Source organism: Calliphora vicina, chromosome 2 (assembly GCF_958450345.1).
Source record: "Calliphora vicina chromosome 2, idCalVici1.1, whole genome shotgun sequence".
NCBI classification, from domain to species: Eukaryota; Metazoa; Arthropoda; class Insecta; order Diptera; family Calliphoridae; genus Calliphora; species Calliphora vicina.
In genome coordinates this window covers 71,012,600-71,283,475 of record NC_088781.1, presented here as the reverse complement: position 1 = coordinate 71,283,475, position 270,876 = coordinate 71,012,600, and the positions used below count along the sequence as shown (strand labels likewise).

Below are 270,876 nucleotides of genomic sequence, written 5' to 3'. Positions count from 1 at the left end.
AGACAGACAGACAGACAGACAGACAGACAGACAGACAGACAGACAGACAGACAGACAGACAGACAGACAGACAGACAGACAGACAGACAGACAGACAGACAGACGGACATGGCTTAATCGACTCCGCTATCGATAAGGATCCAGAATATATATACTTTATAGGGTCGGAAATGAAAAATGTAGAAATTACAAACGGAATGACAAACTTATATATACCCTTCTCACGAAGCTGAAGGGTATAAAAAGGCTAAAAAATGGCCAAAGGCTAAATTAATTTTTTTGTGGCTAAACAAGATTGAAAAGAGCTAAATTTAGCCCAAAAAGGGCTAAATTGGCAACACTGGCTACATCCCTTTCCAGCCATCCTACAATCTAGACATTTGGAACAAAATATGGAAGAGACCATATCATTGGAAATGGCAAAAGAAATTCGAGCAAACAACACTGAAGCCATTGACCTGTTGGCCGACAGACACAAAAATGGCTTAGCATCTAATATTGGCCTTTCTGTGGCAATATCATCCATAGTTGTACTTTTGATCAAATCAAAGCCATTGGCCCATAATCATAGTCAGAAATAAAGAATACTTTAACAGAATTAAACTCGACTTTACTCTACAGTGGACTTTAGGTCTATCATAGACAAGTTAAAGTATACTTCTGACGTTGAAGTCGGCTTTAAATATAAAACTAGCTGAAGCTGTTATTAACTCGTTTAACAACAGCATCAGCTGTTATTCACCAATTAAAAAAGTTCGTCAGAAAGTAAAAAATGTTTAAGTTACAAGATATTGGTAGAGATTTTGCAATTAGTGAACAGTTATCAATAAAATTAGTACCAAAATATTCTAATTATGATATTCATCTTATATATTTTATTTTTCCACAACAAACAACTTTTTTTCTTTAGTTGTCCCGGATACTTTTGTTGTTTACCTTTTTTGTTTTTATACCCTTCACCTTCGTGAGAAAGGTTTATATAAGTTTGTCATTCCGTTTGTAATTTCTACATTTTTCATTACCGACCCTATAAAGTATATATATTCTGGATTCTTATAGATAGCGGAGTCGATTAAGCCATGTCCGTCTGTCTGTCTGTTGAAATCAATTTTCTGAAGACCCCAGATATCTTCGGAATCCAAATCTTCAATAATTCTGTCAGACATGCTTTCGAGAATTTTGCTATTTAAAATCAGCAAAATCGGTCCACAAATGGCAAAACAACCTCGATTTTTGACCTATATCTGGATTACTAAGACATTAATATAGACAATATGGATATCTAATGATAGATATTTCAAAGACATTTGCAACGACGTATATAAGACCATAGTAAGTTGGACCTACAATGGGTCAAAATCGGTAAAAAAAAATTTTAACACGAATTTTTTGCCACTTGTCTGTATTTTGTTGTATATTGTATGAAAACATTTTCTACATTTGCGGTGGCACACAGTTAAAGTCGGTTCAATTTAAAACATACTTTAATTTTGAGTAGTATAATTAAAAGCAGGTTTTTATTTTAAAGTTGTTTCTAAAAAGAACCGACTTTAGTGTTTGACTATGATTATGGGCCATTATAAAACAAGTACGAGAGCTACAGTATTGGCCATAACTAAAGCACCCCCTCAATGGATTTTTTGAAATCATAATTTTTTTGATAAAAACGGTTTTTTTGGGATGTATTTTGTATATATTTTATTAACTAATATTGTTAATGTTCATTTAATATTCATTTAGTAAAAGATAATTTTATTAAAAATTAATTTTAATAAATTAATTTAATTAACAAAAGCACCCTCTTATAAGATGTTTAAAAATTTGACTCGGTACTGCATATTTGCAATGTGTGTTATCGGGAATCACAATGAATGGACTTAAAAATTCCAAAAGATAAAAATATAGGAAGACGTAGTGTGCAAAATTTAAGTTTTATAGAGTTTATTGCAAAAAAAACAATGACAGGGAACAAGTACTCCAGTAAATTTAAATTTAAAGTTATTGAAGACTGGAAGACGGGCTTATCACTACATGAATTTAGTAAAAAATATTCAATTAACAGACCAGTTATTTCCAGGCTCGTTTCAAAATTTTTTAAGACTGGTCGATAATCTCCGGTAAAGTAAATGTGAAATTAACCATTGCCAATGTTAGCGTCAATCATGTATTTATTGTTGCCGATATTGTGGACAAAGTAATCATTGGTGCTGATTTCATGATTACTCACGGCATTACTTTGGATATGGGACAAAAAGTTATGATTTGGCGAAATGTGGAAATACCCCTTGACGTGGGATATGAAAATAGGACTCAAGTAAGAAAACTAGTTACCGTCGAGTATCAGAGACTACCACCACAGTCAGAAACTTTAGTATGGGCCTGTATGGAGGGAGATTGTGAGGACAACAGTTTGTGGGTGGTAGAACCAGCAGAAATAAAAAGTGATCTTATAACAGCAAAGCCCTCGTTAAACCCTGCAACAACAAAATAGTTCCTGTAAGAGTGCTTAACCTGTGCAGCTCTGTAAAAGTCGTTAAGCCAAATTCCGAAATAGGTCGATGCACTTCAGCAGAGGCAGTAATCAATTGCGAGAAAAATCCGGAACATGCCAATAAATCCACCAAGGAACACGAGCTACTAGCGGAATATGTGGGGAAATGGGTAGGAGGATTAGCGCCGCCCGATAGAAATACATCAGTCTTCGCCTTAAAAAGTCAAAGCAAAGGTAGAACGGCAATTGTAAAGTATCAAATAAATACTGGCGAAGCGAGGCCCATAAAAGAGGCGCCCATAAGTATTCCTCTAGCAAAACGAAGTGAGGTGAAGGAGTTGGTTAACGAAATGGAGCGGGATGGAGTAATCGAACCATCTTCAAGTCCTTGGAGCTCGCCTGTTGTGTTAGTTAAAAAGAAAGACTAGGTTTTGCGTCGATTATAGAAAGCTGAACGACGTTACCAAAAAAGACAGCTACCCGCTACCAAGAATTGACGACACCCTGGACACATTAGCTGGAACAAAATGGTTCTCCACATTGGACTTGCAAAGTGGTTATTGGCAGGTAGAGATTGCAGAAAAAGACAAAGAGAAAACTGCGTTTAGTGCTAGTGATGGATTATGGCAGTTTAATGTGATGCCCTTTGGACTCTGCAATGCTCCAGCCACATTCGAGCGTTTAATGGAACATGTGTTGAAAGGACTTCACTGGAAGACATGTTTGGTGTACCTCGATGACATAATTGTCATGGGGAAGTCTTTCGATGAACACTTGAAAAACCTTGAAGAAGTCCTTAAACGAATAGCAGCGGCTGGACTAAAACTTAGCGTAAAGAAATGTGCATTGTTCCAGAAAGAAGTTAAGTATTTAGGGCATCGCGTAACAGCAGACGGCATATCAACAGATGTGGATAAAATACGAGCCGTAAAGGACTGGCCTCGTCCGAGAAATCTTCACGAATTGCGCAGTTTTCTAGGCCTTTGCACGTACTACCGACGATTTGTACCGAATTTTGCCAGTGTTGCCGCAAGCCTACATGAGCTAACGCAGAAGTCGCGAGCGTTCCTGTGGAGTGAATCTCAAGAACAGGCATTCCTTCAGTTAAAGGAATTGTTGTGTACAGCACCAATTTTGGCATATCCCATCCCAGGGGCGAAGTTTGTGCTAGACAGCGATGCGAGTGGATACGGAATAGGCGGTGTGCTTTCGCAGGTGATCAACGGGACGGAAAAGGTCATAGGCTACTACAGCCGAATACTTTCCAAGCCTGAGAGAAATTACTGCGTAACGCGACGTGAACTCCTAGCAGTATTAGAGTGTGTGAAGCATTTCCACAAGTATTTGTATGGTCAGCACTTCCAACTGAGAACCGATCATTCTGCAATTTAAACAACCTGAAGGGCAACTAGCTCATTGGATTGAGCGGCTTCAGAGCTATGACTTTAGCATCGAGCACCGGATGGGTTTGAAACACGGCAATGCGGACGCGCTCTCAAGACGGCCTTGCATTGCGTAAAAGCCGAGAGAAAGGAATGTGTCATTGACGTTCGACTAATGTCTATATGCATTAGTCGAACGTCCAGTGCAGATTGGTCTGTATCGCAGAGAAATGACCCCATACTGTCAAAAATAATATCGGCAAAAGAAGAAGGCAGAAGGCCAGCCCGCAATGAAATATCGGCCGAAAGTCCTCTGATGAAATCATATTGGGCCCTATGGAATAGTCTACAATTGTTAAATGGCTGCTTATACCGCATATGGGAAAGTGCTGACGGTAAAACAGTGACAAATCTAATTGTTGTACCATCCTCTAAAATAAACGAAGTAATGAAAGAGTTTCATGAAGGGACCAGTGGTGGTCATCTTGGTGTGACAAAAACCTTAGAGAAGCTAAAACAACGTTTTTATTGGGTGGGTTGTCAGCAGTAGCCGATTGGGTAGCCAATTGTGCACAATGCATAGCAGCGAAGGGTCCAGTAAGAAGAAGTCGTGGACAACTTCAGTATAACTCAGGTGCGCCATTCGAGCGGATTGCGATGGATGTAGCAGGCCCTTTCCCTGTGAGTGATGCTGGAAACCGTTACGTTCTAGTGGTTATGGATTATTTCAGCAAATGGCCAGAGGTATATGCAATACCCAATCAGGAAGCTAAAACGGTTATAAGCGTATTTGTGAACAACTGGGTATGTCGCTATGGTGTTCCACTGGAGTTGCACTCGGATCAGGGTAGAAATTTTGAATCCGCCGTATTCAAGGAAATGTGCGACTTATACGGAATAAGAAAAACCAGAACAACGCCACTGCATCCTCAATCTGATGGCATGGTCGAAAGATTCAATCGCACCCTGGAGGAATATTTAAGAAAAGTGGTCAGTGCACACCAGAAGGACTGGGATGAACACATACCAAAATTTCTATTGGCATACAGGTCAGCTGTTCATGACTCAACCTCTCGAACACCTGCAAAAATTATCTTCGGAACAGAACTCAAGTTGCCTGGTGATTTAGAATTCGGTATTAAGCCCTCATCAAATAATGAAAACACTTCCCAAGAGCAAGATGACCTTAACGAACTTTACGAATTCGTACGCAGACGAATAAAAATGACCAGCGACAAAATGAAAGCCAGATACGATTGAGCAGCGAATTCTGATGGATTTAATGAAGGCCAACTTGTACTGCTGTATAACCCACAACGCAAGAAAGGACTGTCTCCCAAACTACAAACCCATTGGGATGGACCATACAAGGTGATTAAGAAATTAAACGACGTGGTGTACAGAATACAGAAAGAAAAGAGCCCGAGATCTAAAATGAAGGTCGTACATCTAGAATGACTAGCTGCCTATGGGAGAAGTGAATCTATGCCTATTCGGGACGAACAGGCTTAAGCGGGGGGCAGTGTTACGAAATTGTACTTGAATTCAAATATAACGATTTTAACGGCTGATTTAAAAGTAGCATAATGCTTTCAAATAACAGTGCTGTAAAACAGTAACATATCTGTGGGAATTATTAAATAAAAGCTTTCAGTTGATTTGATCGTAAGTTGGCAACGCTGTATTCGATTTCGAATATTCAGTTAAAGAACATTGTAGAAAGTACACCACAGATGGCGTATGTATTAGAAACCTCTAGACAGTTAAAGAGAAATCTAGAGTGCAGATGGCAGTGTTATAAATAGTAGCAGAGGTTACAGTCGTTAGTGAGTTTATCAGAGACGCTTTTCGAATAAACATCAACTTAGTGCCTTAATGTGTGTTGTGTTTTTCAAGTAAATGCGTGTGCATTATAAATTGTGTCTGTATTTCTGAGAATTTATAAACGTGTATAAAAAACATTGAGTGGCTATTTAATTCTGTGGTTGTTGTACATTTTGAAATAATAAAGAGTTGTTACAATTTTTAAACTACTAAACGGCTTTTATTTGCAATCAAAAGTATCCGGTTTATTTAAAGCGTTTTGAAAAGGTTAAAACGTAACAGTATTTTTTACAATTTTGTCTATAGTGTCCACATTTCCTTCGGGGCACTGTGGGAGAAATCAACAATTTAGTGGCGCAAAATAACTGTTTTCAAAGTTGTTATTAAGCAGCTATAAAAAAGTGGAACCGTTATCGAAAGATGTTAAGCAACTTTTGTTGGATCCATTACTTCCTAGTGATTCATAATACTCCAGTTTTTTGATGACAGCGGGTCCAAATATTTCCCGATTTTCTCCATTCCGATTTTGGTTGTTGCACAGTATAATTGTTATTCGTTTTTAAAAATAAACTTATTAATAAAACTAAAAAAAGTTGAATTTTATATGAATATTTCGACCTATGCCGGCAATAGGGTAAATGTCCAAAATCTATAGATTTAAATAGTTACATGCTATAAATAAAATTACTTATAAAATTTAACTTTTTTGAAAGATATATTAAAATAATTTCTTAGAATTGAAAATAGTATAGAATTTCTTCCGAAGTAGTGTAGTTTAGCAGCCTCTCCCGCTCATTCTACAGAAGTAGCAGTACCCATTTTGCATTACTTTATTAGCTTACCCCCTTGCCTGCAATATTTCCATATAAATGAAATTAATTTGGCCAAGCGTTTAGAAGATACGAATTTAATTCCACTAAATAGGGTTTTTCCCACTGTGCGCTGGTTTATTTCCTTTAAATAAACCGGATACTTTTGTTTGCAAATAAAAGCCGTTTAGTAGTTTGAAAATGGTAACAACTCTTTATTTATGTACAACAACAACAGAATTAAATAGTCACTCAATGTTTTTTATACACGTTTGCAAATTCGCAGAAATACAGACACAATTTATAATGTACACAAATTTACTTGAAAAACACAACACACTTTAAGGCACTAGTTGATGTTTATTCGAAAAGCGTCTCTGATAAACTGACTAACGACTGCAACCTCTGCCACTATTTATAACACTGCCATAACACTCTTTAACTGTCAAAGTTCGAATATTCTAGATCATACGCCATCTGTGGTGTACTTTCCACAATGTTCTTTAACTGAATATTCGAATTCAAACAGCGTTGCCAACTTACGATCAATGGTCAACTGAAAGCTTTTATTTAATAATGCCCACAGATATGTTACAGTTTGCTATTACAGCAATGTTATTTGAAAGCATTATGCTAAATCAGCCCTTAAAATCGTTATATTTGAATTCAAGTACAATTTCGTAACACTGCCCCCCGCTTAAGCCTGTTCGTCCCGAATAGGCATAGATTCACTTCACTATAGGCGGCTAGTCGTTCTAGATGTACGACCTTCATTCCCGATATCAGTCTTCCACATTTCCGTATTCTATAAACCATGTCGTCCAATTTCTTAACTGCCCTATGTGGTCCTATGCAGTGATTCCTTAATTTGGATGACAAACCCTTATTACGTTGTGAGCTATATCTGGTTTTCATTTGGTCATTTGTCATTTTAATTCGTCTCCGAACGAGTTCATTCATTTCTTTTTCTGCTGAAGCACCTTCACCCATCTTGGAACCCGGCCTGATGATCTTTTCTCTGCGGGACAGACCAAGCAATCCAACAGGAACCATTCCGCCGTTGCACTGTTCAACGGGGGCCTCCATTGTTACATGGCCACTTTTCACTTCTGCTGGTTCCAACACCAACAAACCATTGTCTATACAATCCTCCACTTCCACGGGCCCATACCAAATCCTCTGACTGCGGTGGCAACCTTTTGTGCTCAACGAAAACTAACTTTCTTACTTGAGACTTGCTCTCATATCCGACGTCAAGGGGTATTTTAACATTTCGCCAATTCATGACTTTTTGTCCCATATCCAAAGTAATGCTGTGATTAATCATGAAGTCTGCACCAATGATTACTTCGTCCACAATATCGGCAACAACAAAGACATGATTTACGCTAATACCACCAATAGTTAGTTTCACATTAACTTTACCATGGACAGTGACACGCTCTCCAGTAGCGGTGCATAGACTTACATTGCAAATTGGTTCCATCGATTTCTTTACTAAATCTGTTCTGATGATAGACTGCGACGCTCCCGTGTCCATAGTAAGGATGTGCTTCCGACCGTTGATGTACCCACTAGCAGTAAGATTGTTATTTTCCTGCTGCAGTACTGATATGGAGATGGTAGGGCCATCAGGTGTGGGTGTCCGATCCTGTACCTCAGTGCAAGCTCGCTTTAAAGGTGGCTCCTGTAATGCTTGATGATTCGCCAGGTGGTTATTTCTTGATGCTGAAACATTTCTGATTCGCTTTATTGGTGCTCTGCAGTTTCGCTGAATGTGACACATTTTTCCACAGTTATAACATTTAACTTTGGCTTTAGTTTGTCTCTTACTTAAAGCCTTTAAAACTGCCTCTATTAATTCCTTTAATTCGTTGACCATACTTCTATCATTTTCAGCGACAACCTCGATCTTCCGCACATTACACTCCTGGGGCTTTGAAATTATCTTTGCTGTTTCTTGCGCCAGCGCAAATGAGACTGTTTCAGCAAATGATGGTTTAGGTGTAGCACAAACCGCATGTTTTATTTCAGGATCGCGAATGCCATTGACGAATGCATATATCTTGATATGGTCCAAAAATGGGTTGTTTTCCCCTGGATAAGTAAGCTGTAGCAAACGCTCGATTTCCATCGCAAAATCTTGTAGCGTCTCATTGGGTTTCTGCACTCTACCACGCAATTACGTTCGGTATAATTCTTTATTATGTTCGCCACCGTACTTACGTTGTAGCGCCTCCATTATGTCATCATAACAATTTCTTTTACTCACTGGCACACTTTCATTTCCTTTTAAGGCCAAAATCAACTCGATAGCTTTTTCTTCGTCTTTCCACATGTTTCTAATGGCAACCGTATCAAACTGGAACTTGAACACATTAAATGGTGTGGTACCATCAAAACTAGAAGCCTTTATTCTACTCGATGTTTCTGAAATAACTCTCACCAGTCCGTCTTGGCATTGAAGATTATTAATTCTCCTTTCCAGATCGAGAAATTTATTATCAACTTTTTGGGATTGTTTTTCTAAGCCGTTCTCTAATTCGGACACCTTTTTGTCAACGACATCCACTCTGCTGTTAATAACCTTAGACATTTCCTGAATTTTCTCATCTGTAACTCGAGAGGATTCTTGAAGTTTCGCTTCCATTTCAGCTAAGTGTTTGAAAGTTTCTTTGACTTCAGCTTTAACCTCAGCACGAAGTTTCTCATTGTCGGCAAGAAGTTTCTGGTTGTTTACTTTAGAAGTTTCTAAGATGTTCTAGAATTTTCGTTCATTTGCTCAATCATGGCGGCAAACATTGTGTTTAAGTCCATGTTGCTCGTTGTTGAACGGGTACATATCTCAATTTCTTCTTTGTACTCAAATTCGTAAGTACCGATGTCAATATCACGCTGCTTGAATTCATCTATTAGCCTGTTTTGCAATTCTGCCTTGTTACCTGCTGTTGATAGCTCCAACTTACTCAATTCTTTCTTGAGTTGTTCAACTTTCAGTTCTTCAAACTTCATGCTTATTAATTTGCAATCCCATTTCTGACACCAATTGTTACGTTTTAACCTTTTCAAAATGCTGGTTTATTTCCTTTAAATAAACCTGATACTTTTGATTGCAAATAAAAGCCGTTTAGTAGTTTGAAAATAGTAACAACTCTTTATTTATTCAAATGTACAACAACAGAATTAAATAGTCACTCAATGTTTTTTATACACGTTTGCAAATTCGCAGAAATACAGACACAATTTATAATGTACACGAATTTACTTGAAAAACACAACACACTTTAAGGCACTAGTTGATGTTTATTCGAAAAGCGTCTCTTATAACACTGCCACCTGCACTCTAGATTGCTTTTTAACTGTCAAAGTTCGAATATTCTAGATCATACGCCAACTGTGGTGTACTTTCCACAATGTTATTTAACTGAATGTTCGAATTCAAACAGCGTTCCCAACTTACGACCAATGGTCAACTGAAAGCTTTTATTTAATAATGCCCACAGATATGTTACAGTTTGCTATTACAGCAATGTTATTTGAAAGCATTATGCTACTTTTAAATCAGCCCTTAAAATCGTTATATTTGAATTCAAGTACAATTTCGTAACAGTATGAAAAATGAATGTAAAAGCTATTTGCAACAGAAATAATTTAGATAATTTAGAAAATAATATGTGTCTAGCAGATTTAATTAAAAGCAAGGTAGCAAACTGCAGCTTAATAGACAATCGTAGTACCCCACATTTTAAGAGATTGAACCCGGAACAATTCTCTTAAACCAATTCAATGAAACAATTCTTATTAATGCAGAACCACAGAATCTAAGTGGAACCTACGTAATACAGTTCTGCAACACATCTGTAACCGTAGCTAACAAAACTAACAACTTTTTTGAGACAACACAACTACAGTGTTGCCAATTCTTGATGAACAAAAAGGGCTAAATACTTAGAAAAAAAGGCTAAAAAAGGGGCTAAAAGAAGGCTAAAATTTGTTCATTAAAAAAATACATACATTTGACACAAAAAACAACTTTGAATGTTACATTTGGCTATGCCGAATAGACAAACAAAAATGTATGAATATAACACACGTTCAAATGGAAGAAAATAAGAATATTTATTCCTGTATGTTGATCCTTAACTTTAAAATAACGTAATGGCCACACGTATATCATATGACGATGTTTTAAAAATCTCGTATTTATCACCTGTCCTGCAAAATGCTACAGGGCAAATTCGAAATCGATGGAGAATATTTTGATAAGTGAATATATGGCAAATATGCCTCTCATGTAATGCAGAAAAAAATATTCTAACAGTCGGACAGAATTGAGTTTCATTGGCAAAAACATAAATTTTGCCATTAGTTAGTAAACGTATCAAAACTACGGTAGCAAAAATATTTAATCAAAATATTAGAAATCACGGGTGTGGCATGCCGTAATCATAAATATTTAATTTTGGAAAAAAGTTAGTTTTTTATATTTGATCAGATATAATGATCATAGCTAGCTAAACTATTACCGATAATGAACTGAATTTTTCTTTCTAAATTGGTTGGATTGTAGTCTTTGAAAACGGTATACATGGCATGTATAAGGCGTTATAAAATATTTTTTAAAGTACTATATTTACACACCATTAGAAATCAACTTATTGGGCTTTTTTTAAACATATATATATTTAAATACTAGGCCTGACTCATTCATTCATTCATTCACTCACTCACTCACTCACTAATGAGTCAGTGAATGTGTGAGTGAATGAAAGAGTCAGGCCTTGTATTTTAATTATTTATTTATTTACATGATATTAAAATATATAAATACAAGATTAATATATAAAATAATAGCACTGGCTGCCTAGGCCATCAGCTAAAATTGTATTTTAATATAATAGATGTTTACAAAAAAGCCCAATAAGTCGATCGTATGTATACTTTTGTAATGGTGTGTATGTCAAATTTAAATTTTAGAGGAACCTAACTTTTAAGAATCAAAAAATACATTGCCCAAATAAAGTTAATTTTATAAACGCCCGGACTCGCGCGTAAAACCTTAACATTAATATTAACAATTTTTATTCAAATAACGCCAATTTTCTCTATAATAATTATGGCATTTTTATTTAAATCTTTATGAGTCTAATATATGATTTTATGACCATTTAACTATGGGTGTTCAAAAACTTATCTGTACATTAAAAAAAATACAAAAATATCGCAATCGTTTCAAAAGTAACAGAGTTTTGGCCGTTGAACACACAATTCTGAGCAACCATGCAATAATACAACATGTATTTTTGGACAAAATTTAAATATATAATTTGGGAACTAGAGCAATTTTGAAGAATTTATGGAAGGTTCCAACAATTTATATGTGCTTAATTTGTTTACTGGTTCAAAATTTTTAGTTAATAAGTAAATATGTATATAAGTTTTGATTTAGTCACAAAAATGGCTAAATGAAAATAAAACAAGTAAGAGTGCTATATTCGGCTATGCCGAATCTTATATACCCTTCGCCTTTGTTGTGGATGCATTATTATTTTTTATAATAAGTATATAGGTATGTATGTACATTGCCCACTTTCAGCGTACAGCATCCTAAATTTATCAAGAACACAAAAAACAACAACAACGCCAAACGAAACAGAACACCAAAAGAAAAAACAAAAACAAAATACGCAAGGCAATGAAACCAACACACATCCAAACATACGTTTAATTGTATAAAAAACAACAACAACGCCAAAAGAAACAAAACACAAAAGAAAAACAAAATACGCAAAGCATGCACATTCAAACATACGATTTGTTGATTTTTTGTCAAAAAAACCAACACACAACCAAACAAAAGTTTAGTTGTATAAAAAACAACAACAACGCCAAAAGAAACAAAACACAAAAAAAAACAAAATACGCAAAGCTTGCACATCCAAACATACGTTTTGTTGTTTTTTTGTCAAAAAAACAAACACACAACCAAACAAACGTTTAGTTGTATAAAAAACAACAACAACGCCAAAAGAAACAAAACACAAAAAAAAAAATACGCATAGCTTGCACATCCAACCATACGATTTGTTGTTTTTTTGTCAAAGCATGCAATACATTGTGTTTTTTGATGAAATTTTCAGAGGTTGTCTCGGATTTTTGCTCATATCTCCGTTATTTATGGACGTTATTTATCCGTTATTTATGGATGTCTGACAGAATTGTTGAAGATTTGGATCCCGGAGATATCTGGGGCCTTCAGAAAATTGATTTCAACAGACAGACAGACGGACAGACAGACAGACAGACAGACAGACAGACAGACAGACAGACAGACAAACAGACAGACAGACAGACAGACAGACAGACAGACAGACAGACAGACAGACAGACAGACAGACAGACAGACAGACAGACAGACAGACAGACAGACAGACAGACAGACAGACAGACAGACAGACAGACAGACAGACAGACAGACAGACAGACAGACAGACAGACAGACAGACAGACAGACAGACAGACAGACAGACAGACAGACAGACAGACAGACAGACAGACAGACAGACAGACAGACAGACAGACAGACAGACAGACAGACAGACAGACAGACAGACAGACAGACAGACAGACGGACATGGCTTAATCGACTCCGCTATCGATAAGGATCCAGAATATATATACTTTATAGGGTCGGAAATGAAAAATGTAGAAATTACAAACGGAATGACAAACTTATATATACCCTTCTCACGAAGCTGAAGGGTATAAAAAGGCTAAAAAATGGCCAAAGGCTAAATTAATTTTTTTGTGGCTAAACAAGATTGAAAAGAGCTAAATTTAGCCCAAAAAGGGCTAAATTGGCAACACTGGCTACATCCCTTTCCAGCCATCCTACAATCTAGACATTTGGAACAAAATATGGAAGAGACCATATCATTGGAAATGGCAAAAGAAATTCGAGCAAACAACACTGAAGCCATTGACCTGTTGGCCGACAGACACAAAAATGGCTTAGCATCTAATATTGGCCTTTCTGTGGCAATATCATCCATAGTTGTACTTTTGATCAAATCAAAGCCATTGGCCCATAATCATAGTCAGAAATAAAGAATACTTTAACAGAATTAAACTCGACTTTACTCTACAGTGGACTTTAGGTCTATCATAGACAAGTTAAAGTATACTTCTGACGTTGAAGTCGGCTTTAAATATAAAACTAGCTGAAGCTGTTATTAACTCGTTTAACAACAGCATCAGCTGTTCTTCACCAAGTAAAAAAGTTCGTCAGAAAGTAAAAAATGTTTAAGTTACAAGATATTGGTAGAGATTTTGCGATTAGTGAACAGTTATCAATAAAATTAGTACCAAAATATTCTAATTATGATATTCATCTTATATATTTTATTTTTCCACAACAAACAACTTTTTTTCTTTAGTTGTCCCGGATACTTTTGTTGTTTACCTTTTTTGTTTTTATACCCTTCACCTTCGTGAGAAAGGTTTATATAAGTTTGTCATTCCGTTTGTAATTTCTACATTTTTCATTACCGACCCTATAAAGTATATATATTCTGGATTCTTATAGATAGCGGAGTCGATTAAGCCATGTCCGTCTGTCTGTCTGTTGAAATCAATTTTCTGAAGACCCCAGATATCTTCGGAATCCAAATCTTCAATAATTCTGTCAGACATGCTTTCGAGAATTTTGCTATTTAAAATCAGCAAAATCGGTCCACAAATGGCAAAACAACCTCGATTTTTGACCTATATCTGGATTACTAAGACATTAATATAGACAATATGGATATCTAATGATAGATATTTCAAAGACATTTGCAACGACGTATATAAGACCATAGTAAGTTGGACCTACAATGGGTCAAAATCGGTAAAAAAAAATTTTAACACGAATTTTTTGCCACTTGTCTGTATTTTGTTGTATATTGTATGAAAACATTTTCTACATTTGCGGTGGCACACAGTTAAAGTCGGTTCAATTTAAAACATACTTTAATTTTGAGTAGTATAATTAAAAGCAGGTTTTTATTTTAAAGTTGTTTCTAAAAAGAACCGACTTTAGTGTTTGACTATGATTATGGGCCATTATAAAACAAGTACGAGAGCTACAGTATTGGCCATAACTAAAGCACCCCCTCAATGGATTTTTTGAAATCATAATTTTTTTGATAAAAACGGTTTTTTTGGGATGTATTTTGTATATATTTTATTAACTAATATTGTTAATGTTCATTTAATATTCATTTAGTAAAAGATAATTTTATTAAAAATTAATTTTAATAAATTAATTTAATTAACAAAAGCACCCTCTTATAAGATGTTTAAAAATTTGACTCGGTACTGCATATTTGCAATGTGTGTTATCGGGAATCACAATGAATGGACTTAAAAATTCCAAAAGATAAAAATATAGGAAGACGTAGTGTGCAAAATTTAAGTTTTATAGAGTTTATTGCAAAAAAAACAATGACAGGGAACAAGTACTCCAGTAAATTTAAATTTAAAGTTATTGAAGACTGGAAGACGGGCTTATCACTACATGAATTTAGTAAAAAATATTCAATTAACAGACCAGTTATTTCCAGGCTCGTTTCAAAATTTTTTAAGACTGGTCGATAATCTCCGGTGCATTCTGGAGGTCGTTCGCAAAAAAAAAACACGATATTATGATTTCTTGATCAAAAGAGCAATACAAAAAGATCCTACAGCATCAGCTATTCAAGTACGAACAAGTTTAAGCCCGATTTTTCAGCTGACGACCAGCAAAAAAAAACATTTCTATCAGCTAAGAACAAGAAAGCTAGACTGAAATTTGCCAAAGCCCACATCGACTGGAGTGTCCAAAAATTAAAGACAGTACTGTTCCCTGCCGAATCCAAATACAACTTAAAAAGTTCCGCTGGAATAAGGCGTGTACGCTGACCAAAAGGAGGAAGACTGAATCCTAGGTATTGCAAAGGAACAATTAAACATGGAGGAGGCAATGTAATGGTCTGGGGTTGCTTTTCTGGTCAAGAATTTGGGCCAAATCATAAAATTTATGGAATTATGGATCGGTTCATGTACCGTGATGTATTGAAAGCTGTAATGTTGCCTTATGCCAGTGAAGAGATGCCAATTATAGGGAGCTTCCAACAGGATATTGATCCTAAGCATCCCTCCAAAGTTTGTAAGACTTGGCTTCACAGCAAAAAGATTCTAGTTCTTCATTGGCCTGGTCAATCTCCCGATCTCAATCCTATTGAGAACTTGTGGCACATTGTTAATATGAAAATAAATCGTGAAAATTGTTGAAATAAGGATTGGAAATGTTCACGATTTATTTCATGCCGTTAAAATAGCCTGGGAAGGAATATCGAAAAACGCCATAAAAACATATTATCTTCTATGCCATGAGATGTTCTTGTGCCATCCAAAACAAAGGATTTGCAACAAAAAATTAACTAAAATTTTTTTTTATAGTATATCCTTGAAGGGGTGCTTTAGGTTAGGTTAGGTTATGAAGGCAGCTAGTTATCAGCCAGCTCACTTGGGTCCATGAAATTGGTCCCTTTGTGTTACCCTAAAGATCATGCTCAGAACCTCAAGAGATTCTTCACGTGTCAGAACTGGGTTCAATGCCGAACCAACCTGACGCACGAATGAACGAATCCATCCTCCTGATATCAAGAGTAGATAGATCCGCTAGGCCGTGCAAAATGGACTACCTATTGTCGCAGTCCGCACCCCTGCTAAGGCAGGGCAAAGACAGAGGAGATGTTCAATCGTCTCATTCTCGTCTTCATCATGGCAACTTCTACAGAAGTCATTATATGGAGTATTCATTCTCCTAGCATGCTCACCTATCAAGCAATGCCCCGTGAGCACTGACATCAGAGCTCGAAGCCTAGCCCGAGGTAGCCCCGTGAGGGACATTGACCTACGATGGTCATAAACGGGCCAGGTGAGTCTCGATATCGTGCAGTTTGTCGAGTTAGACCATCTGAGTTGAGCAGACTCAAATAATTTACGCTGTATGATTGACTTACAGCAAGACAGCGGTGAACCGACCAAGTTATCGATCTCGTCAATTTGTAGGCGAGAGCCTCTTTTGGCCAGTTCATCCGCAATAGCATTACCAGGTACACCAGAGTGACCAGGCACCCAGAATAACTCCAGGTTAGAATGTCTCGCCATCTCATTAAGAGATACCCGGCATTCATGTACCAATCTGGATGTCGAGTAGACGCCAGATAGGGATTTGATAGCAGGCTTACTGTCGGTACAGATTCGGATATTCACACCAAATAGCCTATAGTACTTCATCCAGTGTACCGCCCTTTTGATCGCTGAAATCTCAGCTTGAATTACACTACATTGATCATGTAGCCTGAAACACACCCTCTTCTGAAGATGGGGAATATAGAAGCCTCCACCCACCCCATCCGCAGACTTAGAGCCATCTGTGTATATGACAAACGTGTCCATGGAAGAATGAGACCCGCCCGTCAATGACACAGAGAAGCGTCTGTCAATAAAGGGTAAGGGAGTGCAGTAGTCAATATTAGCAGGTATATAAGATATACCGCCCAAAATAGACGCATGGCCAGTACAACTAGACCTCCATGCTCCAACAGTACTTAACCTAACCGCCGAATTTATGGCCAATTGTTTTGCCATCAGATCAGCCGGTAGCCAGTGCATCATTACAAACAGAGCACGAGACGGAGTACTGCGCAGCGCACCCGTGATCATTAGTGCGGATATTCGCAGGATTCTCTCAATTATCCCACAGTAGGTGGATTTACTTAGAGCCTTCCACCAAACTAGTGCTCCATACATTAGTATGGGCTTGACCACCATATCGAAAAGCCATTTCGCATTCCTAGGGCTTATTCCCCAGGTACTCCCAATGGCCCTTCTGCAGGCATAGATAGCGACAGCCGCCTTGGACGCTCTCGCATGAATATTAAGGCTCCAGGATAGCTTAGAGTCTAGTATAATTCCCAGATACTTAGCACTATCCGAGAGTTTAAGTTCCACACCGTTAAGGCGCGGTAATGGGAACGGAGGGATTTTGTACCTTCTGGAGAACAGCACAAGGTCCGTTTTCCCAGGGTTCACACCTAGTCCACTTGCAGTGCTCCACTGGCTGAGTGTACTGAGTGAAGTTTGCAGGCATTGTGATAATGTGTCCAAGTGTTTTCCAGAAACAGCTACGGCAACATCATCAGCATATGCAACAGTTTTGCACATCATGGAATCTAATTTCATGAGTAACATATTGATGGCAAGATTCCACAAGAGTGGAGATAAAACCCCTCCCTGTGGAGTGCCCCGGTTCGCTAATCTAAAAATAGTAGCAGTTCCCATAGAAGAGATAATGACTCTATTAGTCAGAAGTCTACCTATGAAGCAGATAATAGATTGATCTATATCCAGACCACCTAGAGCCGAAAGGATCGTCTCTGGCGTCACATTGTTAAAGGCCCCCTCAATATCCAAGAAGGCCACCAATGCATATTCCTTATGCTCGAGTGATTTTTCTACGAATCCCACAAGCGAATGTAAAGCAGTCTCAACAGATCTACCTTTCATATAGGCATGTTGAGACAAGGATAGTCGGTTCGGGTTAATCGATGAACGAAGGTGTAGATCAATCAACCTTTCCATAGTTTTCAAGAGGAAGGACGATAGGCTAATAGGCCTAAAGTCCTTGGGTCTAGTATGAGATGCCTTCCCTCCCTTGGGAATGAAGGCCACCGTACATCTGGTCCACGACTCCGGAATATATGACCAAGCCAAGCAGGCCGAGTATATACGAGTCAACCAGGGAATAATTAAATCCTCATTCCGTTGCAGATCCGCCGGAATGATGCCATCAGGACCCGGAGATTTATATGGGTCAAAGCTACGCAGGGCCCATTTTAGTCTCTCCTCATTTATGAGAATTGTGACTTCAAAAGGCCCAGTATAAGATATCGCAGTGTTACCCTCAGATAGGGGAACACTGCCAGGGAAATGAGCGTCCATCAAAACCTCTAGGGTTTCCTTTCCGCTAGTAGTCCAGCTGTCGCTCGATTTCTGAATATAACTCGGGACAGCGGTCGAAGATGACAAGATCCTGCGCAAGCGACTCGTCTCAGAGGAACCTTCCACGCCGCTACAGAAGGACCTCCAGGATTTGCGCTTCGCGTTCCTAACCAGGTTCTTGAATTTATTCACAGAGGACTTGTAAACAGACCAGTTGCCCAGTCTCTTGGCCTCATTGAAAAGTTTGCGACACTCTCTACGAGTGTTCGCTATCTCGGAAGTCCACCAAGGTGGTTTTTTCCTACCTCTGCAGATACTAGGTCTGCATGAATCTGATATCGCTCTATCAAACGCATTAGTCAAATTGTTGACCGCAATTTCAATATCATTCCGATCACTAATGATCGGAGGGTCAGGGAGAAGGCGAGAGAGAGTAGCATGTTGCCCAACCCAATCAGTCCTTCTCCTGTTTCGGATGGGCATAGCCCCCTTTTCACGAACTTCAATAACAAAGTCTATGTACATATGATCAGAGAATGAACAGTCATTCGAAACTCTCCATCCACTGATAAGATCTGAGTGCCTAGAACTAACTAGCGTTAAATCAAGAACCTCCCTTCTGTTAGTAACTACAAAGGTTGGTTCTGAACCAGTGTTGACTATGTCTATGTTATTACAAAGAATGAATTCGAAAATTGACTCACCCCTTGCGTTGGTATCCGAGCTGCCCCATACAATATGATGTGCATTGGCATCAGCTCCAATAATAACCGGCAGATTCTCAACTCTTGCCCTTTCAATTATGTCGCGAACCTTGCTGTTTGGTGGTGGTTCGCTGTGGTCATGTGCCATGTAGCTTGAGATAACTAGTATAGTTCCTACACCAGTTTCCCAGGCCGCTACCACAGTATCTTCATCGCTGTAATCAGAAAGAATGAAGATATTGAGTTTGTTGCTAGCTACTATACATGATCTAATGTTACCTGAGCCTTTCATGTATAGTAGCTTATGGCCTTTGGCACCTAGTCCGCGAACCCCTTCTCGATGGATCCAGGGTTCTTGGATGAGTGCTAGCTCCTCCCCTCTCTCGGACATCCGGAGGAGCAGGGCAGCCGAAGCTGCTTTGGAGTGGTGAAGATTAATTTGAGTTACCTTCACCATATCCGTGTTTTTGTACGATTGTGACGTTGACGTCTTCTTGGTCCGAGGGACTCGAGTCCAAGAGGGCGTCCTCGTCAACTACATCGTCCAATGGCCCAAAAAATTCACCCACCATTTCAGAGTTGGAATGGGTGTCCTCTTGAGCAACAGAACTAGTAGTCTCATCGCAAGACATGTCCTCGGGGGTAGGTTCAATGTCATCCTGAACCAGTTTACCCTTATCGTCTCCTCGGTAAACTCTAAGAAAGATCGACTCGAAACCGTAGTAGACCTTTCCTAGATTTTTCCGAAGAGGCGCTAGGGACTCCTGGTTCATGATGACCGTGATCCTCCTGAATCCCCCTTCAGATTCGGAGACCCTGGCAACCATCCAATCATGTGTAGGGATGTCAGGATTTCCGATCCGAAGGAGCTCCAGTATTTCCTCCGGTTTCGCCGGTTCGTCGGGAACTCGGGCTGTGGATCTAGGCCGGCGTGGTATCTCGTCAACAGAGACCACATCCAGCCTAGCTCCTTCCCAAAGGCCGTCCAACAGAGCGACAGCCTGCTTAAAAAGCATGGCAGATCGCTCGTTTGAACAAGCCATTAGTTTAACCCGACCGCGATACCAGCCGGCATCATCACACTGAGGGGGGGGTCCCGGGTTCTCTTTGAGAACTCGCCAGAACACTCCCATCAGTTTTCTGCGCACCATATCCCAATTTGCATGGGATATAGAGCAGTCAGAGTCTCTCCGATCGATGACAGCCCGAACAAGATGACCTTTAGCCACCTCGCTGAAGGATTTGTCAAACGATCGGTGAGACTTGGGACGTTTCGTCACGGGCTGCTGGCTCTGCGATTGCGCCTCCTCCTCGGAACGTTGCCGTTTAGGCGCGTCCTTAGACGCATGAGGAGGATTCTGCAGGTCAGCTATGATGTTCCTTGCCCAGTTGAGTGATGATAAATCATCAGACGAGAGTGACTCGGCAGGTTTGTTGCCTAACCGGTCGATAATTTTCTCGGCGGCTCGCCGTCTCAAAAAAGCCCTTCTGGCTGGTGTTACGTGCCTTGTGGGGTTGTTGTCGCCCTGTTGGGCAGGAGGCACAGCTTGGGAACCCGAAAACTTGTTCGCAGTTCCTTTACTGGCAGGGAGAGGTGTAGCTTGCGTACCCGAAATCTTGTTCGCAGCACCCTTGCTCACAATCGGCACTGGGTTAGCTACAGCCTGAGTTTTCAAGCTAGCAGCTCCCAAAACAGGGGTTTTTACCGATCCTCTGTCGGTAAGGGCCAAGGCAGCTTTCGAGGTGCTTGGGTTGAAATTCAGAGGCACCTCGCTGCTTTTACTCTTGCATCCTTTTTTAGAGGATGCAGTCTTTGCGCATTCAGATGTTTTAGGTTTCCCTAAAACTCCTCCTGCTTGTTGTTGAGCGCCAGTAGCTAGCAGATTAGCTCGGCCCGGTGTCGCCACCGAACTAACCTGGATCTCAGTAGCTCTCGATTCACCGCGACCTGAAATCGCCGCCGCGGGAATAGGGTCTCCGGAGATTATGAGGCCCCCGACCGGATACATAGGGCACTGTTTGTTTTCTTCCATTTATCGGACGGACCGACGTAAAAAGTGCATTTTATACCTAGCTGCCAGGTGAAAAACTGCCGCCCCACTGGTGTCAAACAGACCACCAAGCCGCCCAATATGGGAACAGACGCTGGTGGATTTCGGACTCTGTAAGGGAAAGGGACAGAGGACCCAAGGGGTCCAGAAAAGCGGACATATACTGTCAGGAAGGCCCCAATCTCATTGAAAGGGAAAACCTTCTGACAGTACCGTCAAGTAGCCGCCCCATAGGGATATACAGACGCTACTTGACAAGGGAAGGGTAGTTCTTAGTTCGTGCTCACCATGAGCCTCTCTGGTATGGTTGTACCTGCCAGCACGGCCCCATGGCTCCTTGCACTTAAGCCTCTGCATCGCGTCAAGATGACTACCCATCGCAGAGGAAGGGGTGCTTTAGTTTTGTCCGTTTCATTTTCTACCTTAAAATATTTTTTGATTTTAAGTTACCTCTTATAGAAAGGTTAACTTTGAAAGTATTTGTTTATCAATATTAAACATATTAACAAATGAAAATAATACATAATAGATATTTAAAACTATGATTTTATACAAAAAAATACCATATGAAAAAAAATCATTGATGGGGTGCTTTAGTTATGGCCAATACTGTATATTCGGCTGCGCCGAATCTTATATACCCTTCACCAAATTATACTTTAAAATAAATTTTTTTAAATATTTTTAGGTAAACAAAATTTATTTTTTTTTTAAATTGTTTTTCAAATTTTTTTTATTTTTTTTAATTTTTTTTAAAAAAAGTATTTTCCATTTTTTGGAAAAAAAAATGTATGACAAAAAAAAAATTTGATGAAAAAAAAATTCGGGTTAAAAAATATTTTTCCCGATTTTGACCCATTGTAGGTCCAACTTACTATATATAGCCTTATCTACATCGTTGCAATGGACTTTGAAATATATATCATTAGATATCCATATTGTCTATATTAATGACTTAGTAATCCAGATATAGGTCAAAAATCGAGGTTGTCCCGGTTTTTTGCTCATATCTCCGTTATTTATGGACCGATTTTGCTGATTTTAAATAGCAAACTTCTCGAAAGCATTATTGAAGATTTGGATCCCGAAGATATCTGGGGTCTTCAGAAAATTGATTTCAACAGACAGACGGATATGGCTTAATCGACTCCGCTATCAATAAGGATCCAGAATATATATACTTCATAGGGTCGGAAATGAAAAATGAAGATATTACAAACCGAATGACACTTCTCACGAAGGTGAAGGGCATAAAAACAACAAAACGATTTTTATTCCAATAGAATGCCAGAACTATCAGACACCAGGAAACCAGAAAAAACCGTCATAACAAGAATTTCCAATATACCACATTTTTGAGGGGAGGTATTAAGAGGGAAGGTGTTAACGTAAAAAACATTAAACTATTGCAAAACCTTTTTTATTTAAATTGCTGACACATTTGCAATCAATAAATGAGATAAATGACCAAAATAACTAATATTGAAAAATAACATTGATATGTATAATGTACCAAGTACTTACATATGATTACTATTAATTTGAATACTTACTTTATTGTACATCTCTATCATCATTTTCTTGTAAAATACACATTGTTCATTTGTCGTTGTAATTAAAAGCTTGAATTTTAAATAAATGAATTAATCAAAATTAATTAAAGAATACAACATTGGTGTCAGAAGTGGGATAAGATGAGTATCTCACCAGAACAGATGAATACTATTGCGGTCATGTTAGCGGATGCAATGCGGAGTGCGATGGCTAGATCTGCGTCGTCTGCGACCTCGCCAGCACCGGAGGCTTTTACGAAAACACCACAGTTTTCTATTCCCGAATACAGAGAGGCAGATGGCATAACTGTAGCGGACTATGTTACTAGGTTTGACTGGGCATTGGAGTTGGCAAAGGTGGCTGAGGTTGATTATGCAAATTATGCGCGAGTTCATATGGGAAGCCAGTTGAATGCCGCAGTGACAATTTTAGTAAGCCCGAGACAGCCGGGTGAACTAACCTACATGGAGATTAAAAATACGCTCATAAATCATTTTGATGGTAAGCGAAATAAATATGCTGAAAGTGTGAAATTCAGATCTCTAAAACAACAGCAGGGTGAGTCAATTTCAAATTTTACATTGCGGTTAAAACAAGGTACAGTTTTTTGTGAGTATGGAACTTTCTTGGACCGTATGTTCATTGAACAGCTGTTATTGGGGCTAGAGTCGGCATCAATCTGTGACGAGTTAATTGCAAAAAAGCCGTCAACATTTTCTGAAGCGTATGAACTGGCGTATACCAGGGAGCTGACACAAAACGCAACGAAAGAGGTAAACTCAAGTGACGTGTCTGTCACTGAACAAACGTGCAAGCTAGGATTTGCGCCAGTTAGAACAAAGAGTAATAAACCATATGCACCCTCGAGAAAGAATATGCAGTGTTTTGGTTGTGGTGGCAATCACATTAGAGCAGAATGCAAGTTTAAGAACTCCAAATGTTTTGCACGTGGTAAAATAGGTCACATAGCAAAAGTGTGTCGGAATAAGACCAACCAGGTATCAGTTGAGGAAGACGACAACTAAACCAAATTAACAAGGCTGACAAATCGAAAACGGTGGACCGTAAACTCTTAGACGTTTTAATTAACGATAAGTCGGTACAAATGGAGCTAGATACTGGCGCACCTTGCAGCATCATTAGTAGAAAAAAATTATGTGCCATCAAGAACAAATGGAATCTGGTCAAGTCGGACAGAAAATTCGTTAGTTATACTGGTCATACAATAAACTGTATTGGAAGGGTTGCGGTGAATGTGACAATTGGTAAGACCACACGGTTATTAAACATTTATGTTGTTGATGATGATCTTGACACGCTCTGTGGCCGTGTCTAATGTCTGCACTCTTAATGCTAACGAGAGAGACTATTGAGCGTTTTAAGGATGTTTTTGGTGAGTCAGCCGGTAAGCTTACGGGGCCATGTGTGAAGGTACACATGAAGCCCAGTGCAACACCTATCTTTGCTCGTGCAAGAGAAATACCATTGGCACTAAGAGATGCATATTCTAAAGAGATCGATGCAAAAATTGCAGCGGGAGTGTATGAAAGAGTTGAGTTTTCAGAATGGGCATCTACAACACATGTGGTCACTAAGAAAAATGGCATGATACGCATTACTGGAAATTATAAACCCACTGTAAACCATCAGATAATTATCGATGAGCACCCAATACCAAAGGCAGAAGATTTGTTTAATAAGATGCAGGGTTCAACTATTTTCGCTCACTTAGACATTACGGATGCATACACCCACCTACCCATTGATGAAGAGTTCGCCCACATTCTTACTCTTAACACACCTACGCACGGACTCATAAGACCACGACGTGCAGTATACGGAGCGGCAAATATTCCTGCAATATGGCAGAGGAAAATGGAGTCGGTAATACAGGGAATACCGAACTCCTTAATTTTTTTGATGATTTCTTAATTTTCGCTAGGGATTTTAAAGAACTAATTACCATTTTAGAAACTACGCTGCAGAGAATGATGCCATGCGGCTTAAAGCTCAACAGGAAGAAGTGCATTTTCGCTGCGTCATCAGTTGAATTTTTGGGGCATTTGGTGTACACAAGTCCACCAAACACATCGAAGCTATTTCAAAGGCGCCTAAGCCGTCCACTCTGGAACAGTTGCAACTCTTTCTGGGCAAGGCATCGTACTACGGTGCATTTATTCCTGATTTATCAACGAGAGAGAGGCCCCTTCGTGAAATGCTGAGGACAAAGGATATGGTGTGGTCCGCAGAAGCGGATAAGGCGTATGACGACATCAAGGGAATTTTAGTGTCACCACAAGTTTTAATGCCGTATAACCCTAAACTACCATTGTTATTAGCAACGGATGCAAGCAGTACAGGGCTGGGTGCCGTGCTGTCTCTCCAATTGGATAATGGCCAGGAGCGTCCTATCGCCTATGCCAGCCGGACAATTAGCCATACTGAACGCCGTTATTCACAGATCGACAAGGAGGCATTGGCCATAGTGTGGGCCGTTCAGAAATTTTTTAAATATCTCTACGCCAGGCGGTGGACCTTAATTACAGATCATAAACCCCTGACACAGATTTTGCAACCCAAGTCACTTCCAGTTTTGTGCATTTCGCGCATGGCGAATTATGCCGATTTTTTAAGCAATTTCAATTTTAATGTAGTTTATAAAACCTCGAAGCAAAATGCTAATGCCGACTATTTATCTAGGATGATGCCACATTGCTCAAAAATTCGGCAACTGAAGTTCGATAGTCCCACAGGCACTGAGTACGATGAATTCGATAACTTCATAATACGGCAAATAGATCAGTTGCCTATCACCGCGGACAAAATAGAGAGAGAAACTAAAAAAGATGTGCAGCTAGGAAAAATAGTACAACTACTAGAGAAGGGATCCGACCTCCTCAAATATGGATACAAGTCACCAGAGGCAAATTACAAGTTGTAAGGAGGCTGTTTAACATTTGAACATAGGGTTGTAATACCTACAAGATTTCGAGAGGACGTTCTAAAAAGTTTACACGCAGCACACCTAGGAATAGTTAAGATGAAGGGAATAGCACGCTTATTTGTATACTGGCCCAGAATGGATGCTGATATCGAACGCATGGCCAAAGAATGTGATAGGTGCTTAAGGATAGCCAACAAACCAAAAGTATATGCCGACCATCACTGGGAATATCCAAGGGCGCCATGGGAGAGGGTTCATATGGACTACGCCGGTCCGGTCGAAGGAATGATGTTGCTCATTATCACCGACGCATATAGCAAATGGTTAGACATCAAAGTAACGAGATCAATAACGGCGACGGCTACGATCGGATTGGTGGATGATGTATTCGCAGCGTACGGTGTACCCACAATGGTGGTATCGGATAACGGTACAAATTTTTCGTCGAAGGAGTTTAATGATTACCTAACTAAAGTTGGTGTTAAATACCATAAATACACCGCCCCATACCATCCAGCAACGAATGGTCAGGCTGAACGCAGCGTGCAATCGGTTAAAAATGCCTTAAAAGCCATGGGGGCCACTGCACAAACGTTACAGCAGAATGCGAATGAATTTATACGACAGTACAAAAATGCACCGCACACCACAACAAATTTACACCAGCACAGCTGTTTTTAGGACGACAGCTGCGCACGAGACTCGATTTAATACGCCCTGAACACTTACCTACTAAGATAACAGCGAAGCAATTTCTAAAAAGCTCGGCCAGTTACAGAGTATTCGACACCGGAGATAATGTATATTTTCTACCTAACAATAAGAGAAACGCACCATGGGTAAGAGGTACAATATTAAACCGAATTGGTGATTTACATTATGAAATTCGCTTCGAGGGAAGAATCATAAAAAGACACGTTAATCAAATCCGGCGTGGTAATAAGAACATTGATGAAGTTCCAACTGCTAAGAACCGTTCGGAATACAGTAGTACCGATCTAAGTGAAGATTATAATACGAGCGGAGGAGAAACTAATGCTGAAGCGAAGTTACCTGTTCGAAGTTCCTCATCCTCCCATGAACATTCATTGCCATCAATTGAAAGAGACGAAATCAGCAACAACAATACATTGTCAAGCAATATGGGTAGCGTAGAAAATACAATTTCATCAAATAGTTCTCCCACATCATTACTAATAGGTTTCCAAACACCACCATCTACCGCAACTCAAGCAGACGTTTCCACCACACAAAAAGCAGCACAACAAGATGCTATACAACCACCACCAGCTCCCCGCCGGTCGACAAGACCTCGAAAGAGAAGAATCCTGGTTTCTCCATAAACAGTTCGTCAAGGAGGGGAAAAATGATATGTATAATGTACCAAGTACTTACATATGATTACTATTAATTTGAATACTTACTTTATTGTACATCTCTATCTTCATTTTCTTGTAAAATACACATTGTTCATTTGTCGTTGTAATTAAAAGCTTGAAATTTAAATAAATGAATTAATCAAAATTAATTAAAGAATACAACAAACATAATTTTGATTACCATGCAATTGATTACCAAGCAATTGCGTACCATGCAATTTAACATTTATTTTTAAGTTAATGTAAGAATAAAAATTGTAATAAAAATTAGTTCTAATTAAAAAGTGAACCAATAAAGTTATATTTTTTTAATGAATTAAAATACAAAATTCATAAATTATAGTGTTTACAAAAATATGTACTTTTTATAATTTATGATTTTTAACCCCAAATAACTGCGTCATTTAAAGGGTTAGGATTAAAACTTATATTAAATGAAAGCCTGAAAGGTTCACTACGAAAATGTTTAAAACATAAATTGTGGTTATATTGGTTAGTTTTCGAGATAACAACACTTTAGTAAAAAAAAACTATTAATGAAAAAACATAAAAACAATTATTGGCTCACAATGGATTAATATATTCGGACATATTATATATCACTCGAAAGACCTTTCCGAGCGCTTTAAAATGATACCTATATTAACTAAATTCCCTTTCATATAACAAAGTCATGCAACATGTTTGGTTAATTGTTTACAAAAATATGTATTTTTATAATTTATTAATTTTTAACCCCATATAACTGCGTGATTTAAAGGGTTAGGATTCTCTACAAAAAGTTGTATAACATAAATAATCATTATATAGATTAATTTTCAAGATAACACCACTTTAGTAAAAAAAAAACTCAAAATTGAAAAACTTAAATACAGTCCTAGATTCACAATGGGTTAATGGATTTGGTCATATTATATATCAATCGAAAGCCCTTGCGGAGCACTTTCAATTGATATCCATATTGTTATTTACAAATATATATCAAAACTTTAAAGGTGTATAATTCGTAAACCTTAAGAGATCAGACAAATTTTTTTACAGTTTTACATTTAGGCTTTCATAGGCCTTCAACACTAATTAAAGCTGTTTCGCAGATCTTGATTTATACCAGAATTTTCATTAAAATAGAAGAAAATGTAAGTATTTATACATTTTAAAAGGAATAAAATAAGAAAATTGTGAGTATAAAACAATTGTTACTGGAAAAGCGTTCATTTACTTTTTACTATTTTTGAGAATTTAAGAGAGTAATATAGTAAATTTTGATTTTATCTTCTCGTTGCAAGTATTTACTGGGAAAGTAAATGAACAGACCTATTGTTACAGAAACGCTTTTTCTTACATCCGTCCAATAATTGGTGGAAAATTATTTAAATTTGTGTAGATAATTCTCACAAAGTAAAGATACAGAACCATTTGTGACAAACACCATTTTTTTTATTCATTTGACACATTTTTATACAAAAACGGGCTACTGGTAGTGTGATGTTTTCATTTATGCTGTACGTGTGAACGCTATATTAAACGTATTGTATTGCCAACCTTTAGGATGGAATTTGTTGACTTAATTTTGACATTTAAACCGAATTGAGAAACATAAAGAGACAATTAAGAACAATGATTACTAGCAAAAAATTCACGCACAATATTCAATTTGGAATAACTTATTTTAATAATGAAATTCTCCGAACTTTTTAAATGTTTTTTCATATTTACGTTAATTTCCATGGTAATACCATTTAAGCCTGTTGTAATTTTGCATGGAATACTTTCTGGGTCTGAATCAATGACGTCTTTACAGCGATTCATTGAATCGGTTTGTTAACATGATGGCAAATTTGTTTAGAGGTTTTAGTTTTTTGTTGGAATTTTGTAGCAACATCCTGGAACAAAGGTGTACAATTGTGACTTATTTAGTAATTGGTACAGTCTTGAGAATGCTTGGAAGCAAGTGTCTCAATTCAGAGATTACTTGGACTCAATTCAGAAACTACATCCTGAAGGAATTATAGTCTTGGGTAAGATTTTGCTATAAATTATATTTTTATATCATAAGATATGTACACATATAATTATAGGTTATTCACAAGGTGGTCTGTTAGCTCGTGCCACCATACAGTCAATGCCGAATCACAACGTTAAAATATTTATATCCTTATCAGCTCCACAGGCAGGGCAGTACGGAAGTAATATTGCATTCAATAATTAATAGAATTAAATATAACCTGTTTATGTTTTAAATTTCAGCTAGTTTTTTACATTTAATATTCCCAGACTTAGCAGCAAAAACCGCTTTTGAATTGTTTTACTCCAAAGTTGGACAACATACGTCAGTGGGAAACTATTGGAATGATCCTGACAAACAGGATTTATATTTTAAGTTCAGTGTTTTCTTGCCCTATATTAATAATGAATTAAAATCAACCAACTCATCAGAGTTTAAAGATGCCCTAACCCGCTTGGATAAAATGGTACTTATTGGCGGTCCAAATGATGGTGTGATAACTCCATGGGAATCAAGGTTTAAAATAAAATTTTATATGCAATTTCTAAACAGCCTTATGTATTTAATTGATAATTTCAGTCATTTTGGATACTATAACGGCTCTTTTGATGTAGTACCTTTCAATAAACGTGATATTTATACATCTGATACCATCGGTCTAAAAACATTGGCCGATCATGGAAAATTAACAATTGTGGTGAGACCGTTTGTTCATCATCTGACTTGGCATACCAATAAGCGTATTATAAAAGAGGTAATTTTGCCACATTTGATTTGATGAATGAAGATTTTAAAAACAATGTACGCACAATAATTAAAAATTTGTTCAAAAAATTAATTTTCAATAAAATTGTGTTAACTGGCAATACAAGTAAGTATATTTTAACCAAACCTGGTTTCGGTTGCATCTAAGCTACCAGACTTTCGTTTGCGGGAAGCGTCGGGAAACAAGGTGATATTTCACTTCCCAATTCACGAGAATCTCGGATATTTCAAAATGTTAAAAATACAATCATATGTATATACAATTGAATAAAGAAAATATGTATGTACATGCTTTTAGTCAGAAAAACAAATTTTATTAAATATTTTGAGAATAAACACCCATCAGTGTAATGAATTTGGTAATTTGCATTATACAGTAAAACCTTGATAATCCGGATAATTGATTGCAGACCCTAATCCGGACAACCGAATAAAAAATGTAAACATTCTTGTATTAAAAATTCTTTTAAAACATTTCTAACGATATATTTTATGAAACATTTAAATAAATGATTACATTTAAGGTATGTATGTATAATTTATAAAAAAGTATTTACATATTTCAATTCTACAAGTCAAGAAAATCACCCTTATTCTACTTGGCGTCGTCGACATCGTCGTCAATATTGAGTCAAAAAATGGTATGTGTTTCTCCGAAATCGATAACAATTGGTAACTTTTGACAGAATTTTATACTTTTATAAGTCGGGTTAAAGTACAAAACGCTGTCAAAAGTTACCAATTGTTATCGATATCGGCGTAACATCTACCATTTTGTCGACGACGCCAAGTAGAATAAGAGTGAATATTTATTTTGCTTAGTAAAATAGTCATTCAATATTGTTTGTCGAGAATTGTTCAAACTTTTTTTACAAAGTTTTTATAAAAACAGATGTCCGGGTTAACGCCCTTCGGATTATGCTTTTGGTGTGTGAACTTTTTTAACCGCGAAAAAATAATACCTTGGTTTTTCATATTTGTTAATGCTCTATTCGACTATGCTATGCCTATTTGCATATTTTAATAATTGTTTGTTGTTGATAGGTCTCATAATTATAAGCACAAAAACGTTAAAAATGTTTGCCCGCTCTGTATTAGTTTAAGAGTTATAGAAATTTAAAGTCGATATCTATAATAGTAAATTTCGCATATATTTGGAAAATAATCAGATCATTATGGGTATCATTGTATAGAGCTTCAAAATACCTTTAATATGATATATAATATGGTACTGTTTATTAACATTGTGAACCAAAAATTAATTTTTGAATTTATATGACAGTAGTTCAGAAAATTTTGATGTACAGGAAAAGTGATTTTAGCGAAACCGGTGTTTGATACACCTCAGAGTTGAAAGACCCTCCGCCCCTCCATTATTGGACCTTCAGGCTTGCCAGTATTGGGGATTTGTCCCCAAAGATGGGGAATTTGTAATGGTTTTGGGGACAGAAAATTTCGTTTGGGGACTGGGGATATATTAAAATATTTCGGGGATTTTATGGGGATAAATTATTTAGGAGCAATAAGATACCAATAATTGAACTTTATTTCATGCTCTTTGAATTGAAAATGAAGATGTTTAATGGTATTAAATATACATACGTATCATAACACATAATATGACACAATCACCCTTATCGTGGTTGACGTAAACGTCTTACGCCTACGCCTCCCATTTCCAGCCAAACTCCGTATAGTGATAAGAATTTGATTTAAATACATTAAGTACATTACAAGTATAGTACTCCAGATATTCGAAATTAACTATTTACATTGTATGAGAGGTACCACGCCCACTAACACAATAACATTTTCACCCAAACTATATAGAATAGGGTGATATTAGGGAAAAATTTTAAGACTCCCACAATTATAGTTCTCCAGATATTCGAAAATAACTATTTACTCTCTATGGAAGGTGCCCTATTCCGATCAGTCCCATTTTTGGTTAGACTTCATACACAGATAAGAAATTGGCTCGTATAAATTTCAAAGACATTCACAGTGATAGTGATAATTATAAACGAATTTGTTTGAATTTTTCTCTGATCATTTAGTGGTGTCCCTTTTTGGAAATTTCAAAAGGTGGCAAGTCTATACTTGCAAACTGTTTCTTTAATCTAGTATGAAACAGTCGTAGGCGTAAGACGTTCTACATTTTTTCATTTGCGATCCCACAAAGTATATATAATCTGGATTGTTATAGATAGCGGAATCGATATAGCCATGTCCGTCTGTGTTGAAATCAACTTTTCGAAGCCCCCAAATAACTTACATACACGATTCATACATCAATATCTCCAGAATTCGTCCGGCTCAGTTGTAATTTAAAATCGAGAAATTGGTCCACAAATGGCTGAGATATATGGAAAAAACCAGGACAACCTCGATTTTTGACCTATATCTGGATTACTAAGTCATTAATATACACAATATGGATATCTAATGATTCATGTTTCAAAGACCTTTGCAAGTTGGACCTTTTTTTTTGAATTGTATAGTCTTCCTTTATTTACATCTTTACTTACTAAATATTTACAAATGAGATCTTATCTTTATATAGATATTACAACAAATAATGAATTGACTAATAGTATTTACTATATTTTTTTTAACATTATGATCTTTTCTATGGTAAAATGGGAAAAACCTTTATATGATTTTAAATGAATTCAAATATGAAGAAAATTCTATAGGTTTAAAGTGGTGCTATTAGTTTTAATAGCACCGTATAAACATATCATTTTCGATTTGGTGATTTGCATTTAACTTTATATATTTTCTACACATTCTCTTATCATGGGATAAGAAGAACTTTAAATTTTTTCATAAAAGTTGTTTTTAATTCTTTTTATAAAATCAATAATTCGTTCGTAACCGGTTTCTTCATGGATAAGGTATGTTGGGTATCTCCAGTGTTTGTTATATATCATTTTGAGACATTTGTTTTGAATAACTTGTAATCGATTCAAGTGACATTTAGCTGCAGTACTCCATACAGGACACGCATATGTTAATATGGGTCTTATAACACTTTTAAATAGAAGATTCTTATTTTTCATGTTCAGACATGAACGTTTATTTAGCAATGGCCATTGGGCTCTAAAAGCTTTAATTGCTTTTTTGCAGATTTCGTCGATATGCCGTTTGAATATAAGTTTTTTGTCCAACGTAACCCCCAAATATTTTACATCGTTTTGTATATTTAAAACATTATTTTCTATTAACAAGGGACGCCGGGCCAATCTTTTAGGGAATTTGTTGAATGGGAAAATTATAGCTTGAGTCTTAATAGGATTTATTTTGATTTTCCATTTGTGAAAATATTTGTTGCAACTTACAAGTCCTTTTTCCATTTTCTTTAAGAGAGCACCGGTACTCTTGCTTGAAGTAATTAAAGCGGTATCATCCGCGTAATATGCAGTTTCCATATACTTCGGAACTTTAAAGTCGGATGTATATATTGAATACAGGAGTGGTGACAAAACAGATCCTTGTGGAAGCCCAGTGGAAATATGTTTGTCAGATGAGGTCGCATTTTTAATTGCAACTTTGTAAATTCTATCGTCCATAAAATCAGCAATAAGTTTACTAAGATATTTCGGGATATTAGCAAGTAAAAGTTTATATAAAAGACCGCTATGCCAAACAGTATCAAACGCCTTTTCTATATCTAGCAGGATAAGGCCCGTTGATTTTTTGCTGTTCTTATTAGCAATTATTTTATTTTTTATCCTTTTTATATGGTGAGTAGTGCTATGATCTTTTTTAAACCCGAATTGTTCTTTAGCAACAATGCAATTTGAATTTACAAATTCACTTAGGCGATGATGTAGAATTTTTTCCAATATTTTACCTAGATTGCTTAGCAAGCTAATAGGTCTGTAGCTGTTAGGGTTGTATTTTGGCTTATTTGGAATTGCTGTAGCTTGATAGACATCTGGATAGTTCAATAAAAGCTTGTTGTACACACTATCATCATGAACTAATAATTTGATTCCCAGAGACGAAGATTCTAAAAGCTTTCCGGAGAGATGTAATAATGTTGTACCATCTATCAAAGCTTTTCTCTTAAGATCTGGAAGAAGGTGGTAATATTTTAGAAAATCAGATCCTATTATGGGTTTAGACACGTCTGCTATTATAAAATTCCACGAAAAATGTCTACGAAGTCCTAAGTCCAGGTGTAGAATTTTAGTACCAAAAGTACGAATTTGTGAACCATTAGCAGCAAAAATTTTGATGCCCAGATTTGACGATTTGATAGGAATGTGAAAACTCGGAAGGATGACTGATACATCTGCACCAGTATCAATAAGGAAACATGTACTCGATGCGTTGTCTTTTACAAATAAGCAACATAACTTAACTCGATCATCCGAAAATGTCGCAATATCTGATGAGTTTTTAATTTTTTGAAAAAGAACAGGGTTTGATGCATTCTGTTGTGGTACCAGCACCAATCTTTATTTAAGATTTGCTTCGATTTCTTGACTTACCAGATGCTGAAGAGTTTCGATTTTGTCGTTCAGTCCTACGACTACGAGTAAAGCTGTTAACTTTCATCTCTAATGCATCGATCTTTTGACATAACATGGAAATATTAGCATTTTCATCTCAAAAAGTTGTGGTGAACGTAGACTCATAATTTTATCGGCTTGATGTGCCAATGCACTAACATCACTTACTTGACTAATAACGACAATCGATCTGACATCTTCAGTAAAAAGTTCCAAAAAAAGAGTTTTGAGTAATGAATCATTAAGTTGACCAGAAGCAAGATTTCTCATAATTTGAAGTAAATGCGAGGGTTTCTGATTGCCTAGTTGATGACTTTTCAAAAGTCGGCGAAGACTCTTGAGATTCGGAAAAGCTGTTAATCACCGCAATCAGATGGAGGTGATTCTGTAATGAACACAAACAAATGAAATGTTGGAGGACTGAGTCAAAAGAAACCAGTACTTTCAGAAATTGTCAAGAGAGGACTGCGGGAGCCATTGAAGAGCTAGCTAACAGTCGGGCGTGGAGGTTCGGTCCTCTCTTAAAACAAAACTTATTTGGTTAACTTTAGCATTTTTAAAATTTTTTGGAAAATAATTAAGTTTAATGCAACTGTTGAAGAGAATGACTAACAATTTCAAGGCTTTGATTGGCAGGTTCTTTAAAAGTATATTTGTGATATTGTCAAACCCAGGTGATTTGGAGGCTTTTAAAGATGACACAATACTTGTTATTTCTCCAAGGTTTGTAAAAATGGCGGAGTCAGTAGATGGGTTATCCTTCCTAAAGTCATTGACTTTTGCGTTAATGAATTTATCCATTGAATGTTTGTAGCTTGAGGTAAGATTATTTGATTGGACAAATGTATTTGCTAAAATTTCAGCTATCTTCTTATCATCTGTTATTTTGGTATTTCCATAGTTGATATATGGAATTTGGTGTTTACCTTTTTCTCGCAGACTTCTACTAATTCTCCAAAAGGTTGTATCTCCTGGTTTTAAATTAGATAGTAATTGACACCATTTATTATTGCGTTCTGCTTTGATGTTTTTGTCTATCATTTTAGTAAGAAGGTTTGCATATTGATTGTAAAATTGTTTCTCAACTGCATTTGAAGTTCTTTGACTTTTTCTTTTGTAGCTTCTTAGTTTTATATATTTACAGATATTCTCAGGCAATTCAAAGTAGTTTCGTTGAGTAACTTTGGGAGTTGATGCACTTCTTGCTTCTAAAATAATGTTGGTTAATTTGTTAATTTCTTTATCAATTGTTTGTTTTGAAGTGTATTCATCTATATTGAATACTATATGATTGTCAACAAAATTCTTAAAAATGTTCCAGTTCGTTAATCTATGATCATAGTAACTGATATCAGCAATTGATGCCTTCGATCGTTTTATGGTGCAAATAATGGGACGATGATCTGAAGGAATTTCGTAACCCAATGTTCTTACTTCCATATTTAGTGCGGAATTACTAATTACCACATCGACCGTAGACGGTTGTCTATTACGTTGATGTGGGTATAATGTAGGACTATTTGGGTAGTATACGAAAAAGTTACAAGTATTTTGTATGTTGTTGAGTGTGACACCTGCTGTGTTACTTGTAGCACAATTCCAGGCAGAATGTTTAGCATTTAGGTCTCCTAAAACTATATATTCATTGGCGGAAGGTGTAAGTTTATGAATATCATTAGAGAAATTGTTGCTATAACGGGGCGAGTATGCAGAAGTTATTACAATCGGTCTATTATTTATTGTTATTTCTATAGATATATTTTCAATAGATCTAGTGTTAAATGTGAAGCAGTTTTTGTGTTTTATAGATTTATGAACAAGTAAAGCGACGCCTCCTCCTCTTTCATCTGACCTGTCGTTTCTGTAGAAAAAGTAATTTTTTAAGAAGGGTTTGATGCCTTCCTTTAAAAATGTTTCGTTTAATGAAGCAATTTTTATATTTTCTCTTTCGAGCAATATTTCCAATTGTTTTAATTTTGAAAAGTATGAAATTCCATTAACATTCAAATGAAGCATTTTAAATTCGTTTGAATTAGTGCAAGCCATGAGCATATTTTACCATAGACATAACAACTTTAATTTGTTGCACTTTTGATGTACATCTTTGTAAATCTTCCATAGCAGTTGTAAAGATATCAAAAAGTTCATCGACGCTAAACAGATCTACATTATTTTTCAGCTGGTTTGCGTATGAAACTCTAGCATTCATTGAATTATTATTGTTGCGGCTTGTTGTATTGCCTAAGTTGGGAAATTCTACATCGTTGAATTGGACTGTATTTAGATTTGGCTGTACTCTGTTATTATTATTAGATTTTGTTGTTACTCTTGCCCTCGTCTCTAGATAAAGAGAACGTAGTGGACAATTAATGTCGTTTGCTGCATGATCTGTTCTCTCTTTTCCATGTTTTTTACAATTAAAACAAGTAAAAACAGCTGGTCGCTTTTCATTTGTATTAAATGGACAAACATTTGTATGATGGTTTTCTGCGCATATCATGCAAGCCGCACCTCTACGGCAATGCTCTCCACCATGTCCATACATTAGACAGTTCCAACATTGTGTTGGTCTATCATTTTTCTTCGATCTGTATTTTTTCCATGTAATAATTACGTTAACTATAGTTCTCACATTTTTTAAAGAACTTGGATTAAAATTTTTTCGAATAAATTGTACTTTATACACTGCATTATTATCCGAGCTAAATTTGGTAATAACTTCACTTACAGCAGATGGTGACAAGTTGTAGCTCTCCAATTCGGTTTTGATATCGACTGTTTTGATACGAGGTAAGCCATGCAAGAAGGTGGTGTATAACCTATTATCTTTCGAATTATACGAATGGAACTCAATTTGATTTTCCTTTAGTGTTTGCATACAGCTATTATATACAGCCTGGTTTGGAGTGAATACTTTGGTACCAATGGAAGTACGCTTAAAAAAGCATTCCTTACCTAATAACTTTTGGATTTCTGAAAAAGATGCATTGACTTCCACTACAATAGGTGGTGGCTTACTTTCCTTTACTTCATTTATATTTGTTGCTGGAGCTACATCCATATCATTTTGACCCCCTAGGATATTAAACCTATTTCCCGACGAAGAAGGTATGATTGGATAAATAAGCCTTGGTTGATTAGTTGACTTTATCTTAGCATTGCGCTTTTTATTCCTAGATTTTGTGGCCCCTGGGGCCATTTTAGGTCTGTAATTTGTTTTTGTTTAAAAAAAGTTGTCTATCACGTGTGAGTTCAATAAGAACGTGTAGGCAATTACAAAACAATAGTGTAATCTTTATTTTTAATATGTATAAAAAAAAATTGCTATGCGTTTATGTTGTTGAGACTACCGTTCGTTATGAATATCAGATGTGAACTGCAATTTGGACCTAGAATGGGTCAAAATCGGAAAAAAATCACTGCTTCTTTAATCTAGTACGAAACTGTCGTAGGCGTATGACGTTTACGCCAACCACGATAAGAGTGAATATTTTTTTTCACTAAATATATAAAAAAAATTTTAATTAAAAAAAAAAATTAAAACAAAAATTCATTTTTGTGTACCTAAAAATATTTTAAAATTTTATTTTAATGGGAACAAATCAAGATCCGCGTAACAGTTTATATTTTCATAATTTTTTTTCTGTTAATATTCACATTTTCTGTATTGCCGGCCTTCGGCCGGGTGAAGGGACTTTTAACTCTGGGGTGTATCGAACACCGGCTTCGCTAAAATCACTTTTTCTGTATATCAAAATTTTCTGAAGTACTGTCATATAAAATCAAAAAGGAATTTTTGGTTCACAATATTAATAAACTGTACCATATATATCATATTAAAGGTATTGTGAAGCACTATTCAATGATACCCATAACGATCGGTTTGTTTTCCAAATATATGAGAAATGTACTATTATATGTATTGACTTTAAATTCATATAACTCTTAAACTAATATTAACGTTTTTGTGCTTATAATTATGAGAGCTATCAACACCAAAGAAATTATAAAAATGCAAGCTGTTTCGCTGATCTTGATTTATACCAAAAATATACCACTACAAATTTTCTACAAGATATGAAACGATGTTACGAGATGCATAGAAAAAAAAATGTTCAACCAATTGGAATGAATATTTTCAAAAGAAACTTTGACTAATTTATAAGAATTTTGGTTGAAGGAACCTTCATAATATTTTAACAACTAATTTGATCGGGTATTGGCCAATTAATTTAATATGAAGTTTAGTTTTTGTGAAAATTTCAAGAAAAACAATATTTGGGGATTTTTGGGGATATTTTTAATTTTGGTTGGGGACAGGCATCAGAAGTACCAGGCATCTCTGCCGGCAATACAGAATATAAAAATATTAACAAGGCGAATCAAGGCGTATTATTAGAGTTTGACATATGGGCGTACGGGCATATATTTTTTATATATGTAGTTTGACATTTGTGCGTGCTATTTCTATAATCAGCTGTGCTGCCGATGGCACCTTATTAACACCCCGTCTACAACAGACACGAAATGCTGTTAAAACATGATGTTATAAGAGAGTTGTTAAAACACATGGCTTAACAACCGTGTTAAAACATTGATAAATGCCTAAAATGATGAGTATATACCCAACACTAACATCATGTTAGTGTTAATGTTAAACATTTCATATCAGTTGTAGACTTAGTGTAAATGCATCTTGAGGCGAATCTAATCTAATTAGATTCCCCTTGGAGGTCACCTTCTAAAGATTCGCCTTGTCCAAGGCGCCACGGCAACAAATACAACAAGGGAAAAACAATATGCTTTTTGTTTTTGTGAAAATACGAGCGAATTCATTAATTTTTTATATATGGAGTTTGACATTCAAAACCACTATCTCATTGTTTGGAATGTCAAACTCCATATATAAAAAATGCACGAATTCGCCACCGACACCACCTTGTATATAAATTCGCCTTGGCCTTGTCTATGGTTAAGAAAAAAAATATTTTAATCTTCACACTTCATTAAATGTGAACGCAGTATCACTTTCAAATTATATTAATTTATGTGTTACCCGTTTGATTTTTTTTTCTTACCAACCCTGTTTTACAAATTAATTTTCTGTCAACTTCACCGAATTGGGTTATTAAAATTTTAATAAATTAGCAATTTGCCGCCTTATTGAATTTTCTTGTAAATTGCTACATTTTTATTTTAATAATGATACACGATATTGTGTTATCTTGCCTTAATTTGCACTCTAAACAATTGCCGATTGAAGAGTTTTTGGTAATAGCTATTATAATTGTCTGGAAATAATTTAAAAAGACTTTTACTTTATGTAGGTCTCCGATGCAGTCAGTACATTTTTTCATCCTTGCGAAAAGAAGTTATTGGAAGATATTGTTGGAATCATAAATTTGTTGCGTGAAATCGCAAAATTTTCGAAAATTTATGGAACAAATCAAAACATTCATTTGAATGCTGCCGTTGTCGACACAGATGGTAAGAACAGAGATCACAAAGTATACTTTGTGACATTGTGAATTCGATAGTTAGATTTACTTTTAACATTCGACGTAGAGAACATGTTTCTGAGTCTGTGAAATGCGTTCTTGGTTGTTTTAGTGAATTTGTAGTTTCGTAATTTGCTAAAGTTTTATAAAATCATGAAAGCTGGTAGACCTTCTGTTATATGCGATGCATTTATTTTTTCTCCTCGCAGCAGGAATCCCCACTTTGTTCCCCCTAGGATATTTAGATCTTTTTTCAGTAGGCCTTTCGTTGTCAGGATCACAGGTTATTGGAATAGTCTGCCATTGTTTTCTCTAACAATGTTTTCAAAGTAAAACTTTTACAATATTTTTCAGACCCTTTGTGATATCTTTAATTAATGTTGTTCTTGTTTTCGGTATCCCTAACTGGACCGTTTTTCATTTGTCTCTTTTTTTATTAAATCTTGACATACTTATCTTTACTTTTTTCTTTATCACGGCTGGGGAGCCCATTTGATAGTATTGTAACATGAAATTTATTGAATATTTAAACCTGTATTTGTACTTAGGTTTATAGTATTACTATGTAATATTATTTTGGCTAAATTGGCTTTTTTTACTTAATAAATAAAATCAGTCTTCGTTGCAGACATTGCATATGTTGCAAATCTAGCATAAGTTCTATATTTTGTAGTAACACAACAAAATAGCAGGGTAGTTTGCAACGAAGAGTAATTTCCGCAATTGAGTCTTGGGTCAGTGATCCTAGGATTCAGTACCATGTTTCTATTAGGGATCGAAATTGATGGCAATTGGAGGGTGTTGCAAAATTCGAATGTTATGAGAATTAAGAGAAAGGCACATTGTTCACTTTTTAAGGATAAGGATAGTAGGAGGATATCCTCAAGAGAAATGGTGTCGTGGATAATAATATTGATCCTGATAGTATGTATGAGTTTTTCTTCTCCAAAGGAAAGAAAATAAACTGGTAAGAAAGTTCGGTTCAGAACTTTTTTTCAGTGCAAATGTATGGAATTTCGTTTTCGGTGCCGATTACAGTGTATGCGGAAACGTAGCTTAATGCGTCGATATTTTGAATGATAAGGTGATAATATACATGGATGATATCATGATTGATACGGTGGGTCTTTATTCGGTCGTTCGATAATAATCTGGAATTGAGGACCACCATGTATTTGATGGGAAGGAAATTTTAAATTGTTAAGGACTGCAATTCTCTGACGATGACTGAATACATGAATTGTACGATGGGCCTTAGAAATTCAGAATTTTGATTATAAATTGGAACGTAGGTCGGGCAGCAGAATGTAGTATGGACAATAACGGCAATTTATTGTTTTATGTTTCTGAGGAGATGGGGTCATATTTTATATAAATATGATGAAATGGGTCATGTTGGGACTGATAAAATTATCGAACTCATTTTGAAGAGTTATTGGTTTCCGAAGATAAGAGCAAAGGCTATTGGGCATGTGGAAAATTGTGAACTGTATCGCTTATTCTTTAAAGCATGGCAGGAGTGAGGGACTTTTACATAGTATACCGAAGTCTGAGGACCCAGTGGAAAATGGTAGGGGAATAAAGCACGATTCTTGCACAAAATTTGTTAGAATTTACCCTGCAAGTACAACGAATGCAACGACTTAGATGAATAGTAAGTGCTCGGGGGGCATGTTTCACTTCGAAGGAGCATCTTTTGATTGCTACGGGTTCGCCTCAGGCGAATGGGCAAGTGGTTGAATAGGTCGATTGGGCTTATATTGGCGAAACGAGACGGGGATATTTTGGGATACGGTATCGAAAGTGTTGAATATGCACTTAATAACATCGTGCATAGGTCGATCGGGCAGCATCCAAGTGTCATGCTGTTTGGAGTCCGGCAACGTCGAAAGGTACTGAACTTGTTGAGCGAATTTAGTTTGAAGTTAATGGTAAATATAAAAAATACCTCAGTACACATTGCTCGGAAAACATACCGCTAAGAACACCAGAAAACATCGATCACTCTCTTATCAATTTCGATAAAAATCTCAGAATGGCTGCCCAACATGCTACCCAAACACCCCAACAACTCAGATATAATAGAATTAATTCTGCAGATGTCGAACGGCTCTTAAATGAAAAAAGAAGATTTCGAAGAGAGTGGCAATTGCACAGATCCCCCCAACTAAAATCGAAGCTTAAAGATTGTATAAAAAGACTTAAAAAGCTCTTGGAATTTCGAAAAATGGAATCATTGAATAAAAATTTAGAAAGCCTGGACGCAACCCCGCAATCGGATTACTCATTATGGCGAGCAACAAAAAATCTTAAAAGACCCGTTATATGTAAGTCCCCCTTGCGAAATTCAAGTGGTGGTTGGGCAAGAAATGATACTGAAAAAGGGAATCTGTTTGTTAATCATTTAAAAAAAGTATTTACACCGAACACATCAAACGAAGCAATTGAGTTGCCACCTGTTGCACCCTATTTTGGAGCAGCCGTACCCCTACGTTTTGAGATTCGAGAGATCGAAAATGCTATTGCTGATTTAAATCCCAAGAAAGCGCCAGGTATGGATAAGATCAGCAACAAGATGCTTATGGAGCTACCCCGGATAGCAATAAAAATAATTCTTTTTATTTTTAATGCTATATTACGACTTAAATATTATCCTCCAGAATGGAAGGTTTCACTGGTTACCATGATACCCAAGCCGGGAAAAGATCACACAAAAGTAGAATCATACAGAACCATCAGCCTATTGCCTAATATATCAAAGCTATTTGAGAAGATACTTATGAACAAGTTGTACCCGATGTTAACTGAAAACAATTGTATTCCGAATCATCAATTTGGATTTAGAAGAAAACACAGTACTATCGAACAAACCCATAGACTTGTAAATATGGTGAGAAAAGCGTTTGAAGAAAAGAAATACTGTTCTGCACTCTTCATCGACATCTCTCAAGCGTTTGATAAGGTATGGCATGCTGGATTAATATACAAATTGAGTCAAAATTTACCGGCAAACACACATAAGCTGTTGGAAAGCTATTTAACTGGTCGAACATTTAAGGTTAAAGAGGGAAACTTTTTAAGTACTGCACAACCCATTGAAGCTGGAGTCCCCCAAGGCAGTATCCTGGGACCTTTTTTATATTTGATGTATTCGTCTGATATGCCAACTAACAATCGCACTCATACATCAACATTTACTGATGATACTGCTATTCTAAGCATTCATGAAAACCCTCAAGAAGCGTCTCGTTACTTACAAAACCACATATTTGAATTAGAAAAATGGTTGAAACAATGGAAAATTAAAGTCAACGAGCAAAAATGTACACACATTACATTTACATTGCGTAGAGAACCATGCCCCCCTATTCATATCAATAACCAAACAATAATTCAACAATCGGAAGTGAAATACCTCGGAATACATCTCGATCGTCGCCTTACATGGAAAAGTCATATAGATGCAAAGTTAACTCAAATGAAATTGAAATCAATTCAAATTAATTGGCTTATTGGCAGAAACTCCACGCTTAGTTTAGATTGTAAACATCTACTTTATAACATGATCATAAAACCGATATGGTGTTATGGCATACAGTTATGGGGCACGGCCTCAGCGTCAAATGTAGAAAAGATCCAAAGACGCCAAAACAAGTTTCTAAGAATGATCACAGTTGCCCCCTGGTATATCAAAAACGCGAATATACACAAAGATCTAAACGTGCCCATTGTAAAAACTGAAATCTCGAAAAAAGTACAAAAATATTTAAAAAAAACTTGAAGTTCACCCAAACCCGCTGGCCCGCAACATATTAGATAACCGTGGCCACACTCGATTAAGAAGGAGGGACACAGCAGACCTAATCTAGAAGGAAGAATGCCAATTTAACCAAAACAAAAACAACCATGAACACAAAATTTTTTCGTCCGGCACTGGCTGGACTAATTAAATAATAATATTAGATATAAGATTTGAACCACTTATTGTTAGTTCATTAAATAATGAAGATACAATAAATAAATGACGAAAAAAAAAAGTTAATGGTATTAGGAGCCAGGAGGATATTGGTACGATAAGATACATTCACCATCGGGTGTATCACGTAAATTAATTTTGAAATATCAGGGCCCGTATAGGCTATCAAAGGTCTTCAAAATGATCGCTATCTACTCAAGGACGTGGAAGGATTACAACAATCACGCATACCTTATTGAGGCGTTTGGGCGATTTTAAAATGCACCCGTGGTTTTGAGGTCGTGAAGGGTTATGAAAATAACATGAGATCGGGTGATTTCTCAGGATGGTCGAGTTGTAGTAATATATTTGAAATAGTGCTAGGATATTCAATTAATCGGGTCTCTGATTTAATCGGTTAATTGAGCAAATAATTAATCGGGATTTAGATTTAATTGGTTAATTTTAAATTATTCGATTAACCGAATAATTTCTATTTAAATATTAAACTGAAACTAAATCAATAATTTTGTGTACTTATTGAAGTAGTTTATTAATAAAAAGAACAAAAACATAAAAAATAAACAAAACATAACAATTCAACCAAAAAGAAAATAATTTTCTTTAGTTTTAATAAAACTCGACTTGAAAAAAACTCTCTCGCTGATTGTAGATGTTGGAGAAATCGAAAGTAAGACGTGATAAATAATATCCAATTTGTCAGTTTTTTTTTTTATACAAAAATTATCTGGGACATGAAAGAAAAAATGTTTAAAGGATTTTCCTTGAAATTTGTTGTCATGAAAAATTAAAAAAATATTGTTTCCATTTCTGGTGACCGTCTTCTTTTATTTGACAAACATTTATTTTTTTTAGAAAAATATATTAGAAATTCTCAAGGATACATTTTTCAAAGGACATTTTTTACAACTTTACGTCCTGAAAAGTAAAAATAAAAAAAATTATCTACTTCTAGAAATTGCCCCCTTTCATTTGATATCCATATAAAGAAAAACTAATGAGCAGAACTATTTAAATAAATTTTAAGAAATTTGTATATCCTTAAAACTTTGAAGTCCTTTAAAAGGGAGAAAAGATCACAAAATGAAAAACTGAAAACGCAGTTCTACTATATATGATCTCAGGTTTCATATGTGTATAGTGTCGTTCAAGTCCAACAAAAAAATGTAAAATTGTATCACGGTGTTATTATATATCTCATAAAAAAAACTGCTTTAAATTAAAGTAATATAATAATTTTTCCTGTATGTAGACTAGTGTTTATAAAAAACCGACTTTTTAAAAAACCGGTTTGTCGGTTAACCGAAAATTGGCCTTTTTTAGAAAACCGGTTTTTCGGTTAACCGACATCGAAAAAACCCGTTAAACCGGTTAACCGTCATATATATGTAGAAAACATAAAATGTCCAATAAATTATACACAACTTTGAAATTTTTAGTTTTTAGTAGCCAGGAATAGGAATAATGGTTAATATTAAATAACTATAAATATACAAAAATGCAAAGTCCATTTTATTTAGTAAAAATTTCAAAATTATTATGTCAGTCAAATGGAATTGAGTATAAATATGTTATTTGTTTTAATTATTGTTTTTTTCATTAAATTCCAACCAAAAAATGTAAAATTAATTAAATATTTGATAATTTTGAAATTTATTATCACCTCGAATTTTTGATATGAAACAGAAAATGTTACAAGTCCCAAAAAAGGACCTATAAGATGCAAACGCGCTTCTTCTTAGCTGCGATTATTTGTTATTATAAATCATACCAAATAACTAATAAAACTCCATTATCAGATTTCAAATCATGGATTTCAATATTTCTGAAAAGGACTTAGTACACTAAGCCAACGAAATGATTAATAAATTAAAATTTTAAGAACAAAACACACGACTGAAGTCAAATTTATTGAAAGAAGGTATTTACATCAAATTCAATTTAACGTTTCGTAAAATCATCAAAAAATTTATAATGAATCATTATTAAAATTTAGTTTAACTTCTAGAATTATGCGGAATTTAATTTTTAATAGTTTCAATATGTGCAATTTATTCTGAAAAAGTTTTTCAGTAAACTCATCATCCTCTACTATTTAGAATAATTGTAATTCTTAAAAATATTAATCTAAAGAGGTTTGTATTGTAAATCACCAGTTTAGGTTTCAAATCAGACCGAATGTTTGATATAATGTGTACACAATGAATATAAAAAATGCACAAAAACATTAGATTTATTAATTTAAGTCCCAAATTTTAAAAACCGGTTAACCGAGTGATAAAAACCGGACAAACCGGTTAACCGAAAATCATCATTAACCGGTTCTCAAAAAACCGAGATTTCAAAGAAAAACCGGTTTTTCGGTTAACCGGTTATCCGGTTTATAAACACTAATGTAGACTTTCTTGGGCTACTTATGTTTTTTGTTTAATGTATATTATTTATGTAGAGTAAAATAAAATTTTCTCAATTTCATTTGGAATTTTCTCAATTTCAATTGGAATTTTCCCAATTTCATTTGTAATTTTCTAAATTTCAATTTGAATTTCTCAATTTCATTTGGAATTTTCTCAATTTCAAATGGAAATTCTCAATTTCATTTGGAATTTTCTCAATTTAAAATGAAAATTCTCAATATCATTTGGAATTTTCCCAATTTAAAATGGAAATTCTCAATTGCATTTGGAATTTTCTCAATTTTAATTTGAAATTCTCAATTGCATTTGGAATTTTCTCAATTTCAATGAAAAATGGTGTAGTTGTTAAGTGACAATTTTGTAAGAAATGTTTAATTTTGAATATACTATCGAAGTAAGAAGATGCACTGGATTATTAATTAATAAACGCATGCAATATTAAAAAAACTTTTTTTTTTTTTTTTTTTTTTTTTTTTTTGTATTTTATTAGTAGTATTTTTAATACTTTTGTATAACAAATTTTTACATTTATTTTTACATAGTAAGATTAAGCTCTAATTTATATTAACATTTCTTATAAATTCAACTGCTTTCCTTCTAAAGATGGTGTTGTTTGTCTCGTTTTTTACACTATTTGGCATCGTATTGTATAGTTTTAAACCTTTATAGAACAGTGATTTTTGTGTGTTGTTATTATCCGCACGTTGTAGTCGAAAGTCTTGAGCATTCCTTAAGTTATAAGGTTGAATTTCACCAACATATATTAATTGTTCTTTCAGATATTCTGGTGCTTTTCCTATTTTCATTTTTTGTATTAAATTTATAGTATTTAGTTCTAAACGTTGTTTTATATTAAGCCATTTAAGAGTGCTTAACATGTTATTTATCGGTGTGTTTCTATTACATCTTAGTATTGCACGCATCGCCTTATTTTGTAGTTTTTGTAGTCTATCAATATGTACATCTGAGCAGCATGTGTATAAAACCGTTGATCCGTATTCAAAATGTGGTTTAACAACAGTATTATATATGTTAATAGCTGTATTAATTGAAATTTTATTTCGTAGTCTTTTGAAAAAACCAATTTTCTTTCCAATTTTTTTACAAATATATTCAATGTGTTGTTTTAGTTTTAAATCCTTATCTATTAGAAAACCTAGATATTTTATATTATTTACTTTTTCTATTATCACATTATTAATTTTAAAAGTTATGTTACTGTCCATATTTATTTCCATAAGCTTAGTTTTATTTTCATTTAAATTCAATTTATTCATTTTTAACCATTTGTCAATATTATTTATATCGATTGTTAGATTGTAGTTGCATATTTCCTCTGATTCAGCTTCTGTAAATATTAGGGTATCGTCCGCATACATTACAATTTCACATTTTTCTAATGATTTTGGCATATCGTTGATATATATAATAAATAATAGAGCTCCCAGAATTGATCCCTGAGGTACTCCAAAGTCATTTGCTATTTCATTTGATTTTACATTATTCACTTTAGTCTTTTGTCTACGATTATTCAGATATGACTGGAACCACTTCAATTCATTATCTTGTATACCATATTTATGTAATTTTTGTAACAGAATGTTTCTATCAATTGTTTCAAAAGCTCTTTTGAAATCTAAGAATATTGCCATAATTTTATGATTTCTCTTTATAAATTTCCATCTGTTTATAACATAATTTACCGCTGTTTCACATGAATATTTTTTCCTAAAACCTGATTGATGTTTCGATAGTAGTTCATATTTTTCCATATACTCCTCTAATTGATCTTTGACAACTTTTTCAAGAATCTTTTCACACGTTTTTAAGGAATTTATTGGTCTGAATTCTTCGCACATTATTGTGTTATTGACCTTTTCAATAGGTGTAACCATCGTTTCCTTCCAATCATTTGGGAAAATTCCTGATTTTAATGATGCATTTATTATTTTTAGTAAAATATTTCCTGTTAGTTCCCAGTTATCTGTTATCGTTTTAATAGATATTTTATTATAATCAGGTTTTTTCTTCATATTCTTACATATATTTTTTAATTCTAGTAGATTTATTGCACGAAATTTAAATTTATTAGTTATAACATCTATTTTATTTTCATATTGCACGTAATCAATGGTATTGTTTATTTCTTTAATACTATTTACAAAGTAATTATTAAAGTTCTCGGCTATTTGCAGACTATCCTTATATTCTATTTGTTTAAATATGACAGATTTTATCACAGGTCTGGGTTTTCTTAACACTAATTCTTTTATTTTATTCCACATTTCTTTTTGGTTAGTTGTATTGCATATTTTATTATTTATATATTTATTTTTTTCATTTTCAATTTTGACTTTATATTTATTTCTGATTTCTTTGTATAAGTTCCATGCTTCATTTGTATTTTCATTTATTGCTCTATGGTAGCTATTAACTTTTTCATTTTTCATATTTCTAATTTCGATATTAAACCATTTGTTTTTGTTTGTCGGTTTTAATTCTTTTATAAAAGTAAATTTTTTAATAGTATCTTCTAAACATTTGTCGAATTTTTTAACATATATATCTAAGTAATTTATTTCGTCATCTTTAATTATTGCACTTAAGTCTTCCAATTGGATTATTGCACTTAGTTCTGTCTTAAAATTATCAGTATTATATTTAAAAATTTCTATTTCATTTTTTGGCTCTTTTAGTTTTCTGTCATCATAGTAAATAATTATGTCAATAGATTCATGATCTGCTATTTTATTATTTATATTATTTTTTGCCACTATAGTTTCATTGTTAGTTATAATGTAGTCTATTAATGTTTTTGAGTTTTGTGTTATTCGTGTGTAGTCATCCATTATTTGTTTCAATCCATTGTCATTTAGTATATTTTCAATTCTTTCCTTATAGTAGTCTTTGTACCAATCTATATTAAAATCTCCCGCTATTATTATATCACAGTTTTCTTCACATATTTCTTCAAGTAATTCTTGAAAATCGTCACAGAATTCTGCTTTTGGACTACTTGGAGATCTATATACTACTACTAGTATAAATGAGGTTTTTCCATTTTTCGATTTATATGCACTAATCCAATATTTAAAGTCTTTCACTTTATCCGTTATTCTTTGAATATTCCAATGTTTTTTAAAATATATTGATACACCACCAGTTTTTTTCGAATTAGACAAAGTAATAAAGTGATCATACGTTTTTAATTCTATTTCCATTCCATTTATTTCATTTGTTAGGTGCGTTTCTGATAGAATTATAAAATCTGGGTTTGCATTTTCAGTTATAATCTCTAATTGATTGAAATTGTTAGTTAGTCCTTGAATATTTGTATATATTCCATATATTGTCTTTGGTTGTTACGCTATTAAGCCAAGTCTTCTCTTTTTTAAATCCAATTTATTCTGATATACTGGACATTCCCTGTCTATGGTAAAATGATTTTCATTTAGTCCTAAATTTAGTCTTTTATTTTCTTTTTTGCAGTTTATACATTCCATTTTTATTTCCTTATTACATTCTTTACTTTGATGATTTCCATGACATTTGTAACATATTTCATCATTTTTACATTCAGAGGCTTTGTGATTATATCCTTGGCATTTGTAGCATTGTATGTATTAGTGCCATCAAATATTCTACACCTTTCCCATCCAATATTTATTTTCTGAATTTCCATTACTTTTGGATATGTCTCATTATCTATTTTAATTTTTGCATTATAAATTGTCTTATTGTATCTTTTTGTTTCAAATATTTTTATTATTTCCATTTTACTATCTTTTAATATATCATTTTGTTTTTTTAGTTTATCAATTATTTCATTTTCATTAATTTTAAAATGCATGTCAGTTATTATGATTTGCATCTCAATTTGCTTTGGAACTGAAACATCATAGTTTTCACTTATTTCATTTTGAATTGCTTCTTTTATTTTTTCTCTTTCTTCAATGTTTTCACTTTGAATAAGTAAAGTACCATTTTTTATATTTTGAATATTTGTTATTTTAAAGTTTACAGGGTCTACTTTTTCATTTAGTTCTATTTTGGTTTTTTCTACACTTTGTTTTTCTTTTGGTTTAACAATTAGTGGAACATTTTTTGAAACATCTGGCATCATTATTTTATTTGATAAAGTCTGGGCATACGACATTTTTGTTTTGACGTTTGTTTCTTTTATTGCCATTTTTAGTTCATTACACATTTTCGTATTATTTCTTTCGATTGTATCATACATATTTTTGTTTTTATTTTCAACTTCATTTACATTTCCATAAAGTTTTTTAACTTCTTGGACATTTTTTTCACACATTTTTTGGATGTTATCTATTTTTTTAAATCTTTCATCATATCTGCGTTCTATCGCTTCCAGTAATGTTTTTATTTCACTTTCATTTTGCTTTAGTGAGTTTTCAAATTCATTTTTGTAATCTTGTAACGTTTGTTTGTTTTTATTAACTCCTTCTTGTATATCTCTTAAGACAAGGTCTACATTATGTATATATTGAATGCAATCATCACATATAAAATGTACAAAATTATCTTCTTCTAATATTTTTGCCGAATATTGATCAATACCGGCACATTTTTTTGTAAAATGATACACCTTATCACATACTCCACTGCATCTTACACCACTTTCTCCTCTAATTGCTGATCTGCATTTACTGCAATCAGCCATCTTAGTATTTTTAAAGATATTTTATTCTTTCAATGATAAATACTTTGATTTTATAACTATCGTTATGTTCAACAAGTATTATTTTTATTATTTTATGTTTTTAATAGTCTCTATCTATTTTTAAAACACTTTTAATATATATTTTTTGAATTTTTACGAGAGCTTTTTTATTTTGCTTGTTTATTCAAATTATTATTATTAATTATTATTTATTAATTTATTTATTAATTATTTATTATTCTTATATATAAAAAGAAGTGTACATTTTAATGTCACCATTAACTGCGAAAACGGGTCGACCGATTTCAACCAAAATTTCAGGGTACGTTGGGGATGGTCTGTAGATGGTTTATGTGAAGTTTACATGAAATCGGCAGTGGTTTCGGAGATATGGCTGGACCGATTTTTATCAAATTTTCAGTGAATCTTCAGATTTTTGATTTTCGGTCTGTGGGCGGAGGGGCGTGGTAAAATCAAATTTTTACACTATACCGCTAATGATTTCAAGGTCAGTAATCTTGCAAATAAAAAAAAAGTTAAAAAAAATTGTCAAAAAATAATATTTATATTTTTTCATTCGAGAAATAAATGCTTTTTTTCATTCCCAACGATCAAAGCTAATTTTAATTTCGTTGCTTAACATCATTCTAAAAAATTTAATTCACAGTGGTGTACTGTGAAGCGAATGATTTGGTAACATGTCCGGTACATACCAAATTTTCATATCGTTCGATAAAACAAGTATGCCGCTGTTAACATTGTATTATGAAAGTGCTTTTATATTATCAACCGATGATAAACAAAATTTCCGAAAGTACAACTAATATAAAAAACAACGTCGACAAATCAGATTTCGTTCCCGCCGAACTTCTGCCAAATGCAAATGAATATTCAATCCGTTGTCGACAAGGTATTCACAAGTCTTACAACCAACTACAAAAATTCGGATTGGCTGTGGGAACGTGCAATTTTGGTACCAAAAAATGATGATGTCAACAAGCTCAATGAGCGATTCAAAAGTTACAGAGCTGTCAAACTCGGGAAAGTGAAGAAAATTAAACGCGATATTTTTTCATTGTAAGAATAACGAATAAATGTTTTACATTGATTTTTTATTTATTTGAAAGTCATGATCAACTGTTATTTTCAATATTTAAATAAAAATATCTTAAATTTTTATGTTGGAACAATTCATTCAAAAATAAAAGCAAACAATATCTCACACTTTTTTATAAGCGTTTATGTTTCATCTTCTGGAAGTTATTTTGTGTAAATAATGTAAGTTAATATATTTTAATCAAGTAAAAACTTATACTTGTATTAGTCGCGACTGATCTGGTTGATACAAGCAAAAATGTTTGTATTGTAAATTTTTATTAGTCCCCTAAAATTTAAGTTAATTTTTGATAAAAAATATATTTTTACTGCAATTTTATTTTTATTACTCTTTTAAATACTTTGAATTTAATATTGTTTTTATATTTTTGCGGAATAAAAAGTGAAGAGATTATTTTCAAACCAATTATTTGATACCAATTTTGTACATTGCGACTAGTCTCAATTGAAAAAGATTGCGACTAACGGAGGGTTAAATAAAACTTAAAGCCTGAAGGCACTCTGTGCTGTTGTATAAGGTAAAAGCTTTTTTTGTAGACAGTCCGTAATATAAATTTCTGTGTTTATCGTGCCTGATGTCACAAATGATTGACTTCTTCTGCTACAACTGCAAATGGCTTGCCACACAAGAAACTTGGGGAATTTTGTTTATTTTTTGCCCGGTATTATTCTTGAACATTGACGCTTCCATCAGCCTGATAAAAATCAATCACAATCAATAGGTGTATTTTTGTTATAAAATGTTACCTTCATTTTTTCGCTCGTTCTGTGGCTTCTATGTTCTTTACCGCATTGTGATCTGGAACTGTCTGAACTTTATACGACTTCAAGCATAAGCTTTGTCTCTGCGCACAAAAGAATTAGAGCATTTAACTTTACCAGCTGCTTTTCTCATAAAAGTAGTCTGTGCTCTTCGATAGAGTTGTTCTTCTTTTGCCTTACAACTATCTGTTAGACCATTTTTTCTTCCTGATCCAGGTTTTCTTGCAATGCTCATGTTGTCCTTATACTGTTTAATAGCTTTAAAACAGTGAGACGATGAACCATCAAATCTTTTGCTATTTAATTATTTTTTCACCTAATTTTTTTCGGTGACCATTTTGATCGAAATAACAGTTGTAAATGAATGATTAGAAAATATAATATCTGACATACAGTGAGTGTCACTCAAAATCGTACAACATATTTTTTTAAAATATTATGAAATTATACAGGCAATAATAGGTGATTATATAAAAAATTAAAAGTCATTTTATTAATTGGAACAAAAAATATGTATTTCAACAAAAAAGTTAACAAAACCTCAATTCCTTAAAAAAATATTGATGAAAATTAAAGAACATCACAAAATTCATATTCCACTTAAATTCGTACACTTATATTAAATTACAATTAAAACTTTAAAAATTAAAAATAAATTTAATATTAAATAATCCTAATACTTTGTAGGGTATCCTTTGCTATTTTTTAGTGCCTGTATGATTTTAAATGAAGCGTTTATATTCTGGGCACTGACAGTGTTACCCAATTTTGTTATTTGTAGATAAGCGCAATTAAAATTATACCATATTTTCTGATAGGTAATAGCACACACAATATAAAAATAGCATCTTAAATTATTTCCAAAACATCAACTTTCTAAAACTAATGAATAAAATTATACTACGATGGTGTACGATTTTATATGTATGTATGTATTTTAAAAGCTAACATGGTCAAAAAAAAAAAAATAATTTGTTGGACCAAGGATAAGTAAGTTTTGGCTGGAATAGTGTGTATTATTTATAATAAATTTTCTTAAAGCCACATAAAATTATTTGTGCTTCTGGATATTAAATTTAAACAAAAAAAAAAATATCTAGATGTAAACTGATTTTTATGGACCGATCATAATAAAATTCGCTAAAGTGATTAAGATTTATATAAAACATTAATTAATTAATCCTAAAACTATCAAAAAATCCATCCACTTGTAATAATTTTGGCCAAGTTTTCCTGTTAAATGCTGCTCTGTGTGGCTTAAGAAAAGTATCAAGATTTTTTAAAATCGCAGGATATTTTTTATACTTTCAATTGAAAATCATGATATAAAACTAAAAACTAAAAAAATGTGGGTATTAATTATATTTTTTTTATTTTACTACGTAGTGGTAGTGAAGCGCATAGTGTTAACTTATAATAAATTGTCTCAAAAATACTAAAAGTAAAGCAAACACAAATCTTACTTACAATAATGTTTTATACTCTTGTTATACGCAGAACCCTTACAAAGTGGCCTTTATTTAAAGGCTTTCGCAAATGGAATTGAAAGTGTACTAGATGATTACTTAAATAACATTACTGAACTTGAAAGCAGATACTTACAAAATCCTTGTCAATCTTTAATGTTTATATATCAGAAGTTACAGGAATATGAACCGTTAGCATTATATTTAAGCAAGTTAATACGTGGGATTCGAATACAAAAACTCCATGGCTGCGCAATTATACAATATTTGCAACAGAATTCTCTGCATGGTGATGACCGCATCAATAAAGCTGTCAAAAGGTAAGTTGTACACATACTATTAAGTACAATATAAAAAGCGTAGAAGTAAATCTGTATACGGAATTCTTAATGATCTATTGAACAATTTTAAATTAAGACGCCTTATCTAGTCGCAAAGGTCCGATATAAACGTGTGTTCGAATTATTTATAATTATATTGTACAGACTGTAGGTGGAGAATTTAAAAAATAATATCCAAAATTTTGTTTTGTAAGGACTGAGATCGAAAAATTCTTAACATACATACAGTCAAGGAAAAAAGTCTAAATACACCCTACGATTTTGAAGTTTTAGAGAATTAGTGGCGAAAATTAAATTACCTTAAGCATACTGAGCACGTTGTTCTAGACTTGCTTCTTTATTATGCCCCATGACAGCTATATTCACCACCTCAGCCACCAGACTTAAACCCAATAGAGCACAAATGGGACGTCTTATTGATGACCAAGGTGTACCAACCATTTATTTTTATACCCTTCACCTTCGTGAGAAGGGTATATATAAGTTTGTCATTCCGTTTGTAATTTCTACATTTTTCATTTCCGACCCTATAAAGTATATACACATCTGCTCAAAATAATAGATACACCAAAATTTATTTTTTAAAAACGAAAAAAAATAATGGTATATTGTAAAATTATAAAAAAAATTCAGTCGATTTCTATTTATAGTTAAAAGGAGAGTAAAAAACAAAAACAAAATATTTCATAATTAATAATAAATATTATAAAGTAAATTAAATTTCTTAAATTTCGAAAAATTTGGTGCTCATAATAATAGATACATTTTTAAAAATTCTTATTAAACAAAAGCTAATAAATTTTATCTTAAAAAAATTAGTTTATTATTAAAGTAAAGCTAGTATCCAGTATATCCACCTTTGTTTTGTAAAACTTTCTCCACTCTTCTGGGCATACTGGATATCAAGTTCTGACACTTCTCCAATGGAATCTCGTACCATATTTTTTGCGTTTTCTCCCATAAATCGTCTTTATTTTTGAAAACTTCCTTCGAAAGCCTTATCTTTAATTCACTCCACAAGTTTTCTATTGGGTTTAAATCAGGGGATTGGCTGGGCCAGCTTAAAACAGGTACGTTATTCTCCAAGAACCAGTTTTTAACTAATCTTGAACTATGTTTTGGGTCGTTGTCCTGCTGGAATGTCCATATTAATGGCATATTTTATATATGGAAGCATTACGTTTTCCAATATGTCTCTATACCCACTAGCATTCATGGTATCTTCTATTCGGAATATCGGACCAACACCATTCCATGAAAAGCAACCCCAAACCATTATGTTTCCCCCGCCATGTTTTACCGTCTTTTTTGTAAATTTAACGTGGAATTCTTTTTCTTTTGGTCGGCGTACATTTCTTTGGCAGTCGTTTCCAAACCATTTTTTTTCGCCTTCACACCCGGACCATTGTAAGTGCTCTTTAGCAAATTCTAATCTTGTCTTGATATTTTTTTGGCGCATTAGTGGCACTTTTCTGGCAATTCTTCCCGGCAATTTAGCTTGTAAAAGACGACGACGAACTGTTTGTGGACTGATTTCGTTACATAGCTCCGCAGAAATAGCTTTCGATGATATGAAAGGGTCTTTTATAACCATAAGGACGATCCGCCTATCTGTTTCTGGACTGGTTTTCTTTGGTCTACCGCGAGTTTCTCTTTTTTGCTTTTTAGATAAAGCATTTTGGACAAAATGTAAAGATCTTCCTATGCTCTTTGCTATTTCCCGTAATGATTTTCCTTGATTTCTCATCGTTTGAACAATTTTTTTCTCATCTTCGGTACAATGATGATTTCGTCCCATTTTCTTCAAAAGAGTCCTATTTTTTATAAAATTGTTGCTAAAATTTAAATTATACTTACTGTTTCACGTAAATAGGAACAAAAAATTGCACAAAAAAAAAATTGTATATAAATAAATTACAAATTACTGATGTGTATCTATTTTTATGAGCAAATAATTTTTTGTAATTCAAATAAATTCGTTTTTAAAAATCAACATGAAAGCAAATAGTTGCCAGATTTTTGACTGACATGACATTGCCAGATAGAAATTTTAATAATATGATGTATTCTTAACGCTTGCGAGGAAATTTTCAATGTTACCGCCATTTAAATTTTTTCCAATTAGGTGTATCTATTATTTTGAGCAGATGTGTATATTCTGGATCCTTATAGATAGCGGAGTCGATTAAGCCATGTCCGTCTGTCTGTCTGTCTGTCTGTCTGTCTGTCTGTCTGTCTGTCTGTCTGTCTGTCTGTCTGTCTGTTGAAATCAGTTTTCTGAAGACCCCAGATATCTTCGGGATCCAAATCTTCAATAATTCTGTCAGACATGCTTTCGAGAATTTTGCTATTTAAAATCAGCAAAATCGGTCCACAAATGGCTGAGATATGAGGAAAAAACCAAGACAACCTCTATTTTTTACCTATTTTTTACCTATATCTGGATTACTAAGACATTAATATAGACAATATGGATATCTAATGATAGATATTTCAAAGACATTTGCAACGACGTATATAAGACCATAATAAGTTGGACCTACAATGGGTCAAAATCGGGAAAAAAATTTTAACCCGAATTTTTTTTTCAAAAAAAAAAAATTTAAAAAACAAAAAAAAAATTTTTTAAATTTAAAAAAAAAAATTTTTAAATTTAAAAAAAAAAAATTTAAAATTTAAAAAAAAAAAATTTAAAATAACAATCGAAAAATTTTTTTTCCAAAAAATTAAAAAAAAATAAATTTTGTTTACCTAAAAATATTTAAAATTTTGAAGTATAATTTGGTGAAGGGTATATAAGATTCGGCACAGCCGAATATAGCACTCTTGTTTTTTTAATTTTATATAAAATTTTGAAATAATTGCGGTTTTCACTCTTGGTACCCAGCAAAAACTTTACTTACAAATAAGCCGAAAAATAAGGGGAATTTGACGATTCGACTACTTATTTTTCTACTGAAAGAATTCATTATTTTTGTTCGCGATGTCCCAAAAGTAATCCTTTATATTTTGGCCGGAAATAAGTTTTGTTAGTAGAGTTATTTATAGAATTTTGTATTTGCAAACAAGAAATAAAAAAAAAAAATTAAGTCGCAGCCACGAGTCGAACCACCAACCATCCGTTTGCTAGTCTGTTGTTGTACTCACTACACCACTGCTTAGTTATTTCATTGTGCGTCAAATGATGGTTTTCACACAGTAATGCAATAAAAAAACGGGCAAATTGAAAAAAGTAACAGTTTTTTTGTTTTGTTTGTTTATTTTGTTTTTTTAAACTTTACTACTTAAAAAGTAAGTTATTAAAAAAGACATTATTAAAAAGACATTGTAGCATTGTAAGCGAAGTTTTTGCTGGGTAGTAAAGTACCCTTGTAGATTTGTTAAGTATGGTAGGTGTATTATAAATAATACTATTTACATCATCGCAACAACAAAATGTATTTATGTTAAATTTACATATCTGTACTATAACTACCATGAAAATAGGTCTATATAAGCTTGGTAGATTTACCACAAAAAAATCTCGATTAAATCGATTAACCGTTAATCGGTTAACCGATTAATTTTGGACGGTTAACTGTTCGAATAATTTAAAATTGCCGATTTTCAAATAATAAATAAACCGATTAATTTGTGTCGATTAACCGATTAACCGAAATTCCTTTTTTTGCACTTTAAACAATTTTTTGTATTTATTTTTCCCTTTCAATTCAAATACAAATTTCAAATTAAAATTAGATATTTTTGGAACATCCAATAAACATGATTAGTGAGTATGTATGACATATTTAATTTGCATGTCTTTGAAACTTTGTTTGTATTTACATGTATAGACGAAACTTTTTTTTGGAAATGAGTCTTTTATCATAACTAAACGAAGCTATTAAATTAATCAAAATCTAAAGCAATCCAAAAAGGAATATGTATTCTTTATCATGCTTTGGATTTCTCCAACATATACAATCATCGAGAGAGTGTTTTTCCAAGAAAAGTTTTATTAAATCTAAAGAAAAAAATCGTTTAAATTATATTCTTTTTTAAAAGATTATTTCAGAAGATCTCACTAAAACCCTAAAAACTCACACATCGCTCATTTGCTGCAACAACGTTATAATTAAAAAAAAAGTTGTTTCGATAAAAACGCCTTTGAATGTTTTATGACATTTTACTATTTCTTAAATAAATTTTAAACAAATTTTTACTTATCAAATATACGAGAAAACATGTTTACAACAAAAAAATACTCTCATACAAAAAATAATTGACTTTTTTGAAAACTGATAATTTTGTATTACTCAGTTCAAAAAACACGGATTTTGAGTTATGACGTTGTTGCAGCAAATAGGCGATATGTTCACAAAAATGATCTCAAATACCTTATTTGCCGTTTTTTATGTTTTTGTACACAAAATTCGTTGTTGTATTTTCAATTTAAAATTAAAATAGAAATTATTCGGTTAATCGAATAATTTTAAATTAACCGATTATTTACCGAATAAATCTAAACCTCGATTAATTATTTGTTCGATTAACCGATTAAACCAGAATCCCGATGAATTGAATACCCTACTTACCGCCAAAATAATTTATATTTAATACAGTAATTTTGACTTACCTGCACAACCAACTTTGCACGATATTTTGTGCAGGTAAGTTAAAAGTGCAGTTAACATCAGTTAACTTACCTGCTCATTGATGCTGGTAAGTGCATTTAAGTTTACTGCCCAAAAAAGCAGCTAACGGCAAATAATTTACATGAAGTTTTGTGACGTTTCCCTTTAAGAATAACGACAAATTTGGTATTTTAGCTACTTTTAAAATTATTAAGAAGTTTACAACACATTTTTTATTCAAAATCGTATTTTTCTTATTTTGTTTTGATTTAATTTTATATTAAGCAGCTAAATGGATTTTTTTTCATGAAAACCAGTTATAGCTTCCAAAAGTATTATGCACTTATCATAAATGTGCAGGTATGAACAATGCACATAAATTAACGAATTTGTATGGAGTTTGATAAATAAATATACAAAACACAAGTTTTGTGCACTTATATGCAAAATGCTCTTAAGTGAAAGGCAGGTAAGTCAAAACTATGTATTTCATAAATTATGTGCTAAATATTAAAAAATAAAAATGAGTGAAAATCAATGGAACAACAAGATTTTGAAGTAAGTTGTGAATAATTTGTATTTTAATTGGAATTTTAATTATCTGGAAATATTTTAGAAACCTACAGCTTAAATCTTTTACAGAAAGTTTTTGGAAACAACAGCATTAGATGTATCTTGGGATATTGTCCGTTGGAAAGTAAAAAATCTTAAAGCAAATAAATTATAACAAAGCTGAGAATTGGAGAAAGTCTTCAGGTGCTGACTTGCTTGAAGCCGACGAAGGCGTCACATCAATACAAGAAGGGTAATAGTTTTTAATGTTTATATTTATCGTTAATTAGAATATTATTCCATTTCAGATAAATTAAGAAAGATGTGTCGGTTCTACGACGAGTTACCCAATATTTCGTGCAAAAAACATCCGAATTCCCATTTGAAATTTTTAAAAGTGCGGTTTCAACCAATATTGGCCTTAATAGCACTCCAGTTGGTGAAAGTACACTGGATGAGCAAATAATTTTTTGTGGTTTTGGAGACATTGAAGATTACTGCTCAACTCCAGTTATTCAATATGCAAGTTCTGTAACCTTAGAAGTTGAATCCGCCGACATACAGTGGCTCACAGCTTATTTCGTGCATACGATTTTTTATAAAAGATTTCGTTATATTTTTATAATTATCTTACATACTAAAAAAAGAAAACCGACAAATATTACATACTAAAAAAAGAAAACCGACAAATATTTGAAAATATGGTATTATTTATTGTATTTACAAAAAAAATTAATTCATTTATTAAAAATATTTAACATAAAAACGAAATTTCAAGAAAAATAACCTCACAGCTTATTTCGTGCACATATTAAATTACTAAATTAATTATTATTGAAAGCAAGAATAAATTATCAACAAATTAAATCTTTTTGGGTCTGATGGAAAGTCATATGTTCGGGGAAAACCAAATACGGAACTGCAACTCAAAAATCTACGTGGCATAGTAAACACGATGGAGGCCATATCATGGTGTGGAGATGCATGTCGTCTACTGAGGTCGGAAATTTAATATTTATCGATGTTTAGTTGTTATCGAACTTCTTTTTTTACAAATAAAACCGTTACTTAAACTGACCAATGATCACACGACATCTGTCAATTCTATGTCAGATGATGATCCCGTTACAAAAAGTAACCAATGACTTGACGACGCGTGCAAAAAGCAGAAGGAAAAGAATATCAAAAATCACGATTTTTTTATGGAAGTGTTTTTCAAAATGAAGAAAGTTAGTTGAGTTTTGGGTTTTAACAAGACAGTCCTAAACATTCCTTCAAGCAACGAGGTCATAAAAGTGGAATTTTAAACTATTCGAAACGAATTTAAACAAAAGAGGAAAAAAGTTTAAATTATAAAACTTAAAAAACGTGATTGTGAAAAAAATAGAAAAACCAATAATTACATAATAAACCAGGTGATTTTAAAATTAAAACTATAAAACTTAAATCAAAATGTGATTGTGATTAAATTAAAACACAGTTAAATAAGTACTCAGACATATAAACATGCTTATTTTTTTTTATAAAAATTTATCTCAAAAACTAATATTAAAAAAATTACAAAAAGTTTAAAATACAAACAAGCTAATTGAATTAAACATCTATATATAGTTTAAACTTTGTAATAAAACATTTAACAGAAACAACAGAACTGAACAAAAAACTATAAAATAGAACAGAACAATAAAAAAATTCTAAATCAAAATATATTTTGCTAAATTTCCCAATTATTGATTAATTCACTGGCAACTCTCTTTATTTAATAAACCAAGTTGTTTTTATTTTGTTTTGTTTTTTCTTTACAAACTTACAACTACAGTTTGAGTCGGAAAAAATCCAACCAATTGTAGAGGGAATGTAGGAAAAGATAAACTCACTGTTTATTGTTGGAGTTTTGTTTAAGCTTTGATATTTTTACAAATAAAGCTTGAGTGTCTGTAATTTTCATTCACTCTATAGCTTGATTTGTATAATATCTTTAGTTTTCCTAAAGCCTTTTGGGAAAAGGTTTCCTGATGATCTGGCCTAAGCAACCAGTGAAATGCGCATATGAACTAGCTTATGCCCCAACAATAAATTTCAGTGAATTTATCAATAATTGGGAAATTTAGCACAATTCTTACTATAATATTAATTTTGTATTCCCGTATAACTCAAAATACATATATTTTATTTTAATTTTTTTCCAAAATTCTTACACTACAAATTAGTCTAAATTTCAAAACGCCATCCATTTAAAATTAATAAATACAAACTTAAAATTAAAAATCCTGTCTCAGTATATTTAAAAGAAAATTGTCCATGCAAAAACTAAATTTGATTTGTTATTTAAATGAATGAACAGAAAACAATATTGTAAAAACGATAAGTGAAATTGTAACAATTGTAAATTATATTGATCAGTAAATTGTGCTACATTTCATAGAAAAAAAAGAGCCAAATAACTCAATATATATTCACACAACATAATTTTCTAAATGGACAATAAAATGTGAATTAAAAACCTGAACTAATGAAATTAATGAAAAAGAAAACTATTGTATAAAAGTGAACACAAAACAGAACAACTAAAAGAATAGAACAAAACAACACCCAACATTTACGACAACAACAAACAACAACTAGCTGACAGACAGCATCACCATCATCAGCAGTGCGGCAGCGGCGAACAACAACTTTTGCTATTGAAGTTATTTGATAATAAATGTATTATTTTAAGGTATGCACTAGTGTCCAAAAGCAAAAATTGCGGCAAAAATTATTTCCAAGGGATCTAGCTTCATAAAACTTTGTGTAGAGACCCCTGCTGCTAAAATAAGTATTTTCAAAAAATTGGCAATACCCCCTCCCCTCTGTTCTGATAAACACCCCCCCACCAACTCACCAAACCTTTTCAAAAAATATCTCAATTTATATTCTCATAGCACTTTCAAAAATACCATTTTAAAAAAGTTGCCATTGAACCCCCTCTTTTTTTATAACCCCCCTTTCTAATACACCAACATTTCTCAAAAAAAATTTAAACTTATATTCTCATAACCTTATCTACAAATAGCATTTCTTCGTTTGTTTGGCGTTTTCTTGGGGCTCCGCTATAAGTAAATTTTGGGTAAGCAATTGTATATGTCTTTGATATTCGCTATCGTTATAAAACTTGCTACATTAAGCTCTCATGCTTCGTTAAAAGTAGTTACAAAAAATTTTAGTATGTTTCTAGAAAAAAGAAAATTATTTGCTTCGGTGCAAGTAGTTGCCAAAAATTTGAGTATGGAATGAACCCTGACCTTCCCACCACATACATACAGTGTTGGAAAAAATAATAGGAACGAATGCTTTTTTTTTTCAAACTTTGAAAGTATGTTAGTCAAATTTAGTTTTGTTTAAAAAAATTTATATGCAGTTTTGTTTATCAGACATACAGCATAAGAAAAAACATAATCATTCCTATTTTCATCTATATATTAATACATTATATGACTAACAATGTATAGAGTCAATATTTTTACTGGAAAAAATAATAGGAACGCGTAAAAGGATTCAACTTTTCGAGGCACATATTTATATTTTTTGTTAAAAAACTATCTTATCTTAATATTTTGTTGCTCTTCCTTTGTTTTTCACAATTTCATTGCATCTGCGGCTCATGGAATCAACCAATTTCTATGCAAACGTCCTTGTCAATGTCTTATTTTTCGAACTGAAACCCTCTAGCTTCCTCTTGAGCACTTCCCAAAGGTGTTCCATTGGGTTAATGTCCGGTGACTGCGTAGGCCATTCCATAAGAGGTACTTTGTTGACAGCAAACCAGTATTTTGCCAATTTTGAGGAGTGCTTCTGACTATTGTCCTGCGGAAACTCCCAACTGAAGGGCATCCCTTCCTCAGAAAATGGAAGCATTAAGCTCTGCAATATATTTACGTAGTCCTGGATGCATATTTCGTTCTTTATCCAATATACTTGACCGACACCAGAAGAGGAGAAACACCCCCATATCATGATGGATCCACCGCCATCATGATATGGGGTGTTTACGTTCTTTTTGGGCTGTGGTCATACGAAACAAAGATAAATTTGTTTGGATCCGATGTGAAATATTATGTTAGGCGCCCAGACAATAAGGCATATGATCCAAAATACACCAAGAAGACCGTAAAGCAAGACGGTGGATTCATCTATGGGGGTGTTTCTCCTCTTCTGGTGTCGGTCCAGTATATTGGATAAATGTAAATTTTCATAGCTGTTTATGTATAAACTGAGTGGCAAATTGGCATACATTTTTGGCATTTATGTTGTCAAAGTGTTAGGAATTGAACCATACAATTTTTTTTCAAAAAGCAAAAGTTGAACATTTGAATTTTTGCCGCAAATATTGGAAATGGGCACATATTGATATGGTAAAATATTTTAAGGTATATTTTATTAGTATTAGACATATGCATAAGTATATAAATATACATATATTTAATTTGAAAAAAATTATTAATAAATTTAAATTAATAAAAAGAAAATGGATTTATTTGAAATGAAATAATTTTTTTTGTATTGGGATAAAGAATGTTGGGGAAGATGGAAAAGGGTAGACATGAGGTAGTCGAATAGAAACAAATGGTTATATTTAGGGACAGTGTAAAAGTAATGGGTATCGTCTGCCAAAGGCATATGGGTGGGATAAGTGTACCCCAAGTGACAAAACATCTCGTCAGCATTAAACATATATATTTTTTTTTTAGCTAAGGCTTTGTTTAATTTTTTTACATACACTGTGATATTTTAATGGCGTGAAGTGTATGTATATTAGATTGACAATCAGTTGTATGGAAAAAAATTTTTGTTAAAATTTTGAAGAGTGCCGGGGGAATATTGTGACACTAGGCCTAAAAGTTAGATGCTGAAAATTTGAGCCAAATCGGACAACGATTTCTGGACGCGCATCGAGGTCAAAGTTCAGATATATGCAAAATTTTACTATTTATAAAGAGGTGAAACTCGTTAACTTTCTGCATTCAGTCGACATCAAGTGCTCATTGAATAAAGTTCGATTTATTGTCTATCGCGTTCGTTGTTACACATCTACTCAGTATAAAACTTCGTATATCATATTTTACTTAATCATTCAAATTTTCTATATATTAATATTTCTCGCGGAATTGTGAAATAATTTTTTTTTGCATTAAATATATACAAAAATTGCGTCCTCCTCCGGAGGAAATTTTTCTCTGTTCTGGATCCAGACAAACACAAATCTACTCCATCACCAAAACGAAAAAAAAACAATAATAATTTAAACCTTAACAACTCGTTTGATTTTCCCAAAATCGGCGAAAAAACAACAAACAACTCTAAACATCAATGCCCCAAATTTATAGTGTTAAAAAGCAAAATTAGTGACAAACCTATACAAAGCTTCAATATATTCCTTGTCTCGAAAGCTCTAGAAGGTATTTCCAGTGAACCAACACAAAAAATTTCATTCACTAGGGACGGCAATCTGCTAATTCTTACGAAGAATGAAGCCCAAACCAACAAATTTTTAAAGGCAACCAATTTGCTAGGAGTATGTCCAATAGAAAGTTTTCTACATCCAACTCTGAATGTGATTAAAGGTGTAATTTTTGCTCCAACACTTAAAAATCTCAAAGAAGAAGAAATCGTCGACGGCTTAAAAGACCAAGGAGTCATTGAATGTAAAAAAATTACAAAGTTCACCGACAACAAAATAACCAATACCTCTCTTCATATTTTAAGCTTTAATCTATACAAACTCCCTAATGAAATTAAGATTGGATTTTTAAACTGTAAGGTTGAGCCATATATACCTAATCCCATCCAATGTAAACAGTGCTTTAAGTTAGGACACACTAGGAAATACTGCAGTGGTATTCAAAATTGTGATATTTGCTCCTCAGCATTACACGACCCAATACCCTGCACTAAAATACAGTGCATTAACTGCAATCACGCACACCGTTCCACTAACAAAAACTGCCCAGTTTTTAAACAGCGCCAAGAAATTTTAAAAATAAAGACACTAACAAACTGTTCTTACAAAGAAGCAGCAATACAAATACCAAAAACACAAAGCTATGAAATACCAACAGAAGATTTAAAAACTGTCATAGAAGAAAGAAAAAATAAATTGAAGCCATCAACTACAATCAATAATACCGCTAATCTTACACCAAGACTGAAACAATTTATACAACAACAAATACTACAAAACAAGTTTCAAAAATTACACCAACAGTAACATCTAAAACAGCACAAGAACAACCAAATACAATCTCTCTTACAATTACCGATAACACTTTAATATCTACCAAAACAAATCAAACTCAAACTTCGAACTCAAACTTATTAAATCAAACAAACAACAAAAAACAACATCCTCACAAAACAACAATACACATACATTATCCAAACAGCTTAACAAAGACAAATCAACTAAAGTCAAATCTTCAGATAAACCAACTACCTCATCTAAATATAGAACATCACTTTCATCTATTGATAGTTCATACAATCCTTGTAAAATCACCGACAGGAGACCTGAAATAGACTCCTCACTTTCTGACATGGAGTTTTAAGTAAATTATTTTACCTTCAAAATGGATATCAAAATTATTCAGTGGAATATAAATGGTTTTTATAATAACCTTCATGAACTACAACTACTAATACATGACAATTCACCAGACATTATTGCTCTACAGGAAACACACCATAGTACTAATTCTATAAAAATTAATGGCTTTAATGCATCACTTTCTCATTGCACTACGGGAAAACGTGGTGGATCAGCTTTATTTTTCAAAAATAATCTTAAATATAATATTAAAAAAGTAACAGATTACTATGTTGAGGTTGATATATACATTGGTTTTAAACTAAAAGTTATATCAATCTACTTACATCCCTCAGAACAACTTAATACTACGGAACTATCATCAATTTTATCAAAAAACAGTGATAATACAATAATTTTAGGAGACTTGGGGATCACCCTACATAAACCAAAGAGGCTCTTTAATTGAACATCTTCTTACAAACTCAAATCTCATATTATTAAACGATGGCAGGCCAACACACTTCTCCACTAGATCAACTTTTACCCATATTGATCTATCTTTAATATCGGGAGGCTTAGCGCTCCATACGATGTGGAACATCAACTCTCAATTACACGGCAGTGATCATTTCCCAATCCATGTAGCAATAAAGAAAAATACACACACTCATCAGAATAATAACACAAACATAACCCGTTATAATATCGGAAAAGCAAATTGGACAAAATTTCAACAGTTTCTAATGAATTCATCAACCAAAATCGTATCAAATAACGTCAACAGAGAAGCTGCACGGTTTTTAAAAATTATAAAATCAGCAGCAAATGTTTCCATTCCTCATTTCAACAAAATTAAAAGGCATAAATATACATACTGGTGGTCAAATGAAATGCAAAATCTGCGGAATTCCAAACAATGGCTTTTTAACCAATTTAAAAAACATCCTACTCCTGAAAATTTACTAACATACAAAAAAGCAAATGCAATCTTCAAATTTAAAAGCAAACTTGCCAAAAGGGAATCTTACCTTTCCAATTTACCCAACAAATAAATCCCCACACACCAATTAAGAAAATTTGGCTTAATGTACGTAAACTTAATGGGATCAATACCTCTAATAAAATACGTTTTATAGTACAAAACAACTCAACAATTTCGGATTCTACAGAAATTGCTAATCTTTTCGCTGAAAACTGGTCACATCAATCTTGTGACGTTAATTTCAGTAATGAATTTAAAAATTGTAAAGAAGCTGTTAATATTACCACAAACTATGAACTAAACCAATCGTCAAAAATTTTGGAAGAAAACATCACTTTATTTGAGATAAAATCAACGCTTTCCACCCTAAAAGGCAAAACTCCCGGTTTTGATAAAATTTCTTACCCAATATTAAAACATATTCCAAATAATTCACTATCACATTTACAACAAATATTAAATTTAATTTTTACAAATGGTATTATTCCGCAAAGCTGGAAGATCTCAACAATAATACTAATTCCCAAACCAAACAAAGATATCACCTCCATCGATGGTTATAGACCAATTTCTTTAATTTCCTGTCTATCTAAAACCTTAGAAAAAATTATAGCTACAAGAATCACTTGGTTTCTACATAGAAATAAACTTTTAAGCATACATCAAGTTGCATATAAACCCAATAGAAGTACTATAGACACTTTAACTTATTTAGACCATATCTCGGCATCAGCCTTATCTCATCACAACCATGTATCTATTTTATCTATCGATTTTGAAAAGGCTTTTGACCGAATTGGCATACACAAAATCATCTCTCAACTAAAAGAATGGAAATTTGGAAAAATATCATTACCTATATATGCGCATTTCTAAAAAATAGAAAATTAAGAGTAAAAGTAAATAACTGCCTTTCATATATCAAACCTTTACACAATGGAATCCCTCAAGGTTCGCCGCTATCTGTGGTATTGTTCCAAATTGCAACAAATAAAGTAAATACTATAATATCTAACAACAAATTTTTCAAACACGTCATCATTAAATACATGGTGTACTAAGACTGGTGCTAAAATATCTTTTAACAAAACCAAGCTTCTTCATATATGCAAAAAACTATCCTGCAATAGCACAAATATTATCATACAAGGAAACATAATAGAGGAAGTTGAATCATTAAAAATACTGGGAATAATATTTAACAGAACTTACACTTGGTCCACCCACATCGAACATTTAAAAAATACTATATTCAAAAGATTAAACCTTATAAAATGCATAACATCAAGACGTGGTAACTCTCATCCAACTACTTCCTTAAATATTGTTCGCTGTATAATCTTAGCTAAACTTGAATATGGCCTAAACATATACGGCAAAGCATCTAACTCACAATTAAAAAAAATATACCCCCTTTATAATCAAGCCATCAGACTAGCAATAGGAGCACTCAAAACAACACCAATACCAAATTTAATGGCTGAATCTGGTTTACCCACATTAAAACAACGCTTTAAAACACTCACCACTAATCTGATTACTAAAATTATATTCCCGCAACGAACACCACGTTACCCCTCTTCTATATTCTTGACACTTAAATTTGCTTCTGAAATGGACATTCAACTAAGACCTCAAAAAATATATACAGCGTCGGAACCCCCGTGGAAATTAAAAAATACCAGCTTCATTCCAGATCTAATCCACTTATCCAAAGATAAAACCTCAAATACAGAGTATATATCACTATTCAATGAAATATCTTCAGCTTATAGAAGTCGGAACTGGAAAATCCTATACACTGATGGCTCCAAATCAACCTTTTCAACATCATTTGCAATTATAAATAATTCCCTAGAAACAGAATATCTTGCTATATTGGATACAAGTTGTTCAATTTTTACTGCCGAAGCCTTAGCAATTCTTCACACTTTAAGCAAATACAAGAATATAAAGGGAAAATTCATAATTTGCTCAGATTCCAAATCAACAATTACAGCTACCCAAAATTTGAATAACAAAAACAATATTATATCAAAAATAAGAGATTTCCTTACAAAATATCACACAAAATTTAAACTTATGTAGATCCCAGGTCATATAGGTATCATGGGAAATACTGTAGCAGACGAAGCAGCTAAATATGCTACTTTTGCCCCTATTATAACATATGGCTCTTCTAACAAAACGGATGTTCAACGAACTATTTTTAATAAGATTAAAGAAGAAGAAATGATACATTGGACAAACTATCAACACCATTACAAAATTTTTAATCTGCTTAAAATCCCACCTTTATATCCAAAAGAAGCTTCAAGACGTGATATTCAAATTTATAGCCGTCTAAGATTAGGACACACATTAATCACACATCAACACATTTTTAACCGAGCACTTCAACAGCAATGCCATCTATACAACAACAATGTCCCTATAAATATAAAACATCTAATTTTCAACTGCAGCTTTATTAAACAAGCTCAAATTCATTTATTCGGAAAAATTTGTCTGCCTGAACTTTTAACAACAATCAAAATTGAAAACATAAAAGCTGTACATTTACTCCTAAAACATTGTAATATATATAATTATATTTAAGCCATTATTATAAAATATTAGGTCGAAAACCTTTGTTGTTAGTACCTTTCTTTATTTTTTATATGGGGCATTTCATGTCAAGTGAACCAACTTTTGAAATCGATGTCTTCCGATCGGGATGAAATTTGCACCAAGGTTAGCTCTATTGGATAGTAACTCAGACACAATTTTTCAACAACATCGGTCGAGAACTCTCTGAGTTATAGGGGGTAAAATTTTGACAATTTGGTCAAACAGGGGTTTGTTCTTATCCATGTAACTTATTACCTATTGTTCTTAGCAAAATGTGTCCCAAATAGTATAGATAGCTATTTCTTCGATCTTTCGAAAAAAAATATTTAAAAAAAAAAATAAAAAATTTTTAATATTTTTTTTCCGAAATCAAAAACTTTTTTGACTTTTTTTTAAAATACGCCCTATTTTTTTTTTTTTTTCTTAAAATAAAGTTTAGATATTTTCCTTGAACACCTACTTGGTCGCTTAGTGGGATGCGAGTGGGATATCTATCAAAATAAATATTTTGTAACTCAAAACATAAAATTTTTGACTTTTTTTGCAAAATCAAAAACTTTGTTGACTTTTTTTTTTCAAAATGGACCCTTTTTTAATCTTTTTTTTTAGGTCAAACAAAAGCTTAGATATTATCCTTGAAGACCCTTTTGGTCGCTTAGTGGGATGCGAGTGGGATATCTATCAAAATAAATATTTTTTAACTCAAGACTTACAATTTTTGACTTTTTTTTTGGCAAATACGATTTTTTTCCCAAATGGGCCCTTTTTTTAAAATTTTTTTTGTAGTCAAAAGAAAGCTTAGGTCCATTCCTTTAAGATATTTTTAGTCCCTTAGTGGGATGCGAGTAGGATATCTATCAAAATAAATATTTTGTAACGCAAGACATACAATTTTTTAATTTTTTTTTGCAAAATCAAAATTTTTTTCCAATATGGGCCCTTTTTTAATTTTTTTTTTTTGCTCAAAAGAAAGCCTAGGTCCATTCCTTTAAGATATTTTTAGTCCCTTAGTGGGATGCGAGTGGGATATCTAAAAAAAAAGATTAAAAAAGGGTCCATTTTGAAAAAAAAAAAGTCAACAAAGTTTTTGATTTTGCAAAAAAAATCAAAAATTTTATGTTTTGAGTTACAAAATATTTATTTTGATAGATATCCCACTCGCATCCCACTAAGCGACCAAGTAGGTGTTCAAGGAAAATATCTAAACTTTATTTTAAGAAAAAAAAAAAAAAAAAAAAAATAGGGCGTATTTTAAAAAAAAGTCAAAAAAGTTTTTGATTTCGGAAAAAAAATATTAAAAATTTTTTATTTTTTTTTTTAAATATTTTTTTTCGAAAGATCGAAGAAATAGCTATCTATACTATTTGGGACACATTTTGCTAAGAACAATAGGTAATAAGTTACATGGATAAGAAAAAACCCCTGTTTGACCAAATTGTCAAAATTTTACCCCCTATAACTCAGAGAGTTCTCGACCGATGTTGTTGAAAAATTGTGTCTGAGTTACTATCCAATAGAGCTAACCTTGGTGCAAATTTCATCCCGATCGGAAGACATCGATTTCAAAAGTTGGTTCACTTGACATGAAATCCCCCATATACATAATTAATTATGTATTTAATTAAAACTTGTAAATAAATAAATAAAATAACTTTCTGCATTGTTTTCTAGAAATATGTAGATTTATTTATATTAATGAATATTACATAAAAATTTTATAACTTTAAAATTTTTTAACCAAATTTTGTCATTTATATCTCATTACAACGATAATTACGTACACATTTCGATTCTTTTGCATTCGATTGCAAAAGTGTTTATTTAGTAGCAAAATTTTAACAAAAACTGAAAAATTTGCATTTTTTCCGAATTTTGGCGATAATACAGTTTTTGGGACATTTTGACCCAAAGGAGATACAAAGTTAATTTCCAAAAAAAATTTGTTAATGTAATCTATATATATAAAAGAGTAACGTTACTAACTCACTGACTGACTGACTGATTCATCATCGCACAGCCCAAACGACTGAAGCTAGAATCATGAAATTTTAACTGTGGGTTCCTCCCTCCCCAAAACGATCCGATAAGAAGGGATTTTTGGAAATTCGAATGTTTAGGGGGTAAAAACGGGTACATTCGGTAACCTTATATTTTAAAAACTAATAAAGATACAAAAAAACATAAAATTCCATGTTACTCCATTCAAAAAATAAGCTGTCAGGTGTTTCGTACTTTTTCGAAATTCGAAACTTTTGGCACCCTATGTATCTTTTAAACCAATAAACATAGAATCAAATTTTAAATCGTATTCTTTAAAAAATTGTGTTTATTTTTGGTACTTTTTCATAAAATATGTTTTTATACATACGAATATTTTATTATGAGCTCCCACCACGTTACAGAAATTTATTTGAATAAAATTGTACCACAACAGGGTGTTATTTGGAACTCGAGTCAAATCCGGTTAACAGTTTGGTACTTTTTTTAAAACATATTTATTCTTGGGCACATTAACACAGATTTTAATATTTTGAGACATGCCTGTAGCATAAACAATTTTGGCAAAATGGAATATTTTTAAATTTCAAACTTGCGGGGTGTTCAAAGAAGAAAAGGGAAATTGGTACTTTTTTAACATTTTAAATTATTTCAGTTATCGACATTAAAGTTAGCTGATATGTATCTGAGTGAAATTAGTGTTAGGAATAGGGGATAATATTTAGGTACCAAAATGTGTAAACTGAACTATAGGTACTTTTTTGTTCTTCTAATGGTACTTTTTTGAAATTTCTATAACAATGGACTTAGAAACATGAAATTAAACATATATGGCCCTAAGTGAGTGAGAATTCTAGGGTGAGACTTTTTGGTACTTTTTCTTTATTGGAATGGTACTTTTTGTAATTTCTTCACCAATGAGCCTAGAAACATGAAATAAAGCTTATATATAAACCGAGTGAGTGGGAAACCACAAGTGTGAGTTTTTTGGTACTTTTTCTATATTCTAATGGTACTTTTTTGAATTTTCTATAACAATGGACTTAGAAACACGAAATTAAACATATATGGTCCTAAGTGAGTGAGAAGTCTAGGGGGAGACTTTTTGGTACTTTTTCTTTATTCAAATGGTACTTTTTGTAATTTCTTCACCAATGAACATAGAAACATGAAATAAAGGTTATGTGGACCCGAGTGGGTGGGCAATAGGGATGCCAAACGGGACTGGGTTTTACAAATCCCGGGATTCGGGATTTTAGAAATGTAAATCCCGGGATTTTTCGGGACCCCGGAATTTTTCGGTATTTCGGGATTTTTCGGGATTTAGGGATTTTAATTAAATGCCAAAAACATCAAGTTTAACAATAAAAACTATTTATTTCGTTAATACACTAAGTAGAAATATAACAAAGCAAAAACTAATGGATTGAATTAAAATATGGGGCATTTCACGTCAAGTGAACCAACTTTTGAAATCGATGTCTTCCGATCGCGATGAAATTTGCACCAATGTTAGTTCTATTGGATAGTAATTCGGACACCATTTTTCAACAAGATCGGAGTTATAGGAGGTCAAAATTTGACATTTTGGCCAAACAGGTGTTTTTTTATCCATATAACTTATTACCTATTGTTCTTAGCAAAATGTGTCCCAAATAGTTTAGATAGCTATTTATGCAATCTTTCGAAAAAAAAATTAAAAAAATTTAATAAAATATTTTTGATTTTTTTTTTAAATCAAAAATATTTTTGACTTTTTTTTCAAAATGGGCCCTTTTTATTTTTTAGTGGGATGCGAGTGGGATATCTATCAAAAAAAATATTTTGTAACTCAAGATTTAAAATTTTTGAATTTTTTTGCAAAATCAAAAACTTTGTTGACTTTTTTAAAAAAAATGGACCCATTTTTTAATTTTTTTTTTTTGCTCAGAAGAAAGCTTATGTGTTTTCCTTTAACACCCTTTTTGTCGCTTAGTGGGATGCGAGTGGGATATCTATAAAAAAATGTTTTGTAACTCAAGACATAAAATTTTTTACTTTTTTTTTAAAAATCAAAAACCTTTTTGACTTTTTTTTTCCAAAATGGACTCTTTTTTTATTAATTTTTTTTTCTCAAAAGAAAGCTTAGGTCTTTTCCTTTAAAACCTTTTTGGTCGCTTAGTGGGATGCGAGTGGGATATCTATCAAAATAAATGTTTTGTAATTCAAGACAAATGTTTTTAAATTGATTTTTTTCATATTTGTGTGTAAGTGTTTCTAAAACCTTAAAAATAAAAACCACAACAACTGACCGATAATAGCCACTGGAGGGGTGCAATATGAGGCCGACCGCTATTAATTTTCCACCCCCAAAATTTGTCTGAGTTTTGTATCTTGCGGCTTTTTTAGTCAATCCTAGAGGTAGTTTTCAGCGCACGTGATTTTCATTGTTAAAATATCAGGTGCCCCAGAAACAAATTTTTGGAATCAAGTGGAAATATTTTATGGCCCTTCTCCGAAGTACCAGTTTATTTATTATTTTATGACATTTGACTTTAAGAAGTGGGTGGAGAGGTAGAAGTTGACAGGTAGGTTATTTATATGGTGGTTTATTTTTATTATTATTTGTAACATTTGGTTAAACTAGGTACTTTAGTATGTAAGCCCTTCTTGACCCTAATAAAAGATTTTAGACTCATTCATTAAAACGTACTACCTATATGATCTTAAAAAACTATTTATTGTCATTCTGAAGACATACGGAAATCAGTTTTTTAGAAACAGCGTTAAAGTTAAGACGTGTGTTATTTACATAAATACTTACAAAATTCAAAATGTCTACGACTTCTAAAAAGGCTAAGGTTGAAAATGAAATTTATTCGTCTTTTTGTTTTAATCCCTTTAACAAAATGAAGCACAGATCATCAGATATGCGAAATATTTCCGACGGCTTATTAAAAAAATTCCCTACGCTGTCAAAACGATTGAAAATTTGTGGATCATGCAGGAAAGAGCTCGGAAAGTTGAACGAATTACCGAATTTGAATAGTAATGAGCCTTGCGTTGAAGTTATTCCAGATGAAGACAAAAGTAATTCCGAGAATGAAGACAGAACTGTTGATGATGATGGTTATTCTAACTTTTCAAATTCAACGAATGAGTGTCGAAACCAATACCATAAGGATGCAGTAGAAGTTCTTGAACAAATAAAAGAGAAATACAAAACGTCACAGAGTGAAGCTGAAAGAATTCAACTTCTCACGCTTGCTCCAAGAACATGGAGTTCTGCAAAAACAATGACTGAGTTTTGAACGTCTCAACGAAAAGCAAGAATTGCTAAACAATTGGTTGCTGAGCATGGGATTCTCACACTCCCAAACAAAAAGAAGGGAAAAACTTTGGAGTGCGATACTAAATCTCTAATAACTCAGTTTTATCAGCGAGATGATATGAGTCGCCTGATGCCAGGGATGAAAGACTGGATGTCTGTACGAATCGATGGCAAGAAAGTTCAAATGCAGAAGAGAATGGTTCTCTGTAACCTGAATGAATTATTCGCAACATTTCAATCTGAATACGAGGATGTCAAAATTGGATTCACAAAATTTACACAACTGAGGCCAAAACATTGCGTTTTGGCAGGAAGCAGCGGAACTCACACAGTATGTGTTTGTATTTACCATGAAAATGTTAAATTGATGTTGAAGGAAATCAACTTAAATTACTTAAAAGATGATTCATCAGAAGATTTACACCATTACCGCGATTGCCTTAAATTGACTATGTGCCCTAATGCTACAACTTCTTGCCACTTAGGTGAATGTTCGAATTGCCCGGAAACCACATCCATCAAAGAAAATTTAATCAACTCTTTTGATCGAGAATGTATTGAGGAGTTAAAATTTGAATCTTGGCTTCAGACTGAAAGATGCACACTGAAAACCATAATTTTAAATGTGGATGATTTTGTGGAAGAACTGTGTAGAGGATTGCTAAATTTGAGAACCCATGACTTTTTAGTCAAAGAGCAGTGGTCATTCTTCAAGGACTTGAAAACACATTTGAAGTCTGGTGAATTCATTATTTCATTTGATTTCGCAGAGAACTATAAATATGTTCTTCAGGATTCCATACAAGCATTCCACTTCAATAACGACCAAGCAACTATATTCACAGTAGTTATTTACTACATGAAAGAAGAAAACCTGGAACACAAAAGTATGGCAATCATATCCGACGATTTAAAACATGACACCGTTGCAGTTTATGAGTACCAGAAGATAATACTAAATTATCTAAAATCAAAATTTACAGTAGAAAAGGTATACTACGTTTCGGACGGAGCTCGTCAACATTTTAAAAACAAAAGTAGCTTCGCAAATCTTACAGCTCATGAAAAAGATTTTGGAATGCCAGCTGAGTGGCATTTTCATCCTACTGCTCATGGTAAAGGAGCATGTGATGGTATTGGAGCAAACCTCAAAAGAAATGCAGCGAAGTATAGCCTCCAGTGCTCTCATCAAGATCGCATCTTAGATGCGACTGCTTTATTCCATTGGGCAAAGAATTATTGTAAAGAAACTAAAATAGTTTTTAGTAGCAAAGAGGATCATGAGGAAACATTGAAAACACTAAAGAGCAGATTCGATGCTGCGGTAACAATCGATGGCACTGCTCAATACCATGCTTTCATACCGCTTGTCGATGGAAGACTCAAATTAAAAAAGTTTTCTGCATCTACTCAATGCGATTTCTTTCCAAAGCCAAAAAAGAAGCCAGCAGCGAAATCAGTAGCTGAATCTAATAACGCCAAGAAAGGATTGACAAAAAAAAAGCAGCAATAAAGGTGACAAATAAGGAGGATAAAAGTATGGATATTTGAAAATTTAAAAACTTCATAAATTAAGTGTAAAAATAGTTATTATATAAATTGATCTATTGTGATTAAGATTAAATTTTACTAAATTATTCATCTTTTTATTATTATTATTATTATGATTATTATTATTATTATTATTATTATTATTATTATTATTATTATTATTATTATTATTATTATTATTATTATTATTATTATTATTATTATTATTATTATTATTATTATTATTATTATTATTATTATTATTATTATTATTATTATTATTATTATTATTATTATTATTATTATTATTATTATTATTATTATTATTATTATTATTATTATTATTATTATTATTATTATTATTATTATTATTATTATTATTATTATTATTATTATTATTATTATTATTATTATTATTATTATTATTATTATTATTATTATTATTATTATTATTATTATTATTATTATTATTATTATTATTATTATTATTATTATTATTATTATTATTATTATTATTATTATTATTATTATTATTATTATTATTATTATTATTATTATTATTATTATTATTATTATTATTATTATTATTATTATTATTATTATTATTATTATTATTATTATTATTATTATTATTATTATTATTATTATTATTATTATTATTATTATTATTATTATTATTATTATTATTATTATTATTATTATTATTATTATTATTATTATTATTATTATTATTATTATATATTAAATTAATTATTATTACAAATAAATAACAAAATTAAATTATTCAACATTTCCATAGAAAAAAAGTGATTTTTATTCCTGAGGTTAACATATTATGGGTATTACAGTATCGAGGCTATGAAATTTTAGTTGGGTATGTTACATACCATCGGAAAGGCTAATGTGTCTAGTTTCTCTGCGTAAGTTTAATTTTTAAGGTTTACACACAAATATGAAAAAAATTAAAATAGTGCAAATTTAAAAACCTTTGTCTTGAGTTACAAAACATTTATTTTGATAGATATCCCACTCGCATCCCACTAAGCGACCAAAAAGGTTTTAAAGGAAAAGACCTAAGCTTTCTTTTGAGAAAAAAAAATTAATAAAAAAAAGTCCATTTTGGAAAAAAAAGTCAAAAAGGTTTTTGATTTTTCAAAAAAAAGTAAAAAATTGTATGTCTTGAGTTACAAAACATTTTTTTTATAGATTTCCCACTCGCATCCCACTAAGCGACAAAAAGGGTGTTAAAGGAAAACACATAAGCTTTCTTCTGAGCAAAAAAAAAAAATTAAAAAATGGGTCCATTTTTTTAAAAAAAAAGTCAAAAAAGTTTTTGATTTTGCAAAAAAATTCAAAAATTTTAAATCTTGAGTTACAAAATATTTTTTTTGATAGATATCCCACTAAGCGACCATATAGGTCGCTTAGGAAAAGACCTAAGCTTTCTTAAAAAAAATAAAAAAAAAAAAAAAAAAGTCAAAAATATTTTTGATTTAAAAAAAAAATCAAAAATATTTTATTAAATTTTTTTTTTCGAAAGATTGCATAAATAGCTATCTAAACTATTTGGGACACATTTTGCTAAAAACAATAGGTAATAAGTTATATGGATAAAAAAAAAACACCTGTTTGGCCAAAATGTCAGAGTTCTTGACCGATCTTGTTGAAAAATGGTGTCCGAATTACTATCCAATAGAACTAACATTGGTGCAAATTTCATCGCGATCGGAAGACATCGATTTCAAAAGTTGGTTCACATGACGTGAAATGCCCCATATATATGAAGTATTGCGGAAACCGGGCTACATTTGTCCCTAGTCCCCATACATGGTCCCCTTCTGAAAATGACTTTAACATTCATAATTGTCTTATAATAATTAATATAGTGATAAAATTGAATAAACAAGTTGTATATGAAAATTAATCTTTCTACCAACTCTTGTGAGGACCAGTCCATAATAATATAACCTCTATATCAGAAAATATTTTATTGTCAATAAATAATTTATATATAATGATATTAACATAAATTTCATTCATAAATACTTATGTAAGTCCCCATAGAAGACCAAAACTACATATTGATGGTGGGTATAAAAGATGAATATAACACTCTTACTTGTTTTATATTAGTATTATAAGTATGCTGAAATTTAGCTTTCTAGGTTTCATCCTAAAATATTAAAAAATCTCGTAATTTGCGGGATTTGTTAATCCCGAAAAATCCCGGGATTCGGGAAATCACGATCCCGAAAAATCCCGAGATTTTCGGGATTAGCATCCCTAGTTGGCAACTACAAGTGGGTGCTTTTTGATACTTTTTCTATATTCTAATGGTACTTTTTGAATTTTCTATAATATAATGGACCTAGAAATATGAAATTAAGCGTATATGGTCCTAAGTGATTGAAAATTCAAGCGGATACCTCATGGTACTTTTTGTTTATTCTAATGGTACTTTTTTTAATTTTCTATAGCAATGGACTTAAAAACATGAAATTAAGCATACATGGTCCTAAGTGAGTTAGAATTCTAGGGGAAGACTTTTTGGTACATTTTCTTTATTCGAATGGTACTTTTTGTAATTTCTTCACCAATGAACCTAAAGCCATGAAATTAAGCTTATATGGATCCGAGTGAGTGGGAAACCACAAGTGGGGTATTTTTGGTACTTTTTATATATTCTAATGGTACTTTTTTGAATTTCCTATAATAATGGACCTAGAGTTTCCAAAAAATCGAAGAATTTCAAAACCGCGGTTTCGGTTTTAAAAAATTAAAAACCGATCGGTTTCGGTTTTCTGATAATTTATTAAATATTACGTATTATAGAATCAAAATTAGTTGATAATATAGGAAATGATATACAAATCTAAAATTCAAACTTGACGGGTTATGGTTTTGTGAATGCGAATTTAAAAGTGATAATCAATGGTACTATTTCCTTATTGCAATAGTACTTTTTGAATATTTTATAATAATAACCCTAAAAATTTAAAATTAGGAACACATTTTGCATTTTCTATAATAATGGACCCAGAAATATGAAATTAGACATTTACAATTAGATTCAGAATGTGGGACTTGATACTACTATTTCTTTCTTCTAATTGGGGTGGCGAAGCGCACCGGGTCAGCTAGTATTCATTAATATAAATAAATCTACATATTTCTAGAAAACAATGCAGAAAGTTAACGAGTTTTACCTATTTATTCCATATAAATAGTAAAATTTTGCATATATCTGAACTTTGACCTCGATGCGCGTCCAAAAATTTTCAGCATTTAGCTTTTAGGCCTAGTGTCACAAAAAAAAATCGGCTGTCACTCTAATGTATATGTGTTCATTCACGGAATAATCAGGGTTGAGTACCACATTCACTTTTGAGCCTTTTTCATGCCTTAGCCAGTTATTTCAGATTTTCGGTAAACTAGTTGTGAAATTTCAGGAATTTTCAAAAATATCCACGCAATAACGAGTTAGCCGGCACACGTAACAAAAATAATAACTGATATGCTTTACAAAGTTAACTTGATCAAAAGAATCAAATAATAAAAGTTTCAATAAAAAACGTGTGTTAAGAATTTTTCGATATCAGTCCTTAGTTTGAAATTTATGGAAATAAGTCAGACTCAGTAATTTTTCAATCGATTTTAAATTATTTTTTTTTTTAAATTTAATTAATTTATTTCATCATAACCTAACCTCTTAGGCCATAATCGGTCACAAATTTCTACTTAAAAATATATGAACAACAATTTTATATTATATTATTTTTTTCTTATGATAAAATTAAAACAATAAAATATAAAATAGTCTTACAAATAATAGCCCTCCAATGTATATGAACAAATTATAAATATAACTAGCTGTCCCGGCAAACGTTGTTCTGCCATAGCTCCCACAAAGTTTGAAAACTCCCGCTATAATAGTACTCCAGATATAAATTTTTATTTTGTATGGGAGGTGCCATGCCCATTGTGCCTATATAGGTCAATTGTGAATCTAAACCATCCAGGGACCCACTCAAACACACACAAGAAATTTCATCGAAATCGGCCCAACCGTTAAGGAGGAGTTCAGTTACTAACACACGTACAGAAGAATTATATATATAAAGATAAGAAAACAATTAATATAATAAAAAAAATAAAAAAAAAAATTTTAATTACTATATACAGTGATGTGAAAAATAATAAGGATACTAATGTGTGATGATAAATTAAGTAAAATGAGAGAATTGCCGATTAATAACTGTACTTATTTTTATGTAATTTAGTACAAAAAAAAATTCTATTGCGATTTTATTATATTGTTGTTTTTATTTTATTTAGATAAATTAACCTTAAAATTACAGATTCACCCTGTGAAAAAATTAAGGACACTTCATGTTATCTTCAAAATAGTAATAAAAAAAATTAAATGCATAATAGATTTGCACTAATTTCAGTTCTAATATGGTGCTAGAGTATCTAATATTGTGTTGATGCGCCATTGTTGCTTAAAACTGCTTTGCATCATCTGGGCATAGAATCGACAAGTTTTTGACAGACTGATATTGGTATATCCTTCCATTCAGCCTGAATTAATTCCCAGAGCTCATCGCAATTTGTAGGATACTGTTCTCTTATTGATGTTTTGACTGTATTCCACAAATTCTCAATCGGATTTAGATCTGGAGACTGTGCAGGCCAGTCTAATAGATTGATTTTGTTGTTCTCAAACCACTTCTTAGTTAGTACACTTTGCGTTGTGTTTGGGGTCATTATCTTGTTGGAATACCCATCGAAGTGGCTTATTTTCTTCGGATATGGTAGCATACAATTCTGGAGGATTTCGACATAATCAGTTGCTTTCATATTGCCCTGTGTATACGATATAATGGCCCAACACCATAGTAGGAAAATGATCCCAAACAACTATATTCCCACCGCCGTGCTTCACCGTCTTAAGTGTGTACTTGGAGTTGTATGCTCTATTAATTGGTCTTCTTAGTATATGAAGACCTCGATCTGAATTAAAAAAATTAATGTTCGTTTCATCTGACCAAATAATATTTCGCTATTTCTCTTCAGACTAGCCAGAGTGGAATTCAGGAAATGTTAACCTTTGTTGCACGTTCTTTTTAGAAAACATTGGTACTTTTCTAGCACTGCGAGCTTTTAGGTTCTCTTTAATAAGTGTTTTCCGAATTGTTGATGAGTCGATGTTAATGTTTAAATCATTTTTTATTTGTTTAGACGAAATAAATGGATGCTTTTTAACACATCAAATGATCTTTCCTTTTACTGCTGGTGTAATTTTCGGTTTTCTACTACGCGTTTATTTAGCAGGAATCCATTTGACAGCATCTTCTACCATTTTTTTTTTTTTGAAATTCCAAGCAACATTGATATTTTTCTATAAGAATTTCCCGCTTCACGCAACTTTTTGATATTTTGCCGTACTTCTGGGTCACAAATGCTTAGATTTTCCCATTTTCTCTAATTGGCTTAAACAAAAGGAATTATTTTTATGTTGGAATGTAAATTAGAACATTCTTCTTACCTTTTATACACAAAATAATAACTTTCAATAACATTTATAATATGTTTATTTTCAAATTAATGCGCTGTCCTTATTATTTCGCACAGCTTAAAACAACCGCTCATCAATTAAAAATTTGTTATTATCAAATGCATGTAATTTTTAAAAAAAATTTAACATAATTTGTTTTTCTAATATCTTATCTAAAAATAAGAACCGTTATTTTTCTGCAATTCTCTAATTTTTCTTTCATTCTCACCAAATAATAATGTACCACATTAGTGTCCTTATTATTTTTCACATCACTTTATGTGTATTAGAGTGACCCTTAGAATTAAATGTTTGAAATGTTGAAACGGTACCCGCTGAATACTTTCGCAATGACCTAAAATACTACCAACATTTTTTTAGCTTGTTCTAAGAAGGGCGACCCGTGGCTCTCTTCGCTCAAAGTTTTGAGGTGCATTTACAAGGGGAAAAAATGCAATTTTTCGTAAAAATTTTGCTATTAAGTAATTACTTTTGCAATTTAATTTAAAAGAATCGAAATGTGTACGTAATTGTCTTTCTAATGAGATATAAAAGACAAAAATTGGTTAAAAAAATGTTAAAGTTATTAAAAATTCGCCAGTCCATTAATGTTTTTCAGGCCACTAGAACAAGAAATATTGGAACAAAATTAATATATTTTGAGTAATATGTATTAAAATAAAAGCAAATTTTTACTTAAAATATATCCATATTTACTTGTATATGAGTTTTTGTCTTAGTAGGAAACCGTCAATTTATTCGCAGTAAGGAAAATGTTTCCCAAATTGCGTAGATAGCACTTTATTCAATCTTTCGAAAAAAAATATTTAAAAAAAAAATAAAAAATTTTTAATATTTTTTTTCGAAATCAAAGACTTCATTGACTTTTTTTAAATTGGGCCCTTTTTTTCTTAAAATAAAGCTTAAATATTTCCCTTGAAGACCTATTTGGTCGCTTAGTGAGATGCGAGTGGGATATCTATCAAAATAAATATTTTGTAACTCAAGAAATACAATTTTTGAAATTTTTATGCAAAATCGATTTTTTTCCCAATATGGGCTCTTTTTTTAAAAATTTTTTTGCTCAAAATAAAGCTTAGGTCCATTCCGTTAAGATATTTTTGGTCGCTTAGTGGGATGCCAGTGGGATGAAATTTGCAGTTCTCGGTTGTCCCCAGCTTTAATAGCACGCTGTACGAACTATCAGATCTGGGATCTTCAAATAATTTGACAGCTCTATACACAAAATTATGTGCAAGTTCAAAAAATGCAGCTAAGTTCAAAAAATGTTGCCTGGTTTTTTGCATAAAATAATATTTTTCAACATTGTCTCCTTTGAAGTCTATACACTTAAGGTATGGTCACTAGGGTGGCCCTTAATAAACGAAAGTTGGATTTTGGCCATTCTCACCCCCCAGTTTGGTGAACATTAGTAAAAAAATCATCCTGAAAAAATTTTAGGTAAATCGGTTGGGGTTAAGACGAGCCGCAAGCCCTCTGAAGTTTTGAGATGCATTTACAAGGGGAAAAAATTCATTTTTTTCAGTTTTTGTAAAAATTTTGCCATTAAAAAATTACTTTTGTAATTCAATTTAAAAGAATCGAAATGTGTACGTAATTGTCGTTCTAATGAGACATAAAAAACAGAAATCGGTTAAAAAATTTTAAAGTTATTAAAAATTCGCCAGGCCATTAACGTGTCTCAGGCCACTAGAACAAGAAATGTTGGAACAAAATTAACATATTTTGAGAAATATTAAAATAAAAGCTCATTTTTACTTAAAATATGTCCATATTTACTTGTATATGAGTTTTTGTCTCCGTAGGATACCGTTAACCTATTCTTAGGTATGAACAAAAAAATTTTATTTTTTTAACGGCAGCTTCAAAACTCCATTTTCAAATTTTTAAAAATTTTGTTAAACAAATTTCAGAATTTTTTGATCATCTCATTGGGATTTATTAAGAGTATAATAGGGAATTAAATCGTGAAAAAATTATGAAAATATCTCTTATAGTTTTTCCGTACCTGCGATTTAAATTTTGAAATTTTCGAGAAAAACCAATTATTTGGCAATTTTTAGGCCAATGAGCTCTATTTTCTTACTCTTATGAATTTTAAGCAAAACTTAATTAGAATATTATAGTCCAGATAATTCTAAATATACTCTGAAACTTTTACTAAAATCAAAAAACGTTAACCCTTAAATCGTGAAGGTCAAAGGTCAAATTTTTCAATATTTGGAATTTCTCTTGGAAAGATTTTGAAATGTTCGAAATGTTGTATATTTTTGGGCCGATTTTGATGAAATTTAACAAAAATATAACACAAAGCCTAGTATTTACAAAAGCAGCAGAAAAATTAAAATTAACCCTATATAGCACTTGGTGTTAAAATTACCCCAAACTTCTAAAACCATAAAAAATTATGATTTTAAAAGTTTGGTGTCATTTTAACCCCAAGTGCCATTAAGCGTTAATTTCCATTCTTGTGCTGTTATTATAAACCCTAGAGTTTATGTTATATTTTTGTTAAATTTCATCAAAATCGGCCCAAAAATATACAACATTTCGATCATTTCGAAATCTTTCCAAGAGAAATTCCAAATATTGAAAAATTTTACCTTTGACCTTCACGATTTAAGGGTTAACGTCTTCCGATTTTAGTAGAAGTTTCAGAGTATATTTTGAATTATCTGGACTATAATATTCTGAATAGGTTTTACTTAAAATTCATAAGAGTAAGGAAATAGAGCTCATTGGCCTAAAAATTGCCAAATAATTGGTTTTTCTCGAAAATTTCAAAATTTAAATCGCAGGTACGGAAAAACTATAAGAGATATTTTCATAATTTTTTCACATTTTTATTCCCTATTATACTCTTAATAAATCCCAATGAGATGATCAAAAAATTCTGAAATTTGTTTAACAAAATTTTTAAAAATTTGAAAATGGAGTTTTGAAAATGCCGTTAAAAAAATTAAATTTTTTTGTTCATACCTAAGAATAGGTTAACGGTATCCTACGAAGACAAAAACTCATATACAAGTAAATATGGACATATTTTAAGTAAAAATGAGCTTTTATTTTAATATTTCTCAAAATATGTTAATTTTGTTCCTACATTTCATGTTCTAGTGGCCTGAGACACGTTAATGGCCTGGCGAATTTTTAATAACTTTAACATTTTTTGACCGATTTCTGTTTTTTATGTCTCATTAGAACGACAATTACGTACACATTTCGATTCTTTTAAATTAAATTACAAAAGTAATTTTTTAATGGCAAAATTTTTACAAAAACTGAAAAAAATGCATTTTTTCCCCTTGTAAATGCATCTCAAAACTTCAGAGGGCTTGCGGCACGTCTTAACCCCAACCGATTTACCTACAATTTTTTCAGGATGATTTTTTTGCTAATGTTCACCAAACTGGAGGGTGAGAATGGCCAAAATCCAACTTTCGTTTATTAAGGGCCACCCTAATGGTCACACATGACAAATTCACACATTCACACACATTTGAATTCTTTTATTTATTTCAAAAACTTACTCTACATTGGATGATTCAAAAAAACAGTTTATTTGATGCTGTTTGATCTTACAAAACAATTGTAAGAGTAAACACGTCAAACAATTTTGTGCTAAAAAAGTGGTTACGCTTTTTTGAGCAAATATTTGCTAAGTGTGACCCTACCTTTAGTCCAAAGTTTCTCCAAATATTTTCAGGTTTGGAAATAGTCATAAATCCGAAGAATATGGCGGATGAGGGAACAACTCGAAGCCGAATTCATGTATTTTTGTCATGGAAACTGCACCCTTGGTGAAAAATATCTTTTGCTGGCCAAATGCGGTCGTTTTTTTAAATCCTTATTCAATCGACCCAATAAGTTGGCATAATATTCACCATTGATTGTTTTACCCTTTTGAAGGTAGTCAATGTGTGCATCCCAAAAAACGGAGGTGGATCCACCTTTCGTCCACGGTTACGAAAACTTGTCATATTGCGGTTGAACAACGCCAAACACTCCTGCGAAGTTGTCACACTATTGCGTTTGTGGTCCATTGTGAGCCAACACCTCACTCATCTTGCGGAAAGCTTTCTCATACCGAAATTATAATTCTAAATTGAAACCACTGAGCCATGTGTATCTTCGATCCGCCAACACAATATTATGAATTTGTTCAACTGTTTCGGTCGTAGAGACCTTAACTGGGCTTCCGGAATGTTCGGCAACTTCAGTGCTTGTACGGCCACAACGAAATTCAGTAAACCATTTTTTTACCATTAAATTGTAGGCAAAGAGTTCTCATAGTATTTATCAAGAAAAAATTCAATTTGACGCAGCTTGTTCAAATTTTAACATTTTTATAATAATTTAATTTTTCCAATATAACTTCGTCAATCGATAAATTAAATATCAAACACATGCACAAGGATATTTAACAAATGTTTCTTATACTAATACCTGTAACTTCAACAAATAGATAACTACGGTGTAAAAACCCAGCAGGTAAATTTACCTAAAAGATAACTTGACATTAATTTCAAATCTATATCTACGGGTAAAAGTTACCAATTATTTTCACTCCACAAGTAACTAGGCACTGATAGATATCTATTTGTTGAAATTATGGGCATAAAGCAAATGTTGAAAATACATTTGTATAAATATTTGTAAACCATCTATGTTTATTAGTTTTATTTTAGAAACCAATTATTTTGAATAGCGATTTATTGCGTAGCATAGATTTTTTAATTGAAATTAACAGTTAATAATAATCGATATAAATACTTATTTCAGAATTCAATCATCCGTGAATGTAGTGTTTCTCAAGCAACTTACTCATTGGATATTGTATGCTAAAATTGTTGATTCATATGGGGAATTTTTTATTCAATGTGCAGAAAATCATTGCAATAGTACCATTGAAAGTGAAAGAGGAACAAGTGCAGGTAGCGGAAAAAATCCAGCAACATCGATGTCGGTAAGTTTAAAAACTAAATATTTTCTAAACATATAAAATCCTATACAAATTAAATGGAGTTATAATTAACATTTGCCCAATTCACAATTGGTGTCGTAGCGTTGTATCGTTGTATGTCGTAATTATTTTTATTAATGATTTGTTTTTGTTTCGAAAAATTTGTTTGAAAAATAATTATGACATACAATGCTACAACACTACGACATTAATTGAGAATTGGGCAATTATATTTGTTTGATGTTAACTCATCCTTATTACATTTTGTCATTGCATTATTTTATTTTCAAAGTAAGAAACAACTCGGAGTAAATTTTTAAGCGAAATCGAAGTCAAGTTTATTTAAAATTTTAAATAATAGGCTTTTTCTAAATTATGATTTCGATATTTTATATTTCATTCGAAAAATATTTAAACATTTTTAATTTAAGTTAATGTCGACAGATATAATTAATCGATTTTCTATTAGAAAAAGATGAGCCAATGAAAGATATTGGTTTGTTTTAACTTTTTATTTATTGAATCTGCTCTTCTTAGGCCTAACAATAAGTATTAAAATCTTATTATGATCGATCTTATAAATCCATCAATCAAGTCCTAGATCTTTTTCAGAAATTTCCATTTATACTTAAAAAGATTCTAATTGTATTTCTGAATTTTCCAATTGTAATTCAGAAATTTCTATTTGTATTTCAGAAATGGCCAATGGAAAATTCTGAAATACAATTGGAAAATTTTGAAATACAATTGGAAATTTCTGAAATTAAATTGGAATTTTCTGATTTTTTATGTAAAATTCAACTGTAGGGCTAAAATCAGCCAATTTTAGATGGCTCAATATGTTCTCAATTATTTTGTAAAGGGTTCCGATAACCCCGACAGTGGTATGGATATTGTAGCCAAAAAACTAACAAATCATATTTTTGGGATTTTTCAACACTTTTTTGGGAATTACGAAATTCCTGATTACAAATTTCAAAAATTCTTTTTATTTTTCCATTTTCAATAGAAAAATCTATATAACTGTAAAATTTCGTTAAAAAACATTCATAAATAAAAATAAAATTTCAATGTGAAAAATTTGTATCTTTGCAAAGACTCAATAAAAGGCATTTTTTGTCATATTTTTTTAAAAAAGTATTCCATAAATTTTGAATTGTCAAAAGTTATATAGAGTAAGTTCGGGTAATGTATAGCTGCTTTTCTCTAAAACTAAGAGCATAGGAGTAACGATACCAAGTTTAAGAGTTTTATGATCTCAGAAAATTAACATTGGGTGAGAGTACTTCATTTTTGCAGTTGTAAAAAAAAACTTGTTAACTACATACATACTAAAATTACAAAACCCAATTCGTACATATAATCAGACTGAGATAATTTATGTGAATTTATTGGTGAAGACACTTCAGCTCCTAAATAAATCAATTAAACCATTTAGTAAATGAATTTGGGAACATAATTTTGAAATAAACGGTTCAACTTATTGATATCATAAATTTACAATTTTCCAAAAAACTTTTTTTTTTAAAAATAAAACTTTTTGCACCTCAAAAACCTTGCAAAAAAAAGGAAAACTTGACATATGGTAACGCTGCTTGTGGTAGACTTTTTTTGTGATCTGTTAAAAATTAACTTTTTTCTAAAATCACGTGTTTTAAACTTCATTAATTTAATTTTAAAGTCAAATGAGAATATTTTGTTATTGAATAACAATTGCAACAATATTGCATATTTAGTGCATATATTTAATTTTATAATAATTTCAATAAACCACGTGGTCGGCTAATGTGGTATAGCTAAAGAATTTCAATTAAATAATATTCCAAAGAAAGGTGAATTAAGAAAATGGGCAGCGGAAGAGTTGAAGAAAGCTATCTGAACTGTTAGAACAACAAGATGAACATTATTTTCGCATCAGTCATTCAATGTCTCCTACGAAGCGAAGAATGTATTGAGCAGCTTCTGGTAAGCTTGGTCAGCCGCCAACTTTAACCGCATCCATTGAGAATGGTTTAAATAAAACGCAACTCATTTACAAATTAAAATACTATGCATTGGTTATGTGGTTTAGTATACAATATTAAAAGAACATGGTATACCACATTACCCGCCAATATTTTCAATGGCTTGTTTATGGATTTTCTCTCTTTTTCCCAAATTTCTCTGAAACTTGAACTTAAAGGCTGAACTTACTTTCATGGATGTAAACCTAACATTTGTAGTAGAACACCAGCTGAGAACTGTTCCAATCGAATTAAGATTCTAAAAATTATAGTCAAATAAAAAATAGGTATACCACATTACCCGAACTTACTCTATACTTTTGAAACATAGACAAAATCCCCTATATATTGATATATAACATGTCTACCTGTTTTTTACGTGGCAAATTAATTAGGGAAAACTTAACAACTCGCACAGAATTTTTTTAGACGTTTCTCCACATAATTAATGATTAATCAAAAACGGTTAGTCCGATATTATTAAAGTAAACATAAACAATTAAAATTTACATATCCTTTAATCCGTTTATATCAGGCCTGTAACACATTTTGTTCGGAATGATTTCAATTCCGATCGATTTCGTTTTAGGTTCTTCAGATACCGTGTAATTTATTAATACCGTAGAGAGACGACAGAGTTAATTTGTATTAACAGCACACTAATGTGAATTAAAATTTAACCCTGACAGACGACAGTTTTTGCATTTAGTAAACAGCAGTTTGTTTGTAAACTGTTTAATGTTGAACAATTTTTTTGCAAATCGGTAAATTCTCTGCTAGATGTTAAGTTTTTCCCAATTAATTGCCACGTAAAAAACACAATTTGAAAAGACGTGTTATATATCAATGGATAGGGGATTTTGTCTTCTTTTATAAAATATATATAACATTTGACAAACAAAAAATTCATGGAATACTTTTTCGAAAAATATGACAAAAAATGATTTTTAATGAGTTTTTGCGAAGATACAAATTTTGCAAATTTTTCTATTGAAAGATTTTTCTATTGAAAATGCAAAAATAAAAATAAATTTTGAAATTTGTTATCAGGAATCTCGCAATTCCCAAAAAAGTGTTGAAAACCCCCAAAAATGGTATTTATACCCTACACCACCATAGTGGGGAGGGTATTATGCGTTTGTGCAGATGTTTGTAACGCCAAAAAATATTAGTCTAACACCCACCTTAGACTTAGAACTTAGAATCACTTTCTGAGTCGATTAAACGATGTCCGTCCGTCCGTCTGGTTGGCTGGCTGTCCATGTAAACCTTGTGCGCAGAGTACAGTTCGCAATTTTGAAGATATTTCGATCAAATTTGGTACATATTACTTTTTCGGCCCAAGGACCAAGCCTATTGAAACTGGCTGAAATCGGTCCATTATTTCACCTAGCCCCCATACAAAGTCCCCGCGAAATTGGACATTATCGGTCATAAATGTCTAATTTATCTATGTATCTACACAAATTTCGCTCCAAATAAGTTTTATATATACAAAATTCATGTCACCAAATTTTGTTACGATTGATAGCTATGAGGAGGTTTTTTGTAGTGCTCGATGGGGAGATTCAATATATATAATTTGCTTGAAATTGGAATACAAAGGAAGAAATAGGATCGTTTTAAAAATTTAACATACCCAATGTGTCCAACTTTGGGGACCAGTGGCCGCGGCCCTGGTGAGCCCAGGTGATCCAAATTCAAAACTTAAACTCTACAGCAGACTAACCGTTTAGAAGTTAAAGCATTATTTCCCTATTTTTTTTTCTATTCTACTGTGTTACGTTTTCTTTTAAAATAGTAAATAATTTTCCTACAGCTGATTGATTTCGACGGTATTGCCATATTGAAATAGCTAAATTCAGTATAATGCGCATTAGGATGGCGATAATTCACAAGTTAATTTGAATTAAGACTGCTAATGCAAATTAACGCTGTCGTCTGTCTACGCTATAATTCCAAAAATATTTAATAATGTATTTCTGATTTTAATTTGAACAGCGTTTTTTATATGAAAGCAAAAGTGATAATAATTAAACATTTTAGAATAACAAATAATTACAAAGAAATATCAATATCTGTGACAGGCCTGTATATTGCGTTTTAATCGACTCAGTAGTTTCGGAATTACTGAGCAAAAAATATATTTTTTACGTGAAAATATCAAATTTCATGAAAAATCGAAAACGGCAGAAATTGTTAGGTTTATCACAAAGCCACATATAATAGCAACAAAATGAGATATGATCATAAAAATCGATTGATTCTTTTCGAATTTATTCACAATGAAGTGAATTCGCTCATTTTCACAAAATTTTAGTTTTTTGTTTGATATACATAAAATTGTTCTTCTTTCTATTGCGGACAGCACACTGTGGGAGAAATCAACAATTTAGTGGCGCAAAATAAAAAAAAAACTTTCGCATATTTGATTTATTGTTATGTAGTTTCAATCTATAGTTGTTGTTGTACTTAAAAATATGTAACATTTATTAATAACTTCAGTGGTTTGGTTTTGACAACTATTTAAATGTAAAAAATTTTTCAGAAATTTTTTTTATGAAGAATTGGTTTCAAAGTTGTTGTTAAGCTGGATAGTACAAGGTTTTCTTTAAGTTGTATTTTTACTTTTTTTTATGTAGATGGAATATGAGGCTTGGTAAATCAGAAAAATAAAAATATATTTTCCGCTGTTTGTGATAACCAATGGCCATATTCTTATAGAATTTTTTTTTTTTACTTTTTTGAATTTTCGGAAGGTCGCCAGTTACTAATGCTGTGAGATGCAGTCCTAATTTTTTTACCAATATCAAGACTATATTATAGACTACATATGCTGAAAAATTTAGCTGCGAAAAAGTGCGAGGTGAATTTATATAATTTTTTTAAGAAATTATTATCGTTGGGACGATGTAAAATCTCGTACTAAATTTGTTCCTTATTTTTTTAAGATTGTATATAAGAAGTGTTGTTGGTAATTACATTATATAAAAATGAAATTTATGTAATTCTAACTACTTACAAGTTGCTAAAAATAAATGCCCATATACCAAATATGACTTAAAATTATGAGTCCTTTTAAATATGGAAGTGCTTTATATAGATTAAAAATATAACATTTGCAAAGAGTTTTATGTAGAGATGCCAAATGGGGAATCCCGTTCCCGAAAATCCCGAAGATCGGGATTTTATAATTTTAAATCCCGGGGTTTTCGGGATTTTCCAAATCCCATTTTTCATAAATAAATAAGGTAAATTGTAGTTTTATGTAGATATTAATATATTTGTTTTAACGCTTTGTTATATCAACATTGTCCAGAACTTCATCTGCAAGCTATAAACCGTTATCGAAAGATGTTAGGCAACTTTTGTTGGATCCATTACTTCCTAGTGATTCATTAGACTCTGAAGACGACTAATTTAAATAAATTTTAAAAACCTCATAATAAAAATTCACAAAATTGTAACAAGTGTTAGTTAGCTTAATTACTCTTTATTTCATTGTTTAATTATAACTAAATTATTTATAATAATGAAATAAAATCATTTCATATCTAATAATTGTTATTCGTTTTTAAAAATAAACTTATTAATAAAACTAAAAAAAGTTTAATTTTATATGAATATTTCGACCTATGCCGGCAATAGGGTAAATGTCCAAAATCTATAGATTTAAATAGTTACTTGCTATAAATAAAATTACTTATATAATTTAAATTTTATGAAAGATATATTAAAATAATTTCTTAGAATTGAAAATAGTATAGAATTTCTTCCGAGGTAGTGTAATTTAGCAGCCACTACCGCTCATTCTACTGAAGTAGCAGTACCCATTTTGCATTACTTTATTAGCTTACCTCTTTGCCTGCAATATTTCCATATAAATGAAATTAATTTGGCCAAGCGTTTAGAAGATACGAATTTAGTTCCACTAAATTAGGGTTTTCTCCCACTGTGCAGCAGTCGGATTCACCATCTCCGATTTTAATGAAATTTACCACATACATAATATATCCAATATGTTTCTCATATCAGTGACTTTTTCAATGGAAACTGATTTCGATGTAAAAATATCGCGATTTGAAAATTGAAAAATTTGTTAAAATTGTCTAAAATTATATACACATAATTGCCCATAACTTCGAAGCTACTCAAAGTCCAACATAATTTTTGATTCCATTTTAAAGGCAAAGATATTGTCCTTAAAATGGTGTGAATTAAATTGTTTACTTCCAAAAGGTTAAAGGTCAATTTTCAGAGTATATATTTCAATGTAAAAAATCGCGGATTTAAAAATTCAAAAAGAAAATGGTATGAGGACACCTAAACTCTCTACTATATTCGTGCAAAAAATTTCGATGGAGACTCGATTAGTTCAGGAGTTATAAATAAAAACGTTATGAAAAATACGTTTTTTATATAAATTCATATAAAAATTTAAGCACCTATGTTTTACCACATAAATTGAAATTGATTCAACTGCACAGAAAAAAGTTTCAACATAAATATTATGATTCGAATTCATTGATTTCAATTCATAACATTTATAAATAATTTCTTAAATAGTATGATTTTTTTAATATTTTATGTTTTGAAATAAAATCTAGAAGGCTTGAAAAATATAATTTCAATTTCATTTTTATGTTGTTCAAAAATGTTTGAAATTTTTCATGTAAAATTTTTAGTTTTTTTATGATTTTCAGCTACAAAATGATATAAAAAGCGCGAAAATGATTAAATTGATTTAAGAGGATGAAATGCTTTTATATTTATGAATGTTTTATTATGTTTAATGATAATTTTTAAGTTTCAGATATTCTCCTTTTTATCTTAAAATATTGGCCAATATATGGCTATTATGCAAATATTCTTGCACTAATTCATTATATAATACAATTATAATGCAATTTATTAAAAAAATTAAGTAAAAAAAGCAAAAATTTCCGTCATGTAAAATTTTATAATATTTATGAACATGTTCTTATTTTGAATGAAATAAGTTTGGGAAAAAAAAGTCAAGTTCGATTAATAATATTTATTACAAAATTCATTCCAATTATAAATTTTTTTTTTTCTGTGTGTGTTCTATTTTCTATTTGCTTAAATCTTGGTAGTGTCGTACCTATGTTGACATTATTGATAATGCTTCTGTTCAATAACTAATAATTGTTTCTGATAATTATTTTATTGTAACAGTTATCCAGTATGAAATGTAACAGCTTCCACTTTTATAGAAATACTAGCTGACCCAACAGACGTTGTCCTGTTCGATTTGTGAGAAGCTGTTTGAAATGTGTAAAAATGATAAACCTAAGTCAAAATTGTAAGACTTGCAACAACAAAATACATGTAAATCAATGTATTTTGTGGTTGTGTCAGCCATAAAATTTGGGAGAGAGTAATAATTTTTACTCTCAGTTTCGCCTCTTATTCTAACCCTATGCTTGTTCATGTAACCAATTAAAATAAAGAAATACTTTTTTCTATTGCTTTGCTGTGATATCATAATTTCGTTCATTGGAATGCTCTATGATACACGAAATTTTTTTTATTTTGTTGTCTGGCTGATGGTGACCCGACACGAAAACAGCCGACATACAATTGACAATGCGAGAAGCATGGGCTTTCAAGGTTTATGCCGCAATCGCAATGAGATTTGTTAATTGTCATTGCAAATGCAAACCGTACCGGAAACTGCAAGCGTTTAAAATCGAATGGCTTGTCGGTCGGAGCCATTGGGATCTGTGGTATCAAAAGTTCTTCTCTCTTGTACTTTCCTATAAGTATTATTGCTTCGATGACGTTATTCATTATGGTTTTTTATCGTAATTCGGGTGTCATTACAAAGACGTGGTTAGTTTATGATTCGTAACATTTTGATTACTGATCCGACTTTCAGTTGGAGATTATGAGGCGGTAATCGGTGTAACTCCAGCAAGTTTAAAAACTCGGTTGGATACTTGACGACATCATCTTGGGAAGTAACGGAAACCACCGAATTGTACGTCAGCAATGCGACAGAAATTTCACTTTGAATATTAACCGTCAATTCGTCGACATCAATGTTTTTCGCAGTCAATATAGCACGTTTGCTGAACCAATCATGATTTTTGTAATTTTGTGCAATGTTTGGAAACACCTTTCGGATAAATTCGAAAGGTGTTTGATTCGGTGAACTGGCAGAAAGCGAAGGGAAATTGAATGCAGCCGGTCGAAATGTTAACCGGGATTTTGCCGTTGCCAATATCCAGTAACTGTTTGGAAAATAATTCTCCAGATTGATCGTTCTGCATCTCGACACTCATGTTCACATTCAATTTGAATTTCTTGACGTGTTTCCACAAAACGGACGACTTCAAACATACTTTAAGTTCGGCTGGCGTTGACCGTAGAATCACTGGCAATGTTTGCCGAAAATCACCTGCCAACAGTTTTATCGCACCACCAAACCGGCTTTGATTGTTTTGTTAATCTTACAGCACATTGTCTAATGCCTCCAAAGACTTTTTATGCGCCATTGTACAATCATCCCAAACGATCAGTTTGCTTTGCTGCAAAACTTTGGCCATAGCACTGTTCTTGGAAATGTAGCATGTTGGATTTTCAACAACGTAGCTGCAGTACAATATCATTATGCGAGCGTATCGTTACCAAAATCAACGTGAGCGTCAAAAATCCATCGTACGCATATTTTTGATGTCGATTCAACAGTGGCACATTTGTTCTAACTGATTACCTCAAGGCTGCGCAATCATATTGTTTTTCGCATCGCAAGTCTTGATTAATTGCGTCGTGCAACGGATAATAACTTGTTCGACATCATCAAGCACATATCCTCAATTAATATCAAAGTCTTGTTGTAAATTTCTTCGCTTAGTTGCTAATTTGGATTTGATGTTCTAATACGCATCTGATGCAAAATATCATCACTCATGGCATCTTTGGATTTGCTCCACTAATCAGTAGATTTGGATTATCGAAAACAATTTTAGATAAATCGAAAAAAGTGGTCGAGGCCAATTTTTATTTCCGTAAAAACCTAAGTTGGATAATTTAAAAAACATTTAAAAAGTTGTCCGAATCGGTCCAGCCGTTCTCAACTGATGCAATTACCAACGAACGACATTTGATTTTTATTTATATAGATAGATAGATAGATAGATAGATAGATAGATAGATAGATAGATAGATAGATAGATAGATAGATAGATAGATAGATAGATAGATAGATAGATAGATAGATAGATAGATAGATAGATAGATAGATAGATAGATAGATAGATAGATAGATAGATAGATAGATAGATAGATAGATAGATAGATAGATAGATAGATAGATAGATAGATAGATAGATAGATAGATAGATAGATAGATAGATAGATAGATAGATAGATAGATAGATAGATAGATAGATAGATAGATAGATAGATAGATAGATAGATAAATGTGGTATAGAATTTACATTTATTTACTTTAATTTGTTATTGGTAGATCGTTAATTGATTTGTTTTCTATTTGAGTCAATAATTTTCCTATTATTCAGTTTGCTCTTGGCATATGTATTGATAGCATGACTGGATTATCAATGTACTACTAAGAGTGAAATTGTTATTGTAATACATTTGTTTATTATTAATTTTTTCTCTCTATTATGGCTTTTGTGGTTCTTTGTGGCATAAGTTACCTAATTGAACTAGATATTTTGGTTGCCAATTTTTCTTTCTCAATGCTATAAAAGTGCTGGTTTATGTAGTGCTGTATTTATAATGTACCTATTTCATTATTGTTATTCTTGTTAGTTGTATATTTTATTTATACTGAGTTGATTGATGAAAAAGACATCGTGTTAAAATTGTTTTTTGTTATAATTATTATATGTCCTGATTGAAGAACAGTGGAATTTGATTATAATGGATAATTTTGGTGTGTTTATGCCCAGTTTTTGACTTGTTATTTAAATACGTATTTAGTTAATTTTAACTTAAAATTAAGTTGTATTTAAATACAGTTTGAGTTTTTCAGTGCTACATAATTTGTCTTATTTAAATAAGATAAAAGTATGGTAGCACTACTAAATATCAAAAATTTATCGATAGTTTTGCTTAAAACAGCTGTTCAACCAAAACAAAAATTGATACATTTTGCCCAATAAGAAATAAAAGTTTATTAAACAATAAAATTATTGGTAGGAAAATGCACAAAAGAAGCTCCAATTGCCCCGCATCGGAAATGTAGTTTTTGCAAGACGCTTTTTTTAGCAAGACTCTGTTGTTTGTTTTTTTTTTTACTACAATAGAGTGAAAAAAAACCAAACAACAAAAGTCAGCTGTCAAAAACATATGGTAGTTTATGAAACTTAAATAGAATTTAAATGACCAACGTTGGCCATTTAAGTATCATTTAAAAAAGCACTGAGAAACTCATTTTCGTATTTAAATAGAACTTAAATATAATTCATATTTAAATACAATTCCGATGCGGGGCAATTGGAGCTTCTTTTGTGCATTTTCCTACCAATAATTTTATTGTTTAATAAACTTTTATTTCTTATTGGGCAAAATGTATCAATTTTTGTTTTGGTTGAACAGCTGTTTTAAGCAAAACTATCGATAAATTTTTGATATTTAGTAGTGCTACCATACTTTTATCTTATTTAAATAAGACAAATTATGTAGCACTGAAAAACTCAAACTGTATTTAAATACAACTTAATTTTAAGTTAAAATTAACTAAATACGTATTTAAATAACAAGTCAAAAACTGGGCATTAAATTGCACAAGTTTTAACTTGAAACCTAATTCTTCAAAGTTTTGTGAGATTAAATACATGTTGGAGGCAGAGCTGTAAATGAATCACTCATTTTTGAATTAATTCGCGAATCATTCACACAAAAAAATGAATTGAATGAAATTTGAGTCAATTCAAATGAATTTGGTAAAAATGAATTGCAATTCGTTTCCAATTCAAATGAATTGAATTGATTTTGAATTAATTCAAATGAATTTGGTAAAAATGAATTGCAATTCGTTTCCAATTCAAATGAATTGAATTGATTTTGAATTAATTCAATTCATTTACAATTCATTTGAATTGAACAAGATTTTGAATTAATTCAAACGAATTAGAAAAAAAATTAGCAATTCATTTGCAACTCCGACGCGAAATTCGCAGCATATTTAGCAGATTCTTCAATGTCATTAAGTATGCAGTATAATTAATCGACGGTTAAAGAGTCTTCCTTTAAATATAATGCGCCGTTACCATCGTCAGCTGGTATTGAAAGATTATTTTCGTACGCCTCTATTCTAAACATCCCTAAACGTGGATCTCTTTCAGATGATAATTTTGAAAAGCTATTGTTGTTTAAGGTGAATGAAGTATTCTAATTAAATCTAATTAGCCTTATTTATGAAACTCAATTGTGTTTTGAACTACATACATTGTTATTTTTCCTGATTTTTGATTATTTTTGGAAGATAGTTTTATTTTTTTGAAATAAATATAATATAAATATTAGCAAAAAGTTTGTTGTTGGGTGGTCGTGGGTCACAAAATTTCAAAAATTATTAATTGCTTCTTGAATATTAAATATGTTATGTCGTTCAGCGTATTTCAAAATAAAAATCAGTTCTTCTTGAAGAAATAAACTGCAAACACCATGTTTTCATTGATCAGGCGCGTATACAGGACAAGGCTTTTAAATTTTTGTACTGGAAATTTTCATTTTGGTAGGAGAAATCTTTCATTCCCCCTAGAGATCTGCTCTTGAATTTGATTGATTGCAACTCATTTTTGAATCATTCATTTGAATTGCTAATTCTTTTTTCTAATTCATTTGAATTAATTCAAAATCAATTCAATTCAAATGAATTGTAAATGAATTGCAACTCATTTTTACAAATTCATTTGAATTGGAAATGAATTGAAATTCATTTCTGCCTAATTCGTTTGAATTGATTCAAATTTCATTCAATTCATTTTTTCAATTCAATGAATTAATTCAAAATTTAGCTAATTCATAATGAATTAAAATCAAAAAAGAATGATTCATTTACAGCTCTGGTTGGAGGGTGGATTTTTAAATGTGTTTGGTGTTAATGAAACGTGGTTGAAAGATTCTGTTTCTGTCGGTGTTGCTGATATTCCTGGATATGTTTGTCTTAGGAATGATAGAGTTTCTAGGAGAGGTGGTGGTGTTGCTCTCTATATTTCTAATGCTATTATGCATAAAGTAGTTTATAGGGGAAGGGATTTTGGTGTTGTTGAGTGTTTGTTGAACTTTATTTTAGTTCAACAAACTAAAATAAAGTTTACTTGGTTAATACAATTTTAACGACTTCAAATTTCCCATTGTTGTGGAAGGTTGCAAAAATTGATCCTATTATGAAGAATAGCGGTATGGCTGGCATTGATGATTTAAGGCCTATTTCTATTGCCAATTTTGTCTAAAACGGTTGAGCATTTTATTAAGATTTAACTTTTTAGGCATATTGAAGATAATGAACTTCTGCATGATTGTCAACCTGGTTTTAGATGTAATAGAAGTACAACTTCTCTGCTGATTGGTCTGACTGATAACATTAGAAAAAAATATTTCTAGTAAGGGTGTTTGGGTTTTGCTTTCTTTAGACTTGACTAAGGCTTTTGATAGGGTAAATCATTCACTATTAGTTTATAAACTGTATAGGTATTTCGGATTTTCTTGTTCTGCATGTAAATTGATAGCTTCTTATCTTGCGGTGTGCCTCAAGGATCTGCACTTGGGCCTTTACTTTTTATTATGTTTGTTAATGATCTTTTTACTACAGTATCTAGCAGTATGTGCCTGCCATTTTCGTATGCTGATGATGTGCAAATTTTATTTAATTGTGCAAATTATACTGTTGGAACTTTAATTCCTTTCATCAATAAAGAAGACGTTTCTAGAAATTAAATTATTACTAGATTTTTCTTTACAATTAAAAGAATTGTGAAATTTCAGTACTTTTATTTAAACGTCAAATATTTTATGTTTCTAGTTTGAACAGAAAATATTTTTCACGGCAGACAAGAAAGCAGCTGAATTTGGTCAAATAAATTAATTTGCCGATAACAAAACTTCCTTGTAATGTGACCAATGTGTGACCACTAATCAGCAAATATTTCCCTGCATTTTAGGTCATTTTTTATTTGATCTTGCAATTCATTTGCAAGATCAAAGAGCGTCAAATAACAGCTGTTGCATCATGTGTTATCGCAAAAGTAGTGTTGCTATATCTTAAATTAAAAATCGCTACATAATGAAACAAATCATGGAAAAGAACTCAAGCTTGAACAATTTAATAATATAATTATTAAATGTTTATTTATTAAATTATATCACTATCAACGTAATAAAATTAGTGCATATGTAGGTATAATTTTACTTAAAGTCTGCAAAATATCCCTAATATTGTATTATATTTGTTTTGGCTTTGTTTGGATTTTGAACTAAAAATCGCTTTAAAATATTTTATATATAAATAAAATATAATAATCAATTTATATTACTATGATAAAATATAATAAACAATTTTGGAATTTTATTGTATTTGTTTTGGCTTTGTTTGGATTTTGAACTAAAAATCGGTTTATTCAAACAAAACGAATATTGCTATGATAAAATTAACAATAATCAAATAAGTGAACTGTGAAAAAGAAAAAAATATTTTTAAAATGTTGAAACCAAAGTATATACAAGTAGTCCGACTCTTTGACAGCAGTACCTAACTCTATATTTGTGTTAGTAACAAAAATGTATATTTTTTACCAGCCACACAGAGCTTCATAGAAATATTTTAAATTGTAATTTGTTTGAATTTTATATGATTTTCAATACGGAAAATTGAAACTCTGTTAAATAGTTAAAATTCTACCACAAACACAATAAAATTAATAAAAAAAAAAGTTTTTTAGATTCTGCAAATTGGACGTGTTTCAGAAATGAAAATGTACTAGAAGTGTAAAACAAAATTATAAAATTCTGTGTGTTAAAGAATTAAAAAGAAAATCATAATTGAAAAGATTTTTTTTTTAAATATTATTAATCGAACATGAGTTTTTCCAAACTTTATTCATTCAGAATAGGAACATGTTCACAAATATTATAAAATTTTACGGAAATGTTTACCTTTTTTACATAAATTTTTAATTAATTGCAATTCAATTGTATTATTTAAAGATTTAGAATAACAATTTTTGTATGATAACAAAAATCAGAAAAGTAAAAAAAATGCTATTAGACATATTCTTCTTCTGCAGTAAAAAAAAATAAACAGATCATACTGTTTAACAATTAACAATCAAATCATACTATTTATGTATGTTTAAACTATTTTCTTTGATTTTAAATTCAATCTGTACAAATACAATAAAGTGAAACGTATAAAAATATAAATCGCTTAAAAATACAAAAATCGCAACATAGACTTCATGTCTTCAATTAGTTTTTCTCCCAGTATTAGAGTTGTGTAGCTCATGAATGACCTAGTTCAATTGAACTATTCACTCAACTGAGCGAAGTGAATCATTCATCATACTGAGCAAGGCGAATTTATACAAGGTGGAGTCAGTCAAACAGCTGATAACTTTTTTTTTGAAAAAATTCAATAAAAAAAACTAACAAAAAATAGTTCACAACAGTAACAATGAAGAACATAAAAAAGAGATCATAACTACATATTTCTATTTAATATAAAAAAATTAACTTAAAATTTAATTTAAATCAGTTTTTGTGATTTTAAATCTATTGAATATATATATAATTCAGACTAGACTAAAAACAATGTATATTATGATAGTATAATTTTAATGGTATACTTTGATATAAGTACATACAGTGAGTGTCACTCAAAATCGTACAACATATGTTTTTTTTTTAATATTATGTAATTATACAGGCAATAATAGGTGATTATATAAAAAATTAAAAGTCATTTTATTAATTGGAACAAAAAATATGTATTTCAACAAAAAAGTTAACAAAACCTCAATTCGTTAAAAAAATATTGATGAAAATTAAAGAACATCACAAAATTCATATTTCACTTAAATTCGTACAATTATATTAAATTATAATTAAAACTTTAAAAATTAAAAAAAATTTTAATCATTTGCTATTTTTTAGTGCCTTTACGATTTTAAATGAAGCGTTGATATTCTGGGCACTGACAGTCTTACCCAATTTTTTTATTTGTGGATAAGGGCAATTAAAATTATACCCAATTTTCTGATATGTAATAGCACACACAATATAAAAATAGCATTTTAAAATATTTCCAAAACATCAACTTTCTAAAACTAATGAATAAAATTTGACTACGATGGTGTACGATTTTAAGTGACATTCACTGTACATACATATTAGAGTGACAGCCGATTTTTTTTTTTAGATTTCAAAGAGAGCCGGGTGGAATATTGTGACACTAGGCCTAAATGTTAAGTGCTGAAAATTTGAGCCAAATCGGGCAACGCTTTAAAGTTATTACAAATTCGACAGACCATTAACGTGTTTCAGGCCACTTTAACAAAAAATTTAGAAATTTTTTTTAGATATTTCGAGAAAAATTAAAATAAAAGCACATTTTTACTTAAAATATGTCCATATTTACTTGTATATGAGTTTTTGTCTTCGTAGGATACCATTAACATATTCGCAGGTATGGCAAAAAAAAAATATTTTTTTTAACGGCTGTTTCAAAACTCCATTTTCAAATTTTTAAAAATTTTGTTAAACAAATTTCAGATTTTTTCGATCATCACATTGGGGTTTATTGAGATCAAAATAGGGAATAAAAATATGAAAAAATTATGTCAATACCTCTAATAGTTTTTCCGTACCTGCGATTTTAAGTAAAACCTATTCATAATATTATAGTCCTTGTAATTTTAAATATGTTCTGAAAGTTTTACTAAAATCGGAAAACGATAACCTTTGAATCGTGAAGGTCAAAGGTAAAATTTTTCAATATTTGGAATTTCTAATGAAAAGATAGCGAAATGTTATATATTTTTGAGCCAATGGGCAGAATTCCCACCGATTTGGGCTATCACACAGTGTAATTTTAATTGACTATAATACTCCTTCAAAACAAATATCATATCGATTTTGACGGCAAGTCTTTAGAAAGAATCATATTCAGAACAATTTCGAAAATACCATTAACTCAACATTTTGTCCAAAATATTTAAAGTGTAGGATTCGCAATAAAATAGGAAATTCTCTTTATGAAGTAGAAGACAACCAAATTTATAGGCCGTTTTCATGTTCCATAAGCAAATTTATGTTTCCTTGGAGAATTTTTATTTTTTTTATGATTCTCAGCTACAAAATGATATAATATGCGCAAAATTGATTAATTTTTTTAAGAGGATGAGATGCTTTTATGTTTGTGGCTGTTTTATCTTTATATTTAAAAAAATATCGCATTTTTAAGTCATAGACACAATACTTTTTTTTACACACCACCAAAAAGGTGGGGGTATATTGATTTTGTCATTCCGTTTGTACGCATGAAAAATCATCGCAAAGTCAGTGGTGTTCACCAATAAAAGTGTTAAAAAAATAGAGCATGTGTTTTAGTGTAATAACAGGTAAAACTATTATTTGATCGAAAATTAATTTCAAGTCATTTTATTTGTTTCTATTTATCTGAACTTTCCGGTAACCGCATATGTGAGAGAGTATTTTACAAAAATTAAGAGTCGGCCTACTTGTACTTTGTTTATAACATATTATGTTTCGACTACTCTAATAAAATATATATATTTTTTTAATTATCTAGGAGGTAGCCAGCAATTATACTGATATTTGGCGATATGAGATATGTTACGAATTTCTGCCACACTATTTGTCATCCAGTTGGGCTGAAAAAGTTCTGTTTATTGGTCAAACCGTTCTTATATTTAAAGTAGATGCCAATAAATTAAATAAAAATGCTCAGACGTGGAATAAAAGCGAAAGTAATTTCGTTTGTCGCGAACAATCATTGTGGAACGAAAAGGAACATATTTATTTTGCTAAAATTCAAGCTCTTCAAAATGATTCGGAATTGAATATTTCACACTATGATCGTGTTATAGATGAAATAAAAAGCTATGTAACTTCAAGGCTTTCAGAAATTGCAGTCAACCAAGCGGACCTAGTCCAACAGTTAAAGTAAGTACCTATAATGCGTATGTATATGCATTTACAAGGGGGAAAAATGCATTTTTTTCAGTTTTTGTAAAAATTTTGCCATTAAAAAATTACTTTTGCAATTTAATTTAAAAGAATCGAAATGTGTACGTAATTGTCGTTCTATTGAGACATAAAAAGCAGAAATTGGTAAAAAAAATGTTAAAGTTATTAAAAATTCGCCAGGCCATTAACGTGTCTCAGGCCACTAGAACAAGAAATGTAGGAACAAAATTAACATATTTTGAGAAATATTAAAATAAAAGCTCATTTTTACTTAAAATATGTCCATAGTTACTTGTATATGAGTTTTTGTCTTCGTAGGATACCGTTAACCTATTCTTAGGTATGAACAAAAAACTATAAGAGATATTTTCATAATTTTTTCACATTTTTATTCCCTATTATATTCTTAATAAATCCCAATGAGATGATCAAAAAATTCTGAAATTTGTTTAACAAAATTTTTAAAAATTTTAAAATGGATTTTTGAAACTGCCGTTAAAAAAATTTAATTTTTTTGTTCATACCTAAGAATATGTTAACGGTATCCTACGAAGACAAAAACTCATATACAAGTAAATATGGACATATTTTAAGTAAAAATGAGCTTTTATTTTAATATTTCTCAAAATATGTTAATTTTGTTCCTACATTTCTTGTTCTAGTGGCCTGAGACACGTTAATGGCCTGGCGAATTTTTAATAACTTTAACATTTTTTGACCAATTTCTATTTTTTATGTCTCATTAGAACGACAATTACGTACACATTTCGATTCTTTTAAATTAAATTACAAAATTAATTTTTTAATGGCAAAATTTTTACAAAAACTGAAAAAAATGCATTTTTTCCCCTTGTAAATGCATCTCAAAATTTCAGATTTACCTAAAATTTTTTCAGGATGATTTTTTTACTAATGTTCACCAAACTGGAGGGTGAGAATGGCCAAAAAAGTGTATATATGACGGTTAACCGAAAAATCGGTTTTCTAAGCGGTTTTTTAAAAGGTCGGTTTTTTATAAACACTAATTAGGTAAAGGAATAATCAAAGAACTTATTTTGAAAATATGGCAAATATAGAAATTGATAGTTTTTTATTTTCCTTGACTATCCGTTACATAGTTTCCGAAATATTGTATCTGAAAGCGGACCAAATTCAAAAAAAAATCTGGCCATATCTTGAAATTGTTGGAAATTTTACTGTAAAAGAGGTTTATTCAATATTTTTTAGGGGCACATGCAATTTTTGATTTTTGCCACCTCACTTGTTTTTACGGGCGGCACTGTGCGATGGTGAGTTGACACGGCCGTTGCTGATTGAGGCCATTGGCGATCTGGGAGGTTATCTGTGTTAGTGTTGTTGTTGTGACATGCTGATGTGTGACGAGCGGGAAGTACTCTTTTGCTACAGGTGATAATAAGGAGGTGATTCTCCTAGGGTAGTTGATTTTTCCGGTTTTAGAATTAGGATAGCTCGAGCAACCTTCCAGATATCTGGAATCACCAATTGGTGAAAAGAGAGATTCAGAAGGTGCGTGAGATATTCCAGACCTACTATACCGAGTTTCTATAGCATTATAATAGAGATGCCATCCGGACCTAGAGCTTTGGCAGGTTTCGACTTGGAGATAATGAACTTTACTTCACGGGAGGTGAAGGAGCATGGCTGAGGATCTCGAGTGAGATTCTTAGTTCTCGGAACTATAGCTCTTTTGGTGCGGTTCCGCGTGTTGGGGTGTTCTAAAATTGTCTGCAGAATTGAGTTGGGCATTTCTGTTGCTCTAAATGCGAGTTGTTAAACGCCAGATAGACTTTTAATAGAGTCAGTTGAGCAATGATTTAGGTGGTCTAACCATTTGTTGCAGCGTTGTTCGTCGACGATATGCTCAATTTGCTCATTAGCTGGGTGGGGCTAGCACGTATGAGATCCCGTTCTTGTGCCTTACTTGCTGTCTGAGATGGGAAGTTTGGTCTAATATTTGGTATTCTTCCTGCGGGGATAAAGTGCATTGCCGCCTGAAGGACTATTTTTCTAAAGATTGCTTCACCCCTTCTGGATAAATATTGTAGAAGTTGCTATTTGCGTATCAACTATTAGTGCTCCCTATAAGCAATATGAGGATTTGTGCTCAAAATCGAAGACAAAAAGATTATCGATTTCACTAAAAACCCTATCTAATGGAGAAGTTTTGGATACTTTTAAGGCTATGTTAAGAAAAGAAAAACAGCCTCTGGATGTCATTAAAATTGCAACTATTCTTCCAAGCGCATCTCCAAGACGACTGAAAAGAATTGTAAAGAGCATACCCACACCATCATCTGATACAACGTTCGCTGAGAAAGAAGCTATTGCGCTTATTTTGCAGCTGGGATAAAGACATGATAACGGTAAGAAAGGCGCTGTCAGAAAAAGGAGTAGATATGATACATTAAATGAAAAGTAAAAGAGTATAACATTTCCTACTGAAATAACTGATCAGAAGGCTGTTATGGGACTCGCCACTCTACTCGAAAATACTGCATTAATAAATGCTTCTGACCTTTCTACAGACCAACTATAAATAATTAATTCTTGTGATCTTTAACTCATTTGTAAGTGGGAATGTGATGGATTACACTGTACAACACAAAAAAAATACAAGGTGCGACCAATAAATTTTGATAGAGGAGACAAAAAAAGACACGTGTATCGGTGTTTTGAAAGTTTACACCTGAATTTCATTTGAAGGGGGGTTAAAGTTTCCCAACTCTGCCATATTCTTATTCTTAATCGGCATAAGAAACCATGTGATCCTTACATTTTAGGTATAAAATACGTTCAGGAAATTTGTGTAAAATGTTACGGAGAACATTTTTGTGGAATATGTTAACCCACTAAATCCACTAATTTTTTGACCTTCTTTTAAAAAAGAGCAAAAAACACCATTAACACAGGGATTTAAGGGGTTAAAATGTTCCGCAAAAATATTATCCGTGAAATTTTACTATAAGTCCCTGAATACATCAAAACGGAAAATGTAAAATTTCACGGATAATATTTTTGCGGAATATTTTAACCCCTTAATTCCCAGTTTTAATGGTGTTTTTTGCTTTTTTTTTAAAGAAGGACAAAAAAGACGCATACCTTGAGGATTTAGGGATATAAGAAGATATGGCCATATTTATAAGCCTCTAAAAATTATTTTATTTTTGATTTTCCATGGAGAAAAAAAAATGTAGCCCCACTTTCCCCCAAGCTGTTTTTTTTAATAAGATGAAAGGTGGGATTGTCTTCTTACGATTAAAAAAACAGTTTTCGGAAGTTTTCGGAACAGGATGAAAACTTAAAATTTTTTGTCGAATATTAAACGAAATATCAAAAAATTCTTATCTATGTATGGGTCTCGTGGGCGGTGGTCGTGACCGATTGGTCTGGTTTTTATTAGCAAAAAACCAGACCAAGGTAGGTAAATAAAATAAAATTTTACTTTTCAAATGCGAATAACTCGTAAACTATAAGAGATAATATATGGCTAAAGCAATCTTTCAAATGGGATCGCAAACAAAAATTTGGCATCATTTTTAATTTTTGATATATCCGAGGTGCCCCACTTTGGGGCATTGTGGATCGGCCAACCTTGGTGTTAGCCCAAATTCAAAACTTAAACTTATCAACACCTCCTCTATAGCCATGGATAGTTTTATTAAAATCGGCCTATTCTTTTAGAAGTTACAGATTTATTTCCACTTTTTTTCTCAGTTCCCCCACTGCACAGTGGAAAATTTTGGTCATTTTCGGATCAAAAATCTGTAACTTTTGAATGAATGAGGATTTTTCTAAGATTTTTTGTTTGTTGAATAGGTGGGACTTTAAGCAAGGTTGGTAAATAAAATAAAATTTTACTTTTCAAATGCGAATAACTCGTAAACTATAAGAGATAATATATGGCAATAAGCAATGTTTTTTGTAGATCTCGTCTAGTAGATTCCATATATATACAAATCTTTCAAATCGGATCGCAAACAAAAATTTGGCATCATTTTTAATTTTTGATATATCCGAGGTGCCCCACTTTGGGGCATTGTGGATCGGCCCCCCTTGGTGTTATAAGCCCAAATTCAAAACTTAATCTTATCAACACCTCCTCTATGGCCATGGGAAATTTTATTAAAATCGGGCTATTCGTTTAGAAGTTACAGATTTATTTCCACTTTTTTTCAGATCCCCCACTGTGCGGCGCCAAGTAAGTCTTCTATCTAAGTGAATACATAATCGGACTGAGGTAAATTAACATTGTTAAGTGTGACAGGTGGACAGCATCCCCTCCTCAGTGTGAACGTAACATGTTTGCTTTTTAACTCATTTACACGTATTCTCCATTTGTTTAACCATGTTTCCACACATCTTAAGTAGTCATCTAGTATATGTTATTATGGGTTTTCATGCGAGCTAACATTTGCGGTGTCATCAGCAAATGTAGAAATAGTCAATTATTTGCCTATCGCTCGTAGGCAAATCAGAGGTGTAAATCAAATAGAGGGTAGGTCCAAGAACACTTTCTTGTGGTAGTCCTGCTCCAATCCTATATTCTCTTGTCACGTAATCGTTGTACTTAACTGTAAATATACGGTCCGATAGATAAGATTCCAATAGTTTATGAGTAGATGGTGGCAGCAAACATTTTATTTTATATACCAGGCCTTTGTGCCATACTTTGTCGAAGGCTTGAGCGACATCCAAAAATATTGCTGAACAATATTTCTTTAATTCAAAGGATTTTCATATCTCTCCGGTTATACGCTTAACTTGTTCGATTGTTCAGTGGCGTTCCCGGAAACCAAATTGATGAACTGGGATTATATTTTTCTCATTTAAAAATGGTATGATTTTCCTTTGGAACACTTTTTCGAATAGCTTCGATAAGCAAGGAAATAAGCTTATTGGTCTATAGGAGGATCAAGTACGGTCAAGTCTTTACCTGGCTTTGATATCATTATTATCTGAGAAGTTTTCCAATTTGTCGGAAAAACTCCATGTTTTAAGATCGCATTAAATATTGTAGACAACACAATTATTGCCACACTCGGTAGGTTTTTAATCATAGTAGGTGTAACTGAATCATTTCCTGGTGATTTTTTTAATATTATATTATCCTTGATTACTTCGTTAATGTCTTCTGGGCTTATAACTAATATGTCATCATTAGATAATGTTGACACAGGTGGCTCTTTAAATTCAAAAACAGTTGTTGGCGAGTTTGGTTGAAAGACTGTACTTAAGTGATCGGTGTAAAATGAAACAAAATTTGTTTTTTCTGTATCTTGAGTTTGCGACAATTATCTGTCATTTAAATAATTTTCCAGCAATTATTGGAAGGATATGAGAAAAAGTGTTTCTGTAACAATATTTTGCGAAAAGTTTCTCACAAGAACTGTCAAAACAAGTCACATTTGAAATTGGTGTGAGAAAAACTAAATTTTAAAAAATATAGATATTTTTAACTTCGTACAGTGAATGTCACTTAAAATCGTACACCATCGTAGTCAAATTTTATTCATTAGTTTTAGAAAGTTGATGTTTTGGAAATATTTTAAAACGCTATTTTTATATTGTGTGTGCTATTACCTATCAGAAAATTGGGTATAATTTTAATTGCCCTTATCCACAAATAAAAAAATTGGGTAAGACTGTCAGTGCCCAGAATATCAACGCTTCATTTAAAATCGTAAAGGCACTAAAAAATAGCAAATGATACCCTACAAAGTATTAGGATTATTTAATATTAACATTTTTTTTAATTTTTAAAGTTTTAATTATAATTTAATATAATTGTACGAATTTAAGTGAAATATGAATTTTGTGATGTCCTTTAATTTTCATCAATATTTTTTTTAAGAATTGAGGTTTTGTTAACTTTTTTGTTGAAATACATATTTTTTGTTCCAATTAATAAAATGACTTAATTTTTTATATAATCACCTATTATTGCCTGTATAATTTCATAATATTTAAAAAAAAATATGTTGTACGATTTTGAGTGACACTACTCACTGTATGTATAAATATGGAACCCAAATCAGCCGAAAATGTAAGTAGCACAGAGTTTGAATTAAATAATTATGTATACACATGTAAGTACACAAAAATGTGTTTCAAAATTATTTTTTTAAATTCAGCTGTTATAAGCGCCACACTATACTATTTGTTTTATATTCAAATGATGACAATCAATAAAACACAATTGTTATATTTTGGCATTTTAATTTTTTTTAGCCTTTTACTGTTTTGGTTTTATTATAATTTCTTTCTTTCGTTGACTTTTGTCTTGCATTTGACACTTAATTAATGGAAATATTCCAGTAAGAACAGAATCTGTGTTGTCTGTTTTCGCAGTCAAATACAGAAACACTTTTTTCTCGCACATCGAGAAACGATGGAATTTTTTGTTTCACACTTCATGTGAGAAGTTTTCCGATGCGAGAAATACAAGAACGAGCTACTGAGTTGGAAATGTGCTTATCAGTTTTAGGAAATATTTGACTCTTTGAATGATTTAGAGCCGATACAATTAATGACGTAAAGTCATTGACACTTTTATCTACATTTCCTCACACTGAATACAAAGATCTGTGGATATGACTGCTTATGTATTTTTTATATTTAAGCCAATTTGATTTTAAGTAATATGTTTCAGTATTAAATTTTGAAATGTTAGTCCTCCCGTAATAAGATACTATAATTGGGGAATGATCAGAAGATAAATCATGTGACATTTCTGTAGATATTGAATTTCTATTAATATTTCTTGTTATGGCAAAGTCTATGACATCAGGATTTTTTATTAGGATCAGCATGACAGTATGTTGGTTGTCCAGGGGACACAAAATCTAGGCCATTGAGAATTCATCTAGGGGATAATGTTCTAAAAGATTTCTAATTAAAATATATATCAAAGTAAGCTGCCTTTTGGTGCCTATAAACAAATGGCATGCAAAAATGTTCAGCAACTCAGAAATTTAAAAAAAAAATGATCAACTTTATTTGATTTTAGTTGCTTTTCATTGCTTATTTTGCTATGACAGCTTATAAACATTTTTAATTATATATAAAGTAAATTTAGTTCTTAACAAAATAGTGTTTTAATTTATTTAACCGGATGAAAATTGTAAAAGTTATTCAACTTTTCATTAACACATTTTATAGTATTTTCTCCCTCAGCGCATATGAATAAAAAAAAACCAAAAACTAAGTATAAAAATTAAATTTTGTACAATTTTTAATTTACAAGGTAAATTTTCTAAATAATATGTGAGTTAGACGTACTATAATAGTACTATTACTTTTAACCAAAAATATCAAAAAATGTATTTTTAACCGTTCATAACTGTTTTTTTAATAATTCGATTTTTATGATTAAAAATGCATATTAAAGCTTAAAGTCCCACCTATTCAACAAACAAAAAATCTTAGAAAAATATTCATTCATTCAAAAGAAAGAAAGAAAATGACCAAAATTTTCCACTGTGCAGTGGGGGAACTGAGAAAAAAAGTGGAAATAAATCTGTAACTTCTAAACGAATAGACCGATTTTAATAAAACTATCCATGGCTATAGAGGAGGTGTTGATAAGTTTAAGTTTTGAATTTGGGCTTATAATACCAAGGGGCGCCGAGCCACAATGCCCCTCGGTTATATCAAAAATTAAAAATTATGCCAAATTTTTGTTTGGAATTAATTAATTTTATTTCCTTCATGTCATGTCGACTGTGATAGAGATTGGACGTGTTTTATTTGTACTCCGAGTTAATTCGTTATCCTAATGTTTTTATCGGGAAATAAATATAAATTACACCTCTTCTTTATTAAAAAATAAAAAAAAATAAAAACATAAACTAAAAGACAAATAAGTAAAGAAAATTCTTTATTTCTTTTTTGAACCTTTTTTGTACATTAACATTAAATAATGATCAAGAGTGTTAACTAAATTATTTACAACTACTCTTAAATGAGTCTCTTAAACGAAAACAGTGAGTGTAAACGGCAGAAATGCATACGTAACAGTTAATGCAGATGGAAAAAGTATAAACAAAACAAACTGAAGAATAAGATGACAGCTTGTTTTTAACCGCCAAGCCTGTTAACCGTGCTCGTTCTTGTTCCCCCGCATTGTCAACAACTAACGATTGTCAAACAAAAGAAAACCCAACAGCTGTTAATCAGGAGTTACCAAAAAATACAAATACTTTATTTACGCCTGAAAGTATGCTACCACCACACCGACTACAATTAAAATTAACCCATTAAGCGGCGCTATACCCAAGATTAGTCAACCATTAAATAAAGATAATAAATCCCAAATACAGGTTGGAATGGACCGGTATGTTACAGTATTAAAACGGGCACGAAGTCCCAAGTCTTCGAAAGCGGCACCCTTGGCTAAATTATATAAGGATTTTCATTATTTGGTCTAGCAGGTTCACTAGCTAGACCAAATAATGAAAATCGTTTTTCTATTCTGGAATCTGAAACAGATGAACCAGTAAATAAAATTACCTCTACAAAACCACCCCCTATTTACTTGAGAGAAAATAATTCAAACTCACTGGTTCAGAGCCTGATCTCATTAATAGGTGAGAACTCTTTTTACGTTATCCCAATCAAGAAAGGCACGATTCATGAAACTAAAATACAGGTCAATAGTGAAAACGATTATAGAAAAATTGTAACAGATTTTGAAACTCAAAAGAAAAGTTTTTACACTTATCACCTGATAGGAAGCAAGGGTCTACAAGTTGTAATAAAGGGTATTGACTGTAATGTTGAACCACTCGAAATAAAGCAATGCTTAGAAGATAAAGGTTTTAAGACAAAAAATGTGATAAACATTAGAAATCGCGAAAAAAAACCCCAACCACTCTTCCGTGTTGAACTTGAACCCGGTGACATAAACCTGAAAAAAAAAATGAAACACATCCCATATATAACCTGAAGTACTTATTGCATCGTAAAATTACGGTAGAAGAACCACATAAACGATTTGGCCCCGTCCAATGTATGAATTGCCAAGAATATGGACACACCAAGGCATATTGCAAATTGCCACCCGTATGTGTTATTTGTGGAGAGTTGCATAACACATCCCAATGTAACAAATCCAAGGATGATCCTAAAATTAAAAAATGCAGCAATTGCGGAGGTAACCACACAGCGAACTACAGGGGTTGTCCTGTCTACTCAATTGTTAAAAAATCACAAAGCCATAAACCGAAGATTTTCACCGCTCAGCCATTAAATAACATAAATTTTAACTACCCCCCCTGCAACAGACATATGACAACAAAGAAACATATGCAAATGTACTAAGAAACAACCAAACTCAGACGCAAGTCCGTCAACCACAAAACCAAAATATGAACCCAGAGGTAAGAGAGCAAACGCCAATTTTCAATTTTAACAGACTAGAATCTACAATAGAAACTGTTGTGCAATCGGTAAATAACTTTACAAACTCAATGAGTAACATGATGCAAGAAATGCTTAAGATGCAATCAATGTTATTGCAGGCTGTGCTTAACAGACCATGAACTGCCTAAGAATATGTTTTTGGAACGCTAACGGCATTCGCCAACATAAAAACGAACTCGAGTATTTTCTTAAAAGTCATGAAGTTGATATAACCCATTTGACGTCTAGAAGTTTATTTAAGATAAATGGATATGTTTTTTATGGCACAAATGATCCAAGAGATAGAGCATGTGGAGGCTCTGGAATTTTAATTAAAACCCGCATCAAACACCATTCAATGTGTGATATTTGTGAAGATTATCTTCAAGCTACGACAATCTGTTCGCATGATTGCTACAGAAACCTATTATTTCGTCGATATATTCACCTCCAAGGTTTTCGATTACTGAAAACAAATATGAACATTTTTATGAATCACTAGGACCCCGATTCCTGGCAGCTGGCGATTATAATGCTAAGCATACTCACTGGGGATCAAGACTTGTAACCCCGAAAGGTCGCGCTTTGTTTAATACAATTTCTAAATTGAATTTGAATGTGCTGTCGAGCGGAGAACCAACATACTGGCCTACTGACCCAAGCAAAATACCCGATGTCCTTGATTTTGCAGTTACAAAAAATTTACCAATGGAACTAATGCAGGTTAAATCTTCATTAGAATTATCCTCGGATCACTCACCCACCTTCGTTACTCTATTGAACCCCTAGAAATAGTATCCCCGACTGGTCACTCTGCAATATCTATCACGAAAATAAATTGGTTGAAATATAGAAAATATATTAGCACACACAGTACAGAAAATATATCGCTAAGAAGATATCGATATCTCACTCAAAAATTTTGAATAAAACTTAAAACTTGCTGTTGGACACGCCTCTCAAATAACCCAACAAATAAGATACAATAGACTCAATTCTGCAGACATTGAACAGTTATAAGCTGAAAAAGCAGAGTTCGTCGAGAGTGGCAACTCTACAGATCCCCTCAACTTAAAACGGAGCTTAGAAAATGTCGCAAACGCCTCAGTGTGCTTCTTCACAAACGCAAAACTCACTCAATTAATAAATATCTGGAGAACTTAGATGCCACACAGTACTCAAATTACTCTCTATGGCGAGCTACAAAAAATTAAAAAGACCTGTTATGAGCAAACCTCCTCTACGTAATTCTAGTGGAGGCTAGGCGAGAAACGATACTGAAAAAGGAAACCTGTTTGTTAGTCATCTAAAGAATGTATTTTCCCCAAACGAGTGAAACGACATAATAGAGTTACCACCTACTTTACCCCATATTACTGCAGCTGAACCACTTCGTTTTGAGATTTCAGAGATTGTCAAGGCTATTGTTGATTTAAACTCTAAAAAATCACCTGGTATTGATAAAATCAGTAACAAGATGCACCTCGAGCACCTCGAGAAGATCACAGTAAAGTAGAATCATATAGACACATTAGCCTATTGTCAAATATATCAAAGCTATTCGAAAAAACTGTTAATGCACAAGTTAAAGCCGATAGTGAATCATTTTGATTGTATTCCAACTCATCAATTCGGATTTCGAGAAAAACATAACACCATAGAACAAACTCACAGGTTGGTAGAAATCATATCCAAGACATTTGAAGAAAAAAAATATTGTTCTGCACTCTTCATCGACGTTTCGCAAGCCTTCGACAAAGTATGGCATGAAGGATTATCGATAAAAATAAAACAATATTTACCAGTGAACACACACAAGCTTCTAGAAAGTTATTTAAGTCATCGAAAGTTCGTTCTTAAAGAGGGAGACTTCATAAGTTCACCACAGCCTATTGAAGCAGGCGTACTCCAAGGAAGTATACTGGGTCCCTTCCTATATTTGCTATATACTTCTGATATGCCTACAAACAGTCGAACCCACATATCAACTTTTGCTGATGACACAGCTATACTAGCCATTCATGAAAACCCCCAAGAAGCATCTGTACTTTTACAAGACCATATACTCGACATAGAAAGGTGGTTAAAACCTCCAATCCTAATAAATAATCATATAATACCTCAACAAACTGAAGTTAAATATCTAGGTCTGCATCTAGACCGACGTCTTACCTGGAAAAAGCATATAGATACGAAATTGACTCAAATGAAGTTAAAATTACTACAAATTTACTGGCTAATTGGTAAAAACTCGAGATTGAGTTTAGATTGCATACTTTTGCTGTACAGCTCAATAATAAAACCCATATGGTGCTATGGAATTCAATTATGGCACACGGCCTCAGCTTCTAATATTGAAAAAATTCAAAGATTTCAAAATAAAATATTACGAATTATAACAGCAGCGCCTTGGTATGTGAGAAATATTAACATTCATAAGGACCTAGGTGTCTCCCTGGTGAAAAATTAAATAAAAAAGCAAGCGGAGTCATATTTGAAAAATTTAGAAGTTCACCCAAAAAACTTGCACGAACATTAATGAGAAGTAATGGCTACATCCGACTAAGAAGAAGGAATGCAACAGACCTGCGCTGATGATAGGATCTATAAATTAAACATAATTTTTCGTCCAACTGTGTGTAAGATTTGAACATATTATTGATAGTTCACATTATTTTGTGAAGATACAATAAATAAAATATGAAATAAAAAAAAAGATTTTTCTTCCCAATAAAAATAATATGTTTTACGTTTATTTAAAAATTTATTTTGACATAAAACAGCTGTTGTTTAAAGACTTAGCAAGTCTTTGATTATTCGTTAGCAAACGTCAAAGACTTGCTAAGTCTTTAACAACAGCTGTTTTGTATAAAATTAAATTTGTAAATAAACGTGAAACAACTAATAAAAGTTTTGTATGGGAAAAAATAAAATTAATTAATTCCACATTTTGTTCTTTTTATGATTTGAGGGAAAAAACTTAAATTGAAATGTCAAGAAATGCATCAGAGTTGATTTTTTATAAATATTTGGCAATACACAACCACCGCTATCGGCAATAACATGTGAAATTTTGTTCCAATGAAATATCCAATTCCCTCGAAGGGAAAATTGCTATCGGGAATATCACGATGAACTTTACATTCACAATAGTTGATTTTGTTCGTAACAGCTGTTTATTGTTTAAAAAATTCCATCTAAAAATTTCTCAACAAGGGGAAATTTTTCACGCGAACAAAGTTGATGAACGATAAAAGGAAAAGGGAAAATATTTCATGTGAAATATTGATTCGCGATAGGGGTGAACATTTTTCAGAGTGGAATTTCAAAGTGGCTAAAAATGCATTATAAATAAACTCATCGCTAACTATCTTCTAAGCCTAATCGGTCTGCTAGTTAGCAGATCGTTGTGTGCAATGTATACACAGTGGCTAATTTTTCGTTATAGATATGGCCGTTAATGTATTAACTATTTTTGATATATTTTATGAATATAAAACTGCGATTAATCGCGATTAATGGATATTTTCCAAAAAATTCGTTATTTCTGTTATGTATTCTAACTTCTTCTCCTTTTTTTGTGTGTATATTTTAAATTTGTTTCATTTTATTACTTGTTATTTAATATGACTGTTTAATTTTTTTTCAATTTAAGATAATAATTATTTTAATTAATTATTTAATTAATTTATAGAATTTTTTTTTTACAACATTATAAGATTTTTATTTACTTATTGTGTCTTATTTTCCAGTTTTAGAAAATATTCTTTTAGGGTTTTTTCTTTTCGACAAATTTTCTTGTATTTATTGAACAGAATAAGTGTTTAATTTCCAAAACTTTTCAAAAATGTTCACGGACAACTTATCGCTTCAACACTTATGTGCTGTTTTTATAATACAAGCGAGTACTTTGAGTAGAAATTTTACATATATTTTGTTTTTCTTACAATAACAAAACAGATGTAAAATTACCACTCAAAGTACTTGCTTGTATTATAAAAACAGCACATTAGTATCGTTTTTTTTTTTTTCAATTGACACTCAACAAACTCTGACATGTAGTTTTGTCTTCTGAACACAATTTTTGTATTTATTGAACAGAATAAGTGTTTAATTTCCAAAACTTTTCAAAAATGTTCACGGACAACTTATCGCTTCAACACTTATGTGCTGTTTTTATAATACAAGCGAGTACTTTGAGTAGAAATTTTACATATATTTTGTTTTTCTTACAATAACAAAACAGATGTAAAATTTCCACTCAAAGTACTTGCTTGTATTATAAAAACAGCACATTAGTATCGTTTTTTTTTTTCAATTGACACTCAACAAACTCTGACATGTAGTTTTGTCTTCTGACTCTTTTCTGATTGGTAGAATACCATACGGTACAAAATCATGCATCGTAAAAAGAAGTGCGGTAACATCTCGTACATTCCATTCTATAGAAGCGTTATCGTTTTAGGGGGTTATTTTATTAAACTTTTGTGGAATCAATATGCGGTTAGGATTTGTTGTTTGAATTTCACACGAGTTACATTTCAATTATTTGTTCTTGAAATATAACAGGTACATATATCATCAACTAACATATGTAACATTTCGAAATAATTTTTTTTTGTAAAGAAGAATATATTGAGGGTCGCGTACCCTCAATTGAAAACCGTTGGTCTACATTAAATATTTTTTCGTGTTATAAACAAAATTTTCTTAATATAATAGTAAGTGTAGTATACAATTTCTTGTAAAATAAAATTTAAATGTTTTTCTTTTTTTCTATTTTCAGACTAATAAAAGATTTTTATTTGCTTGGCCGAGGCGAATTGTTTTTAGAATTTATTCGTCAAACTTATATAATTAATAAAGATGCTGATAATGAAAATAAACTTCGAGATTTCGTCAAAGCATTTGAGGTCAGTTACAATAAAAAACCACACGGAAAGAATTATTGCTAAAATATTTGTTTTTTTCTTTTCTTCTTTATTTTCCTATTTTTGTTTTATACCCTACACCACCATAATGGGGAGGGTATATTGGGTTTGTCCAGATGTTTGTAACGTGCAAAAACATTGTCCCAAAACCCACCTTAAAATATAACGATCGACTCAGAATCACACTCGTGAGTCGATTACACGATGTCCGTCCGTCCGTCTGTCTGGTAGTCCATGTAAACCTTGTGCGCAAATTACAGGTCGCAATTTTTATGATATTGCGATAAAATTTGGCACATACATATATTTTTCCAAAATTTCTTGTTTGAATTCACAAATTTTGTCCTAATTCAAACAAAATTTTGTCTGATTGTGTAAATTTCTTTATTGAATCTGAAATTTAATTCATTCTATTTTACATTTCTAAGACGAGTTATATTAATATAACTTATAACTTATTTGTACTGATGTACATAGTCAGATTTTCACATTTTTAGTCAATGAGTTAGTGAATTAACAAGACGCGCAAAAAATTCAAAATAAATAATAATCTATAGCATTTCTATAAAATATATGTTAAATAAAACTATTTATACTTTCACATTTTTATTATATTACTAGCTATTAACCCGCTACTTCGTTAGCGAAGCTAATGCAAGTGAGAAAATTCATGTTTAATTTGTTAAAGCACGGATTTGGGAATTAGCTTGTTATTACAAAAAGTATTATATGTCATCGCAAACCTGTATATGGGCATTTCCTACGATTAGTCAACCAGAATCGAAAAATAAAATGTTGATAATCACTGTGTTTTATTAAAGATATTTTAATATAATTTTCAACATATAATTTTTTTCGGCCCAAGGACGAAGCCTATTGAAACTGACTGAAATCGGTTCATTATTTCACCTAGTCTCCATGTAAATATCCTCCCGAAATTGACTTTATCGGTCATAAATATTTAATTTATGTAGGTATCTACACAAATATTGTTCCAAATAAGTTTTATATATGGGCATTTCCTCCGATTAGTCAACCAGGATCGAAAAATAAAAAGTTGATAATCATCGTGTTTTATTGAAGATATTTCGATAAAATTTGGTACATATAATTTCACCATTATTTCACATAGCCTCCATACAAATGTCCGTACGAAATTGGACTTTATCGATCATAAATATTGAATTTATATACAGTGACTCTCATAAATATTCGGTTTTTTTATTCGAGTTATTAAAAGTCAACAAAATTAATAGAAAATAATAAAAAACCGGTGATATTATTTTTTTTATTCATAAGACATATTAAGAGATCAAAAAAAACTTATTTCAGAATTCTGAATATTGAACAAACACCATAAACAAAGACAAGAAAACGTAAATAATTCACACTTCATTAATGTTCTGTTTTTTTTTGCACATATAACATTATTGTTTAAATACAAATTTAAAAAAATAATTTAATATCTGGTATATATTTGGCATATTATAAAAATAAATTCCAAGTAATCAACACTGATTTTATCCCATTCTTCCTGCAGACTTTTTGTGAGTTCGTTTTTCGAAGAAAGGGGATTTCCACGGACTCGGCACACAGTGGATTATATAAGGTGTATGCATCTCATATATGATTTTTGCAAATGATTGAAATTAACCATAAAACAACTTGTATCGTAAAGTTAAGATGTCAAGCAATAATTTTTTGCAGAAATTATACACAGAGAAAACAGATTCGTGATAGCAACCGAATTTGTTGCCAATCGAATGATTCTATCTTAGTGACCGAGTTTTACAGTTGTGACTACAATATTTTGTAAGGGGTAACTAAAGTTTGGTTGCCTGAACTGAAATTCTTCTTTATCAACTGACTTTCTGTTGTTAGAACTGAAAAATTCTATGTGTGCAACCGAATCATTCGATTGGCAACAAATTCGGTTGCTATCACGAATCTGTTTTCTCTGTGTAGTTATTATATCAACAGAAGTATTCGAAAATGGCGACAGAATACACTACTTTCCACTTTAAAGATTTGGGGAGTTAAAATTATACCTTATTCAAGGGCGTATTTTTAATATTTATAATTATTTTTTTCAGAATTGTTATAACTTGTTGGAAAGGATAACTTGTCCAGATTCTATATTTGTAAAGAGTTTTGTATATATTGTTAGCATATTTGAAATTTATTAATTTAAAATATATAATGTTTTTTGGATTACCTACGCAACTTTGACTAAGAGTTTAACTACTGTTTAACATAGAATTATAGTATAACTTATTATCTAAAATATATATCAAAAAAAAGCTGCCTTTTGCTGCCTATAAACAAATGGCATGCAAAAATGTTGAGCAACTCAGAAATTTAAGAAAAAAAAAATGATCAACTTTTTTTGATTTTAGTTGCTTTTCATAGCTTATTTTGCTATGATACGTTATACAAATTTATAACTATGTATAAAGTAAATTCAATTCTTAACAAAACTGTTTTTCAACTTTTTTAACAGGGTGAAAATTGTAAAATGTATTCAACTTTTCATTAACACCTTTTATAATATTTTCTCCCTCAGCGCATATGAATAAAAAAACTAAAAACTAAGTATAAAAAAAATGTTTGTACAATCTTTAATTTACAAGTAATTTTTTTCGAAAAAGTTTAATAACTTTTGCAAATATAAACTGATTTTAACAAGTAATGTCTCATTAGGTTTTCATAAAAAAAATTAAAATAACGAAAAAAATAAAAAAATGCTAAACTTTTTATAAAAACATACATAATTTCATGAAATATTCACACATTTTGAAAGATTAATTCGATGTCTCTCCATAATTGTTTAAAATTTTGAAATCGGTCTAAAAATATGTAAGTAAGAGTTACTTGAGTACTATTACTTTTATACAAAAACTCAAAAAAAAATCAAAAATGTATTTTTAACCGTTCATAACTTTTTTTTTAAATTTCGATTTTTATGATTAAAAATATATATTAAAGCTTAAAGTCCCAACTATTTAACAAAAGAAAAATCTTAAAAAAATCCTCATCCATTCAAGTGTTACACTGTGCGGCGATCTAAATAGTCCCATACATTTTCTATGGGCTTCATGTCTGGGGACTGTGCATTACTTTTGGACAATTATAAAGCAACCACTGTTCAAATAAACTTCCTTGATCATAATGCCTTCGATTAATACCAGTTTCCCAACCCCTTTCGCTGATATGCAGCCGCAAACCATTACACTTCTTTCTCCATGCTTAACTATTGCAATAATCTTTTTTCCTTTTAACTCCTAATTTGGCTTCCGCCACACCATAGTTTTTCCAGCACTTCCAAATAACTTAAATTTGCTTTCATCGAGAAAATAACGTCTTCCCACCAATTTACATCTTTTTTTATATCCTCCTCAGTAAATTTTAACCGATTATTCAAAGGCCATATTTTCGGAAAAAAAGCCATTAAATTGACGAAATGCTTTCTTCGGGCAATACGGCCGTTGAAGCCTTATTTGTTAATGGCGTGACTTATTGTTGCTTCTGAAACTGTCTTTCCAAATTCCGCCTAAACTTCAGTAACAATTTTTGGGGCATTTAAGCGTGGGTAAGATCTGATTTTTCTAACAAAACGGAGCCCTTGAAAATCACTAATTTTCTTTGCTCTAACTAAGTATTTTTTCCTTTTCAACCTATCGCGGTTTTTATAAAAATAAACTTGAGAATGACAATGTTTATTCAGCTAACATTATTTCTCTGCATATTTATATAAATTATTTGTAAAATTGGGATACACTCATTAATTAACATAAATATGCAGATTTACAGCGGTGAATTTTATGGTAATACTAAAAAATCGAATATTATTGAACCATGCATTTCTGTAGTATTTTAGTTTCTTATTAATATTAATTAAAACAAATTAGTAGAAAGTGAGATCTAAATATGTACCTTTAAATAAAAAAATAAACATTAACAAGATGTCATTATATTCATTGAGAATTTTCGGTTATTAGAAACTGATATATAAAAACCGAATACTAATGAGAGTCACTGTAGGTATCTACACAAATATTGTTCCAAATAAGTTTTATATATACTGAATTCATGTCACCAAATTTTATTATGATCGGGCCATAATTAGTCATTGCTCCCATATAAGACCCGCTTCTGTAAATCACTTTAACTTTTATAAATCTCATAAAAATGTTGGTATAGACATAAAATTCTACATATGTAAATAACTTTCACATAGACATTAGGGTGGCCCTTAATAAACGAAAGTTGGATTTTGGACATTCTCACCCCCCAGTTTGGTGAACATTAGTAAAAAAATCATCCTGAAAAAAATTTTAGGTAAATCGGTTGGGGATTAGACGTGCCGCAAGCCCTCTGAAGTTTTGAGATGCATTTACAAGGGGAAAAAATGCATTTTTTTCAGTTTTTGTAAAAATTTCACCATAAAAAAATTACTTTTGTAATTTATTTCAAAAGGATCGAAATGTATACGTAATTGTCGTTCTAATGAGACATAAAAAACAGAAATCGGTCAAAAAATTTTAAAGTTATTAAAAATTCGCCAGGCCATTAACGTGTCTCAGGCCACTAGAACAAGAAATGTAGGAACAAAATCATATTTTGATAAAAATGTGAAAAAATTATGAAAATATCTCTTATAGTTTTTCCGTACCTGCGATTTAAATTTTGAAATTTTTGTTAAATTTCATCAAAATCGGCCCAAAAATATACAATATTTCGAACATTTCAAAATCTTTCCAAGAGAAATTCCCTATTATATTCTTAATAAATCCCAATGAGATGATCAAAAAATTCTGAAATTTGTTTAACAAAATTTGAAAATGGAGTTTTGAAACTGTTCATAAATAAGAATAGGTTAACGGTATCCTACGAAGACAAAAACTCATATACAAGTAAATATGGACATATTTTAAGTAAAAATGAGCTTTTATTTTAATATTTATCAAAATATGTTAATTTTGTTCCTACATTTCTTGTTCTAGTGGCCTGAGACACGTTAATGGCCTGGCGAATTTTGAATAACTTTAAAATTTTTTGACCAATTTCTGTTTTTTATGTCTCATTAGAACGACAATTGCGTTCACATTTCTATTCTTTTAAATTAAATTGCAAAAGTAATTTTTTAATGTCAAAATTTTTACAAAAACTGAAAAAAATGCATTTTTTCCCCTTGTAAATGCATCTCAAAACTTCAGAGGGCTTGCGGCACATCTTAACCCCAACCGATTTACCTAAAATTTTTTCAGGATGATTTTTTTACTACTGTTCACCAAACTGGGGGGTGAGAATGGCCAAAATCCAACTTTCGTTTATTAAGGGCCACCCTAATATACATGTTAACAGAGGGTTCTAATGGGACTATTTTTACACCATATGGCCACTTGAATTTCGAATTTCAAAAAAGTACCAGACACCTGTCGGCATGTCGGCTCTTGTTTTGATTAAAGGCGAACGCATTTAAAATTTATACAAATTATACATACATATTTTATTATAAATCAATTTTCTTTGCAACTTGTAATTTGTATTAATTTTCAGCTTTTTAGTTTTGTTTACATTTGCAACCATATGTTTTAAACATATTTTTAATGTTGATATTTTTTACTGGACATATTAATCGCAAAAATTTAAAAAATTGCATTTTTCCCTTGTTATAGTATCTCAAAACTTCAGAGGGCTTGCGACACGCCTTAACCCCAACCGATTTACCTAAAAAAATTTTCAGTATGATTTTTTTTTCCAATGTTCACCAAATTGGCGGGTGAAACTGGTAAAAATTCAACTTTTGTTTATAGTCACATTATATTTGGTTTTATTTGAAACCTAAACTTCCTTTGATAAACATTTTAGATAGTAGAGGACACACATAATGAAACTATTAAAAATTAAAATTAAATTCCGCATAATTGTAGAAGTCTAGGCTAAATCTTACTAATGATTCATATTCAATAATGAATTAATTGAAATTGCCCTTTTCATTAACAATAAAAGTAAAACATGTAAGCTATAATGAGAATCTGTATCAAAGCGGACAACAGTTGGAAGATCTATCTACGTTTTGATAGGGATTCTCATAATACTCCCGTTACGTTACTGCAAAAATTACACCAAAGCAGTTTAAGCAAGTACTTTGGCAATATTATTTCTTAGATCGTAAATATCTAGCTGGGTTTACCTTTTCTTTTTATGATACATTACAGTCGGCAGCACATGGAGTTGGTGTATCTGAAGACCTGGAACAATTTTCTCTCTGTATTCCGAAGTCCCCCTTCGATTCGGATGAGCCACAAGAATTTGGTTATCTGCAATTAGTACATCTACAATACAAAATCAATTGGCCCTTGCATTTACTGTTCTCGCCCAAGGTACTCGAACGCTACAATATACTTTTCAGATTTTTGTTGCTGATAAAGAAAATGCAATATGAATTACACATGCTGTGGTGCCAACATACAAGAGAAACTAAGCTTAATAAGCATCAAAACATTAAAGTAATGCATTTAAGAAATGAATTAATGTTTTTCGTCGATAACTTGCAGTATTACATACAAGTCGATGTACTTGAAAGTAAGTAAATTCAAACTGATATAAAATAACATAAAATAAACTTCACATTATCTGCTTTTACATAGAGCAAGTTTTCTTGCGCAAGTCTAGAGTTTATAGGAGAGATTTATTGTATCTTCACAAAATAATGTGAACTATCAATAATTTGTTCAAATCTTAAATTTAAATATTATTTTTTATTTACGTCCCACCACAGTTGGACGAAAAATTATGTTTAATTTATAGATCCTATCATCAGCGCAGGTCTGTTGGATTCCTTCTTCTTAGTCGGATGTAGCCATTACTTCTCATTAATGTTCGTGCAAGTGGGTTTGGGTGAACTTCTAAATTTTTCAAATATGACTCCGCTTGTTTTTATACCCTACACCACCATAGTGGGGAGGGTATTATGCGTTTGTGCAGATGTTTGTAACGCCCAAAAATATTAGTCTAACACCCACCTTAAAGTATACCGATCGACTTAGAATCACTTTCTGAGTCGATTAAACGATGTCCGTCCGTCCGTCCGTCTGGTTGGCTGTCCATGTAAACCTTGTGCGCAGAGTACAGGTCGCAATTTTGAAGGTATTTCGATCAAATTTGGTACATATTACTTTTTCGGCCCATGGACGAAGCCTATTGAAACTGGCTGAAATCGGTCCATTATTTCACCTAGCCCCCATACAAATGTCCCCTCGAAATTGGACTTTATCGGTCATAAAAGTTTAATTTATCTATGTATCTACACAAATTTCTGTTCAAATAAGTTTTATATATACGAAATTCATGTCACCAAATTTTGTTACGATCGGTCCATAATTAATCATAGCTCCCACATAGACCCGCTTCCGAAAATCACTTTAACGTGCATAAATCGCTTAAAAATTTTGGTATACACACAAAATTCAACATAGTTAACTTTAATATAGACATAAATAACACGACCTAATTTTATAGTGATCGGTCCATAATTGGTCATAGCTCCCATATAAGGCCCACTTCCGAAAATCACTCAATAATATAAATTATTGATATTTTAAAAGAAAAATATTTTTACTCATTTACTTGGTGTAGGGTATTATATGGTCGGGCTTGACCGACCATACTTTCTTACTTGTTTTATTTCATTTTTCACCAGGGAGACACCTAGGTCCTTATGAATGTTAATATTTCTCACATACCAAGGCGCTGCTGTTATCATTCGTAATATTTTATTTTGGAATCTTTGAATTTTTTCAATATTAGAAGCTGAGGCCGTGTCCCATAATTGAATTCCATAGCACCATATGGGTTTTATTATTGAGCTGTACAGCGAAAGTTTGCAATCTAAACTCAATCTCGAGTTTTTACCAATTAGCCAGTAAATTTGTAGTAATTTTAACTTCATTTGAGTCAATTTCGTATCTATATGCTTTTTTCAGGTAAGACGTCGGTCTATATGCAGACCTAGATATTTAACTTCAGTTTGTTGAGGTATTATATGATTATCTATTAGGATTGGAGGGCACGATTCTCTACGCAATGTGAATGTAAGATGTATACATTTTTGCTCGTTTACTTTTATTCTCCATTGTTTTAACCACCTTTCTATGTCGAGTATATGGTCTTGTAAAAGTACAGATGCTTCTTGGGGGTTTTCATGAATGGCTAGTATAGCTGTGTCATCAGCAAAAGTTGATATGTGGGTTCGACTGTTTGTAGGCATATCAAAAGTATATAGCAAATATAGGAAGGGACCCAGTATACTTCCTTGGGGTACGCCTGCTTCAATAGGCTGTGGTGAACTTATGAAGTCTCCCTCTTTAAGAACGAACTTTCGATGACTTAAATAACTTTCTAGAAGCTTGTGTGTGTTCACTGGTAAATATTGTTTTATTTTTATCGATAATCCTTCATGCCATACTTTGTCGAAGGCTTGCGAAACGTCGATGAAGAGTGCAGAACAATATTTTTTTTCTTCAAATGTCTTGGATATGATTTGAGTGGCGTGTTCAACAGCAAGTTTTAAGTTTTGTTCAAAATTTTTGAGTGAGATATCGATATCTTCTTAGCGATTTATTTTCTGTACTGTGTGTGCTAATATATTTTCTATATTTAAACCAATTTATTTTCGTGCTAGATATTGCAGAGTGACCAGTCGGGGATACTATTTCTAGGGAGTTCAATAGAGGATCCGAGGATAATTCTAATGAAGATTTAACCTGCATTAGTTCCATTGGTAAAGTTTTTGTAACTGCAAAATCAAGGACATCGGGTATTTTGCTTGGGTCAGTAGGAAAGTATGTTGGTTCTCCGCTCGACATCACATTCAAATTCAATTTAGAAATTGTATTAAACAAAGCGCGACCGAAAGGTCGGGGTCCTAGTGATTCATAAAAATGTTCATATTTGTTTTCAGTAATCGAAAACCTTGGAGGTGAATATATCGACGAAATTAATAGGTTTCTGTAGCAATCATCCAAACAGATTGTCGTAGCTTGAAGATAATCTTCACAAATATCACACATTGAATGGTGTTTGATGCGGGTTTTAATTAAAATTCCAGAGCCTCTACATGCTCTATCTCTTGGATCATTTGTGCCATAAAAAACATATACATTTATCTTAAATAAACTTCTAGACGTCAAATGGGTTTCTGAAACTAACATTATATCAACTTCATGACTTTTAAGAAAATACTCGAGTTCGTTTTTATGTTGGCGAATGCCGTTAGCGTTCCAAAAACATATTCTTAGGCAGTTCATGGTCTGTTAAGCACAGCCTGCAATAACATTGATTGTATCTTAAGCATTTCTTACATCATATTACTCATTGAGTTTGTAAAGTTATTTACCGATTGCACAACAGTTTCTATTGTAGCTTCTAGTCTGGTAAAATTGAAAATTGGCGTTTGCTCTCTTACCTCTGGGTTCATATTTTGGTTTTGTGGTTGACGGACTTGCGTCTGAGTTTGGTTGTTTCTTAGTACATTTGCATATGTTTCTTTGTTGTCATATGTCTGCTGCAACGGGGGGTAGTTAAAATTGATGTTATTTAATGGCTGAGCGGTGAAAATCATCGGTTTATGGCTTTGTGATTTTTTAACAATTGAGTAGACAGGACAACCCCTGTAGTTCGCTGTGTGGTTACCTCCACAATTGCTGCATTTTTTCATTTTAGGATCATCCTTGGATTTGTTACATTGGGATGTGTTATGCAACTCTCCACAAATAACACATACGGGTGGCAATTTGCAATATGCCTTGGTGTGTCCATATTCTTGGCAATTCATACATTGGACGGGGCCAAATCGTTTATGTGGTTCTTCTACCGTAATTGTACGATGCAATAAGTACTTCAGGTTATATATGGGATGTGTTTCATTTTTATACCCTTCAGCTTCGTGAGAAGGGTATATATAAGTTTGTCATTCCGTTTGTAATTTCTACATTTTTCATTTCCGACCCTATAAAGTATATATATTCTGGATCCTTATAGATAGCGGAGTCGATTAAGCCATGTCCGTCTGTCTGTCTGTCTGTCTGTCTGTCTGTCTGTCTGTCTGCCTGTCTGTCTGTCTGTCTGTCTGTCTGTCCGTCTGTCTGTCTGTCTGTTGAAATCAATTTTCTGAAGGCCCCAGATATCTCCGGGATCCAAATCTTCAACAATTCTGTCAGACATACTTTCGAGAATTTTGCTATTTAAAATCAGCAAAATCCGTCCATAAATAACGGAGATATGAGCAAAAATCCGAGACAACCTCTGAAAATTTCATCAAAAAACACAATGTATTGCATGCTTTGACAAAAAAGCAACAAAACGTATGGTTGGATGTGCAGCTTTTCGTATTTTTTTTTTTGTGTTTTGTTTCTTTTGTTGTTTTTTATACAACTAAACGTTTGTTTGGTTATGTGTTGGTTTTTTTGACAAAAAAACAACAAAACGTATGTTTGGATGTGCAAGCTTTGCGTATTTTGTTTTTTTTTTTGTGTTTTGTTTCTTTTGGCTTTGTTGTTGTTTTTTATACAACTAAACTTTTGTTTGGTTGTGTGTTGGTTTTTTTGACAAAAAATCAACAAATCGTATGTTTGAATGTGCATGCTTTGCGTATTTTGTTTTTCTTATGTGTATTGTTTCTTTTGGCGTTGTTGTTGTTTTTTATTCAATTAAACGTATGTTTGGATGTGTGTTGGTTTCATTGCCTTGCGTATTTTGTTTTTTCTTTCGGTGTTCTGTTTCGTTTGGCGTTGTTGTTGTTTTTTGTGTTCTTGATAAATTTAGGATGCTGTACGCTGAAAGTGGGCAATGTACATACATACCTATATACTAATTATAAAAAATAATAATGCATCCACAACAAAGGTGAAGGGTATATAAGATTCGGCATAGCCGAATATAGCACTCTTACTTGTTTTTTTTCAGGTTTATGTCACCGGGTTCAAGTTCAACACGGAAGAGTGGTTGGGGTTTTTTTTTTCGCGATTTCTAATGTTTATCACATTTTTTGTCTTAAAACCTTTATCTTCTAAGCTTTGCTTTATTTCGAGTGGTTCAACATTACAGTCAATACCCTTTATTACAACTTGTAGACCCTTGCTTCCTTTCAGCTGATAAGTGTAAAAACTTTTCTTTTGAGTTTCAAAATCTGTTACAACCTTTCTATAATCGTTTTCACTATTGACCTATATTTTAGTTTCATGAATCGTGCCTTTCTTGATTGGGATAACGTAAAAAGAGTTCTCACCTATATCAGGCTCTTAACCAGTGAGTTTGAATTATTTTCTCTCAAGTTGTAGAGGTAATTTTATTTACTTGTTCATCTGTTTCACATTCCAGAATAGAAAAACGATTTTCATTATGTGGTCTAGCATGTTCACTATCCTTATATAATTTAGCCAAGGGTGCCGCTTTCGAAGACTTGGGACTTCGTGCCAGTTTTAATACTGTAACATACCGGTCCATTCCAACCTGTATTTGGGATTTATTATCTTTATTTAATGGTTGACTAATCTTGGGTATAGCGCCGCTTAATGGGTTAATTTTAATTGTAGTCGGTGTGGTGGATTTCGTTTCTGAAGCTGATATTGCTAGCATACTTTCAGGCGTAAATAAAGTATTTGTATTTTTTGGTAACTCCAGATTAACAGCTGTTGGGATTTCTTTTGTTTGACAATTATTAGTTGTTGACAATGCGGGGGATCAAGAACGAGCACGGTTAACAGGCTTGTAGGTTAAAAACAAGCTGTCATCTATTCTTCTGTTTGTTTTGTTTATATTTTTTTCATCTGCATTAACTGTAACGTATGCATTTCTGCCGTTTATACTTAACCTTCGCTCACTGTTCTCGTTAAAGAGACTCATTAAAGAGTAGTTGTAAATACTTTAGTTAACACTCTTGATCTATATTTAATAGTTAATGCACAAGGTTCAAAGAAAAGAATAAAGAATTTTCACTTATTTGTCTTTAAGTTCTTGTTTTGATTTTTTTTTATTTAATAATATTATTAAATTAAAAGCGTCCTTTCGCGTAATTAATAAACAGGTGTAATTTATATTTATTTTCCGAGAGAATCATTTAAAATAACAAATTAACTCGGAGTAAAAATAAAACACGTCCAATTTCAATCACTTATGGTAATTATCAATACAAAATTGAACACAGACTTGCTGTGTGTAAACAGTCGAGCAAGTTTAAAAGGGAATCGAAGAGACTTGCTTCAAGTAAACTTGCTGAGTGTAAAAGCAGAGTATATTGTATGATGGATATTGTAATACATGTCATTAATTTATAGGTCAGTTTAGTATTCTATTAAATACTATACTTAACAAGGCAGATTTTGAGCAAATTCAAAGATCACACAGCATATTTCAAGCAAATATTCTATCATTATGCTTCCTTCTAACTGATGTAAGTTTTAATAATACAATACTATTAACTTAATTAAGTACTTTTAGCTATTTTATTTTTTTATTTTTAGGAGGATGCTACCAAAGTCAGCATGCTGCAGTCGTCATCGCTACATTCAAATAATCCAGTTTATTTAATAATCAATGAGATTTTCCACATATGCGAAGACTTCTGCGCTTTAGTCGACACTCACAGAATAGATGAAATGCTAAATTCCAAGATTGATGAACTAGATGAACGGTTAGTTAATTGGATAAATAATAATTATACAGGCCTATCACACATTTTGTTCGGAATGGTTTCTATTCCGTAGTTTTTATTTCGATCGATTTCGTTTTAGGTTCTTCAGATTCCTTATAATTTATTTATTCCAAAAATAATTCATAATTCTATATTTCTGATTTAAATTTGAAAGCGTTTTTTATATTAAAACTAAAGGGAAGCTTTTGGTATAGAAATTAACTAAAATTTTGAGAAAAACCAATAATTACAAAGAAATATCAATTCCACTTTGAACACTGAAGCAAAATACGGAAATAATTCCACTTTCGATCGGAATGGAATTCTGTGACAGGCCTGATATAATAGCTAAAATTCGCTTAGTAAAAATGGAAAAGACAATAAATAATTATAAAATATGTTAGGTTAACTGGCCAGGTGAGTAATGTCAATATGTCTGGCGCGTTTACATTCTAAATTTGTAGCCATTCCAATGCAACCATGACAATCTTCGTACATTATAGCTGGCGCATAGTCTGATATGACTTCTTGATCATTAAGTAGTCCCTTGAACCATATTGCTTCCGTTGTTGCTAAACCAATAGCAATATATTCAGTTATATATAGAAGTGAGCGACAAAAATATTAATAGCTCGAATATCGTATTGAAACTTCTATAGTATATTCCTGCAGATATGAAAATTAATTTGACAAAAAGTGGGCGTGGTAACTTTCACTTAACGCCCACTTTATATCTATATATATAAAAGTGAATGTGTGTTTGTATGTATGTATGTTTGCTGGTTTAAAGACTATAGACTGCTAAACGGCTGACCCGATTTGCTTGAAATTTGGAAATGCATCACAGCGCTGCATTTGATGCGCATTAGAATGGTTCGGTTTCTATGGGCGAAAAAAAAGTTGAGTCAGTCACCCCCTAGAATTATAGATATGTTAATAACATTTCCAAAAATATAAAAGTTATTTTTTTGCCACGCCTAGAAATATCGCCCTTTTTGTTTTTTATATACTACGTCGCCATTTTAGTTCCGATCGTAACATATCAAACATGTTTATGACTTAACGGCAGCTACATTTTACTCTTATACGATTTTTTAATTCGACGTCATATTCTATGCGCGACTTATTATATCTCGGATCCTTCACAAAAATCAGTAATTGTGGCTATTCAAAATTTTTTTTGAATATTAATTGTATGAAATATTTACTTTTAAAATGTTAATTTTTATGCATTATCAGCTATTTTACAGATATTTTAAAGTGTTCGAATATTCATTCACAACCGTTCAAAAATTTATTTCAAAATTATTTATATTTTTAATGTCTCATATTTAAAAAGTTTTATTTTAATTCTAAATTTAAAATTTTTTTTATTTTATTTAGTAGATTTGAAAGTCTTTGTTTTATGGGACATTTGTATATTTAAAACATTTTTTAAAAAAATATATTTTACGATAAATTAGGGAAAATTGTCTACTTGTTCCTTAGAGTACTATAAAAAGTTAAATCAATAAATTATAAAGTTCACTATAAAGTTTTTAAATCATTGGTATGTGCTGTTATTCTTAATTATAATAAGTTCAAATTTCAAGTTACAAAATGCATTTCGAAGCACGTGATATTAAAAAAACTAAATTACCAACAAACCGCCAAGTTATTCAGTATTTTTTATATTTAAAGTCAACCGGCACTGTTATTGTTAATAAAAATCAAAGTTTGCCGAGATATATTCAAGAAGTGATAAAAGTGATAAGTAATTTATGAAAAAGGGCAAACATTCCTATTATCAATAAAACATCAATAAGGAAATTGTTAGTCCTACTTCTAGATTTCAACTATGAAATTATTAAAAAACCATCAAAATTTTTTAAAAATTACTGGAACGTTTTATTTCGAATTTCAAAATGCAAGTGCCCATTAGACACAACTCCGGAATGCAGATGCAATGAAGAATTCAAAATAGCTAGCAATAGGTTATGTTTTTTTATTGACCAGTGTCGACCAAGATCTTTAAACATTGATTTTGCTGAAAATGATCCCACGGACAATATCATTGATCATGACTCAAAACTTTGTCTGGATAGACCCAACGATTTCATCATCTCTGAACGCCGAACTTACATCAACCAAAAGAAAGCAGACGCACGGCTTCAGAGAATTTACCGACCGCATCTTCAATGGTCTACCGATTCCCTCCAACGTACACAAAGCAGAGAGGAAGTTTCGGGAAACCGTCACCGCAGCAGCCGCTCGCTTCATTCCAGCTGGAAGAATATCCGTAGTGCGACCGCACTTCCCAGCAGAAGCAGCGGGACTCGCAGATGAGAGTAATGACATCCGAAGTACCAACCCTGACGACCCTAGGATCGCCCAGCTGAACCGCGATATCAGCAGGTTGGTAAATGAGGACAAGCGAAACAAATGGTTGGATCATTTGAAGAATTGCAACTTAAGTTCTGAAGTTGGCAAGTTGTGGTCCACAGTTCGGTCTCTCTCCAATCCGACAAAGAAGGATGATAGGGTCGCGATTAAGTTTGCAGATACCTCCAAATCCGACTCTAAACAGTGCGCGCGCGCTTTTTGCCGACAATTCATTGAGCACCCCGAGAGAGACAAGGCGAAAAGAAGTATTGTCCGCAAACTACACGATCTTCCAGTCTCGAACACACCACAACATTACATGGGATATCCATGCTGATGCTAAAACACCTAGGCGAGCGGGGAGTCGAGTACCTGTCAGTGAGGAACTATACCCGATGTCTCGAAAATGGTTCAAGTGATCCCATTGCTAAAACCTGGGAAAATCGCGAGTGAGGGACAATCGTACAGGCCGATTTCCCTCCTGTCACCTGTAGCGAAGACACTCGAAGCACTTTTCCTCCCCCAGCTGACCCGTCAACTACCAGCAGCTCGTCACTAGCATGGATTCCGTAAGATGCACAGTACCATCACAGCATTATCCGCCATACTCACACAGGGCTTAAACCAGCAGAGGCCTTGTGAACGGACTATCCTAGTGGCACTTGACCTGTCGAAAGCTTTCGACACTGATAGTGAACTGTACATACGTGGAGTTTAGAGACAAATGCTCAAAACCCCATAGAGTTAAACAAGGAGTCCCTCAGGGCGGGGTCCTGTCACCACTCCTGTTTAACTTCTACCTCTCTAAACTCCCAGTGCCCCCACAGGGCGTGGAGATAATCTCATATGCGGACGACTGTACTATATTGGCAACAGGTCACAACGTTGATGAGCTTTGCGGTATGGTAAATGGTCTCAATGAAATCCACAATTTCTTCACTGCGTGTAACCTGCAGTTATCACCAACGAAGTCATCGGCAACGCTCTTCACCACCTGGACGAAGGAGATAAAACTGAACTTAGCCATCATGGTCGACGGCGTACAAATTCCGACAGTGAACCACCCGAAAATCTTGGGTGTCACTTTTGATAGCCTTTTTACCTCCTCACCTCACGCCACTGCAATCCCGCATAAACTGCGAAATAGGAACAAGATCCTCAAAGCACTAGCCGGCAGTACTTGGGGCATGGACAAAGAAACCTTGCTAGCTACCTACGAAGACGGTCAGTGGTCAATAGTGTTGCCAAAACGGCGGTTTTTCAGCTAGATCTGGAGGTATTTTTCGTCGTTAGCGGGTATTTTTCGGAAAAAACCGCTAAGTGGTTTTTCTAGCTGCAAAATATTTTCAGTTGGTGGTTTTTAGCTCTTTTTTATATCTTGTATTTATTTAACCCTAGATTCATGCAGACCTAGTATCTGCAGAGGTAGGAAAAAACCACCTTGGTGGACTTCCGAGATAGCGAACACTCGTAGAGAGTGTCGCAAACTTTTCAATGAGGCCAAGAGACTGGGCAACTGGTCTGTTTACAAGTCCTCTGTGAATAAATTCAAGAACCTGGTTAGGAACGCGAAGCGCAAATCCTGGAGGTCCTTCTGTAGCGGCGTGGAAGGTTCCTCTGAGACGAGTCGCTTGCGCAGGATCTTGTCATCTTCGGCCGCTGTCCCGAGTTATATTCAGAAATCGAGCGACAGCTGGACTACTAGCGGAAAGGAAACCCTAGAGGTTTTGATGGACGCTCATTTCCCTGGCAGTGTTCCCCTATCTGAGGGTAACACTGCGATATCTTATACTTTGCCTTTTGAAGTCACAATTCTCATAAATGAGGAGAGACTAAAATGGGCCCTGCGTAGCTTTGACCCATATAAATCTCCGGGTCCTGATGGCATCATTCCGGCGGATCTGCAACGGAATGAGGATTTAATTATTCCCTGGTTGACTCGTATATACTCGGCCTGCTTGGCTTGGTCATATATTCCGGAGTCGTGGACCAGATGTACGGTGGCCTTCATTCCCAAGGGAGGGAAGGCATCTCATACTAGACCCAAGGACTTTAGGCCTATTAGCCTATCGTCCTTCCTCTTGAAAACTATGGAAAGGTTGATCGATCTACACCTTCGTTCATCGATTAACCCGAACCGACTATCCATGTCTCAACATGCCTATATGAAAGGTAGATCTGTTGAGACTGCTTTACATTCGCTTGTGGGATTCGTAGAAAAATCACTCGAGCATAAGGAATATGCATTGGTGGCCTTCTTGGATATTGAGGGGGCCTTTAACAATGTGACGCCAGAGACGATCCTTTCGGCTCTAGGGGGTCTGGATATAGATCAATCTATTATCTGCTTCATAGGTAGACTTCTGACTAATAGAGTCATTATCTCTTCTATGGGAACTGCTACTATTTTTAGATTAGCGAATCGGGGCACTCCACAGGGGGGGGTTTTATCTCCACTCTTGTGGAATCTTGCCATCAATATGTTACTCATGAAATTGGATTCCATGATGTGCAAAACTGTTGCATATGCTGATGATGTTGCCGTAGCTGTTTCTGGAAAACACTTGGACACATTATCACAATGCCTGCAAACTTCACTCAGTACACTCAGCCAGTGGAGCACTGCAAGTGGACTAGGTGTGAACCCTGGGAAAACGGAGCTTGTGCTGTTCTCCAGAAGGTACAAAATCCCTCCGTTCCCATTACCGCGCCTTAACGGTGTGGAACTTAAACTCTCGGATAGTGCTAAGTATCTGGGAATTATACTAGACTCTAAGCTGTCCTGGAGCCTTAATATTCATGCGAGAGCGTCCAAGGCGGCTGTCGCTATCTATGCCTGCAGAAGGGCCATTGGGAGTACCTGGGGAATAAGCCCTAGGAATGCGAAATGGCTTTTCGATATGGTGGTCAAGCCCATACTAATGTATGGAGCACTAGTTTGGTGGAAGGCTCTAAGTAAATCCACCTACTGTGGGATAATTGAGAGAATCCTGCGAATATCCGCACTAATGATCACGGGTGCGCTGCGCAGTACTCCGTCTCGTGCTCTGTTTGTAATGATGCACTGGCTACCGGCTGATCTGATGGCAAAACAATTGGCCATTAATTCGGCGGTTAGGTTAAGTACTGTTGGAGCATGGAGGTCTAGTTGTACTGGCCATGCGTCTATTTTGGGCGGTATATCTTATATACCTGCTAATATTGACTACTGCACTCCCTTACCCTTTATTGACAGACGCTTCTCTGTGTCATTGACGGGTGGGTCTAATTCTTCCATGGACACGTTTGTCATATACACAGATGGCTCTAAGTCTGCGGATGGGGTGGGTGGAGGCTTCTATATTCCCCATCTTCAGAAGAGGGTGTGTTTCAGGCTACATGATCAATGTAGTGTAATCCAAGCTGAGATTTCAGCGATCAAAAGGGCGGTACACTGGATGAAGTACTATAGGCTATTTGGTGTGAATATCCGAATCTGTACCGACAGTAAGCCTGCTATCAAATCCCTATCTGGCGTCTACTCGACATCCAGATTGGTACATGAATGCCGGGTATCTCTTAATGAGATGGCGAGACATTCTAACCTGGAGTTATTCTGGGTGCCTGGTCACTCTGGTGTACCTGGCAATGCTATTGCGGATGAACTGGCCAAAAGAGGCTCTCGCCTACAAATTGACGAGATCGATAACTTGGTCGGTTCACCGCTGTCTTGCTGTAAGTCAATCATACAGCGTAAATTATTTGAGTCTGCTCAACTCAGATGGTCTAACTCGACAAACTGCACGATATCGAGACTCACCTGGCCCGTTTATGACCATCGTAGGTCAATGTCCCTCACGGGGCTACCTCGGGCTAGGCTTCGAGCTCTGATGTCAGTGCTCACGGGGCATTGCTTGATAGGTGAGCATGCTAGGAGAATGAATACTCCATATAATGACTTCTGTAGAAGTTGCCATGATGAAGACGAGAATGAGACGATTGAACATCTCCTCTGTCTTTGCAGGGGTGCGGACTGCGACAATAGGTAGTCCATTTTTGCACGGCCTAGCGGATCTATCTACTCTTGATATCAGGAGGATGGATTCGTTCATTCGTGCGTCAGGTTGGTTCGGCATTGAACCCAGGTCTGACATGTGAAGAATCTCTTGAGGTTCTGAGCATGATCTTTAGGGTAACACAAAGGGACCAATTTCATGGACCCAAGTGAGCTGGCTGATAACTAGCTGCCTTCATAACCTAACCTAACCTAACCTAACCCTAGAAAGATAATCATATTTTGACATACGTTAAAGATAATCATGCGTAAAATTTACGCATACTTTTTGAAAAGCTAAATTGTGGCATTTGTTTGATTAATTTAAAATAAACTAATGTTGTTTACTTTTTTCAATATATCTGAAGTAAAAATACCCGAAATTTAAATATGTTTATATATATTTATTATCAGAAAAAACAAAAGAACAACTTCAGTAATTAACAAAACTTAAAGATAATATTTCTTAGAATACCTATCACCCGTTTTTGGGCTTAGTCAGTAATTTTAATGAATATACTAAATGAACAAAGTATTTTTTATAAAATACATATATAAAGGCTTTTAAAAATTATTCAGATTCAACTTTGACAAAGATCAATAGAATAACTCATCTGTAGTCAAGTGGTTGTCCTTTCTCACTGCTGTCATTACTAGAATCCCAACCAAAGTGCAAATTTCAACTTCGCACGTATCGCGAAATGTATCGCAGGTCAGAAATTTGCTTCTTTTCAAAGATATCTCGGCATTATTCCATTTTACGACTTCTGTAATTATATCATCCACTAAAACTTGTTGAAGTATGAAAGGCGAACATGAAGATTGCGACACATTCGTGTATTACACCTTTGAGATTTAAAAATTGTCAATGCTGAGACTCGGCCGCGTCTACTTGATTTCGATCAACAATGTCTATTCTTTCCTCTTATAGCACTCTGTGACATGGTTATTATTCGGCGAGATGCTGACGAAGAAGCTGGTTGCTCTACATTAACTTCGTATATGTACTCGCCTGCAATAGGCGTAGCCAGTTCTTCGGTCTCGATATTTTCGAAAGCTTCTTCAACATCGCTATGTACATCATTTTCGCTCTCGTGGTTTTTTATCTCGCTATCGGTTTCTGCACAAATAATCTCGTCATCAATCTTTAAAAAAGCACCTAGGATAGCATCTTCATCCAAATTCCGACGTGCCATTTTTTTCCAGTCAGGATATCGACAAATCAAAGGCTACACTATAAAATTTAACAATTTATGCACAATAAGTGGCTATAAAAAAACAAACATCACGAATATTCATAAAAATAACAATCTTGAAAGTCACTGTAAAGATAATCATGCGTAATTTTGACTCACATATCCATTATATTTCATAATTAGAAATACCTACCGCAGCGATATTTGTGTCTGATTAAAGCTCTGATCAACGAATGAGATGTGTAAAGAGTACAACGGCGAATTCATTGTTAATAAAGAGAAATAACAATATTTTGAAAGAGTATGCGTAAATTTTACGCATATTATCTTTCTAGGGTTAAGCGAAACTAAAATAATAAAATTTTACAAACATTTTTTAAGTGTACGCCGATTTTACTTTGTTGTTTTTATGATTTATCGATAAATGGTGTTTTGCACATATCTAAAAATAAATTAATCGCCTTAATGACTTAACAGAAAGACAGTTCCAAATCGAATGTTTTGAAAATTACATTAAGCCTAATAGTTATTTACGTTATCAGTTTGAAACTGAAATACGAAAATACAAATGCAATGGAAAAGGAATCAGAAATAAGACAACGATGTGTTGTACATTTATTGTGGAAATGCGGAAGTGGAGCGAGTTTTTAGTCAGCTTAATAATGTAAAGTCAAACTTTAGAACTTGTTTGCAATCTCAGATGGTTAATGGAATTTTGACAGTAAAGTATATGTATTTTAATTTAATCAAATTAATTTTTATTAAAAATTGCCTTCGTCGCCATGAAAAGTGCTGCTACGATTATGAAGTTTCATGAAAGTTTTTATATTTGGTTGATATCTCAGAAATATACTCAAAATGATAGTCTTTAATGGATTGATCTTAATTAATTTTAGTATATAACGTTTTTGGCACACATTTTAATTTAAATTTTTTTTTTTTTTTGTTTTAAAACAGTTTTGCTTGATAATTCGTTAAATAAAAATTTTTCGGTTTTAATCAGTGGTTTCTGTCGTTATTTCAAGTGCAATCTGGTGGGATATGGTCTTAAAGTTTTGGCAACTCTGGTGGTCAATTATGCTGCTCCAGTGTGGTCACCTTCGTGACATACTTTTTTCACATTTTTATTCCCTATTATGTTGTAAATAAATCCCCATGTGATGATCGAAAAATTCTGTAATTTGTTTTTAAAAATTTTAAATTGGAGTTTTGAAACTGCAGTTAAAAAAAATTTTTTTTTGGTTATACCTGCGAATAGCTTAACTGTATCCTATGAAGATAAAAACTCATATACAAGTAAATATGGATATATTTTAAGTAAGAATAAATTTTTGTTTTAATATTTCTGAAAATATGTTAATTTTGTTCCTACATTTCTTGTTCTAGTGGCCTGAGACGTTAATGGCCTGGCGATTTTTTAATAACTTTAAAATTTGTTAACCAATTTTTGTCTTTTATATCTTATTAGAACGACAATTACGTACACATTTCGATTATTTTAAATTAAATTGCAAAAGTAATTATTTAATAGCAAACATTTAATTTAATGTATATTTTTTAAATTCTGAATCTTATTCACTAAATTATTTAGTTGCAATAAATTGCGATGGAACCGTTGTAAATATAGGTTGCAAATCAGGTGTAAATGCATATATGGAAAAATATTTGCAAACACCATTACAGTGGAATGTATGCTTACTACACTTCAATGAGCTGCCACTTATCCAGCAAAAACTTTACTTACAAATAAGCCGAAAAATAAGGGGAATTTGATTCGACTACTTATTTTTCTACTGTAAGAAGTCATTATTTTTGTTCGCGATGTCCCTAAAGTAATCCTATATATTTTGGCCGGAAATAAGTTGTTTTGTTAGTAGAGTTATTTATATAATTTTGTATTTGCAAAGAAAATATAAAAAAAAAATAAGTCGCAGCCAAGAGTCGAACCATCAACCATCCGTTTGCTAGTCTGTTGTTGTATTCACTACACCACTGCTTAGTTATTCCATTGTGCGTCAAATAATGGTTTTCACACAGTAATGCAATATTCTTTTCTGTTTTTCTAAAAATAAACATGCAATAAAAAAATGGGCAAATTGAAAAAAAGTAACAGTTTTTTTTGTTTTGTTTGTTTATTTTATAGTAAAGTCTAAAAAACAAAAACAGTATACTTAAAAAGTAAGTTATTAAAAAAGACATTACTTAAGTAGCAATTGTAGCTTTGTAAGCGAAGTTTTTGCTGGGTAAGACACTGATAAATAATATACATATTTGGAAAACAAATTGGTCCGGGGATTTGGGCTGGCGAATTTGGAAGTGAATTGCTGTCATGTCACCAACATCCTGTAAGTTCATTTTAATATTCGTAATATTTTAATTATTACAAAACTGTTTTTTAGGTCGTTAATGATTTTCAGCCCATTCTGATGGATCCAAATATTCGTTATCAAGGTTGAAAAAATAAGAAATGCTAGGAGAGATTTACTTTTCTTTAAAGTTACTAATTTTAAAAGTAGTTCATGTAATAATTTAACAAGTAACAGAGCTATATTCGGCTGTGCCGAATCTTATATACCCTTCACCAATGTATACCTTAACCCTTTGTCGACCGACGGTACTTTTAAGTACCATAACAATAATAAGCTTACAAAATGAAAACAAGACATATTTTGACCATTTTTTCCCAAAAGTACTTTGAAGTATACTATCATCTTTGGAATAATATACATATATTTTTTGTCTATTGGCAAACTCGCTTACTAAGAATAACGGTGAATTATTTCATGTTCTCATTGTGATGTTTATTTATGTTGTAATCGTAAAAAATACTGTTTCGTAAAATACCATAAAATCGACTTGTAATAGAAAATATTATAAAAGTTACAAAACTAATCAATATAATAATAAAATTTAAACAAAAATCGATGAGTTTTTTTTATTTTGACTGATGCTGACCTAACAGTAAAAGGTCCCTTTCGGTACCTTTCAGGTCCTCCATATTCTCAATATTTCATAAAAAAAATAAAACTTTTTCAATGATTTAAAGCCTTGGTCCACAAGGGGTTAATATAAATACATGACCTACAGTGATGAAGGTTTGTGTATTGAAAAAAAAAAACAACAACAAACAAATGTACACTTCATATACCAACAACATGAAGAAAATCATGAAACCGGACAATCATATGTATTTACACTACGTCTGTTCAGTGAAAACTAACCAAATAAACAAGACTTGCACAATTGTATGTTGAAAAAAATAACAAAAAAAATAAAAAAAAAAATAAACCAAACGCACTCAAATACATACAAATTATGCACGTGTGTGTTTGATTTGCAATTCTCATTTCACCTGCCAACAATTACTATCCAAAAAGTGTCCCAAACGTATCATCTTGAAGTTGAAACTCATCGAATATGATATCGCTTTCTTATCGTAATAGTGTCACAGTGCGGGAAAAAACGTGCCACGCATATGATACCTACCAATTCTATCCATTTAGTGTATTATTATTATATCTAAATTTATGTCTAAAAAGTGTCCAGAGAGAAGATAATGTTTCCAATTCTGCTTCTTGCATTAAAATGGAAATATTTTATTGCAGTCCAGTTATGAAAACACTATGCATATACTTATTTACATTAAATATATATAAAATAATGATATAACTTAACATGACTTTATTTACCTTGTTTAAAAAATTCAATAGTTATTGTACTAACTCTACACTTTTGACTAACATTTTTGCGACACAAAAGAGACACATTTTAGTATACATATCGAAAATATAACTTCCAATTGCTGGCAGGGTCATTCCACATTGTAGAATGTTGTTGTTGGGTGTTTGTGCTGTTTACGTATGATCAATGTTGCCGTTTTGGTTATTTATAACCAAAATTGGTTATTTTTTTTTCTGATGTGTAGATGTGTATTTATTTTTCATTTTGGTTACTTTTTTCAAAACATTTTGTTATAGACAGATTTTTCAATATTTAATGGTGGTGCACTCTCATAAATAAATTATATCTATCGTGATTGGCAATTGAAGCCAAAACATTTGAGAAATAGTAATTATTTTAAAATATATTTACGATTTGTGTGATTTAGAGCTAGTTTCCTACTTGTCAGTTAAACTCAGCTTAACACGCTGTTTTATTAAACCTGAAACATATTTTACCGGGATTTAACCAATGATTGTGTTTCTCACTAATGGTTTGATTTTGTATAAATTGCCATACTTTTCAGTCAAATCACATTTTGTTCATATAAATATGGCAATACTTAAAATTTTATAAAAAAAAGCAACCATAACTTTTTCTTGTAAATTTTAACTTTGTAAAAGAAAAAGTGGCATTAAAGTATATAAAATGTATATTAAAAATTATATTGATGTTAATAAAGCAAATCAAAACAAAGAGCTGCTGTGCTGAATTGTTTATTTTATTTTTCACCTGTTTGTGCTTTGACATTTTATACTTAGGTTTAACTCACCAATGATGCTCGGTTAAACCGAGATTATATAGTAAATAAACAATAAGCTAGAAACACAATTTTTAGTTTAATTTAGGTTTAAACGAAGAATGTCGATTATCTCATTTACATTTAAGGGATGTAAATTATTTCCCAATATTGGTTTAATTACACCAGCGCACTATAGTTCAAAGTATCACTTTTTCCGTGCGAAATAAATAAATATTAAAGTATTCTACTGTTTGATACCAAAAATGGACCGTAGCACAGTGGTCGGTGCTGTATGGAGTCGGCGGCCAAAAATACTTCCAGTGTAGGTATCAACTTGTAATTTCGGTCACGGCTTTATAAATATGTCAGAACTGTTTAATGATAAAACGGGAGTGTTTGATGACTCATACCCACCCCCTACCATACCTTAGCATCCAAATTCACCACAACGCTCAGTGTGAGGTTATGACATTCTAGTTAATCAAAATTCCATATCTCGTTAATAAATAATAGTACATTTATAATTTTTGGTACAATATAATTTTTTAAAATTGATAAAAAATTAAAAATCAATAAGAAATCTTACTAAAAAAATTTCAAACTAAATCTGGGTGTGGTCCGCCCGCTCATGTGAGTTTCATAAAATCGACTCCTTTTAGGCAAGCCAATCAGAATATGTATTTTGAACTTTTGTTTTTATACGATTGCATTTTTGCCAAAATTTTGAAATTTTTTTGCAATTATAATTTGAGCGTGTTTCCAAATTACTTTCTTCAAATGTGTAGCCCTCATTTTTAATATAGTTTTTCACGACATCCTTCACTTTTCGAGCTTTTTCAGCATTTTAAGCACCAAATATCAAAAATATATGAGCGCGAAAGTTTGCAATTATAAGATGTGACTATTGCAAAAACAATTTATTATAAGGACCAAATTCATAAAGTAAAAATATAAAAAGTCCGTGGAAAAGAAAAAAACAAACACAATTCTTTACATGCATAACAATAACAAAGCAACGCGAACATAAACTAACAAAACACCTCACAAAAATTCAAAGTTGGACATCAAAAACAACGAGGCCGCTTTGGTGTATGGGACATAAATCAAAGAGATGCAAAAGGATGCAGCTGAAATTTCCAATTTTAGAATCTTGGAATATTAACTAATAAACCAGAAAAAATCCCATTGGAGACATCACACAGTGGGAGAAAACCCTAATTTACTGGAACTAAATTCGTATCTTCTAAACGCCTGGCCAAATTAATTTCATTTATATGGAAATATTGCAGGCAAGGAGGTAAGCTAATAAAGTAATGCAAAATGGGTACTGCTACTTCAGTAGAATGAGTGAGAGAGACTGCTAAACTACACTACCTCGGAAGAAATTCTATACTATTTTCAATTGTAAGAAATTATTTTCATATATCTTTCAAAAAATTTAAATTATATAAGTAATTTTATTTATAGCAAGTAACTATTTAAATCTATAGATTTTGGACATTTACCCTATTGCCGGCATAGGTCGAAATATTCATATAAAATTAAACTTTTTTAGTTTTATTAATATGTTTATTTTTAAAAACGAATAACAATTATTAGTTATGAAATGATTTTATTTCATTATTATAAAAAATTTAGTTAGTCTGCTTTTACACAGGGCAAGTTTACTTGAAGCAAGTCTCGTCGATTCCCTTTTAAACTTTCTCGTCTGTTTACATACAGCAAGTCTGTGAGCAATTTTGTATGTCAAAACCTAATAGACGCCATATTGAAAATGAGAAAACAAAAGAAATTTGAAGAGACTTGCCAGTACAAGCAAGTGTGTACCCCTTTTCTTTCTTCTTGCCTCTCTCTCCTATAAACTCTAGACTTGCGCAAGAAAAATTGCCCTGTGTAAAAGCAGACTTATAATTAAACAATGAAATAAAGAGTAATTAAAACACTTGTTACAATTTTGTGAATTTTTATTATGAGATTTTTAAAATTTATTTAAATTAGTCGACTTCAGAGTCTGATGAATCACTAGGAAGTAATGGATCCAACAAATGTTGGCTAACATCTTTCGATAACGGTTCCACTTTTTTATAGCTTGCAGATGAAACTAGAGATGCTAATCGGGACTGATTTTTGAAAATCCCGCGGTTCGGGTTTTGGTAAAGAATCCCGAAATCCCGACCCGGGGTTTCGGGATTTTCGGGAAATCTAAAATCCCGAAAATTATAAGAAAGAAACGTACATAATTATGTCTTTACAATTGAAAGAAAATTTTTTATTTAGCAATTAATTTTTATTAGACACCAAAAAGCTTAAAATACTTGCATGAGTACATTATATTCGATTTTTTTGACGAAAAAAAACCAAGAAACGATAGGTCTAAAATCAAATCCTATTTTGCGCATTTCGTCTTTTATCCAATGATATTTCAGTATTTTTTATTGGATAAAAGGCGAAATACGCAAATGTTATATTTTTAATCTAAATAAAGTACTACCATATTTAAAAGGACTCATAATTTTAAGGCAAATTTGGTATATGGGCATTTATTTTTAGCAACTTGTAAGTAGTTAGAATTACATAAATTTCATTTTTATATAATGTAATTACCAATAACACTTCTTATATACAATCTTAAAAAAATAAGGAACAAATTTAGTACAAGATTTTACATTATATAAATTCACCTCGCACTTTTTCGCAGCTAAATTTTTTACCATATGTAGTCTGTAATATGGCCTTGATATTGGTAAAAAAAATTGGACTGCATCTCACAGCATTAGTAACTGACAACCTTCCGAAAATTCAAAAAGTAAAAAAAATAAAATTCTATAAGAATATTGCCATTGGTTATCACAAATAGCGGAAAATATATTTTTATTTTTTTGATTTACCAAGCCTCATATTCCATCTACATAAAAAAAAGTAAAAATACAACTTAAAGAAAACCTTGTACTATCCAGCTTAATAACAACTTTGAAACCAATTCTTCATAAAAAAAAATTCTAAAATATTTTTTACATTTAAATAGTTGTCTATACCAAACCACTGAAGTTATTAATAAATGTTAAATATTTTTAAGTACAGCAACAACTATAGATTGAAACTACATAACAATAAATCAAATATGCGAAAGTTTTTTTTTTATTTTGCGCCACTAAATTGTTGATTTCTCCCACAGTGCATCAGGGGGAAACACAACTAAAACTCTAGTTGAAATTGAAATATATGGTCGAACGAACACTAAAAATGACACTTGGCAAATATTAATTTTATAAAAAATACACAAGAAGCTAAACACATTGTAATTATCTTAAAATTAAGTTAATACCTTCCAATTCAATATTCATTTTGATTTATTTCAAAAAAACATTTTTTTATATGGTTTTAATTAATTTAAAGTTGCGCTTAATTTTCCACTTTTTCACTCTGCAAAAACCAACTGTCAACATGCTCTCACTTTTGAAGCTATTCCTGAAGAGTATAGTTGGAATAAAACAAAGACAACTATAAATTTTAAAACCTTGTTTTTATAAGAAATAGTGATGACACATTTGGTGACAAACTTTTCACTTTGTTATACCCTTCAGCTTCGTGAGAAGGGTATATATAAGTTTTTTTTTTTTTTTTTGGCCTATGGGATCGACCAGTGTGCGTAGGTAGAAATACTTTTACATTTTCAACAAATTTAAGATAAAATTAACCCTTTGTCTACCATTAACCCATCAGGAGAAAAATAAATTAAATTCATTGCTTTTGATTAGAAAAAATTTATTTCATATTAGATTTCAGTCAAATTAGTTGAATCAGTAATTCATTTAAAACACATTTGATTCAAAATATTAATTGAAGTATCAGATAAAACTTCGCACAGTGGTATAGAAAAAAAATAGGGAAATAAATCTGTCATTTCTAAATCCTTAGTCCTTAGATAGCTTCTATAAAGTTAAAGTTTTGTAATCAAAAGAAATTACTTTAAGGTTATGTTTAAAAATTGTAATTTTTAATATAAAGGGAAATAGTTTCCAAATATTTAGAAAAGAGAAATTAAGTACTTAGACGTGTCGTTGTTTTTCATTTTAAAAATTATTTAAATTATTTACACACTTTCCACAATTAACGGTTAAAAGTTAAAATATAATATTGATACTATTCACAAATTTTTTAAATGTATCGAAACTTTGACTTTGAAGGCGTGCTGTCAAGCAGTATTTTGTATTTTCCAAAAACCAATTGCGAATTTGATTGCATTGGAGTTTTAGTAACAGGTTGACAACAAAAAATAATGAATAAAAACAACTTCGGAATTTGAATTTCGCACGAAAAAGTGATACTTTGAACTATAGTGCAGCGAAACAGACATTTTGGTGCCGGAAATTTCAGTTACATGTACGTGTTGATGAACTCTTAGTACTATGTTAAACTTGTTTTTTTCAGTCAGCTTGCGTTTTCGAAATATTGCTGTTTTTATATTCACATTATATACCCTATTTATTGGCTAATACTCTAATAAAAACCAAAAACCAATGTCGTATGCATATGCGAAATTCCTTCAGGCACATCGACTTTCTTAATCTACTCTAAAAACCAAGAATTTTGGTGTATAACACTTAAATATTGGTGAACGGGAAGTGGTCTCTCAAATCGTTTTTTCGTTTTTTAGGCAAAATGCATTTTTTCCAAAAAATTAAAAAAACTTGCTTTAGTAATTTGCCTCTAACTCAAACGGTTCTTAACGGATTTAAACCTAATTACTTGCATTAGGAAGCTAATTAAATTTCTTAAATGTTTCTTAAAGCAACATTGCCATTTTATGGATGGTTTTTTATTCATAGCATTACAAATTCAGATTTTCAAATACGAACTTATAATTTTTTTTTAATTTTTGCTTACCTTTTCTTATATAAAAATTGAACGAGGCAAAATGTTTATATTCTGTAAATGCAGTTTGGTAGGAGTTAAAATAAAGATTTTGGTGTAAATAACAGTAGCATTCTGTTAAGAAAAACTGCAGTTTTAGTTCAAATGCTGAAATGACTTAAGTTTTTATTTGTAAATTTGCTTCAATTTCATAAATACATTAATATAAAGTAAAGAGTAAAGAGATTGCTGTTTTTTTTTATTTTTTAAAATTTGTTAAAAGAGTACTTTTGTTGGACGAAATGGCATCCGCTTTAAAAGTGCAAATTTTTAAAGGACGGTCAAAGGGAATCCCGCAATTCCTAAAAATTGGAGCGAAAATCCCAAAAATAGTATTTTTTACAATTTTTCCATCGGGGCTGAGAAAATGCTTAATGGTTAAATAAGGTACACATCGAAGTTTCCAAAGATGCTTTCCGTTTTCTGATCCGAGCTTTGGGATTTTAGAACATGTGGCCCAAAGTTAAAATTTTGATAAAATAGGACATGTTTTTTAAACCAAAATGTTCTCCGTAAAGATCCTTTAGAGAAAGTCATAAAATTCTTATATATGCTTAAAGAAAGTTTTTTTTTATCAAAGAAAGAGTAAAGCCACCTTTTCGCCCAAAAAAACAGCAAAAATCTACTATTTTTTAAATTTTTAAATTGAAAATCGTTTATTTTTCAATCCATGATTGCTCTAACATCTTTTGTATGTTATTGGATTTTTAGTTGTCTAAGTAACGCAAAAAAATTCGAGTCGAGCTATATCGACTCCGCTATCTATAACGATCCAGCATATACAGTAGACCAAGAAAGTCTACATACAGGAAAAAAAATTATTATGTTACTTTAATTTAAAGCAGATATATAATAATAAATGTCTTATGTCGATTTTAGCAAAAAAAAATTCAAATAACGCCCAAAAGTTCACAGTTATTAGAGTTATTGATTCTGAGTAAAATAACAAAAAAATTATTCTCGGTCACGCCTACTTTTGGGTGGGCGGGACTATTAAGTTTCATAATATTTTGAACATTAAAGCCAAAAAAAATGTTCGTTATTTGACTCAGAATCAAAAAATTTAATGACGGTGAAATTTTGGAAGTGATAGGAAATGTTGCTAAAGTTATGTTGTTTTAATTTTTTTAGTGTGAATTTATTTTTTTAACAAATATATTTCACTACTTTTAACTTACAAATACAGCTTTCAACGAAAGAAAATTAATTTGAATTCCTGTATGTAGACTTTATTGGGCTACTGTATATACTTTATGGGGTCGAAAATGAAAAATGTAGAAATTACAAACGGAATGACAAACTTATATATACCCTTGCCACTCATGGCGAAGGGTATAAAAAAATTAATTTGTAATTTCTTTATAACTGTATTATTTTTAAGTATTTATTAATAAAATTTGTCTTACTTATTAACAACTACTACAGAATAAAATGGCCTTGTTTTTGATGAGACTAAACGATCCTAAGATTTGTAACGGAAAAATAAATACATATATTTATACCCTACACCACCATAATGGGGAGGGTATTATGCGTTTGTGCAGATGTTTGAAACGCCAAAAAATATTAGTCTAACACCCACCTTAAAGTATACCGATCGACTTAGAATCACTTTCTGAGTCGATTAAACGATGCCCGTCCGTCTGGTTGGCTGGCTGTCCATGTAAACCTTGTGCGCAGAGTACAGGTCGCAATTTTGAAGATATTTCGATCAAATTTGGTACATATTATTTTTCCAAGCCTATTGAAACTAGCGGAAATCGGTCCATTATTTCACCTTGCCTCCATACAAATGTCCTTCCGAAATTGGACTTTATCGGTCATAAATGTTTAATTTATAAATGTATCTCCACAAATTGCGCTCCAAATAAGTTTTATATATACAAAATTCATGTCACCAAATTTTGTTACATAATTAGTCATAGCTCCCATATAGACCCGCTTCCGAAAATCACTTTAACGTGCCTAATTAACCTAATTTCATGGTGATCGGTCCATAATTGGTCATAGCCCCCATTCCGAAAATCACTCAAAAATATAAATTATTGAAATTTTAAAAGAAAAATTGTTTTGCTCTTTTACTTAGTGTAGGGTATTATATGGTCGGGCTTGACCGACCATACTTTCTTACATGTTTTTTATTAGAAATATATTTAAAAAGAATGATGTTTTCGACACATTGTTTGTTTGTTGCGAGAAAGGTTGTGAATGAATATTAGAACATTTTAAAATATATGTAAAACAGCTCCCTGCAGTTCATTGCACTAGTTCCGCTACGTCGAATTCGTTGGCCACTAAGAACTACTACTAGTGAATTTTCAACCCACTCGCAACGTTATTGACTGGTGAATTTAACACGGGGATGTCATTGCAAGTGGCCGATTGGCACACTCTGCATAACACTTCACTATTAAATTCAATAGTGAAAATACTCCAGCATTTGAGAAAAAAAGAAAAAATAAATTTTTCTGAGAGCGGGGTTGAACACATAACCTCTCGTTTTCTAGTCAAATGCTCTAACCACTAAACCACAGAGCTCTTATTTGTACTGCTCTCTAATTGTTATTAAGAATAACATGTGAGTCTACTCTCTATTTTTACATTTTCTACATCATCACTGAGAATGAAAACACAAATGGCCACATTCAGCATTACATGTGGCCATCGAAGTGGTATATTTTAGAAAATTTTATTTTTCTTCAATTTATTTCCAAAAACTTAGGACAAATAGCTGACTATTGCTTATTACTGAATATGCTGGTGAAATGTAGTGCAGGTGATAACCACTTAACTACCACTTTAGCAGCCACATCGAACTAGTTAGTTGTAGAAGTAGTAATATAGCTAGTGTAAGGTTTCCAATTGGCACTTTTCAAACTGCTGGGCTGTTAATGCATAAAAGTGAAAGTTTTAAAAGCAAATATTTTATATAATTAAATGCTCTTTATTCCTGCATAGCCACAATTACTCATTTTGGGGAAGGATCCGAGATATCAGAAGTCTCGCATAGAATATGACGTCGAATTAAAAAATCGTCTAAGAGTGAAATGTAGCTGCCGTCAAGCCACAAACACTGGCGGCGTAGAATATAAAAATCACAAAGGGCGGTATTTCTAGGCGTGGCAAAAAAAAATATGGTTTTGGAAACGTTATTTACATATCTTTAATTCAAAGTCTACATTCTTAAAATTGAATAATTTGTTCTATGCGGGAATTCCCGTGATCCCGTGAAATTTCAAAATTAATCCCGATTTCCCGGGAAATGAAAATGTGCGGGAAAAGAAAAACTTTAATCATTAGATATCCATATTGTCTATATTTTAAATAGCAACTGAGCGGGAAGAATTCCCGATATATTGATGTATGAATCATGTATGTAAGTTATTTGGGGGCTACGGAAAGTAGATTTCAACATACAGACGGCCATAGCTATATCGACTCGCTATCTATAACGATTCAGACAAACTTATATATACCCTTGCCACTCATGGTGAAGGAATGGGAAGGATCGGAACAGGGGGTGTGTCACCTCCCATACAAAGAAAATACATACGTATTTCTAAATATCATGAGAACTATGGGCTTGTTCGGAAATGCATCACTGTGGTGCAAACTAATCATAGATGCGCAGTGATGCATTTTCGAAAAGGCCCTATAATTGCGAGATTCTTCAAACTTTGTCAGAATAGCTCTCTTATTATTTTACATAGTTTGCATGAAAATGGTATGAATTGGATTAGTGGGTGTGGCACCTCCCATACAAAATAAATAGTTAATTTCGAATAGCTGGATAACTATAATTGTGAAAGTCTTCAAACTTTACACGATTCAATTTCTTATCACTGCATGAGGATTAACCAAAAATACCATACACTGAAAGTAGATATTTCTAGCTATCTTATCATGTTAGATAGTTTGGGGAAAATGGTCGGTATTGAAATAGTTATATTCATTTATTTTTTATAAAATCCTTTCACATTTTTTAATTTAATACGATAGGGGTAGCAAAGCGCAACGGCTTAAGCTAGTAATATATAATTTCTTAAAGAATTGTTATATTACCATGTATTTTTTGATAACTTTTCTTATCTGTAACTTACTAAACGAATTTTTAGTTCTCTCATAGTTAAACACATAATTATAATATAATTAATTTTTATTTAAAGATTTGGAAGTTTAATACAGCAGCTTATAAATTTATTAGTGGGTTTAAAGACGGCTCCAAGCACAACACCGTTATCTCAGCTTTTACTACGACTGGATTTCAACCACTGGTTTAGCATCAAGAAAAAGCACAGTGAATATGAATAACATTCGCGTTTAATATTTATTTTTATTTATTTATTTTGTTATTATTAAATATCTAACAATGAATAAAAGTGCTTAAAAATTATACATATATATGGTATATTAATTTAAGAAATAATGAATACAACGAATTTATACAGTTCATTGGCATTGGTTTGTATCTTGTAGTCATATTAGAATCTAATTCGCTTTATGTCCTCCATACGGAAATCGGTTCTACATAAAAGAAAATTCAGCGAACTTCAGGATATAATTTAAACATTAGTAGCAATATTGAGTCTTACCGTAGCGTCAGTATTGTTCGAACCTCATTGGGTGTTATACGCCACGAAGACAATTCGGAGCCGTTTTCCGGATTCCAGTAATCATTTAGTTCGGATACCTTTTCAAGGTTCAAGATGGTAGCAATTTGAGTAAGTCGGGTCATTTTGTCACGAATTGACCACGATGTTGCACTTGCCAAATAAGAGCCTAAAACTCGTACTTCCTGATCTAATACCAAACCTCCCAGCTAGATGAAATAGACGTTAAATAATTTGGATTCGTCCTAAAGAAAATTACTTTAACTTACACGATTAAATGTACACTTCTTGATGGCTCTTTCCAAACGTAATGTTAGTTCTGTGGCCACAATACTAATTAGGGCGTCCGTGTTGCGCGGTGTTAACATTTGCTTAAATGTATTTAAAAGGCCATCAATCTGTACAATCAAAAATTGAACAAACGTTTCGCCAGCCTCATATGATGCCAGTTCATCCTAAAATATACAATAATACTTGCAGCAATAACATTTATACGTTCATAACTTACCTCTGTAAAATGATGTTTATAATTAAGAAACTGGTCAACCCACGGGTGTAGACGTGGCTTGATTGCGCTTGAACGCAATTGTTGCATGCCAAAATCTACACATGCCTTTAAAGTATCTCGAACAGTTTTAAGTTCAGCAAGACAACTTTCAATTAGTTGTTTCTCCACACTTGTAATGGCTGGAAAAGCTCCTTTTATCTCTTGCTCCATAGTCTGCCACAAGGTTTCAATATACTCCGTAGACATATCTGCATTGTTAAGTTGCACTAAGAAATGTAGTCTGGATTTTTCAATGTCACTTGATTGGATTCTACCCTGTTGCAATGTGCTTTGTATAGCATTATAGGCTTGGGCCAAATCAATATATCCCGAGGGATAGCCTAGTTTTAAAGGCGCTCGTAAAGCATTGACAAAGTCACTATCTAAACATGTTGCTGCATTATTTATAACAGCGCATGTTCCATTAACAGATTGACTGGACAATGATCGTCTTATTGACTTTCTTAATATAAAGAATACATCATCTACCATTAAAGAACACAACTGTCCGCTCTCATACGTGTCCAAAGCAATGGCTTTGATCACACTCTCCTCCATAAAGTACCTGCAAAACAAAACAAAAAACTCTTAGCTTACCAAACAAGTAAGATATCAATCTTGTTATATTACCGTTCAAATAATAGATATGTTCCAAGTAATTCTTGCATTTGTCTACTTAAATCAGACTGCTTTAATACTTGATTCATTTTATCCAATTTTTCGTACTGCAATGTTTTATCTAAAGAACTAGCTTCTATATCAGACTAAAAAATTAACAAATAAATTTTTAAGACATTGCTGCATTATTACTGATAAATTTCTTGGTATTGCACAGTGTGAAACTTCAATATTCTAGCTGATCAATACATCCAAATTTGATTGTACTGAAATAGAGAAATGCAATAATAAATTTAAAATACCCATTAACAAAGTAACTCTTCTTTAAACAATAATGTAGCTGAATACTAAACTGATCAAAATAATATTTCAGCTTTAAAGATTTCTTTTTAGCTTTATTATTTCAGATTAGCAAGTCTTTTTTATTTTTGATAAAAAGTGAAAATAAAAATAGATGCTATGTGAAATATACATACAGTCAGCGTCAAAAGAAAGTGTAGAACTTGTTTCTACATTTAAAACGTTTTATTAACATATCGAGGGTTTATATTCAAATAGTGCTATTAGCAAAATCAACATTTTACAGGAGAGCGAAAAAACTGTCTTTTTCGTTAACTCTCAGAGTAATAACTAAAATTTATTTTACAATGTTATTTAAAAACGACGCACAGAGGGGCCAAACATACTAATTTTGCGGATTAATTGAAAAAACAAATTTCAAGTATCGTGAAAACTGAAAGTGCCAGCTTAAAGAGCACAAAATTCTACATCAGCAGGCAAAAAATTAATGTGAAATATTAAAAGGTATTTTTATAGTCACTTGTTAAAATTACATATTGTGAGAAAAAAACCAAAAAAAAATTATAAAAAAAAATAAAAAATTGCGCAAATAAATACTATTTGTGATAGGTAATTTAAAAAAATTAACAAATCTAATTTGGATAGTTAGGCGTTGTTTCAGAAAAAATTAGGTTGCGCATCGCTGCGCCTCATAAGTTATACAGTGAATGTCACTTAAAATCGTACACCATCGTAGTAAAATTTTATTCATTAGTTTTAGAAAGTTGATGTTTTGGAAATATTTTAAAATACTATTTATATTCTGTGTGCTATTACATATCAGAAAATATGGTATAATTTTAATTGCCCTTATCTACAAATAAAAAAATTGGGTAACACCGTCAGTGCCCACAATATTAACTCTTCACTTAAAATCGTACAGGCACTAAAAAATAGCAAAGGATACCCTACAAAGTATTAATTAAAGTTTTAATTAAAATTTAATATAAGTGTTATATAAAATTTAATATAAGAAGTGAAATATGAATTTTGTGATATTTTTTAATTTTCATCAATATTTTTTTCAGGAATTGAGGTTTTGTTATATTTTTTATTGAAATACATATTTTTTGTTCCTATTATTGCCTGTATAATTTCATAATATTTAAAAAAAAAATATGTTGTACGATTTTGAGTGACACTCACTGTATGTAAATTAGTAAAAGCTTCACCCTTTAAGTCTACCTTCAAAAATCACTTTGCGATTCTGATAAACGTTTTATTGCTGTCGTTGTTGTTATTGTCATTGTTTTTTTTGTTTGTTTTATAAGAGATGTGCAAGTGTTGTGATTAATAATACGAGAGTCACGTGTGAGTCAGTCCTGGACGTGGCTATATTCTTGTATTATAATGAGATAAACAATAATAAACATTTACCAATTACTTTTCTTTATTTCAGTTTAGTTTTCCATTCATTGATTTTCTAATCGTGAATGAATAGCACGCGCAATTTTAACAATTTAACTCTCATGCACTTACGCTTGTATATGCTTTTTTAAAATTTTTTTTTTTGATTGATTAATTCGAAGTTTTTTCTTGTGGTTAATACGAAGTCATCCGATAGCAGGCAATTTAGCTTAATAAAAAATCATGTTAGCGAGCGCGATCGCGAGCATTTTAAAGTTTTATATCGGGAGCCAGTTATCACTCACGTTCAGATCTGTAGTTTTTATATTGTCTCATTTCAAGTATTGTGTTGTATAAATTTCAAAGCAGTGCAATTAAACTTTGCAAGTCTTTTAGTGGCAGGAGTTGGGAAAGTGTAGTTTGTTTTTAGAGTTACCCGCAGCAAATTTAGTGTGCATAACTATTGTAGTTCTATAGATATAGCGCAGTTAATAATTATTTTATATGGTGGGTAATTGACTTCCCCCTCCTATATCCCTAAAATTTTGTTATAATATGCGGATTGGTCTAAGGGCTACCCATGTAAAATTTTGCGAGCGTCGCTATTATTGTTGTTGAGATATTAATAAATCCGTAAAAAATGGGCATTTGACCCCACTGTGCGACGTCTAAATTCTACATATGTTAATGTTTTATTAATTCCTGATATTCGCGCTTATATGTAAGATAGCATGTTTTACAAGTTGAAGTTTTATCGATTCTAGCAGTGAATATATAGCACTATTTGAACAAAAATAAAAATGAGCTTTAATGAAAACTTTGTAGTTTTTATGTAAGTCACACTAGTTTATAATAAAATAATTAGTTATTTTTTAAAGAAAACAATATTTAATATTATCATGTTAAAAGAATTTGAAATAAAAGTTAATTAATTTTATATTAAACCATTTTGAAATGGAACAAAAAATTAATCTTTACCCTCATGTTTTAAATTATCATAAATAATAATATTCTTTCGGATTAAAGGCTTCAATTCTTGTAAATGCATCCAATTGCTTAGTTGAATCGGACATAGTTAAAAGCTGCTTACTTTCTCAGGACACACGCCAAAACATTTTAAATGTAGGTTTTCTAGTGTCATCTAATTTTATATTTTACTAGCTGAACCCGGTCCGCGTTGCTGGCCCTTACAATAATTCTGTTTTATATTGCATCTCGATTTGAATATACAGTGTCGGACAAAAAAAAAGCACGGACTTCCCCGACCTGACATCGCACCCGAAACACTGAGGTGGTCATTTGACAAAGTTGTAGCAGATATCTATAAGTACAGTGGCATGATATGCCCTTAAAAAAAAGAAACGGATGTATTTAAGGCAAATGGGATATAATATTTATAAATTCATCTTAAGGACAGGGGATATACGTTTCATTTTTTTTATTTACTCGGGAGCAAACCACATACAAAACATGAATTTTCCAAATGTAATAGTCAACGATTGGCCTTATGCTTTGTCGTTGGAAATCTTTGGTATGCGTGAAATCATTACGTCTTTGCATTTTAATCTGCCACCGATTATTGTTGCCTCAATTAAATTTGGTGAACATTTTTTGATGGTCAATCGTGTTCCGTTTCATAATTTTGGCGCGTTTATGTTGCGGAGAAATATTATATGTGATCCAACCTTCAATGTTTCAGTAGCATAATTGAGGCTTGTTCTTCGTTCATTACTGTGTCAATCGATTTGTATTTCATTGTTTCGCCAGTCAGTTTCAATTAATTCGCTCATTGAGCTTGTTGACATCATCATTTTTTGGTACCAAAATTACACGTTCCCACAGCCAATCCGAATTTTTGTAGTTGGTTGTAAGACTTGTGAATACCTTGTCGACAACGGATTGAATATTTATTTGCATTTGGCAGAAGTTCGGCGGGAACGAAATCTGAATTGTCGACGTTGTTTACTATATTAGTTGTACTTTCGGAAATTTTGTTTATCATCGGTTGATAATATAAAAGCACTTTTATAGTACAATGTTAACAGCGGCCTACTTGTTTTATCGAACGATATGAAAATTTGGTATGTACCGGACATGTTAAACAAAATCATTCGCATCAAAGTACACCACTGTGAATTAAAATTTTTAGAATGATGTTAAGCAACGAAATTAAAATTAGCATTATTTGATCGTTGGGAATGAAAAAAGCATTTATTTCTCGAATGAAAAAATAAAAATAATTTTTTGAATTTTTTTTTAACTTTTTTTTATTTGCAAAAGTTTGGCCACAATTACAATTAGGTATGGTGTCATTAGCGGTACAGTGTAAAAATTTGATTTTACCTCGCCCCTTCGCCCACAGATCGAAAATCAAAAATCAAAAATCTGAAGATTCACTGAAAATTTGATAAAAATCGGTCCAGCCATATCTCCGGAACCACTATGCCGATTTCGTGCAAACTTCACAAAAACCATCTACAGACGTTCCCACGACAATTGGATCTCCGTTCCGGAACGACCCGAATCATATTCGGCCAAAGATTGTCAACTCAGCGACAGCTGTACAAACCGAAAGTTTTTTCCCCAGGAAAGAACAATCGGATACAGTCGAACTGTTACAACAACAACAACAGACCATCCCCAACGTTCCCTGAAATTTTGGTTGAAATCGGTCGACCCGTTTTCGCAGTTAGTGGTGACATCAAAATGTACACTTCTTTTTATATATAAGAAGATAAAAACAACTTTTATTATTTTATTGTATACACACATATTTCTTATGTAGATAGCACTTTTTTACTAACAAAATAAGTCTGCTTTTACACAGGGCAAGTTTTCTTGCCGCAAGTCTGAGTTTACAGGAGAGAGAGGCAAGAAGAAAGAAGAGGGGTACACACTTGCTAGTACTGACAAGTCTCTTCAATTCTCTTTTGTTTTCTCATTTTCACTATGGCATCTATTAGGTTTTGACATACAAAATTGAACACAGACTTGCTGTGTGTAAACAGACGAGCAAGTTTAAAAGGGAATCGAAGAGACTTGCTTCAAGTGCACTTGCTGTGTGTAAAAGCAGACTAACTTGTGTGTTAGATAGCACCACCGCGTTAGATAGCTCCACCGCGTTACAGTTTCTCGAAGTTTGCATTGTCCACATGCTATCGTTTTTTGGTTTTCATAAACTAACTTTTTAATACATGATTTAAAGTTCCAGCTTCCTATATGAAGATATAGGTCGACTGGGAACTAAAATCAACGTGGCATAACCTGGCAATTTGAGAGTTTTCAACTCCGCCAACCAAATTTAAAAAAAAAAAAAAAAAAAAAAAAAGAATAATAACAAGAAGTGAAACGCAGTAACATAGTGCACACTCCTCAAACACACATACATAGACAACAACTAGATAGGTAACTGAGAGTCAAAAACCTAAGTCTGTTGTGAAAAACCTACTTCATGAGAATATATTGCACATAGAGAAACATAGAGCGGAAACTAGAAAAAAAACTCAAACAAAAAATTTACTCAAAATAATCACACATACGAGTGTTGTTTTTGTTTTCACATAGTTTTTTCTACTAATACATTCTCACCACTTAGGTTTTTGACAACTGAGTTAGGTCTTTGACAAGAGAGTTTCCGCTCTATGGTATTGCATGTATTTTGTTTTTGTATCACCCGTATGTGTGAAAAGAGAGTAATTTTGTCATATCTCCTTCCGTTCTATGCATTTATTAAAAAAAAACGACCTTAAAAATTATAACAAAATTTTATTACAATTAAATTTAAAAATTCAAACAACTCTCAAATTATTTAATGTATGTATATTTGAAATGGAAAGATTTTATACATAGATTTATCTGCTTTTTTCCATAATTTCTACCAAAAATTTAATTTAATCGAATTTACAAAATTTACAAATGTGTTTTTTTCAGTTTTAATTTCAACCCCAAAAATTAAAAATCACAAAAATTAAAAAAAAATATTTTTCGTTTGTACAAAATACATGTTTCGGATATTTTTTTGGTTTGGCAATGTAAACTTGCAATTGGCCGAAGAACAAGATCAGAAGTAACTGTTTATCCACGAACAATTCAAAGAACCTTAAATAATGGTAATTAAAACAGAAATCCTCGTAAATTAGCGAACGGATCGTAAACATCGTTTGGAGTTCGCCGAAAAGCACTTTGAAAAGGACTTGGAATTCTGGAAGTGAGTTTTGTGAGAGATAAAGTATGGCGCAAAACAAATACAGCAATGGATCCGAAAAACTTACTCGCTACAGTTAAGCATGTTGGTGGCAGTGTGATGGTTTGGGGTACTGTCGCTGCTTCTGGAGTGGGAAGTTAGTGATTATTGAGGGTAATATGGATCGTTATCCGTACAAATCCATTTTGCAACACCATTTGAGAGCACCGGTTGATATTTTAACTCTTGGTTAAAGTTGGATTTTTCAGCAAGATAACGATCCGAAACATACGTCTCAAATTGTCAAAGATTGGCTACTCTACCATGCCCCACGACAATTGTACATACCACCTCAAAGTCCGGACTTAAATGTTATTGAGTACGTGTGGAAAATTCTAAAACGTAGGATCCGAAAACATCTTATTACTTGTGAACCAATGTTAAAGAAGAAGCTTCCAGAAGAATGTCTAAATATAAAGTCCGCAGAACTGAAAAATTTAATTACTTCGATGCCCAGACCCTCGTAGATGGCCGCGGTGGACCAAAATGTTTATTTAGTGTACAGATCGTATGTAGACTTTTCTCAACATATTTTTTTAATTTTTTGTGAATAATAGTTTAAATTAATTATAAATATAGCGATATTTGTTTGTTATATTACTAAAAATGCATTTGAAATAAAACTGCATCATTACTTTTACTTATTATGGTTTAGAAGTCCGCGAGTTACGAAAATAAAGGTACGTAGACTTTTATCGGTCACTGTATAAACAAAAAACTGAATTAGTTCATCAGCAACAAAAACAAAATGCGTCAAAAAGAAAGTGTAGAGTTTAGGGAAATTAAAAGAAAAAACGTGTTTAATATTTTATTTGACATCCTTTGGCTTTTAAGTGTTTCAAACCTCCTTGGCATTGTTTCAACCAATTTTTTTGCTGAGATTTTGGACTACTCTTCCTGCAGGATTTCCTTTAGAGAGTCTTTTCTGGTAATATTTCTTTTTCTGAACTGTCTGTCCAAATACTCCCACAGATGTACAATGGGATTAAGATACGGTGACTGTGGGGGTGGTCCAATTGTTTCGGTGTATGCTACAACAAGTATCCTTTAACATGTTTAGAGGTATGCTTCGTATCGTTGACCTGTTGTATGTTCCAGGTTCGGTCTAGATTTAATTTTCTAAAGCTTGTTTCCAAGTTTTATTTTAGAATGTTTAGGTAATCGGTTTTTTTCATCAAAATATCAATAAATAAATAAGTTTTCCCACGCCACTTGCCCCCATACACACCCACACCATCACCAAACCACCACAATTCTTTACGGTGGATTCCCACAACAGCCGGTTCTACGACCCAAGTTCACTCGGCCAAGAGCTGTCAACTCAGCAAACACTGCTGCTACAACAACAACGGTGGATAGTACATTTTTTGGTCGAACTCTTGATTTTAGCTTTTCTTTTTTTTATTTCTCTCGGAACTACACCATAGACCATTTGCGTGTAGCGCTCGGGGAACCGTACTGGCACTAACTCTCACTCCAGACGAATCTGTTAATTCTTCACATAATTTAAATGCACTTACGGTGGGTTCTTTCTTCACTGCTATCACAATTGATCGTCTATACCCTGTCTATACTTGACAAATATTTATCATAACAATAAATGACATTTGTTGTCAAGACAAAGTTGTCTAAGCAAAAGCACTAACAATTTTATCATAACGAAGCAATAATACTAAAAAATGGATACTATACCTGATAATTTTTTATCTAGACAACCATTTTGAAGTTTATCATGATAAAATTTTATCAGGTATAAGCAGGGAGTAATCAAAGAATATAAATATGATTTATATTCTTAGTCGTAATTCAAGGTTGTTAAGGCGTTTTGGTCTTCCAGCACGTAGCTATCTTTTAAACATACAAATTTTTTTTGTTTGTTTATAATTTTTTTACAGTATTATGGTTTCTTCCTATTAAAGAGGATTTAATGAGTAAATCTCTTGTTTCAATTGCAGTTTGTTTTCCCATTTTGGTTTTAAAGTTCTCACGGTCAAACAAGAAAAGCTACAATCTTAAAATCTCATGAGACTAACAGCAAGAATATTTTTTATGTAACTTGAAAAATGTGTACACTTTTTTGACGCGTTAAAAATGGAGTATTTTTCGTTTTGTTGTTACTGTTTTTGTTGCTGTTGAAATAATTTAGTTTTTTGTTTATATATTATAAGAGAACAATTAAATATTTTGTTAGATATACTAGAACTGGAGAAAAAATTGTTTTTAAATATTGTTACGAAATTGTACTTGAATTCAAATATAACGATTTTAAGGGGCTGATTTAAAAGTAGCATAATGCTTTCAAATAACAGTGCTGTAATAGCAAACTGTAACATATCTGTAAACTGTAACATAAAAGCTTTCAGTTCACCATTGATCGTAAGTTGGCAACGCTGTATTCGAATTCGAATATTCAGTTAAAGAACATTGTAGAAATAGAGCTTTCTAGTTGGTTATGCAGTGTTATAAATAGTGGCAGAGGTTGCAGTCGTGAGTGAGTTTATCAGAGACGCTTTTCGAATAAACATCAACTGAGTGCCTTAAAGTGTGTTGTGTTTTTCAAGTAAATTCGTGTACATTATAAATTGTGTCTGTATTTCTGTGAATTTGCAAACGTGTATAAAAAACATTGAGTGACTATTTAATTCTGTTGTTGTTGTACATTTGAATAAATAAAGAGTTGTACCATTTTCAAACTACTAAACGGCTTTTATTTGCAATCAAAAGTATCCGGTTTATTTAAAGGAAATAAACCAGCGTTTTGAAAAGGTTAAAACGTAACAATATGTAAATAAAACGTTTTAAATGTAAAAACAAGTTATACACTTTCTTTTGACGATGACTGTATATATGTAGAGGAAAAATATGAAAGGATGATTAATATGATAAAAATTATTTTTTTGGAGAATTTTGAAATACTCCTTTTTGTAAAATTCTTTATCTTCTTGTTAATTTTTGTTGCACAATTAAATATAATGGTCCGATTATGTGATAAGCTAACTTGCTCCAGTACCCTGGGCAACATAAGATTCTTTATAAATGTGAGCTGGTGAAACTTAGTGTAGACATTTTTTTGTATATGGGCATTTTCACCGAAAGGTCCACCGAGACCAACAAATTAAAAATGTTTGAAAACACCTTCTTTTATCATATTTTCATAGGGAATATCAAATTTAAATAATGTAAAGAAATTTTACATCTATACATAATCCATTTCGAGATATTCGAATGCAAAGTCGCTCAAGGGCAACTTTTCTCATTTGAATATGTATAATGCACGTTTTGTTACAAGTTCTTAAATAGAGACATTATGCATTGACTTTTGATATCTAAAATTTTTCTGAGGATACAATGTCAAAAAAGAATGCATAAGAAACTATGCGATTGCAAATACAAGTAGGCCTCCATTTACGCGGTTTGTTGGGACCAAAAAAATAGCGTGTAAATCAAATTCGCGTAAAACGAGGTTTTAATTTAGAACGAAATGCTTTTGTGGGGCCAATAATTTTTTTATTTCGCGTAAAACAATACATCAGTCACATAACAAAAAAGAAATTGGGACCTAAAAATCACGTAAAAAAACTCAACTAAAATTATTTCTTATCAAAAATTAAGGAAAAAATGTCAATTAAAAAAACAATATATTCTAATACATAAAAGAGATCAAAACATAACAAAAAATTCATAAAAATTATGAAGTTTTCAACAAAGATATATGTTATTCGCTTGTGTTTTTTCGTTTCTTGTTGTTTGTTGCCGCGTTATATAAAAATAGTGTAAAAAAAGTCGCGTATTTGAAAAAATGGTTGCTAATTTCAGTTCGCGTTATATCGAATTCGCGTAAATAAAGTACCGCGTAAATGGAGGCTTACCTGTAACTATTTTTATTTTGCATTATCAAATATTTCGATGTCCCGTGAGATATTGAAAAACAACATTTGTTACCAGAGCGTCAAAAGTACATCCAGAGGGCTTATCAAATATTGAGTGCAAACACAGATTTTCTATACAATTAAAATAAAAAACTTTACTCAAAAATAAGAAGATTTATAATCTTGGTACTTGTATAAAGGTGGTCCCGTACGACTTACGACGTCGTAAATAAAATAAATCATGTAAATGTACACAAAACCACATAAATGGGGTAAACATATATCTTAATACATCTGATCAAATTGAAAAGCATTCCTTGTATATAATTTATACAAAATATGGAAAGAAGTGAAAAGCGTTCCAGGTATAGTCCAGTTGGACTATATTTGTTTCAATGGTTAAGAAGTACAAACAGATAGGATTGCGTATTCTGAAAAAAAAAAACTGCGTTATTGTATTTACTACTATCTATGTCTTTTCTGCCATGATAAACTTCAAAATGGTTGTCAAAATAAAAAATTATCAGGTATAATCCCAATTTATTAATATTATTGCTTTGATATGACAAAATGGTTAGTGTTTTTGTTCAGGCAAATTTGTCTTGAAAACAAACGTCATTTATTGTTATGATAAATATTTGTCAAGTATAGACAGAAGCTCATACTAAATACTGAAAAAATACATTGAATACTTCAGTTAATTTAAAAACATTTATATTAAGTTTATTTATATATTATTTCTTAAAAAAGTAACAGAAACTACTAAATATCATGATGGAAAAAAATGTCCAGTGCGACACACAGTGGTTCAAGAGCGGCATTAATTAATTTTGTTTATGTCTTCTGATCTACCTGATTTTTACACAGTTTGTAATGAACAGTCTAATTATCATGTACTAAAAGTATTAGGCTTATATCTTTATTACTTTTTTGTCCAGAGACATTCAAATGACCGTATTATATATGCTACCTTTTATCGCTTCATGCTTTTAAAATACTCTTGTAATGACATTATAATGATTTTTTTATACAATTGGATGTTATAAATGATTATTGCGCATGCAATAACAGCTTTTTTTAAAAAAAATAATTCGTTATCTCGGGAACTATTGGAGATATTATTACGAGTGGCACCTCAAATTTTAAATTTAAATTAAAAAAAAAATCGTCAAAAATCAATTTATTATCCGAATGAGCTGAAATTTAAAATATAAATAGTACTTGAGAAGATCTACTAAATATACGTTTAGATGTGTAGGTTATCTATATGGGTGAATTCCATGCAATTAGTGTTTATAAAAACCGACTTTTTAAAAAACCGGTTTGTCGGTTAACCGAAAATTGGGCTTTTTTAGAAAACCGGTTTTTCGGTTAACCGACATCGAAAAAACCGGTTAAACCGGTTAACCGTCATATATATGTAGAAAACATAAAATGTCCAATAAAGTCAGGAATGGTTAATATTAAATAACTATAAATATACAAAGGTGCTAAGTCCATTTTATTTTGTAAAAATTTCACAATTATTATCTCAGTCAAATGGAATTGAGTATAAATATGTTACTAAATATATAATATACTTGTTTTAATTATTGGTTTATTCATTAAATTTTTCTGATATGGAACAGAAAATGTAGCAAGTCCCAAAAAAGGACCTATAAGATGTAAACGCATTTCTTCTTAGCTGTGATTATTTGTCATTATAAATCACACCAAATAATTAATAAAGCTCCATTATCAGATTTCAAAAATATTTCTGAAAAGCACTTTGTACACTAAGCTAACGAAATTAATAATAAAATAAAATTTTAAGAACAAAACACACTAATGAAGTCAAATTGATTGAAAGAAGGTATGCACATCAAATTCAACTTGACGTTTGGTAAAATCATCACTAAGTTTATAATGAATCATTATTAAGATTTTGCTTAACTTCTAGAATTCTGCGGAATTTAATTTCATTCAATAGTTTCATTATGTGCAATTTATTCTGAAAAAGTTTTTAAGTAAACTCATCGTCCTCTACTATTTAGAATCATTGTAATTCTTAAAAATATCAATCTAAATAGGTTTATATTGTAAATCAGCAGTTTAGATTTCAAATCAGACCAATAATGTTTGTACAATAAATATAAAAAATGCACAAAACCATGAGATTTCTTAGTTTTAAACCTAAATTTTAAAAACCGGTTAACCGAGTGATAAAAACCGGATAACCGAAAATCAACATTTTAAATTAACCGGTTTGCAAAAAACCGAGATTTCGAAGAAAAACCGGTTTTTCGGTTAACCGGTTAACCGGTTTATAAACACTACATGCAATGCAGTCGTATCTTTATCAAGACAAAGCATGCAAACGCATATTTAAAATTTAAAAAAAAACTTATCATACTGCCTGTTTTTACTTTTTCATGCATTTTGCGATATGAAACATTATCAAAGTTGTTTACACGGTTGCGTTAAGAATCGCTCGACTTTTTAGGGTTGCATTGCATACATACATTTTGGAATTCATCCTATTAGTTGAAGATATATTTAGGTTTATTGATCAGATAAAAATAACTTGGTAACAGTTATGTCTTCCTATAAAAGTTAAATGCATCCAAATTTGGAACATGTAATAACTAAATGGTGATTTTCTATGAAGAAAAAAATAAAATTTTAATGGTTAAAGATATCATAACAAAATTTGGAACTAATATATACTCAAATGTCCATAAATCAATGGCATTATAATTTTTGACATTTTTTATTTTCAAATACTGAAATTCCTGAATCGGTGAAAATGTGAAAAAAACTGCCTACTGTGACGTCATTTACCGCGTGATAGTAAAAAAACTTTGCAAGTATTTAAGAAACATATAGGGCTATAATAATATGGGGCTGTTTTGAGGATCAATGCTTTGCCTTTTTAAAATTGTTTACTCAAACCAAATTTTTTTTTTTTAAATTGTCCAAGTTTGGATAGGTCTGGGGGCGACTATGGCCGGTTAAGTGAGCCAAGTTTTACTTTACACTCTTTTGCATTAGGTTCTCTTTTCGGATCATATACAAATTGTATATAGTTAAGAAGAAAATGTTTCTACAAAAAAAAATATAGGGAAATTTTGAAAAAACTTAAAAAATACGGCCCCATTTTACATGTTCCAAATTTGGATGCATGTAACTTTTTATCTGATTTAGAATTTTATCACCAATAAAGCTGATTTTTTAAAAAAAAATTTCGACCCTCCGTTGGCCCGCCATATCTAAAAAACCAAAAAAAGATCAAGCGCAATTAAAAAAAAAATAAATCAATAAACCTTAATATCTCTTCAGCTAATGGAGATAACCTACACGTGTAAGCATATTTTTAGTAGATCTTCTCAAGGACTATTTATATTTTATATGTCTGTGCGACAGTGATTAAAATTAATTTAAAAAAAAAGTATAACTAATTCTTGCCTCAGGTTTCGCTGAAATTAAATCAAACATAACACCAATTATAGGGCTAATTAAGAGCTATAAATTAAGAGTTTTGTCAAAATAAAAATCCGATTTATTTTGACTTTTTTTACTTTAAATGTGCACAATGTTCTCGTGCGAGTTTACACATTGAAAATAAATTAAGATTTTCGAATTTGATTACATGAAAATGTCACTTATTATTTCATTACATACAGTGGTTGACAAAACAATGGAAACTTTTTCTAATATTCCATATGTAGCCCAAAATTTAAAATATTTTTTTAAAATAATTTTTTTTTTTGTATTTTACTTGTATAGTTTTATTTATATAAATTAACTGAAAATCAAACAACATAATTAATTATATTTTGAAAAAATGGAACAAAATTAAAAATATTCACTATTTCGCTACTGACAAAACAATGGAAACTTTTAAACTTCTGCAAGAGGTGTAAAACGAAAATAATATTTAAAAGAACGATGTAAAAAGCATCCTGTTTACAGTTATTTTATTTTTAAATTCTGGTAATTTTTCTAAGATTTTCGCATAATTGCTTTTTTTCAAAGTTAACGAAAATGGCTAAAGTTAAGATTTGTGAAGACTTAAAAAATAAAATTATTAACGATTTTAAAGCTGGTTTAAAACAAAAAAGTATCTGTGAAAAATATTCAATAAATAATTCAGCAGTTTCAAAAATTATAAAGAAATTTCGTGAGACCGGTTCTGTAAAAACTCAACATTTAGGTGGAAGACCTCGTAAGACTACTCCTAGACAAGATAATTTAATAGCGAGAGAGTTAATGAAATTCCCAAAAATAACTCCTCGAGAGGTTGTTAATAGCCTAAAATTAGAAATAAGTACCCGAACAGTTAGTCGCAGGGCAAATGAGGCTGGTCTTGGTTACTATCGTCCTGTGAAAAAACCAATCATTTCTAAAAAGAACCGTTCTGCTCGTCTATAATTTGCCAGGGATCATTTAAACTGGTCGATACAGAAATGGAATACTGTCCTTCTTTCCCACGACAGCCGGTTCTACGCACCGGAATGACCCGAGCTCACTCGGCCAAGGGCTGTCAACCCAGCAACAACAACTTTACAATTTTTAATCACGGAGCTGCACCTTCCGGCATTGCTGCTCCGCATCCTACTGGTCCGTGCCGGAATTGAAGTAAATCCCGGACCATGGTTCTGCACGGTTTGCCAGAACCGACTGCACCACATGTCAACACAATTAAGGTGCAACTCTTGTTTGGGCTGGTGTCACCTTAGGAATTGTTCCGGACTAAATCATGAAAGGGAGTGGTCGGAGAATTACGTTGCCCCATGCTGCCAGCGACGTAGTTCATCGGCGTCTTCGGCATCATCGTCGTCATCCTACGCCACACCTTCACCCTCCCCACCGCAATCACAACAACAGCAGCAAATACAACAACAGCAGCAGCAACAACCATCGCCGCTCACACCATCGATTGCAGTCCGTAGACCTGGGGTGATATCCATATTGCAGTTCAACTGCAATGGCCTCCAAGGGAAAATATCTGAGATAACCCGATTTATGCGCCAACACAACATCGTGGTCGCTGCGGTCCAGGAGACAAAACTTACGAGTAATTCCAATCTGCAAAGTTGCAACGGATACAACGTTCTCCGAAAAGACCGCACCAGAGGCAACGGTGGAGGCATCGCGTTTATTATACACAATACCGTGCAGTATAGGGCTCTTTCTCTCGATCTGAATTCTAGAGACCAATATCTTGAAGTTCAGGGTATTGCGGTCAGATCGGGAGATACGGAGCTGGAGCTCTATAATGTCTACATTCCGCCAGTAGCCAGTTGTCCATCAGGCTACCATCCCGACATTAGGACCTTACTAGATGGTGATACTCGTTTGGTCCTAGGGGATTTTAACGCTCACCATCAGCTCTGGCACTCAAGTCTTGGGGAAGACCAGAGAGGAGCGTCACTGGCGGAACAGATTGACGAATCCACCTTCTGCACACTAAATGATGATGCCCCCACACGGATTATGGGTAATTGCGCAAGTTCGCCAGACATCACCATAGCGAGTCCTGGTCTGATTAACTGCACAACCTGGCGTGCACTTATTTCTCTAGGATCAGACCATTTACCCATAATCGTTTGTCTGGATAGACCCAACGATTTCATCGTCTCTGAATGCCGAACTTACATCAACCAAAAGAAAGCAGACTGGCACGGCTTCAGAGAATTTACCGACCTCATCTTCAATGGTCTACCGATTCCCTCCAACGTACACAAAGCAGAGAGGAAGTTTCGCGAAACCATCACAGCAGCAGCCGCTCGCTTCATTCCCGCTGGTAGAATATCCGTAGTGCGACCGCACTTCCCAGCAGAAGCAGCGGGACTCGCAGATGAGCGTGATGACATCCGAAGTACCAACCCTGACGACCCTAGGATCGCCCAGCTGAACCGCGATATCAGCAGGTTGGTAAATGAGGACAAGCGAAACAAATGGTTGGATCATTTGAAGAACTGCAACTTAAGTTCTGGAGTTGGCAAGTTGTGGTCCACAGTTCGGTCTCTCTCCAATCCGACTAAGAAGGATGATAGGGTCGCGATTAAGTTTGCAGATACCACCATATCCGACCCTAAACGGTGCGCGCGAGCTTTTTGCCGACAATTCATTGAGCACCCCGAGAGAGACAAGGCGAAAAGAAGTATTGTCCGCAAACTACACGATCTTCCAGTCTCGGACACACCACAACTTTACACGCCAACTGAAGTTGCAGAAACCATCAACACAGCTAAGCCTTCAAAGGCAATAGGACCTGATGGGATATCTATGCTGATGCTAAAACACCTAGGCGAGCGGGGAGTCGAGCACCTGACAATGGTATTTAATCTGTCAGTGAGGAGCTTAACAATACCCGATGTCTGGAAAATGGGTCGAGTGATCCCATTGCTAAAACCTGGGAAAATCGCGAGTGAGGGACAATCGTACAGGCCGATTTCCCTCCTGTCACCTGTAGCGAAGACACTCGAAGCTCTTCTCCTCCCCCAGCTGACCCGTCAACTACCAGCTGCTCGTCACCAGCATGGATTCCGTAAAATGCACAGTACCACCACAGCATTATCCGCCATAGTCACTCAAATCTCACAGGGCTTAAACCAGCAGAGGCCTTGTGAACGAACTATCCTAGTGGCACTTGACCTGTCGAAAGCCTTCGACACTGTCAGTCACGCCACACTCTTCCAGGACATCCTGCAGTCCACAATGCCCAACAACACGAAGAGATGGATAGTGAACTATCTGAGTGACAGGCAGTCGTTCGTGGAGTTTAGAGACAAATGCTCAAAACCCCGTAGAGTTAAACAAGGAGTCCCTCAGGGCGGGGTCCTGTCGCCGCTCCTGTTTAACTTCTACCTCTCTAAACTCCCAGTGCCCCCACAGGGCGTAGAGATAATCTCGTATGCGGACGACTGCACTATATTGGCAACAGGTCACAACGTTGATGAGCTTTGCGGTATAGTAAATGGTTATCTCAATGAAATCCACAATTTCTTCACTGCACGTAACCGGCAGTTATCACCAACGAAGTCATCAGCAACACTCTACACCACCTGGACGAAGGAGGTAAAACTGAATTTAGGCATCATGGTCGACGGCGTACAAATTCCGACAGTGAACCACCCGAAAATCTTGGGTGTCACTTTTGATAGCCTTTTTACCTCCTCAGCACACGCCACTGCAATCACGCATAAACTGCGAAATAGGAACAAGGTCCTCAAAGCACTAGCCGGCAGTACTTGGGGTATGGACAAAGAAACCTTGCTTGCTACCTACAAGACGATTGGCCGGTCAGTGGTCAACTATGCTGCTCCAGTGTGGTCGCCTTCGTTGAGTGATACCCAGTGGAGAAATATTCAAAGCTTTCAAAACGCAGCCTTAAGGACCGTCACAGGCTGCCTTCAAATAACCTCCGAACACCACCTTCACGAGGAAACCAAGGTTCTACCGGTCAAGGAACACAACGTCATGTTGACGCAACAGTTCCTTCTGGGATGTCATCGGAGGAGTCATCCAAACTTCAACATCACACAGTTGGAATCTCCCCCGAGGCATGTCAGACAGGACCTTCGGAAATACGAGGAGAACATACAGAGGTATGTGCAGGATCCATTTGATCGCAGCTCGTATATGACAGCTTTGAACGACATTCACAGAGACGCCATCAATTCCGCGGTAGCAGGATACCGTATGAATGTCGTACTTGGAGGTCGCCCACCACCGATAGCAGACGCCGAGAAGGTTCTGCCGCGTGGAACAAGAGTCGTTCTGGCACAACTTAGATCAGGATAGAGCAACAGGCTTAATGCCTTTTGGTCTCGCATAGACCGTGCCGTCCTTAACTTATGCCCAGCATGTGGTCAGGGTCCTCATGACACCCTCCACATATTTAACTGTTCAGCCAACCCTACTTCACTCAGTCCAGTGGATTTATGGACTCATCCTGTTGAAGTAGCTCAATTTCTTGGACTTGAACAACATGCAGAACCACCAGAACATCCAGATTGATTATTGTAAATTGCTGCTACAACAACAACAACTGTCCTCTTTTCCGAAGAATCCAAATACAACTTAAGAGGCAGTGATGGGAGAACATTTGTAAGACGACCAAATGGAAAAAGATCCAAAGTACACAAATAAGACTGTAAAGTTTGGCGGTGGCAATATTATGGTATGGGTATTTTTTTCAGGGCAAGGTATGGGCCCAATTCATATTATAAAAGATACCATGACAGGTATAGGATACAGAACCATATTAAACGATGTATGTATCGCTGAGGAAAATATGCCCTTAGTTTGGAGATTCCAACCAGAGAAGCAAGCCGTATCGGCGCGGCTGACGGCTAGCCGCTCAGCCAATTTTTTTCAACAAGCCACGCCGCCGACGAATCACTCGGCTGGTTGGCGGCTCAATTGCTAGCCGATTCTCAGTTTTTCTATCGTATTTTATTAAATATTAAGTTACAATTAATTTTTGGTTCTTTTTTAATATCAGTGAATACTAACGAAAATCGGTATTTAATTGAATTAGTGGCAGTGATAATATACACATCTGCTCAAAATAATAGATACACCTAATTGGAAAAAATTTAAATGGCGGTAACATTGAAAATTTCCTCGCAAGCGTTAAGAATACATCATATTATTAAAATTTCTATCTGGCAATGTCATGTCAGTCAAAAATCTGGCAACTATTTGCTTTCATGTTGATTTTTAAAAACGAATTTATTTGAATTACAAAAAATTATTTGCTCATAAAAATAGATACACATCAGTAATTTGTAATTTGTTTATATACAATTTTTTTTTTGTGCAATTTTTTGTTCCTATTTACGTGAAACAGTAAGTATAATTTAAATTTTAGCAACAATTTTATAAAAAATAGGACTCTTTTGAAGAAAATGGGACGAAATCATCATTGTACCGAAGATGAGAAAAAAATTGTTCAAACGATGAGAAATCAAGGAAAATCATTACGGGAAATAGCAAAGAGCATAGGAAGATCTTTACATTTTGTCTAAAATGCTTTATCTAAAAAACAAAAAAGAGAAACTCGCGGTAGACCAAAGAAAACCAGTCCAGAAACAGATAGGCGGATCGTCCTTATGGTTAAAAAAGACCCTTTCATATCATCGAAAGCTATTTCTGCGGAGCTATGTAACGAAATCAGTCCACAAACAGTTCGTCGTCGTCTTTTACAAGCTAAATTGCCAGGAAGAATTGCCAGAAAAGTGCCACTAATGCGCAAAAAAAATATCAAGACAAGATTAGAATTTGCTAAAGAGCACTTACAATGGTCCGGGTGTGAAGGCGAAAAAAATGGAGAAATATTTTATGGAGCGACGAAACAAAAATAAATTTGTTTGGAAACGACTGCCAAAGAAATGTACGCCGACCAAAAGGAAAAGAATTCCACGTTAAATTTACAAAAAAGACGGTAAAACATGGCGGGGGAAACATAATGGTTTGGGGTTGCTTTTCATGGAATGGTGTTGGTCCGATATTCCGAATAGAAGATACCATGAATGCTAGTGGGTATAGAGACATATTGGAAAACGTAATGCTTCCATATGCATCGGAAAATATGCCATTAATATGGACATTCCAGCAGGACAACGACCCAAAACATAGTTCAAGATTAGTTAAAAACTGGTTCTTGGAGAATAACGTACCTGTTTTAAGCTGGCCCAGCCAATCCCCTGATTTAAACCCAATAGAAAACTTGTGGAGTGAATTAAAGATAAGGCTTTCGAAGGAAGTTTTCAAAAATAAAGACGATTTATGGGAGAAAACGCAAAAAATATGGTACGAGATTCCATTGGAGAAGTGTCAGAACTTGATATCCAGTATGCCCAGAAGAGTGGAGAAAGTTTTACAAAACAAAGGTGGATATACTGGATACTAGCTTTACTTTAATAATAAACTAATTTTTTTAAGATAAAATTTATTAGCTTTTGTTTAATAAGAATTTTTAAAAATGTATCTATTATTATGAGCACCAAATTTTTCGAAATTTAAGAAATTTAATTTACTTTATAATATTTATTATTAATTATGAAATATTTTGTTTTTGTTTTTTACTCTCCTTTTAACTATAAATAAAAATCGACTGAATTTTTTTTATAATTTTACAATATACCATTATTTTTTTTCGTTTTTAAAAAATAAATTTTGGTGTATCTATTATTTTGAGCAGATGTGTATATATTCATTTATATTGGTTTTACTGTTTTGTGTGAAGCTTAATTAAGATATACATATAAAATCTGAACACATCTATTATTGTCAGGAACCGTAACAGTTATTACTTTTCATAAAAGTAATATTTTTTCACAAAAGAAATATAAAGGGTATTCATTTCCAAAAAAGGGAAAATTACACTCTGCTTGTTTTACACTTATACACAAACACAAGAAAAAAATTAAAAAAAAAACACAAATTTTTGTGGATTTTTTTTCTTGTGTTTGTTGTGTAATACTTAAAAAAAAATAAAAATATTTTTATTTAAAGTAGCGTTTTTGGGTATTTATAAAAAGTAGGAATACTATTGAGAAAAATTGACATGAAAATATTTTATAATTTGCTTAAAAAGCTAATTTTATATTGTTTGAATTCGGCTAAGCTGAATTTTTTTTCAGCCGGTAAAAACTCGGCGTAGAGCCGGCTAGCCGCCGCCGCCGCCGAAAATTGTTGCTCATAAGCCGCCGCCGAAATTTTTGAATCGGCTTGCTTCTCTGATTCCAACACGACAACGACCCGAAACACACCTCTAGGGTTGTAACCGAGTGGTTACAATCCAACGAGGTACGAGTTTTGAAGTGGCTGCCTAATCGCCAGATCTCAATCCCATAGAAAATCTATGGGAAATTGTAGATCGTAAAACAAAATTACACCAGGAAGGAAGATTTATCGGAGGCGGTTATAAGGGAATGGCAAAATATTTCAAAGGAGACCATTGACTCTTTAATTGGTTCAATGCATCGTCGATGTGTAGTAGCAATTATAAAAAATAAGGGATACCCAACAAAATATTGAGTTATTGCAAAGTTTAGACCATATTTGTTAAAATAATACGTAAGTTTCCATTGTTTTGTCAATGTCGTAATAAAGAAATCTTTTAATTTTGTTTTCTCATTTTTAGAATTTAAATAATTATGTCCTTTGTTTTTTGTTAAATTAAGTTAATAAAAGTATACAAATAAAATACAACAAAAATTTTAAAATTTTTTAAAAAATTATTTCAGATTTTAGGCCACTAATGAAATATTTGGAAAAGTTTCCATTGTTTTGTCAACCACTGTATGTATATTTTTTTGGTTTGTTATTAATATATACAGTATATATAAATCTTATATAAGAAAAAAATTCAATTACAATGTAAAATAAACGGAAAGAAAGTCAAAAACAAACCGTATTTAATTTTGGTAGTGTCAATTAAGTCTTTTCATAACCAATTTTATTAGTGTTTTTTGGTACACACTTAATGATCAGTGGTACTTTACAGATACTTACGATCTGTATTCTTCTTCTCTATAATTTTGTTAGTTCCAGGAAGAAAATTATCGTACAACGTGACCCTGCTAATTTACTATAATCGCCAATTGGAAAAAAGTGTACAGGAGTTGTTGGGGATGTTTTTGGTAACACGAAATATAAATTATAGTGTTAGACAGGCCATAATAAAAAACGAATATTCAACCAATGTAACATATCGTTAGCACTTTTGATTGAAATTAAGATTTTAATGCAGAAATATAGTAAAACATAAGATACATATTTTGCAATAAAAAAAATTTCGTTATTTTGTTTCTAACTGATGATTTTTCAGTGATACGCAAAAGTGCTAAGTCCACAAAAAAAAAATAATAATAAGAAAACGTACTAAGTCCAGCAAAAACATTGAATATTTTTTTAAGTAGAAATTTATAACCGATTATGGCCAATAGGCTAGGTTGTTGAAAATAAATAATAAAAAAAAAATATGCTATTTAAATCTACTTTTTCAATACTATTTTTCGATGTAATCACTGTAGTGTGGTTACACAATTCACTGCAAAAAAAAAAAAAAAAAAATTTAAGAAATAATAATAATAAAAAACTAGTGATGTTACTTATTTTTATTATATGTTTTTTATAAAAAATTTAATAAAGTTCAATTTTATAAAAGTATTCGACCTGAACATGGCAAAGTCGACGCAAAAGTTACCGATATACGTGATAATAGTCTTATTTATTTTGAACTTCGATTTTTTTAAAAAATGCGAAGACTTGCAATTTTTAAAAACCACTCTACCAAAAGATCATAGTTTTTATGACGATTCACCACACGAATAATTTATTTTTTATGTTTAATATTACAAAAATATAAGATTTTGAGTTATTTTCCTTTACAGCAATGTAATAAGACTGTTTTTTGTTATGTATTTAAATAATATAAAATAATAATACCAATTTGTAAAATAATAAAACGTGAAATTAAAATTTATTATAAGAAAATGTGCTAAGTCCAGCCAAAAAACACAAAATCAAAAAAATCAAAAGAGCTAAGTCCCTAAAAATGGCTTCAGTTTCTAAAGTCATTTCATAATAATGATAATTAAAGCAAACAGATCATAGGAGAGAACTGCGTTTACAGATCTAAAGAATATTAAAAGAAAACAAAAGAGAACGTTTTTTGTCTCTCCTGTAAAATTCAAAAAATGGGACTTGGCACGTTTGCCTACTAAGCTTTTTTTATACCCTACACAACCATAGTGGGGAGGGTATTATGCGTTTGTCATTTGTGCAGATGTTTGTAAATACCTTAAAGTATACCGATCGACTTAGAATCACTTTCTGAGTCGATTAAACGATGTCCGTCCGTCCGTCTGATTGGCTGGCTGTCCATGTAAACCTTGTGCGCAGAGTACAGGTCGCAATTTTGAAGATATTTCGATCAAATTTGGTACAAGGACCAAGCCTATTGAAACTGTCTGAAATCGGTCCATTATTTCACCTAACCCCCATACAAATGTCCTTCCGAAATTGGACTTTATCGGTCATAAATGTTTAATTTATAAATGTATCTCCACAAATTGAGCTCCAAATAAGTTTTATATATGGGGCATTTCATGTCAAGTGAACCAACTTTTGAAATCGATGTCTTCCTCAGACACAATTTTTCAACAAGATCGGTCGAGAACTCTCTGAGTTATAGGGAATCAAATTTTGACATTTTGGTCAAACAGGTGTTTTTTCTTATCCATGTAACTTATTACCTATTGTTCTTAGCAAAATGTGTCCCAAATAGTTTAGATAGCTCTTACTGCAATCTTTTGAAAAAAAAATATTTAAAAAAACTTTTTTGACTTTTTTTGGGCCCTTTTTTTAAAAAAAATAAAGCTTAGATAATTTCCTTGAACACCTATTTGGTCGCTTAGTGGGATGCGAGTGGGATATCTATCAAAATAAATATTTTGTAACTCAAAACATAAAATTTTTGACTTTTTTTGCAAAATCAAAAACTTTGTTGACTTTTTTTCAAAATGGACCCTTTTTTAATTTTTTTTTTAGCTCAAACAAAAGCTTAGATATTATCCTTGAAGACCCTTTTGGTCGCTTAGTGGGATGCGAGTGGGATATCTATCAAAATAAATATTTTTTAACTCAAGACTTACAATTTTTGATTTTTTTTTGCAAATACGATTTTTTTTCAAAATGGGAACTTTTTTTAAAAATTTTTTTTTTGTCAAAAGAAAGCTTAGGTCCATTCCTTTAAGATATTTTTAATCCCGTAGTGGGATGCGAGTGGGATATATATCAAAATAAATATTTTATAACTCAAGAAATACAATTTTTGACTTTTTTTTTGCAAAATCGATTTTTTCTCCAATATGGGCCCTTTTTTTGCATGTCCACATGCAATCATTTTTTGGTTTTCATAACCTAACTTTTTAATAAATGATTTAAAGTTCCAGCTTCCTATATGAAGATATAGGTTGACTGGGAAATAAAATCAACGTGGGATAACCTGGCAATTTGAGAGTTTTCAACTCCGCCAACCAAATTTAAATTTAAAAAAAAGAATAATAACAAGAAGTGAAACGCTGTAAAAAAAAAACCTAAGTCGGTCTATGAATGTATTGGTAACATATTTTTTATATGTATTGGTGTTAAATTCACTTTCACCATGGTGCACACTCCTCAAACACACATACATAGCAGTGTTGCCACCAAGCTAATTTTAAACTACACATGCCTCATACCTAAATTACACATATGGGTAAAAATTACACATGTAAATACATTTTCGTGATCGCAAATAGGAGAAATTGACTAAAGGCCCTATTGCGAATACAAGATTTTTAAAACGTACATGAATATAAAAGGTTAGTCACAGTGGACTCTGGGATGTTTTGACCAAATACTATCAATTTAGCGTCAAATGACAAAATGATGGATAATTTTCACTTGCGGTGATTTTAATTTATCCAGGAATTGTATATATATATTGGAATAAACCGAAGTCAGCAATTTCTATTTTTTCTAATTTAATGAATTCTTGAGATCAGTCAAATATTCGGAGATTGTTCCATTTCTATTAAAAATTTAACAATATTTAAAAAATAGCACACTGCTTTCGAATTTGAATTTTTAGCTAATTTATATTAAGGCTTTTGAAATAAGTTTTGTTTTCAGTTTCAAATAGACATTATTTGACAAAGTTAACTATTTTTTACTATTTGTAAATTATAGCTTTGATCATTTATCTTACTAGTAAATACTTGTAACGAGAGAGTAAAATACTCAAAAATAGAAAAAAATAAATGAACACTTTACCAGTAAAATTTTGTAAGTAAATAAATGTATAATTTTTGTAACGTTTAGGTTTTTAGAATTTGTAGTTATAAATAGAAATAATGCTTCCAAAATAGTAAGTAAATTTTATTTTTTTATTTAAAACACACACCAAAACCATACTGGCAACTACAATAAGAAATGTAGGAACAAAATTAACATATTTTGAGAAATATTAAAAAAAGAACTTATTTTTACTTTAAATATATAAATTTTGCGATTTTCGAGAAAAACTAATTTTTTGGCCGTATTTTGGAGAATGAGCCTAATTTCCTTACTGTTATAATTTTTAAGTAAAAGCTATTCAGAATATTATAGTCCAGTTAATTTTTAATATAGTCTGAAAGTTTTACTAAAATCAGAAAACGTTAACACTTAAATTGTGAAGGTCAAAAGTAAATTTTTGCAATATTTGGAATGTTATATATTTTTGGGCCGATTTTGATGAAACTTAAGAAAAATATAACATGAAGTCTAGTATTTATAATATCAGCACAAAAGTTAAGATTAACGCTTAATAGCACTTGGGGTTAAAATTACCCTCAACTTTTAAAATCACGAAAAATACAGTCAATATGAATGGCGTTAATTTTAATGTTTAATGTTAATTCACAATATAGTCCCCTTAATAAAACAATAGTGTATACTTTTTATGCCATTTCGAAATAATTGAGTTTAAAATTTTTGTGTTAGTAGACATCTAGAACAAAAGTAATATTTCAATTGATATTTTGACCCACTTTGTGGAAGTAGAATTTCACATTTATTATGCAATAAAAAAATAATGGTGTATATGCTTATACACTATCGTTTTATTGAGGGGACAATAATTTTTTTTTTTATATAATTCGAATTTAAATTACACATGAATTACACATGCATTCAATTACACATGGGCTACACATCCAAGTTAAAATTACACACAATATGTGTAATTACCAGGGAAACCAAAATATGCAAATGCATGTTTTTTCTGGTGAGTCTAATGAGCACATGGATAAGATATTTACACGTTTCAGAACTATTTAAGAATTTTGGCATCGATTTGTTAGTGCATATTTTTGCATATTTTACCCTTAAATGCATATTTTTGCATATATTTGTTTTAAGAGCATATTTATGTCATATTTTTGCGTTTTTAGAGCATATTTTACTGTTTAATAGCATATTTTGACTTTATCAAAAACAAATTTTGTCTTACTTATTTTTCGCTGTTGTGTTACAGGTTTTTACTTCCTTTGTTTAAAATTCAAAATTGAAAAATAGATGGCTTTTCAAAAAAAAAAAAATTTAAAACAAAAAATTTTTTTTTAAAATTTTAAAAAAAATTTAAAAAAACAATTCGAAATTCTTTTTTCCAAAAAATTAAAAAACTGAAAAAAAAAATTTTGTTCAGCTAAAAATATTTAAATTTTTTATTTTGAAGTATAATTTGGTGAAGGATATATAAGATTCAGCACAGCCGAATATAGCTCTCTTACTTGTTTTCATATAAAAATAAGCACTATTTTAATAAATAAATATCAAATTTTAGTTCTAATTCAAACATAACCGTTCTAAGTGTTAAAGAAATATTGTCTTTTAAATTTGCTTCTATGGCATCAGTTGATATCGAAAGAACATTTTCTATGTATAAAAATGTTTTCAGATCCAATAGACAACGATTTTTATTTGAAAATTTAAGTCAATATTTTGTAATTTATTGCAATAATAACATAAATTGAAGAAGTGACTTTATATTTATATAAAATATCATCAAGAAATACCTTTCGAGGCCTTTTCATAGCTTAAGTTCCTATAATTTTTATGTTGTATTTATTTTTTGTTATACTTGTTTTAGTTCATGTTATTTTTTGTTTATTTGATGTTACTTTACCTTTTTAGAAATTAATTGTATTGATTTTTTTAAATGTAAAAGTATATTTTTTGGTTAAAGAGCATATTTTTTAAATTTTAAGAGCATATTTTAAAGTTTTTACTGCATATTTAAAGCGCCTAAAACGGTTTTTTTAGAGCATATTTTCGGTTTCCCTGGTAATTACACATGAAGTGGCAACACTGATACATAGACAACAACTAGATAGTTAACGGAGAGTCAAAAACCTAAGTCTGTTGTGAAAAACCTACTTCATGAGAATATATTGCACATAGAGAAACATAGAGCGGAAACTAGAAAAAAAAACTCTAACAAAAAATTTACTCAAAATAATCACACATACGAGTGTTGTTTTTGTTTTCACATAGTTTTTTCTACTAATACATTCTCACCACTTAGGTTTTTGACAACTGAGTTAGGTCTTTGACAAGAGAGTTTCCGCTCTATGTATATTCTCTATGGTATTGCATGTATTTTGTTTTTGTATCACCCGTAGTGTGAAAAGAGAGTAATATTTTACTCCCTCTTTCCGTTCTATGCGTTTATTCTATGGTTCGAATAATTACCAAAAATCTATAAATTCTAAATTAATATTAACGCTATTTATGATGACTTATGCGGGAGTTTCAGCAATATCACCTATTACCTATGTATATAATGTATCTAATCTTATGAATTAATTTTTCCTTCTAACAAAGATATGGACTTTTGATCGCATAGAATCTTAAAATCTCACACTGTACCATTGGAATGTTGTAATGATTGTGATATGCTTACCGTAACACGTCTTTTCATAAATCGAAAATATAATTCAGCTCTAGAGTGCATGACTGTTATCTCTGCAATAATCGCATCAATATCTTTGGGATTTAACTTATCAATAGATCCTCCCGATGGTTTTCGATAATGCCCTAATGTTACCGTCGAACTGGTGTTGCTGTTAGTAGAACTGCGAGAGCATCCTTCGTTCACTTGTTGTGTCCTAAGTCCGATTTTGCGATTTTTATTGAATTCAAGCAATAAGTTTTTTACATCTGTATCACATTGACGTTGCAGTACCTGTAACATATCAAGCAAATAGCCAGAACCATAGCAGGCTTCAATAATCGGCTGATTCACTTCGATAACTCTAGCAAAATTTTCCAACAATGATGTCAAAGTATCCGCAAATGCCAATGGTAAACGTTTTTCTGCTTTTGCAATGTCCATTGAGTTTCGCAGTTCTTTTTGGGCTTTAATTGACAATTTTATACAAATGTAATTGGAAAACTTTTCAATGCCTTCCTGATGACGTCCCAAAAGAGGAAATATTTTAAAAAATCTTTCCACCGATGCCAAATCGTCGTTCTTCACAGCCTCATTAAATCTTCGAACTATTAAATCGCGCATCTCGGCCGTGGCAGTTTCTAACGTCGTTATAGCTTCGCTAACAGAACTTACCGAGCCCTGGACATCGTCTGCTGTTCTTTTTAGAAGTTGTAAGTCCATTGCTAAAAAGCGGTTTATATGAGCAGCACCAATTTCAAAATCCTCATCGGCAATGGCAGTCATAACACCTTGACTGCATAATTGTAAATCAATGAGATCGTGCACACGTTGTTGACACTCAGAAACACGACTTCGTGCCAAATCCAGACGCCTTACCTTAGCACTTACTGATTCTGCTAGTTCAGCTGTCCGAACTATTTGAGCATCTAACTTATTTGAATCCTTGCTCACATCGTTAAGCATTAACATGGCTCTTGTTATACCTCTCATTTTGGATTCTATTTGGCATTGTTTGCTTAAAAGATTCTCCAGGTCCATTTCGATTTCATCCTAATAATTATAGAAACATTATTTTTCATTATCATCATACATCGGAGATGTTATTAACGAACCTCATTATCTTTAATTAGATTTAAAACAATGTCTACATTTGAACTATTTCCTATATCTATGTCGCCAAAAAAATTCTTTAAATCCATTTGGTTTAAGTATAACAATTAAACGCAAAAAGAATGTATTTCTATAGAAACAAATTAAATCAGCTAAATCGGCTTTATTTGTTTACATACATCTATACATAAAATGTATGTAAGTAGCAAGGCGAATTCTTATAAGGTGGTGGCCGTTGTACAAAAATAACAATTGGTCTGAGTAAATGTCAGAAAACAAAAATGCAGAATTAAGAAAATAAGTACTATAACTTAAAATAGTGTAGAAATTTGAATAATGGCGGTTTAAGTTATTTATGTAAAAATTAAATATTATGTTAATAAGCATAGAATATGTAGATATTAAAATATAAAAAAAGCTTTGACAGCAGCTAGAACCAAATAAGCAAAAAAAATTATCGGCTTTTTGACTGACACCACCTTAACTCAATTCGCCTTGATAAGTAGAAAAGGAACATTTGACACGTATATACTAGGGTTCTATAGCTCAAACAAAAAGTCGACTTTTCGACTTTTTCCGTTTTTTTCGACTATTTTCGACTTTCCGACAATTTTCTACTTTTTTCAACTTTTTACCATTTCTTGTAAAAAATACATTGACCCATAATCATAGTCAAACACTAAAGTCGGTTCTTTATAGAAACAACTTTAAAATAAAAACCTGCTTTTAATTATTTTGCAACTATAGTCAAAATTAAAGTGTGTTTCAAATTGAACCTCAAATGTAGAAAATGTTTTCATACAATATACAAAAATATATAGGCAAGTGGCACCGCTGAACAGCTGACATAGAAAATTAAAAAAACAATAAAAGTAACAGCGAAAACTAAAGAAAAAAAGCAAATTGTGTTGGAAAAATGGAAAAAATTAGATTAATATCATAATTAGGATATTTTGGTTCTAATTTTATTGATAACTATTCAATAATTGCAAAATCTTTGCCAATATCATGTAACATAAACATTTTTGAATTTTTGTCGAACTGTTTTACTTAGTGAAGAACAGCTGATGCTGTTGATAAATGAGTTAAAAACAGATTCAGCCGGTTTTATATTTACAGTCGACTTTAACGTCAAAAGTATATTTTATCTTGTCTATGATAGACCTAAATTCCACTCTTAAGTAAAGACGACTTTATTTCTCTTAAATTATTATTTATTTCTGACTGATTATGGGTCATGGTTTCTACATTTATTGATGTGCCTTTTGTAAAGTTTATCAATAAAAATGAAATTTATCAAGGCGATAATAAAAAAAGCTTTATTTTATAAACATTTATTTATTACTTACGCTGCGTTTACACATGCAAGTAGATTGATGAAAGTTGATAATACGTATTATTATCGAAAATGTCGAAAATACATCGAAATGTCTACAAGTTGCTTGAGCGTTTACACATGCAAGTAAAAGTTCATTTTGTAAATGTTAGCGAAGGAGAATGATGTCTTCAAAATGCCACAAATATAAGAATATTACAGCTAATTCGATAAATAAACCTTTTATATATCAGCATTTGTTATTTTTAAGTCCATTTGCGGCTTGAAACCAAATTTTATTATTTTTATTCATAACAATAAAGTGTTACCATGATATTCAAATATAAAAATTTCTGGGGAAAATGTTAGGTTAACAATTTTTATAGATATTAGTAACAATTTTATTTATTAAAACTAATGAAATTGCTATTTTTACGAAAACGATAAGCATTAGTGGTCATTTGTACTATTTTCTTTTACAAAAATACATAAAATAAGTTAAAAATATAATTATTATTTTACCACCTTCTGATAAATTTTTTAAAAGCTATTTATTGGCAACTCTATTTGTCATCACTTGTATGAAAGTGTCGAAAATCACTGTCCTCCTAAATTCAGTAGGCAGTGAGCTGCAAGTGGCTGCATGTGTGATTGTGTTAGTGCAAAAGTATGTATGTATTGTGTTTTTCGAACTGTTACTTGCATGTGTAAACGCTAGGTTATATATATTATCATACACTACAAAAAAAGCAAGTGTACCAAATTGCAATAGTTTAGTATAATGTTGCAATTAAATATTTTTTTTAACAATCTATAAAGTCGACTATTCGACTTTTCAGTTAACATAATCGATTGTTCGACTTTTTCCGACCAAAAAGTCGATTTCTACTTTTTTCAGGAAAAAGTCGATTGATCGAAGAATCGACTTCGTTTACACCATGATTTTTACAACGTCGTTTTTTCTTAATTCCCTTTTGAAGTTGCTTCCAAAATCATGTTGCGTTTATACGATGAATTTTGGTTTCATGTCTTTTTGCAGCCAGGGTTGATTTTTATTGTTTTTAACTTCAAAATCAGGAAAAGAATAAAACGGAACAAGAAGAAAAGAAATTAATATAAAGAGAAATCTTAAAAAAGACACGGAAAACACAAATCGAGTCTATTTGTTTACCCCCCAAGCTTCTCTACACCGCTCGCCAACAAACAAAAAGAGACGTAGCAAAAGCAACGTTGTAAAAATCATCATATAAACGCAGTGTTATAGAATCTTGCTATACTTATTAGGGTTCTATAGCTGAAACAAAAAGTCGACTTTTCGAACTTTCGACTTTTTTTGTTTTTTCAAAAGTCGACTTTTAGTTAAATAGACTTTTTTTCGACTTTTTCGACTATTTTCGACTTTTTACCATTTCTTGTAAAAAATACGTAGGCCCATATCATAGTCAAAAATAAAGTACATTTTAAGAGAATTAAACTCTACTTTACTTAAGAGTGGACTTTAGGTCTATCATAGACAAGTTAAAGTATACTTAGGACGCTGAAGTCGATTCTAAATATAAAACTAGCTGAAGTTGTTTTTAACTCATTTAACAACAGCATCAGCTGTTCTTCCCCGAGTAAAAAAGTTCGTCACAACGTAAAAAATGTTTAATTTATAAGATATTGGTAGAGATTTTGCAATTATTGAACGGTTATCAATAAAATTAGTACCAAAATATCGTAATTATTATTAATTAATCTTATCTTTTCCACAACAAACAACTTTCTTTCTTTAGATATCCCGGTTACTTTGTTGCGGTGTGCTACGAAATTTTACAAGTTGATGCCAGAAAAATTTTTTTCGTAGCGGCCCCTTAGAAGAACCGCCGGGGGGAGGACTTAATGACCTATTGCCTCGAGTCTCTAATCATATCAATGTGGGGCCTTTTATCAGTTGGAGGAACCACTCTCCAGCCCAAGTCCCAGTTCAAATTATATTTTTTTGTATAGTTAGTTTGTTAGTATGTTAGTTATTTTGTTTTTTTGTTGTTAGTAATATTAGAGTGTTAGTTTTTTTATAATTATTACTGTATGGTCCACCTTGTGCATGCGGGAGGCCTTCCGCAGTGGAACCATGTTACGGCCAATTTATTATGTTGGCGGCTGAGCATGACCGAATTTTTTGCGATGCTCAATTTTTTTATCTGGAAAGAGAAATATGTTAATATTTTTTTTTTTTTTTCATTTATTTATTGTATCTTCATTATTTAATGAACTAACAATAAGTGGTTCAAATCTTATATCTAATATTATTATTTAATTAGTCCAGCCAGTGCCGGACGAAAACATTTTGTGTTCATGGTTGTTTTGGTTAAATTGGCATTCTTCCTTCTAGATTAGGTCTGCTGTGTCCCTCCTTCTTAATCGAGTGTGGCCACGGTTTTCTAATATGTTGCGGGCCAGCGGGTTTGGGTGAACTTCAAGTTTTTTTAAATATTTTTGTACGTTTTTCGAGATTTCAGTTTTTACAATGGGCACGTTTAGATCTTTGTGTATATTCGCGTTTTTGATGTACCAGGGGGCAACTGTGATCATTCTTAGAAACTTGTTTTGGCGTCTTTGGATCTTTTCTACATTTGACGCTGAGGCCGTGCCCCATAACTGTATGCCATAACACCATATCGGTTTTATGATCATGTTATAAAGTAGGAGTTTACAATCTAAACTAAGCGTGGAGTTTCTGCCAATAAGCCAATTAATTTGAATTGATTTCAATTTCATTTGAGTCAACTTTGCATCTATATGACTTTTCCATGTAAGGCGACGATCGAGATGTATTCCGAGGTATTTCACTTCCGATTGTTGAATTATTGTTTGGTTATTGATATGAATAGGGGGGCATGATTCTCTACGCAATGTAAATGTAATGTGTGTACATTTTTGCTCGTTGACTTTAATTTTCCATTGTTTTAACCATTTTTCTAATTCAAATATGTGGTTTTGTAAGTAACGAGACGCTTCTTGAGGGTTTTCATGAATGCTTAGAATAGCAGTATCATCAGCAAATGTTGATGTATGAGTGCGATTGTTAGTTGGCATGTCAGACTTAAGGTAGGATCACACGATTGCCGCAATGCACCAATTTAATACAATTTTTATTGTGCTGAATTGGGGCCCAATAAAGAAATTGTCCCAATCAAATTCTCTGCAGTCACATGATTGCCTCATTTTATATATTTGATTGTCGTTAATTGGCGCAAAGCGATATAGTGGCAATAATTGTCGCATTCCAGTCACACGATTGTTCTAGTTTGCGGCAACTCAGAGAAACAGCTGTTGTCTAGATGTTAAATTTTGTTTTGTTTACATAAATGTAAAAAATCTAATTGTGAAAAAATTATTTGTTAAATAAAAAAAGAAAATTGCGTCGGCCTTAATTATCGTATAAAAAAATTAATAAAGAAATGTTAAAAGATGTATGTGGGTCAAAGAGTGGCTCACAAAAAGAATATTTCTTTTACAAAAATGAATATTGGCGCTAATTGTCTTCTTTGATTGCCGCACTAGAACACAATAAATATTGTTGTATTTTTAACTTTTTTATTGGTGCATGTTGCCTATCAAGCATTCACATGATTGCCGCACCAGTGTTGCATTTGATTGGGCCAAATAAGCACAATATTGTTGTGGTTTGACATATGAGCCAATAAGTTGTGAAATCACACGATTGACGTATAAAATAGACCAATAATTGGTGCATAGCGGCAATCGTGTGATCCTACCTTTATACATCAAATATAAAAAAGGTCCCAGGATACTGCCTTGGGGGACTCCAGCTTCAATGGGTTGTGCAGTACTTAAAAAGTTTCCCTCTTTAACCTTAAATGTTCGACCAGTTAAATAGCTTTCCAACAGCTTTGATGTGTTCGGTGTAAATACTTTTTTTAAATGATTAACAAACAGATTCCCTTTTTCAGTATCATTTCTTGCCCAACCACCACTTGAATTTCGCAAGGGGGACTTACATATAACGGGTCTTTTAAGATTTTTTGTTGCTCGCCATAATGAGTAATCCGATTGCGGGGTTGCGTCCAGGCTTTCTAAATATTTATTCAATGATTCCACTTTTCGAAATTCCAAGAGATTTTTAAGTCTTTTTATACAATCTTTAAGCTTCGATTTTAGTTGGGGGGATCTGTGCAATTGCCACTCTATTCGAAATCTTTTTTTTTCATTTAAGAGCCGTTCGACATCTGCAGAATTAATTCTATTATATCTGAATTGTCGGGGGGTTTGGGTAGCATGTTGAGCAGCCATTCTGAGATTTTTATCGAAATTGATAAGAGAGTGATCGATGTTTTCTGGTGTTCTTAGCGGTATGTTTTCCGAGCAATGTGTACTGAAGTATTTTTTATATTTGAGCCAATTTATTCTTGTGCCTGCCATCGCTAAATTACCAGTCGGGGATACAATTTCTAGGGGGCTCAATAAAGTAATAATAGTGAGTGACCTGAAGATAGTTCCAGCGAGGATTCAATTTGAATCATTTCTCTAGGGATATTTTTCATCACGCTAAAATCAATAACATCCGGTATTTTTCGTGGGTCAGTAGGCCAGTAAGTAGGTTGGCCGCTCGAAAGCACATGCAAACCCATTTTAGAAATTGATTCGAACAAAACACGACCTTTAGGGGTAATCAGTCGTGATCCCCAGAATGTGTGCTTAGCATTATAATCGCCAGCAGCCAGGAAACGGGGGCCTAGTGATTTAAAAAATCTATTATATTGACTTTCTGTAATTGAGAATCTTGGGGGTGAGTATATCGATGAAATCACTAAGTTTCGATGAAAATCTTCAAGACAGATTGTAGTAGCTTGAAGATAATCTTCGCAAAAATCACACATTAAGTAGTGTTTTATTCGAGCTTTTATTAAAATTGCCGAGCCTCCGCATGCTCTACCTCTGGGATCTTTGGTGTCATATATTACATATCCATTTATTCGAAAGGAACTTCTGGACGTCAAATGAGTTTCAGAAACCAGCATTACATCAATTTGTTGGTTTCTTAAAAAATATTCGAGTTCGTTTTTGTGTTGGCGTATGCCGTTTGCATTCCAAAAACATATTCTTAGGCAGTTCATGGTCTGTTAAGCACAGCCTGCAATAACATTGATTGCATCTTAAGCATTTCTTGCATCATGTTACTCATTGAGTTTGTAAAGTTATTTACCGATTGCACAAGCGTTTCTATTGTAGATTCTAGTCGGGTAAAATTGAAAATTGGCGTTTGCTCTCTTACCTCTGGGTTCATATTTTCATTTTGGAGTTGACGGACTTGCGGCTGAGTTTGGTTGTTTCTAAATATATTTGCATATGTTACTTTGTTGTCATATGTCTGTTGCAACGGGGGGTAGTTCAAATTGATGTTATTTAATGGCTGAGCGGGGAAAATCTTTTGTTTCTGGCTTTGTGATTTTTTAACAATTGAGTAGACAGGACAACCCCTGTAGTTTGCTGTGTGGTTACCTCCGCAATTGCAGAATTTTTTTTATTTTAGTATCATCTTTAGATTTGTTACATTGGGATGTGTTATGCAACTCCCCGCAAATGACACATACTGGTGGCAATTTGCAATATGCCTTGGTGTGTCCATATTCTTGGCAATTCATACATTGAACTGGGCCAAATCGTTTGTGTGGTTCTTCTACCGTAATTTTACGATGCAATAAGTACTTCAAGTTATATATGGGATGTGTTTCATTTTTTTCAGATTTATGTCACCGGGTTCAAGTTCAACACGGAAGAGTGGTTGGGGTATTTTTTTCGCGATTTCTAATATTTATCACATTTTTTGTCTTATAGCCTTTATCTTCTAAGCTTTGCTTTATTTCGAGTGGTTCAACATTACAGTCAATACCCTTTATTAAAACTTGTAGACCCTTGCTTCCTTTCAGCTGATAAGTGTAAAAACTTATCTTTTGAGTTTCAAAATATGTTACAACCTTTCTATAATCGTTTTCACTATTGACCTGTATTTTAGTTTCATGAATCGTGCCTTTCTTGATTGGGATTACGTAAAAAGAGTTCTCTCCTATTAATGAGATCAGGCTCTGAACCAGTGGATTCGAATTATTTTCTCTCAAGTAAATGGGGGGTGGTTTTGTATAATGGATTTTATTTACTGGTTCATTAGTTTCACATTCCAGAATAGAAAAACGATTTTCATTGTTTAGTCTATGAGGTTCACTATCCTTATATAATTTGGCCAAGGGTGCCGCTTTCGAGGACTTGGGACTTCGTGCCCGTTTTAATACTGTAATATACCGGTCCATTCCAACCTGTATTTGGGATTTATTATCATTATTTAATGGTTGACTAATCTTGGGTACAGCGCCGCTTAATGGGTTAATTTTATTTGTATTTAGTGTGGTGGATTTCGTATCTGAAGCTGATATAGCTAGCATACTTTCAGGCATAGATAAAATATTTTTATTTTCTGATTGAGTTGAATTTTCTTTTGTTTGACAATCATTAGTTGTTGTCAATGCGGGGGAACAAGAACGAGCGCGGTTAACAGGTTTGGCGGTTAAAAACAAGTTGTCATCTATTCTTCTGTTTGTTTTGTTTATATTTTTTTCGTCTACATTAACTGTAACGTATGTATTTCTGCCGTTTACACTTAACCTTCGCTCACTGTTTTCGTTGAAGAGACTCATTTAAGAGTATTTGTAATTACTTTCGTTAACACTCTTGATCTTTATTTAATAGTCAATGCACAAAAAAGGTTTAAAAAAGAAAAAAATATAAAGATTTTTTTTTACTTATTTGTCTTTTAGTTGTTGTTTTTATTTTTTTATTTAATAATATTATTAAAAAAAGCGTTCTTTCGCGTAAATAATAAACAGGTGATATTTATATTTATTTTCCGATAGATACATTAAAATAACGAGTTAACTCGGAGTAAAAATAAACACGTCCGAACTGAACTAGAAATATATAAATATGTTAATATGGTATTAAAATAGTGAGGAACGATACATTACCTTTACCAGATTGTCCATAAGTTCCATGAAGATATTCTGAAAAGAAAGTAAATAAAAAAATAAATAATAATTAAAACAAATTAAAACTTGCTTGTTGTACTTACCTACATGTGTATGATTGTTTTGTTTACAATTTTTCAGCTGTTCGATTCAATATATGTGGTACGTTTAATGAATGAAGTAGTAGTAGGGTTGGCAACGCAATGAAGTTGCGTAAAATACAGAGACGTTTGTTGTTGGTACTGTATAGTAATATTCAAATTTTACGGTTTTATTTGTGTTTTTGAATGGATCAAAATTACTATTTAATTTTTATGAGCTCCTGTTAAATTATAATACAGGACAATATGGAGGACTGTGTAGGAGCCATAATGGAATATTATGTATAATTTAGGAGGGAATTTAATAAAGATGGTGGACGGAGTAATGAAATTTAAGGGGCAATCTCAGTATACATACATTAGGTACTTGGAATAAATCTAGAACCTGGAACGAAAACGAGACTATAAAAGGTGAAAAAAGAGGTAACGAGAGGGCTTTTTGTTAAAAACCGCGACGGCTGCGCAGATTTGAATTGTTGAAAGAAAAGTTTAAACTTATAAAATAATAAATTAAGATATGACCGTTGAATACAAGAAGAAAAGTTGATCGAGATATAATATTCAAATAAATATTTATTGATAGCATATTGAATGCATTAACAAAATTATGAACAATTGTGTATAAAAAAAAAAAATTTCAAATATTCATACATATATACAAGAAAAATAACAAAATTTTGTACAAAACATTGAATACTAAGATAAACAATTACCAGCAAAACCAAAAGTGTTTGTGAAGTTTAATAATTATACCAAAGAAAAATTAATAAGAACAAAAATAAAGTCTTAATGATACAAATATAAAGCCACAAAGAATAAGATCTTAAAGTAAAAATCACAAAATTTTATTGAAAAGACAATTGAAAGTTAATTGCAAGTGGAAATGCTGAAAATTTAATGTCGAATGGATGTCGCCAAATCCGATATAGTTCTGGTGGAGAATTTGTTGCGAGGTCAGCCAAGAAGAAGTCGTGGAGAAACAAATCACAACCTGAGAGAAAAGATAAGAAAATTTAAATAAATATAAATAAATTTTAAGTTTTATGTATTCGTTGAGTTAATGTAATGTTAAGATTTAGTTATTAGTGTACTTGTAAGTTAGTGTAAGAAAATATTTTGTTTGCTTTATGATAGATCTCCAAAGAGAAGAAATCTGTGAACTATGAAATGAACAATTGATCGAAATTAGCATGTTTCAAATATCCTTAAATAATAGAAAGCTCATAGTTGCGATAAAATAGAATATAGAAACGAAATTTAATGATACCTTAGGGAGCTCCTTCAGGCAAATCAATAGATAAATAAATAGTTAATTATCACGCGATAAATATCTAATTATCTAGGGAGTGCGAGTAAATGCCATAAATGATAGTTTCGTAATTATAATCATAACAGATTTGTTTTGTCAAGGGGACGTTGTTTTAGTGTTAAGTATAAGTGTTTTGTATAGGATAAGTAATTCTAAATTTTGTTTAGTTTCATAGAACATCAAAACACCGTGCAATATAATACTAACTTAACATAACTACAAAGAACCTTTCATGTTTTCGTAGCTGTTTCAGAAATCCACTGGAAGTCCGATGTACGAGTACTTGCCTTAGTGTTTAGAGTATGTTAGATATTATGAACAAATTATTCAAAGAGAATGTAGGAAAAGTTCTTAGAGAAACGAGAAAGGCTGATCTAATTGTACTACCTACTTGTCTCAAATTTTTTATTTTTATTAAGATGGAACACAAGATGATGAGATTAGTTTGTGAGACAGTTATTATCCTACCCAATACCTACAATGTGCTGGTTTTTAAGATTCAAAAGTGATGTATACTGACTCCTATTGTAATAACTATAAAAATTATAATTGTACGGACGAATCCATCACATTCAATTTTGTTTGCGTTAAGGTAGGATCACACGATTGCCGCAATGCACCAATTATTGGTCTATTTTATACGTCAATCGTGTGATTTCACAACTCATTGGCTCATATGTCAAACCACAACAATATTGTGCTTATTTGGCCCAATCAAATGCAACACTGGTGCGGCAATCATGTGAATGCTTGATATGCAACATGCACCAATAAAAAAGTTAAAAATACAACAATATTTATTGTGTTCTAGTGCGGCAATCAAAGAAGACAATTAGCGCCAATATTCATTTTTGTAAAAGAAATATTCTTTTTGTGAGCCACTCTTTGACCCACATACATCTTTTAACATTTCTTTATTAATTTTTTTATACGATAATTAAGGCCGACGCAATTTTCTTTTTTTATTTAACAAATAATTTTTTCACAATTACATTTTTTTACATTTATGTAAACAAAACAAAATTTAACATCTAGACAACAGCTGTTTCTCTGAGTTGCCGCAAACTAGAACAATCGTGTGACTGGAATGCGACAATTATTGCCACTATATCGCTTTGCGCCAATTAACGACAATCAAATTTATATAAAATGAGGCAATCATGTGACTGCAGAGAATTTGATTGGGACAATTTCTTTATTGGGCCCCAATTCAGCACAATAAAAATTGTATTAAATTGGTGCATTGCGGCAATCGTGTGATCCTACCTTTAGATGATTAGAACACTTAAGGCCGGATCACACGATTGCCGCAATGCACCAATTATTGGTATATTTTATACGTCAATCGTGTGATTTCACAACTTATTGGCTCATATGTCAAACCACAACAATATTGTGCTTATTTGGCCCAATCAAATGCAACCCTGGTGCGACAATCATGTGAACGCTTGATAGGCAACCATGCACCAATAAAAACGTTAAAAAACACCAATATTTATTGTGTTCTAGTGCGGCAATTAAAGACGACAATACGCGCCAATAATAATTTTTTAAATCAATGTTTTTTTGTTGCAGCATTTATTTTCGTAAGTAAAATAAGTTTTTATTCTTGTATATGTATATTAAAATTTATAATTTACTTGCAGTTTTATTATGGAGTTGGATGACTGCATAGAATTTGATGGCATGAGCAATGAATTGGTTTATTGCTCCCTCGCTCATGAACCACAAACACCTGTGCCAAAAAAAAGGAAAAAACCAAGTGTAACATCATCTTGGACCTACAGTACCATTAATGGTTTAATTCAAGCTGTAGAAGAACACCCTTGTGTTTGGGAATACTCTATCCCAGACTATAAAGTTAGGATAGGAACAAACGGGAGCAGGCTTTTTTTTGAACAAAAAGTTTTGGTTTTCTACTTCTCGAAACTCCATTAATGTTTTTTTATATGCGCCATCAGTACTTCTTTTTGTGAGCCACTCTCGGACCCACATACTTCTTTTACGATTTCTTTTTTTCTTTTTTTCATTTTTTTCGTCTTCAAGTGCACACACGATAATTACAGCCGACGCAATTTTCTTTTTTTTTAATGAACAACTCATTTTTCCACAAATATATTAAAATTATTTATATTTTTGTAAGCAAAACAAATCTAGCACAACAGCTGTTTCTCAAAGTTGCCATATACTAGAACAATCGTGTGACTGGAATGCGGCAATTATTGCCACTAAGCCGTTTTGCGTCAATTTACGACAATCAACTTTATGTACGATGAGGCAATCATGTGACTGCAGAGAATTTGATTGCGACAATTTCTTTATTGGGCATCAATTCAGCACAATAAAAATTGTATAAAATTGGTGCATTGCGGCAATCGTGTGATCCTACCTTTACATATTAGCTCCTTTAAAAGGAGAATCAAAAGTTAAACAACTAAAAAAAAAGACACATACATTTACCACCGAAAGCGTCAACAAAACCCCGAAAAGAAAACAAGGGATTTAGAAAATATTTATTTTGATTCAGGTTATTCCGAACAAATAGTAATTGTATTTTTATTATATATTTGGTTATTTATTATATACCATTATTTATATCGTTTGAGTATTATTTATATTTGATTATTTAATTTATGTTTGATTATTTATTTTTAGTTTTTACTATTATTTATATCGTTTGAATATTTAGTTTATGTTTGATTATTATTATATTTGATTATTTGTTATATTTTATTATTTATCATGTGATTATTTAGTTTATGTTTGATTAATAGTTATATTAGTTTATATTTAGTCTATGTCTGTTTATTATTATATTTGATTATTTATTAAAATTATTTATTCGTTTGTAAATTTAATTATTATTTTCAAATTTTTTCATTGCGTATTAATTTAATTTTAACAGTTTTGCTTGTTCGTCGTTTATTCAAATCTATGATTTCTATACTATAATAGTAAAAATAATAGTTTCTGGTCAAGAAGTAATGAACAGAGAAACTAGGTTACAATCTGCAAGTAGGAAAAGAGAGAGGAGACCGCAATCAGATAATAACACTAGTATATCTTATCAAATTCCGCCAAAACAACGTAAAGTTAGTACTAAAAAATGGCCAAAAATAATACTAATTCAAATTTCATAGACATGTCCAACACTATTAGTACGCGACCTCAACAACCAGGAAACTCACTAATAGGGCCTGATCAAGGAACGGATATATGTGCTACGGGTATAGATCCGAATGTAAGGGACCTAGTGTCGATGAGACGCTAAATGTCCAGAGGGCACTAGAGGATAGAATGAATAGAATGATTCAGGATGAGATAGGAGACATTAGGAAAGTTGTGGGGGAATTGTCTACTGCCGTGAAAAGTTTAGCGAATTTAAGACCCCAACAAAACGACCCCATAAGTACACGTAGAGTGGAGGGTATAAGTAACAGTGGAAACTCTAGTTGGAACATAGAAAATGTACAAGAGAATCCTTTTCGAAGTACATCAGTACAGTTTCCTATCGGTAATGGCAATGTAAATCCCATACAACGTCCTACAATGTTTGCAAATAATAATACACATGACTTACTTTATAATAGAAGCGAGAACAGATCACAATCTTCAGCCGAACAAAATATAGCGAATTCCAATGTACCAGTATACCCTAATAACAATACTCCAGAAATGATGGCCCAAAATAATGTAATATTATCAGGAAATAACTGACCTGTGGATAAAATTATAATCAGAGTGTATAAATGGGGAATAATATTGTTACGTTTTAACCTTTTCAAAACGAATTCACTTGAAAAACACAACACACTTTAAGGCACTTAGTTGATGTTTATTCGAAAAGCGTCTCTGATAAACTCACTCACGACTGCAACCTCTGCCACTATTTATAACACTGCCATCTGCACTCTAGATTGCTCTTTAAATGTCAAAGTTCGAATATTCTAGATCATACGCCATCTGTGGTGTACTTTCTACAATGTTCTTTAAAGCTGCCCACACACGGTTGATTTGTACGTATAATTTGTTAGTATACCATTTCTCCACAGACGACGAACAAATCACAATAACCTTAAACGTCAAACAATAAACATGAATTGTGAAGCGGACGATGCAATTGCACTGTTGGTAATTTATTTGTGTACACAACAAAAAAAGAAAATAAAAAAAAGAAGGAAATGGACGAATGACTGGCTTTTAAAAAGAAATAAGCGTTCACATGTAGTTTTATTAAAAAATCTGGAAATTACAACTCCAGAACACTATAGAAATTTTTTACGCATGGACGCCAGTACATATGAGGAGCTATTGAAATATGCATTTTTATCAAATTCTTTATATTTTGATAAAAGTTTTCCCATGCTTTTTGTTTTTCGTTTCTGTCTTTATATTTTTCACTTTTACTTTGCCAAATGTCATTTTCTTCTTTTAAAACTTCAATAAATTCAATTAAAAATTGTTTGCTAGCCATCTTCGCGGCACATTCACTTTTATCACAAACAATTCTTTGACATTTTTTGCAAACAAAAATATAAATTAAAGAATTCCAAAAATTTTTAACATCTCCGCAATAGAACAATTTGACGTTTCGTTGTACACTAAAATGGAAAAATTGTAAAATGTTCGCACACAAGCCCACTAACAATCGAACAAATCAGAAGAAATTGAAAATTTTCAATTACTTCTGATTTGTTCGCTCACAGCCCCATTAACGAGTAACAAGCAGTCGAACACGAACATATCATACTCACAAATCAACCGTGTGTGGGCAGCTTAATTGAATATTCGAAATCGAATACAGCGTTGCCAACTTACAATCAAATCAACTGAAAGCTTTCATTTAATAATACCCACAGATATGTTACAGTTTTACAGCACCCGTTACAGCAGCCGTTAAAATCGTTATATTTGAATTCAAGTACAATTTCGTAACAATATATATTGGAAATAATACTCACATGAGTGTCGATGACTTTATATTTCGCCTTGAGCATTTACAAGCTCATTATGATGTCCTGTGGGAAGAAATTTTAAGGGATTTTCATCTCTTGATGACTGGACCGGCGAAGGACTGGTACTGGTTAATGATCCGAACTCACGGTGTTATGAAGTGGCCAAACCTTAGGTGTGAACTATTAAACCAGTATAGGAATAACTCCTCGAATTTTGAAATCATGCGTGACCTGGTGGAATGGAAACAACAATCACATGAGACGATCGATGCATTTTTCTGTACTATGAACAAACTTCGTTCAAGATTAGTCCAAACCATACCGGAATACGATATGATTAAAATAATGAAGAGGAATGTGAAGGAAAACAGCCAGAATCGTATACCCAATATCTGTTTTTTCGGTAGAACATCTCCGAGTGGAATGTAACGAGGCAGAACGTAACTTTCCCAGGAGGGAGATTAAGAACAATTTTCCACAACGTCCGGTAAGAGCGGTTAATGAAGTATATTTCATGCCTCCAAAGGACAGAGAAATGGACGAAAACTCTGACCTCAGCGAGGAAATAGCAGCCATCAGGGACAGCCAACAAAATCGAGTTCTAGTGTGCTGGAATTGTCATGCCCAGGGACACGGATTTCGCGATTGCGAATCAGTAGATAGAAGACTCTTTTGTTATCGTTGTGGAAAAGAAAATGTGGTCCAAATTGTTTTCCGGAAAACCGCAAAAGAGGCGTCGGATTTGCGGGGGATCCACGTCAGTCACCGAACCGCAAAAATTAGGGAGAAACGAGGGTGATATTAATAAGAAAATAAATCCTTTAACTGAAAGTAACAAAACAATTTTGAATTATAATATAGCCAAATTTAAACATTGTATACCATATAAAGATAGAAAAAGTAATTATGAAAAAGTCAGATCCCGTATTTTCTCATTGCAGAATGAACCAAAACAAATTTCCCAGCGAATTTTAAGAATTCGAAGTAAACTTAAAGAGCGTAGGAAAAATAGAAAATTAGTTTTAGAATCGTTGAATAGGGCAAGGGAGCATAAAAATGATCCAAGAATTTTCATCGAGTTATAAATGCAAGGCAACAAGTTAACAGGACTATTAGATACGGGTGCGACAGTGAGCCTACTAGGGAAAAATTGAAGAGAATTTGCGCTCAAAACGGATCTTAAAATCATACCCATTTATACAGCAATAAAAACAGCTGCCTGTGAGCAATACAGGATCTTAGGCAAAATAAACATCGAAGTAAAATTTAAAGAGCAGAAACATCAAATGTTGTTTTATTTATGCCCTGACCTGGACCAGGAGTTGTATCTAGGTGTTGATTTCTTTAAATTATTTGAACTAGCTCCTGAAGTTATGGAATTGGCGGAAATGAATATTAAAACATTTCAACCGGATATTGACAATAATGCAAAAGATTACAGATTAAAACCTCACACATTAAATGAAACACAACAAAAGCAATTAGAAAATGTAATCAAAATGTTCGATACGTTTGAAGAGAAAGGGTTAGGGCGTACTACGTTAGAAAAACATACAATAAAATTAGTGGAAGGGGCGGTGCTTGTTAAAGATAGATATTATCCCATTTCCTCCGCGGTACAGGAAATTACCTATAATGAAATAGACAATATGTTAAAACTGGGGGTAATTGAGGAAAGCGAAAGCCAGTGGAGCAATCGCACAACGGTAGTTCGGAAACCAGGGAAAAATCGTTTTTGCCTGGATGCCAGGAAACTCAATAGTTTAACAGTGAAAGACGCATACCCCTTACAAAACATTGATGGAATTTTGAGCCGAATAGATGAAACCTATTTCATAAGCAGCGTTGATCTCAAATACGCGTTTTGGCAAATTGAACTAGACCCAGAAAGCAAACCATTTACGGCATTTACAGTCGCCGGGCGACCATTATATCAATTTAGGGTTATGCCATTTGGCCTATGCAACGCCGCGCAACGGCTTTGTAGACTAATGGATAGAGTGGTGCCACAAATAATAAAAGATAATGTATTTATTTATCTAGATGATCTTTTGATCATTTCTAGCACATTCGAGGAACATCTCCGACTGTTTAAAAAAAGCTAATTTGACTATAGGGCTGAAAAAGTCACAATTCTGTTTCTAAGAATTAAAATATCTCGGGTTCATAATTGGAGGAGGCATGTTAAAGACTGATCCTGACAAAGTGGTCGCTATTCGTAACATAAACCAACCTAAAACAACAAGAGAAGTGAGAAGTTTTCTTGGGACAGCCGGTTGGTACAGGCGTTTTATAAAAGATTTTGCTACAATTGCTGCACCACACACAGATACATTGAAAAAGGCAAACAAGTTTGTGATGGCACCCGAGGCTATTAATGAGTTCGCTAGTCTCAAAAAAGCATTAACTTCAGCACTCGTTTTAAGACACGCCGATTTTTCAAAAAGATTTTTTATTCAGTGCGACGCATCTGAATATGTCCTATGCCGTGCTGTACCAGTTAAATGATAAAAAAGATGAACACCCCATTGCATTCTATTCGCTAGAGTTAAATTCTTGCCAGCGAAGATATAGTGTTACAGAAAAAGAATGCCTTGCGGCCGTAATGGCTATAAAAAATTTAGCCCATAAGTAGAAATGATGCCCTTTACGGTTATTACAGACCATGCAAGTTTGAAATGGCTCATGACTTTAAAAGATTTAAGTGGGAGATTAGCACGAAAATTGAAGTATTATAGAATATATCAATTTCTTAAGCACAGTTTTAGTTTTAATTTGTTTTTAATGTTAATAACTCCTTGCATGTATTGGCAGCCTTTGGCCGGTCCCACCTCTTTAATACTTAAAAATTTCATTGAAGTATACAGAAACTTGGATTATATATAGTACAAAGTTGTCGGAAATGAAAAACATCTTTCCAATGACACGTAAAATGCATAGCTTCTTTATTTATTGGTACAGGAGGCCTTTGGCCGGGTGTACATATATACAAGAATTATATTGTATTTTTTTTCTACTGAAAACAACATCCAAATGTCGAAATTTTACATCATGTGAATTATATGAAGTACAAGTTGTTCAATGAATAATTTAAACTTGATTTTATTGATAATTTTATTCTTTTGGTTCAGATAAAACTTGAAAATAACTCCAAAAAAAGTTATTTACAATTTGTATTTATAAATGACAGCTGATCGTATGTCAAACTCTATATCAAGGCGTATTTAACAAGGTGACAGCAGTGGCGAATTGAAATAAATACAGGCGAATTCACTTATTTTTTATATATAGAGTTTGACATACGGACGTACGGGCGAATATTTTTTATATATGTAGTTTGACATTTGTGCGTGCTATTTTTATAATCAGCTGTGCTGCCGATAGCACCTTATTAAATGCACCTTGCTCTATATCAAGGCGTATTTAACAAGGTGACAGCAGTGGCGAATTGAAATAAATACAGGCGAATTCACTTATTTTTTATATATAGAGTTTGACATACGGGCGTACAGGCGGATATTTTTTATATATGTAGTTTGACATTTGTGCGTGCTATATCTATAATCATCTGCCGATGGCACCTTATTAAATGCACCTTGCTCTATATATAAAAAATAAGTAAATTCGCCTGTATTTATTTCAATTCGCCACTGCTGTCACCTTGTTAAATACGCCTTGGAGTTTGACATTCCAAACAATGAGAGAGTGGTTTTGAATGTCAAACTCCATATATAAAGCGCACCATCAGGGTTTAAAATTAGTTAAACGTTTTTTACATTTGACTACCGACTGCGCAATAAATATGAATCGTTTTCATATTAATGTGCACAAATACTGAAAATATACAAACTATAAACCAATGCCATATATGCACAAGCTTCATGGTAGAAATATTTGTCGCAGTTTTTCCAAAAATATTTTGCCTTACAAAATATTTTACGTTGCAGCTAGAAGACAAAATGAAAATTTTGCATTTTTAAATCTTTTGCTGCCTAAATATATGTATATTTTTGGTTAGCAAAAACAAATGAAATTGCTTGTGTATAATATACAAAAAAATTACTATGTTTATTAATGTTTATTTTTAAAATATTTCCGCCGCATATATGGTTTTGTTTTGCCGCATATAGTCATTGAGTAGAAAAATGTGAAAAAACTATGAAGTTGATTTGGGTGTACAAAATAAAAATTGTATTGAAATGTGTGTTAATAAAGAATTTTAGTGCAATAAAATAGAAGTTTTATTTTTTGAGGTATGTAATTGTATGTATTGTGAAAGATAAATTAAATTAAATAAGATTCTGGACAAAGGATAGCTAGCGGAGGATATTATTATTGAATTTTTTGATTGATTGGCTTTTTTAATACGAATTCAAATGTATTCATGCTGGTGGTAATAGGAGTCCAGAAAAATTAGTAAGAAAAAAATAATTTTGTATGTAAAGCGGTTAAAAAAGGATATATAATGCAACAACAAAATGTGACAACAACAGCCAAATACCATAAATAACAGGATCATTCATTTTATGAATAAAATCTATCATAATAAAGTGTTGTACATTCAAATGTTTCCTTTCGTAAAATTTGTAACAGGAGAACAAACAAAAAAATAAGCAGCATAGAAAATAATTGTGGAAGAACAATTTTATGTGTAAGATATAATGCAAAAAAGGCACAGGTATAATTACAACAGGATCAAAAGGAAATTAACTGCAACAACATCAACTTATACACACAAGTAGGTAATTATGATATAAAATTGCTGTATGTGTGTACATACAACAACAATTTATGCAAAAATCATAAACAAATACATAAATAGGTTCAGTCGTGATCGTGAGTGATTTTGTAGCAGGAGAAAAAAAAGGATAAAGAGGAATGATAGAAAATGTAAGTATCAACAAAAGAAAGGAAAAGAGTTAAAAAGGGATAGAAAATGCAATAACCAGATTATGGAAGGACACATGCATGAAAGCAAGAATAATTTATCACTACAAATGAATACAAAGAGGTTATAAATAACAGGAGATACGAAATTTAAGAAAGTTCCTGAAAATATAATTCTGCAATGAAGAAAATTTTACTGTATACAAATATCAAGTGAGAGCGAAAATGATCGACTTTGTTTGTGTTTTTAAATCAATGATGTTCATTTCATTGTGCTTTCGCGCTGAGTAACAACACACATATTCTTGTTCTCTTTAAAAGAGCGTAACAAATGTCTCATTTTTTCAGAAATTCATTAAGCATTGTTGTTGGTTGGTTTTTGGACGAAGCAAAGCAAACACACGCGTTTCAATTACAAATGAACACAAAACAACAAAGTCAGAAATAAATAAAAAATTTTAGAGAATTTCGGTCGTATAATGTGTATTATTTTATTTCCTTAAAATTTAAATTACATTCATTTAATAAATCGGTTATATCTGGCAAAAATTCTAAATCTAAACATTCATTATTTTGTTCTTATTTTAAGTGTTTGACATTATATTTACTGGGTAGCTCTCTCACCAATACATCTTCATTTATATTTTTGAACATCACTGTTTTAAATGCTCATTCATATGTATCCATTCGTAGTATTTCTAACAGGAGAACAAAAAAACAAATAAGCAACAGAGAACAAATTATGCAACGAAGGCACAACAAATGTTTTACATAGGCACGAGTGCAGCAGGAGAAAAAGGAAATACAACAACAACTACTTAACTACTACCTCAAGTAATTTTGAAATGCAACTGTTGGTTGTGTGTCCTCTAGCTGCATAAAGCAACAACAACACATTCAAAAAATGGGAACAAATACAAAGCAAAGGAATTTCTAGACATGTGGTGGAGTACCGTTGCAATTAATTGCATTTTGTTGTTTCTTTACTGTTAATGTAGAAAATTAAAAAGTCAACAACAACTTGTGCAATCTGAAATGCAAATGAGTATGATTGGCTGAGCGTTTGTAACAGGAGTAAAATAAAAAAAGTATAGAATGCTAAAAAAAATATATGTATTGTGAAGGATAGGAATGCAGTGAAAGTACATTCAAGAAGGTTATGAGCAAAGGATAGCGGATGATATTATTATTGCATTGTTTGTGTAGAACTGATTTTTGTTGAATGCCGTTACAGATCATTTTTTATTACGCATTTTGGTTTATTTTTAGATCGAGGAATTTTTGTCATGTGCACTGAGTTGTTTTTTGTAAAGGATTTTTGTGCGTATTTGTTTTTTATTATTTGTACACTTGTCGTTGTGTCCGTTATTTTTTTTCGCGAATAGTTGTAATATTGATTGCAGAATTATATTTTCAGGAACTTTCTTAAATTTCGTATCTCCTGTTATTTATAACCTCTTTGTATTCATTTGTAGTGATAAATTATTCTTGCTTTCATGCATGTGTCCTTCCATAATCTGGTTGTTGCATTTTCTATCCCTTTTTAACTCTTTTCCTTTCTTTTGTTGATACTTACATTTTCTATCATTCCTCTTTATCCTTTTTTTCTCCTGCTACAAAATCACTCACGATCACGACTGAACCTATTTATGTATTTGTTTATGATTTTTGCATAAATTGTTGTTGTATGTACACACATACAGCAATTTTATATCATAATTACCTACTTGTGTGTATAAGTTGATGTTGTTGCAGTTAATTTCCTTTTGCTACTGTTGTAATTATACCTGTGCCTTTTTTGCATTATATCTTACACATAAAATTGTTCTTCCACAATTATTTTCTATGCTGCTTATTTTTTTGTTTGTTCTCCTGTTACAAATTTTACGAAAGGAAACATTTGAATGTACAACACTTTATTATGATAGATTTTATTCATAAAATGAATGATCCTGTTATTTATGATATTTGGCTGTTGTTGTCACATTTTGTTGTTGCATTATATATCCTTTTTTAACCGCTTTACATACAAAATTATTTTTTTTCTTACTAATTTTTCTGGACTCCTATTACCACCAGCATGAATACATTTGAATTCGTATTAAAAAAGCCAATCAATCAAAAAATTCAATAATAATATCCTCCGCTAGCTATCCTTTGTCCAGAATCTTATTTAATTTAATTTATCTTTCACAATACATACAATTACATACCTCAAAAAATAAAACTTCTATTTTATTGCACTAAAATTCTTTATTAACACACATTTCAATACAATTTTTATTTTGTACACCCAAATCAACTTCATAGTTTTTTTCACATTTATCTACTCAATGACTATATGCGGCAAAACAAAACCATATATGCGGCGGAAATATTTTAAAAATAAACATTTTCGCTTTAAACATTTTTAACTTTGCACAATTTCGTATTTTACATTTTTCAACTTCGTATGGTTTGGCAGTCTACTTTTAGCATCTTCCATATTTTCATTGTTTGAATTTTTCACTGCGCATATCGTTTGCAGTTTATGGTTTCACGCTGCAATTTGTTTGTATGTATGATGTTTTTGTAGTAATTTTTTTGTATATTATACACAAGCAATTTCATTTGTTTTTGCTAACCAAAAATATACATATATTTAGGCAGCAAAAGATTTAAAAATGCAAAATTTTCATTTTGTCTTCTAGCTGCAACGTAAAATATTTTGTAAGGCAAAATATTTTTGGAAAAACTGCGACAAATATTTCTACCATGAAGCTTGTGCATATATGGAATTGGAAAATAGTATTTATATTTTTAGTATGTATACAATGAAATATTATCTTGTTAAATATTTGTTGCAGTTTTCATGTAAAATTATGAATTTTTTTGCAATTTTTTGACTAATATAATAGTAATTTTAAACTCTGCGCACCATACACTATCAAGCACTATGGTAGTATTAGTGAAAATGTGTTTGTATGTGTGACACCGACAACGCTTGATGGAAAATCAAAAACATTTTGTTTTTAGCATGCTTGATGTCACTTTTTGATAGTGTATGGTGTTTTCTCATCAATCACGAAGTCATTTTCAAAAATATTTCAAGGCGTGAGGTTGATGAGCGTGTCGGATGAAGAGAATAATTTTTTATATTACATATTTCGCTTATTATTTTGTTTTTTTCTTTATTCTCAACATGTTCTCGTTATTGCAATTAAAGATGCATACGATATTGACATTTTTAAATACATTTTAGTGCAAATAAAAATTAAATATAATTCCCGCTATTGGTGTTAACACCACAAAATCGAAAATAAAATGCAGATTGACGAGTCATCAATCAAGTGTACATCAAAGCATCAAATTACACGTACGCGAAAGTGACATCAAGCATTTTGATAGTGTATGGTGCCCTTAAAAAATTAATGAATTCGCTCGTATTTTCCTGAATTCGCCACCGACACCACCTTGTATATAAATTCGCCTTGGTATACTTTGTGCTCACGCCAGGGATCAAGGTGCATTTAATAAGGTGCCATCGGCAGCACAGCTGATTATAGAAATAGCACGCACAAATGTCAAACTACATATATAAAAAATATTCGCCCGTACGCCCGTATGTCAAACTCTATATATAAAAAATAAGTGAATTCGCCTGTATTTATTTCAATTCGCCACTGCTGTCACCTTGTTAAATACGCCTTGCCAGGGATGGTAAATGATTTTTTCTTTGGGTATCAAAATATATTACTGATAGTACTTTTTTGAACACCAGGGTACTAAAACAATTTTTTTTTAATATTTATTAACAACAAGAAAAACGTATAACAATTCATTTAAAGCAGTCATGCCCAAGCCCTATACTCTTGGTAATCTTTTGTTTTTGTAATTGCTCTAAGCTATAGGCTGTGTGTTTTGTATACTCACTACAGCACTCAGCACTAGCAATACAAAATACACAAACAACTTTGTCTTATTATTTTTTTTGTCGTTCTTCACTGAATACACTCATGTTGAAAGCAACAACACTTTCGTATGCTTTGCTGGTAAACATTGACGACTGCGATCATCCATGTAGATTTTGTTTTTGTTTATCGTATGATATTTTAAAAATGTGTGTGTTGAAGTGAGTTTTTTTTCTTTTTTCTTTGTATGAATTGGTTTTAGCAACAACAAATATTGAATAAAAAGTAGCTTTTCTTTAAATGTATTGGTGTTTACTCTTCCATAAGGAACTTGTGGGCACCCCTGATTTAAAGCATAGAAATAATAATAACTTAAAATTTAATTCAGTTCTGTTTAATTATAACATTTTTGTTTATGAAATATTCTTTTATAATTCATATAGACATATTTTATAAAAACAAAAATTATATAAATAACATGAAATAAATTGAGATCATAAGTAGTTGTAAATGTTAAATACAAATATACAATTTTTATGTATTTTTCTATAATAATTTGTCGCAAACATTTAAATTGAAACAGCAAGTATTGTTGCGGGTGGGTTTTTATAATCTTCTAGGCCGATTTTTGTTTCATTAATGTGTATTCTTGTTTTTTTTATGTCATTAACTTTATGTCTTTAGTTGCCTTATTTATATTTTTTGTATTTATGTTGTTTACTTAATGTGTGTTTTAGTTTTGTCACATTTATTTAATTTTCGTGTAATTATTTCTTTTGCTTGTTTTGTTTATGTTTGTGTTCATGTGTGTCTATTGTCTTCTTCGTTGTCGTACTTAGTATATGTAAATGTGTGTGTCAGCTGTTTGTATATTCAATTGTAGTGGTTGTGTTTAGTAAACATATGTGTAAAGTTACAGTGTTGTATTTTCATTCAAAACTATTTGAATATAGATAATTATAAAGATTGTAAAATTATGAATGAAAATACAATACTTGTTAAAATTTATGTGAGCCTGTTATTTGAAAATGATAGGTAGTATTGTGTAGGGCTAAAGAGGGGATTTTAGGACCCTTATGTAAATAGGAAACCGCAAGATTAAATACATATATAGAATCAAAGCGGGAAAATTTTGATAAATATTTAAAATGTCGGGGAAATATATATATATAATACATATAGTTTTCGCCTATGTATATATATATGAATAAATAGCGACAGAAAATTGGCAACTAGCTTTTTTCAGTAAATTGATGGCAAACGAATATAAAAATCGTCAAAGCTAACAATAAAGTTGTCAAGATAAGACGAGAGACGGAGTTTGTGTGATATTAAAAATTATTAAAGTCTGTGTGCAAAGAGATTAATAAAATATTAAGAACAATTATACAAAACGTAAGTTACAATATAAGAAATATGTGTTTTTTTTCTTTTGTGAAACTGAATTTCTGCATTCTTGTAGCTGGCTATTTTCATCATGTCTCGTGAATAAATATGACATCTTGACCAGAACACACAGGAAAATAGCCAGGTAACCCTTAATATTTATCACCATAAAAATTATATAAATCATACTGAAAATTTGGGAAGTGAAATCTAGAATGTAGCAATCATTTTGATAAAATATTGGCAACTATTGGAATATAATCAAACTAAATTTCTAAAGCCAGGGAGAAAAGTGGACTGAGCATATAAAGTTATTTTTTTTTAATAAATAATAATCAAATAAAATAAAAGGAAAATATAGAGAAATAAATTATATATAAGTTAGTTTTAAGTGTATTTCGTGATTTTGTGATGAACAAATTATAAGTGTAACGTTCAATGTACTAGTTTGTGTGTATATGTTTTCCGTGTTGTTATATACACTAGTCCCTCGAATGCCGTTAAAAATTGAAGGAAAATATATAAAACTAAAATTTTCAAATACTATCTAGAGCCCAAGTAGACCGCGAAAATAAAAGATTACTGTACAATGACAGGCCAATAGTACTACAATTCAGGGAGCTCCTTTATATGTAGAAAAAAGAATAGTCTCGCTAAAATTTTGAAAATTAAACATAATATTTGTGCAGTAGAAGAATAGAATATGATTACGAAAAAAAATCACAATATATATAATGAAAGAAATAAAGTTTGAAAATAATTATGTAACGGCTAAAAGAGAATTTGAGGAGGTGAAGATTAAATCATATATTTGTGTGTATTGGTTATTTATGTTTATTTTATGTATTCTCGTTTAGATTTAAGAAAATTATTAATAAATATTATGTAGTAATTTTTGTAATCTAATTTCTTTTTATTTAGCAAGGTACAGGCAATGATGGAAAGGTGAGTGGAGATGTGGTCAAGTGGATATTGGGTCGTAGGAACTTTTGAGCGGATGCGCCTACGACATCGTAGGGAGGGCAATAGAGAGACGAACAGCTTGTCTCTGAGTCTTCATGTGGTGTAGTTTGTCAGTGTCAGTTTTGTTCTGTTTAGTTTTTCATTTTTTTTGTTTACTGTACGGATTTGTGGCTGGTGAGTAGGGTTGGAACCGCCTGAGGTCAATACATGCAACGAGCTAGTTGGAAACCTTGCCAGACCAACCGAACCGTAACAGTATTTGAAGATTTAAGTAAATCTTTGGTTAAAATAAGATTAGACAATGTTTTGCAATGAAGTTTGTTCCTTTCTTTTGTTTTTATGTTTTGAATTGAAAATACTCTTTCGACATTAGCCGATGAATGAGGTATAGACAAAATTCCAGTCATAATTCTAGAAATGTCAGAAAACATTAATTTTAACCTTTTAACGATAAATTTATTAAATATATTTTGATTTTCTTGAGAAAACAATAAAGCAAGTTGTTTTATTTTAGTTTTTTCTTTACTCACTTACACACTACAGTTTGTGTCGGCAAGAATCCTACCAATTGTAGTAAGGAAATGTAAGAAAAAATAAAATAACTGGTTATTGTTGGTGTTTTGTTTAAGCTTTGATATTTTTACAAATAAAGCTTGAGTGTCTGTAATTTTCAATCACTCTATGGTTTTATTTGTATATCTTTAGTTTTTTTTTTTTTTTTTTTTTTTTTGTATAATAAATATTTTATTTATTTTTCTTCAATTTATATAACCAAGCCTTAGGGGCCATTAATGGCTAATAAAAGCTACTAAATAAAATAATTAAATATATTAACTTTTAACAAAAATAGTATAAATAAAAATAGTTAAAAACAAGTAATTACAAAATTATTAACATTTTTTTTCTTTTATGCAAACATTTAAATAAATATAAATGTATATATAATTTAATAAAAAAAATAAAAAATATAGCTATCAGACCCTTTTTTTAAATCATTATATAATAATAAAACAAAAAAATTATAATGCATGAAAGTGCATATCTTTTAAATTTTGAGGAATAGTTAAAGAGAAGGAGAAAAAATTATAAATCATGTGTAATTACATAATTCATTAGTTTTCTTCGAAAGGCATAAGGCGAATATGAGAAAGCCTTTTAGGAAAAGGTTTCCTGATGATTTGGCCTAAACAACCAGTGAAATGCGCATAGGAACTAGCTTATCCCCCAACAATAAATTTCAGTGAATTTAAAAATTACATACATATATTTTCAGTAGCTAAATGTTTAATTTCAATTATATCAGCCAATGCTCTATATCGAGTGTTAATTGACTCAAATGAGTTTTTTTCGTTTGGAAACATTTTCATTAAAAACGAAATAATACTATTAGTTTTTCCACTCAAAACATTTTCTGGAGAAATTTTTTTAAACTAGACCAAAATATCGTCATCAAATCTAAACGTTCTCTTAAATTTTGACAAAACTTCTTATAAAATTTTTTGCAGTTTTCTCTGAAATTATTTATAATGTCGGTATCAATATGATTTGTGCGTATCAAATGAGTCTCGGGAGTACCACGGTACTTTTGAACATCAAATAGTATCAAAAAAAGTACGATGGTATCAATTTTGCCAACCCTGGCTCACGCCTTGAAGCCATGGCGAATTCATATAAGGTGTACTCAGTAGCCCAGCTGATCATCAGCTGTTTTACCCCAACTGTCAAAATTTTTGTTTGTGTTGGTATACGTCAAGGCGAATTTAAACAAGGTGGAGTCCAAGGTGCATTTAATAAGGTGCCATCGGCAGCACAGCTGATTATAGAAATAGCTCGCACAAATGTCAAACTACATATATAAAAAATATTCGCCCGTACGTCCGTATGTCAAACTCTATATATAAAAAATAACTGAATTCGCCTGTATTTATTTCAATTCGCCACTGCTGTCACCTTGTTAAATACGCCTTGGTGGAGTCAGTCAAACAGCTGATATTTTTTTTCGCTTTTTGGTTCTAACAACTGTCAAAGCTTGTTTTTATATTTAAATATCTAAGCTAAAGCCCTCACTATTCAATTATCTACACTATATTATGTTTAAATACTTATTAATTTTTTATTTTTTCATTTTGGTTTTTTGACATTTGTTAAGACCAATCGTTGTTTTTGTAGAACTGACACCAAGGCGTATTTAACAAGGTGACAGCAGTGGCGAATTGAAATAAATACAGGCGAATTCACTTATTTTTTATATATAGAGTTTGACTTACGGGCGTACGGGCGAATATATTTTATATATATAGTTTGACATTTGTGCGTACTATTTCTATAATCAGCTGTGCTGCCGATGGCACCTTATTAAATGCACCTTGACTGACACCACCATGTATGAATTCGCCTTGGTGCGAATTAATATTGAATTCGCCTTACTTATATTTTTTGACAGCTGTGGTAAAAAGCAAAAAAAAAATTTATGTTATTTTTGTACTGTTGTACTTGTTGTAGGGATTAGGCAAGGCGTATTTAACAAGGTGACAGCAGTGGCGAATTGAAATAAATACAGGCGAATTCACTTATTTTTTATATATAGAGTTTGACATACGGACGTACGGGCGAATATTTTTTATATATGCAGTTTGACATTTGTGCGAGCTATTTCTATAATCAGCTGTGCTGCCGTGGCACCTTATTAAATGCACCTTGGGATTAGGGTTCTATAGCTGAAACAAAAAGTCGACCTTTCGACATTTTGCTAGTGTACCAAATTGCAATAGTTTTAGTATAATGTTGCAATTAAATCTTTTTTTGAACAATCTTTTATCGACTTTTGAAATAACATAATGTTAGATTTATAACTTGTTTCATTTTAACTTGTTGAAAATGTATAAAACGAAATCATACTTAACTTTGTAATTTGTTCTATGTCATTTAGAAAATTTTCAATAAAATATTATTCATATTTTTCTCTGCTAAACTAAAAGGTTATGGGCCCAGCAAATTGAGATTTTTTAAATACAATTTTAAATCTTGTAAATTTAACGAAAAAAGAAATATAAAATAAAAAGAATTAACGAATTCTAAAAAATGGCAGTTGGTCAAATTGAGAAATTTGAAAAGCTTGTTGGTTCGGAAAATTGGCTAACATTGAGTTTTGCTATGGAAACACAATTACGATTGGAAGGCTTGTGGAAATATGTAGATGTTGTTTTGGAAAACTACAAACCTGAAGAAGATGAAAAAGCAAGATGCCGTGTAATTTTAGCTTTGGATAAGTCACTCTATGTTTATGTTAGAGGTTGCGAAAAGACATGCCATGTATGGAAAGCTCTTAAGGATTTGTTCCAGGATTCAGGTTTGGACAGAAAAGTCGGGTTGTTACAAAAGCTATGCTCAATTCAATTGGAAGATTGTTCTTCAATTGAGGACTACGTATCTCAAATTGTAATTGCATCTCAAAAATTGGGATCAATAGGTTTTGTTGTAGATGATGAATGGTTGGGCTGTTTACTACTAAAAGGATTACCGGAAACGTATAGGCCGATGATAATGTCTCTTGGAAGCTGTGGTACAAAAATAACAGCTGATTCAATCAAGATGAAATTACTTCAAGATGTCAGAGTCGAAAGTTCATGTCATGCATTAGTTAGCAAGAAAGCGTTTCAAAAAAAGCAAAAAGGAAATGGATCTGAACGCAGATGTTTTGGATGCAATGGCTGAGGTCATTTTAAAGCTGATTGTCCAACCATAAAGAAAAAGAAAAATTTCAAGAATAGTACATCATTTTATGCATTGAGCGGTAGGTATGTGAATAATAAATCAAAATGGTACATTGATAGTGGTGCTTCGGCACATATGACGAAGGAGAAAGAAATTTTTAAGAAATTTGAACCATATGAAGGTGAAATAAAAACAGCAGGTGCCAATTCACTAAAAGTGAAATCAAAGGGCGATATTGAAATAAATATTTGTGGAGAATTTGGTAAATATGTAATACCGGTTAAAAACGTTTTATATGTTCCAGATATAACAGAAAATTTATTATCAGTGAGTCAAATGTGTAGTACTGGTAATCGAATAGTATTCGATAAGAATGGCGGAAATATTTTTGGTTCAAATGGACAAATGATTGCAAGTGCTATATGTGAAAATGGTATGTATAGGTTAAATACGCCAAAATCCTATCAAGCATTTAATGCCAGTGGCAAAGACTCAATGGAAATATGGCATAAACGTTTTGCACATCTCTATTACGATGGTTTAAAGCAGCTAAGCAATGGTATGGTAATTGGTTTGGACTTTAATGTCAACTCTATGAATAAAGAGCTATGCCAAGGATGTACCGGTGGTAAACAATGTAAGATTAAATTTCCCAACGAAGGAAATAGAGCTTCAAAAATTTTGGAGGTAGTACACACTGATGTCTGTGGACCCATGGAAGTAAAGTCGCTTGGTGATAATCGGTATTTTGTAACATTCGTAGATGATTTTTCACGCAAAATATTTGTTTATTTTTTAAAAAATAAATCTGACGTTTTTGAAAATTTTCAAGAATTCAAATCTGTTGCAGAAAATCAAACAGAAAGCAAAATCAAAATACTAAGAAGCGACAATGGCACAGAATACATAAACAAAACATTTGAAGCTGCATTAAAGAAGTGGGGTATTCAACATCAAAAATCAGTACCATACAATCCTCAACAGAATGGATTTGCGGAACGTGTTAACAGAACATTAACTGAAAAGGCAAGATCAATGTTGTGTGATGCGGAACTTCCGAAGGAATTTTGGGCTGAAGCAGTGCAGACCGCTGCATATGTTGTCAACAGATCCCCACACAAACTATTGAAATGTACACCTCAAGAATTATGGTCAAAAAAGAAACCTAACGTAAGTCACTTGAAAATATTTGGATGTTTAGCTGTTTCACTTATACCTAAAGAAAAACGCAAAAAGTGGGATTCAAAATCAAGTAATGGTATTTTTGTTGGATATGGCATTAACATTAAAGGTTACCGTATATATGATATAGACAAAAAGATAGTCGTAACATGTCGAGACGTAAAATTCGATGAAAATAAAAAAGCTTTTTATTTATTACAGACAAAAGGAAAAGAATATTATTTTTTCAGTTGTGACAGCAAACAAAATGAAAACGTCCCTATGAATTCAAATAATCTTGATGATGAAGATAATAATTCCAACTTTAGTTCATTATCATTTAATTCTATTAATGAGAATGAAGTGGGGGAATGTCAAGAATCTGACCAAGTAGAATCAACTAACGATTCCAATAATATTGAAGAAACTTTAGACTCAAGTGAAACTACTGATTGTCAAATTGTAGAAACTGAAAGCTGTAATGAAGGTGCAGTGGGGGAATCCAATCCTAGAAGAAGTGAAAGACTAGCCAATAAAGAAAAAAGAACTTGGAATTGGTTAAGTTATTGTGCTGAACTTTCCGAAGAAGAACCAAATAGCATTGAAGAAGCTCTTTCATCAAGAGAAAACCAAAAGTGGCAAGAAGCTATTAATAGCGAATTATCGTCCATAAAAGAAAATAAAACATGGATAGTAGTTCCAAAACCCGATAAATGTAATCTAATTAAGACAAATGGGTTTTCAAGAAGAAGAAGGAACAGGATGATTCAATTCGTTATAAAGCCAGGCTTGTAGTCAAAGGTTTCACACAACGAAAAGGAATTGACTACGAAGAAACTTTTTCACCAGTTGTCCGATATACATCAATACGTTATTTAATGGCTTTAGCTGCAAGATACAATTTGAAAATTGAACAAATGGATGCAGTTACTGCTTTTCTACAAGGTGATTTGGTGGAAAATGTTTATGTTGAAGCGCCATCAGTTGTGAAAGTTCCCAATGGACATGTTTTAAAGTTGCAGAAAGCACTTTATGGATTGAAACAAGCAAGTCATGTTTGGAATAATAAATTGAATGATGCTTTACAAAAATATGGTATGAAACGTTCTAAACTTGATCCTTGCATTTATTATAGAATTGAAGGTAACAAAATTACTTTTATGGCGCTTTATGTAGATGATATGCTCCTATTTACTAATGATATGGATTTTAGTCAATTATTTAAAACAAAATTAATGGAAAATTTCAAAATGAAATTTTTAGGTGAAGCAAAACGATGTTTAGGAATGCGAATAATTAAAACTGATGATCATATAACTCTGGATCAAGAAGAATATATTCTAAACATGTTGAAAAGATATGAAATGGAAAATTGTAATCCAATATCTACACCAATGGACCTTAATCAAAAATTTTCAAAATCCGAATGTGAAGATGATACAATGAAAAATGTTCCGTATCAACAAGCTATTGGTAGTTTATTATTTGCTGCTCAATGCACACGTCCTGATATAAGTCAAGCTGTCAATTTTTTAAGTAAATTTAATAAAGCTCCTTCCCGAATTCATTGGACAGCTGTGAAACGTATTCTTCGATATTTGAAAGCAACTACTCATTACAAGTTACATTTTTATACTAATGGTAATAATAATCTTATTTCGTATACAGATTCTGATTGGGGTAATGATTTGGAAGATCGAAGATCAGTTACTGGTTACGTTAATTTATTACAAAATGCAGCAATATCCTGGAATAGCAAACGACAACCAACCATTGCATTATCTACAACAGAGGCCGAATATATGGCGTTATCGGCAGCAGTGCAAGAAATCACGTGGCTAAGAATGCTGGAAAAGGAACTTAATTTTGAATTTAACGATCAAATTCCTACTAACATATGTTGTGACAACCAAAGTGCCATACACTTAGCCTCGAATGAAGTATATCATCCAAGAACGAAGCATATTGATATAAGGCATCATTACATAAGAGAAAAACGCCAATCAAATCAAGTTTCGTTTATTGGAATATCTACAAATGATCAACTAGCTGATTTTTTGACTAAACCCGTTTCTAAGGAAAAGCATTTAAATTTTTGTAAACTTTTGGGATTGTTTTAAAGTAGATTTCGAGTGGGGGTGTTAGATTTATAACTTGTTTCATTTTAACTTGTTGAAAATGTATAAAACGAAATCATACTTAACTTTGTAATTTGTTCTATGTCATTTAGAAAATTTTCAATAAAATATTATTCATATTTTTCTCTGCTAAACTAAAACATAATCGATTGTTCGAATATTTTCCAACCAAAAAGTGGATTTCGACTTTTCGCTTTTTTTCAGAAAAAAGTCGATTGTTCGAACAATTGACTTATAGAACTCTACACCTTGTATATAAATTCGCCTTGAAATTGATCGTGTGCAAGGCGTTTGACATTTGAAACAACTCTCTCATTGTTTCAAATGTCAAACTCCATACATAAAAAAATAATGAATTCTCTCGTATTTTCCTGAATTCGTCAAATACAACAAACCCAAAAACTAAAACAATAGCCAAAGTAAATTAATAAAGTAGACTCAGTAGAAAAGCTGACTATTTTTTTTTACTTTGGTCTGAACCAAGGTGCCATCGGCAGCACAGCTGATTATAGAAATAGCACGCACAAATGTCAAACTACATATATAAAAAATATTCGCCCGTACGTCCGTATGTCAAACTCTATATATAAAAACTAAGTGAATTCGCCTGTATTTATTTCAATTCGCCACTGCTGTCACCTTGTTAAATACGCCTTGGTCTGAACTGTCAATTCACTTGTGGTTGTTGTGGCGAAAAATACAACAAGCCCAAAAGCAAAAACAACAACAGGCAACTTTGACAGCTCAGACCTTAAACCAAAAACAAAATTGCTTGTGGTTTTTGTAAATGTTGTTTTTGTTGTAGTACTGTCGCTACTTTATTAATTTACTTTGACAATAGCCAACTTTGACAGTTCACTTATCTTTTAACAAAACAAAGTACATGTTGTATTTGTTGTAGTTCTGTCTTCACCAAGGTATATTAGGGGGAAATTTTTGGTACTTTTTCTTTAATCGAATGGTACTTTTTGTAATTTCTTCACCAATGAACCTAGAAACATGAAATAAAGCTTACATGGTCCAGAGTGGGTGGGCATCTACAAGTGACTGCTTTTTGGTACTTTTTCTATATTATAATGGTACTTTTTGAATTTTCTATAATAATGGACCTAGAAATATGTAATTAAGCGTATATGGTCCTATGTGAGTGAAAATTCAAGCGGATACTTCATGGTAGTTTTTCTTTATTATAATGGTACTTTTTTTTAATTTTGTATAACAATGGACTTAGAAACAGTACTTCAGAAAATTTTGATATACAGTAAAAACAATTAAAATTTAAATGGTAAAGCTCAAACATACCTACATATACATATATTTGCAATTTTATTTTATTACATTTATTGTTGTGCTCAAAGTAAATTAATAAAGTAGACTCAGTAGAACAGCTGACTATTTTTTTTACTTTGGTCTGAACCAAGGTGCATTTAATAAGGTGCCATCGGCAGCACAGCTGATTATAGAAATAGCTCGCACAAATGTCAAACTACATATATAAAAAATATTCGCCCGTACGTCCGTATGTCAAACTCTATATATAAAAAATAACTGAATTCGCCTGTATTTATTTCAATTCGCCACTGCTGTCACCTTGTTAAATACGCCTTGGTCTGAACTGTCAATTCACTTGTGGTTGTTGTGGCGAAAAATACAACAAACCCAAAAGCAAAAACAACAACAGGCAACTTTGAGAGCTCAGACCTTCAACCAAAAACAAAATTGCTTGTGGTTTTTGTAAATGTTGTAGTACTGTCGCTACTTTATTAATTTACTTTGGTTGTGCTTAACAATAATTTATTACATTCAATTTATAACATGCGGTTGATTTAAGAAAATGAGATAAAAAATCTTGATTTGTGAGCGGTGATTAGAAACCTGCGCCGAATAAATTTCGCGGCGGCGCTGACTCCAAAAAAGGTCAGCGGCTAAAAAATACCTACTAAAAATTAAAAGTAAAATTCTGAAAATTATTAAAGCTACGTATACACGGTTGGCATATTCTTACAATATTGTCAGAAAATGTTCAATAAATGGTTAACACCCATATGTTTCAACATAAGTTCTCATGGTTGTGTTAAGCATGTTCCTGACAATCTGACAACCGTGTGTACGTAGCTTTATCGTCTGCGGCGGCTTTTAAAATTTGTCGACGGCTTGGCAGCTTATAGCCGTTCGGCGCAGGTCTCTGTCGGCGATATTGTTTGCATGCCATTTCTTTATTTTAATAATTGTCAAAAACGCGCGTTAGCAAACAAAGTTGAAGGAGATTTGACAATTTCATTAATGCAATAATAATTTTTTTTTATATAAAAAGAAGTAAAACAAAGTGAATAAGTTTAAAAAATATTTTTTTAAAAATTTAATAAAATGAATTTAACACAAATGAGCGGTCAACTAGACTTACTCGACATAGCTGGAAGCATGTTGGAAAAGCATGATTCTAAAGATATGTGTGCACCGGGGCTCTTGGAGGTATTTGTCAACATTTTATAGCTCAAATTGTATTGAAATTCATAAATCTTTCTAAATTAAAGATGACCGGCATAAATCAACACGGAATGGCAACAGCTAGTGGTCTCAATGATTATGATTACCAAACACTCTCAAGTTTGTCCATGGGTCAGAAGCAGTTAAATCAATTACAAACTGTGAATAAAATTCCTATACCTCCTGAGATTTTGGAGCATTTTAAGCGTAAGTTATTTTTTTTTTATTAATGTGAATGTAACCCAAATGTAATGTTTATTATTGGGATTTTTAATTGTTGCTTTTCACCTATGAATATTCCATCGGATTTTGTTGGGATCTGCTGATGCCAAAAACCGGCATCACATTAAAATGTTTATCTTATTAGACATTCTTCAGCCAAACAATTTTCAATTCCAAAATTTTAGTACACTCCCCCAGTACTCAAAAAATCGAACATAACTAGGTGTGAAAAATAATATTATTGAAAGTGAAAAAATTAAAATATTTAAATAATTTCGTAACACAGCTCCGTAATTCACTTAAAATCGTATATGGGCAATTCCACAAGAATGGCAACTATGACTGAAAATACAAAAACAAATTCTATGTTGTTTTTTGTTGCAAATTTTAAAATATCTGTAGAGTTCAAATCTCCGAATACTTGTATCCGTATATTTCTACTTGTATTTCGTATATTTCTGTTGCAATCATTTAGGATGTTTTGTAGTTAGTGGTAATCGGCAAGAATTGCAAGTCGGTTGAGGAGAATTCTCAATTAAGTAGTTGTGGGTAAGATGGGTATGGTGCAGAATCTGTTCATTTGTGCGTTGGTATTGGTTGGAAGAATCGCTAGGTTACGGGTATGGTTAATTTTGTTTATAAGGGTGAGAGTATTCCTCCCATTTTTGCTTTTCAAAATAGTTTCTGTTTTTATTTTTTTTATTAGAGTTTTTATAGATTGTGGCACCATAAATAGTAGTGGAGATGATAAAGCGCTCTTTGCAGCACGATCAGCGTGTTCATTCCCTTCAATTCCAACATGCCCTTGTATCCATAAAATTTTAATTTCGTCAGCAAAATCAAGTATATTTTGTTGTATACTTTTTACTACATTTTTTGCTTTTGTATTTCGAAGAGATTGGAAAACACTTTGACAATCTGTAGCTATTATTATTTTTTCATCATTTCTTTTATTTAATTGTAAACATTCATATATGTATGCCCTGAGCTTCGGCGTCAAAAATAGATGAAGGTTCAGTTAAAATACCTAGTTTTATTAGCAGTACCATGAGCTGTTTTGGAACCATCTGTATAAATTATCTTCCAGTTGTTTATTACCCATTGGTTTGATATATCCTTGTTTTTTGTGTTTGGTAAGATCGTCTAGGAAAATATTTTTGTTTAGCAGCCATGTAGGAAAACTTTTTTGTTGATCTTAATTTTGTATAATTCAGAGATTTACACATACTAGGATCGCCCGGTGGCCGAAATTCTACCACTTTTAAACGCTTTTTACCACTTTTATGGAAAGAATTTTTAAAAAATTGTTTATATTGTGCATATCTAGAGAAAGAAACCTTTTAAACCATATATGTTTCATCAATATTGGTGGACAATAACATACTTAAAAGTGTACCACAAAAAAACGTGTGACCTATTTATATATAAGATACCATAGATCGGTAAAAGTTGACTTAATTTTTAATTCGGTTTGTCGTTTTTTTATTAAGTTTAATGTCAAATTTTGACCCCGTCTAACATCGATTTCAAAAGTTGGTTTACTTGACATGAAATGCCCCATATTTGTTCTTGCAAATTTACGCTAAACCGTAATCCATTTTGGATCCCATTATTAATTTAGTGGCGTTAACTAAAATATTTTTATGAATATGGCTTTTTTGACATGGATGTTAGTCTTTAAGTAATCACAGTGATTTTTAAAGGTGTTTTTGTTGTCGAAAATAAGTCCTAAAATCTTAAGATTGTTAGTAATATTTATTCGATAATTTTAAACTGAAATGTTTGCCTCTTTACAATTATGCTTTTTTAAGATATAAATATGTTGACATTTTTCCATAGACATTTTGGAGCCAGTTTGACCAGCTTTCAATTTCTTTCAAAGATTTTTCAAATTCTTTTTCAAATTCTTTTTCATTGTCTGTAATCGATTTCTATTGACTTATTAAGTAAAGATCGTCAGCATATATGCGATATTGAATCTGTTGTTTGTTGATGATTTCGTTGAGGTTTTCAAAAGCAATTAGAAATAGTGTCGTAGAAAGTTTGGTATAATATTGTTAACCTTAACTCTTAATTTTCTATTTGTTAGGAATTTCTTGGAGGCAATTTTCCAATCATTAAGTTTATTAAAAACAAGACTCGGTCAAAGGCCTTTTCAAAATCGACTGATGAAATTGATAGGTGGTTTTTCTAGAGAGGTTTTTGCATATCAAATGGTCTATATCCAGAACCGGGTTTGAAAGCGACTTGATTGGGAGAGATTTCCCAAACATGGTAAAAGAGAGATTGGGCGATAATTGCTGATATCCGTTGAATTTTTATTAGGCTTCTTTATTGGCACTATTATCGCAGCTTTGTATATTTGGGATATAACACCAGTTTCACCAGTGAATGGTAAATCGATTTTCAGGGTATAAAAACGATTTTTTTCGTGATCGATTATATACACCGATTTTTATGCTGAAATCGATTTTTGATGGCGATTAATCGAAATAGAAATCAAATTCCGGAATTTCTAGTATTCCCTACGTTTTTGCTTTCATTAAATTTTACAATATATTAATCTTCAGCTGACAGTGAAAAATATTCACGGAGGACCTCATTTTTTAAAGCGAAATTTTTTCAAACTTAAGAAATTTGTATAAAAAGTGCTACAAAATTTTTTTCATAAAATTGTTGTCAAATGTTTGCCGTTACGGTTTCCTCAATTAGCGTATATGTATGGGTCATTTGCTATAGATCCCAAAAATGCAGATCGACTATTGGCTTCGATTAATCGACTGTAAAAATCGAAATGAAATGGTTGATCGAAAAGTCGAAAATCGATTATTAGTTTGTCATACCATTCACTATTATACAAGGTCAGAATTTTCTCTTTAAGTGCTTTTGGGCTATTCTTAATTAAATTATAAGTTATACCATGGAATCCTGGTGAAGATCCTGTTGTGGTATTAAGACTGCTATTAATTCAATTAGGTTAATGGGTGTTTCAAGAAATTTTGCTGGTCCAATTGGTTCGTGATTAACATTTAAATGTAATACATTGTTGAGTTGTAGTTTGTATGACTCTTATTATTTTACATTCATAGTTTCCAGTTAAAGTGCGTATTCCAGTCCATACATTTTTTAAAGAAGATTGCGGATTTAGATTTTTGTAAAGTTTTCGAAGCATTGTCTTTTTGATAATTTTTTTTGTTTGTTGAATTTTGCATTTTTCTTTTTATAATCGATAAGCTTGGGAATTGTCATACTATTTCTGAAGAGTTTCAGGCATCTTGCTTGTAATATATTTAGTTCCTGGTTCCACCATGGGACATATTTTTATACGTTTGGGATTTTTGGATGTTCGAGGTATATATATATTACAAGCTGAACGAATGATCTTTTGAATTGTAGCTGCTTCTTTTTATTAGTTGTTATTTTTATTTTTTCTATTGATTTTTTTATACAAAATGTGAGATCAATGTTAGTAAAGGTGTGTCGAAAAGTGAGTAGGAGATCCGTCATTTAGTATAGATAAGATGCTGTCTGTTAACATATTTTCAAGTATTTTTCCTTTATTGTTATATTAGCATGATACCCAAATTGGGTTTCATGAATTAAAATCTCCTGCCATATGAAATTTTCGTTGGATGGAATTAATAATTCTAAATCTGCATTAGATATGTTTTGTTCAGGTGGAATATACATATATTGAAGATATTATTTTTTGATATCAATGAAATTGTTACTGATGAGATGTTAGTGGAATTTGGAATAAATATATGTGGAAAGTTTTAATGAATAAGAAGCCCGCTGCCTTGACGTGTTGAATTATAAAAATTGTGAAAATATCCAGTATATTGTTTTGGTAATAATGGAGTGTCTGTGCTTTTAATATGTGCTTCTTGAAGACAAATGATATAGCATATATGATTATTGTATTTTTGTTTTTATCAAAAGTTCCAAATTTGTAAAATCTAATATATAAAAATCTCGTTAGTGTTTGAACACCTCCGAAACGGCTCAACCGATTTTTATGAAATTTTGTATGTACGTTTGGTAGGTATGAAAATAGGTCGTAAAGTATATTCCATACCGCTGGATCCCAATATTCACTAGAAATAATTTGTATGGCAGAACAACGTTTGCCAGGACGGCTAGTTGTTTATAAATTTTAAGAATTTCTTTGTGTTGTATATATTAAGGGCAAGTGAAGAAGGAGACAGAATGATCACCAAGTCAATTTGCACACATAATACAACAAGAGATAGGTAAGTGAGGAGGAAAGTTAAAAATTTTACACCTCATTGGATTTGGAAGATATTCCCATACATTAACAGTGCATTAATCAAATGATAGCAGTATTTTACCTGTGTGTATTTTCTTACCATCTTCCTCCTTTGTATATAGGAAAATATTTGGTTATTGTAAGAAATTAAAAGAAAATATAACGCCTCTCACGATTCCCAATTTTTCGCATATTTTTACATGTACCTCAAAATTACTTCCGTTTTATGTCACTTACGATATACCCTTATTTCGCGCGATATTTTGGACAACAATGTTTCGAAAGTACTTATTATTCTTTTAAAATATAGTACCCTCTGAATGGAAGATAAAGATCAAATTATTATTCAGATACTCTTATTTTTGCAAATTTTAAAAATAATTTATAAATTTACATGGAATTTCCTATAACAAACATTTGAAAACAAAAAGTTAGGAGTTAGGGACCCCAAATGTTCAAGATGTACTATGTATTATCTGAAATATTTTTATCAAATTTAGTTGTTTTCGGTTTGTACAGCTGGGTTGACAGCCCTTGGCCGAGTGAACTCGGGTCGGTGCGTAGAACCGGCTGTCGTGGGAATGATCAAATTTAGTTTAGTTTTTTCATTAATAACTCTTAAGGCATTAACAGTAATACCTTAAATATACAGTATTAAAACATTTGTATACAGCTATGTACATTAGTGTCCCAAAATTTTTTTTTCGAATTTTGGAACGCATACCCTCTATTTTTTATATATATATATATAAAACTATAGTTAAATATGAAATTTTGTCTTTCTATCATGATTGCAACCCGTGCCGACTTGCGATTTAGTTTTGAGGTACATTTACAATGGAAAAAAATTAAATTTTTTCAGTTTTTGTAAAAATGTTGCCATTAAATAATTACTTTTGCAATTTAATTTAAAAGAATCGAAATGTGTACGCAATTGTCGTTCTAAAAAGATATAAAACACAAAAATTGGTTAAAAAATGTTAAAGTTATTGAAAAATCGCCAGGCCATTAACGTGTCTCAGGCCACTAGAACAAGAAATGTAGGAACAAAATTAACATATTTTGAGAAATATTAAAATAAAAGCTTATTTTTACTTAAAATATATCCATATTTACTTGTATATGAGTTTTTGTCTTCTTAGGATACCATTAACCTATTCGCAGGTATGACCAAAAAAAATAATTTTTTTAACGGCAGTTTCAAAACTCCATTTCAAATTTTTAAAAATTTTGTTAAACAAATTTTAGAATTTTTTGATCATCACTTTTTTTAACGGCAGTTTCAAAACTCCATTTCAAATTTTTAAAAATTTTGTTAAACAAATTTTAGAATTTTTTGATCATCACTTGGGTATTTATTGACAACATAATAGGGAATAAAATTGTGAAAAAGTATGACAATACCTCCTATAGTTTTTCCGTACCTGCAATTTAAATTTTGCGATTTTCGAGAAAAACTAATTTTTTGACCACATTTTGGCAAATGTACCGAATTTCCTTACTGTTATGATTTTTAAGTAAAAGCTATTCAGAATATTATAGTCCAGGTAATTTTAAATATAGTCTGAAAGTTTTACTTAAATCGGAAAACGTTAACCCTTAAATTATAAGTTATTATAAACATTAGACATCATGTTATATTCTTCTTAAGTTTCATAAAAATCGGCAAAAAAAAATATATAACATTTCGCTATCTTTCCTTTAGAAATTCCAAATATTGAAAAAATTGACCTTTGACCTTCACGATTTAAGGGTTAACGTTTTACGGTTTTTTGATCTCTCTTTTACGCGTTTTATTCTAGAAATTTCTAGGCGTCATTTTGAAATCATTACATTCAATTGTAATTTTTGGAAATTTTCCCTTCATAATATTATAATAGTGTCTATATAACTGGAAAATCTTGTGTTTTTTTTTTAAATTAATTAATTTTGCAATGATGGGTGACAACGAGCACACATCCTCTGCCAATACTAGGCCCACATTTTATGACTTTGTCAGGATTAATAACTTGGAATCGGTTTTACAGCCTTTTACTTTGAAGAGAAGGGCTGATGATCAACGTGATGATTCTTATGTTAAGAGGGCATCATCAATTGATGATTTATTGGATACAGGTGAGTGTTCTTAAAATGCTATGGCTTCAGGGAATGAGGATCAAGCTATGGTTATTGATAATACCCTCATTATTGAGGATCGTACAGTTTCTATGCCCGATATCTCTCGTGGTGATTGTTCTTCTGGTAATCCACCTTTAAATGAGCCTGCTGTTGAACATCATGTTGGTAAGTCTAGTGAAAGGCCTTTGATTTTGTATTCTGATGGACATTTTGGTGACTTTCTTGTCTTGTGTGATACATCTGGATCCAAGGGCAAGAAGGATAATTTGCGTAACTCTTTTTTTTATGAAAGCATAAAGAATTACAATTTGAGGGTATCTCCCTTATTTCACATATTGGGAAAACTCTATTTAGACTGAAGTTTGAATCGGCATCTGCTGCCAACTTTTTTGTTTTGTATGATTTTTCGTCTCTAGATTACTGGGCGTTCATTCCCAATACTTTTGTTTACTCCTATGGAGTCATAAGACGTATTCCTTTTTGGAATACTGATGATTTTATGAAGGAGAATATAATTTCTTCGGTACCTATTATTTCTGTTGAACGTTTTCATGGTAGGAGTTCCACTGGTGATGGGGCTAGATTACCGATGCTGTCGGTAAAACTGGGTTTCAACTCAAATGAAATTCCTACCAGTGTCATATTAGATCATGCGATTGTTGAGGTGTCAGTTTATTATCCACCACTTCGTCAATGTAGAAAGTGTGGTAGATTAGGCCACACTGAAAGAGGCTGTCACTCGAAGCGGAGATGCCTAAAATGTGGTAATTTTGATTCTTGCAATGGATTATGTAGTGATCCCAAGTGCATCTTGTGTGGAGCTACGGATCACTCTTCTATTGAGAAATCGAAATGCGCAAAGTGGGCTCGTGAGTATGATATTTTGAAGGTGATGACATTTAAGCGCTTATCGAGAAAGGAAGTTTTTCCAGTCAATGGTTTTGATGTTTTTAAGGAGTATGATGACAATTTTCCACCCCTGGGTGATGACCAGATCACCAGGCCGGTGGCTACGAATATTTTAGATAGGGATGGTGAGGTTAATAGGATTATGATGGTTTAATGCTGTGTAATTTTTTTTTGCAAATAGTTGCAAACTCACGACTTAATTATGCTTTTGCAAAAGGTAAGTTCATATGGGAGCCCCACGAAAAAACTGATACAACTTTCATAATTTTGTCTAAGGTTTATAGAAATTTATCTATCAAATTATAAAGGGGGAGTTTTAGAGAATAAGCATTCATTTTTTTCGAAAATCCCCCTTATGGGCGGCCCACTACAAAAAAGGGGGTGTGGACCGCCCATTTTTACTCAAATCGAATAGTTTGACAGTAGAAGACTGCATACGAAATTTGGAGTGTCTAGATTGTCGGGAAATAGTTTTTTGCCGCTACTTTGAGTTTTCGGTCGTAGTGCTATGTGGTGTAGGGTATAATTATTTTTCTGTTTGAAGTTTATTTTTCAAATGTTTGTGGTTTATTTATATCGTTTTAAATATTAAAATATGAGATCAAAATCGCCCCCAATAGGTAATATCGTTTTCGCTCTCTACCTTCCTCTGGTTTATTGGGAATAAATAAAAATAAAATTATTTTTAATCTTGTCTTCAGGTGGATAAATATTAAACCTTTAGTATGAACCGCCTACTTTTTAGTGTTTTTCATTTCATATGCTTGTTCTTTTCAGATATAAAATGTCACTGCATGATGGGGCTTTTTCCGGAAATAGGAAGAGCTTGGTTAACGATTGATTCAGAAATATATGTGAGTAAACGGTAATATTTCAAAATCAATATGTGTAATTATAATTTTATAATTTATTTTAGATTTGGACTTATGAGCAATCTCGTGATGTAGCATATTATGATGGTTTAAGTCATCTTATTATTAGTGTGGGTTTGGTGAAACCGAAACCTGGTGTTTTTATAAATGATGTTAAATATCTCTTAATACTAACTACTCCAATTGAAATAATTGTTTTAGGTAATCATTCAATTAATTTTTCATTATCCATAACTTAATTTCTACAATCAAAAAACATGATCATTTTATTGTTTTATATTCCATCAACGTATTTTCATTAATTCTTTAAATTTGTATATGTATGTTTATTTCCAATTTTATAAAAAAAAAATGTATAACATTTTATTTTATTTATTAGGTCTGTTCATTTACTTTCCCAGTAAATACTTGCAACGAGAGAATAAAATCAAAATTTACAAAATTACTCTCTTAAAATCTCAAAAATAGTAAAAAGTAAATAAACGCTTTATCAGTAACAATTGTTTTATACACACAATTTTCATATTTTATTCCTTTTAAAATGTATAAATACTCACATTTTCTTCAATTTTATTGAAAATTCTTTTTTTATATTTTTTCACCACAAAAATAAAATTTAAAATAAATAAACAATAACACAAAACATATGAAATATAAGCTGCTAACTATTACGAGTTCAAAATAGAACTTGTAATAGTTTGCAACGAGAGAGCACTCTCTAAAATTTATACGCTCTTGAATTTTTCTCTACTTGCAAGTTTTTTGAGTTAATGAACTCTTTTCCAGTAACAATTGTTACTAACTAGTAAGAACTTTTAGTTATTGAACATAGCTATTTATTTGAACTGATTTTAACAAAACCAGAAATTAATTTAGCATTTAAAGAATTATTTTGAATTAAATATATTAGTAGGTTAGCAGTATTTACTATTGCCTAAGTATTTTGAAGCAAATTTGATCATCATTTTCATCATTAATAAATTTAAAGTTCATTTGTTCAATGTAAATTTAAACATTTATTTTTTTTAGGTGTCACCTTTGGCGATACGACGAAGACTATATCTTCGCCAACACGCAATTTTCAGAGTACTGCTACATTCGAAGAGATGCAGTTAATGAACAAACCTATTTTTATATTGAGCACTGATAACGTTTCTATAAATGTTGTTATGGGAAGTGAGAATGGTCGAATTTTTTTGGGAGGACGTGACGGATGTCTTTATGAAATATCTTATCAAGCAGAGTCAAGTTGGTTCGGAAAACGGTGTAAAAAAGTAAATCATTCTCAGGGTATAGTCTCATACATTGTTCCTAGCTTCTTGAAAGTATTTTCGGTAAATATGTAAAACATAAAAAGGTTGTTGGTTATTAATTTGTTTTTCTAGGAAAATGATCCGATTGTTCGGCTGGCAATAGACAGTAGTCGTCAATTGCTATATGTTTTAACAGAAAAAGGTTCGATAGAGGCTTGGGAAATGGGACAAGATTGTAATACGATGCGTCGCATAGCTAAAGTGACTCAAAATGAAATTTCTCAAAGTGCCGGAAACATAATAAAGTAATTATTTTGAATTTTGTATTTTAATAAGATTATTTTTTTATGTAATTTATGTGAATTTCATCATGAAATTTATTTTAGGACCGTAGACCCAGCAGTGTTTAAAAACATTAAATCAATTTGTCCCCTTTCGGTGGATGATTGTCAAAATCTACATTTATTGGCGGTAACTCAATGTGGCGTCCGTTTGTTTTTTGCAACGAATCCGCTGATAGCATTTCAAAATCCTAATATTCATCAAACTTCTCTCAACCAATCTCAAATTTCAATGACACAACATTCACCAGCGAAAACTACACCAGTGGGTGGCACGGTTGGTACTGTGACAGCTCCAACGTCACCACAGTGTCCGGCAATAGAACAAAGGAGGCAACAAGGTTTGTATCTTTTACATGTGAGATTGCCGCCTGGATATACGCCCAATACAACCATCAACAAACCAAAGCAAGTTCATTCGGCCCACTTCAACGAAGGCACTTTACTGATGGTTTCAACGCCGCAACAGGATCAAGATATTTTGTGGTCTATAAGTTCAGCACCTTTTCCACATCGTCCATATTTAACTGAATCGACCACGGTAATTCCATTGGATGGTATTGTCTGGAGTTTGGCAGAGATTCCGGATCGTTGTAAGGCACAACTGCAATCAATATTGCGTAAAGCACAGAAACCTAAAAAAGTGGTTCTATTAACTAATCAAGGAGCTCACATTATTTCGCTACTGAAACCTGTAGATATTTTACAACAATTGCTTATTGCCTGTCACGGACCGCATCATGATGCAGTCAAAGCATTCTTTCAGGTTTAAAATTTTCAAATACAAACTGTTAAATATTAGCTAATCGTTCATATTTACCAATGTTCAGGCTCAAGGAGATCGCGAAGCTTGTGCCACAGCTTTACTTCTAACGTGCTCAGAACAGTATCGTGGTACAGATTTAGCAATGTGGGCGGCACAGTCATTTTTATTGTATGGTGGCGAGCCAACGTTTTCAAATCAAATGCAAATGATGGGAGGCATGCAGGGTCAACGTCCATATTTAAACAACTCTATGGGTATGGACCAACGCAACACGCCACAAATGTTCATATCAACACCAATGCCAAATACTGGAAGCGGTGGCTTAGTAAATCGTACACTGCAAAATACTCCCATGCAAAGTCCTATACAACATATGCAGTATCCCCTAAGCCCAAGTATGTATTAAACTAGATAGAGTGATATATTCGCCTTCTCCGAATCTTATATGCTATTCACCTCAATATGTAATAAAACTAATACAAATGTAGATATGTATGTAGATACGTATATTGTATTTCATCACAAGGGGACGGACTCATCACATAGAGTTTCCAAAAAACCGCGGTTTAGATTTTAAAAAGTTGAAAACCGATCGGTTTCATTTATTTTTTGTTTTTTGACGTGATTCTTAAATATTATCATATTATTACACAATAATAATTTGATAATATAAAGCTATAAAATACGCTGCTCAATGTCGAAAACTGACGGCCGTATTTATAACACAACGATCTGCTAACTAGCAGACCGATTAGCTTAGCAGAGAGTTAGCAAAGAGTTTATTTATAATACACTTTTGTCTGTCAATAAATAATTGCAAAATCAACTCTGAAAAGTGTGTATTGCCAACTATTTAAAAAAAATCGACTCTGATGCATTTGTTGATATTTCTATTTAAGTTTATTCCCTCAAATCAAAAAAAGAACAACATGGAATTAATTAATTTTATTTTCTTCCCAATAAAAGATTTTATAATATGTTTCACGTTTATTTAAAAATTTACGTTGACACAAAACTGCTGTTGTTTAAAGACTTAGCAAGTCTTTGATTGTTCGTTAGCAAATGTTTAGCGAGTGGATAAGAAATAATTTATAAATAACTCATATGTTAATTTCATGTTAAATTTTGGTTATAAATACGGCTGTGACTATTTAAATACATTTTCTAATAATTATTTGACAAATGATGTCAGTTTGATATTTTTTGGCAGTTTATACTAGTACTTAACTTGTGTAATCAAATGTGTATTTGATTGTGATAAATAAAATAGGTTAATGTTTTAATCAAAAATTGCAAGAACACAATAGGTTAATGTTTTAATCAAAAATTGCAATAACACAACGATCTGCTAACTAGCAGACCGATTAGCTTAGCAGAGAGTTAGCAAAGAGTTTATTTATAATACACTTTTGTCTGTCAATAATAGTGGTTAAAAATCACCCACACTTTTATGCTTTCTAATAAAATATATTTATAATAGTGCTCGAATTTGACACTTTTTTCTGTCAAGCGTTACACCCAGCGGGTTATCCTAGCTCATGTTTTCGAGATATACCGTTATTTCGAAAATGGAGGAGATTGCACAACATATATTCACGTAAATCAAAAACCGTTTAGCTTATTGAATAAACTAACAGAACCGAAATTCCGCAATAAAATTACCTTTAAGTAAAGGTAGTGTCACACATGGCAAATATTTATTGAAAAAAGCGTATCCACTTTTTATAGCACAAATTTGTTTGACGTGTTTACTCTTACAAGTGTTTTGTAAGATCAAACAGCATCAAATAAAATAAAACTAAATATTTGTTTTGAATTGTCTTAAAAACTCCTTTTAGTTTTTGACAATAAATAAAAGAATTCAAATATATTTTATTTAGCGGTTGGGTCTTTTTCGTCAAATACTTGTCATGTGTGACCCTACCTTAAGACTCAACTGTATTGCATGTATTTTGTTTTTGTATCATCCGTATGTGTGAAAAGAGAGTAATATTTTACTCTCTCCTTCCGTTCTATGCGTTTATTCTATTGCATTTTCTACCCTGCCAATTAAATTTAGTCTAATTTACAAATAATATAAATATATAAAGCGATACCGTTATTAATACCGATACCGATTAAATACCGTTTAAAATTGAGTACCGGCATTAATACTGATACCGAAATAATTATTTCGGTAAAATACCGGTATACAAATACCGTTTCTTCTAATACCGGTTCATTACGGTATCATTACCTTTATCATACTGGTATCAATTGCAAATCAATACCGGTATGCCAGTTTCAATACCGATATACCGGCATTGTAATTAAATTTTGCAAAAATTGTTGAAATTACATACAGAATTTAACAATATTGCTGCTTGTAGATAATAGTATTTGAACCTTGACTACAGGGATGGAGAAATTATTACGATCTTACTTTTTTGATACTATTGGTCAATTCACAAGGTCTCTTATCATGTCATATTGTCATAATGATAAGAGACCTTGTGAATTGACCATATGTATGTATATCGATGGCTTAATATAAAAAAGGCGTAACTAAATTTTTTTAAAAATTTCGTTTTTTGTTTATTCCGGTAAACAAATGTCAGATGCACTTTGCCTCAAAATTTCAGGAGGATATTATTTCAAATAACAGATTTATAACGATTTCAAAAAAAGCCCTAAGTCAAGTCAAAGAATTTTTGAAAAAAAAAGCCTTAACTTATTTATTTTGTTTTGTTTGATTGGTTATCATTTTTTATAAGTATCAAATTCGATTCTGAATCGGATTTTTGCACCTATCAGGAAATTTAACAGCTTTATATCGCTGAGTGTGATTCATGAAAAAAAATGGAAACATAAAATTGTCCTATTCATTTTTTGCGCAATTATTAAAGGGATCAAACTATTCCATATTTAAACCTAGGAAAAAATTAATTCCTCAACTAAAGACGAGTGCTGCATTTTATAAAACTACATAATTTCACAATATACAATATTTTAACACACGAATTGGACAATTATGTTTGGGATGAAACAAATGGATGTCTAGGATCTTCCGTTTTTGCGAAGTGTGTTATTAAACACTTGTGGAAGATCCAAAATCTACCAATACCGCAATTTAGTATTCTCTAATGCATTGTTGGCTTTTAGTATGGAAACTCAAATAACGATTAAACAAAAATTTTTAATAAGTGGACATACTCAACTGGAATGTGACTCAAGCCATTCCCTTATAGAAAGAAAAATTCAAAATAAGCAAATAAATTTCCCATCGCAATTTTTAGGTCATTTGGAATCAAAAACATCACGCACCAACACCAATTTCTAAAATAAACCAAATTTTTTTTTCTCTGAAAAATTATATAAATAATTTCATATTTTTTTTTGCAAGTGTGAGGGATACTTCCCTTATTTAAAAATTATCTTTTGAAGTATGTCCGCAGTTATTATTAAAATAAAATATATTGTTTTTCAAAATAATTGAAAAAATTGAATGAAAAACTTTATTGCGTTTGGTGCGTGATCTTTTTTAACAACCGCGAAAAAATAATACCGTGGTTTTTCATATTTTTTAATGCTCTATTCGACTATGCTATGCCAATTTGCAAAAAATGTCAAAAGTTATATCCCTAAAGCTCACCATTTGTGCAATACAAGCACAACGTCTATTTTCTAAATTTTGAAAACATGCCTAAACGATACTCTTTGATTCGTCCTGGTAAAAATATTGCTTACTATAAAAGTTCATGAAATGTATGTACTCAAACCTCAATTTCAAAATTTAAGCAGATGTAGTGGTGATCTTACTGTAAATATTCTACGAGCCTTGGCGTATGACTCATCAGGATCAATATATTTCAAAACAGACTTAACTGACAGTCACGAATCTCTCCCACATATATCAAAGTCGGTGATTAAAGATATCCCCCTGATTCACTTTATATGCAGTAAATAGCAATCCCAAAAAAACCAAATACAGGATTCGAAAAGTTTTTACCTGCATATTGCCATCTTTTTTGATAACTGGTTTAATAAGAAATAATTTTTCACAGTTCACTTCTGATTTAATCCTCTTAATTTCATGAATTATTTCCTTTTATTATTTAAACCTGAATTATTATAATAATATTATTTTTTAAAATTATATTTTCAACTCAAAATTTCAGGTTTAAAAAAGCCCTAACTTAATTTTTTTTATAAATATCAATGAAAAAGGGCCTATATTAGATAACTTTATTAAAATAAAAAAAAAAATAAATTTTAAAAGAAAAATAAAATGTGTTCCCTCTTTTTATAAAAAATTGCATTAAAACTTTTTTTGTATCTAAAATTTTGCGGATTTTATTAAGTTTTTTCCTTCTCCTGTAAAGTAACAAAAAATCGAGTTACGCCTTTTTTATATTAAGCCATCGATATATAAAAAACACTTTTTAATAAATGTTTTAAACTTTTTCTTACAGTTTGGCTATATTTAAAAGAAAACGTTTTTTTATTTTTGTGCAAATGTCAACATTGCTACCAGCCAGAGTTGGGGGTAGTGCACTAAATGTTGAGTGCAATCAACATTTCACTAGCACTAAATATTATTTTAAAAAATATAGTTTTAACTAATTTTCATCAGCTTTAGTGGTAGTGAAGCTTATATTTTTATCACTAATATTTTTTAGTGATAGTGATATTTTTTTAACTATAAATCAATTGAGTGGTAGTGTAGCAATAAGCACTAAACTCAAATAGTTAAAAAATTTAACAATAACTAAAAAAAGCTTCAATAATTTTCTTTGCACTAATATATTCAAAATTAGTGATCATGAAGTTATTCCAGTTTAGACTAGAATATTAAATATACAGATGTTTGTTGAGCAAGCTTCAAAGTGTTTTTCAGCATCCGAAGAAATAATAACACAAAAAAACACTGATAATGTAGGATTCTTAGATTTTGGGGAAATTGACAGTAAGTGAAAAAGTTATTGAAGAAATTATTTAGTTTATTAACATCTTCAATATTAGGACAACATTTGTTCAGAAAGATGGCATAGAAAGTGAAATACGTGCATTCCTTTTAAGCTCGGACACTGATATTGGCAGTCTCAAAAAATATCCAATAATAAGGCAAATGTTTTTTAAATTTAACACGCCTTTGGCTTCTTCTGCTACAGTAGAGCGTTTATTTTCTTTTAGTGGAATGGTGGATTCTCCTCCGAGAAATAAATTAAGTGATTCGAATTTCGAAAAGCTTGTTTTACTTAAAGCCAATAGTCGCTAATTATTTTATGTGTAATTGCTTATTTCTCTTTTTATTGTAATTTGTATATTTATATACCGCTTTTACGTTTTTTCCTTAAATATATTAACTTAAACTATGAATATGAAAAATAGTGCAGGAATATTTTTTTAACTAAAAATTTTAGTGTAGAAAAAATTATTTCATTAGGCTGCAAAAAAAATATTTTAACTATTTTCAAAATATTATTAGTTAAAAAATTTTAACTACACTATTACTATTATTGAGTGAGGCTTATATTTTTCAACTCATCACTAAACATTAAAAAAATTAGTGAAATATTTTACACTACCACTAACTATTAGTGATAGTTAAAAATTAGTGCACTACCCCCAACTATGCTACCAGCATTGCCAGAAAAATTTTGAAAAACAGAGTTGCATTAGCAAAAACTCATTGTTTGTAACTAGTTTATCTCAAAAGCTAGTTACAAACCTGTTTTTGTTTTGTATGGATAATCAAGTTTCTCAAACTAGTTTATCACCATAAACAACTTATAACATGTTTATGACGTAGATGTAAATGCACTATTATAGTATTAACAGTATTAACAATGTTTATTTAATTTGTACATTTAAATTTAATGTTCTTAATTTTGAAATTCCAAGTATATTTTGGTAATTACGAAATATGCATCTAGGGAACAGAATTATCTTTGAAAATTTCCCTTGCTTTTGTAATACAGTCAGAATATGCTTATATGTTTACCTCGATTGGCATTATATAAATACTAATTAACAAAATATTTTCTAGTTTAAATATTAAATATTTATTTTACACACACCTAAAGTATATCTATCGATCGACTCAGAATCACTTTCGATTAATCAGGTCGCAATTTTGAAAATATTTCGATAAAATTTGGTACATATAATTTTTTTCATGCAAGGAAACAGGCTGAAATCGGTCCATTATTTCACTAGCCCCATACAAATGCCCTCCCTAAATTGAACTTTATCGGTCATAAATGTTTAATTTGTATAGATATCTTGACAAATTTTGACATACAAAGGAAGCATTTTAATATTTTTGGTATACACATAAAACTCAACAGAAATAAATTTCATATAGACAAAAATCACACGACCTAATTAGTCATACTTCCCATATGTTTTTGCTCATTTACTTAGTGTAGGGTATTATTTCTTACGTTCTTACTTGTTTTTATTCATAATATAACAATAAAAGGTAGAATCACTACAAAATATGTTCTCAATTATACATGCTTGGAATTGTCAGACTAATATAAAATAAAAAATAAAAGTACAATTGAAATAAAACATCAAACATTGAAAAGCATGACTAAATTGAAAAATAATTTAAAAAAAAAATCAATTTAAAAAATATAAGAAAAAACATGCGTGTTAAATGTGTAAATATTCATTTGAACAAAATCTCGTAAGATTTATAAAATATCCTGAAAATAAAATTAAAGAATGAAGTGCAGCCTGCTTTGTTGAGCTGAAGAAACACTACCGGATTTGCATGCATCATTTCAATGACTCCGATTATAGTGAACTGTATTTCATATAGTATAAACAAAATATTTCTCAGTTTTCAGTTGTTATTATTCGTATTTTTGGATTTGTTTTTTTATTTTTCTATTATTTGACGTAACAAGGCATATCATTTTAAACTCTCTCCCTAGGGATTCTAACTTCTAATGGTTGTATCCATTGTAGAATAAGCAAGGTACAATTATTAGAAAGTATATTCTCAATTATACATTCCCTATAACGTCAAACAAAAGAAAATTAAAAAATATAAAAAGGAAATGCCAAAAAAAATAATTGAATTAAAATTTTTATTACAAAAATTTACTAACAATTGAAGAAAAACTATATTTTTTTTAATAAGTGTTTATAATTTCAGTTAAAACGTAACAAATTTAAAAAATATCGCGGTAAAAAATTAAAAAAAGTTAAGTGATTAAATACATAGTTTGACGTTTTAGGGGTGAACATTGGAAACTCTCTAATAATTGTACCTGGTAACTGATTGTACCATGGGTTGTATCATGGTTTTTATAGAATTAATAAATAAAAAATATTAATTACATATACACCAACACTCCGGTTTGCGTCGTTTCGAAGTTGCGTCTTTTTAAAATGTCTGTGTTGCGTCTCTGTAAAATGTCTGTGTTTATGTAAAACAAAAACAACACTCGTATGTGTGATTATTTTGAGTATTTTTCTAGTTTCTGCTCTGTGTGTATTTCTCTATGCTTATAATATTGTAATATTGCCCCTCAAACTATTTGCTAAATAAAAAAATGTTCGTCCAATAAGATTTGGAAAAATTTTACAAATTATTTAAAATATTTTTATCATGTTTGTTCAAAATTATGTATAATTCCTTCAGCGCTATTTTTAAAAAAAAATAATTGAAAATTACAAAACCCATTTCGAAAAAACTTGCAAAAATTTTGATAGGGAACTATAGACCTAATAAAAGTGTTCTCCTATGGGACACTCTACTATACATACAATAGTGAAGGCTATACCTATATAAAAACTTCTAAAAAATGAGATAAAATTTTAAAATGTTTGTTTTTTTTTAATTAGTATACAATCAAAATTCATTCACTGGATCTGGCATTGCGCCGGTTAACGATATGAATGCAATTATTTATTCTTCTAAACATGATGGTTTGTATATATATGTGGCACGTCTATTACGCCCAATATGGAAAATTCGTTGTGTGGATGAGAATCTAAATAGTAAATTAACTCAGGCTGATTGCACATTTATTTTGGAAGATTTGTATGCGCTTAAAAATTTTTTGGATGCAAACTCCGTCAATGATTTATCCTGTAAGTTTGGTGTATAATAACTATAAATAGATAGACATTTCATTAATATTTATTACATTTGAAAGGTACAATGAGAGCTTTTAATAACCAAAATACACTTTCCAATGGATATGGACTTTTGATGCAAAATACAACTAATATGCACACAAATGACCCACATATGAATGCTGCTGAACAAGCTCAAACCGAAGAGAAGCGTTCATTGACAGCTTTGAATTATTTTATAAGTAAGCTAAAATATAAATGTACATACAGATGAATGTATATAATCGTACATTGAAACAGAATGCATTCAAAAAATATAATTAATTAAATTATTGTCTTTTTTAAATGTTAGAACATACTTGTGAAGTTATAGCATTGTGGAAGATTTTATGTGAACACCAATTTCAAGTTTTAGCCAGCCAACTGTTGAAGGATCAACAATCTGTTCTATTATCATGCACTTTTCGTGACTTAATTTTGTCTCGTTCTGAGTCGTGTGCCCTTTTAATTGTGACTTTAATAAATTCTTATTTAAAGGACAACGCATCTGTTAGCACAATATCTTCAAAATTACGCGACGAATGTCCCAATTTATACCGCCACGAAGATGCCGTCTCATTTAAAGCCACTGAAATTTTAATGAATTCTAAAAATTGTACTATTATTGAAGAAAAGCAGGATAAATTGCGAACAGCACTACAACTGTGCAAAGATGCAGCTCCGAATTTGCCTTTACAAAATATTTGTCAGCAGGTAATCATATAACCACAGTCCACTTTTAAATACGAAATACAGTAAAATTAGAAAAAAAAATATATATAATAATGGAACAATCGAAGTGAGCTGAAATTTTGCACAAAACTTCATATTGATGTTCTATACAAGATATGAAATTACAAAAAATCACATGTATGCTTCGCGAGATATTCGCGAATAAGACTCGTATTATTATATTCATTATATGTATATATTATTACAATTTCTTACATTTTGGTTGAAGTGCATTATATGATGTCCGCAAATTAAAATTTTGTGGTGAAATTACAGAGGATTAATCCTACCGAATTTAATTAAAATCGGATCTCAACATGTGATTTCATTGCAAAATCTACATTTACGGACATCCTATAATGAACTGGGATGTGATATATTGGCAATATGCATAATAAAATCGGAGAATATGTTTATAACTTAAAATGCAAAATATTTGGTTGAAAAAATCTCGCGTAGCCGACATGTTTCTTTTTACTTTATGTGAATTTCCTTTTCAGTTGTTTTTCTTTACTTTATTGGGATAAATTCTAATAAAATGAAAATATTTTTAGTTTACACTTAGTGGCTTCTTTGAAGGTGTTATAGAGTTGACCGCTACCTGCGCTTCCAAAATTGACCCTGAAGAATTTGGCATACACTTTTACCAGAGTGATGAACCAGAAGAAGATCGCGAAGGATATGCTGCATATGCTGCACGGTAATACATAATACTTTCACTTCTATATATATTAGGGTGAATAAATTTGTTCGGGCGTGAAAAAACGTGATAGGCGTATAGCAAAATCGGAATCTATACAAAATTTTAAGAAAATTACCAAAAGAAAGTATGGGTCTAAAATCAAAACCTAACTCCCGCTGAGAGCTGGTCTGTATTTTTTTACAGTGGGTCAAACTTTTCATTTTTTGATCGAAGGGTGCATTATACTAACTGAAAAAATTGTTGTAAGTTAATGTCTTATAATGTAATTCTTATTGTCCAGCTGGACTATAAGTTTATTCTACAAAAATTATCTACTCAACATGCCCTTTCAGAATTATAGAGTTGCTTTTCTGTTCCAATCAAAAAGTCTCAATATATTGGGCAGTGAAATTTTTTAAACGTATATTTTGAAGTCTCTCAGCGGGAGCTGGGATTTGATTTTAGACCCATAGTTTCTTGGGGAAATTTTCTTAGAAGTTTGTGCAGATTCCGATTTTACTATATGCCTGTTGACCAAAACAATGTACCCACCCTAATATATATACATTAAGCAATGGTTCGAATGACCAAATTTCGAAAATTTTCCATTTTTAATTTAATTATTCAAGTCTAAACTGTTATAAGGAAGTAAAACTGATGATGGATCATGTTTACCAATCTGTTTGTAATGCCAATGCAAACCAAGAGTTTTCTCAGCAAATCTGCAATAAACAAGAGCTGAGTGTAAACGCTCAAATTATGAAAATTGTTGGCATGGCTGTACAAGTAAAAGATCCGATTTTACATGTTTGTGTCTATGAATGGCTAATGGTGCACGATATGCTATCTGAGCTACTATCGTTAACGGAACAAACATTGGGCGAATTTCTACGAAGAAATGTTGTACGACATCCAGATAATTTAAATTTAATAGATTTGTTGTGGAAATACTACGAAAAAAATGGTCACCATGCACAGGCAGCACGTATTTTAGATAATTTAGCATCGACGCAGAGTGATGGTATTCCGCTGGTGCAAAGAATAGAATATTTGGCTAGAGCAGTAATGTGCATGCGAAATGATGGCGTTGGCTACTCAATAACAAATGGTGTCTTACTGAAGGAATTGGAGGATAAGGTTTGATTAATCCTGAAAAGTATTTATTTTATGTATTATTTACACCATGCTTTTTCTGTTGTAATTTCAGTTAGAAATTGCTCGTGTTCAAAAAACGGTCTTGGATGCTGTTTCGTCTTTAGCTCCAAGCAATAGTGATGCTAATAAAGCTGTAGAAAATTTAAACAAAATTTTATATGACATTACTCAGTTATACGAAAATTTCGCAGATCCATTTGATTTGTGGGAATGTAAATTAACTATCCTTAACTGTTCGCATCATAATGACCCTTTGCTCATTGAATCAGTATGGGGCAAAATCATAAATAAATCTGTCGAAGGCGCTGGTTCCATACAAGAAAGAAGCACACGATTGTTTTCGAAAATTGAAACTCTATTCAAGGAGTTTGGGGAGTCGGGTCACTGCTTTCCACTTGCTTTCATTATAAGAGAACTGGAAATAAAGGCATGTCAGTTGCGTTTATCAGAAGGCATTGTACCAGATAAATTAGTAGCCATGAATATCGATGTAGAATTACTGATGGAATATTATTCCAGGTAAGTTATTATTAAACTACCAATCTATCATATGAACAGAAATAATACCATTAAAAAAAATACATTAATTTTGCAAAATTCAAAACAATAATGTTCACCGGATTGACTGCCTGATAACACGAACTAGAACGAATGTTGAAAATGAAATTAACAAATCATTTCTTAAATCAAGTAAATTTTTTAAATTTTCCATAAAAAAAACCTTTAAAAATCATGAAATTGCGTAATATCACAATACTATAGCAAGAATAGACATGGCGAATAAGCCGTTGTTTGCTATTTGAAAATTTCTTTAAAATGATTCCCCTAGGTCCTGTTAAAAACAAATTATTTTTTTAATACATATTTTAATTTTCTTCCAACACAAGAAAATTTTACGTTAACAACTAACAGGTTCTTTATATGCAATTTCTTACAGAATGATTTCAATTAATGAACGAGTATGGGCAAATGAAGGCAATGAGTGGCATTTAGTTCAATCTTCAATACGGGTAGTTACTCTTTTGGCAAACAATGCTCATGCTATATGGTCCAGATCAAAGTAAGTAATCACAAGTAAATACATAAACCTCTTTTAAAATGTTTTTTTTTTGTTCTATCGTTGAATATAGACGGCGTATAATTGGAAAAGCGCAAGATATGGTATCAGTTTGTTTAAATTTGTGCTATCAGAAACCAGGAACTGAACGAATGCAACAGTCCTTAAAGGAATTGCAATGCCGCCTTCAAAGGAGTTTGACATAAGTTTTAAAGTAAATTATGTTGATAAGATTTAGTTTTTAAATTCCTCTATTTTTATATTAATAGCCGTTTGTTGATAGGGAAACTCAATATTTTATGATCTATTGTTTTCAATACCAATAAATAATAATTGCAACATTTAAACTACTTGTGTACTTTTTAAAAATTAAGTAAAAAATGGCAAATATAATTTTGTATTCACTATTATTCTGTTTGGCGTCGCCGACGCAACACACCGCCGTTTTTAATCGTTTGTTGTAAATTCGTATTCCCTTTGGCAATATTGCCATTTATCGATGACTGTCAACATTTGTTTGGTATTCTGTAAAGCCTATAGTACACGGAATGAAAAAGCCACATGCGCTTGCGGCTCTGACGTAATTTTGACGTCATCATGAAGAAACATTTGCAACATGCCGTGTACTTTCACTTTTTGGGATACTCACATGCAGTATACATTTGCATGTGTACCACATGTAACTTACAATCCCCATGCACACATGTGCCTTTTTCACATGCCGTGTACTACCCGGTTACATGTGAATTTTGACATTTTAAATATTTTTACATACGCATGTATACACCTATAGGTGTCACAAAATATGTAAAAGCAAGACTTTTTGATACAACATTTGCCGCATGTATCGATATATTGTTGTTTGTATTGAATAAATTTGTTTGGCATTTGGTTTGTTTAATTTTTACGTTTATTTTGTTTTTATAAAAATAGGATATGATGATCAATAAGATATTCTTATTGAAAATCAACTGCATGCGAGAGAAAAATTATGCACATATGGACCGACGATGAAATCAATCGTTTAATTGCGTCTGGGGAAAACGGGAATGTATTGCGTTTTTTTCAACAAAATTTTCGTCCAAACACCACGCATCGTCTTTGCCATATTCGCCATTGTCTTCTTCGTCTAAAATATGCATGGCCAAAATAGCAATATCAGCCTACTTTCATTTCGACATTTTAATCAATACTACAGAAAATTGTGATGACTTAGCATGCCGTGTACTCAATGCTGTTAGGTTTTTTTTTGAAAAAATCGTCAAAATTAAAAAGAAAAATATCGTCAAATTCGTCACAACAATTTTACAAAATCGTCACAACTTTAAATCATGTTGTATTCATTCAATTAAATGTTTTATTTATAAAAATATTAGTTATTTAAAGGGAAACATACAATTCATCAGCCTTAAATCCATAAAACATTTAAAACACCGAACAGTAAATTATAGTACAGTTTTTTTTTCGTTACTAAATTTTGAATACTATTTACATCCCAAGGCGTATTAACAAGGTGAGTGCGTCCCGGCAACAAATACAACAATGCAAAAACAACAGGCGATTTGTTTTTGTTAAAATGTACGGTAAATGTCAAAATCAAGGCGAATTAAAATATTACTATTTTATTTACAATAACAAATGTAAACATAAACAAAGTTTGACATATAGTGTACATAAAACCACAGCGAATTAAGAAACAGCTGATTTTATGCACTCACCTTGTTAATACGCCTTGTTACATCCGAAGAAATATTTTTTTGCATTTTTCTGCATCCAACACTAAACATAATTAAGGGTGTTGTATTTGCACCATCACTAAAAGATCTTTCTGAACAAGAAATAACTGATGGACTCAAAAATCAAGGAGTAGTTGATTGCAAGTAGATCACAAAATTTAATGAAGGCAAAGTAACAAACACTCCATTACATATTTTACATTTCGACCAATATAGATTACCAAATGAAATAAAAATAGGCTTTCTAAATTGCAAAGTAGACCCGTACATCCCTACTCCCATTCAATGTAAAAAATGTTTTAAATTGGGCCATACCAAAAAATATTGTAATGGTAACGAAATATGTGAAATTTGTTCGTCAACAATACATGACCCTACACCATGTACTAAATTAGAATGTGTAAACTGCAAACACCCCCACAGAGCAAACAATAAAAAATGTCCCGTTATACAATATCGACAAGAAATATTAAAACAAAAAACGATAAACAATTTTACCTATAAAGAAGCAACAACAAAAGCATTACCAGTAGAATCTTTTGAAATTCCCTCTGAAGACTTGCAAACTGCAATTGAAGAGAGAAAGAAAAAATTGAACATCCAAAAAAGCAACAATCAACAACAACAAAAAAACACAATACTACCTACCTCCAGTAGCGGTGCGTAGACTTACATTGTAAATTGGTTCCATCGATTTCTTTACTAAATCTGTTCTGATGATAGATTGCGACGCTCCCGTGTCCATAGTAAGAATGTGCTTCCGACCGTTTATGTACCCACTTGCAGTAAGATTGTTATTTTCCTGCTGCAGTACTGATATGGAGATGGTAGGGCCATCAGGTGTGGGTGTCAGATCCTGTCCCTCAGTGCAAGCTCGCTTTAAAGGTGGCTCCTGTAATGCTTGATGATTCGCCATCTGGTTATTTCTTGATGCTGAAACATATCTGATTCGCTTTATTGGTGCTCTGCAGTTTCGCTGAATGTGACACATTTTTCCACAGTTATAACATTTAACTTTGGCTTTAGTTTGTCTCTTACTTAAAGCCTTTAAAACTGCTTCTATTAATTCCTTTAATTCGTTGACCATACTTCTATCATTTTCAGCGACAACCTCGATCTTCCGCACATTACACACCTGGGGCTTTGAAATTATCTTTGCTGTTTCTTGTACCAGCGCGAATGAGACGGTTTCAAAGAATGATGACTTTGGTGTGGCACATACCGCATATTTTATCTCTGGATCGCGAATACCATTCACAAATGCCTCTATCTTCAAATGCTCCACAATCGGATTGTTTTCCCCTGGATAAATAAGCTGTAGCAAACGCTCGATTTCCATCGCAAAATCTTGTAGCGTCTCATTGGCATTCTGCACTCTACCACGCAATTCCATTCGGTATAATTCTTTTTTATGTTCGCCACCACGTAAGTACGTTTTAGCGCCTCCATTATGTCATCATAACAATTTCTGTTGCTTGCTGGCACGCTTTCAAGAACTACTGCGGCATTCCCTTTTAAGGCCAATATCAATTCTATAGCTTTTTCTTCATTGTTCCACATGTTTCTAATGGCAACTGTATCAAACTGGAATTTGAACACATTAAATGGTGTGGTGCCATCAAAACTAGGGGCCTTTATTCTACTAGAGGATTCTGAAATAACTCGCACCGGTCCATTTTGACATTGAAGATTATTAATTTTCATTTCCAGATAGAGAAATTTATTATCAACATCTTGGGATTGTTTTTCTAGGCCGCTCTCTAATTCGGACACCTTTTTGTCAACGACATCCACTCTGCTGTTAATAACCTCAGACATTTCCTGAATTTTTTCATCTGCAGCTCTAGAGGATTCTTGAAGTTTCGCTTCCATTTCAGCTAAGTGTTTGATAGTTTCTTTGACTTCAGCTTTAACTTCAGCACGAAGTTTCTCGTTGTCGGTAAGAAGTTTCTCATTGTAGACTCTAGATGTTTCTTGAACTTCTCTAGAATTTTCCTGAACTTCAGCTTTAACTTCAGCAAGAAGTTCAGTTTTAACCTCCGCAAGCTGTTTCGAATTTTAATTAAATTTCGCTTCCAGGTTCTTGTTGGCTGTTTCCATTTTTCCCATCATAGCCGCGAACATTGTGCTTAAATCCATCCTGCTTGTTGTTGAACGTGCAGAAACTTCCATTTCTTCCTTATATTCGAATTCGTAAGCACCGATGTCAATATCACGCCGTTTGAATTCGTCTATAAGCCTCTTTTGCAATTCTGCCTTGTTACCTGCTGTTTGTAGCTCCAACTTACTCAATTCCTTCTTGAGTTGTTCAACTTTCAGTTCCTCAAACTTCATGCTTATTACTTTGCAATCCCACTTCTGACACCAATTGTTACGTTTTAACCTTTTCAAAACGCTGGTTTATTTCCTTTAAATAAACCGGATACTTTTGATTGCAAATAAAAGCCGTTTAGTAGTTTGAAAATTGTAACAACTCTTTATTTCTTTAAAATGTACAACAACAGAATTAAATAGCCACTCAATGTTTTTTTATACACGTTTATAAATTCTCAGAATTACAGACACAATTTATAATGTACACGAATTTACTTGAAAAAACACAACACACTTTAAGGCACTTAGATGATGTTTCTTCGAAAAGCGTCTCTGATCAACTCACTCACGACTGCAACCTCTGCCACTATTTATAACACTGCATTACCATCTAGAAAGCTCTTTAACTGTCAAAGTTCGAATATTCTAGATCATACGCCATCTGTGGTGTACTTTCTACAATGTTCTTTAACTGAATATTCGAATACAGCGTTGCCAACTTACGATCAAATCAACTGAAAGCTTTTATTTAACAATGCCCACAGATATGTTACAGTTTTACAGCACTGTTATTTGAAACCATTATGCTACTTTTAAATCAGCCGTTAAAATCGTTATATTTGAATTCAAGTACAATTTCGTAACAATATGTATTATTACCGATGGCAATCCCACTCACCTTTCAACACATAACACCTTAACGCACATCGACATTGCTGGCTGCTCACCCTCTTTATTAACTTCCGTATGCTGTCAAACTTTAGATGATTTACATCACAGTGACCATTTCCCAATAAAAACAACATTAACTACTGGTACTAATAACTTTATAAATACGCCAATAAGAAAATTCAATTTAAACAAGTAAGAGTGCTATATTCGGCTATGCCGAATCTTATATACCCTTCACCTTTGATGTGGATGCATTATTATTTTTTATAATTAGTATATATGTATGTACATTGCCCACTTTCAGCTTACAGCATCCTAAATTTATCAAGAACACAAAAAACAACAACGCCAAACGAAACAAAACACCAAAAGAAAAAACAAAATACGCAAGCCAATGAAACCAACACACATCCAAACATACGTTTAATTGTATAAAAAACAACAACGCCAAACGAAACAAAACACCAAAAGAAAAAACAAAATACGCAAGCCAATGAAACCAACACACATCCAAACATACGTTTAATTGTATAAAAAACAACAACGCCAAAAGAAACAAAACACAAAAGAAAAACAAAATACGCAAAGCATGCACATCCAAGCATACGTTTTGTTGTTTTTTTGTCAAAAAAAACCAACACACAACCAAACAAACGTTTAGTTGTATAAAAAACAACAACAACGCCAAAAGAAACAAAACACAAAAAACAAAATACTCAAAGCATGCACATCCAAAAACATACGTTTTGTTGCTTTTTCGTCAAAGCATGCAATACATTGTGTTTTTTGATGAAATTTTCAGAGGTTGTCTCGGATTTTTGCTCATATCTCCGTTATTTATGGACGGATTTTGCTGATTTTAAATAGCAAAATTCTCGAAAGTATGTCTGACAGAATTGTTGAAGATTTGGATCCCGGAGAATCTGGGGCCTTCAGAAAATTGATTTCAACAGACAGACAGACAGACGGACATGGCTTAATCGACTCCGCTATCTATAAGGATCCAGAATAAATATACTTTAAAGGGTCGGAAATGAAAAATGTAGAAATTACAAACGGAATGACAAACTTATATATACCCTTCTCACGAAGGTGAAGGGTATAAAAAAGGCGAACTGGGATCTTTATGGCCAAATAGTTGAAAATATATTAAGTAACATAAACTTTTCACATGAGGTTAACAAAGACAATGCTTTAAATACTAAAGCGATTAGAACTGCTGCCAACTTCCATATACCACAAACAACACCAACACAAAAAAGAATCGTTCCCTGGTGGAATGAAACCCTCACAAAACTTCGGAACGACAAAATGAAGAAATGGCAAACTTTCAAAAAGCATCCTCTCTGTAATAATTTAGTCTTATATAAAAAAGCCAATGCAAAATTTAGATTTGAATATAAAAAATTGTTACGAGTCTCTTTGTTGACCTGGTGTGTTTCGATGCCACCTCGACTAGCTCTACTTTCGGCGTGGGAACCCAACCCGCATCTACATCACTAAGAGAATGTATCAATAAATTAAAATAAACAAAACAAAATCCCTAACAAATTCCTAACATAAAACACTAGTTTCACCAACACAGAACATCAAACAATTTAACCGTGGATTAGATGTCAAGTCCACGTACGTTGCCCACCCTACCATAGTCATTTCATTTCTTAATGACCCCTACAATTTACCAATCCAACAACTTACCAAATCATCACACTCTCGTCATCTTCGGCCCACTGTACCTGAAACCTTACACAATTAGTAACACATATTTATACAAATTCTATTTCTTATTACATTTATTAATCAAAACAATGAAATTAAACATAAATAAAACTTATACATAAATAAATAATTAAAATGTCTCTCAATATAACGTAAAAAAAAAGGACTTATACATATACTTTTAATCCTAAAATGTCAGTTACTTTTTTCTTATTTCCTGTTATGATAATTATAATCTATGTTTATTTCCTTTCATATCAAAATTTTAAAACCCTTAGGTTTAAACCGAATGGTCTTTTGACCTGTTATATAAATTCAAAACAAATCGTCTTAATATTCCTTCACGATCCATAAATTTGTTTTCAAACTTCTTGTTCTCGTTTTTTTTTCTCTCAACACATCACTTGCCCATTTAGGCAGTGAAAATAATCATAATAAATATTTAGTATTCTGTTTTTTTATAGATACTGTAATAATATTATGACTTTTCAAAAAAAAAAATGTCTTATATTAATAACTAAAGAAAATACTAATTTATAATTGAAGCTACAAACTTCTTCTAATCGGAAATAAAACTTAAACAATAACAATACAAAAAAAAACACAATTTGCCTACACACAAGGATTACTAAAAGAAAAGTTCTGAAGAGTTACACTCCACTCTGAGTAAATACGATTTTTATTCACCTTCACTCTGATTTATGTCCCTAAAGGAGCTCCCTGAAAGACACCTAAGAGTCTAGTGTTTATCAACTTATATTATTTTACCGCTATTTAACTTTATTCTTTTAGTTATCCCTTTACAACATAAAACACTATTCAATTACAAAATTTCATACCTTAAGATCTAACAGACTGAACTTATTCTAACACAATTAATTTTCGTACTTAACCTACCCTAACTAGTACTACCCTAATGCTTTTTATTCTTTATTTTGGGATATTTCTATTCGTGTGGATCTTCTTTTCAGGTTTTTGTCCTGGTTTGAGGGTTCTAGTCCCGGGTTATTTACGTCCCACTTTGTGGAATTGATCCTAACACAAATTTTCATTCATAGATGTCGTATTTATCCTCACAGGGTCAACAATATATGTGAAAGTTTTATGTGAACTGTATTACCTTTGGTTTATTTTAAAATTTAAATATAAATATTCTTCCACCGTTTTTCTGACCACAGGATGATTCTGGAATTACCTCAGTATTGGTGACGTTTTCACCTTATTGTGTGGCTTCCTTATCCTCTGGCACAAAATCTATTATAAAAATTACCTATTTGAAACAATTCCTCATTTTTCAACGTATTCTTGAATTCATACTTACACGTTTCCTCAGTATATTTAAAATTTCAAATAAATAAATTATTAAGTTCTGCACGGATATTTCATTCCCTTTACCACAGTACCAAAGTTCACTAATTTAACTTTTCACACATAAACTTTATATTATCCTTGCTATTCAGTATTGAGATGTTTCTTTAACAACTTTAGTTTATAGAATGTGCGTTAACACAAACTCATGTGTCCATTACCTATACTTTTCTTTAAAATTTCAAACAAGTAAAGTAACAGAAAAACATACAAACAAATATCATAATAAAAAAAAATACATAACATGTTTTTACAATATAGTGGACAACAACATAGTTTGGGTTAATGCACTTATAACCTTGGCCTTGAACAATCGCCTTTTTCTTAAGAGACAAGTTTTGAGTTTGTATTTCTCTTCCTTCTCTTACTTGGTATTTGGCAATCCTAATTTTGTGGTTATTATTATGATATTCGAATCACCCTGTCATTGATCATGTCCCACATTTTGACATTTTAACAATACCAATATTAAACATAAGTATCAAAACAAACAAAAGGAATCACAATTACTAAACAACATCATATTTCAACAAAAATTATAGTAATTTAAACAAAAAAAAATACAAAGAATCAACAAAAATAACAATCACAGATCATATTGCTCCTGATTAATAAAACGTGACAGACCATGATGACAACATATAGGCAACAAAAAAAAAAACGTAAGTATGAGCACAAAAATAAAAAAAAGATTTCCGGCCATTTAGCACCTCTATCTAACCACCACAATAATTAAAAATTGTCTGTCCATGGAGCACCGCTACCTCAACAAAATCCAAAACCGAAAGTTTTAAAAATTCACTGAGACCATATCTAGAGATTCCTCCATATCTCTTCTTTATAAAAAAGTTAACATGTTTTCAAGTCGTAATAAAGCAAAACCTATAACCGCAATAGAAACTAACAATGGAATTATTACGGAACCAATTTCAATTGCAAACTATTTTGCAGACAGGTGGTCAACCAACTCTCTTGACAGCAATTTTTCAACAAATTTCTCTGCAGCTAAAAGGTCGTCTTTATCAATTACAAATATTCATGCCGATAACACCAAAGCCAAACAAATTGAAAGTCAGTTGACGAAATGTGAATTAATATTGGCTTTAAAAAAAGTAAAAGGTACATCACCAGGTCAAGACCGGATATGTTACGATATGCTAAAACACCTTACTTGCCAAGGGAAAGAGACAGTTCTCCAACTATATAATGATGTTTTTAATACTGGAATCATACCACAATCGTGGAAAACAGCAATAGTTATAGCCATCCCCAAACCAAACAAAAACCCATTACACTTTAGCGGATATAGGCCAATTTCATTATTATCGTGTTTGTCAAAAATTTTGGAAAGAATGATTGAAAACCGTATAGCATGGTATATGGAAACAAGAAAATTAATTGCCGTCAATCAAGTAGCATTTAAACATTATCGCAGTTGTACAGACGCATTACTCCACATTGACTATTACGTTACTAAATCACTTTCATCCAAAAACCACACATCCATCTTGGGAATTGATTTTGAAAAAGCGTTCGATCGTATAGGAATACACGTCATATTGAAAACTATGAATGACTGGGGCATCGGTCCTAAAATTTTTAATTATGTAAAATCTTTTTTAACCAACCGAAAAATTAAGGTCAGAGTAAACAATACTCTCTCAATAAACTACCCTCTTAACAACGGGATTCCACAGGGTTCACCGTTTTCGGTTGTCCTCTTCCAAATAGCTTTTAATGAAATAAGCTAAATTATTAAAAAATATAAATATGTTGATCATTGCCTATACGCAGACCTGTACATACTTTCCAAAAATAACGACACTTCTAAAATAAATAATACATTTGAAAAAGTAATTCTAGATATTGAGAACTGGTCCAAAGTGTCTGGGCAAAAATATCCTTGGAAAAATCATCAATTTTGCATGTATGCAGAAAGCACAATTGTACTCCAACAAATCTTAATATCAACAACAGTACAATACCCAACATGACTGAACAAAAAATACTAGGAGTAATATTTGAGAAAAACTATAGCTGGAAAAAACACATCTTAGAGCTCAAAAAATCTCTCGTCACTAGAGCAAACTTCATTAGATATTTATCTACTAGATGCCATGTACACATAGATACTATTAAATACCTCGTTACTACTCTTATTTTGAGTAAAATCGAATATGGCCTCTTTTTGTACGGCAGTGCAGCAAAAACTAATTTAAATCAAATTAAAACTCTATATCACCAAACACTAAGAGCCAGCACGTATAGATATAGAACAACACCAATAAAAATACTAATAATGGAATCAGGTCTCCCCTCGCTTGAACAAAAGATCTCTGAGTGTATGAACCGACTTTTACCCAAACTTCTTTCATTTCACAATTCAATTATAGATTCGGACGTTGCAAAAGTTTTGTCTTCAAAAAAAAAAAAAACAAAGAATACAATCTGCTTTATACAAATGTGTCAAACACAATATAATTAACTTTAAACATAAAATTTTTAATTTCATCAACAAGAACCCCATATGGTCATTCGACCCCACCACCTGTGACATTAGCCTCTCAACCTATAAGAAAGAAACTACCTCTAGTGATATGTACAAACAATTATTTTACCAAACCATTTATAAAAATCTAGAATGGCAACAACTCTACACCGATGCATCAAAGAACAACAGCAATGTAGCATATGCAGTGGTGAATCAAAATGGTAACATCATAACTTAAAAAATATTAGCCGAATTCTCTTCAATTTTTACAGCCGAAGCAGCAGGTATTCTACAAGCTATAATAATTGCGTCTAAAACCAGTAAAAACACTGTTATTTACACCGATAGCTTATCCGTTATATCAGCAATAATAAACCTAACAAATAACAGTTGGGCATCGGTTAACAATATTCGTGACATATTAATAAAACACAGAGGTAAAATTAAATTAGTTTGGATACCTAGTCATTCCGGAATACAAGGAAACACTTATGCAGATGCAGCAGCAAAAGTAGCATGTTCAGCTCCCTTATTAAAAGATCCATTAACCGAAAGACTCGATATATGTAATTCTATTATTACCAAGTTGAAACAACAAAAAATTACAGAACTGAAAAGTTATTACCACCCACATTATTCTCAAATTAATCCCGATATAATAACACCTAAATATCCAACGAACATTAACAAAAATAAAATTAAAGTTTTTTCACGCTTACGTATGGGACACACGATCACTACACATCAACATCTACTGAATACCAACTTTAATAATGAATGTCCATACTGTGGCTCCACAATATCAGTCAAACACCTTCTCTCTACTTGTCCCTATCTAAGTAGTCTTCAATCCAAATACCTATCAAACAATGGTCTCAATCTTCTTAAGGAAACATCAAAAGATAACATCAACGCCATTTTAAAAATAAATAAAAAAATCTAATTCGTACTTAATATAATTAGCTGATAGCCTTCGTTGCTCTCGCTAACTTTTTTTTTTTTTAATATTAGTCTTATATTAATATAAGTTTTAATATCATGTAAATAAATAAATTTTTATTATCCCGGAAAGTTGTGGTATCTTACCATTTTTGGGGTCGGGGAATCCATTTTTGATATTTATTTTTACATAAAACTCACGCTAGAGGGCGCTGTACAGTGGTGTAGAAAAAAAGAGGGAAATAAATATGTAACTTCTAAACGATTGGTCCGATTTTAATGAAATTTGACATGCGAAAAGAGTAAGTGTTGTCGAATTAAAGTTTTGAATTAGGACCTCATGGACCCACCAAGGGCGCGATCAGGGGTTCCCAAAGTAGGACACCTCGGTATATCAAATATTTAATATAATACTATTTCTTCGTTTGCTCTCTCATTTAAAAGAAAAATACATGTATAGAGTCCCCTCGTTTTTTGTCTATATTATTCATAATATGGGTGTGGAGATTACAAAATAATTAAGAACATATTGGGCCATCTAAAATGGATTACTATATTTTAATACCGACTATGCAATTTGAGAATTTTTTCCATAAATTGTAATTTTACATAAAAAGGCGTATTTTGGATGAATCTGGTTCCCACGGTATAGAAAATTTTCAATTTTTTTTTTCATTTATGATATTACATGTAAATTTAGCTTTTCAAAAAGTATAAATTTGTTATACATCTTCTAAGACATTTTTTAGATAAATTAAAAACATAAAAAGAACTTTTATCCCAAAAAACTAGCGAAAAATTATCTTTTTTCTATTTTTCAAATTCAAATCCATATAACTATGGACTCAGTAATGATTTTTAAACAATTCTTTTTTCGTTTTGCCATACACATTTGCTCTTAATCCAATAAAAGAAAAATGGAGAAAATCGGTATATATTTGGACCCGCTGTTATCAAAAAACTGGAGTAGGGTGGGTAAAAACGTTGAAAATTTAATTTTGAAATGCGAATATCTCCCAAGTTATAAGAGTTAATTGATAGCTAAGGCAAGGTTTTTTATAGTGCCCGACGAGGAGATTCTATACATGCACTTTTCTTTTAAATCAGAGAGCAAACGAAGAAATAGTATTGTATTAAATATTTGACATACCGAGATGTCCTACTTTGGGAACCCCCTGCCCGCGCCCTTGGTGGGCCCATTAGGTCTTAATTCAAAACTTTAATTCGACAACACTTTCTCTTTTCGCATGTCAAATTTCATTATGTAGTCACTACGACTCATTTAAAAATGTAACCAACATGGTGAACATTCTCGTGACGTCAGAGTCACGTGCACATGTAGCTTTTTACATTCCGTGTACTACAGGCTTAAGAAAAATTGACTTTGATGTTTCTTTTAAATCAGAGAGCAAACGAAGAAATAGTATTGTATTAAATATTTGACATACCGAGGTGTCCTACTTTGGGAACACCCTGCCCGCGCCCTTGGTGGGCCCATAAGGTCTTAATTCAAAACTTTAATTCGACAACACTTTCTCTTTTCGCATGTCAAATTTCATTATGTAGTCACTACGACTCATTTAAAAATGTAACCAACATGGTGAACATTCTCGTGACGTCAGAGTCACGTGCACATGTAGCTTTTTACATTCCGTGTACTACAGGCTTAAGAAAAATTGACTTTGATGTTGCCTTACCTTTTTTCGACGTTTTTGGTGCCGTCTGCTTTTGTGTTCAAACCAGGGTTTCGAAGAACTACTAAAAGCAGTCGCATTTTACTGAATAGTTAACTTTTTACAGTCTCATGCTTAAAAAAAGTAACTAGTTTCAGTTTTTGATCACATGGTTACTGAAAACAGTTGACTGTGCACACACATTACAACAGCAAGCATCAATCGATTTTGTTTTTTTCCAGCAGTCAAACGAATCAGCAGCCGCCATGTTTCAGTTTTCAACTCTACCGAACTGATTACACGACTTCAGCAGCAAAAACATTTCTGTGTGCAGTGATGTTAACCGTACGGTAATTACCGTATTGTACGGTAATTTAGACCTCCGTACGGTAGGCAGGTAATTTCTACATTTGTACGGTAATTTTAAAAAGTTTAAATTTTTAAAAATTATATCCTAAGCCTTATATTTCCATAATGTGTCTACATATAATGTACATATTTCTCATTAAAATAATCATAAAACTTTGATGATAACCAACTACCACTAGACAAAATATATCTACGCGGTAAAGTAATCGCAAGTCTTTCAAGTATGAATATTTCAACATACAAATTAGTATTAAAAACTGATCGTAATAAATCCCCAATTGTTCGATACCAATATTTCTATAATTCCTTTAGTTTTGCATTTCCCAGAAGCTGTTGAAATGGATGAATTTAAATAAATAGATACGGAATTTATATTATAAGGCAAATAAATGATGTTGATAAAAATGGCATTCTGCTGTTTTACAAACATGGTCCTATATTCAAAACCCACTATCGTTGATATTCACGAAAATTACTTTTTGATAGTAAAATGTTCAGTAAAACAGCCCTCATCTATGGTGTGAATTTCTTACAACCTATTGTCTTTTGCTGTTTTATTTGCATTTTTGTTATTTCTCTATGTTATACAATTATTTTTTTCCGAATGCAAAAGCCTCTATCTTTTCAAATAATTTTCAAATATTTTTTTGGAATAATTTCTTCTTGCAATTCATGTTTTCCTACTAATTTTTGAATGCTGAACATGAATTTTACATTTTTCAATCATTTAAAAAATTAATTACCATGAAAATATTTTACCATTTTGTTTTTGGAAAATATAATTTCCATGGCATAAAAATAAATGCTTAAAGTTGGAGTTTGCTTAAAAAGTGTCTACTTTTAAAGTTTTTTTTTATCTTATGTTGTATTATTAGCCGTTATCTTAAATAAATCACGTTAAAAACTGACAGATGGCATAAATGATATCAAAATAATTTAATTCTATTAAAATGCTAAATCCTCTATCTTTTAATTTTTATATACACATTGAATATTTTGAGAAGAAAACCCCTCTAGCATACCGAATTTTAATAACTCAAGTAATACGCGACAAAAAACAGTTTTTTGGCTTTTCTGAAAAGTTGTTTTTTAAGATAGAGAGTTTTGAATATAGGCCCTCGATATATTGAATTATAAAAATAAACCTGTTTCAATAAGAAAATATTATTATTTTTGTACTAAGATGGTCTAGGGAATTTAATGATCCTTATGTAACCAGAAATTTGTTCACTTGCCTGGTTAGACCAGTTCTAGAATATGCATCTGTTGTATGGTCACCAAATTATGGTTGTTATATTGATAATATAGAATCCGTTCAAAGGCAATTTCTTTTATTTGCTCTTCGTGGATTAGGTTGGAGTGCTACTGAATCATTACCACCATATGAACATCGCTTGCAACTAATTAATCTCCCTACTCTTCAAAAGAGACGACTAGTTTTAGGAGTTTCTTTTATGTTTAAATTAATTAATGGTGATATAGACTCTATGAATTTACTCCGTGATATTAATTTTAATGTTCCGAATCGTTTTACAAGAAATTATGTTCCCATAAAATTAAATTTCTGCCTATAACTAACATAAAATTAAATTTCTGCCTATATAACTATAAGAATTTAATCCTTTCTATTGTCTATGTTCACAATTTAATGATCATTATAAACATTTTTTACTATCCGATCCTATTTATAAAATTAAACAAATTTTGCTTAGCGAATTATGAGGGTTGCCAACTTTCTACTGTTTTACCCTGTATTCCTGCTATTATCAATTTTAACTACTGTGTTCCTGCCGAATTCCATTATTGACAACTCTGATGTCATTTATTATTTATGAATTACTACATCCCATAATTTCCTGTGTTCCTGCCGATGACCTTGAATCCTGTGTTCATGTCGATGTTCATTAGTTACAAATGTATTCCATAAATTCCTGTGTTCCTGCCGATGACCTTGGTCCTGTGTTACCGTTGATATCCATTAATAACAAATTTATTCCACAAGTTCCTGTGCTCCTGTCGATGTCCATTATTAACAACTGAATTCCATTTTTGTATTTATTTTGTTCCTGTTTTCTTGTGATGCCACACTTTTCCATAATTACTACGTTCCTGCTAATGTCATATGTTATCAATCACCTGTTTCCTGTCGGTCCAGTTAATCTCATAAAAACCCTATTTGTTAATTTATGTCAATTATTTCCTGTATTCCTGCTGATACCAAATTATTAATTTATGATCGTTTTGCGGTCAATTAGTTCCTGTATTCCTGCTGATACCTAATTTTTAATTTATGATTATTTTGCTGTTTTCTTAGTTTAAGTGTATTTTTATTATTTTACTCTTCTATACTATAAATTCTTCTAATTTATATGTATTTTTATACTTTCATCTTTCCTTATTATTTTATTTTTATATATGTATGTATATCTATTTTATGTCGTTATATTATTACTCTTTAATCAACGATTTAAATTTTCAATTATTCTATGTTAGTAACTAATTATTATTATTATTCTTATCATTATTAATATCAATTAGTATAAGTCTCATTATATTTATTAAAATTATTATTATTATTGTTAGTATTGTACTATGTATATCAATTTTCCCAGCTGATGTATATTTACTGTAGCTGTGTAAATAAATAAATAAATAAATAAATAAAAAATAAATAAATAAACTTTGGATACGGTAATTTTACCAAAAAAAAACGTAATTTTTTTAGGGCTGTACGGTAATCGAAATTAAAAAGTTAACATCACTGTCTGTGTGTGCTGCTTACGCATTGTCAGTTTCGAGTTTTGTTTTTCGTACTTCGCAGCGTAACAAAAATTGCTAGCTCGACTGAATAGTACGACTGGCTAGTTTGGCTGGTTGGTTAGAATTTGTTGTTGTATACACTTTGTGAAGCTAAGTTGTATCGTATGGTTTTTGTGTTTATATTTCACAGAGAAAATTTAAGTGTTGTTATTTTTAATAGAGATAAATGCAAAATTCCTATTTTTCAGAAAAAAATTTAATATACAGTTACGAAATTGTACTTGAATTCAAATATAACGATTTTAAGGTCTGATGCATAATGCTTTCAAATAACAGTGCTGTAATAGCAAACTGTAACATATCTGTGGGCATTATTAAATAAAAGCTTTCAGTTGACCATTGATGATAAGTTGGCTGTATTCGAATTCGAATATTCAGTTAAAGAACATTGTAGAAATAGAGCTTTCTAGATGGTTGTGCAGTGTTATAAATAGTGGCAGAGGTTGCAGTCGTGAGTGAGTTTATCAGAGACGCTTTTCGAATAATCATCAACTAGTGCCTTAAAGTGTGTTTTTCAAGTAAATTCGTGTACATTATAAATTGTGTCTGTATTTCTGCGAATTTTCAAACGTGTATAAAAAACATTGAGTGACTATTTAATTCTGTTGTTGTACATTTGAATAAATAAAGAGTTGTTACCATTTTCAAACTACTAAAATTCTGTTGTTGTACATTTGAATAAATAAAGAGTTGTTACCATTTTCAAACTACTAAACGGATTTTATTTGCAATCAAAAGTATCCGGTTTATTTAAAGGAAATAAACCAGCGTTTTAAAAAGGTTAAAACGTAGCAATACATATTAGAGTGACAATCAGTTGTATGGAAACAAATTTTGAAGAGTACCGGGTGGAATATTGTGGCACTAGGCCTAAAAGTTAAATTCTGAAAATTTGAACCAAATCGGACAACGATTTCTGGACGCGCATCGAGGTCAAAGTTCAGATATATGCAAAATTTAACTATTTTTATGAAATAAATAGGTGAAACTCGTTAACTTTCTGCATTGTTTTCTAGAAATATGTAGATTTATTTATATTAATGAATATTATGTACATTAAAATTTTTTTCAGGAAATTAACCCTGTATCTCCTTTGGGTCAAAATGACCCAAAAACTGTATTATCGCCAAAATTCGAAAAAATGCAAATTTTTCAGTTTTTGAAAAAATTTTGCTACTAAATTAATACTTTTGCAATTGAATGCAAAAGAATCGAAATGTGTACGTAATTATCGTTGTAATGAGATATAAATGACAAAATTTGGTTAAAAAATGTTAAAGTTATTACAAATTCGCCAGACCATTAACGTGTTTCAGGCCACTTGAACAAAAAATTTAGGAAAAAAATTAACATATTTGGAGAAAAATTAAAAATTAAAGCTAATTTTTATTTAAAATATAGGGCCTTTTCAGTAGCCCTATATTACATTCTAAATGCAAATGTCATGAGCAGGGCTGCCAGATGAATTTGGGAAAAAATCGTCAATATCCCGATAAAAAAGAAAAAAATCGTCATTTTGAATTTTAAAAATCGTCAAAAAAAATCGGAAAATTAAAAAGGTCAAGATTTCTAACAGGAATTTTAAATTTCTACTTAAAAAGTGAACAAAAACATCACATTTATCAAAAAATTTCTTAAAATTGAAGTTCATAAATAAGGGATCACTAAAATAAAAAAGTAAAGCTCAATTTAATTATAATATAAGATTTCATTCAGAAGTTTTTTTAAATAAAATACATAAAATATAATTTAATGTCTAAATCTTTATTATAACCCGAAAGAACAATCTCTGACATTACTTTTTAAAGATAATTTCATTAAAATATAGCACCACGCTGTAGGTGGTCAATTCGGAAGGTAATAATGCCTGAGATTAAAGCATAAATTCTAGCTTGGCGGCTTCAATTGAATGGGGTAATGTCATTATATTCTGAATAAATTTTGTCAAAATAGAAAATGTTGCATTAGGATTTTTCCGTTTTATTTCAGTAATTAATTTAATTTATTTTATTGGTTTAAAATCTAAAAATTTAATTGACAAAATTCAAAATCTAAATATTCACCAACAAAATGAGAAAATTCTTTACCTATTTCATAAAATAGTACCATATTTTCATAATGCAGAAAATCGTCATTTTCGAGAAAGAAATCGTCAAATCGTCAAATTGCTATTTTTGAAACCAAAAATCGTCCAAATGACGATAAATCGTCAAATCTGGCAGCTATGGTCATGAGTTCTAAAAAGCAACAGTGAAACATATGATGCGCAAAAACCCATCAAACAAGCATCACAAAAATGGCTGATGCATTGTCTGCACATCAGCATCAGCTGATTTGCATGAGCATCGCAAACTAATCACAGAAGCGCAGTGATGCATTTCCGAAAAGGCCCATAGTTTAGTTAGATAGTTTTTGTCTTCGTAGGATACCGTTAACCTATTCGCAGGTATGGCCAAAAAAAAAAATTTTTTTAACGGCTGTTTCAAATCTACATTTTCAAATTATTAAAAATTTTGTTAAACAAATTTCAGAATTTTTTGATCATTACATTGGGATTTATTGAGATCAAAATAGGAAATAATAATATGAAACAATTATGGCAATACCTCTTACAGTTTTTCCGTACCTGCGATTTAAATTTTGCGATTTTCAAGAAAAACTAATTTTTTGTCCATATTTAGGCGAATGACCCCAATTTCCTTACTTTTATAAATTTTAAGTAAAACCTACACAGAAAAAAGTTTCAACATAAATATTATATTTGATTTCATTGATTTCAATTCATAACATTTATAAATAATTTCTTAAATATTAAGATTTTGTTCATATTTTATGTTTTCAAATTAAATCTAGAAGGCTTGAAAAATATAATTTCAATTTCATTTTTATTTTTATGTTGTTGAAAAATGTTTGAAATTTTTCTTGGAAATTTTTTTATTTATTTTTATGATTTTCAGCTACAAAATAAGCCAATATGCGCGAAAATGATTAAATTTTTTTAAGGGGATGATATGCTTTATGTTTATTTATATTTTATTATGTTTAATGATATTTTTAATTTTCACATATTGTTGATTCATCTTAAAATATTGGCCAGTATATGGCTATTATGCAAATAGTTTTGAATTAATTCATTAGATAATGCAATTATAATTCAATTTATTATAAAATATTATTAAATTTATGCAAAAAAAGAAAAATTTTCGGCATGTAGGTACAACTTAATAATATTTATGAACATGTTCTTATTCTGAATGAAAAAAGTTGGGAAAAAACAAGTAAGAGTGCTATATTCGGCTATGCCGAATCTTATATACCCTTCACCTTTGTTGTGGATGCATTATTATTTTTTATAATTAGTATATAGGTATGTATGTACATTGCCCACTTTCAGCTTACAGCATCCTAAATTTATCAAGAACACAAAAAACAACAACAACGCCAAACAAAACAGAACACCAAAAGAAAAAAACAAAAACAAAATACGCAAGGCAATGAAACCAATACACATCCAAACATACGTTTAATTGTATAAAAAACAACAACAACGCCAAAAGAAACAAAACACAAAAGAAAAACAAAATACGCAAAGCATGCACATTCAAACATACGATTTGTTGATTTTTTGTCAAAAAAACCAACACACGACCAAACAAAAGTTTAGTTGTATAAAAAACAACAACAACGCCAAAGCAACAACCATACGTTTTGTTGCTTTTTTGTCAAAGCATACAATACATTGTGTTTTTTGATGAAATTTTCAGAGGTTGTCTCGGATTTTTGCTCATATCTCCGTTATTTATGGACGGATTTTGCTGATTTTAAATAGCAAAATTCTCGAAAGTATGTCTGACAGAATTGTTGAAGATTTGGATCCCGGAGATATCTGGGGCCTTCAGAAAATTGATTTCAACAGACAGACGGACAGACAGACAGACAGACAGACAGACAGACAGACAGACAGACAAACATACATACATACATACATACAGACAGACAGACAGACAGACAGACAGACAGACAGACAGACAGACAGACAGACAGACAGACAGACAGACAGACAGACAGACAGACAGACAGACAGACAGACAGACAGACAGACAGACAGACAGACAGACAGACAGACAGACAGACAGACAGACAGACAGACAGACAGACAGACAGACAGACAGACAGACAGACAGACAGACAGACAGACAGACAGACAGACAGACAGACAGACAGACAGACAGACAGACAGACAGACAGACAGACAGACAGACAGACAGACAGACAGACAGACAGACAGACAGACAGACAGACAGACAGACAGACAGACAGACAGACAGACAGACAGACAGACAGACAGACAGACAGACAGACAGACAGACAGACAGACAGACAGACAGACAGACATGGCTTAATCGACTCCGCTATCTATAAGGATCCAGAATATATATACTTTATAGGGTCGGAAATGAAAAATGTAGAAATTACAAACGGAATGACAAACTTATATACATATACCCTTCTCACGAAGCTGAAGGGTATAAAAATCAAGTTCGATTAATAATATTTATTACAAAATTCATTCCAATTATGAATTTCTTTTTTCTGTGTATTCATAATATTATAGTCCTTGTAATTTTAAATATGGTCTGAAAGTTTTACTAAAATCGGAAAACGATAACCTTAAAATCATGAAGGTCAAAGGTCAACTTTTTCAATATTTATAATTTCTGATGAAAAGATAGCGAGTGGGATAGTATCAAAATAAATGGTATTTCTTGACTTACAAAATATTTATTTTGATAGATATTCCACTCGCATCCCGTAGTGGGATGCTTTCTTTTGAGCAAAAAAAAATTGAAAAAACCGGGCCCCTTTTGAAAAAAAGTTCGATTTTGCCGAAAAAAAATTAAAAATTGTATATCTTGAGTTACAAATCATTTATTTTGCTATATATCCCACTCGCATCCCACTAAGCGACCAAATAGATCTTAAAGGACTAGACCCAAACTTTTTATTTTTTTTTTAAATATTTTTTTTTCGAAAGATTGAAGAAATAGCTATCTAATCTATTTGGAACACATTTTGCTAAGAAAAATAATAATAAGTTACATGGATGAGAAAAATCATATGTTTGGCCAAAATGTCAAATTTTGGCCCCCTCCAACACAGAGAGTTCTGGACCGATCTTGTTGAAAAATTGTGTCTGAATTACTATCCAATAGGTCTAACCTTGGTGTATCGATTTTAAAAGTTGGTTCACTTGACGTGAATCCCCCATATATATTTGATTAACATTAAATTTGATTTCATTACATTTATAAATTTCATAATTTTTCATTATAAAAAATTAAATTAATTAATAAAATTACATACACATTTTTTGTTACTTTACTGGAGAAGGAAAAAACTTAATAAAATCCATAAAATTTTAGACACAAGAAAAGTTTTAATGCAATTTTGAATAAGAAGAGACTTCACATTTTATTTCTCATTTAAAATGTATTTATTTTTATTTCAATGAAGTTACAAAGGTTAGAAAAAGTTTTTATATGTTGGTCTGTCGAATTATTGAAAATATAAAAAATTTATATATTTGAAAGTGGTAGGTTTTTAAAATAGATTAAAAAGACGGTTAACCGGTTCCAGAATATTTCTCAAAATAAGTTAATTTGTTCCTACCTTTATTATTTAAGTGGCCTAGGGAATATGTAATAACCAGGGAAACCGGAAATATGCTCTAAAAAAAGCGTTTTAAGCACTTTAAATATGCAGTAAAAACTTTAAAATATGCTCTTAAAATTTAAAAAATATGCTCTTAAAAAAACAAACTTTTACATAATTTTTAACCAAAAAATATACTTTTATTAAAAAAAATCAATACAATTCATTTCTAAATAGTAAATAGTAAAGTAACATAAAATAAACAAAAATAACATAAACTAATACAAGTATAACAAAGAATAAATACAACATAAAAACAATAAGCTATGAATAGGCCTCGAGAGGTATTTTTTGATGATATTTTATATAAATATAAAGTCACTTCTTCAATTAAGGTTATTATTGCAATAAATTACAAAATATTGACTTCAATTTTCAAATAAAAATCGTTGTCTATTGGATCTGAAAACATTTGTATACATAGAAAATGTTCTTTCGACATCAATTGATGTTATAGGAGCAAATTTAAAAGACAATATTTCTTTAACACTTAGAACGGTTAAGTTTGAATGAGAACTAAAATTTGATATTTAGATGGCGCTATTATTAAAAAAGTGCTTATTTTAAATTAAAAAAAGCAATCTATTTTTCAATTTTGAATTTTAAACAAAGGAAGTAAAAACCTGTAACGCAACAGCGAAAAATAAGTAAGACAAAATTTGTTTTTGATAAACTCAAAATATGCTATTAAACAGTAAAATATGCCCTAAAAACGCAAAATATGACATAAATATGCTCTTAAAACAAATATATGCAAAAAAATGCATTTAAGGGTAAAATATGCAAAAATATGCACTAACAAATCGATGCCAAAATTCTTAAATAGTTCTGAAACGTGTAAATATCTTATCCATGTGCTCATTAGACTCACCAGAAAAAATATGCATTTGCATATTTTGGTTTCCCTGGTAATAACTTTACAATTTATTTTATTGAGTTTGGTGTTTTATATTTCTTTAGAACGAAAATTGCGTTTACATTACGATTACTTTACACTAAAATAACAAGTAAGAAAGTATGGTCGGTCAAGCCCGACCATATAATACCCTACACCAAGTAAATGAGTAAACAGTTCATAAACAGTTCAGTTCTATTTCAGTTCGGACGTGTTTTATTTTTACTCCGAGTTAATTCGTTATTTTAATGTATCTATCGGAAAATAAATATAAATATCACCTGTTTATTATATACGCGAAAGGACGCTTTTATTTTAATAATATCATTAAATAAAAAAATAAAAACAACAACTAAAAGACAAATAGTAAAAAAAAATTCTTTATATTTTTTTTTAACCTTTTCTGTGTATTGACTATTAAATAAAGATCAAGAGTGTTAACGAAAGTAATTACAAATACTCTTTAATGAGTCTCTTCAACGAAAACAGTGAGCGAAGGTTAAGTGTAAACGGCAGAAATGCATACGTTACAGTTAATGTAGACGAAAAATATAAACAAAACAAACAGAAGAATAGATGACTTGTTTTTAACCGTGCTCGTCCTTGTTCCCCCGCATTGACAACAACTAATGATTGTCAAACGAAAGAAAATTCAATTCAATCAGAAAATAAAAATATTTTAACTATGCCTGAAAGTATGCTAGCTATATCAGCTTCAGATACGAAATCCACCACACTAAATACAAATAAAATTAACCCATTAAGCGGCGCTATAGCCAAGATTAGTCAACCATTAAATAATGATAATAAATCCCAAATACAGGTTGGAATGGACCGGTATATTACAGTATTAAAACGGGCACGAAGTCCCAAGTCCTCGAAAGCGGCACCCTTGGCCAAATTATACAAGGATAGTGAACCTCATAGACTAAACAATGAAAATCGTTTTTCTATTCTGGAATGTGAAACTAATGAACCAGTAAATAAAATCCACTCTACAAAACCACCCCCCAATTTACTTGAGAGAAAATAATTCGAATCCACTGGTTCAGAGCCTGATCTCATTAATAGGAGAGAACTCTTTTTACGTAATCCCAATCAAGAAAGGCACGATTCATGAAACTAAAATACAGGTCAATAGTGAAAACGATTATAGAAAGGTTGTAACATATTTTGAAACTCAAAAGAAAAGTTTTTACACTTATCAGCTGAAAGGAAGCAAGGGTCTACAAGTTGTAATAAAGGGTATTGACTGTAATGTTGAACCACTCGAAATAAAGCAAAGCTTAGAAGATAAAGGCTATAAGACAAAAAATGTGATAAATATTAGAAATTGAAAAATTCCCCAACCACTCTTCCGTGTTGAACTTGAACCCGGTGACATAAACCTGAAAAAAAATGAAACACATCCCATATATAACCTGAAGTACTTATTGCATCGTAAAATTACGGTAGAAGAACCACATAAACGATTTGGCCCCGTCCAATGCACGATGGGGCCAATGACCAGTTTTTGAGGCAATAAATCTCAGGAAACAGCTAGACCTTTCAAACTTCGAACAGATGATAATAATGAGCTTTTAAGTCTTCAGTAAAAAAATTAAGTCAATCGGGCAGTGCCACGCCCATTTCCAGTAGGTGGATTAAAGTACTACTGCGGTTGATGATCACCGGGAAATAAAAAGTTTCTGAGTTTCAAATAGGTCACTTAAATGCTCACCTAAGACTTTAGTAATCATTTCAAGTCAATCTGCCTACTGCCACACCCACCTCTAGTGTCAGGAAATATATGCATGTCTATAGGCGGATCTTGAAATTAAGCGATAATTTCATCAGTCTGTTCAAGATACATTTATTTAGAAACTTACTTTAAATAAACAAAATAATTCATATTAATACATTTAAGAAAATTACTTATTTTATTTTTTTTTTAAATGGTTGACTTTAAAAAAGTACTTTTTGCCTCAAAAACCTGTCATTGGCCCCATCGTGGATCGTTATAAAAGTGATTTTTGGAAGTAGGCCTTATATGGGAGCTATGTCTAATTAAAGACCGATCGACACAAAATTTGGTGGTGCGATTTCGGCTTATATAAAACTTATTTGTGCTGAATTTGGTTTGGATATCTATATAAATAAGATTTTTATGAGAGCTTAACTATTTTCAGATAGGGCAATCATATGGGGGCTAGGAGAAATAATGGACCGATTCTAACCAAATTCAACAGGCTTTGTCCCTGGGACAAGAGAAAAGCTTGTACCAAATTTTGTCGAATTTTCTTTAAAATTGGAACCTGTAGTTTGATTAAAAGGTTTACATTGACAGAAGAACAGACGGACGGACGGACATCGCTTAATCGACTCAGAAAGTGAACAGATTGGTACACCATAAGGTGGGTGTTGGAACAATATTTTTGCGCGTTATAAACATCAGCACTAACCCAATATACCCTCCCCACTATGGAGCTTTAGGTATAAATATCCAAATTTTTAAGTTATACGCTATCTGGAAATAAATTTTTATAAACAGCGGCAAATGGCGGCAGATGGTTTTTCCAAAAAATTAAAGTACACATTATTACCTTTCCCTACACATATATTTTTTCACGGATACGCTCGGATAAACAAAGTTCTATTCCAAAGAATATATGGACGAGAGCAAAAACTTCACAAAAAAGACAACACAAGTTGACACAAAAAATTATTTACTACATCTAACTTTTTTTTGGAAATTTTTAATAACATTTTAATTTACACACCTTTACAAGTGTTTTCCATTTTACAAAATTTTTATAATCTTAAAAGTTTTTGTTTGACGACTAAAATTCCTTTGTTGTTTCATTATGATTGAATGTCGGAAAATGTAGCAAAGCAAAACTTGGCAACTTTGGCAGCTCGGCATGTCGCCATGAGTTGCCACCTGACTTTAATTTTTTAATATTTGAGTGTTTCAAAGTGTTAAATATAAAATTCCGTTATTATTTTTTTTAAATGGTTGACTTGAAAAAAGGACTTTTTGCCTCAAAACCTATCATTGGCCCCATCGTGCAATGTATGAATTGCCAAGAATATGGACACGCCAAGTCATATTACAAATTGCCACCAGTATGTGTCATTTGCGGGGAGTTGCATAACACATCCCAATGTAACAAATCTAAAGATGATCCTAAAATAAAAAAATGCAGCAATTGCGGAGGTAACCACACAGCAAACTACAGGGGTTGTCCTGTCTACTCAATTGTTAAAAAATCACAAAGCCAGAAACCAAAGATTTTCCCCGCTCAGCCATTAAATAACATTAATTTTCAATTTTACCCGACTAGAATCTACAATAGAAACTCTTGTGCAATCGGTAAATAACTTTACAAACTCAATGAGTAACATGATGCAAGAAATGCTTAAGATGCAATCAATGTTATTGCAGGCTGTGCTTAACAGACCATGAACTGCCTAAGAATATGTTTTTGGAATGCAAACAGCATACGCCAACACAAAAACGAACTCGAATATTTTTTAAGAAACCAACAAATTGATGTAATGCTGGTTTCTGAAACTCATTTGACGTCCAGAAGTTCCTTTCGAATAAATGGATATGTAATATATGACACCAAAGATCCCAGAGGTAGAGCATGCGGAGGCTCGGCAATTTTAATAAAAGCTCGAATAAAACACTACTTAATGTGTGATTTTTGCGAAGATTATCTTCAAGCTACTACAATCTGTCTTGAAGATTTTCATCGAAACTTAGTGATTTCATCGATATACTCACCCCCAAGATTCTCAATTACAGAAAGTCAATATAATAGATTTTTTAAATCACTAGGCCCCCGTTTCCTGGCTGCTGGCGATTATAATGCTAAGCACACATTCTGGGGATCACGACTGATTACCCCTAAAGGTCGTGTTTTGTTCGACTCAATTTCTAAAATGGGTTTGCACGTGCATGTGTGCCTACTGACCCACGAAAAATACCGGATGTTATTGATTTTAGCGTGATGAAAAATATCCCTAGAGAAATGATTCAAATTGAATCCTCGCTGGAACTATCTTCAGATCACTCACCCACTATTATTACTTTATTGAGCCCCCTAGAAATTGTATCCCCGACTGGTAATTTAGCGATGGCAGGCACAAGAATAAATTGGCTCAAATATAAAAAATACCTCAGCACAAATTGCTCGGAAAACATACCGCTAAGAACACCAGAAAACATCGATCACTCTCTTATCAATTTCGATAAAAATCTCAAACTGGCTGCTCAACATGCTACCCAAACCCCCCGACAATTCAGATATAATAGAATTAATTCTGCAGATGTCGAACGGCTCTTAAATGAAAAAAGAAGATTTCGAAGAGAATGGCAATTGCACAGATCCCCCCAACTAAAATCGAAGCTTAAAGATTGTATAAAAAGACTTAAAAAGCTCTTGGAATTTCGAAAAATGGAATCATTGAATAAATATTTAGAAAGCCTGGACGCAACCCCGCAATCGGATTACTCATTACGGCGAGCAACAAAAAGTCTTAAAAGACCCGTTATATGTAAGTCCCCCTTGCGAAATTCAAGTGGCGGTTGGGCAAGAAATGATACTGAAAAAGGGAATCTGTTTGTTAATCATTTAAAAAAAGTATTTACACCGAACACATCAAACGAAGCAATTGAGTTGCCACCTGTTGCACCCCATTTTGGAGCAGCCGTACCCCTACGTTTTGAGATTCGAGAGATCGAAAATGCTATTGTTGATTTAAATCCCATGAAAGCGCCTGGTATGGACAAGATCAGCAACAAGATGCTTATGGAGCTACCCCGGATAGCAATAAAAATAATTATTTTTATTTTTAATGCTATATTACGACTTGAATATTATCCTCCAGAATGGAAGGTTTCACTGGTTACCATGATGCCCAAGCCGGGAAAAGATCACACAAAAGTAGAATCATACAGACCCATCAGCCTATTGTCTAATATATCAATGCTATTTGAGAAGATACTTATGAACAAGTTGTAGAAGAAAACACATTACTATCGAACAAACCCATAGACTTGTAAATATGGTGAGAAAAGCGTTTGAAGAAAAGATATACTGTTGCGCACTCTTCATCGACATCTCTCAAGCGTTTGATAAGGTATGGCATGCTGGATTAATATACAAATTGAGTCAAAATTTACCGGCAAACACACATAAGCTGTTGGAAAGCTATTTAACTGGTCGAACATTTAAGGTTAAGGAGTGAAATACCTCGGAATACATCTCGATCGTCGCCTTACATGGAAAAGTCATATAGATGCAAAGTTGACTCAAATGAAATTGAAATCAATTCAAATTAATTGGCTTATTGGCAGAAACTCCACGCTTAGTTTAGATTGTAAACTTCTACTTTATAACATGATCATAAAACCGATATGTTATGGCATACAGTTATGGGGCACGGCCTCAGCGTCAAATGTAGAAAAGATCCAAAGACGCCAAAACAAGTTTCTAAGAATGATCACAGTTGCCCCCTGGTATATCAAAAACGCGAATATACACAAAGATCTTAACGTGCCCATTGTAAAAACTTTTAAGCTGCATACATGAAGAAAATAATAATGCGTTTAATTTTGTTTTGCATTGTTGTGGTATGATTTATTGAGGTCAGTGCAGATTACTAAGTCATTACTATAGACAATATGGATATCTAATGATAGATATTTCAAAGTCCATTGCAACGATGTATATAAGGCTATAGTAAGTTGGACCTACAATGGGTCAAAATAGGGAAAAATATTTTTTTACTTTAATTTTTTTTCACCAAAAAAAATTCTTTTTGTCATAAATTGTTTTTTAAAAAAATTTTTTTTTTAAAAATTAAAAAAAAAAATTGGAAAGAACTTTATTAAAAACCAATATTGAAAAAAAAAATTTAAAAACAATTTTAAAAAGAAAAAATATTTTGTTTTAAATAAAAATATTTAAAGAAAAAATATTTTTAAGTATAATTTGGTGAAGGGTATATAAGATTCGGCACAGCCGAATATAGCTCTCTTGTTTGTATTTCAAATGTTCCATATTTTTTATTTAAGGACCACTTGCTTGCAGTACATGAAATGGTTAACTACAATATTAACAAAATTAAGATCAAAACTATCCAAAAAGTCACTTTCTAATATACTAATAACAAAACTTAATTATGAACTCTTAAATTTTAATATTGAAAATAATATAATAGCAAATCTTTTTATTTCTGTAAATGAATGAATATACATACATATGTATGTATGTACAAAATTTCTTATGTTTTAATAAAAATTGAAACCTACTCAATTCATTTTGAAGTTTTTTTTATATTTACTAAATATTATTTAGGTACCTACACAATTTAATAAATATAACACAAAATATAAGATCATTAAAGTAAACTGTTATAACATAAACACATGCACAAGTTGTGCCTGACAACTAAAAATATTATACTTTAGTTGAAACAAAACTGATGTGAATGGATATCTCAAAATATTTCTCTTAAATATTATGTATGTAGGTATGTGTGTATAATACACATTGTATATAGAAAACAGTAAACGCATTGTCAAAGTAAATTAATAAAGTAGCGACAGTACTACAACAAATACAACATTTACAAAAACCACAAGCAGTTTTGTTTTTGGTTTAACCCTAGGTCTCCACGTAGCAATATTTATTGCTGCAATTGTCAAATTTGATTGCGTCAATGAAATTTGCGAGTGTAGACCGCAAATTGCCATATGTAGCAATCCATTGCGCAATGATTGCTCTGCTGATTGAGCAATTATTGCTAAGCAATAAGCTGTCAGTTCAGTAGTCATTAATGTAAAATTTCTTCTTTCTATGATTCGATGCGATTAATTCATACATATTTATGTTATTTAAGAACCAAAACAAACAAAAAAACAAAGAAATTAGTGAAAAAAATCATTTAACGTAAAATAAACCACAGTTTTTCATAGAACTTCTCGCTTTGAAAATTTTGTATTTGTGACGAACGTTTTCTCCACCTAAAGCAATCAGCAATCACTCTGCTGTTGCTCTGCCGACGTTATTGCTTGAGCTTAGCAATAAAAATTGCTACGTGGAGACCTAGGGTAAGGTCGGAGCCAAAGTAAATTAATAAAGTAGCGACAGTACTACAACAAATACAACATTTACAAAAACCACAAGAAGTTTTGTTTTTGGTTTAACCCTAGGTCTCCACGTAGCAATATTTATTGCTGCAATTGTCAAATTTGATTGCGTCAATGAAATTTGCGAGTGTAGACCGCAAATTGCCATATGTAGCAATCCATTGCGCAATGATTGCTCTGCTGATTGTCTGAGCAATTATTGCTAAGCAATAAGCTGTCAGTTCAGTAGTCATTAATGTAAAATTTCTTCTTTCTATGATTCGATGCGATTAATTCATACATATTTATGTTATTTAAGAACCAAAACAAACAAAAAAACAAAGAAATTAGTGAAAAAAATCATTTAACGTAAAATAAACCACAGTTTTTCATAGAACTTCTCGCTTTGAAAATTTTGTATTTGTGACGAACGTTTTCT

At 31.9% G+C, this 270,876-nt stretch overlaps 4 protein-coding genes across 4 annotated transcripts; 3 read left to right on the top strand and 1 right to left on the bottom strand.

The window, feature by feature from the left end:
- Positions 1–28,824: 28,824 nt before the first annotated feature.
- On the top strand, positions 28,825–30,011 carry Ppt2 (palmitoyl-protein thioesterase 2). Its single transcript, XM_065501581.1, has 5 exons — positions 28,825–28,984; positions 29,045–29,186; positions 29,247–29,354; positions 29,416–29,689; positions 29,753–30,011. The coding sequence occupies exons 1-5, from the start codon at positions 28,844–28,846 to the stop codon at positions 29,949–29,951; spliced, it is 864 nt and encodes a 287-aa protein (XP_065357653.1). The 5' UTR covers positions 28,825–28,843; the 3' UTR covers positions 29,952–30,011.
- Positions 30,012–39,591: 9,580 nt separating this feature from the next.
- On the top strand, positions 39,592–153,029 carry Grip75 (gamma-tubulin complex component 4). Its single transcript, XM_065502418.1, has 10 exons — positions 39,592–39,729; positions 39,786–39,945; positions 54,409–54,697; positions 87,239–87,422; positions 104,226–104,599; positions 118,830–118,956; positions 125,196–125,562; positions 131,313–131,428; positions 131,499–131,668; positions 152,801–153,029. Exons 1-10 carry the CDS (start codon positions 39,661–39,663, stop codon positions 152,943–152,945), a joined length of 2,001 nt encoding a protein of 666 aa, XP_065358490.1. The 5' UTR covers positions 39,592–39,660; the 3' UTR covers positions 152,946–153,029.
- Cog4 (conserved oligomeric Golgi complex subunit 4) lies at positions 152,948–182,951 on the bottom strand. Its single transcript, XM_065502417.1, has 7 exons — positions 182,796–182,951; positions 181,693–182,733; positions 154,422–154,555; positions 153,753–154,356; positions 153,514–153,699; positions 153,227–153,453; positions 152,948–153,158 (listed from the first exon to the last, which is right to left on the bottom strand). The coding sequence occupies exons 1-7, from the start codon at positions 182,880–182,882 to the stop codon at positions 153,116–153,118; spliced, it is 2,322 nt and encodes a 773-aa protein (XP_065358489.1). The 5' UTR covers positions 182,883–182,951; the 3' UTR covers positions 152,948–153,115.
- Positions 182,952–217,917: 34,966 nt separating this feature from the next.
- Nup154 (nuclear pore complex protein Nup154) lies at positions 217,918–240,957 on the top strand. The gene is made up of 16 exons (XM_065499567.1): positions 217,918–218,106; positions 218,169–218,328; positions 226,418–226,494; positions 226,557–226,713; positions 227,542–227,846; positions 227,898–228,070; positions 228,152–228,872; positions 228,937–229,267; positions 236,712–236,960; positions 237,026–237,187; positions 237,298–237,698; positions 238,271–238,416; positions 239,028–239,535; positions 239,606–240,072; positions 240,491–240,613; positions 240,684–240,957. The coding sequence occupies exons 1-16, from the start codon at positions 218,002–218,004 to the stop codon at positions 240,814–240,816; spliced, it is 4,218 nt and encodes a 1,405-aa protein (XP_065355639.1). The 5' UTR covers positions 217,918–218,001; the 3' UTR covers positions 240,817–240,957.
- Positions 240,958–270,876: the final 29,919 nt, after the last annotated feature.

What these genes read in the sequence shown, in the direction of transcription:
- Ppt2 (XM_065501581.1), top strand. Translation starts at nt 28,844, where the DNA reads ATGAAATTCTCCGAACTTTTTAAATGTTTTTTCATATTTACGTTAATT. An exon ending in TGAAGGAATTATAGTCTTGG is followed by an intron (nt 29,187 to 29,246) that starts GTAAGATTTTGC and finishes ATATAATTATAG; the next exon opens with GTTATTCACAAGGTGGTCTG. An exon ending in ACAGGCAGGGCAGTACGGAA is followed by an intron (nt 29,355 to 29,415) that starts GTAATATTGCAT and finishes TTTAAATTTCAG; the next exon opens with CTAGTTTTTTACATTTAATA.
- Grip75 (XM_065502418.1), top strand. Translation starts at nt 39,661, where the DNA reads ATGATACACGATATTGTGTTATCTTGCCTTAATTTGCACTCTAAACAA. An exon ending in ATCCAGCAACATCGATGTCG is followed by an intron (nt 87,423 to 104,225) that starts GTAAGTTTAAAA and finishes TTAATTATCTAG; the next exon opens with GAGGTAGCCAGCAATTATAC. An exon ending in ACAAGTCGATGTACTTGAAA is followed by an intron (nt 125,563 to 131,312) that starts GTAAGTAAATTC and finishes ATTAATTTATAG; the next exon opens with GTCAGTTTAGTATTCTATTA.
- Cog4 (XM_065502417.1), bottom strand. Translation starts at nt 182,882, where the DNA reads ATGGATTTAAAGAATTTTTTTGGCGACATAGATATAGGAAATAGTTCA. An exon ending in ATCTAATTAAAGATAATGAG is followed by an intron (nt 182,734 to 182,795) that starts GTTCGTTAATAA and finishes TATAATTATTAG; the next exon opens with GATGAAATCGAAATGGACCT. An exon ending in AGAAGTGTACATTTAATCGT is followed by an intron (nt 153,454 to 153,513) that starts GTAAGTTAAAGT and finishes TATTTCATCTAG; the next exon opens with CTGGGAGGTTTGGTATTAGA.
- Nup154 (XM_065499567.1), top strand. Translation starts at nt 218,002, where the DNA reads ATGAATTTAACACAAATGAGCGGTCAACTAGACTTACTCGACATAGCT. An exon ending in TACAAAATATTTGTCAGCAG is followed by an intron (nt 237,699 to 238,270) that starts GTAATCATATAA and finishes AAATATTTTTAG; the next exon opens with TTTACACTTAGTGGCTTCTT. An exon ending in TGAAGGAATTGGAGGATAAG is followed by an intron (nt 239,536 to 239,605) that starts GTTTGATTAATC and finishes TTGTAATTTCAG; the next exon opens with TTAGAAATTGCTCGTGTTCA.